The 288358-nt window shown below is 38.3% G+C and overlaps 2 protein-coding genes across 9 annotated transcripts; one reads left to right on the plus strand and one right to left on the minus strand.

Annotated features, from left to right (window-relative positions):
* Positions 1 to 30667: 30667 nt before the first annotated feature.
* Positions 30668 to 194313, minus strand: IL1RAP (interleukin 1 receptor accessory protein). 7 transcript variants are annotated; one of them, XM_027538394.1, is made up of 12 exons: positions 194030 to 194227; positions 135949 to 136013; positions 99408 to 99693; positions 93240 to 93426; positions 80605 to 80770; positions 80055 to 80126; positions 77946 to 78072; positions 75328 to 75476; positions 61716 to 61859; positions 60255 to 60398; positions 49482 to 49565; positions 30668 to 30780 (listed from the first exon to the last, which is right to left on the minus strand). In XM_027538394.1, the coding sequence occupies exons 2-12, from the start codon at positions 136010 to 136012 to the stop codon at positions 30683 to 30685; spliced, it is 1521 nt and encodes a 506-aa protein (XP_027394195.1). In that variant the 5' UTR covers position 136013; positions 194030 to 194227; the 3' UTR covers positions 30668 to 30682. The 7 variants fall into 7 exon arrangements, with proteins under 7 accessions (XP_027394195.1, XP_027394198.1, XP_027394196.1 ...); XM_027538397.1 differs by lacking the exon at positions 30668 to 30780 and adding an exon at positions 38621 to 39659 and having other exon boundaries at positions 194030 to 194225; XM_027538392.1 differs by lacking the exon at positions 30668 to 30780 and adding an exon at positions 49848 to 50426 and having other exon boundaries at positions 49474 to 49565; positions 194030 to 194230.
* A 71441-nt stretch (positions 194314 to 265754) lies between these two features.
* On the plus strand, positions 265755 to 286529 carry TMEM207 (transmembrane protein 207). Of its 2 annotated transcripts, XM_027538398.1 has the most exons (6): positions 265755 to 265902; positions 267712 to 267749; positions 268418 to 268540; positions 277757 to 277801; positions 278860 to 279002; positions 286255 to 286529. In XM_027538398.1, the coding sequence occupies exons 1-6, from the start codon at positions 265828 to 265830 to the stop codon at positions 286401 to 286403; spliced, it is 573 nt and encodes a 190-aa protein (XP_027394199.1). In that variant the 5' UTR covers positions 265755 to 265827; the 3' UTR covers positions 286404 to 286529. The 2 variants fall into 2 exon arrangements, with proteins under 2 accessions (XP_027394199.1, XP_027394200.1); XM_027538399.1 differs by lacking the exon at positions 268418 to 268540.
* Positions 286530 to 288358: the final 1829 nt, after the last annotated feature.

Below are 288358 nucleotides of genomic sequence, written 5' to 3' on the forward strand. Positions count from 1 at the left end.
TCTGAATATAAGTTAAATAAGCAGGGTGACAATATATAGCCTTGACATACTCCTTTTCCTATTTGGAACCAGTCTGTTCCATGTCCAGTTCTAACTGTTGCTTCCTGACTTGCATACAGATTTCTCAAGAGGCAGGTCAGGTGGTCTGGTATTCCCATATCTTTCAGAATTTTCCAGTTTGTGGTGATCCCTACAATCAAAGGCTTTGGCATAGTCAATAAAGCAGAAAAGTTGTAAGGACATTTAACAAAATTAGTGAACCTATATATATTAGTCAGCTCAGGCTGCCATAACAAAATACCAGAGACTGGGTGGCTTACATAACAGAAATTTATTTTCTCACAGTTTTGAGGTTAGAAATAGCAGATTAAGGTGCTGATGGTTTCAGTTTCCTGTGAGAGCTCTCTTCCTGGCTCAGAGATTCCATTTTCTCTCTATGCTCAAGTGGCCTTTCTTCTATGAGCATATGGAGAGAAAGACAGAAATACCTAGTGAAACTCTTCCTCTTCTTATAAGAACACTGGTTCTCTGAGATTAGGGCCTACCATATGACCTCATTTAGCCATAATTACCTGCCTAAAGGGCTTTTCTCCAAATACAGCCACATTGGAGATTAAGTCTTCAATATGTGAATTATGGGATACACAATTCAGTATATTGCAACATATTTTATCCTATGTAAATAAAATAAAAAACTAAAAGAGATATCAAAAATATTGGGGGGTATCTACAATAATACTTATTGTAGCATAAGTCACAGTGTTTAAACAAAGCATGACAAAACTGAAAAGCAAAGTGAATGTTCCTCAATAAGGCAAGAGGTAAATCAATCATGACTGCATCTGTATTGTGGAATATTACACAGCCATTAAAAATGGTGAATTAGAGCTACTTGATGTAAAGAATTAAGTAAAATATGCAAGAAAAAGAGATGTATATATAACATGACCATATTTTTATATAAAAAATAATGAAATAATCCTATATATGTTTCCAGTTTTTTTTTTTTTGAGACATAATTGACACATAACATTATATTACTTTCAGGTGTACAACATAATAATTCAACACATGTATACATTGCAAAATCATCACCACAATGCATCTAGTTAAACTTCCATTCATTAAAGAAAATATTCTTCAATTCAGTATATACAATACAATTAAATGTCATCTAGAAACGGTGGCATAATTCAGAGCCAGGTGGTCTAGCATTAAATGAGAGAACACATTACTTTTCTAAAAGGAGCAATTCATGAAGAAAAGATGACCAGGCCTTAAACCAAAGCCTCAGAAATAGATTCTACATGCAGGCTTATGTTATAACCCCAAATGAGCTATCAGAGAACTCCAGTATAACCCCAGGAAGGCCCTAAGAGCTAGATTAAACTGAAACATAATTGCAGTAGCATATCTTAGACTCACCTTTTCCAAAATTTGTTCTTATTCCCATCCCAACATAAATCACTTTCCAGGAAAGCTGCCCTTTGTTTCCCTCAAAACAGTGAGGCAAATATTCAAATGATCCTAGGAAACACAGAGACATGGGGAAATAAAAAAAATGAAATGGAAGGCTGCCAAATAAAAGTGCATTATAAAGCCACTTACCATTACAGTCAACTGAAGCTAAATCTCTCCCAGAAACTCTAAAACTCTAGTAGAACAGAATTTATAGGTCTATTTCTGAGGCAGAGGAAGCTGGAGTATTCATATGTCAGCTCCTCATATATCATGGGTTGGGGGCAATTGTCGTTTCCGGGGCAAAATTGTGATATGTCCAGTTTCTTTTTGAGTGTAGAACCAGTATGTTTCCATAGTCAAGGAAAAAAATCCTCAGGCAAGCAGTAATATGTGTTCCCAATGGGTTTTGAGGTAAGGAAATCTCTAAACTGTTGTCCATCACCATAGATATCTCTGATCTATTTCCAAGTTTTTTTGCTTCTACATCCTTAACATCTCTTGAGTCCAGTCACATCTCAACATACACAGTCCCACCAGGCTAACTCAGTCACCAGCTCATGTCTCAATGATTACACACATTTCTAACAGAACTTCTTCCCTTTGATATGGCTTTTCCAGATTGTTCTATACATGGAAGCTTGACTGATATTTATACAATATAAATATGATCATGCTATTTTTCCACTTAAACCATTGTGATGTTTACTCAATGCAATCTGAAAATAGTCTGAACATGTTAGCTTACTGTGGACTTCTCAGCATGGTCAAGAATCTGTATTTCAAGTACCTACCTCCCCTAAATACATACTTACAGACTCACACCACTTAGCATCAGTTCAGTTCAGCTCAATAATTCAGTCATGTCCGACACCTCGTGACCCCATGGACTGCAGCACACCAGGCCTCCTTGTCCATCACTAACTCCTGGACCCTACTCAAACTTATGTCCATCGAGTCAGTGAGGCCATCCAATCATCTCATCCTCTGCTGTCCTCTTCTCCTCATTGCCTTCAATTTTTCCCAGCATCAGGGTCTTTTTCAATGAATTAGTGCCTAAGTATTAGAGTTTCAGCTTCAGCATCATTCCTTCCAGTGAATATTCAGGACTGATTTCCTTTAGGATGGACTGGCTGTAGTCCATCTCCTTGAAGTCCAAGGGACTCAAAGGAGTCTTTATCAACACTACAGTTTAAAAGAATCAATCCTTCAATGCTCAGCTTTCTTTATAGTCCAACTCTCACATCCATACATGACTACTGGAAAAACCATAGCGCTGACTAGACAGACCTTTGTCAGCAAAGTAATGTCTCTGCTTTTTAATATTCTGTCTAGGCTGGTCATAGTTTTTCTTCCAAGGAGCAAGTGTCTTTTAATTTCATGGCTTCAATCACCATCTGTAGTGATTTTGGAACCCAAAAAAATAAAGTCTGCCACTGTTTCCATTGTTTCCCCATCTACTTGCTATGAAGTGATGGGACCAGATGCCATGATCTGTTTTCTGAATGTTGAGTTTTAAGCTAACTTTTTCACTCTCCTCTTTCACTTTCATCATGAGACTCTTCAGTTCTTCTTCACTTTCTGCATAAAGGTGGTGTCATCTGCATATCTGACGTTATTGATATTTCTCCCAGCAATCCTGATTCCAGCTTGTGCTTCATCCAGCCAGGCATTTCACATGATGTGCTCTGCATATGAGTTAAAGAAGGAGAGTGACGATACAGAGCCTTTGATGTACTCCTTTCCCAATTTGGAACCAGTCTGTTGTTCCAACATGCTGCTGCTAAGTCGCTTCAGTCATGTCCGACTCTGTGCAACCCCATAGATGGCAGCCCACCAGGCGCCCCCGTCCCTGGGATTCTCCAGGCAAGAATATTGAGTGGGTTGCCATTTCCTTCTCCAATGCTTGAAAGTGAAAAGTGAAAGCGAAGTTGTTCAGTCGTGTCCGACTCTTAGCGACCCCATGGACTGCAGCCCACCAGGCTCCTCCGTCCGTGGAATTTTCCAGGCAAGAGTCCTGGAGTGGGGTACCACTGCCTTCTCCTAACATGGCTCCCCCTAAATTTTCATCATGGCTAGCAAACCTTTTCTTGGCTGAGGAAGTGGATCTCTGTGAACTTTTTCATGTTTCTCATCCCTCAGGGAAAGTATATCAAGAAGGATAGGAGATATAGACACATTATTCCCCTAGACTACCTTTCCCTAAAGAGATATAAATAATCTCATCTTTCCAATCCCTTTGTATTGTCTCATTCAGTCAGTTCAGTCGTTCAGTTGGTCTGACTCATTAGTATCATTATTTCTTGTGAATGCTGGTGACCTAGTCCCAGCTTTCTCTGTTGTGTGCATCCCAGCCTAGATATGATATTGTAATCCATCCCTTCTTTTAGGTCTGATAGAAGAGTTTTCAGAACCTTCCCAGGCAAGCTTAAGGTGGGAAGCTGCATTTTGAAAGTCAGTCCCTGGTTTGGAAAAATATTTAAAACTAATTTACAGAAAAAAAATTCTAGTTGGAATTGAGAAAATTGTGGATTAGTCACAACTCAAAAAGAAAATATTGTGCTCTGATACTCTTTTCTGGCTGGACCTGCAATGCATAATGGGACCTTATATAAGGCTGAAGGTAGGATAATCCATGCAAGATGTTCTCTTTTATAAGGGACAAATTGTTGAAGCTTTTGGTTTGAGGAAACACCAAAAGGTGAAAATTGACCCACATAAGTCAGTGACAACATAAGATTATTATTTAAATGCTGAGACCCATGTCTTAATCCTTAACAATAAGAAAGGAATTAAGAGTGGAAGAATAAATTTTCTCCTTTATGAACTTTGAATAAATGCATATTGGGCACGATTTAGCCTCTGGTTATTTCTGAAAAATTTTCTCTTACCATGATCCTTTCTCCAAATTAACTTTTTCTTCTTTCTTTCTTTCTTTTTTTTAATGTTTAAGGCATACTAAGCTACTTATAACACTCTAGGCCTTTTCACTGGCTCCTTCCTCTGTTGCCTAGAAGAGTCCTCATTTATTATTCCATCAGAGTTACTTACTTGTTCTCAAAATTTTACTTTAGATATAACCATGTGGGGAGGCTTCCTGAACTTTCTGAGTTTATGTTTGCCTCTTTTATGATACCATTCATAACTTCTTTCTTTCATTTTGTAAAAATTACACTTATCATGCTGTCTTAGAATCACCTTCTTAGTTGCTTGTTTCAACACCAGATACTATCAATAAAATGATTGATAGCAAAGATTTCCTCTTATTTTTACTTAACTCTGAAGTCTTGCATAATGCCTGGTACAGAAGATGCTATACAAACCATTATGCTATGAATGATATTGATGCTATAATACGTGAGTGAAGTAGAGTAGATTTGGCTGCTCATCTTTTTTCACACCAGGTACTAGCCTTGGTTTTATAGCTTGTCCTAAAATTTAGTTTTAGTCACTGTAAATGTCCTGGTTTCTCAGGGTAAATCATCAGGCAGATTCATCTATAAAGTTACTTTCTTTCCTTCTGATGCAGGTAAGATATGAATTCCAAGATGATTTCAAGGAAGAAATGTGCAACGTCAGGAAGGTAGTGGCTAGTTTGAAATTTAATGGAAAATTCCTTGAATCCAAGGAACTGAAAGCTAGCAAACTCAACTATTCCCACTCTTTATCAGTTACAGTTAACTCAATGATCAAACCTCGTCCATTCTAATTTAGAAATGTCACTAGAAACTGAGCTCTCACCATCTTTACTGCTTCAGCCCTAGTTCAAGTTGTTTCCTTATAATCTTTTACCTATAATACATTGGTCACAGATCCCTCCTGCCATCTCATCTCCTACACCTTCTTACTTCCATCCCTCATTGTCCACATTGTACACACTGCAGCCTGATTTATCAATTATAAACAAATATTATCAAGGTATTCCCTTTAAAATTTTGTATGTCATCATCTTTACTTATAGAAAAAAAATTCATATAAGATATTTCAAACTTTGTCTCATGAAAATTCACTAGTTAGTGAATCACATTTATGGTTTTTAATTATTTCTGTAGTGATAACTGCTGTTAATGCATCAATTTTTGTTTTTTGTTTTACAGCAAGAATGACCTGAAAATTATTCTTGAAAAGTTTTGTTGTAATAGATTTTACTTTGACACTGAGCACCTACATTATCTGCTATTTTGCTAGGAGTATCCAATTGGAAAAGAACTACGTTCAATCTCAGAACTTAGTACATGCAAGGAGGTCCTTGTGTGTGTGTGTGTGTGTGTGCACACGGGTGCTCAGTCATGTCTGACTCTTTGCGACCCCATGGACTGTAGCCTGCCAGGCTCCTTTGTCCATGGAATTTCCCAGTTAAGAACACTGGAATGGTTTGCCATTTCCTCCTCCAGGGAATGTTCCCAACCCAGAGATGGAACCACGTCTCTTATGTCTCCTGCCTTGGCAGGCGAGTTGCCTGGAAAATCCCATGAACAAGGGAGCCTGGTGGGCTGCAGTCCATGGGGTCGCGAAGAGTCGGACATGACTGAGCGACTTCCCTTTCACTTTTCACTTTCACGCATTGGAGAAGGAAATGGCAGCCCACTCCAGTGTTCTTGCCTGGAGAATCCCAGGGATGGGGAAGCCTGGTGGGCTGCCGTCTATGGGGTCACACAGAGTCGGACACGACTGAAGTGACTTAACAGCAGCAGCAGCAGCGTCATGCATTGGCAGGCAAATTTTTTACTACTAAGCCACCTAGGAAGTCCTAAGGAAGTCCACTGAGCTGAACATAGTCATACAGTCGTGTCCAACTTCGTGATCTCATGGACTGTAAGCCGCCAGGTTTCTGTCCATGGAATTCGCCAGGCAAGAATACTGGAGTGGGTTGCCATTTCCTTCTCCAAGGAGGTCCACAGTTATGCGAATAAAAAAAAAGTTATGTAACAACTACTGGATGGTCATATGTTTCAGTATCCACCACCAGGTGGAGCTAGATAAAACTTTTTAAGAGATGATTTCCACTCAACCTTTATCAAAAAAGAAATAGATGATGCGTATGATGTGATTTTCTGTTCTGAATTCTTCATTTTGGCTGTTTTCTTTGATAATTTTAGTAAATTCATCTCAGTAGAGATGGCAGCCTGCCAGATTTGAGGGATTCCTCAATTTTCCCAAATCCTCTTGTAACCAAGAAGGACCCCATGGGGCCTTCCCCCATCCTCTGCTTTACCTCCTCTCTGAAGTACTTAGATAATGGTATTTGGTGCAAGTTTCCTAAATTGTTTTGCATATGTGAAAACCCCTCACCAAATGGAAGATACTAACTACTTTATGAGAACTTAACCCTAGGTCTCCTGGAGCCAAAGGATTGATAAAGTTAACCCTTGTGACATCACCCTTCTCCTTCATCATCAGCGCATCAGAGAATTGTGTGCGAGAATCATGCCTGATCTGATCCTGAGAGCACTTCTCTCACCTGGATTTTATTTATTTATTTATTTTAATTGGAGACTAATTACTTTATAATATTGTAGTGGTTTTGCCATACATTGACATGAATCAGCCATGGGTGTACATGTGTCTCCCATCTTGAACCCTCTTCCCACCTCCCTCCACATCCCATCCCTCTGGGTTGTCCCAGTGCACCAGCTTTGAGTGCCCTGTTTCATGCATCGAACTTGGAACTGGTCATCTATTTCACATATGGTAATATACATGTTTCAATGCTATTCTCTCAAATTATCCCACCCTTGCCTTTTCCCACAGAGTCCCAAGTCTATTCTTTATATCTGTGTCTCTTTGGCTGTCTCACATATAGGGTCATCATTCAGTTCAATTCAGTTCAGTTCAGTCGCTCAGTCGTGTCCGACTCTTTGCGACCTCATGAATCGCAGCACGCCAGGCCTCCCATCACCAACTCCCGGAGTTCACTCAAACTCACATCCATCGAGTCGGTGATGCCATCCAGCCATCTCATCCTCTGTCATCCCCTTCTCCTCCTACCCCCAATCCCTCCCAGCATCAGAGTCTTTTCCTCTTTGCATGAGGTGGCCGTCATTACCATCTTTCTAAATTCCATACATATGTATTCATATACTGTATTGGTGTTTTTCTTTCTGACTTACTTCACTCTGTACAATAGGCTCCAGTTTTATCCACCTCATTAGAACTGATTCAAATGCATTCTTTTTAATGGCTGAGTAATAATCCATTGTGTATATTCACCATGGCTTTCTTATCCATTCATCTGCTGATGGACATCTAGGTTGCTTCCATGTCCTGGCTATTATAAACAGTGCTGTGATGGACATTGGGGTACATGTGTCGCTTTCAGTTCTGGTTTCCTCGGTGTGTATGCCCAGCAGTGGGATTGCTGGGTCATATGGCAGTTCTATTTTCAGTTTTTTAAGGAATCTCCATACTGTTCTCCATAGTGGCTGTACTGGTTTGCATTCTCACCAACAGTGTCCCTCTCCAGCATTTATTGTTTATAGACTTTTTGATAGCAACCATTCTGACTGGCGTGAGTGGTTTTAATTTGCATTTCTCTGATAATAAGTGATGTTGAACATCTTTTCATGTGTTTGTTAGCCATCTGTATGTCTTCTTTGGAGAAATGTCTGTTTAGCTCTTTGGCCCATTTTTTGATTGGGTCATTTATTTTTCTGGTACTGAGCTTCATGAGCTGCCTGTATATTTTGGAGATCACCTGGCTTTTAAAACTACTTTGCCAAAACCCTTTGGGAATCTCCAGGAGCTTTTTAGAGCATGAGCCACCTCCTCTCTTTGCATGGCCTTGCAGTAAACTCTCTCTGCTTCAAACTCTGATGTTTCAGTTTGCTTGGCATCATTGTAGCACTCCTACAACTTGAGAATGCTATAATTTGACATACACATACATACTACATATGTCAAAAATTAAGTTAAGGCTTTCTTTCTTGTTAAGACAAAGCAAACAAAAAACATGACTAAGAGAGTTAACTTCTTTGGCAAAGATTTTAAAGTTTCCCTGCCTGAGAACTAGGACCAGTCCAGCCATTCAAGTGACCATTCTAGTTAATGACTGAGACTGGTTCCCCAGGGGAAAAACTGGAAGGGCTTTTTAGCCCAGCCTAGTATCCAGGACCAGAGGAAAAGTCTAGGCCCAAGTCCTGGGAATAATCTGAGGCTTATTTCGCCCTATAATTTCTACTTAAGAAAATTGAAGCAGGCCATATGCAGGGTTTCAGTAGAGAAAACTGGAGAATAGGGAGCATAGGTAGACCATTACACAAAAAGGATCTCAGGGGACTGCGAAATTTGGCATTCGATGTGATATACATATGATATACACCATAAGCCTGACCAGATAGACGTCAATCTTAGACTCACAAATACCAAAAATTGAAGTGATTTAGAAATTGTATTGCAGTGATTTCAAAACAGAATATGAGATTATGGCTTCAAAGAGCTTACTCAGATGAGAAATATAATATTGCCTGCCACATCAGTAAACAAAGGATGTCCGAGTCATCAGCAGTTGCAGCCACTTCCCAGGCGAGCCCCGAGGGAACTCAGGAAGATAAGAATACATGCCATCTAGCAGCCATCGGACTTGCAGACACTCCCAGTGGTGAACCCTGAGGAAACTCTGGATATGAAAATATAGGATCCTGGCCCTGGATAGCTAAAGTGCATATCAAAGGAATGACTTCAGTGAGCCTAGACTCTTGCATCTCCCCATACATAGAGCAGAGCTAAATTCCTTAACTCAAGATATGTAGTTTTCTTTAATTAATCATAATCTTTTGACATTCAGACTAGGCACCCTTTGTTGCAAAACTCCTATATAGCCTTGCTCCCCTCCTTACCTCCTTGGAGCAGTTCTTTCAGCATTACTTGAGATGCTGCCTCCTGGGCTCGAAGTCTTAACATTTTTTGCCAGATAAAACTCTCAACTTTTATGTTATGAATATTTTTTTAGTTGACACAGAAAAGATAGTGGAGAGAGGGTTGACTGACTGGTAAGTTTCTCTAACTCAACTAAGGTGAATTTCCTTTTGGTTTTTTAATTTATTGTATTTAAGTTATTATATTTTCATAAACAATTTCCTTGTACTTTGAATATAATATCCAAAAAAAATCAGTGCCAAGATCAATATCAAGCTTATTCCATATGTTTTATACCAGTAGTCTTACAGTTTCAGGTCTTACATTTAATAAGTATTTAATCCATTTTGTATAGTCCATTTTGCAATCAAGTTTGCATATAGTGTAAGAATGAAGGCTTCTGAGGTCTTCCTGATCTTTTTTATTCCACACAGAGTAGTCATGGCCAAAGGGACTCCTCTTGGTGCTAGGATGGTTTGTGAGTATTCTCACATTTGTTTGGCACCAGTATCTGATGTGTCAGAATCTATGAAGTGGTCCTGGAATTGAAGCCTGGAGTATAGGCATGAATGAAAAGACTGTGCCTCTAGGGCCTACTGCACTGGGGGCACTAGAGCCCACCCAAGGTGCCTCCATCTTAGCATTGGTAATGGTGTGAGAGGGGCAAACACTTATGGAGAGGTCACATGAAGTTGAGGTGTAGAATGTGAGTGTGAACAGATCCATAGCAGCTCTAGGGTCTGGGAGACAGACACTCCTTCTGCAGCCATGGCTCCAGTCACTGGGTGCAAGGCATGAAGAGTGGGCATGTGTGGAGCTACCACAGCTCCAGGCGCTGAGACAGGGGAACTTCTGCTATAGTGGTGGCCCCAGTGTCCGAGGTTGAAATCAGGGTCTGGCGCACAGGTGTGTGAGAGCAACTGTGGTTCTGGAGCCAGGATCTGGAATGTGAGTGTACATAGAGTCCAGGATGTGTTGGGTTTGGGGTTGAAGGCAACTCAACAGCATGGTGGGCTACAGTGGCTTCTTGGGGGTTGTAGCGTTATCCCTTTCTCAGGGTGTTTTAGGCAGTGATACTGTTGTTCTCTCACTAAGTATTATCTGACTCTTTGCAACCTCATGGACTGCAGCATGCCAGGCTCTTTGTCCTCCCAGAGTTTGTTCAAATTCACATCCATTGAGTCTGTGATGCTATCTAACCATCTCATCCTCTGCCACCCCGTTCTCCTTTTGCCTACAATCTTTCCCAACATCAGGGTCTTTTCCAATGAGTCCCCTCTTTGTATCCTGTGGCCAAAGCATTGAACCTTCAGCTTCAGGATCAGTCAGTCCTTCCAATGACTATCAGGGTTGATTCCCTTTAGGATTGACTGGTTTGGTCTCCTTGCTGTCCAAGAGACTCTCAAAAGTCTGCTCCAGCAACGTAGTTTGAAAACATCAATTCTTCAGCCTTCAGCCTTCTTTATGGTCCAACTCTCACATCCATACATGACTACTGGTAAAACCACAACTTTGACTATACAGATCTTTGTTAACCAAGTGATGTCTCTGCTTTTTAATATGCTGTCTCGGTTTGTCATAGGTCTCCTTCCACGGAGAAAGCATATTTTAATTTCATGACTGTAGTCACTGTCCACAGTAATTTTGGAGCCCAAGAAAATAAAATCCATCCCTGCTTCCATTTTGGTCCAGTGGTGAAAGCTGCCACTCTTCTCCATGGAGCAAGTCACTAAAGTCTGTGCCAGCAAACTCTACTGAGTCCTCCATGGAGAAGGCTGTAGGGAGTCCTTAGCTGTCAGAGCAGCTGTTGAGGTCCTCTATGGAAGAGACTGCTGGGGGCCACAGTGGCACCCGCTGCAGACCTGATATGGATAGCTTCCGCTCCACTGTGGCCCCTCTACAGCTGCTCTATAGCTGTCTCCACATGGCTTAACTATGCTGATCTCCCCACTGATCCCTTCTGTGTGGTTATTCTATTTTCTGCCCTACTGAGTTGTTGTATGTTCTTATTGAGACTCCTGTGTCTTCCCAAGACTATTTTCATGTGTTTAGCTATCTAATTGATTTTTGTCTGTGTGAAAGGATGAAAGTTGGTAATCACCCCCTCCACCATTTTGCTAAAATCACCACTCCTTACTCTATTTTTAGTTATCATGATTATTTGACTTGTTTTATCATCCTTACTAATTTATTTGTTCACTTTTATTTGTATATTTTCGGCTTATTCTTAACATGGCTCTTGGTTCATGGTAAACCTCATGAATATGTGTAGAATATGAAATATCCAGTGCCTGACATATAGTAGACACTCAACAAATGTTTGTATATAATTCGTTTGAATGAAACATTATAATGTATTGCAATGAATGTCCCTCTGCCTTCAGCTTTAAGAGTCATTTCTTTTAATCTCCTAACGCTGGCTTAGCTAATATACCTGCTCTAAATGTTCACTTGCATATAGAAATAGGGAGTCTATTCCTGGAGTAACTTCATAGGCTCATGAGGGCAATAGCTTTGCTTAGAGCATCTCACTGACATTTATTCACAGAAGGAAACCACCCTAGCATTAGAATGAGCTGAGCAAGCCGTAGGTGTTGCAAATTAGGACTCCAGTTGGAAAACCCACACAGCACACACCAACAAAAAACCCTGCAGCCAGTCTTAAGCTAAATGCACAGATGTGTGTGGGGAATTCCTTAAATAGCAAGGGTGGGTTGTAAGTTTAGACTGTGACATCTCATCTGCGTGCTATGGAGGTGTGGATATGGAAAGAAAACCAAAGCATAAGACAGGACATTTTAGGTTGGCATATGATGGTAGGAAGAACCGGATATCCAACATTTAGAGAACATTATACTTCCCTTGGCAAAACACTTAGATAAACAGAAAAATAGGTGAGTGAACATCACACACACATATACACACACACACTAGACTTATATCATGCTTCTTTCCCTATTGTAAAGCAAACAAACAAGCTGGATTTATTTGGATTTCCAGTGCAAAATAAAAGGTAAGAAACTACAGAAGTACATACAATTGGAAGTTAAAAGAATGTAGTCTTTTTTTGTTTGTTTGTTTGTTTCCTTTCAGAGGAGAATTTGATGCTTTGTGTTCTAAGAATCAAGATATATGTATATCTTGGAATCAAGGGAAGGAAATAAGATCCTCAACTCTCACCATTTCTTTCTGTGTCCCAGTTGCATAAATGGTTCTGCTTATCACCGTACTGTTGTTAGGCATCACCCAATTAGAGTTCCCAGTTGCCCCAAAAGAAAACACTTTTATCTAGAGTCACAGTAAGGTTTCTCATGAACTTGAACCTGAACCTACTACATGATTTCTTTCATCTGCTTATGTCAATAGATCAAAAGGCAAAGTAAATAATTGATGTAATAAGGGTGCAATCAGCTCAGATTTGAAGAAGGCAATGGCAACCCACTCCAGTACTCTTGCCTGGAAAATCCCATGGATGGAGGAGCCTGGTGGGCTGCACTCCACGGGGTCAAGAAGAGTCAGACACGACTGAGCGACTTCCCTTTCACTTTTCACTTTCATGCATTGGAGAAGGAAATGGCAACCCACTCCAGTGTTCTTGCCTGGAGAATCCCAGGGACGGGGGAGCCTGGTGGGCTGCCGTCTATGGGGTCGCACAGAGTCAGACATGACTGAAGCGACTTAGCAGCAGCAGCTCAGATTATCTGAAGTGATATTTTCTGCTAGCTAATGCTTTCAATCCTAAAGGAAATCAATCCTGAATATTCACTGGAAGGACTGATGCTGAAGCTGAAGCTCCAGTACTTTGGCCACTTGATGCAAAGAGCTGACTCTTTGGAAAGGACCCTGATGCTGGGGAAGATTGAAGGCAGAAGGAGAAGGGGATGACAGAGAAGAAGATGGCTGGATAGCATTACTTACTCAATGGACATGAGTTTGAGCAGGCTCGAGGAGATGGTGAAGGACAGTGAAGCCAGGTGTGCCACAGTCCATGGGATCACAAAGAGTCGGACGTGACTGAGCAACTGAACAACAACAATGTTAGCGGGGAGGAGTATGTTTGGAACTGCCTATTGCTTTCCTATCCAGTAATGGTAGTTATTGGACAACAGCAGCAACCACAGCCTGGGAAGACAACTAAGAAATTAGACCTTCAGGATTAGCAACTCGGAACAGCCAAAATACTGGCTGAAGATGAGGAAACACTATAATGAATAGATGGAGGGAAAGAAGATGATGACAAACATCAAACACAGCCTCACTACTGCAGCGAGGACTGGAGTATATTTCAATAACTAACTTGCCTTAAATCTTAATATCTAAGTGGCGCTATGCGGCCAACATCTAGAATGAGACTCGGTGACAGATTGGAAAAAAAGAAAAGGCAAGCTGTTCTTACAAAAGTGAAAACTCCAGATTGTGGTATGGAGACCTGAGAGATGTACAGGGTAGTTTCCATCAGATTTTATTTATTGTCCATTTCATATCCTATCAACCTCACCTCTCTCCTGCTATGGTCAGAACTGCATAGGTTTACAGCTTCACACAGGGGAAATTTAACAGTATCTTTTCTCATAACCACACTGTACTTTTCTTGCCTCCCATCTTGGAGTTTTTCTATCATGTTGGAAAAGAGAAGTTGTGGTACTCCCCTTAAGCCCACCAGAGGTGTGGGGAGTTTGACAATTTTGGAAAATACTTGTTCAATAGGAAAAGAGTTACTTAATGAGAAAAAAAGCTTTTATTTCTTTTTCTCCATGAATCAGCTATTCTGATATGTAAAACTACATATCAAAACTACTAATGGCTTCTCAGAGGATAGTCCCTAGGGGTTGACCAATCAGTCACATTTAGTGGTGAACCACTTAATAATATACCCTTGCACCACCTCTGGAGAAGGCAATGGCACCCCACTCCAGTACTCTTGCCTGGAGAATCCCATGGATGGAGGAGCCTGGTGGGCTGTAGTCCACGGGGTCGCTAAGAGTCAGACACGACTGAGCGACTTCACTTTCACTTTTCACTTTCCTGCACTGGAGAAGGAAATGGCAACCCACTCCAGCGTCCTTGCCTGGAGAATCCCAGGGACGGGGGAGCCTGGTGGGCTGCCGTCTATGGGGTCACACAGAGTCGGACACGACTGAAGCAACTTAGCAGCAGCAGCAGCAGCACCCCCCCTCCCTCTTTCCTTTCTACCCTCCCTCCTTCTTGTCCATTGTCCCTTATTCTTATTACATAGGGTCCTTCTGCCTGATAAAGGAATAGCTAAAATCCTTTTAATATGTCTCACTGTTCTGAGGAACCCAAGCAATGACACATGGGCAGTGTCGTTAGCCAACTTCCACAAAGGGTAGCTAAAAATGTTTCCATCTCACCTGGAGACAGAGAGCTTTGGAGTCCTACCAAAGTCAACCCTCATTTTAAACTTTTTTTTTTTTTTTTTTTACTTTTGGTAAACTGAAGTCCATTATGGCATTACCAATAAAATTTTTTTTTCTTGAACTAATTTTAGGAAAATCTACATTGAAGTTACATCTGATACAGTTCCCCCAAATAAGTTCCTAACCTGGCTCTGCCATTTATTTTAGTTTAAGGTTCCTCCCACCTTATATTAAAGTGAAAAAAATAGATAGATTTACAAATGAAGCTTCAGAAGAAGGAGAAAGGTGAGAAGGAGGTAATTGTTAACTGAATAGTCCAAAGGGTGTATAAAGCAGTGTAATCCCTTCCTGTCAGAGCTATCTGGCTCTGCAAGTAACTGAACTAAATTAGGGAAGTCTCAGACTAGACAATCATCATCACAACGATAAAGTTTCATTAGGTGAGTGTAGCTAACAAAAGAGGTCTTCTAAGAGGAAGGGCTCTATGAAATTTAAATCTCTGTATAGCTTAAATTTGTATACCTATTCTCAGCCTAGAGATTCTTAGCTTCCTCTGTGGGATCTACAGAGAGGCAATATGTGATTACAGGGGAGGTGTAAATTTTGAGAAGATTTGTGTCTTAATCTTCCTCCTTTACTTCCTGCTTGGTCTAAACCATATCCCTTCATTGCTCAGAGCCTCAGATTCTTCATGGGTAGAATGAGACTAATAGTAAAGACTACAGTACATACTCTCTACAGAGATGTTGTGAAAATCACTAAGAGAGTGTTTGTGAAAGCACTTTAATAACTCTCAAGAACAAGATAAATATTAGTTGCTATTAATATTCTCCCTTATCATCCTATTAAGGCATCTTCCCGGTTGAAGAGATGATTATTCCACATTATACTTGACTAAAGCAAATTACAAATATGTAATTGTCCCCTTGAACTATCAATGATAAGGGGAAGTGGAACGTTCATCTTCTTCAGGTTGTCACACTGAAAAATCTTTCTCTTATCCCCATGGAAAATTAAGATCACTAAACCTCATGGGACATTTAGCCCATTGAGAACAGATGCACATAGACAGTTATGAGCTATTTCCTCAAATACTAAATAATTTAATAATAATTTAAAGGTCCTTTAATTCAGACATGGAACACAGCTGATTTTGAGCTGAGAAAAATGTAAAATTAACTTATGAGTGAATAATTTTAGCTTCTCTGGGTTTAAGTCTTGATTAGCTTAAAAATCAAGACATCTTCATAAAGGGAGATATCTGTAGAAGCTGGGAGGAGAGAACATAGAATGAAGACTGATTGAAAAAAGTGGATGGAAACAGTGAACCTTTCAGTGGCATTTTCCCCAAACACCTAAGAAAGTAAATATCTTATTAAGTGCAAAGTACCTACCCTTCCAAAGGAATTTAAAACAAAATATAAATTTATCTAAAATGCATATTTAAATATCTTCACAAAAACTTAGCATACAACTTCTACATAAAAAGAGGTTACAAGTCACCATTCCATTCTAACAACAGATGAAAAGCTGAACAGATTGAAAAAAACAAAAAACTCTTTTTTGATCCATAATAAGAAAGAAGACACAGGACAAACCACTGCCCCCAAAGACTGGAGAGAGTTATGGGTATACACAGAGAGTCATAGCTTACAAAAAATCTCATCAATGGAAGCAACTCTAAGAGCCAACTTCAGAGTGGGAAAACATGACTGTAATTGACAAACTGCTGGAGCTCTGACAACTCTTGAGTTGTCTCAGTGCAGAGAACTCTGGAAGGCAAAAACTCCAGGAGGATATAGTCCCGGTGGTGGGGGTGTAGGGGACAATATAACATTTTGAGATTTATCTGCAGGATCTCAACAATGTTATCATAGAAAATATAAGAGAAAAATCCCCTGGGGCCCTTGCCAAGGTAGGGGAAAGTAACCATTTTGAAATATGACAGAGCAATCTGTTCTTATCAACAAAATCTGCTCTAAAAGTGAATTAGTAAACCAGAGTAATCTGCTAGGATAATTTTAGAGTCTAGCTGACCTGGGCAAGGAAAATACCTAACTAGAGCCCATTCGAGCCATCCTGTCCCACCTAAGGTAGAGAAGAAAACTGATAAACACGTGTGAAGTTCAAAGTCCAGAAGTATAGACTAACTAAAATCTGAAAGTTAAGATTATAGAACACTCCCACAGACCCCCACAACCCCAACACACCCCAATACCACATTAGTAATTACTAAAAAGCCTATTTATAGTAGTTCTGTTTACATGGTGCTCCATGTCAAACTACTAAGAAAAATGATAAGAAATACCCAAAAGCAAAAGACACAATTTGAAGATAAAAAGCCAGTATCAGAATCAGACATGGTAGAGATGTTGGAATTATCAGACTGGAACTTTAAAGTGAAAGTGAAACTTGCTCAGTTGTGTCCAACTATTTGGGATCCCATGGACTACACAGTCCATGGAATTCTCCAGGCCAGAATACTGGAGTGGGTAGCCTTTCCCTTCTCCAGGGGATCTTCCCAACCCAGGGATCGAACCCAGGTCTCCCGCATTGCAGGCAGATTCTTTAGCTGCTGGGCCACAAGGGAAGCCCAGGAATACTGGAGTGGGTGGCCTATCCCTTCTCCAGCAGATGTTCCCAAACAAGGAATTGAACCAGGGTCTCCTGCATTCCAGGTGGATTCTTTACCAACCGAGTTATGAGGGAAATTTAAAACAACTATAATTAAAATGCTAAAAGCTCTAAGAACAAATTACACAGCATGTAAGAACACATCTAAAATGTATGCAGAGATGGAAATTCAAAGAAATAACCAAGAAGAAATGCTATAGTCTGAAAAAATAAAAATAAACCCAAAACACTATAGCTAAAATGAAGATGTACCTATTAGTGGATTGGACATGGCTGAGGAAAGACTCTGAGTTAGAGAGATTGAAGAAACCAAAGCAGAGCATTCAACGAGTGTGGGACAAATCTGAAAGGCATAAGACATGCATAACAAGAATATAAAGAGTAGAAACAGGAGAAATATTTGAAAAAATGATGACTGAGAATTTCCACATCGATGTCAACTATGAAACCAAGAAGACTGCAGACTAGGCTTGGAAAATCACATATTAACATGTTATTTTCAAATTATTGAAAGTCAAAAATAAAAACTTGAAAAAAACTGGAGAGCCTATAGAGAAACAAAAATAAAAATTACTTCTGACTTCTCAGAAATCATGTTAACAAGAAGTAAAGTGAAATATTTAAAGTGTTGAGAGGACAAAACCAGCAGTCTAGAAAAAAAAACTAGCAATAAGGCAAGAAAAGGAAATAACAAGTATACACATTGAGAAGAGAGACATAAAACTTTGTTTACAGATGACATTACTTTCTATGTAGAAAATCTGAAGGGACTGACAAAAAACTCCTGAAATTAACATTTATAACAAGTTTGCAGAATATAAGGTTAATGCACAAAATTTCAAAATAGCTAAATAAAAGATACACTACAAACATGGATGGGAAGACAGGATTTTGTTTGGATGTCAATTTTCACTAAATTGGCTTATATATTCATATAGTCTCAGTTATCATAACAATAGACTATAAATTGATATTGACAAGGTGATTCTAAAATTTTTATGAAAATACAGAGGAGAACTTATACAACCTGATGTCAAGATTTACTACAAACCTATAGTAATCAAGGCAGTGTGGCATTAACATAAAAATAGACAAACTGGTAGATGGAACAAAAGACTAAGCAAAGAAATAGATTCATGGTTACATGATTGAAATTCAATTAAAGCATTAAAATAATTCAATGGAGAAGCAATAATCTTTACAATAAATGATGTTGGAACTAGATACTCAAAAAAAGAGAAATGAACCTCAACCTCTGCCTAGAATGATATACAAACATTGCTTCAAATGAATAATAAAACTAAACCTAACAACAAGCTAAAAATACACACTTCTATAAGACAGGATAATAATTTTCTGATCTGGGGCTAGGTAAATTTTCATAGGCAAGACACAGAAATGGATAGACATAAAAGAAAAAATATAAATTAGACAATTTAAATTAAACTTTCTGCTTATAAGATTACATTAAAATTAATGAGCAATACACACACTTGCAGAAAATCTAAATGCATGTATATGTATGGTGCTGCTGCTGCTAAGTCACTTCAGTCGTGTCCGACTCTGTGTGACCCCATAGACGGCGGCCCACCAGGCTCCTCTGTCCCTGGTATTTGCCGGGCAAGAATACCGGAGTGGGTCGCCATTTCCTTCTCCAATGCATGCATGCATGCTAAGTTGCTTTGGTCATGTCCAACCCTGTGCAACCCCATGGACAGCAGCCCACCAGGCTCCTCCGTCAACAGGATTCTCTAGGCGAGAATACTGGAGTGGGTTGTCATTTCCTTCTCCAGTATATGTATGCACATATATATAAATGTACACATGCATATATATGATGAGTTTGTATCTAATTTATATCTAGACTATATCAAGAACTCCTATAAATACTAAAAAGTTTTAGCAATACAATGGAATGAGGGAGGCAAAAATCTTGAAGATATATGCAAATGTCAATGCCAACAAGCATATGAAAAAAATTTTTGATATCATTACATGTTAAGAGAACACAAATTAAATTCATAGAGTAATATTACTGCTCATCTGCTAGAATGGCTAAAATTAGCAAGCCTGACAAGACAAAATATTGTATGTGAAACAGTAAGAACTCTCATACATACATTTCTTGTGGGAATATAAAATACCACAATCACTTTTGGAAAAGGTTTAGCAGTTTCTTATATAATTTCAAGCATATACCTATCCTGTAACCATGCATTTATTTATGCAATAAAAATGAGGGTATATTTTGTCCAAGAGGCTTGTACAAAATATTCACAGAAGGTTTATTCTTAAAAATTTCAAACTGGAAACAAGTTAAAAGTTCATGAAGTATACACTGATTTTTTTAAATTGTGGTTTATTATTAAAACAGAGTATTATTTAATAACTGAAAAGAACAAACCACAGATGTATGCCACAGTGTAGGTTAACCTCAAAGATATTATACTAATCGAACAAAGACAGACACAAAAATCTATCTGTATGATTATTTATATAAAGTTTTAGAGAAGGGAAAACTTATAATAATAAAAAAGATTGCCTCTGGCAGAGGAGGCAGGGAAGGAAATGAGAATTGATTGAAAGGGGGCACAAAGAAACTTTCTAGAATGATGGAAATATTTTATATCTTGACCAGAGTGGTGTTTATATATGTACATATGCGAGTGTGCTGCCTCTTCAGTCATGTCCAACTCTGCAACCCCATTGACCAGAGCCTTCCAGGCTCCTCTGTCCATGGGATTCTCCAGGCAAGAATACTGGAGTGGGTGGCCATGTCCTTCTGCAGGAATCTTCTCAAACCAGGGATTGAACCTACATCTCTTACATCTCCTGCATTGGTAAGCTGGTTTTTTACCACTAGTACCACCTGGGCTATATATGTATATATATATATGTGTGTGTGTGTGTGTGTGTATTCACATATGTAAGATGTTAGTACATACACATAATGTGTAAATTTTAAATTTATGGAAATTATGTCAAATAAATTTGTTTTTAACACATACAATATTTAAAAATTACTTTTTATGCATACAATGAATATTTCATATAGAATAACAGCAGTACAAATGACTGCTGACTTCTCACTAGAAGACTTTATGGTATTAAAGATGAAGAAAACAAAACCGGCTATCTTGAATTCCATATTCAGTAAAAATATCCCTCAAGATACATTTTCAGAGACAAAAATCAAAGAATTTGTTTCCAACTGACCTACACTATTAAAAACTTTCCAAAATGCTAACTGAAATTATTCAGGCTGAAAAGAAGTTACCAGATGGAACTCTGGATGAACAGGAAGAAATAAAGAACACAGAATAGATACATATCTGGGTAAATACAAAAATACTTTTTAAAAAGTGTCTTATTTTCACATGCAGTTTTAAATTTAAAATACTTTTTGTCTCTTGTTACCAGTGGGGGATTGATTCTAGGACTGACCTCAGTTTCCCAAATCCACAGATGAAGTCCCACAGACCTCCCTCCTTCCTGTATATGATGTTCCACATCTGTGGATTCAGCAAGCTGTATTTTTTTGTAGTATTTACCGAAGAAAATCTGCCTGTAAGCAGACCCGTGCAAGTCAACCTGTGTTGTTCAAAGGTCAGCTGTACTATTAACTGTGTAAAATAATTGTATATTATAATGTATACTGTGCTTGTGTGCTCAGTCTTGGCCAACTCTTTGCAACACTATGGACTATAGCCCACCAGGCTCCTCTGTCGATGGGATTTTCCAGGCAAGAATACTGGAGTGGGTTGCCATTTCCTTCTTCAGGTCGTCTTCCAGGCCCAGGGATTGAACCCATGTCTCATGCATTGGCAGGCAGATTCTTTACCCATGAGCCACCTGAGAAGCCTGATGCATACTGTATGTGGAAGCTAAGTGTAAGGCAATTTAGAGCACAAATGCTAGGAAAAGGCAAGATGTAATTATATTAAGGTTACATAAAGTAATATTATGTAATATTATTTGAAGATAAACTGCAAAGACTTAAAGAAATTTATTGTAATCTCTAGAGCAACAGCTTTAAAAGATACAAAATTATATAGCTAAAAAAACAATTCAGAGGATGAAAAAGAATGCTCATGTCCATCCCCACAAAAAGGTAGAAGAGAAAGACTAAAGGAACAAAGAATAAATAAGATAAATGGAAAGCTCAAATCATGTCTATAATTACATTAAATGAAAATGAACTAAACACTTCAATTAAAAGGCAAAGATTAAAAAAACTGAATTAAAAAAAACCCCAACCATATGCTGTTCACAAGAAACACACTTTAAATATAGAGCACAGATTGTTGACAATAATAAGATAAAAAAGATATATCATGCAACATTAAATGTGAGAAAGCTGGCATGGCTATATTAATGTCAAAGTAGACTTTAAAATATAAAGTATTATTGGAGATAGAGGGGTATTTTATAATGAAAAAAATCAGTCAGGAAGACAGTAATTCCAAATATGTATTCACCTATTAAGAAAGAAAGAGACAGAATCCTTGGATGTTAATGTGACTTGAGGCAATGTTGGAAATTTCTGTAGCTGTATATCAATAATGTAGGCCTTCAGTCTCAGATTGAAAAGCAAAGACTTAGGATAGCAAAGTGAAGAGATAGTAGAAATCTATGCATCTACCCACTTGCTTATTCTATTCAACCATTTGTCCTATCTCACTGGGTCTTACTCTAAACTTCCAATTTTAAGCAAATTACTATTTTTAGTCTGAAGCATCCTACTCAAAACAGTGAAAAATAAATATATAATTTATAAATTAAAAAATTAAACATAATCTTGCAAATAAATTAGAAAATTAGTTCTTATTAGCAGATTCTAAGGAATTTGGAAATGTCTGAGTCATCTGCTGCAGCAAACCTAATACTAAGGAAATATTAAACTTTTTCTAGGACCCCCATTGCAAGAATATCAAATTTATGGTCTTCAAAGATGATATTTTAGATTTTTTCTTTGGAATATTTTGATTGTAGATAAATCAGTCTCAGAGATATCTTGAGTAAAACAGAGATACTTTATAAAAACCGAGTTTATTCTTTTTTTCATTATGAAATATTTATTATGATTTTCTAAATAAAATCAGTGCATGGTATCACTTAAAAGTAATATCTTATTACATCTAAAATTAACAATGATTGCAACACTGAAGTAAATATTTATTAAAATAAACTACCATATTAATACATCTTGTATTCAAATTCCCAAATTGCCACATTATTGTTTCTTTACTTTTGCTGCCTTAGTTCAGGCTGCTACAACAAAGTACAATATACTGAATGACTTCTTAAAAAAACAGAAATTTCTTTTTAATGGTTCTGGAGGCTGGAAAGTCCAAGTTCAAGACACTTGCAGATTTGGTGTCTGGTGAGGGTCAGGACCCACTTCATGGTTCATAAATGGCTGGCTGTCTTCTTGCTGTATCATCACATGCTAGGAAGAGTGAGAGGGATGTCTGGAAAAACCTCAGTTTATTCTTTACATGACTACTCTGATACCCTCGCCTCTAAGTATACGTCTCTTATCACATCCAGTTGGGAAAAAGCCTTTCTTGATGCACCTTCTTCTCTTTTATTCTTCCTTGTATCTGTTACTCTGTGTTGTAATTTTTTTTTCTTTCTTCATTTATTAACTCAACCAATGATATGCTTCTTGAAGATAAGTTTCATGCTTTACACATCTTCATATTCATCATGTCTTGTTTAGTCTCTGCTTGAGTGAATGTTGAAATACATTGCTGTGCTTAGTCACTTGGTCATGTCCGATCCTTTGCAACCACATGGACTGTAACCCACTAGTCTCCTCTGGCCATGGAATTCTCCAGGCAAGAATACTGGAGTGAGTTGCCATGCCCTCTTCCAGGGGATCTTCCCAATCCAGGGATCGAACCCAGGTCTCCCGCATTGCAAGCTTGAATCAAATCAGATAAATCTAATCAAATTTGTGACAATATTGATCTTTTTTCAAAGCAACTATTAGGGTGTATGTATATAGTTAAGTTTTTCAAATTAAAAGCAATGGAGACTCTCTTTAGCTCCTTTAAGTACAGTGAGTTTATTTTATTTTTTTAATTTTTTTACTTTATTTTAGACTTATGTATTAGTATATGACAAAAGTTCTCAGATGAACCTGAAATAGTTGTTGCTCAGAAACTCTAGGTGTGGAGTTACCTACTGACATCTAGTAGGAGCAGGGGTTCATACTTTATGGATCTACTGTTAATATGTACATATACTATGGATCATATGTTATATGAATTTAAGTTGGAGATATTAAAAAAATTAAAGCACTAACATGATTAAAAATACTCAAGTATCCACCACTCAGACTTAACAACTAATAGCGTTGTCATATTTGTTTAGCCTCTTTTTTTTGCTAGCAAAACATTACAGACAAAACAGGACACATTTTCAAGCATTCTCAATTCCATTTTTCTTCCTCTTCTCCATTAGCTAACCGTTAATGTGGATTTAAAGTATACCATTCTATATGTTTTTACTTATTTACATATAAATGCATATATTCATAATCTATATACATATTTTCTGCATTTTACTTTTTGGAGAGATTATGTTATATTAATTACTAATGTATTTGAACTTGTTTTTTTACCACCATAGTTGTTCTATCTCTGTGTGTGTTAGCCACTCAGTCATGTCCTACTCTTTGTGACCCTATGGACTGTAGCCCACCAGGCTTCTCTGTCCATGGAGTTCTCCAGGAAAGAATACTGAAATAGGTTGCCATTTCCTTCTCCAGAGGATCTCCCTGATCCAGGAATCAAACCCAGGTCTCCTGCATCACAGACAGATTCTTTACGGTCTGAGCCAGGAGGGAAGACTTCCCTTGTGTAGGGGCTTCCCTGGTGACACAGACAGTAAGCAATCTGCTTGTAGTGTGGGAGTCTGGGTTCAAGCCCTGGGCGTGGAAGATCACCTGGAGAAGGGAGGAGCTGTCAACTCCAGTATTTTTGCCTGAAGAATTCCATGAGCAGAGGAGCCTGGCAGGCTACAGTCTGACTATGTGTTTTTTCTAGACCATGCTTTTTTCTCCCTCCCTCCTGCCTTCTATTGAACTGATAGAATTGTCTTTTTATGTGGACTATCAATATTTGTCAATATACTATTTTAAAGTTAAATACTTATATCATTTTAGTGACATATACTACATTTTAATATATCTAAAATATTGTTTAATGTGTCTTTTTTCTAAATAAGGAAAAGACGTGTCTACTTTAACAAACTTTATTATTCTTCACCAATCTTTTACATTGCTTAGTATTTTAATTCCACCTCATTTTTTACACGTGCAAAAATGGTTATTTAAAAATTTACATTTAATATGTGCTTCTATATTAATATATTATTTAATTCTTTGTTCATATTTGCCACTTGCATATTACTGCTTGCATATTACAGGTGGCTTCCCTGGTGGCTCAGATGGTAAAGCATCTGTCTAAATGCCGGAGACCCGGGTTCGATTCCTGGGTTGGGAAGATCCCCTGGAGAAGGAAATGGCAATCCACTACAGGACTATTGCCTGGAAAATCCCATGGACAGAGGAGCCTGGCAGGCTATAGTACATGGGGTTGCAAAGAGTCAGACACAACTGAGAGACTTCACTTTCACTATTATTGCTTATTTCTTGGTTTACTTTTTTCCTGATTAAGTATACTTCTATTTACAAATTCCATGGACAATGTTTTCACTTAGCTTTTTTTTGGTAGTGTCTTTATTTCATCCAGAAGTTTGAATTATGGTTTAGCTGGATGACAGTTCACTTTTCCCTTCAGTGCTTTGATAATATTATTCCAAAAGTCAGCTAGCCTCAATTTTTGGTGATAAGAAGTTCACTGGCAGTCATATTGTTCAATTCTAAGTCATATCCAGTTGCAACCCATGGGCTGCAGCATGCCAGTCTTCCCTGTCCACTACCTCTGGGAGTTTGCTCAGAGTCATGTCCATTGAGTTGGTGATGCTATCTATTATCTCATCTTCTATCGCTTTCTTCTTCTTTTGCCCTCAATCTTTCCCAACATCAGGATCTTTTCCAATGACAGGCTCTTTGCATTAAGTGGCTGAAGTATTGGAGTTTCAACTTCAGTATCAGTCCTTCCAATGAATATTCAGGATTGATTTCCTTTAGGATTGACTGGTCATAAGTACTCATTTTTATATCATTATCTTGTTCTTTTTTTCTTTTTATAGGTTTTCTAAGCACTTAAAACCCATAAATATGCTTACTTTAAAATTTCTTTCTACTTTTTTTTTCTTTTCTGTGATTCCAGATGTATATTTTTCCTATGTGTGAGTCTTGTCTGCTTTCTACTTTCATGTATGCAACAACATTTTCAGTGGTAAACTTCCTAGGGAGTCTTGTGCAAACTCCAAGCACTGGACGAATGTGGGACAGTTTTGTAGTCACCTCTCTGGTCAACTTTTTCATCAGTTCTACCTGGAGTTCTTCCAAATAGCTCAGGTGGTATATAATTGAGTTGCACACAAGTATAGGACTAAGATCTCAATCTCTTATGGGTCATAGGTCTTTTGCCTATGAACTCAAGAGCCATTGCTCAGGGAGAAGTGATTTCAGAGATTTTAAGATGCTATACTTATTTTGCTGCCAGTTTATACTAGGAGCTCAGATATAGTCTTCACTGCATGTGAGGATTGAAGTCTTGATCATTTTATTTTTTACTTGTTTTTATTGTAACATAATTGCTTTACCATATTGTGCTGGTTTCTGCCATACATCAACATGAATCAGTCACAGGCATACACATGTCCCCTCCCTCTTGAACCTCCCTCCCACCTCGCACCCCATCCCACCCCTCCAGGCTGTCACAGAGCACCAGGTTGAACTCCCTGTGTCATACCGCAAATTCCCACTGGCTATCTATTTTACATAGGGTAATGTATAGGTTTCCATGCTATTCTCTCAATTCATACCGATTTCTCCCTCCCACACTGTGTCCACAAGTCTATTCGCTATGTCTGTGTCTCCATTTTTGCCCTTCAAATAGGTTAATCAGAACCATCTTTCTAGATTACATACATATACATTAATATACAATATTTGTCTTTCTCTTTCTTACTCCACTCTGTACAATAGGCTCTAGGTTCATCCACCTCATTAGTACTGACTCAAATGTGTTCTTTTTTAAAGCTAACATTCCATTGTATATTTGTACCATAGTTTCCATATCCATTCATCTGTCGGTGGACATCTAGGTTGCTTCTATGTCTTAGCTATTGTAAAAAATGTTGCAATGAACATTGGAGTACATGTGTCTCTTTCAATTATAGTATTCTCTGGGTATATGCCCATTAGTGGGATTGCCAGATCATATGGTAGTTCTACTCCTAGTTTTTTAAGGAATCTCCATACTGTTCTCCATAGTGATTGCATCAATTTACATTCCCACCAACAGTGCAGAAGTGTTTCCTCTCCTCCACATCCTCTCCAGCATTTACTGTTTGTAGATTTTTTAATGACAGACATTCTGACTGGTGTGGGGTGATACCTCATTGTAGTTTTGATTTGCATTTCTCTAATAATGAGTGATGTTGAGCATATTTTCATTTTTGCCTGTTGCATTAAAAATTCAAGTCACTGAGGCACATACCTTATTCTCCCAGAGGCAACGTGGTTTAACTCTTGCTAATAGCTATGACTTTGGGATTATTATTAATGCTATTATTAGTTTTTATTTCTGGCATCTGGATATGTTCCTTTCTTGCTTTACGGCCTGCTTTTAATTATTTAAAATACATTAACCAGCATTACTATGTGTTCAAAGTAAGAGCAAGAGCTTCTGCTCTATTAAATCTGTCCTTTAACCCAGAAGTCTGGCTCTTCTATTCCCTTAGCCTGCTTCTTTTTGAGTTTCTAACTATAGCCATTGCCCCTGAAAGCGGATAGTTTATACTGGACCACAAATGATATGCTAGCAAACAGTTTATGGATTCACTGCTTTGGGGCCAGTCTGTGTTACTGAGCTGACTCAAAGAACAACTCAAATCAGCTTCTTTTAGTAGAGGTGCTAAGCTGGGACTTGGAAAAGTAATAGGCCTGGTAGGTACTATTATTAACATATTTTGTATAGTCTAGTGTAAAACTCTACTACAATCTACTACTGAAATCAGTAGTAGATTGGATATCACTTAAGAAATGAGTCTCACATAATAGATGGGCTTAGTCACTCAGTCATATCTGACTCTTTGTGACCCCATGGACTGCAGCCCACCAGGCTCCTTTGTCCATGGGGATTCTCCAGTCAAGAATACTGGAGTGGCTTGCCATGCCCTCTTCCAGGGGATCTTCCCTACTGAGAGATCAAACCCAGGTCTCCTGCATTGCAGGTGGATTCTTTACCATCTGAGCCACCAGGGAAGCCCCATATAATAGATATGCAATAGATATGATAGATATGAGTGAGTATGCAATAGATATAATAGAGTAAGTACATCAGTGAATGAATGGTCTATGTTTTCATATAAGCTCTGTGGTCTTTTGATTTGAGCAAGAACTTCTCTGTTCCTCAACTTTAAAATAGTGAAAATAAAATTGACTCTGCCTAATTCACAGGTTGTACAAGAGCAGAATCATAAGGAGGCAGAGTATGTGGAAATATTTTGAAACTGTGAAATGCTATATAAATGTGACTTATTGCTACTGCTATGGACAGGGAGGCCTGGCACACTGCGATTCATGGGGTCACAGGGAGTCGGTCATGACTGAGCGACTGAACTGAACTGGACTGATTGTCATAATATAAGAGAAAGTTGCATTTGGATTCATAAGGCCATTTATGTAGTCTTATTATAGTCTGTGATCTGTAATGACAAAATAATAAAGCTTATTAATCATCAAGCCATTCTTGATTGTATTTCATTAAAATAATATGTCATTGGTGTCAAAAATAAAGAAACAACCATAAGAATCACATTGATTGAAATGTGAGGAGACAGCCCGCTTTGTGAAGAAAACTTAGTCTTTGGAACCGGATTTCTTTGGTCTTCAAGTACTATTCTGCCACTTGATGGTTGTTGGATCTTGAGTAAGTTACTTTTTCTGAATCTTGGTTATATAACTTTTGGAATGGGGATAATTATACAAGTTTCTTATTGTTGTAGGAATGCCACAATGTAGGTCAGTGAGGGTAGGTAGACCCCACTGCCCTTCCTCTCCTCTCTCCAGCAAGTACCCTGCTGTTCGCCAATACAATCCTTAGGGCAAATTTTAAAGTTAGAGAGATTGAAAAGGTCTATATTGTTGGAAGAAGATACTTTTTTTTTTTTAAAGGAAAGCACTCTTCATAAGCATGACTAAAAGTACATAGCTATGACTTTTTTGGGTACAGTTTTATCAGTGCAAGCCATCATAAATGTGTTTCAAGAGAAGGTCACTATCTACTGGTAATTAAGATTTATAGCCAATCACTATGGTCTGTTTCATGCAATTAATGTAATTCTCTGAATAACGCTGGATGCACGTATGTAGCCTAGGATTTTCCAGATGGGGTAATGTGTAGTGTGTTATGGACATGACATTGACTATGATTCTGTTATGCTCCTGAGGAAAAACACTGTGTTTTTTAAAATTTTCTCTCCTTTAGTTCTTCAAAAGATAATATTTTTCACAAAAATAGTTAACATGATATATCTTTGATCTGTTCTTTAAAATTAGAAAGTAACTATGAAATGTATTTGGGGAAGTTCTCTCTGTGCCTTTTATGTGTAATATTTCTCTGCTTTGTTCTGGGTTGTTGCTGAATTAATAATAATTAATTATTATTAATTAGTAATAATTATCAATTAATATTTGATTAGTTACTTGTTTTATAGCTCTGAATAAAAAAATTGAAACTCCTGAATAAAATATGTTAAAAACTGTTCCTAGTGTAAACAGGTTGATAAAATGCAATAGGAAGCAGACTTCTTTGAAATACTTTGATTTTAAACTTTTCTTTGTTTCCCTCAAGGGCAGGTTTTGTCTCAGACTATGTGACTCATATTGAATATGGGCACTGTCATAATTGAATGAACCTTTAATTGTAGACTTTAGGTGGCTTTCACAAGGAAGAAGAATTTCTCCTTAATTAAATATCTTTGGCTAATTATCTCTGCATTAATGACCTGACTGCTATTATTCATCGAGTGGGAATCATAAATAAAGGGTTAGAGCTGCAGAGAAGTCCTAGACAAGGTCTTTTTTCCCCACTGTCTAAGACAATCGCTGTTTCTCTTCTGGGTCCTAGAAGGCCTTATAATTACTGGGAGCTTGAGCTTTGATTATTGGACACAAGACTTCTGACAAAACATCATGTTAAATCATGGCATTAGTCATGGTTTTTTAATTTACCTTAAGAAAAAAAAAAAAAGAAAATTTATTGGTTCCCATGATTGAAAAATCCAGGGATTAAAAAAATACTTTCAATTCAATTCAGTTCAGTCACTCAGTTGTGTCTGACTCTTTGCAACCCCATGAATTGCAGAACACCAGGCCTCCCTGTCCATCATCAACTCCCAGAGTTCACTCAAACTCACGTCCATCGTATCGGTGATGCCATCCAGCCATCTCATCCTCTGTAGCCCCCTTCTCCTCCTGCCCCCAATCCCTCCCAGCATCAGAGTCTTTTCCAATGAGTCAACTCTTCGCATGAGGTGGCCAAAGTACTGGAGTTTCAGCTTTAGCATCAGTCCTTCCAAAGAACACCCAGGACCAATCTCCTTTAGAATGGACTGGTTGGATCTCCTTGCAGTCCAAGGGACTCTCAAGAGTCTTCTCCAACACCACAGTTCAAAAAGCATCAATTCTTTGGTGCTCAGCTTTCTTCACAGTCCAACTCTCACATCCATACATGACCACTGGAAAAACCATAGCCTTGACTAGACAGACCTTTGTTGGCAAAGTAATGTCTCTGCTTTTGAATATGCTATCTAGGTTGGTCATAACTTTCCTTCCAAGGAGTAAGCATCTTTAGATATTCCTGAATCCAGGGACTCAAAATAGGACTTCAGGAGTCATTCCCTCTCTATCTCTTGGCTCCTCTGTTGGTTTTATCCAAGTAATTTCTTCTTGCAAAGCAAGGCAGGTTGGTCATAGCAGCTCCTTTTCTCTCAGGAACCCCACCAGAAGATTATATTTCTTTCTGAAAATTCTTCTGGTAAGCCCATTTTAATTTCTTTGGATTGATTTGGACCATGTGGCTTTTGTAAACTATGGAGGTCAAGGAAATATGACTCATTGAGTGGATTTAAGTCATATACCCTCTTCTGAATCTAATCCTAGCTATAAAACAAGGATTGAGAAAAGGAAAGAGTTGAATACCCTAAAAAAATCAGAATTTTATTGCTGTGAATTGGGAGAATGGATTTTGAGATGTAAAATTTTTTCTCGTCATTGTGCATTTGCCACGACGTGATATTTGTGTTGAGCCTGAAATAATGAAGGAAGAAAATTCTGTAAGGTGAACAAATAGTTTTTAGAAGATAGAGTACTGGGCATTGGAAGCAAAGGGATGAGAAAGACATAGGGATAATTAAAGAATGTGGTGGTTTGGAGAAATAAGAATAGGTTGCTGTTATGGCTAAATGTCATACTGATACTAACCACCTCCATGCAGTGTCACTTTTGAGAGGGACAGGGCATGTGAGACACTAGGCATCCTTAGGACAAAAAATTTAAAAACTATACTATACAAACTTAGGTTGATGTATACAATGGAATATTACTCAGCCATAAAAGAATAAAATAATGCCATTTACAGCAACATGAATGAACCCAGAGGTTGTCATACTGAGTGAAGTCAGACAGAGGACAAGTACCATGAAATTGCTTATATGTGGATTCTTAAAAAATAATACAAAAAATTTAATTATAAAACAGAATTAGATTCAGAGATGCAGAAAACAATCTATGGTTACCAAGGGTGGATAGTAAGAGGGATACATTGAGACACTAGGATTGACATATTTATACTACTATACATAAAAAAGATAACTAATAAAGACCTACTGTATAGCACAGGGAACTCTACTCAGTAATCTGTAATGACCTAAATGGGAAAATAATCTAAACAACAGTGGATATATGTATATGTGTAACTGGTGCACTTTGTTGTATACCTGAAACTAACACAACATTGCAAATCAACTATACTCCAATAAAAATTTCAAAAGAACAATGTTAAGTTGAAATCAAAAAGTTAATGTTCAGTAGTAACTGAGGGTGGCTTGATTATTACTTGACAATGGCTTATAAAGTGCCTATCATGTGGGACAGCTTGGAGATTATGGAGAAACTAGGCAAATGACAGTAATCATGCTTTCAAGTGAACTGTTACTAAGAAATGTTAGGAAATGTTACTGGGGCACTGTTGAATATGTAACAAATCATTACATACAAGACAGGAAGTAAAGGGCCTTGTTCTTGTCTCTCACAGGAACATTAACACAGGTCAAGGGAGAGCCCCACTGGGACAACCCTGAGGGATGGGATGGGAAGGGAGGTGGGAGGGGCGTTCAGGATGGGGGGGCACATGTACACCCATGGCTGATTCATGTGAATGTATGGCAAAAACCACTACAATATAGTAAAGTAACTAGCCTCCAATTAAAATAAATAAATAAATTTACCAAAAAAAAAAAAGAAGAAGAGAGAGAGAGAGCCCCAGAATTGTTCAGGTTCCTGACAAGAACTTTGAATCCTTCTCATCACCTTTTTGGCCTAAAAGTATTGGGACAAACCTCTTTATGTTCTTTTTCTGTTTGTATCAGTTATGTCCACAAAAGACTCTCTGGTTATCTCAAGATTGCTAAACTTCCCTCTTCATAGGTTTTTCTTATATTCTCCTCCCCACTCCCACCCCACAAGCAACCTGATCCCACCTCCATTCCATTTATCTGCTGGAATTCATCAGACCAAGTTAATCATAGGGCTCCAAGATGACTTTCATCTTCTGCATTATAATCCATACATGGTTCTGGTCTTCCCCATTTCTGACCTAATTCCTTTCCTTTCTTCAAACACTACATCACTTTCACCAAGGCCTCTGAAAGTCATGGTCAGTAATTGGTAGAATTTCTGGTAGCCTTTATCTCTTTTCGACCCCATGAATTGCAGCATGCCAAGCCTCCCTGTCCATCACCAACTCCCGGAGTTCACTCAAACTCACGTCCATTGAGTCGGTGATGCCGTCCGGCCATCTCATCCTCTGTCGTCACCTTTTCCTCCTGCCCCCAATCCCTCCCAGCATCAGAGTCTTTTCCAATGAGTCAACTCTTTGCATGAGGTGGCCAAAGTACTGGATCTTCAGCTTTAGCATCATTCCCTCCAATAGTACTGCCTTAATTGTTGTGATTCAAATAGTCACATAGAGTATATTTTCAATACTTTAGCCTCTCAATCCTTGATCTCCTCCCGACTAGTGATCCTATATTCAATCTACCTCACTCCTTCACTGACACTAAATTACCTTTAATGTCATGAGGCTGCATAATTTAAAATTCTCATACTTTCAGTTTTAAGACCCACTCTCTGTCATTGTCTATTTTTCTATGTCTCTTGACCTAGTACTCTTATTTTAACAATTGCTTGACCTTACCAAGATCTTCAATCTATTTATCTTACCACATTTTCCTATCCCTAAACTCTCTCATGTCCTCACTGTAATTCTTATATGGCTTAAATTCCCCAGTCAATTGACATAATTATGTCTTTGCTGGCTTTATCCACCCCCATTCTAGTCAAATCCATCTCTCCACCTACTTACCACCTACAAATTTATAGACAGATGTGGTAGAAATAAATACACATTCATGATGACTGATGCCATACCAATTTCATGACCATCATCCTCTAGTAGACTTTTATTGCTCCCCAGAAATAATAGTATATTGCCTAGGAGTATTCACTTTTTATTTTCCATGATAACTATTTCATTTCTGGCCCACTTGTCCTAAATTTTTCTTCTCTTATTCTTACTCTAGACTGATTATCTTTATAATTTTTTTCATTTAGAAAGCAATAGAAGAGAGCCAGAAAAGACAATTCTCAAATTCCCAGCACTATATCTACCTGCCCACCTAGTAGCAACCTCCTGTTCATCTGAATTTTATGCTATTTAAGGAAACCCTTCCATTTGTGCACTATTGCCAATTCACAGTTTATTCATCCAACAATTTTCTCCTCTCTATCCTTCATCTTTAACTATCCCCTTTCTGCTTATTTACCTGTCCTTGTACAACTAATTATGGATGAGGAAAAACACACAAGTAAGTATGCTGAATGGTCTCAGGTAAAAACCAGGACTACCATTATAAAGTGAGGCTTTATTATTTTAATCAGCACGGAGGACACAGCAACAAAGCACTCCTTGATGCCACTTTTACCTCAACAAATTCTACTTCTCTGTTCTTAAAGTAAAATCCATTAAGAGTTATTTTACTTTCTGTACCTAGTGCTGTTTCCTCTCTGTCTTGAACCCATTCAGAGCAGGGTTTTTCTCCCACCACTCCACAAAATGCTTATCAAGCTCATCAACATTCTCTAGTTGCTAAATTTGATGGTCAATTCTCATCCTCATCTCACTTGATCCAGCCTCAGCATTTGACTTACGAATCATTTCCTTCACTGTGAAGTACTTTCTTCATTCGACTTCCAGGGCTCTACATTTTATGTGTTTTTTTCTTTGCTTTTTCTTTACAAGCTTCCTGCTGGTTACTTCTCATCATGATGAACTTCCATCACTGGGATTCCTTAGAAATCTTTTGGCTGGACCTTTTCTTTTTCTGGTACATCCACCTCTTTCTAATATATTCAAGTTGAAATAATATTTGCATTTCAATATGAATATGCCAATATGCATAGCAGAAAAACAAAGGGGAACTAAAGAGCTTCTTGATGAATGTGAAAGAGGAGGGTGAAAAAACTGGCTTAAAAATCAACATTCAAACATGATTTTCTGAAAAAAAAAATCAACATTCAAAAAGCAAAGATCATGGCAAATAGATAGGGGAAAAAAATGGAAACAATGACAGATTTTATTTTCTTGGGTTCCAAAATCACTGCAGATGGTGACTGTAGCCATGAAATTAAAAGACGCTTGCTCCTTGGAAGGGAAGCTACGACAAACCTAGACAGCATATTAAAAAGTAGAGACATCACTTTGCTGACAAAGGTCCATGTAGTCAAAGCTACAGTTTTTCCATTAGTGACATACAGATATGAAAGCTGGACCATAAAGAAGGCTGAGCACTAAATAATTGATGCTTTTGAATTGTGGTGTTGGAGAAGACTTTTGAGAGTCCCTTGGACAGCAAGGAGATCAAACCAGTCAATCCTAAAGGAAATCAACATTGAATATTTATTGGAAGTACTGATGCTGAAGTTGAAGTTCCAATACTTTGCCAACTTGATTGGAGGAGACCATTCATTGGAAAAGACCCTGATGCTGGAAATGATTGAGGGCAGAAGGAGAAGGGGGCAGCAGAGAATATGATGGTTGGATGGCATCACCAACTCAATGGACATGAGTTTGAACATCCCTGGGAGATAGTGAGGGCAGGGAAGCCTGGTGTGTTGCAGTTCATGGGGTCGCAAAGAATTAGACACGACGTAGAGACTGAACAACAACAATGAATACATCCTGTTTAGTCCTTTGTCTTGAATGGCAAGTTCCCAGCACTAAGCTGACTCCTAAGCATCATCACATTGAAGTCTGAAGCATTTTGAATTTTTAACAAACAAACAAACTGACTTTCTAATCTTGCCCCTCTGTCAAAGCTGCCACTCTATTTTTCAGTTGCTTGGGCCAAAACTGTGAATTTAAATTTAGTTCCATTCATAGTTTAATATCCCTCTTCTAATAGGTCAGAAAATTCTGTCAACTTAACTTTCAAATTGCAAAGCTTGCAACCACTTCTCATTGCCTCCTTGCTAACATACTGACCCAATCCTCATTATCTCCCACTTAGTATATTGCCATTCTTGTTCCCCTATAATTTATCCTTCACAAAATGTCCTGAAAAGATGTAAAATATATCATGTCACCCTTCTATTCAGATCCCTCCAAATGATTCCAGATCTGAATATCTTTGTATGTTCCCTAGATCCTGTTTATGTTCAAAGTGGGCTGAACTTATTAGATTTCATCTACAAGATTCTTTGATCTCTAGATTCTGGTTGGATCCAGCAATGAGAGGAACTAACTAGAAATTTGTGGGAAGAGGAGAGTGAGGTCTAGGTAATCCTCCTGTTTCTGTATGGTCAACAAATGTTGGCTGTTTCCCTCTACTGAAAACCACAGTTGCAGTGTAGCAGCCCACTCCTCACAGACACTCCTGGTGTCTTATAATTACTCTTTCTCATTGCCATCTTAGCCTAGGGAAGTAATGCTGCTCATTGTTGCTAGTACTGTGGTAGTACTCTTATTAAGCTTATTTAACATGTTGCCTACATTTGTAAATTTAAAATTTATTAAAGTATATTTATTTTCCTCAATTTATATATGTCATCTGTTTCCTGTTGAAACAATAGAGAAAGCTTTTGCTGTTCTACTTGGAGTAAACTGATAGGAACTTACAATGATCTACAAAGACACACGTTATTGTCAAATTACTCTAGCGCCCCTGACTTCATTCCCTGTTCTCCCAGGTAGTCTTCATACTCCATGTGCAAACCACAGTACTTGTTCTTTTTTTTTTTTTGACATTTTATGCCAGGAAAAATGCCAACAGTCTCAGATATGCAGATGATACTACTCTAATGGCACAAAGTAAAGACAAACTAAAAAACCTCATGATGAGGGTGCAAGAGGAGAGTGAAAAAACTGGTTTAAAACTCAAAATTCAAAAAACTAAGGTAATGGCATTCAGTCCTATTACTTCATGGCAAATAGGAGGGGAAAGAGTGGAAACAGACAGATGTTTATTTTCTTGGGCTCCAAAATCACTGTAGATAGTGACTGGAAGTCATGAAATTAAAAGATACTTGCTCCTTGGAAGGACAGTTGTGACAAACTTAGACAGTGTATTAAAAAACAGGGACATCACTTTACTAACAAAGGCCTATATAGTCAAAGCTATGGTTTTTCCAGTAGTCATGTATAGATATGAGAGTTCAACCATAAAGAAAGCTGAGTGCTTTCAAATTTCAAATTGATTCTTGCAAATTGTGGTGCTGGAGAACACTTTTGAGAGTTCAAAGGATTGAAAGGCGATCAAACCATTCAATCCTAAAGGAAATCAAGCCTGAATACTCATTGGAAAGACTGATGCTGAAACTGAAGCTCCAATACTTTGGTCAGCTGATGTGAAGAGCTGACTTTTTAAAATTAATTAATTTATTTTAATTGGAGGCTGATTACTTTACAATATTGTAGTGGTTTTGCCATACATTGACATGAATCAGCCATGGGTGTACATGTGTCTCCCATCTTGAACCCTTTTCCCAACTCCCTCCACATCCCATCCCTCTGGGTTGTCCCAGTGCACCAGCTTTGAGTGCCCTGTTTCATGCATCGAACTTGGACTGGTCATCTATTTCACATATGGTAATATACATGTTTCAAAGCTATTCTCTCAAATCATCCCACCTTCAACTTTTCCCACAGAGTCCCAAAGTCTGTTCTTTACATCTGTGTCTCTTTTGCTATCTCACATACAGGGTCATCATTACCATCTTTCTAAATTCCATATATATGCATTAATATACTGTATTGGTGTTTTTCTTTCTGACTTACTTCACTCTGTATAATAGGCTCCAATTTCATCCACCTCATTAGAACTGATTCAATTGTGTTCTTAATAGCTGAGTAATATTCCATTGTGTGTAAGTACCACAGCTGTCTTTTTTAAAAATACCCTGATGCTGGGAAAGATTGAGTGCAGGAGGAAAAGAGGGTAACAGAGGATGAGATGGTTGGATGGCATCACTAATGCACATGAGTTTGAGCAAACTTCAGGTGACAGTGAAGAACAGGGAAGCCTGGCATGCTGAATTCCATGGGGTTGCAAAGAGTTGGACTTGTCTTAATGACTGAACAACAACAAAACATGGCCTTTATACTTGCTAGTAAATCCATTCACTCCTCCACCTCTCTTATGTCTCCACTCAAAAGCCACCTTCTCTGTGGGGCCTTTCTATGAACACTATTTAAAATGAAAAGTTCCCTCCCAATACTTCTTGTCCCATGTGTCTGATTTATCTAAATCCATAAAACTTACTCTGTATCTTAATTACTTATTAACACTTTACTTTTTTCCTGTTTCCTACCACTAGGATGTAAGCCTAAAAGAGAGAAAGAAATTTAATCTGTTTTGTTCACTGCTGTGTTTTGAGTTTTTACAAAAGTACTGGGCACAGAGTCAGTCCAGTTCAGTCGCTCAGTTGTGTCCAACTCTCTGTGACCCCATGAACCACAGCACACCAGGCCTCCCTGTCCATCACCAACTCCTGGAGTTCACCCAAATCCATGTCCATTGAGTCGGTGATGCCATCCAACCATTTCATCCTCTGTTGTCCCCTTCTCCTCTTGCCCTCAATCTTTCCCAGCATCAGGGTCTTCTCAAGTGAGTCAGCTCTTCGCATTAGGTGGCCAAAGTACTAGAGTTTCAGCTTCAACATCAGTCCTTCCAATGAACACCCAGGACTGATCTCCTTTAGGGTGGACTGGTTTGATCTCCTTGCAGTCCAAGGGACTCTCAAGAGTATTCTCCACCTAGTTCAAGTAGATCCTCAATATTATTGAATGAGTAAATTAATGGAAAAAAGTGGGAAAAATACAATGAGAGATTTGATAGGAAAGAAAATATTTTCTGCTAATGATATCAGAAAAGTGATATTTGAACTGTAACCTTGAGAGTAGACATGGGAGATGAGTAGAAGGGTCTTGGGGAATTAACAATCTGAACAAAGTCACACTGATGGAAAAGTATTCAAGAAACATTGTCTCTCAGTTGGACTGGAGTGTTGACTACATACGCAAAAGCAGAAAAATGTAAGTTGCTGAAGATAAGCTCAGAATAAAGAATGGAGTATCCCAAGTGCAGAGCAAAGCAAACCAAAACAAGTTTCATTTTGTGGAAAATGAGATGCAGATTCTTTGGGACTTGACACGTCATGGTCTAAGTTATATCCTAGAAAGACTGATTTGGTGGTGGTATCCACAAGAGTTTAAATAGGGGGAACTAGAATCACTGAAAGAAACTAGAAAAGCGATTATAAGAAGTGATGAGTCCTGAACCACAGTAGAGATGATAAACACAGAAAGGAGGGCTGTAAGATGTATTAAGAGTTTATTGACCCCTAGAGTAAACAAATACATTATACAGGGTGTTTGGAAGAACTGATCTCTTAATTACCAATTAACCCTGAATCAAATAGTACTTTATTAATTTTTTTACAGTATCACCTGAATTTTGAAACAATAAGCAGGTTTAATTTTTTTCTTCTTGAATTCATTAGCAAAAAATACTCTACAGTACATTGTAGGTAGTGATTATTTACCACAGCTTAGTGTCCTGTCGTTTTGGATTTATTTAACAGCAAGATCACAAATAGAACAGCTGCTGATGAGCACGATGCTGATTCCAGCATCAGCTGTGACTGCAGATAGTGTGAAACAGGGACAGGAGTCCTTAATGTAGGGGTGGCAACCAGGACAGGCATGGTGCAGCTGGGCCTCTTCTCACCCATACTAGGTCATGGGTCATCTGTCATCAAGCAATGCCAAGGGCAAAATTTAATGAAGTTGGATGTGGTGTTGGGACCCCCAGGATTCCAATATTGAAATTCATCTTACAAGTGATGAACAAAATCCTAAAATGCTATCTTTTATAGAACACTGCATCTGTAATGGAGTGGAGATGGAAGTAAGAAAGAGGCATGGCTTTATTACTTTGTACTCAGTGATACTGGTCATAATTAATTTATTTAACAAAACATGAATGGAAAATGTTATGTTCTCATTTTGTTGTTAAATTAATTTAGAGATTCAATAGATAGTTTCTGTCCACAGACACTTAGAGGATAGTAGGTGAAAGAGAAATACAATAAAGTATCATTCAGTAACAGAAGTCTTATGAACAATACGGTCACAGAGCAGGAATATCCAACTCTATCTGGGAATTTCATAGGTTTAAAAACATTTGAGCTGAAGTTGAAGCATTGTGTTGTGTGAACTCTCTTACATGGGGGAGGAAAAGAGCAGGCATTCCAACAGAAGTAACATTAGCAAAGGTATATAGAGCATGAAAATCCATGGCATGTTCAGAAAAGAGTACTTGGTCTGTATGTAGCTCAAATTCTTAGAATTCCTGGGGAAAAGAGAAAAATTTTGAAAGACTTTTGGGAAATAGATGAACAAGTGTTGATGAACAATTGACTCAGGTTGAGAGGGGAAGAGAGATCTCAGATCTGTTTTCATCTTGTGCAACTCAACTAGCATTTAATGTACTTATGATGAATCAGTTCCTTAGACATCTGACTTTGGATTACAGCTCAGAAGGAATCATGGATTATACCTTGAAACAAAGAGAAAAGTCTTGCTTCATTATTATACCAGCTTCTAGAATATCTGAGTTAGAACCACATCATGATGCTTGAATTGTATTGATGGGGAAACTATGACATAGTTGGTGCTTTGCTCAGGGTCTCATAGTAAAAGAATTATAGTGTGAATTAGAACTCAGATCTTCTAACTCCATAGATGTTACTGTTTATATACTGTGTAGTTTCAGAAGTAGTCTCCATTTATTTTTTGGCATGGTGAAATATATGAACATATATCACAATAATAAGGTCACTTGGAATTTCTTTGGGTAAAAGACAAGAGTATAAAGCTGTTAGGAAGCAAGACGGTAACTTTTTTTTTCAATCTAATTTACAAAGTGGTGACCTTGGAATTTGACATTAAAATCAGTTTAGAGAAATTGGAGGCATCAGAGTTGAACTATGAGGAGGCTCCATATAAACTTAATGTATCTTCTCAAAGCTACTGGTACCAGGCAGTGACAGAAAACAGATAAGGGAGAACAGAAAGAAGTAAGCTGTTTAGCTTTACAAGTGAGGAATGCATGTTACAGGAATTAGGTCTAAATAAAGCACAGTTCATGATTCCTTGAGAAGAAAACTTGTACCTTTTAAATATTCTTCCAATTATAACTAGACTTGGATGCTGGTGTATATGTATGTGAGAGAGAAGGGGGTTATTTAAGCATTACTATATAAACCAAGGGCTTCCCAGTGACTCCGTGGTAAAGAATCCACCTGCAATGCAGGAGATGTGGGTTTGATCCCTAGATAGGGAAGATCCTCAGGAGAAGGAAATGGCAACCCACTCTAGTATTCTTGCCTGGGAAATTCCATTGACAGAGGAGTCTGGTGGGCTACACTCTATGGGGTTGTAAAGAGTCGGGCACGACTGAGTGACTAAACAATGACAAAGTAAACCAAAGAAGCATAAAATGTCTAGTCCAACTCCATCCATTTATGGGGTTGGGGGGCTTAGAAGTATGAGATACAGGGGATCAATGACTTGATTATTAATATATAATCATTTCAGTTCAGAGCTAAGACTAGAACCTGGGTTACTTCAAAGAGAGCAATTACCTACTCATCCTTCCTTTTGCAGCAGCTGCTTTTTGAAATAAACTGTCACTTTCGATCTCTTTAGAAGCAAGCCCAGAATAAAAGTTCTATTTTTGGACTCAACTCCAGACCAAGAATATGGCTAACCAGCTCCACTTACCTCATCCATCTGCAGTTTTCAGAGTCTGCTTGCTTCTTTGTGGAGTAGAACAGAAAGAGGGGAGGGGAAGGAAAAGAGAGAAAGAAGAGAGAGATCGAGAGACAGAAACAGAAAGAAAGACAGAGATACCAGGACTACAGATGATATCATTCTTCTCTGGCTTACAGTCTTTCACTAAACGGAAGAAATGTCCTAGCCAGAACAAGTTAGTTAGCTCTCATTTGAGTTGTGGTGCCAGCGGGTTAGCTTATTGGCTTAGGGATGAAGTTAGGAAGGCTAATGACCAATCACTTTCCTTTTCTGAACTTCAATTTATTCAACTGAAAAAGTTTTTTTCTATGTTACAGGACTGGCTCTAAAATATGTTGACAGATTCTTTGATCCTGCCTTCAAGAGCTAAATTCCCCTCTTCTTGAGTTTGGGCTGGACGTTGGGACTCGTTTCTAACCAATAGACTATTGCAGAGATAATGATACATCACTTTGGAGACTGGGTCATAGATGATACTGAGACTCTCTCTGCCTCTCTCTCTGGAATCTCTTCCTCTGGTGTAAGCCAGCTGATGTGGCATATGGATACTAAGTCACCCTACGACCCTACAGGGAGGTCTATATGGCAAGGGACTGAGGCCTCCTACAAACACCCATGTGCCTGCACTTGGAAGTGGATCCTTTATCCTCAGTGAAGCCTACAGATGACCACAGCCCTGGACACACTCTGACAGTAACCTTAGGAGTAACTCTGATTAGGAACCACCCAGCTAAGCCTCTCCCAAATTCCTAACCCACAAAGAGATGTAATCAGTAGGTGTTGTTTCAAGCTTCTATGGGGAATTCATTATATGGCAATGCAAAACAAATAGAGCTATTTTTTTACTTCTTACTTTTTCAGAAATTGATTTTTTTTTTTGTAATCTTCAGTGTTTAGAGTCATATGAAATTGTATTGTCTATTCTCTAACTTTTAGGTATGAAAGATTATAATTACTCTATGTACTGTGGTAAGTACCCCAGAATTTAGTAGACTAAGGAGCTTCATTTGGACCTCTTCATTTGCTCAACTTTCTTCTATAATATCATTGTCATCTTCATCCCACTATCAAGCACATGTGCTGTGCTTAGTCACTTCAGCCATGTCTGACTCTATGCAACCCGATGGTCTGTAGCCCACCAAGGCTCCTCTGTTCATGGAATTTTCCAGGCAAGAGTACTGGAATTGGTTGCCATGCCCTCCTCCACAGAATCTTCCCAACTCAGGGACTGAACCCACATCTCTTACTTCTCCTGCATTGGTAGAGGGGTTCTTTACCACTAACACCATCTGGGAAGCCCAAGTAAATAGTTTCCACATTTTACAGCTTCACATTTATTATATAAGTTTACCTTTATGACAATCCAATGAGGTAAATATTATATTGCTCTTATTTTATATATGAGGAAATTAAAAACATGAGAGCAAAAGTGTTTGCTTGAAAATCACACAGTTTATAGGAGAGTTGTTACTCCAATTCAGGTCTTCTGACTCCTATCTAGTATTTTTTCCACTATATCAAGAGCCCATATGATGGAAGTAACCATTCAACTTTATTCCTTAATACCTGACATCCACTCCACATTTTAGCTTTCAAGTATGATATTTGGGGAATTTTATATATCATCTGTCCCTTTTTTATTACTGGGGTTTGTGAAAAAATGAATGGGTTCATTTATTCTTTTTTTTTCTCCTGACACTTCTTAAAAGTCATCAAATTGTTTTGCTTATAGCCAAGTTACTACACCTTCAACACTTTCCTGTTCTAGATGACAGATCACATGTTCTGGCCTTCTTTGTCTATGCACTTAAGTAATTACATTGGTGATTTTTATAATGTTATCATCTGCATTGGTTTTCCTCATATATTATATAATTTCATTTTAAGATATAAGAATAAAAGACTCAAGTCTTAATATGTGGGAATGAGTTTTAAGTTTTTCATTTTAAGGGAAAAAATTGTCTAGTGTATCAGGATTTTTTAACCTCTTTACGCCAAATTTGTAATATGTCACTATTGATTTTTCATTGAAATATTTGCAAATATTGTACGGACAACTTGAGGCAGTTATCCTTTACAAGATTTTATATATATATATATATATATATATATATATATATATGTGTGTGTGTGTGTGTGTGTATAAATCATTTTGGTAGATGTATCAGTCTGGAGTAAGCTCAGTTTTTAAAAAGATGTTCAATTCTGGTTAAGAACCATTGTCCAAGGTATGTTTCAAAATATGACACCAAATTACAAATTGTGCTTGGTGCCCAGTTGCTTCAGTTATATCCCACTCTTGTGATCCCATGGACTGTGACCCATTAGGCTCCTTTGTCCATGGGATTTCCCATGCAAGATTACTGGAGTGGGTTGCCATTTCCTTCTCCGGGGGGTCTTCCTGACATCGGGATTCAAACGTATGTCTCCTGCACTGCAGGCAGATTCTTTACTGACTGAACTCCCAGGGAAGCCCAAATTATAAATTATTCACAAGCATATGACACAGTTTTAGACAATAGAAAAGCAGTAAGTTGTTATGTATACCTTTGTGTCTTAAATGAAAAATACATCAAAGATTGTATCTTGAGGTTTTTTTTTTCAATATGGCAATAGAGTGTTAATGGTCTTATTACCTGAAGTAGGATAAAAATAGCTCATGATCTGAGTTCAGTTTATTTTGAATCTTTTTGCTTCCTTTCCATGCACCCATTTCAAAGAACATTCTTTCCATTTAAATATTTTTAAGTGTTTTTAAGTTGTCCCAAATAAAAAACTTGTAAATTATTCTCTGAAGATTTGGAATGTGTCAATAGTGTCCTCACCTCACTAGGGCATAAAACCTCTTCTTTGTTCAATATTATAACATAAAACCAAATTATATATATATATATATATACATATATATGTATATATATGTATATATATATATATACACACACACACCTATACATGTATAACAATCACTTCAGTGTACAGCAGAAATTAACAAAACATTGTAAGCCAAGTATGGTGGTAGTGGTTTAGTCACTGATTAATGTCCGAGTCTTGTGATTCCATGGACTGTAGCCCACCAGACTACTCTGTCCATGGGATTTCCCAGGCAAGAATACTGGAGTGGGTTGTGATTTCCTTCTCCAAGGGATCTTCCTGACCCAGGAATCGAACCCATGGCTCCTGATTGCAGATGCTTTACCAGGGAGCCACCCAGGAAGCCTAAAACCAACTACGTTTAAATGTAGGAAAAAAGTTTCTTAAGCATCAATCTTTACCACTCCCAAAATAGCACTTTTTTATGATAAAATGCTATTTCACGATATTAGAAGAGTCATATAAACATTCAGATTTTAGTACAGAGAATCCAAATCATAGAGCAGATGCCTAGATAATAGTAGACTTCATAAAGTACACATTAGCATTAGTCTCTTCCTTCATCTGAGCTTTAACATGTTCAGCTTGAATTCCCTATTTAGCTTTTCAGATAAATGAATAAGTGATGCTTTCTAATGACTGTGTTACATGCTCTGCTGTGTTCTAAATGTCTTTAATTCTTCTGAGGGTTCCTGAATATTCAAAAATGAAATGGCTCATTGGCAGATAGTTTGAGCATCACATTCTTAGAGAACTAACTGAATGGAAATTAACCAAATACAGAAACTTAAAATTTTTCAATTTTTAAGAATGCTTCCCCTTAATTAGAAGCTATATTTATTGTGCATTTCTTCAGTAATTTTTCTTTGGGGAACGTTTAAATGCAAGGTCTACACTTTTCTGTACACTGTTGTTTTTTTTTGTTTTTCTCCAACAGCAATCTGACTTGACAGGTTGGCAACCTGAGGTAGGGTGTTGGCAGCAAAGTCCTTTTATTCCTTCATTACCAAAGTATGTGACATATCTCAGTTTGTAGGTCTCTTGGCTCTTCAGGCAATCTCAGTATCCCATTCTTAGACACAGATAATGTTATGTGTTTTCCAAGCTCTATTTCATTCTTCTTTCCAGGAACACAGGAAGACTGCATTTTCCAGCCTTCTCTATGACTAGATCAGTATGTGTAGCTAGTTCTGGCCAATGAATTAAGAAAGTACCAAGTATGATAATTAGTCTGAAATATAGAATAACAGGCTGCCACACATTTCAGGTTGCAATGCTAAAGAAAGTAAGCCTTTATGCCTGGACAAGTAGCATATATAAGAAATGTCTTGTTATATGAAGCTACTAAAATGTTGAGGTTATTTGTTAGCACAGCATTGCTTATGTGATTCTGATAATTATATATTATAAGCTACAGCAATCCTATCAGATTCCAAATGTCAGTGTTTGATGTTTTGTACATTAGAAATATATTCCATTAGCTACTCATTTATTCAAATGTCTCCTCGTGCTGAGGCAACTCTAAGGGTTAAACTTGCCCTATATTTTCATCTATAGCCTGTAAACACCTATAGCTTATTAAAAGGATGATTCGTAGTCCTCCTTGGCTGGAGAAAATCAGAGCCTACAAGGGTAAAAGAGGTGTTAAAGAGAGATAAAAATTACTGTTTCTTAAGCTTTTTTGTAAATCAGAATCACCTGGGAAGTTTATTCTGAGTGCAAATCTGCTCCACTCAAGAGATCCTCATATTGCATAGGATCAAGAAATATGCATTTTAATATGAAACCAAAATTGACTCTCATGTGGATGTATCTAGGAATACACTTTAAGGAACTTTAGAGTAGACTCTAATAGAGGCTATCTCCTTTTATAGCCTGAGTAGTATAAAAATATGATGGGGTTTGAAAGAATTATCATAGGTAGTTGTTTGATGCATAGAATACTTTATTTGATTATCAAGGGCCTAGACAATGTCCAGTACTTAATAAACCAGTCTCTCTGGAGTAGGGGCTTCACCTGAGATCTTCACCTGTAAGATGCCCTTCTCCAAACAATTTTTAGACACAAAGGTTTGAAAGAAGTGCCATAGGGATTGTTTGTCCTTCTGCACACATCTTTATGATTAGTTCAATTTATTATTCATAACTTTTTCAAAAACATTAGTTTAGTAACATTAGTTTACTAACCACCTCAGATCTTCACACAGGAAGTAAATATATTATTACCAGAGATTTTACTAATTATAAGAAGAAGTACTTGTAACTCATGGTGTAAATGATAGTTCCTAAAATATTATATTCTATTTTCAAGATGAACAGTGAACATATTTTTATTTTCCATAAAGAAAAATACAAATTATCTATTTGGGGAGAAAATTATAATACGATCATAGATTCTAAAAAACAAAATTATTCTACTTTTTAATACTTAAATGTTATAATATTTTAAAGTGAAATTATAGAAACCATAATATGAGAAGGTCAGTTGTCACACCACATACTTGATATGACATTTAATTTGCTGTGTATGGGTTAATATTAACTGCCTTTTTGATTGGAATGTATAACAGTTCAAGTTAAATAGTTCTAATTAGGTGGCTTTGTAAGAGGAATACTTCCACTTGAGTCTTACAAGAGTAGTCCTACAATCGGCACTGGGTCAGTGGTCAGAAGCCCAGATTAGAAGCCCAACTCTTGCTAATTGATTGAGTGTCATTAGGAAAGTCACTTAATCTGGATAATATGTTCCTGTTCTGTACTGCTTTTGTGTTAAAAAATGATGTAATAAAATCAATTTGTAAGCCATAAATAATTATGCAAATGGAGTGGTTTCACTATGGATATAAAATTGGCCAACAATTATTGAGCACTTACAATGTGCCAGACACTGTGATATGAACCTACATGAGTTATACAATTTAATACTCACAAAGTCCAATAAGTTTAATAATATTATCTCCGTTTCAGCTCACAGGAGATGGAGACCCTTAGAGCCCATGGTAAAACAGGAGAGAAGCGGGTCTCATATTTATCTCTACTTAACTTGAAACTTACTCCTGAAAAGGAAATATTCCTGTGTAAGTGAAATCCATTTAACCTACAGCCATATCAATTGAGTCAGGAATCTGCATGACCCATGAGGAAATATTTTTCTCCTTATTCACCCCACTGAAATGTCTTGTACTGAACACTCCATTCAAGTGTACCGTGTTGGGTCAGGAAATAATCATATAACCTCCTTGCTTTTCTCCATACAGTACAAGTATGGTCTATGATCTGTCCGAACATCTTTTAGATTTTGGCTATATGCCAAAAATCATAACATTTTATTGGTTACATTGTGCTTATATTGTCAATGGATATTGATACTGACCAAAACTGAGCTTTTGAGATTATCCAGCTACACATTCATAGTAAGAGTTCATGTTTAATTTTTCATGCCTCTGCCACTAGTCTTTTCAATTATTTTCTTCACTTAGGAAATAATTTATAAATGACAAAAGTAATCTATCAGTTTTCCCAAACATATTTTATGGTTTGAAACACTGTGCTAATAAGGAATAAGACTGATTACAGATAACAGCATTCTCTCCCTACTTGGGATTTGGAGCAACTTACATTAGCCACTATTTAACAGATTTAGAGAGAAACTACCATCTGTCTTCCAAGTGAAGATTCCTGAACATACATCAAGAATGGATTAATCTCTTTAAGAAGGCCTGCAATGTAGAACATGAGTTGCACACTGTCATTTACTGCTGGGTGTTCAGGTGGGGTGGCCTGTCCTTTCCTAACTGTAAGTTTCTTGTTGAGTCCTATTTACTCTGGAGAGCCCTATTCCCTCATCTTATTTCTGCATGAAAAGGATCTAATCGCTTCTTGTTTCAACAGAGAGTTCTATATTTCTTTCCAAGGGGAGGAGTGGGATGAAAACTCTGGTTTCTTTCTCCGGCCCTCGTTCATTATTAAAAACCGAGAAAGGCTGACATGCACTGGGCCATAGCTCATGAGGAGTCATGTTTGTGTGCTGAAGTGAGTGCTAATGTCTGGTACCACCTTTGCCTCCTTTTACTTTGCTCCTGTTCATAAGCAGTAGATTGTGCTTCTAATTTTCTTACAGTAAAACCACCATGCAGGGACCCTTTACCAGACTAGATGGAAGACACGCTATTTCCAGCTTTTTCTCCTTAATGGAGTGTTGGGTCAGTTCAGCCCTATTCTGAGTGTCTGGATGTCTTCAGTTTGGGGAGGGAATAAATGTTTTCCATTATTTCCTTAGGGCCAGTCTGTGTTCTTCAGTCTCAATATCACCAGGGTTATTTGGATACCCATTCGACACATGCTTTTTGAGTGAATACTTTAGCTCTGAAATTACAAATTAGTGGCCCTTTGGGTGAATATGTGCTCATGTGTTTAGGTTGTTTCTTTTTTTTTAAAGTTGTTTCATAATTGACAGATTACTTAAAAATCTGGACTTTGAGATTCATTTGAAAAATGACAGTCTTTCAACACTGGGGCTTAATCATTGACAGGAATCAAATGAAACAGAGTGAAGGATAGTCCTTTTAAAAGAAATATATACTTCACCTCCAGGCTTAATTATCTCTATTTTCTCCCTGACTTGGAAATCAAATGCTATGTGCCTTTTATGATTGTATTAAAATATTTAAAGAGATATTTATCTCTATCTATGTCCATATACACATGAGTACTAGAGGAAAAACATTGTATTATTCTTATATGTGGCCCTCTTTTCTCCTTTTTCTTACATTTTGACCCTTGTAGGCACTTGAATGACTATCCTCAGAATCCCAAATGAGAAGAAGGGATTGATGGACCAAACTCTACCCTAACCCCTAACCATACTGAATTTTTCAGCTGTCATTTCTAAAATTATAAGGATATTTTTGTATAGCTCTTCATTTCCTTTGAGACATTTTCTCATTCTCTTTTGGCCCTTTCCTAGATCATTCCTAGAAAGAAACTAAAGACACATCTCAGCTTTCCTAGTACCCAAACCAAATCTCAAATTCCTTAGAGAGAATAGTCTTCAGATATGAATGTAAAAGCCATAAAAAAGTAGAAGGGAAAGAGAGAGGTAAAAATTTGTTAGTACAAATGAAATCACATAAAAATATAACTTTATTGATGCTAACAACTTTAGGCAGTTTAGAGAACACTAGTTTACAGTGAGACAGAACACTATGTATCCCTGTGTGGGAGTACTTGGTTCTTCCTGGGAAAATGTTCTGTAGGTTTCCCATTGAGCCTGTTCCTACAGCTTCCACCAAAATTGAAACTGACTTCTTTCCATGATGCTCCCTCGAGATGTACATACCCTGTTAAGTGTCATAGCCCAAGTACACCTGACTGACTTATAGTATGAGGTTGGTCAACAAACTCAAAGGAAACACTGAAATTCTTTGCTCTGTTTAAAACCATGGGGTAAGAGAGAGGATCAAACTTTAGGCAACTTGCACATACTGACCTTCTAGGGCCCAAGAAGAGTGTGCTCTTCTGAGACCATTAGAGGCAATAAATCTGGATTCAGGTCCTTCAGGTCTTTTGTTTCCTAGAAATAAATAGTTTTTAAAAATCAATAAAGGGGACACAACCTGATAGTCCATTAGATGATAAAAATGTCAATTATTCCCATAGGTTCATGACACATAATGGGCTGGTAGAAATAGCAGCCACCACCCACCACACAGTAATTATAGGATATAAAAGTCATTGTTATTGGATAAATCCGTGAAATGGTGAAGAGCAAGGGCTGAAATCTGGGGAGCAGGGGGTTCCAATCTGGTGCCATTTTGTATCCATTGAGTTTCTGACTCTTGGGGAACAGGCTTACAGAGGTGTGTCTCCCACTGGGGCTGGGTATGGATCTCTGCCCGGCTCTTGCTCCTAAGCTGACTCTCTCCTTCACAGTAGGTGACACAGCACCGGCAGGCTGCAGAGGGTTTCCCTCTGTGCTTGGACATCGTGTCTGGGCCCGGAGAAGCGCCTGCAGCTCTCCCTGAGCTCTGGAGTTCTGGGGGCTCTTTCAAACGACTTTTCCTCCTTTGAACGTGGTCCAGACTGATGTCAGACTGGGAAGAGCAGCTCTCATTCCAGCCAGAGCTGGCACTCAGACTTCTCAGTGGAAGAGCCAGTCTCAAGGCCTTCCAGAATTTAGAGCCAGAATGTTTGGACTTTTCTCCCTTCCAGCTCACAAAAGATACAGACTCCTTCAGCTGTAGGATGCTTGGGTGTGGCTGCTCAAGGGGACGATACTCAACCACAATGAGCTTGGTGGCAATGGAGTTCTGGCACATGACACCCAGTTTGAACTCTAGCATGCTGATGCTCTTTTCTGTCACATAATCTGGGCTCAGCACAACAATCATCCTCCGGCTCCTTTGAATGAAGTCAAAAACTGCTTCCACTGTATCTATAGGAAAATGAAAGATAGGACAATGCCTAGTGAAAACATACAAGTTTCAGTTCATTGTTGACAGTCTTAGGGAGGACAGGCAATGAACACTTGAGAATACAAGATCGAAGTGTTAAATAATCTACCCCAGTAAGGAATCTCATTTACACTATTCTTATTGTTACAGTGTCTGCTACCTTCAAGGATGAGGAGGTAACCACCTCTAAAAGCAGCTAATTTCAGCTCTACTTGTAAATAATTTCTCGTTTTGAAAAGTTGTTTCCTTGTACTTTAGTGGTCTTAGATCTAACATTTTAAAATACTTTAAGTATTTCATAATTATTGTGATCTCATTGTATTCTTTTCCTCATCTCTAGATTAAATAACTTCATGAATTTTATATCTTATTCTCCATATGAATTGGTAACAAGTCTCTTCCCTTTTTTTATTGATTTTTTTTCTTAATACAATTCAGTTTACGTATATATATATGTCACCTAAGGGTATTATCATGAACAGGACTGAACATAATGCTCCAGACACAGTCTTATCAGCAAAGATCTACAGGGCATTACTAGCTCCTAGGATCCACACAGTTATAGCTCTTGATACTTAAAATTTTTGGACATATCAGAGAGTTCATAGTATTGACTGTGATGTCAACCAAAATTCCCTTTCTTTTTCTCTGTATGTCAAGAATTGGTCTGAGTAACAATTAAAGAGGCAACAACAATGACAACAATAACTGGTAAAAATCAGCCAATTAGACTTCTCACCAAGCATTCAATTCCAATAGTTTTTGTGGTGAATTTGGGCAAAACCTAACAAAAGCTTCTTGAGATAAACTCCATGCTAAACTCATTGTGAGATTTAGGAGCTTAAACAGATTTTCTGAAGGAAATTCCAAACTTGTAAATTGCAGCTGTTGACAACTCTGAAAACACACGCTGTGAACAGACCACGAGATTGAGCACCTATGCTTTTCAGGCCAGGAGTGAAGCACTGAGGGAGAAACTTCTCAGTCTGTGAAGACAAGCTGAAAGTTTGCAGTGAATTGGATGATGAATTTGACAGAGAATGAAGGAGCTTTGCTCTCGACCATATTCTTTCTTTCCAACTGTTGAATTTAACATGAATTTGAAGGAAAACCAAAAGAGATGTGCTCAGTGTTTAAGAACTTGTGACTGGCTTTATCAAGAGCACAAAGTATTTTAGTGACTTTTTGCTTCAATCTTATCTTTTTGCTTCAATCACTTTTCTTCAAAGCCTGTTTGTGTGTGTGTGTATCTGTGTGTCTTGGTAACTCCTTTTTCTTTCCTATCTTATTCAGAATCTTATGTTTCTACCTTTCATAAAACCGAGGATGCAAGTTTAGGAAGTCTACTGTTTCTCCTGTATCATGATGAATATGATATAACCCTAAGATAACATGGATAATTTTTCAACAAAAGGAACTCGGGCACTCAAATTGCATGTGTGTAGGGAGGAGGTGTGTAACTGTGTGTATGGTTCATTTCTAAATAGTCACTTTAGGAAAATGTTTGTTCTGTCCAAAGGGGGTACCATTGTTGAAAATAAAACATTGTCTTAGACCCTCTAAAAAATTGTCTTTAAAACCTATGGGTTTTTTTTTTAATTTGTTTTTAATTTTGGTAATCCACTTGAAAGTCGAGGATTTGCCTTTTAGAGAGGGTAATGCAAAAAAAATAAAATAAATAAATATGAATGGTGGAATTCCAGACATTGAGGAATAGATTAGAAGATAGTTTTCAGATAAGAGTTGGTCTATACTTCGGCCTCTTCATATAATACTTTGAAGGAAACCGCCTCCTTTATGGCCTATATTAATATCTTCCGTGCTGTTAAATTTCATATTTGAGGATGTTAATTATAATTTTTTTAATGATGACTATTATTTGGAGGGGGCATCTTAAATTAGGTTGTTTATTCTGTTTGGCTCAAAAAAAAAAAGAAGAAGAAAACCTGAGGTGTGGCTATAGATTGATAAGGCCAGTTTTTTTGTGTGTGGTAATAAATTGGGTTTGGAGTGACAGTTTCTGATCTAGAACTCTCCACTACTCTAGAATAATCTTGCCTATAAAAGTTACAATATCCTTGGTATTAACTTGGGAGTAGAAAGAAAACTAAAACAAAACTAGGACTGTAATTTTGTTCTTTAGCTGGATTATTGATATATGAGAGTGTATTAAACCTCTCTCTCTCTTAAAACTTGAAGTACAGATTTTAAAAAATGGGGGCATCTAATTTGAAAGACTAATCTGAATTCAAATACTGGTTTCTCCATTTATCTTAATAAAATAATCATTTATTTTAGTATCTTTAAAGTTGGAATTCATCTATCTATAAAATGCATATAATGAGAACACATTTGTAGGGTTGCTGGACAATTTATCGATACCTATAGGTCAATGTCTACTGCATGTTATGCTTCTGAATTAATCACCTTGATTAAATTATTATTATTCAATGTTTACTGAGCACAATATTAAAATAAGGTATAGACTAATATTGATTCCAAATCAACCCCTAATGGGAACTTAAGAGGATTAACTTAAACTGTGGATTCAAAGTTTTAAAATTCTGTGTATTCAGTTTAAAATAAAAGTGGATAATATACTATTGGAATATTTAGTTAGCCCATTGCTAAGAATACTTCATATCCCTTGAGTAGAAACAGAGAAATAGATAAGTTGCTGAATGCGTCTCCTGTTGTATTTCATGGTTACTTGTGTCAAAGACCTAATAACCTCAGTTGTTGTTCACTCAGTTGTGTCCAGCTCTTTGCAACACAATGGAGTGTAGTCTGCCAGCCTCCTCTGTCCATGAAATTTTCCAGGCAAAAATAGGCTGGAGTAGGTTGTCATTTCCTTCTCTAGGCAATCTTCCTGACCCAGGGATTGAACCTGCATCTCTTGCATTGGCAGGAGGATTCCTTACCTCTGCATCACCTGGGTGCTTATATCTCCAAAGACAGTGATATACATTATGTTCCAACTCTGTTTTAAAGTTGTTTCTTAAATGAGTAAGGATTGCTTTTTTGGTAACTTCCATGCATTGATCCTAAGTCTACTCTTTGGAGACTAGTTTGAAACAGGGAAATTTTTTGGAGGAAAATTTTTACTAAGCAAACCAGTTAAGTTATAGAGGCCCAATAAATATTCTTGGAATAAATAAGATTTATTTAAAAAAGCAAGAAAGCTCCCTTTTACTACAGACTTAATATTAACTCAAAAGAAAATGTCTTTTCAAATATTTATCACTGATTTGTTTGAAATAGAAATGAATATCTGATTCAAATGATCACCTGTTAACTAAAGCCAAGGCATTGTTGGTTGATCTTTTTTAAGGCAACTGCTTTTGAGTTGAAAACCTATAAAAGGTAAGCTATTACTGTTAACTGTCCAAGTTTCAAGTTGAACAAAAAGAAATAGTGTGTCTCTATTTTAAAACTCTCTTCTTTCTCTCTGCCTTTCTTTATTCTCTCTTTGTCTCTATTCCTCATCTTTTCCTCCATCTCATCCTCTCCCTTTGCCTCTTTCTCTCCACATCCATTCACGTGTGCACATGCACACACAGACACACACAGATGTCTGGTATATTAGGTCAATCCATTGTGCTTAAGGAACTCTTTTACTCAGAGGTAAAGAAAATGTTGAGTTGAAGTTCCCAGTTTTTTTCAGATTTTTATCAGAAAGAGAAAACTAATGTCCCTTAAAACATTTCTTTTTCTAAGTGTGTCATTCTTTTTATTCTCATTTCTTATGCCCAAACATGAAAAATACATAAAACACATGCACAAAATAAAATTCAATGGTGAAAATAAATGGTTTATTTTTAAAATAAACAAATTTACAAATCAAATGGAAAATGGAAAATACAAACATTTATGGATAAAATAAAAAAGATAGTCTTAAAATATGAAAAACCTATGGAAAGAAAATAGATAATTAACAAGTGGAGTGAAACTTTTGTTCCCCAATACAATGGAGTACTTGTTTATTAGAATACTAGGGAATCATCCAAACTACATTGCAGAAAAAATTAAATTATTTTATAGGATTATGTAATTGGACACTCTATATATCATGTCTTTTTGTTTGTTTGTTTGTTTAATTGGGTGCAGAAGGTCTTTATACCATATATCTAAAACCTTTGAGATTTCTTTTTAAACATTGGATACTTTAGTTTTTAATATTAGAGAGTGATTTCTCCTTGCTCTCCAATGTATGTTTCTCCTTCTCTCTCAAATATTCTGTACTGGGCATCTTCTGGATCATAAAACAAACAAACAAAAAAGAACTCTTGAAACAAAATTGTCTTAGGATGAGATATCATTTTGATTTGAGTTGCTTTAGATTTTTAGCATTTGAAAACGTTCAGTAGCAAATACAGTAATGTAAATAGAACAAAAGTTATCTAGAAGTTTCTAGGGGTACCAAACATCATTTAGCATAAATATGAAATCCAAAAGTGCAAAAAGATGCTGCATTGGCAAGAGAATGGCCCCTTGATAATGGGGCTGTCCCTCATCTACCTAAAGCTCATTCTTGAATTGAAATTCAAATCTTATCTGGGGTCAGTTCTCCTCTGGTCTTGTGATGAAAGGGTTAATAGAAGGAGTAATTGTGCTTTGTAATGATGAAAAGCATTAACAAAGCTAAAAACATTAGATCCAAGATGACCCCCATACCATAGTTTTATAGTCAATGATTCATGAAGCTTTTGTTTTATTTAAAATAAAAACTCCTCCATAGAAAAATGATTTCTTAAATAGACTTTAGTAATCAGAAGGACACAAATATAGGAGATAAGTTTAGAATAGTTTATCAACATTCATACTACTAAGATAAGAATTTCCTTAAATTATGAATTATTATTTTTCATAGGACACCCAGGGTCATTTATAGGTATTTTTATTTTATTTTCCTTTCTTACTTAAAAGTCCAATAGAGATTTATCTCTCCAAGAGTTGAGCACTAAGATTAACATAATTTCTAAGTATGTGTGCTCAGAATATAGTAGATGGTCAATTAATGCTAGAGGGCAGGCTAGTGCTTAGCAGTGACCATGGAAGCTCTGTGCAAAACAGACCCCACTGCACCCAGATCAACTGTGGCAGTAGTAAGTTATTGTTACTAATTTAGGGAGGGCAGAAGTTAACAACAACTACTCTGGGAGCTGTAAATTCACAAATATTATTAATGTGCAGAAAACAGTGACATAAAAATATTACAGTAAAAAACATAATTTAAAAACTGGATAAGAGTTCCAGTACTTTGTAATATTGTGCCAATGGCTATTTAAAGTCATATGTGGATATATATACATATATGTGTGTGTAGTGTGTGTATATATATAAAATTCATGTATGTATGTGTGTGTATATGTAATTCATGTGTATATATGCAATATATATATATAATTTTGTGTGTATATACATATATATTTTTAAAAAATCTATATGTAACATAGATATTCACCACTCTGTAAACCCTGGACTTAGTTTTTACTTTTCCAAGTCTTAAGAACAGTAAAGTTTTACTTATACAAACTAAAACATGTTTAGTTGACAGTGACTTTTCAGTCTAACTTGTTTGAAGTGAGTGTTATTAACTTATCAGTGAATCAAATATGAAAACTACTCAGGGTCCAGTTAATACTTTTAGAGTATTAATGCTAAAAGCACTCTCAAGGTCCCTAAGTCTAACTTTAACACTTTACAACGGGGAGACAGAAACAAGTAAAGAGAAATTATTTTCCTAATATTCACATTAGCAAAGCTAAGATTAAAAGACAAATTGACAAACACCCTGTTCTGTGCTTTTCTTATAAGACAGAAAATGCCCTTGAAAGCTTTTTGCTCTTCTTTTACTCAATATTAGCACCAGTAAGAGAAGCTTCCTCTCCAATGAATCATGTGCTGAGCCACCTGCATGCTCTGAATGACTGACCCAAAATGCAGGAGGTAGGGAGATGGAGTGATGGATATGGGTCAACCTACAGATAATTGGCAGTTTACTGTAATAAAATATTATTTCATAGTTTTCAAGCTGACAAATATGATACCAACTACCTGAGATAGAGTGCATGGGGTGGTGGGGGGAGATGACAGGACACAATGTGGGAAAGCCCTTTAAGCCAATCATAAGGAACGTTTACAGTCACCCTGCTTTATAACATCATAAATGGTGTTGGTCTTGCTGTGAGAGTGTCTAGTATAGTAGGATGAGCAAAAGAGTTAATTTTCCTTAGCAAAGATAACTTTAGGCCCTGATTGTCTTTTAAGGGATGAATAAAAAGAAAAGAAAATTATACTTGAAACTCTTAAGTATTAACAAGGTCATTACCTTGTTAACAGATGACTTATCTATAAGGGTTCTTTAAATCAATAACAAAGGCTTCCTCATAATATTAAGATTATTCCAAAAAAAAAGAGAGAGAGTGAGAGTGAATGAATAGATATGAACAGGAACAGGAATGGAGGATGCAGAAGGGAATTTTGCATCACCAATTCTTGCAAAAAATGGAGTGACCTCAGGCACTGGCAACCAGTGGTGGCACGATCATTCTAAGCCTTGGTATTGCCTGAGGAAGCAGAACAGCTCTTCTACAGTAACCCTGAATTTATCTCTATGGGGAGGCTTCCACAGAATTTGTTTCTGTCCATGAACAACACACTGGGAATAAAGCAGGGGAATCCTTCTTTCTTGGAGTATTGCTGGATCTTTTCATCCATCATTCACTGGCTCTTTCATACATTTTTCAAGGATGAATAAGTGAGACCCTGCTCGCAACTTCTAGACCACCTGGGGCTTTTCTTCACTGGCATGGCCACCTGCAGCTGCTTCCAGAACCTGCCCTGTGGATACTTGGATTTCTCCCCTTTCCATTTAATGACCGTGAGCACCGTCTTAGCCCTCTTCAACTCTTTCACCTTCGTTTCCTTCACAGCTTTGTACTGCACTAAAATGACGTTGATGCTGCCTCGAGAGGCCATGTTTTCTAGGCCAGCCTTGAGCTCCAGGAGGGCTTGGGTTCCCTGGAGCACGTAGTTGGGGCTTAGGACAACCAGGAGGCGTCTGCTTTTCTGAATGAAGCTCAAGGTCTCATCTGTGACAACTGGGAAAGAAAACACCATGGGCATTAGCGATGGCCAAGAACTCCCTCAAAGTATGGGGCTTGAGGAGCAAGTGAAAAGAAATTAGCATAATAGTTTGAGAATTGGGGTGAAACTTTGATTAACAACATTTAATCCTTAGACCAATTGCTCTCTTCAGAAAATGTCCCTCTCTTCAGGGAGAATAGAAACTGAATGCACATATTCCAACCCTGAAGGAATTCCAAACAAGCATAAAGCCAAAATGTATTCCTATGACCTTGGTCTTCAGAAGCATCACTTGGGACATGAAGAATGTGTGGGTAGTACTGAAATCAATTTCTTCAAACTTTGTGGTATATTTTGGCCCAGCAAAATCAGGTCTTGAGCCCTTTCTCCCCAAAGATACCCAGGTATTAACTCTCTACTGCCTGTGAGTATTACAAAAATACATTATAGTGCTAAATCATAGAAATTCCCTTTTCACTAACACAGAACAGCAAGAGTAAAACACTCATTTTTTGGTAGTCCCTCTCTACTGTCAGGCACCTCCCAGACACACACTATTCTATATCACTGGAATAGGAACTTAAGAAAATCTAGCCAGTTGAATGGTATTTTGACTGGAATCACATTCTCAGCTCAGCTTTCTATTCTGCTCTGCTCTGGAGTCTAAATTAGTCCCTGAATCTTTCTCCTTAAACTCCTATCATTACTAAGAAGCCATGTGTTTCAGCAGCTGCTAGCTGATGCGTGTGCCTTCACTGGCAAGCAAATGGTTTCTTCAGGTCGAAAAAGAAGCAGCAGCAGGGGAAAATGGAAATGCTGTATAATTTTATTCTGTTGTCAAGGGTTCTGATTAGTTCCTGTCACTAAATTCTTGGGAATAATCCATCTCCTCGAGGTTGCTTATCAAGGACTGAATAATCCTTTCCCTGGGGTTCAGATGGAAGGCAACTCCAGGGAACGCACCAGTGTTGTGCAAAGCCATCTCAAGGTTTACCATACTCCCCACTCCCCCGAGCAGTCATTTTGCCCTTTAATCTTCACAGGTACAGAGGCAATGGGGAGAGAGTTGAAATTAAAATAGCATGTGCAGCCTAGAGGAAAATCCAGGAATAAGTAATTGTCCACTCCAAGCACTGTTGCTGATTGACTGTGTGTAAGCAGGGAAAGAGACCTAGAGGGAAAGAGGACTGAGTAAAAGCAGCAGGGAGAATGCAAAAGACCACAAAAATCAGTCATCAAAAGCAAAATGCAAGAGTAATTATAAAGAACTTGAATTCTTCAAAGAACTATCAATCCCTGCTGGAGTCTTACATTGTTGTTATACTGTGTATCTTCACATAACTGTTCAGACAGTAGTAAATATCAGTTGAATGACTTTTGGATGAATAATTAGATGAATAAATTATTTAAGATTTTAAGCTTCAAAATGAGTGGGATTTGTCCTTTATCTATATAGTCAAGTCAGCATTTTCTGGCAAAGTTATGCTGAAAGAGATATCTCCTACAGAAGGGAAGCATGATGGACTTTCGGATGATGATTTTGGACATAAAGTGATCCCACTAATTCAAAATAAGCATAAAAATTAATGTCTATTCTTTCTCTCAAATTATCAATATAACTAAGAAATATACCAAGTGATTAATGTAAACAGGATTTAGGGGAAGAAAATAAATTAGTTTGTTGTAAAGATTAGAGATATTAATGCATTTTAACAGTACAGAGTTTAACAGTGGGTTTATGAGTGCTATTATGCATTTACAAAAGAGACTTGAATGTAGCATCACTTTATGTGTTACTGTCTGGATCTGAAAATTAGAGGTACATTTTATTTTAAATCATTCAGCATTTCAATCTTTTTATACCTATTAGGATATACTGGCCTTTGTAAAATGTTAAACTCATTTCAAATGTGTAATTTGATATGAAGGAAGAAACAGACACAAGGAAAGAGGAGATTTGAGCAGCATTGGTTTGCGAGAAAACAAGAATGAAAAAAAGGAAGGAAAATATTCTAATTACTATCAGTAAGTAATATAAGGGAGGATTCCATGCACTTTCTTCTGCACCTCACTTTTTGCAAAATCGAGTAAATCTCATCTGTATACAAATGTTTTAAACTCACTTTTTATGAAAAAATTCTAGGCAAATTAGTTAAACCTTCTAAAAATCTAAATGCGAGTAAACAAAATGTTTAAAGCTATGGCTCTTAGCAGAGCTCCAATGCACTCTGCATCTGCACTTTTCTGACATTGTTTTTAAAGCTTACTGGGGAAATATTTTAAAACCATAAACTGCACTTGAATAATCTACATCTTACAATGTAGAATTATTCCTGTTGTTGTTGTTTAGTTGCTAAGTCGTGTCTGATTCTTTGTGACCCATGGACTGTACCCTGCCAAGATCCTTTGTCCATGGGACTTCTCAGGTAAGAATACTGGAGTGGATTGGCATTCCTTACCTATGGCATCTTTCCAAGCCAGGGATAGAACCCACATCTCCTGTGTTTCCTGCGTTGGCAGGCTGATTCTTTACCACTGAGACATCTGGGAAGACCATATTTATTCCTAGAGAGTCTCTATCTATTACAAAATGAACTGGACATTTAAATGTCCAAAGATGTCAACATAGAACTGTGCCATGACTCTTACGTGTGACCTGAAGCTTCAGGTCTACTCTGCCTTTCAGTGTAGCATCACCTGTACCCATCTGAAATACCTACTTCCCCCAGGCAGACTGTCTCGATCAAAGATGCACAGCTTGTATCCAAATTCATTCTCCAAGACTCCACGGAGGGTCAGTAATACAAATTCTTCTTCTTCAGCATTCCTTGCATAGGATACATAAATATCATATTCCTTTCCATCTAGCAAAAATTTCATAAAAGACACAAAACACAGATCCAATATAAATTAGGAAAGTTTCTCAATAGTACTGTATTTTTTCTTAAATCAAACTTTTGGATATTAGACATTTTCATTTTTTACACATGTGAATTAGCTGACAGATTTCAGTGTGATTCCCCACCTGTGACAGGTCTCCAGGCAAAATGACTATTTTAAGGTGTAATTGCAAATTTTATCTGATGTGTCTTCTACTCTCATTTCACTGAGTTCAGATTTTATAGTGGAGAATGAGTGAGGTTTGGCTCATTCAACTATGAACTTATGGAATCAGGAAGCAAATAGTTACTCAGTCATAGATGCTGGCAAAAATACCATGCAGAACATTTCTAATTCCTGCCCTCGTATGTCACTCACTAATATATAAGAATAATAAATTGAGCAAAACCTTGAGAAATGTCTAAATCATGTATACCTGAAAATACCTACAATTAAAATATGCTTAGATTTGATGAACCAATTTTTCTCCCAGTTGCCTAATTATAAAAATCATCTCTTGTTAAAAATAAAGGTGCCTGTCTCTTCTACAAGCCACTCAATGAGACTTTATGGGATGGGTATTAGAATTGGTAATTAAATGTTTCATTCTTGTCACCTGGCATTGAGGCACTAAAACAGTGTTTCTTAAACTATAATGTGTACACGAATCATTTTGGGATACGGTTGAAATGTAGATGCTGATTCATAATAGGGGCTAGCCTTTAGATGCTCCTTTTAGTAAGCTCCCATGTGATTCTTCTGGTACACAGATAACCTGTGAGTACAAAGTGTGGACATGCACTCTCTAGTACAATAACCACAATCCACAAGTGGCTATTAAGCACTTGAAATGTATTTGGTCTGAATGGAGCTATGCTGCAAGTGTAAAACACAATACATGCTGAACTTTGAAGATTTTTTAGTACCAAAAGTAAGACTAAAATATCTCATTAACATAATATTAAATTACAAGCTAAAATGATAGTCTTTTGAATATATTAGATAACATAATTATTAAAATTATTTTCACTTTTATTTTCTTTTTCCTTATGTGACCACTAGAACAATATTAAATTACATATGTGGTTCATATTGTATTTCTATTTGGATACTGCCAATCTAGACTAAATCATATATTGACCCAAGAAATCAGAATCATATGCATTAGAAAGATTTTCAATAGTAAGGGCTAAAACCAAAGTTAGTCTGATTATATCTTCCAATTAATCCAGGTTTTATCAAGCCAATATGTTTTCTCAAGATGGCAGTTGGGAGATATACATGAAATTTTCATTACTCACCTAAAATGGTTTCATCTGTTCCAAAATGAGCCCGGTAAAATAAGACCATCTCCAGCCAGTAAACATGGTAAATAACAATGAGAATCACCACCAGGAGGACTGTGGCTCCAAAGCCACATGCCAGTTCCACTGTGTACCTTGGAGCTATCATTGGAGAGACCAACAAAGAAACAAACTGATTTGTGCACGATAGTCATGGTGACCCATCGTTCTGCAAATAGCTGGTTAAACCAAGCAGCTGAGTCATGAACCTGACCTATATGTGTGAACAAGCAGAGATCACATGGTGGAGATTAAGCTCTATGTTCTAATACCAGATTGTGACCTATTTATCTTTTTGTTTCCAGAAACTGACATAGAAGGTGCTTTTAAACAATTATATGATTTGAATACACTTCGATGATAATACAAATTAAAATAGATCTTATTGGGAACAACTTAAAAGGTCATCCAATCTGACTCACAAACTGACAACTAAATCTTCTCAAAAATATTTTTGGAAAGCGTAACTCCATCCTATGTCCAGCTCTTACTAGACCAGCTGATGACACTTGTAGAACTTTAATTGTTGGAGCAGCTAACTGAGCAAAAATTTTAATGTGTTTATACCAGTCTTAGTTTCATCCTCTTGTCCAGTGCCATGCGGAAGAAATTTAATTCCTTTTTCTTTATATTTGGCAATAAGCCTCAACAATTTTATTATCATTGAACAGAAAATGAGGATATCCACCTAATGCTGAGTATGCTTGGCTCTGAAAGTATCTCTCAGGTGTACAGTTCTAGGATATACATTCTATAAGACTTCTTCCACTTTGCTTCTTTGCTTCTCCACTCTTTCTCATTCATTATTAAACTGTACATTGTTATAGTCATCTAGGAAGAGACTACGTCTTCTTTATCCATCCTATCTTGAGAACTCTGGGAACTGAATGAACATTTCTGGATATAACGTTACAGACTTCTTTTTTTTTTTTTTTTTACATTACAGACTTCTAAGTAGTGTTATTTAAAATAAGTCTAGTACTATGTGATGTTTAAAATAAGTTTGAAAGTGAAAGTCACTCAGTCGTGTCCGACTCTACTAGAGTGGGTACTCTTTTCCTTCTGCAGGGAATATTCCCAACTCAGGGATCAAACCCAGGTCTCCCACATTGCAGGCAGATTCTTTACCTGCTGAACCACAAGGAAAGCCCAATACTAGAGTGGGTAGCCTATCCTTTCTGCAGGAGATCTTCCTGACCCAGGAAATGAACCTGGGCCTCCTGCATCGCAGGTGGATTCTTTACCAACTGAGTTATCAGGGAAGCCCAAAAGTAAGTCTAGTACTATACTATGTATTTGTAACTTCAGGTGGCTGCTTTATTAGCTTTACTAGTGAAACTTAAGAGTTTGAGATTGAACAAAATATTTCTGGATCTGAAACAGAAGTGGCTTAAATTATGTATTAGTTGATTTGACAATTACTTATTGACATCTACCATTTGCTAGAAGCTGTTGAGGTTATAATAGTAGATAAAACAGGAAGGGTCTCTGCCCTCTTAGGGCTAAGGTTCTAATGCAGGGAAGTAAATAAGGAAATAAATAAGACAGTTACTATTAGAGAGTGATCCATGCTATGAAAGAAGTAAACCAGGGTAATATGAGGGAGGTAATTGAGGGGAGGCATTGGGGTAGGAGAGGTATATTAGGTAGATGTGAGAAAAAGCCTTTTTAAACACCTGAACATTGTGTGTATTAAGTGTTTGCTGGGACAAGGTACAGAAAAGTGTTCTTCAACCTGGAACTGTTATCAAGCCTTCCTGACTTCAAAGTTCAGAGATCTTTGCACAACACTACCATGAAGTTCAATTATTGATCATACCAGTGAAAAATCCCTTTTAAAACAGGTAGCTATTCTAAGTGGAAAATGCAGTGGCATCCCACGCCAGTACTCTTGCCTGGAAAATCCCATGGATAGAGGAGCCTGGTAGGCTGCAGTCCACGGGGTCGCTAAGAGTCGGACACGACTGAGCTACTTCACTTTCACTTTTCCCTTTCATGCACTGGAGAAGGAAATGGCAACCCACTCCAGTGTTCTTGCCTGGAGAATCCCAGGGACAGGGGAGCCTGGTGGGCTGCCGTCTATGGGGTCGCACAGCGTCAGACACGACTGAAGTGACTTAGCAGTAGTAGCAGCTATTCTAAAGGGAAAATGGTGAGTAGCCTAGAGCAAAATCTGAAATTCTCTAATTAAAAGGAAAAATCATTGAGTTTTGCATTCATTATCCTAAACTCAGGGTACTAATCCTGCTACAGATATAGCCTGGGAGTCAGCTGTACAGAATTACCATGTACTCTAATACTCATGATTTCCAGGTGGCACAGTGGTAAAGAATCTTCCTCTCAAATGCAGGAGACCCGGGTTCAATCGATCCCTGGGTCTGGAAGATTCCCAGAAGTAGAATATGGCAACCCACTCCAGTATTCTTGCCTGGATAATCCCATGGACAGAGGAGCCTGGCGGGCTACAGTCCATGGGGTTGCAAAGAGTCAGATACAACTAAGCGACTGAGCATGCATGCACACAGGCTTGTACTCAACCCATGAACAACAGTGCTTTAAAATAAGATAATAAATGCCATAAAGCTATGTCAGTGCATTTGAGAATTTATTAAGATCAGTTTGAGTAGCTGGCATGAAAATTGCTGTGTCCTTGGTATTTCTGAGTACATGTTATGTTAACGACACACTGGGCTAATTCCCACTGTCATCCTCATTATTTGCTCAGCTATTTTGGCTCTCTTTGGATGGACATTTCACAATAAGAAAAAATGAAAAAAGGTCAGCAGATCCACTTACCTGAAATGGATTTTTCTTAAAAAATATCAATAGTTACCTTGTTTAGTGATCAAGATATCAATTACACTCATGACTTTCCCTCTGCCACATTCATTTTACTACTGCTGTTTTATTTCTACTAGAGCTTTTTAATTTTGTGTCATACAATTACATGTGTCATATTTACAGACTGCATTTTGTTGGGCCACCTTGATGATTTCAAGAAGTTCCTTATGCTATTTAACTAATTGAACTCAAGATAAATAATCCACAAGCCTGATTTTCTAAATGGTTTGAGTCACATTTAGGAAATGCTCTAAAAAGCTTTCAAATATAGCTTTGCTGGTTTGTTTGAAAGGCTGATCCTTAGTCCACATTTTCTGTCTGCCCCACCTCAAGTCTCTGATGTTTATGGATAAAGATTTTACTCTGATGCAATCCCAGACCAAAGGGTTTCCAGTCAAAGGGGTGATATAACTGACCAAACTGGACTCCTAAACTACTTCTATCTTTGTTCTCACTGATAATCTAAACAGGATGGAGACAAATTTAGTGACTTGCTCTACTGTTTCTTTCTGAATCAGAATTCCCTCTATCCTTTTTCCAGAGCCCAAATTTCCAGCTAACTACCCTTGGTTAAGCCAGTACAATAGCTCCGGTCAAGCTATCAGTCTACAATCTTGTTTCTCCTTGAAAACTTAAATTTATCTCCTTTATATTCATTATCATAGTAGGGGCCTAGTTATCCATTGAATCTCCCAACCAAATACCAGCTGCTTGAATGTTCAAGTATTCCCTGCCACAGAATATTTGTCTATTCTTTGCTAAATTGTTGGGACTACTTGACAATTTTTGGTACTACAATAATAGTCACTTGCCTGAATAACAAAGAGAATGTGTGTATGTGCGTGCACGTGCTAAGTCCCTTTAATTGCGTCCGACTCTTTGCAACCCTATGGGCTGTAGCCCAGCAGGCTCCTCTGTCCATGGGATTCTCCAGGCAAGAATACTGGAGTGGATTGCCACGCCCTTCTCCAGGGGATCTTCCCGACCCAGGAATCGAACTGAAGTCTCTTATATCTCTTGCATTGGCAGTCAGGTTCTTTACCCCTAGTGTCAGCTGATAGTAAATCAAAGATTTATGACTGAATTAACCTTCAGACCTTATTTGTTTGGCTATTTTAGTTCAAACTTGTGCATTTTGAAAATCAGCTTCTGGTCTTAGAGAAGTGACAGGGGCAGCCTTCTCTCCATAACATGTAAAATATTATGATGATTTAGGGGTATGCAAAGATTTCTTTTCTTTTTTTTTGCAAAGATTTCTTAGAACAAAGAGAACAATAACCATTAAAGAAAACATCAATAAATTACACCTCATCACTAAAATGTACCACTGAAGAAAGGAACTGGCAAGATACAGAGTGGGAGAAAGTATTTGCAAAATATCTATCCAATAAGGAACTGGTACCTAGGGTAGAAAAGAGAATTGCTCAGATCTGATAATGAAAATACAAACAACCTACTTATAAAATGGACAAGGTATTTGAACACTTAAAACACAAAAGAAGACCAATGACTTACAAGCATATGAAAAGGTGCTCAGTATCTTAATCATCAGTGAAACAAAAACTACAAAATGAGGTACCACCACACACTCACTAAAATGGCTAAAACTAAGATTGTTGTTTGCTGTTGTTTTAGTCACTAAGTCATGTTTGACTCTGTGACTCCATGGACTGTAACCTGACAGGCCCCTCTGTCCATGGGATTTCCCAGGCAAGAATACTGCAGTGGGTTGTCATTCCTTCTCCTGGGGCCCCTTTTGACCCAGAATTGAACCCATGACTCCTTCATTGGCAAGTGGATTCTTTACTGCTGAGCGCCAGGGAAGCCCAAAACTAAAGAGTAACAGCACTGAATGACAAAGATGTGAATACACTGTTTCAGTGAGAGGGGAGAATGATACTACCACTTGGGAAGAAAGCTCTGAGAGTTTCTGATAAAACTAAGCTGGTAATTCTGCTCATAGGTACTCACATCAGAGAAGTAAAAATAAAAGTCTATAAAGAGGCTTGGATAAGAATGTTAACAGAAGTTCTTCAAAACTGTGAACAACCCAGATGACCTCCACCCAGATAAAGAATAACTGAGCTGCAATAAATTCTTTAAAAAACAAAACAAAAAAACCACCACCAACAAAAAACACTACTTGGCAAACAAAAGCAACCAACATACAACAGCATGACTATTAAGATTATTTTCTGAGTGAAAGAAGCTTTATAAAAAAGTGCATCCTGTATAGGTCTAGGTATATAAAGTTCTAAAAAAGGAAAAAAATAGTACATTCTGATAAGGAAAATCAGAACAGTTGCTTTGACAGTGGTGGAGAAGGTAGGAGTAGCAGGATTGATTGATAAGGGGAAGGAGTGGGAGGTTACTGTCTATGGTGATGATAATATTCTATATTTGATTTTAAGTTACACCATAAATATATACACATTTCTCAAATATTATCAGAGTTCACATAAATGTGATTTGTCATTTGTCGCTGTATACAAACTTTACCTAAAAAAAAACCTAAGAGAACTATAAATAAATATTAAAATTTGGATAATACAAGATGCTTAAATGTTTAGGTGATAACTTTTACTCATGTCTGTAACTACTTTAAAGGTATAAAAAATAAGATATATTAATGTATGCATAGAAGAATGGATTGATGGGTATATGTGATAAAGCAAAGATACCAAAATGATAGAATCTATACAGGTTATATAAATGTTCACTGTATAGTTCTTTCAACTTTTCTACGTATCTGAAAACTGTCAATAAAGTATCAAAATATAAAAATTAAGATGAAATAAACCTGCAGATTAAAACAAAGCTGAGAGAATTTGTCACCAGCAGATGTATGCCACTAGAAATATTAAGTGCTTTTCCAGCTAAAATGTTACCAAGAATGAATAGTGCCAGAAATGGAAAATATGCAAATAAAAAATTAATTTTTTCTCAGTTCTTAATGTATTTAAAGAATACTTTTTTAAAGCAAAAATAATAGCAATGTATTGTGGCATTTAAATGCAAATTGAAATGCATTGTAACAATAAAACAAAGACAGGAGAGAAAAAAATAGAACTTTACAATTTTAAGATTCTTATAAAATATGTAAAGTGATTAATTCAAGGTAGATTGTAATAAGTTCAAGATAAATATTGTAAATACTATAGAAAAAATTTTTTTAAATAACACGGAATTACTCAATATACCAGCAAATTTGGAAAACTCAGCAGTGGCCACAAGACTGGAAAAGGTCAGTTTTCATTCCAATCCCAAAGAATGCTCAAACTACCACACAGTTTCATTCATCTCACATGCTAGTAAAGTAATGCTCAAAATTCTCCAAGCCAGGCTTTAGCAATACATGAACCGTGAACTTCCAGATGTTCAAGCTGGTTTTAGAAAAGGCAGAGGAAGAGATTAAATTGCCAACATCTGCTGGATCATGGAAAAAGCAAGAGAGTTCCAGAAAAACATCTATTTCTGCTTTATTGACTATGCCAAAGCCTTTGACTGTGTGCATCACAATAAACTGTGGAATATTCTGAAAGAGATGGGAATACCAGACCACCTGATCTGCCTCTTGAGAAACCTATATGCAGGTCAGGAAGCAGCAGTTAGAACTGGACATGTAACAACTGCTGTATATTGTCACCCTGCTTATTTAACTTATATGCAGAGTACATCATGAGAAACTCTGGGCTGGAATAAGTACAAGCTGGAATCAAGATTGCAGGGAGAAATATCAATAACCTCAGATATGCAGACGACAGCACCCTTACGGCGGAACATGAAGAGGGACTAAAAAGCCTCTTGATGAAAGTGAAAGTGGAGAGTGAAAAAGTTGGCTTAAAGCTCAACATTCAGAAAACGATGATCATGGCATCCGGTCCCATCACTTCATGGCAAATAGATGGGGAAACAGCAGAAACAGTGTCAGCCTTTATTTTGGGGGGTTCCAAAATCACTGCAGATGGTGATTGCAGCCAGGAAATTAAAAGACACTTACACCTTGGAAGGAAATTTATGATCAACCTAGATAACATATCGAAAAGCAGAAATATTACTTTGCCAACAAAGGTCCATCTAGTCAAGGCTATGGTTTTTCCAGTGGTCATGTATGGATGTGAGAGTTGGACTGTGAAGAAAGCTGAGCACTGAAGAATTGATGCTTTTGAACTGTAGTGCTGGAGAAGACTCTTGAGAGTCCTTTGGACTGCAAGGAGATACAACCAGTCCATCCTAAAGGAGATCAGTTCTGGGTGTTCATTGGAAGGACTGATGCTAAAGCTGAAACTCCAATACTTTGGCCACCTCATGTGAAGAGTTGACTCATTGGAAAAGACACTGATGCTGGGAGGGATTGCAGGAGGAGGAGAAGGGGACGACAGAGGATGAGATGGCTGGATGGCATCACCGACTTGATGGACATGAGTTTGAGTGAACTCTGGGAGTTGGTGATGGACAGGGAGGCCTGGCATGCTGCGATTCATGGGATCGCAAAGAGTCAGACATGACTGAGCGACTGAACTGAACTAAAAGTCAGTAGGCCAAAGAGGCCAAATAGAATACCAAGAAATTATCAAATTAATCCACAAAAAGGCAGGAAAGGAGGAAAAAAGCAAAGAATAGGTGCAACTCCTGGATAATAAGTAGGAAGATGGTAGACTTGAAGCCAATAATGCTAATGATTACATTAAAGATAAATGGATTAAACATATAAATGAAAAGACAGAAATTATCATGTTGTATTAAAAATCAAAAGCCAATAATATGCTATCTATAAGAGATGTACATTAAATATGAAGATATTGATAGATAAAACAGAAGAATGAACAAATTAATTTAGGTGGCTAAATTAATATCAACAGAATTTTAATGAAAAAAAGACAGGTCGTAATTTAAAAGAGTCAATTCATCAAAAAGACATAATAATCCTAAATGTGTATGTATCTAAAAACACAATTCTAAAATATGTGAAGCGCATGGCAGAACTGAAGAGAGAAAAATACATAATTCTATGTAAAAATTTCAACACCGCTGTCTCAGAAGATGAAAGTTTAGCAGTTAAAAAAAAAATCAATAAATATATTGAAGACTTGAACATCACTGACATCAATTGACTTAGCTGACATTTATAGTACATAAAAACTGCAGAATATACACCCTTTTTAAGTGCGTGTGAAACATTTACCAAGATAAACAATCTGCTGTGACTTTTAAAGAAACACCAATAAACGTAAAAGAAATGAAATGAGGCAGAGTATATATTTTCTGGCGATAACAGAATTACATTAGAATTTATAATCAACTGTGCTGCACCATGTTAAGTACTTGTTACTTGCTCCCTCCAGTCTCACAGACATTCTGGGAGTCGAAATCGAAAGAAGGACAAATGGAAAGCTTGCACCAGTTCATGTATACAGTTTGCACCAGAACCACTACCTGAGCTGAAGCCTGTCTAGCACCAAATCCTCTGTTCCTTCTACTTCGCTCTACAGTCTTCCCAAGTAGTTCTAAGTCACAGGTACCCTTTCCCTGCCTTTTAATAGTCATTGCTGAATTGTTCGATTACCTAGACTTAAATGACAATGTGAAATATCAAAAATTATCACGATAAAGAGTGGAAACAGTCATTTCTAAAATTCAATTACATTTTAATATATAACATGACAAAAAATGTAATCTGGAAAATTCCCAAACATGTATAAGTTAAGTAACACATTTCTAAATAAATCATGGGTCAAAAAATAATTATAAGAATTAGAAAATAATTTGAATTGAATGGTAATGAAACTTCAACATTTCATCACTTGCATGTTTAAGCTAAAGTGGTCTAATGAAGGAAGTTTATAGCTCAATGCTTATACAGGAAAAAAAAGAATTATTTGAAAATCAGTGATGTAGCTTTCAACTTCAGATGATAGAAAAGAAGAACATATTAAATGTAAAACAAGCAAAAAGAAAAATACAGAGTAAAATGAATAAAATACAAAATAGAGAAAAATTAATGAAAACATTTTTGTTCATTGAAAAAAATCAGTAAAACTGAAAACCTCTTTCTTGATTGATAAACAGATTGGATGAAAATATAAATCGCTACTATCAGGAATGATGGAGGGAGAATCATGATAAATCCTGCATGCATTAAAAAAATTACAAAATGATGTAAAAACTTTTTATGCCAAAAATGTGACAATGTAGATAAAGCATGAAAAATTATTTGAGGAGACAAATTCCCCAAACTGATACATGAAGAAACAGAATATCCAAATAGCTACTAAAGAAACTGAATTCATAATTAAAAGCTTTCCCATAAAGAAAATGCCAGACCTAGACAGTTTCATGGGTAACCCTTTTAAATATTTGAGTAAGACATAATATCAATTTTATACATAAGCTTTCAGATAATAGCAAAGGAGGGGTCATCATCCAATTCATATTATAAGGCCAGCATGGCTTTGTTACTAGTCATATCACTGCAAGGAAAGAAAATCTCAGACCAATATCTCTCATGAACAAATATATGAGCAAATTCCGTAACATAGAAATCTTCTAAGATATTAGAAAATCAAATACAGCTATATAAAAAGGGTAATAAATCCTGATGATGTTGGGGTTTACCTCAGAAATGAAAGGTTGTATCAACATTTTGAAATCAGTCAATGTAAAGTATAATATTAATAGAATAAAAGAGTAAAGTATAGGATCATCTCAATGGATAAGAGTCTGAAAAATTTCAAGATACATTCATTAAAAAAATAAAACGAAACAAAACTCTCAGCAAACCAAAAATATAAGCTTAATACTTCATGTAGATGAAGGTTGTCTACAAAAACTTACAAGTAGCATCATACTTATTATGAAAACTGAATGTTTGCCATCTAAGATAGGAAGCAACGCAAACATGGCTGTTCTCCATTTTTGCTGATTGTGCTACTGGAGGTCCGAAAGAGTGAAACAGTCAGGAAAAAGAAACCAAAAGTAGGAAGTCTGGAAAAGCAGTAAGAGTCTGTTTATTCGTGGGCTTTCCAGGTGGCACTAGTGCAAAGAACCTTCCTGCCAATACAGGAGGCATAAGAGATGTGGGTTCCATCCCTGCGTCAGGAAGAGCCCCTGGAGGACAGCATGGCAGCCCACTCCAGTATTTCTGCCTGGAAAATCCCAGGGACAGAGAAGCCTGGAAGGCTGTAGTCCACGGAGTTGCAAAGAGTCAGACATGACTGAAGCAACTTAGCATGCACACCATGATCAAGTGTATAGAAAATGCTAAGACCACACACACACACCAAAAACAGAAACCCTATTTAATTAGTGAATTTGGAAAGGTCAAATGGCCATAAAAGTTAATTCCATGTTCTTTTTTTTTACAAATGTGCAATTTGAAAATGAAAACATTTAAATATTATATATGAAAGCATCAACAACATAACAGAGATAAATTTAGCAATATGTGTGAAAGACTTGAAACCAAAAAAGAAAGACAAGCATTGCTGAGGATATTCAATTAGTCCTAAATAAATTGAGACATCATGTTAATGAATTTAAAAACTCAATATTGCTAAAATTTCAATTCCCATTGAATCGATTTATAAATGAATTTGCAATTCCAATCAAATCACAGGAGCCTTTAATGTAGAAATAGACAAGCTGACAGTAAAATCTACATGAAAAATATATGGTCCCTGAATTCATCTTGGAAAAGAAAATGTGGAGGAAAGGACATAAAGTATATGAGCACATGATTTCATGACTTACTTTAAAGCTGTCCATCAAGACAAAGTAATATTGGACTAAAGACAGACAAACAGAGTAATAGAACATAGTAGGGAATTCAGAAATAGACTAACATTAAGAGAGTCCTTTTTTTGGCAAGTTGTAAAATCAATTCAATAAAAAAAGAAAAAGAGAGACCTTTCAATGTGGTTTCTGTATGGGAAAAAAAAAGACATGGGTCATAAGCCTATATAAAAGTCCTCATAAATGAAACGTTATTAATATAGGGTTTAAAAAAGTACCAACTATAATAGAAGAAACTATTAAATGGACTTCTTTGTCAAGAAATTCAGAGAAGGACCCCTACATATAGTATATGAACATGAACACGAACACAGATATCACCTATGAATCTCAGCATTAGCCAGCCCAGAATAGAATCCACATGAGCAAACACACAGCTCTTCTGGTACTACTAAGTGCACAAAGAACCAACCGTGTTATATGTAATATGAATATAATTTCAGCAGAGATCATCTGGTCTAGTGGACACACTGTTGCTGCTACTGCTGCCAAGTCACGTCAGTCGTGTCCGACTCTGTGCGACCCCATAGACGGCAGCCCACCAGGCTCCCCCGTCCCTGGGATTCTCCAGGCAAGAACACTGGAGTGGGCTGCCATTTCCTTCTCCAGTAGATGCACTAAGCATTCCATATTCCTAAAGCCATTCATATTAAACCATTGGGAACACAGCCTTCTGTGAAAGAAGAGTTACTCAAAGCAGCTCTGGTGGACAGACTTCCACATCACTCCTAGATTCAACATGATTTCAATTGATTGTTTTGATTCTATCCATCTGACACTGTTATTAATTTATTATTCCTCCATAATTGTTTCCTTAGAATATGAAACCCACAAAAATGTTCCATACCTAAAGAATCTGAAATCAAGTCAATTTGAATCAATTCTACCTACTACATTTCAACTCTACTACATTTCTTTTTTTTTTCATTTTATTTTTTATTTTTTTAATTTGATTTTATTTTTAAACTTTAAAATATTGTATTAGTTTTGCCAAATATTTCAATTCAATATTCATATCAAGTATTAACATATGAAAGAACCATGAGGCTCTGAACTAAATTAACTTGATCAATTTTGCATATCATAGACCTTAATTATACTTGAGTATAAAAGCCTTTGTCAAAAAATACCTACAAAAATCTTGGGCAAGTAATAATAAGATCTAACATAAGGAGAACAGCCCTGGGATTTCTTTGGAGGGAATGATGCTAAAGCTGAAACTCCAGTACTTTGGCCACCTCATGTGAAGAGTTGACTCATTGGAAAAGACTCTGATGCTGGGAGGGATTGGAGGCAGGAGGAGAAGGGGATGACAGAGGATGAGATGGCTGGATGGCATCACTGACTCAATGGACATGAGTCTGAGTGAACTCTGGGAGTTGGTGATGGACAGGGAGGCCTGGCGTGCTGCGATTCATGGGGTTGCAAAGAGTCAGACACGACCGAGCGAATGAACTGAACATTTATTGAGCATTTAATATTTATATATGTTTATATGCCAGTAACCGTGCTGAATACTTTAAAACAACTTTGTGAGGGAGTGCTATTATTAATATTTTGCCTACTTTAATTAGAAACTGAAGCTCAGAGAGGTTAAGTGATTTTTCCAAGGTCATAGAATTGGACAGTATTCCAACATAGGCCGTCTGTGTCTAGAGTACAAAAAATGAATTGCAGTATTATGAAGAGGCTTAGTAGTACTCTTAGGAACTTACTTTGGGAAACACTATCTTACAACATGCAGTTCAGTCTTCTCTTTTTACACTCCCTTCTGAGGACCAGAAGCAATGAACTATTCAGAATCAATCCACTAAGTCTCCTTAAGAGGCATATATTTCAGGCTTTTGCTCTTTACTTCCTAAGTTGTAATAAAATGCTAAAGTGAAGCCTGTTTGTTTTTTTTTTTAATCAGTTTTAAATGAGGTTTAAGTCCTATTGCAAAATGCAATAGTTTTAAACTTAACATTTTTAATTTTTTTGTGTATATATTAAAGGCTCTAACTTTGACATAGGTCCAAAATGATTCTGAATGGGTTGACTTCATGTGATGAATCATCCTTATTATTATCTAGATCACTGAAAAACATTCATGAAAGGATTCATTATCTAGGGTTCTTTGTTAGGTGAGAGACCCAAAGAAAATCTTAGACACAATATGTTTTAGGAGCAACAGCTCACACAAGAAAGCTTTATGATTTTTATTTATTGTAGGAAAAAATTGTAATATCAACATAGAAATCATTTCACATCAATTTAAGTAATAGTTTTATTCATTTTCATTTTAGCAATTGTGGCTAGTGGTATATTAAAAACCTGCTTGAGATATTGGCACAGAGTGTTGAAAATTATTTTTAAATTATATTTTTGAGAATATTTTATATCTTACTTTACTTACATGCAATTAGATGATTGCTATTTATAATGTTTCATTATTATAGATAATGCTTCTAAGAATATCGATAGGGACATAATTCTCTTTCTGTTAAGTTACTTGTTCAAGAAAAATTCCAAAAGTATTAGGTCATATGGTATGACCAGTATTTATGACTTCTGAACTCTGCCATCAATGATTTCTAAAATGGTCTTTACAATTCACCAATGATATGTGGTTCTACCAGTTTTGTTATATCTCTGAGAACAGGAAATATTCTTTAGTTTTCATTTTTCTTTACAGATATGGCACTGTGCCTCGTTATCATAATCATATGAAATTTTTAAGTCACATATGGGCATTAAATACTAAAACCATAAGACATCATATTTTTAGTATCATTATATAAATGGAAACTCGCAAGATTTTTCATTCAAGTTTAATTCATCACTATGTGTCAGAATGTGCTAAGTGATAGAGCTCTCGTTGTCAATTTCTCCTTTTTCTTTATTCACTGGAGGGTTACATTTAGACTTCACACATTCATCTGCTGAGTGCATCCATTACCTTTCTGTTTCACATTGGCTGCTCTGTCAACCTCCCCTTTGGCATTTCTGGCATGACAGACATAATTGCGCTTGAGATCCTCAGCAGTAACTTTCTTGATGCTCAAAAGCTGAGTTCTTGTCTCGTCTTCTGTTACTTTCAGAATTACACTAGGAGTAGGAAAAAGAAAATCAAAGCATTAGTGAGATTCAAGGGCCAAAGGCTGTATGTAAATCAGACAAGTAGATAATAACAGATCTCCCAGGTGAGGACAGACAGAATGTCAATAAGCTGTGTGCTCATGATCCTGAAGATACAAAAGGAGACTAGCCTCTGGATTCTAATATCATTCTTTACCATCTATACTACACACAATTCCAATATCTAGATTCAACACCCAGCATTAGCATCATACTACAGGTCACTCTGCAAAGTGAAGGGTCTCCTTTCCTCAAATATATTAGGCAGGATGCAGCATTGATTCAGTGAGAGGCTTCTGAGGCCTGACCCCTTTGAATTTTGATCGAGGTTTTGCACTTACTGGTTATGTACTTTGAGCATGGTAAGTAATCTTTCCAAGTCTTAGTTCCTCCTTTGAAAAGGAGGAAACTGGCAATACCTACATAGTGCATTGCAAGTATTAACTTACTCAAGAATTCTGAGGATTGAGTATGTTAATTCATAAGTATTAGAACAATGCATGCCTACATTCTAAGTCACTTCAGTCATGTCTGACTCTTTGCAACCCTATGGATTTTAGCCCGCCAGGCTCCTCTGTCTATGGGATTCTCCAGGCAAGAATACTGGAATGGGTTGCTATTCCCTTCTCCAGGGATCTTCCCGACCCAGGGATTGAACCCATGTCTCTTATGACTCCTGCACTGGCAGGTGGATTCTTTACCACTAGCGCCACCTGGGAATCATTAGAACAATGCTTAATAAATATTCATATAAGCTATTATTATCATCTCACAGTAATAGCTGATGCATTTCAGGGATTCCCAAAACTTGGATTTTGGACACAGATCGAACATTTTAGTTAAAATGCTGAAACCTCCTAGTTATATCCTAAAGAAAGAAGAAACTTCTCAGAGCAAGTAAACTTTGTGAAAATAAGTATATCCAATTCTCTGCAAGTCAGAGATCAAGTGCTTTGGGTCTAAGATCAAGACTGAAGATCTCTCTGAACTACTGTGCTCAAAAGGAAAAAAAATAAAAATTCTCTCTCTTACAGTTGACTGACATCCAAGTTCTTATGAGGTTTACTGTCAGTCATGAAATCTTGGTTAAGGGCTGTGATAGAGTTAACCTAAGTTGAACTGCACTGCTCAGCTATGAACAGTGACTTGTGTCTCAGTAACAGCAAGGAGGAACAGTATGACTGTCATTACTATTCATTCATTATTTTTATAAGGGTTGGAAGCACAATGTTCAGAATTCCTGAAATGGTCAATAACTCTCCTGTGCATTCAGTCACATCTTTCATCAATTCCTTCAGCAAAAACTGCTCCAATTTCAGGAAACTCCTTCTGTATCATTAAATATATTCTGTTTCTTGAAACTACACCTTTGTATATGATGTAAAAAAAAATGATTTTTTTTCTTTTTACCAGGAACATACTTTTATTTCTTTCTCCAGTTTATTTCTACTTATCCTTCAAATCTTTATTTAAGCCATGTATCATCTGAGACGTATTACCTAACTCCCTAAAGCTAACTGGAACTTCCAACTAAATCTTCCCAAATATCCAATACTTCCCTTTTACTGCATTTATCACATTGCACTGACATCTCTGTTGTATCATTGTTATACCTGTAAAATCTATGCAGTTAGGAACTAAGTATCTTGCATATTACCCTATGATACTTCATAATTTCTGTATAAAGTCTGAGTTTACTACTAGGGAATAAATATCTTTTAACTTCTTGAAGTTCAAGTAACCTAAGATCTATCAGCACATAGATGATAAGGTCTAAGTTTTCAGAACTACTTTGTCATGCAGTTAGCTGCTCATTTTTATTTATTGTTGCAGTCTTCCTTGCCAAATCAAGCCAATTCAAAAAATGTCATGTTTATTTATGTCGTGACCCAGCGTGTTATTTTAAAAGTGAGCTATATTACCACCTCATCCACTTAAAAAATAAAATTTAAAGAACATTAATGTTTTTAGTCAATATTAAAAATTATCACTTATAAATGTGATATATGTGCTATGAAAATTAAGAAAGGAGAGGAAGGAGATAGGAAATACGTGCTCACTGGGAGATAAGGAACTAACACAACTATCTGAGGCACAAAAACATAGGCCCAGACTCCAGACTTGAGAAGCAGAACAGGGCCATGCTGGCAGGCTTTCCTCTGTCTACAACTCTAAATCCCGACCTTTTCATTCAGATAGGAGATTCATTCCAACTGCTTTCAAGCGGGTATCATAAAGATAAAATCACCAGGTAGTATCTGGGGCTTGGATTGCAAGTCTGAGAATCCTGTTTTGGGATAGAGCAACTAAAGACTTGAAAATGAGGCTGATTTTTGTTACTGACAGGCAAAAATTAGAATTTTCATCAATTAGCATAAACCAGAAGGCATTAGGTTGAGGAACAAGGGTTAGTCACCCCCTTGTCAGTGTCCATGATACCTTTCATTAACAGATACGTCAATAGTGGTGTCCTCTGGCTTTTTTCCATCAATGGTCCACCAAATCTCATTGCGAGAGTCCTTCAGGTAACTAAAATAGACTTTGCAGGGAATGAGTAGCTCTTCTCCTGAAAAAAGCAAGTTAACTCATGAGTTTGTAACTATCACATGGTTATATTGGTTGTATTTTGTGAATAATCAGAAGTTATGAAAGTTCTATGTGCCTGTAAGCTTACTTCTGACTAATTTTCAAGTGGACTACCATAAGGTAATGTACCATACTTCAATACTTCATTGCAAAACAAACAAACCAGGAAAAGGACAGCAGCTTTTTATATAAAATTATTAGAATGCCCATCTTTTAATAGAGCCGATATATGTCCTAAAACGACAGTATTTGTTCAAAAAGGCTCTGATAACGTTTCTTTTCTTAGCCCTAAACCTCCATGGACTGCTCTTGTCCTTTGTTATTTCCCTCACCAACAATGAGAGATGGAGGAATGGTTATCCAGATATTTGGTCCTTTGCCCAGAGAAGATGAGGTGACGTCATTGCTGAGAGGACTGACCAGGCAGGCTGTATCTTGAAATATTCAAGTTATCACGGTTCAGTCAATGAGCTTAAAGACAACTTACAAATAGAAAGGCTATGCTATCCTTCTGAGATGGAACATGGTGAAGACAGGGGGAATCTCTAGGCAAAACATGGTAATAATAATTGTAACAATAGCAGCAGACTCACTGAGGACTTTGAATGATTCCCTGTGCTAAATGTTTTAGCTACTTATAAATAGATACATTTAATTTTAACAATACATTATGAATTATTTTTTAAATTAATGTTTTACAGATGCAAAAATTGAAGCTTAAATGCTATCCCAAGGTCAAATTGCAAATAAGTGGCAGACCAGGATTTCACCCAGACTGACCTTCTGTTTTTGTTTGCCCAGAACAGTTCTGTTTTATGCTTGCTTTCCTAGTTAGTTATTAATATTGACTGCTTTCATTCTCAAAAGGTGTCCAGGTTGAGATGATAAATTATATTGTCATCCCAATTTGAACTGAGGTTTGTCTCACTGAGTGGTCATACTCTAGCCTCTCTTCCAATGCAAGGTTTTTATGCCATTCTCTAGACAGTTGCCTATAACAATATGTACAAAGATAAAGTGACCACGGATTCAGGCATGCTTTTGTAACCATAATATGACAGACAGAAGAAAGGCATTTAGATGATTAATATGGGTTTACCCTGATGCCAGAAAGAATGTTCATATTAATATATAAAACCACTACTGAGTTTAGAAAATCTGGTCCATCCAGGATTGGCAGATTCCCTCAGTGTGGTCTTGTTTTTTTCACAAGGCAGATCACTATTTGAAACTGTACCTTAATTTGAGGGGGTTATTGTTCTCCATCTGAATTGAACACTGCTTCTATTATCTTTAGAACATTTTAGACAAATTTTCTTTTATATCTTTCACTGGGTTGGAATTGAATATATTGGGAAGGATACAATATAGAGGATATTAAAATTTTCTATGGTTTTCAAGTTAACTTGACAGGCTTCGTGTCAGAAGAACAACATATTATGCTTTAACTGGTCAGTTCCAAATAATTCTTGTGTAGAATGAAAAATATGAAAACTAAAAGGAGAAGAAGATAGCCGGTGTAAACATTTGACAGTGTTCAAATCAAGAATTACCAGTTTTATTAGTTATTACCTGTTGAATTCCCAGTTCTGCCTCCAGTCCCACTCCCCACTCCTTTGTAGTGGGGTAGAAGTTTAAGGAAGTCTTTTGCTCATGTTGAAGTCTCGGTAAACCAGAACCCTGCACAGGCTAAAGTTTGCATCAAACAGAAGTCACTTATCAGGAGAGGAAAATTGCTCACAGAGGGAAAAGAGAGCATCTGCCCTGAGAGAAGCAGAGAATCGCTGAGCTGCCCAAGAGCTCAAAGAAGGAGCTCATCCCCAGAGCTGATTTATTTTCTGATAACACTTCTGTTTCATGTGTTTCTCTACAACAGCTCTCTATGCTCTTGCATTAAGTGACATTTTTAGTCATTGTAATTAAGAGAATCTAACTGCTATTCAAAGGCACAGCTGTAATTACCCGGTTCTTTCTCGTAGACCACATGATCATCAGGTGAATAGATGTGGGGAGGCATTGCATCGTTTGGGGAGCCTGTGGTAGACAGGAAGGAACCAAGGGAGATGATGTCAAATCACGGACCTTTAATTTCACATAACCTATTTCAAAAATCTGCTCTTCTGTGAAGATTGCCCAACTTCCTGGCACAATTTGTCCATTCTTGAAAGGGCCCACAGTTCCATGTACAATCAATTACAACACTTCTTTCATTTAAAACAAGCAAACAAAGGGAAAAGAATACATTAAGTATCCTTCATGTTTCAGACAGAACTATTTTATCCACTGTTTTTGCTTTCCAAAGCCTATATGAGGTAGATTCCTTTCTCATACTACTTAGAAATTAATTGATTTCAAGTCTTCCTCAATTGTTTTTTTTCTACATATTTACAGTAAACATAAAAGCTAAGCCACTTTTCTTTCAGAATTTACATACTTCTTTATAACAAAATATTAAGAGCCTGAACAAAATTATTGCACTTTGCTGTGTGCACTTAATACAAATCATGCTTACCTACCACCTTTACAGTCTGAGTTCTGGTGAGAGTGAAGGTTCGTCCATTTTCTGGGTATGTGACCACACATGTGTAATCTCCATTATTTGAAACCATGGCTATGATAAAGCTCAAGTTCATGCCTTCAGGTAGTACATTATTAAAGTTATGTATTTTACGACAGCCCTAAGAAGAAGTAAAGGAAAATATGTTTACATGCATAGAGAATACACAAACACATACATGCACATCTAACTTTGCACAGAACACAGACATATCTATGCTGGCTACACTTTTTACAAAACTATTTTGGTCTTATATTTGATGATGTTTCTGCTAAGAAAGAGTGCAGTAATTTTTATTATCCTTTCTATAAAAGGGAAATTAATATTCTTAAACTAAAATATGAATTCAAAAGCACAAGGTTCCTGTCTCAAGACCTAGTATTCAAATTCTGGGAATTTCAAGTTAATAGTAAAGCAAGGTCAAAGTTTCAAAAAAAAAAAAAAAAGGTTAAGGAAGCTTAAGCAAATGCATACACTGCTACTTAAAAAACAACTATTTTTCAATATTTCTTCACTGATTATGTTAACTCAGAGTACAGTCATGCTGACAAGCTAGGCTCTGCTTTAGATGTCTGGTTTTGGCATTCTTGATCATTCTGTTGAATCACCAGATCAGTTATTTCCAAACTTCTTTATTTTTCTTCTGTTTATCCTATTTTTAATTTGAATAGTATAGACTCCAGAATTTAAAAGTAAAGTATATTTTATGAGTCTTGGCAAAAGTTAAGAGTTTATTTGTACTCTAATTCATATTTTCACATAACTCAGTTGCTATTTAAAATTTTGATGTTGAAATATCTCATTCAACATAACTAGAATCTTGTTTCGAATCGCTCAGCCCCACTAATTGGCTGTATTATTTTACTGTTTTCCTTTAAAGAAAAGAACCAATACATCATATGTGACAAAAATATGCATTGAACATTTACTTTTGGAAAAATTTGTATTCTTCTTTTTTTTTTTTGTATTTTTCTTTTAAAAATCAATACTTTATTTATGACAAAAAGAACTGGGCATCCTTAAGGTACTCCAGATCTTTAAAAGTCTAAGGAGTCTATTACCAGCTTGTACTTTCAATTTCCTATGTTCATACATTTAACTTTAATTCTTCTATCCTCGAGGTTTTCTTACTTCAATTCCTGGAGCATATGTTTTGAAATATGACAGTTCCACTAAGTGGCACATTTTGTAATTCTCTGTCACAAGAAATAACATCTTTTAAGAACAGTACTAAACTTCTGATTTCATGGTGATGATCATCAAGAGGAAGATGACATATACTCAGTTATTTTTCCTGGATACGAATATAATTTATCCTGTTTTGATAAGTAGTGCCTCTAGACAATTGTCACCTCAACACAGTATTTCAACACTCTAAAGTTATCCACACTATAAGGCAACAAAACCTTGTATTCTTATAAGAAGTTTATGTCATATTTGGTTTAAATTGAGTTTATACTATCTATAGAACTATTTAATTTTTCTAGCAACTTTTGGTTAAACAGTTCAGTTATTTTCCTCTTTCATGTGTTAGCTTCGCTGTTCTTAAGTCCATGTGATGTAGACAAATCAGATTAAATATGCCTTAGTTTTTTGGGTGGAAAACAATGAGACAGATAAAGAGATATTCTAGATAACACAGTGCAGAGCTAAAACCCAATTTTTTTAGACAGCTGAGTAAAGGTCTTTCACTAGCTTCTTGATGAAGAATGAACATTAATCTTCATCCATTAGTTGAGGCTGAAAAAAATTATACTGAGACGTGTGCATTGAAAGGACTGATTTTGAAGCTGAGACTCCAATACTTTGGCCACCTGATGCAAAGAACTGACTCATTTGAAAAGACCCTGATGCTGGGAAAGATTGAAGGCAGGAGGAGAAGGGGACGACAGGATGAGATAGTTGGATGGCATCACCGACTCAATGGACATGAATCTGAGTAAACTCCGGGAGTTGGCGATGGACAGGGAGGCCTGGGATCCTGCAGTCCATGGGGTCATAAAGAGTCAAACATGACTGAGTGACTGAACGGAACTGAACTGTGCTTAGGTGTACTGCATCATTGTATCCTTATTCCAAACTTAGCAAGTCTAGAATGTTCTTATGCCCATTTTATAGATGAAAATACAAAGGCCTATAAAGGTTAAGTGATTGCCATTATCATAGAGCCAGGCAGTGTCAGAGCTGGAATTTAAACCTAGATCTACATGTTTTGAGGGACTTGCTCTTAATCCCACCGGACACTATCTCCCCACCCACTGTGGTTCTGACCCACCTGGGACCAGTCCCAGTATTAATAGTGTGATGTGGTTGTTATATGAGCTTAATTCTTAGCATTAGTGGTAATCTGGAAAAAACATAGTTTTTGGTATAAGAAGTTAGCTACTAATACTAAACTTGTCAACAGCACTCCTTAAAAAAATGAAATGTCAAAAAATATTTTTTACCCACTGTAGTGTGTATATATATATATATATGCATATATATATATATATATATGTCAATAGCAGAAACTGTAACACAATATTGTAAAGCAATTATACTCTAATAAAAGAAGATCCAAGGCAGTCAAAAGGTTAACAGTAAAAACACACACAAAATTTTTTTTAACTCACCAAATATCATTTATGTAAAAACTATTTAAAACATATTGCTTTAGGAGATATACTATGTGCTACAATTATAAAGAAATGCTTCAGACTCAAAGTCTTCTCATTCATTCATTCACCCTTGAATATTCATCAATAAACTGCATGCCAGGCACTTTTCCAGGTTCTGAGAGTACAGCACTGAATAGAACAAGAGTCAGGCCTCATGGACTTCTCATTAACAGAGAAATGGGATCTGACACATCTAAATTGCAAGGAAAATGTTACAAAACAAGCGTGTGTTGATCTCTTGCTAAAGTCCTCTTTCTCTTCACCTTATTCCAAACTCTTGAGAATGGACTTGAAATATGGGCTGAATACACCTGACTATCATTGATTCTATGTGTCAGTGTTGTAAGTCAAGTTCTCTGAGATTTTCTCTTCTTTCCATAAGGTAATATAAAAATGTAGGCCAAGGATAGGTTTTCTTGGAGCCTATTTGATTGGAAAAATATTTCAAATTGAGGAACATTCCATACACAGGAATGGAAAACTTTGGAGTCTAATCTACCATTCAGAAAAATCTGATCATTCAAAATTAAATTAACAACAAAAACAATAAAAAGCTATTAAACCTATAAAATGTTAGAAGAGGAAATGAATAAAATATTATACATTATAGGTTTTTATGTATGTAGTGGGGGTAGCTTCAGGGCATTGTTGAACTAAAAACACCCATTAACTTTAGCCTGTAGTATCTGATGAGCTCTGCTTTTTATAAGCATCTGCTTCTCGAGGCCCTTCATGGACCTAAGACATAAAGGGAATTTTTGAACATAATGAATTATTCCTAAAAATAAATCCTTCATATTTTTGGTGATTTCAAAATCATTCACTTGGAATCCAGAAAAAAAAAAGAAGAACAGAGATCTTGATACCCAAAAAATAATAAAAATACATTTCTAAATATAAGAAATAGGTTAACAACATGTGGATTCCACTATGAAGTAGACATCTGACTAGAAGACAAGTCATTCACTGAATTGAGCCATCAGTTCCTCATTCTGAATTTGAAAGAGAGAAGTTAAATAGGAGAGCAACTCTTCAACCACATAATGGTAGCCTTGGCAACCTACCACAGTATATAGGTAAAGATAAGCACAAGAACTGACTTTGAGATCCTCGAGAGGAAATAAATCATGTGGTGAGGTATGGGGTGTGGGTGGGCAGATGGCATGACTAAATAAGAACAAATATTTCCATTCAATAAGGCCTACAGTTTTTAAAGAACTCTATTAAGGAACAATGATGGAAAAGACACAGTTCTTAACCTACAGATGGAGATACGCAGTCTAGTGGAAGACTGCAACAAATACTATGAAAGGCATACTGGGACGGGGAAGTGGAGGAAGAAGACCAAACAGAAAACATTTAGAAAATCTGCATGGAAAAATAAGATCTGAACTGGATCTTAAAGGACAGGTAGATTATTAAGTCATGCAGGAAGAGGGGAGACATGGAGAGGTACCCTCCAAGGACAGAAAAAAGTACAAACAACATCCCTTCATTACTCTTATAGCATTTTGCTCTCCATGTTAGCACTTAACTAACTTCAACATAATCATCTCTCTTCATTTATCTTATCTCTTTCTCAGAAAATTTACTTCCACGGAATAAAGGGGGAGCAGGCAGATTAGTACTTCATCTGCACAGCCAGCAACTGCTCAATGCTGGACACATGGTAAATGCTCAATATTGGTGTTGCATGATCAAAATTATAAACTGAACCAGAGAAGCAAAGACACAATACATGGAGCTGCAAGCTCATGTGGAATGCAAATGATGATAAGATGGTGAGTATACAGACTTATAAAGATATGGGATGGGTGAGTTAGGATGAGTGGGGAAAGCAGAAGTAAGGATAAAAAGAGTTAAGCTGAGATACGAGGATAGAAGAGTCAAAAATATCTACTGACATTTTTGCCCCCCAAATTAAGTTGTTAAAAAATACACCACACTTGTTCAAAAAGACTCACAAAAGTTTTATACACCAGTCACTTTCAGTGAGCAGAACTATGTCACGCAATATTCGTGCAATAAAAATTGACAAAATCCCCTCTAGATGTCAGGCCTTGAGTTAGAAGCTAGGCATTCAGTAGCCAGTAAAAACAGAAATGGCCCTTATTTCCATCATATCTTCTAGTCCAAACTAATTCATTCAATTTTTAATCAATTCCTAAATCCAAAATACATTGACTCAGTTTTGTGATATGTGCTTGATAATCAAGGGAAAGCAAAAGAGAGAAGACACTACTTCATACAGAAGAGAGGAATGCAATCATTACAGTAACAAAGTTGAGATATAAGTTAAGTGCCATCAAAACATAGAGTGGGTAATTCATCCAGCCTAATTCACCCTGAAGGAATCACAGATATTTGAATTGAGTTTAAGTTTAAAAGATGAACCTTTAGGTCCTCAGAAGCTCTAAAACTATATGTAAAATGCTGTGTGTATTTATGCATATATGGAATTGTGTGTATGTGTGTGCTCAGTCATATAGTTATGCCCAACTCTTTGAGATCCCATGGACTGTAGCCTGCTAGGTTCCTCTGCTTGGAATTAAACAGGTATAATTTGGAAAGAGAATATGATACATACTTTCTTTATATAATAGACTAAGTGCTGTACTATGCTAAGTTGTGTCAGACTCTGCGACTGCATAGACTGTAGCCTACCAGGCTCCTCTGTCTATGGGATTTTCCAGGCAAGAATACTGGAGTGGGTTGCCATTTCCTCTTCTAGAGGATCTTCCTGATACAGGGATCAAACCCATGTCTCCTGCATTTCCTGAATTGGCAGGTGGATTCTTTACCGCTGAACCACCTGGGAAACCATACTTCCTTTATACCAGAAGTTAAATATCACTGTATAGGGACTGTAGGGAAAGGAGAGATAAAGAATCAACCAAAATAAGTTGTCAGATCAAATTGAAATGAGCACTTTAAAAATAACATCTATTACATAGACCTTGTACTAACTTCCTGATAATATGTGCTAGGCCAACAAGAAGGCCAACCCTGGCAGTGTTTCAGAAATGTGCTTTACTGCTGGCACTTTCCAAAGATTTTCCTATTCCCTGACAGGTTTCTAAACAATATCCAACCAATTGTGATGAATTTCATACTGAAAATTAAAGGTGGATATAAAATGCCAATTTTAATGATTATACTAAGGACACAGACAACAAGCTTTTTTGAAAATTGATATCCAGAATGGTATCTATACTGTTAAATATCAATTGAGAGCATTTCAGCAGCTGCTATAAATGTAATACCCAAAGCATTCAATAAAGTAGTCTCTCCAATCCTCAGGAAGAAAGGGAACACTGACTTTGTTTGCATAAAGTGTCTTTGGGGAAAAAAAATTCAAATACCCAGTTATAACAATGAGGAAGAGTAACCATCCATTAATATGAACGTCAAAATGACTTGTCTTATTTTAAGGCTCATGTGTCCAAAACATTTAACAATAATAGTGAAAACAACAAGACTATACTTACCTGTGTCATGACCACTATATATCTGGTAGGCTCTGTGAATGAATAGGCAGCCTCCAATTTATACACATGTTGTGTTTCAGAAGTTCTTTCAGAAGCTGGCTATTTGAAATTCAATAAATGACACAAACTGCAGTTTGCTTTTCCAGGTTAGTTACAAATATGGGCTTACTGAACATCGATTTCACTCACAAGACTGTTGAATTAGAGAACTGTGAATTCTGGGCCTGGATGAAAAAAACTATGCCATGTAGAAGACAAGGAGAGAAGGGAAGGCATGTGGAGGAAGAAAGCAAATCCTGCCCCATTTCCCTAAGACTCCAAGACAGAGATGTTGGATTTTCTATTCCCTCCAATCTCAATTTTTCTGAGCTCTTTCTGATTTCCCAGGGTCTTCTTTTAATAGGTTTCCTTGTCTCACAGTCCAGTCTACAACCCAATCTGTGTTCAAAGATAGTCCTCCCCTTCAAAGTGCCCTTTGTCCCAGAAATAAAGCCTGGACCAACCTTCTCTGTGGCCTTTCTGGAGAGCACAGGGTTTGGAACCACACAGAACAGGCCTGCAATTCCAGATTCTCATCCTATCAGCTGGATTGCTTTGAGTAGATTATATAAGAGAATGTGAAAAGTCTGGTCTCTTGATACAGATAGCATAGTGTTGAATCTTGGACAAATCACTCAACCACTCCACACTTCAGTTTCCTTGACTATCAAATGGAAAAAATAGAGTCTACTTTGAGTTGAAATAACTGAGTGAAATTATTAAAGCATTTAGGATTCCTGTGCTCAATAAATGTTAGTGATTATTGTTTGTATCTCCAAACATCCATTTCCTAATCTACCTAAGGATAATATCTACCTTGATGGATTGTGATGAGTATTATGTATGATGATATTTAAAGTACATAGCACAATGTATTGCCCTAGTGGAATGAAAGAAATATTCAGTTCAGTTCAGCTCAGTTCAGTCTCTCAGTTGTGTCTGACTCTTTGCGACCCCATGTACTACAGCATGCCAAGCTTCCCTAAACAACACCAACTCCCAGACCGTGCTCAAACTCATGTCCATGGAGTTAGTGATGACATCCAACCATCTCATTCTCTGTCATCCCCTTCTTCTCCTGCCTTCAATCTTGCCCAGCATTAAGGAATGCTCCAATGAGTCAATTCTTCACATCAGGTGGCCAAAGTATTGGAGTTTCAACTTCAGCATTAGTCCTTCCAATGAATATTCAGGACTGATTTCCTTTAGGATTGACTGGCTTGATCTCCTTGCAGTCCAAGGGACTCTCAAGAGTCTTCTCCAACACTACAGTTCAAAAGCATCAATTCTTGGGTGCTCAGCTTTCTTTATGGTCCAATTCTCACATTCATACATGACTACTGGAAAAAACATAGCTTTGACTAGATGGACCTTTGTTGGCAAAGTAATGTCTCTGCTTTTTAATATGCTGTGTAGATTTGTCATAGCTTTTCTTCCAAGGAGCAAGCATCTTTTAATTTCATGGCTGCAGTTACAATCTGCAGTGATTTTGAAACCCAAGAATATAAAGTCTCTCACTGTTTCCATTGTTTCCCCATTTATTTGCCATGAAATGATGGGACCAGATGCCATGATCTTAGTTTTTTGAATGCTGAGTAAAATGAAAGAAACATCAGTTTCCTTTTTTCTTTCATTAGCTTTCATTCTTCTGCTAACAGGGAAGCAAATTTGCTGGAATTGATTAATGTGTCTTTTAACTACTATAGAGTTATTTGTATTACTAAAAGAGACAATTTCTACGATGTCAAAGTAAGGAATTCAGTTGGCAACAACAAAGAGGACTATTGTAGGAAGGCCGAGAAACCTTGGTGGATTCAGGGAGTGATTATTGAAAGTAGAAAGCAAAATAAACAAAAAAAAGTAGCAGCATTGCTACACAGAGATTGGAGAATGCAGTTACCAAGAGATTTGATTTTATTCCCAAAATGGAAGCACTCTTAGGAGTACAGCTGTCAATCAATTACCAAAATGTAAAGAAATAAAAGGCAGTGTAACACACATCAATAGCAGCTTTTTTTCATAATCAGAGAATAGAAAAGATGGCTGGTTACTGGTTATCTTCTTTAGTCACCTGCACATTGTTGGGTATCTGCCATGGTCATGATTTTATAACCATGATTTTATTTCCTGGTCTCCTTTCCAGGCTTTCAGGTTTTATTCACCCCATGAACATTCCCTCCAGATTTGTATCTTAGCCCTTTTATCACTTTATTTTGTCTACTTAAGGGCTTCAACTATCACATAAATGCATCCAGTTGGTTCTCTACCTTCAGCTTTGAGTTCTTTTTTAATAAGCTTCAGACCCATACATATGTAGCCACTATTAGCCACTGCCATCTAGATGTCACACAGATAAGTCCAACTCATGCGACAGGATCTAAATTCATTACTTGTCCCCCAAATCTGTTCCTCCTCTACTATTTCATATCTTGATTAATAGCACTGACATTCGTCTAATCAGGAAAGCCAGAGATCTGGGAATTATCGGAGATACAGAGATGGATATGGCACAATTTTGTCCTCAAGAAACAGTCAAACTCATAGAATGCCTATATATAAACCTCTCTTTTTAAAACCAATAATAAATTCTCTTATAGAACTCATAATCCTACTTTTTGATAAGAACAGGAAGTCTTATTTATAAACTTTGTTGAATTAAACTGAAGTCCTTTGAAGCTATGCTGAGGAGGGCATATATCACATTCTTTACCATGTCCTCCCCAGACTGCCGACATATTGCATTGAATACAGCTGATGGTCAACAAGTAGCTGCTGAATATATGCATGAATAAGTGACTATAAAACAATAAAGGAAGCTAAAAGTAACACTGAAGTAGTCACAAATAAATAGCTATATAAGGGTATGTGAGGGAAAATCATTTCAACTGGAAGGAATAAGGGACATTTTGTGAAGGTGTAGAATTTCATCTGTTCTAAAGGAGAAAAAGATGATGTTCCAGGCAGATGGATGTTCCAGGTGAGGAAAAAGAGGAGAAAATAATAGAATATGTATAAAAGTAAAACTTTTATTCAGACAATAAAGTATTCAAACAATACAAAGAGTGAATAGGGTCTCATTAGAAATGAGAGACCTTTCTACAGATAAATAGATGAATATATTATTTTAAACTGGAAGATATACTTAATAGTGTAAAATTGTTAATGTAATCCTTTTAATCCTTTTTACCATGGAAAAGTACAATCATAGAGACAATATATAATGATCCCTTTACCTGCATCTAGTGTCAAAAGTACCAGTTTAAGCTATGTCTTATTTCATCTATATTTACTCACTGCATCCCAATATTATTTCAAAACAGATCACAGACATTACACAATTTAATTCATAATATTTCTGTGTGTACCTCTAAATGACAAGATCCCTTCTGCAAACATAACTACACTACCATTATCGTAATTTAAAAAGTAATTCATTGATGTCATCAACATACTGTCTGTGCTTATATTTCTTTCCCTGACTTTCTCCTAACTTGTTTTACAACTTTTTTTGAATAAATCATGATCCACTTAAGGAGCATACATTGCAATTGGTCGTTATGTATCTTAAATCAGTCTTCTCCACCTCCCCTTCCTTTCCTGTCTCCTTTTCTTGTATTGATTACAGAATGAAGCATATATGAAAAACACTCAAAACATATGTATGAGTTAATGAATTAGTATAAAGCAAATACTTTTATAACTCAGGTCCAGGAATAGAACATTGACAGTCAGTTTTGAAAGTGCTCACATACTCTATGTCAACCGGACCTTCTTTACTACCTCCGAAAGTAGCAACTATCTGTTTTTGGATAGTGAAATCACTCCTTGTTTTCATTTACAATTTTATTATTCATGTGTGTATCCTTAGATACTATAGTCTCAATCACTAAAGCATTTTAAATGTATTTTGTTTCTTTTAATCTATTCATTCTCACTCTATGCTTCTTTTTTATGGCAATTTATCTGTTGATGAACATAAAACATTTGGCCTATAGAGCTTCTCACTATTTAGATTTTGTTGACTGCAAACTCATGGTGCAAATCAATACATTCCTCTGTTCTCTATATTTCCTGAGAAATGACAGCAGGAGCCAAAGATTTTATCAGACTCAAATTTAACCCATTTGGCACATATACAGGTAATACTATATTCTTTCATTAAAAGGAATGTGGCTGTTTCCCTTCTTATGATAGTAGCACTCATTGATGTATAATGCTTAGATTTAGTAATTCATTGGGGTTTGCAAAGTGATTATATACTTTTATAAAAATATACTTCCCTGCATTATTTCATTACTCAGTGTACATTTCTTATAGAAAAAGCAGAATAAAATCTTGATTGTTTTTCCTGTTTATTTACCAGTTTTCAAGATAATGCTGTTATTTCCTATTAACATCCAAATGTAGCCACATTTTGAAATATCACTATAAATTTATGGATTTTAAACTTAATTCATAAGATGTAACCTATTAATAGCCTTACTAAAGTTCAAATTATTCCATCCTTGGCCAATGAAAAACTCTTAAATTTGGCTCCCTAAGTCATTTCATTCATGACTTAAACAGAAACAGACACTAAATTTTCAACTAAGATTATAGAATTGCCTGTTTCTTCTTTTATTTTTTTCACCTTTTCCTCATATATATTTTTAAATTATTTTTATGCCTTCTTGATGAGTTCACTCTTTTATTATTCTAAAAAGTCTTCTTTATATCTCATAATATCACTCATCTTACAGTTTACATGATAGTGGTATATCCATTTTAACCTTTCTGTTTTTATTAATAATTTTTTGATCAAAAATTTTCTATCTTCCACTTTTTTTAATCTTCAGGTATTATTTATTGTGTTCATTTTCTGTTATGTTCCTTTTAGTTTAGCATTATTTTTGAAATTATCTTTTTCTAGGCTTTTATTTAGTTATATAATTTCTGGAATTTTTATTCTTATTTGCTATTCTTTCTCATCTTTCATCACTTCTTAATGTCTTTTTGCCAATTTTTAAAACAAGTTACAAATATGTCCTTCTTGCATGCATTCATTTTCTATAGAAATGTTATTCTGCTTCTTATTTTTCTTTTTTCTTATAGCTTTGAATGGGATTTTACCTTGATTCTTCTTTTTGTAAAGACTTTTTTTATGTGGACAACGCTTAAAGTCTTTATTGAATTTGTTACAATATTGTTTCTGTTTTATGTTTTGATTTTTTGGACATGAGCCATGTGGGATCTTAGCTCTCCAACCAGGGATGGAACCTTTGCCTCTTGCTCTGGAAGGCAGTCTTAACCACTGAACTGCCAGAGCAGTTTCTTGATTATTTTTTTTGCTCATTATTATGTAAAACTAGTTTTTCCAGAGCTTTAGGATTTAGTTGAACTTTTCAACTTCACAGAGATCCTTCTTCAAAACTATGCTCTTGAGATTCCCTGATTCTGTTCTGCTCTTCCATTCTCAGCCAGTTCTCTTTCCATGCTCTACATTGCCCTGACCCTGTTTATTTTTATCTTTATTGTGGTCAGCAGTTTTTCCTCAGTGTGAGTGGTTGTTTTACAGAGTTCTGAAGCACAAAAACTATTTCAATTCCTTCAGAATGTCTAGCTATAGGCTTTTCAGACCTACCCTCTATAGAGGGCAAAGCCCCTCCCAATGTCAACTGCTATTCTCAAATTCATCCACTGGCTTTTTTGGGATTCTTATGTTCTAGAGCCGACCAGATACCATATTATTTCCATTTCCATTTGCTTCCTTCTCTATAGACACTGAATCTATATGGGTCATATTAGTGATTATATCACTTGCTTTACTGAAAGTGATTCTTATGGATAACTTGTCATTGAGTTTTGTTTTAAATGTTGTTCAGGAGTTTGGGGATTTGGCTCAGGCAGACATTTGAAGAGATAAGAAAACTATGCTGCTGCCACAAATCCATCACTCAATACTTTCATTTTTTATTAAATAATTTCCTAAGGTTTCAGATGTCAAATAGATCACAGATCAAATGTGCCCACAAAGGAGGTTAACCATGAAAACACATACAAGTATTAAATACAGTACTGATTAACTAAAGAGTAGAAATTCACCAGAGGAATTTCTGGTGAAGTGTCTGACTTCACTCAGCAGTGAGTAGAAGTTGGCAATATTTCTCAAATTGTATTTCATAAGAAGTTAATAGAAATAAGATAGTTCTGGTAGCCCAGAGATTATAATTTAAGACATGATGAGTTGAGGTAAAGTCTCCACCACTTCCTTTAAAATGGTACAAAGTGAGGAAGCAGTAAAAGATTTGTGTAAAGTTATTAAAGAAGAAATTATGATGAGAAAAATCTCAGTTTCTATATTAATTCAATTTAACAAATAGTCATTATTGTTTTAGAGAGGGTAAATGATCTATAGTTTGCTTACCATATACCAAGTGATGTTTGGTTTGATATTAGAAGGAAAAAATCCATCTATGTTTGGACAAGAGATCTTCTGAACACCATATTCTAAATACAGTTTATGCACTGGAAGTTTCATGGGAGAATTGAAGCAGTTATCTTTTTGAACCACTTCCAGAGGAAATGCAACTTTGCTGCAATAGGTGGTATTCCTGAAAAGAAAAATGTTCAGTGAATGGGCAGTTTCATTTGTTTTCATGCTGCAAACACACTAAAATGAGCGAAGTGTTTGTACTGAGACTTTGTTCTGAGACTTTATATATTAAGTTCATGTAACAATTAAATGTGTTATGGAAGTATTTCCTAGAACAACTGACATAACAAAATAAAGACAGATACAATTAACTACTATTGATAAACTACTTACATTTTTAGATATACTCCTAAATACACATATGTGTGTGTGTATATGTATTTATGGGCTTCCCTTTGTGGCTCAGCTGGGAAGGAATCCACCTGTAACACTGGAGACCTGGGTTCCATCCCTGAATTGGGGAGATCCCCTGGAGAAGGGAAAGGCTACCCACTCCAGTGTTCTAGGCTAGAGAATTCCATGAACTGTGTAGTCCAAGGGGTCACAAAGAGTCGGACATGACTGAGCACCTTTGACTTTCATATGATTTATATATACATACATATATATACACATATATATCTGTTGTTCAGTTGCTCAGTTGTGTCTGACTCTTTGTGACCCCCATGGGCTGCAGTACTCCAGGCTTGCCTGTTTTTCACCATCTCCCAGAGCTTGTTCAAACTCATGTCCATTGAGTTGGCGATGCCATCCAACCATCTTGTCCTCTGTCATCCCCTTCTTCTCCTGCCTCCTGCCTTCAGTCTTTCATGCTCACTTGTGTCCAACTCTGTGACCCCATGGATCACAGCTCACCAGGCTTCTTGGTCCACAGGATTTTTCTAGGCAAGAATACAGGAGTGGGTTGCTCCCCCTCCTCCAGGGGATTTTTCCTGACCCAAGGATCAAACCTGTATCTCCTGTGTTTCCTGCATTAGCAGGTGGATTCTTTACCACTGAGTCACCTGGGATATAAAATGTTTAATTTTACCCTTAAAACACTCTTAATAACACTAGTCCTGGAAAGACAAAGGTAAGAACAGCATATTAACTCATGGTTGATAATGGTATAAACAAGTTCTGGAAAAGAAGTGTTTCCAAAAGTATTTTTAAAAGCCTTAACCTTTGCCGTTGTCACCCTATTTCTGAAGATGTTTTCACATGACAGAAGTAGGAAAAGTGAGAATAGAGAGAGCACATGATCAAAAATGTCCATCTTTTGCTGTATCAGCAAGGAAGATATTGGAATCATTAGAAACACATATGAAAAGGAAGCCTGTAAAAAAACCATGGTACAACCATCCAAAGTTGTTGAACACACACACACACACACACACACACACACACACACAAATCAAGCAAGAAGGGAAAAACTAACAAATGCATAAAATGTGTTAAGATGGCCGGGGAACTGTATTTATGTCTTAATGTTTATATAAGTCATTTCATCTGCCTGGAGGGTTCTTCGTCTCTCATCACCCTATCTTTCACTTGGAGGTTTATGTCACCCTGTATTTAAATTAAGACTTTCATCCTCTCAGCATGTCGGACAATTCCTTGGTTGAGTTTATCACATGGCATAGCCATATGTGTTTTCTTTTATTTCTTGCATCTAGCACAATACCTAATTTTTTAGTTGGCACTAAATAAATATTTGCTAGCTACATGGGATAGATGTAAAATTGTGTTACATATAGGAAAACAATGAAAAGAACATAGATAATAACAATAAGTGGTTTTTTTTAGGGTTATATGTAAATAGGTCATTAATTGTTCACCCTCTTTTGTGATTTCTCTCAATATTTAAAACATCTTATATACTCAGTAACTCATGAACTAAGACTAAATCCAAAGAAGGTGTGGGAGAATTTATTACCCTCCCTAAGATGGAAGGAAAGAGCATTTAAAGATGACTTAAGAAGAGATGGCAAGAATACACAGAAGACCTGTACAAAAAAGATCTTCACGACCCAGATAATCATGATGGTATGATCAATGACCTAGAGCCAGAAATCCTGGAATGTGAAGTCAAGTGGGCCTTAGAAAGCATCACTACGAACAAAGCTAGTGGAGGTGATGGAATTCCAGTTGAGCTGTTCCAAATCCTGAATGATGATGCTGTGAAAGTGCTGCACTCAATATGCCAGCAAATTTGGAAAACTCAGCAGTGGGCACAGGACTGGAAAAGGTCAGTTTTCATTCCAATCCCAAAGAAAGGCAATGCTAAAGAATGCTCAAACTACTGCACAGTTGCACTCATCTCACACGCTAGTAAAGTAATGCTCCAAATTCTCCAAGCCAGGCTTCAGCAGTATGTGAACCGTGAACTTCCTGACGTTCAAGCTGGTTTTAGAAAAGGCAGAGGAACCAGAGATCAAATTGCCAACATCCGCTGGATCATCAAAAAAGCAAGAGAGTTCCAGAAAAACATCTATTTTTGCTTTATTGACTATGCCAAAGCCTTTGACTGTATGGATCACAATAAACTGTGGAAAATTCTGAAAGAGATGGGAATACCAGACCACCTGATCTGCCTCTTGAGAAATTTGTATGCAGGTCAGGAAGCAACAGTTAGAACTGGACATGGAATAACAGACTGGTTCCAAATAGGAAAAGGAGTTTGTCAAGGCTGTATATTGTCACCCTGTTTATTTAACTTATATGCAGAGTACATCATGAGAAACGCTGGACTGGAAGAAACACAAGCTGGAATCAAGATTGCTGGGAGAAGTATCAATAACCTCAGATATGCAGATGACACCACCCTTATGGCAGAAAGTGAAGAGGAACTAAAAAGCCTCTTGATGAAAGTGAAGGTGGAGAGTGAAAAAGTTGGCTTAAAGCTCAACATTCAGAAAACGAAGATCATGGCATCCGGTCCCACCACTTCATGGGAAATAGATGGGGAAACAGTGGAAACAGTGTCAGACTTTATTTTTCTGGGCTCCAAAATCACTACAGATGGTGACTGCAGCCATGAAATTAAAAGATGCTTACTCCTTGGAAGGAAAGTTATGACCAACCTAGATAGCATATTCAGGAGCAGAGACATTACTTTGCCAACAAAGGTCCGGCTAGTCAAGGCTATGGTTTTTCCTGTGGTCATGTATGGATGTGAGACTTGGACTGTGAAGGAGGCTGAGCACCAAAGAATTGATGCTTTGGAACTGTGGTGTTGGAGAAGACTCCTGAGAGTCCCTTGGACTGCAAGGAGATCCAACCAGTCCATTCTGAAGGAGATCAGCCCTGGGATTTCTATGGAAGGAATGATGCTAAAGCTCATTCAGCAGTATGTGAACTGCTGAAGGAATGATGCTCAAACTCCAGTACTTTGGCCACTTCATGCAAAGAGTTGACTTATTGGAAAAGACTCTGATGCTGGGAGGGATTGGGGGCAGGAGGAGAAGGGGACGACAGAGGATGAGATGGCATCACTGACTTGATGGATGTGAGTCTGAGTGAACTACAGGAGTTGGTGATGGACAGGGAGGCCTGGCGTGCTGTGATTCACGGGGTCGCAAAGAGTTGGACACGACTGAGTGACTGATCTGATCTGATCTGATCTATGACAATGGTAATAAGGTGGAAAGAATGAGTGGCAAGCATGATCTTTGCCTATAAATAACAAAAGGTCTTCCAAGAAGATAAAGTGTTCCATAGGTGGACATTACAGAAGGTAAACTTCAGCTTAATAAGGTACATTTTCTGACTATAAAAATAAAGAGATGAACAATGGTTAGACTAAGTTTTCCAGCTTCATAAGTCAAATATGAATGTTATCTTAATAGAGGTATTGAAGCAAGAATACAAACAGTAAAATCCTAGAGGATGAACCTGAGCTTTATGGTGTTAATGACATCAATCCTATGATTTCACATGGTTCAGCTTAAGGTCATTCTCAGTTTAAGAAGTGCCACAGGATTATAGGAGGCTTCTGATGCCTCCACCAGAGAAGTTCAATTCAAATTTTCTCTAAAGATGTAGAAGACAGGCAGAAGGTGAATTGAAGAGATGGCAGTCTGGAAACTGATAACAGTAAAGATATACTCAGACCTTGAGGATCATAAGCCCTGCTCCTATAATGAAAAGAAGGCTGAAAATGTTTGAGAGAGAGCTCTAGAGAAGTAGTAGGTTGGTAAGGAAAAAGAAATAGAGGTACTGAAACACTAGAATGCATAGCAGAGACAAAGGTCAACCAGAAAGCTACTGACAACCTGTTCCCAGGTATTTGCTGAGGTCCATGTATGGAATGTTACTAGATTATTAATTGTCAAAGATAATAAGGGGCTCAAAGAACATCTAGGCCAACTTTCTCATTTTGTGGGTATAGATACCAAAGCTGTGTTAGAACATAAACACTGGACACATGAGCTCCTTGGAAGTGTAAACCCAGTCTAGAGTTCAATCTAATAAAATGAAATAGAAGGGGTGAAAGCCTCAATGGACTTAAGAGGTAACAAGAGACTTTCAAGGTCACATTGATTAATATGTGGGCTTTTTTTGTGATAAAGAAGTGCTTTTTCACTAAATCACAGCATTGGCTAAATTTATCAAAATATAATTATAGTTCTCCACCAGAGAACAGTTAATGTCCATGAGAGACAACATTCAAAAGATGTGGGATTACCTATTCTTCTGTTATTGTTATGTCATCCAGCTCTACTATTATCGGCTAGGTTGTGTCCTCCACTCCAAATTCATATGTTGAAGTTGAGTACTTCAGAATGAGACTGTATTTGGAGATAGGTCTTGAAATTAAGTCAAAGCAAGTTGATATGGGTGGACCCTAATCCAATAAAACTGATGCTCTTTCAAGAAGAGAGGACTGGGACACAGAAGACATGGGGGGAAAAGATGCTAAGACCTGAGGATAAGATGTTCCTGTACAAGCCAAACAGCGATGAATGAAACAACCATGCTGGCACGTTGATCTGGGAATTCCAGCTTCTAGAACAATAAGAAATCATATTTCCATTGTTTAAGCCACCAATCTGCAGTATTTTGTAATGGAAGCCTAGAAAAACAAATATATTTATTAAATGGTAGGAAACAATGTTTTAAAATACTCCCATAACCTAGATGGGAGTTTAAAAAACAAAGTAAAGCCTGAAAGCTAAAAGGGGACCTCAGGGAGTCAAAGAACTAAGCCTTAAAATGGTAAGTCTTCAGAGGAACCTCAGTTTTTTCAAGATTTTTTTTCAGAGCAAAAACAATATTAATCTGTTGTAAAAGAAAAATTGGTATACTATGAAGTAAAATGCTGAATCTACATGAACCTTCAGAAGAAAAAAACGTGGGTTTGTAATAAAATTTGCAGTAATGGTAGAATGCTTTGGATTATATTCTTAGATTCCCAGAGATCTGGTGTTCATTTGCTTTATATGGAAATTTTAGTGAAAAGTTTGAAAAGCATTGTTTTAAGTGCATTTGATGCTTCTCAAATATTCTTTCATCTATATGGCATGCTGAGGCTTTTGCTCAGTTGTGTCTGATTCTTTGTGACCCCATGGACTATATAGTCCATGGAATTCGTCAGGTCAGAATACTGGAGTGGGTAGCTGTTCCCTTCTCTAGGGGATCTTCCCAACCCAGGGATCGAACCCAGGTCTCCCTCATTGCAGGTGGATTCTTTCCCAGCTGAGCCACCAAAGAAGCCCTTATTCTGTTCTAGGCACTTAAAAAACTGCCAAGAATAACAGACATGAACAGGTTCTACTGCCAGCCCTGATCACTGTCTAAGGAAACAGATACAGCTCCAAGTGACTCAAAAGTGGAGGTAGATTCCAGTGTCAAGGAAAAGGAACATATGAATAAACCTCCATCTCTAGACAACTCTGATGTATGTCTGGTTTGAAAAGGAACCACCAATGGAGAATGTTCTCAGAAGCTCAACCTTTCTCTCTGTACATCTCTTTCAGCTAATCTCAGCTAAGCCAATGAGGTGAAGAGTAACTCTTTCTGGATAAATGCTTCCTTCTTCTCCTCCCCAGCTTCACATCATTTGGATAAGGGTTCAGGAACAGAAGCAAAAAGGGAAAGACACCACAAGCGTCAGCCTACCTTAACATGCAGGTATAGTTTCCCGTGTCATTGAGAAGCGTGGGCCGGAACCAGAGCACGTCTTTCTCCTTACTAATGCGGTTCTCAGGGAGGCGGAAGTTAATTGGCTCCTCCAGGTCCCGGTCCTGCCTGGTCCAATACCAGATGAGAGTAAGGCCTGCTGAATGGGCTGTGCTGTAGTTATATTTCAAGAAGTGTTCAAAGAGTGGGCACTTGATACGAGCTGGTTCATCTTCATACACTTGGATCTGCCTCATGGTATCTAGTCCCCAGTCATCGCAGCGTTCTGGAATAATCAAAAAGAAAGAAAAGGCAGCTGAATCATCTCACCTCCAAAGAACATACCTTCTCCTTAAGATACCCCCAACCTTTTTCAGGACTCTCTTCTCTTGTCATATTAATTAGCCTCTTTCTAACAAATGCTTATAATAGACAGCTGTGCTGTAAAGAAATGACTTCCTCTCATTCTTTCATCATCTTTTGACTATCTCTTGGATAACAGTGTGATCTGATAGTTTGATCCTGTTGAATCCAACAAGGTATGAGGGAGAATCTCACCTGGACAAGAAATCATGTATTCTTTCACTCCTCTGGGGACAAAGGCAATTCTAAGGATAAGATCTTAACTGAAAAGAGAAGCCCCCTAGTTCTCCCCTGGTCTCCGAATTTGGGGGCTAAATCGTCACTGTCTAATAGCAGTAAAATGCCTGCCACATATTTAAGTAAAACGCCTGCCACATCATTTTAGATGTCTCGATTGCCACATTAAAGAAATAAAAAGAAGCAGGCACAATTAATTTTTATATTTTATTAAACTTGATACATCTAAAACATCACAAATATTAATATTTTATACTTATATTCTTTTTTATAATCAATCTTAAAAATTCAATATACTTTACACTTGTTGCACATATCTGACCGACTACAATACACAGGAAAGCTTTCTAGTAAGAGAGAGATACATAGGGTAGAGCTTAGGCACCCTGCTGGTAGCTAGACCCTACAGAAGCAGAACTGTCAGACCTTTTCACAGCTGATCAAAGATGTAAGAGCAGGGCCAGCTTGCATCAACTGAGTTGAACTTATCTTACTAGAACTGCCCAGACAACTTACAGACTCATGAGCAATAATACATGAGTAATAAATTAAAAGAGGTTTGTGATCATTTGTTAGGCAACATCTTGGGGGTAACAGATAGCTAATAAAACAACTAACAGTGACTAATGTTGATAACAGCAAAGAATTTGAAGATTTATGACTTGCAAAATGTTTTGTAAGTAAGTAATAAATCTCTAAATAAATAATAGATCTCTGGGAAATTTAACAAACTGATGTTTCTAAGACTCAACAAATTAGTACTGTTTACAACTGTAATGCTTCATTTAGAAACACCTTTTAAAATCCAATATACAAAAAAAAAGAACTGGAAAGACCAACATTTTGTTCACATTAAGACAAATTGATATTAAAATATTTTAATTAAACATATATCATAACGTTCTTTAAATATATTTTCACCCACACTGCAAAGTTGTAGAATTAGGTCATTTAGTTTACAGGACATTTTAACCACTGTTTTTTTTTTTTTTTTCAGATAAGTAAGTCAGGTTGAATACATGCATCTAATTTCATCCCTTAATGAAACTTCACTAAAACTAATTTTTTGAGACATTATCCCAAGTAATAGCAATAATAAGAGAAAAGACAATAAGAATACCATAACGGACAAAATGGTGACCAGTTTGGCCCATTTAAATGAAAAGTCCTAAATGAGGAGAGGAAAGCTGGAGAACAAACCAATCTGCAAAGTAGAATGCAAAAAACATCAGGAGAAAGTGTCACTATCAAGATAAGTAATCGCTACTACCTTAACACCCAATATTTCTGGGCTCTCTTCCTAGGCATATTGTAAGATTGTACTTTTATGTCCTTCTGAAATAAGAGGATGCCATGTGACTCACTTTGGCCAAAATGATGTACCAAGTGTCACATGTAGTGAGTGTTTTAAGAGCCAGAGTATGTTTCACTATGCTTCCTTTTCTTCTGCCTTAGCAAATATGAAAACATAGACATTGAGACTCCTTTAGCTTATTTCCCTTGATATAGATGGCGTATGGAAAAGCTTTACTATTTTAAGTCATAGAGAATTAGGATTGCTTATTACCAATATGAATCATCTATATTATCCTGGCAAATGCAACCACATACCTTAAAAATAAGCACATATATACAATAGTAAAATAAGGAGAAGTAGATGAAGAGTATGTCTAAAAGTGACATTTTTTGTTCCAAGCTCACCCTCCTGGCACTCAGTAACCTTTCTCACTGAGCTTCAAGGATTGGAACAGCCAGGAGAGTGTAAACAGACTTTACACTCCAGGCAGGAGAATGAATGAATCTTCTCTAGAAACCTGACTACTTTCAGAGGAAAGATCTAACAATCTTACTAAGAGAGAATTTTTTTAAACGACTTATACAGCCATATCATTTAACATAAAAAGCTCAAGATTAACAAACCCCACATACACACTTAGAATTTCTAATCAGCTTCCTAATCACTTCTTCTTAAATACGAACAGCCCTAGGAGACATCTGAAGAAAATCTCTACTATTAACAGTAACACCCAAAGAAACATTGTAAAAAAAATTTGATAAAACCAAAATTATTCAAGAAATCTTTGAAAACAAAACTATCATTAACATCCTCAGAGAGATAAGGAAACTTCTACATTCATCAAGCGAGAACAGGATGATACAACAAAGGAATATTCAGAGAAAAACAAAAATCTCATTAAAATTAAAAAGTGATTAAAGAGAGGTACATTTTAATAAATGGTTTGTTTGGAAGTTGAAATTGAGAATTTTCTAAAGAGTAGAATACAAAGAAAAATAAAAAATAGACAAGAAAGTTAGAAGACTAGTCCAGGAGTCTTAAGATCTCCTTAATAGAATCCCCAAAAGAAAAAAAAAAAAAGGAGAAAACTCTCAATTAAATAATTCAAAGCAAAAACAAATCTCAGAACTAAAATACATAACCTTCTAAATTAAAAAGAGCTGTCAATTGCTCCAGTACTGTGGATGGAAACAGACTTGCACCACAAAAATATTTTTTAAAACCGAAAAAAGAAAAGATTATATAAACTACTGGCAAGTAAGAAAGAGGAAAAAAAATAGTCACATACTAGGAAGACTAGGAATCAGAATGGCTTTGCAACTTTTAAAAACAAGACTAGAAACTAGAAGATAATGACTCAATGCATCTTATGGAAATGTTTTATCAATCTTGAATCTTAAACCCAACTAACATTTTCAGACACATAAAGACTCAGTAATTTTTCTTCCTATACTATTTTTCAAGAAGCTTCTGGGGAATTTGTGTCCAGAAAAAAAAAAGAGAGGAAAAACAACAGAGGCAAAAATGAGATCAAGGATTAGAAGGATCCAACTAAAGGGAGAGGGGAAGGGATTCCCAGGATAACAATGCAGAACATCCTAGGAAAGCAGCTATACATTAGGGTTTGATGGTAAATCGGTATAGATAGAAGGAAAATGGAGATCACCAACAAAGGAAAAAAACTGTAACTCATGGATTATCTGATTAGATTACCACAGTGAACAATTATGCTGAAGGGCAATTGAAAAGTATAAAAATATTTACCAAAAGATACTAATTAGGGATTTCTCTGGTGGTCCAGTGGTTAAGACTCCCTATTTTCATTGCAGGGGTTGCAAATTCAATCCCTGGTCAGAGAACTAAGATCCCACATGATGAACTAAGATCCCACATAATTTAAATTGATCCCATATCCTTTTTTAAATTGTTATTTTGGCTAGGGACTTTTGCTTTGTTTTGTTTTAATGTGGACCATTTTAAAAGTCTTTATTGAACTCGTTACAATATTGTTCTATGTTTTGAATTTTTTGGCTGTGAGGCATGTGGGATCTTAGCCCCTACAACCAGGGACCCAACAGTGCATTGGAAAGCAAAGTCTTAACCACTGGACTGCCACAGAAATCCCAGCCCTAAGAAGTCTTTATGACCCTGAACAATAATTAATAACAGCAAGACAGATGATAAGTGACAGGTGGATTTTTTTTTTTTGGTAAAGATAAGAGAATGCTAATTGTGAAAATGAAATGGAAAAAGAGAATCAAAACCAGAAGCATGTACTCAGGCAGACAAATTTAGAACAAAGTTTGAAATGAAATTTTGGTGTTCACCGGGGCAGACTGTGGCAGAGACTGGGTAAATGTTCATTAGTTCTGTTTTCTCTTCTTGGCCCGTATGAAACCTGCACATCCTTGGCAATTGGGTTGGGACCATGTGACTTGGTTCTGGCCAGTGAGGGACCGGAAATACTATACAACTTGAAATTCTCAGCATAATCTTTGGTGCTTTCTCTTTCCCTTCCATGGAGTCCTTGAATTTGCGAAAAGTGCAGCATGACAACATGGAAGGAGCCTGGATTCCTGCCATCAGTCAAAGCAGGGCTTCTCAGGAAAGCTTTGAAAGTTTCTCACTTTCAAAGAGTTAAGCCAAATCTCTATCAATTAAGGCACTGAGATGTAAGACACTAATTTGTTATAGCAAGTAGTATTGACTAATAAAGGAAGCCAGAATTTTTCTCTCATAATATAATAATAAATCAAGAGCAAACAGACTTATTTTTAAAACAACATATGTTAAAGGCCCTTACATAGTAAAATTTAAACACAGGTTAACAAAAATGTCTGTTTTATTCACTGAATATCTTTTCAACCAAATTAAATGTAATACAGTGTCAAGGGGAAAAGACATCTTATATCTGCAATGTATCTCCCTTACGGAATATTTCATGGGTCAAATGAGTATATCTATAGAGTGAATCAGACTCCTTTACAATAGGGACCAAAAAACACACATATTAGTATTTGTAAGCATTAGTAAAAATGATATTAGTATTGAGTTTTTTTGGGGGGGCATTTACCCATTTGAAATTAGTTCTGAGAGTTCTTTAACTTTCCCTAGCCAGCCACCTGAGGGAACTTTGTCAGAGATTTTTAAATTATTCAATGAACAAATAAAAATAAAATCTATGACAATGGATAGGAGTGTCATGCAATACCAAATTAATTATACGATTCACTGCAGGCACCAGGCAAAGAAGATACTGGGGAAATGGCTGTTATGCAAATAGATGTACCTCTAATAACAGCAAAGGGAATTTAACGAATTACTGGCACAGAGAATTACTTTTTTGTTTAAAATGTCCCTTCTCACCCAGAGAACTCCATAGTGGAAGTCCTCTCTAAGCTGGCCCCTCTAAGCTGGGAGGACTATAAAGTCATCATTTCCCTCAGTCAAAGGATTTCTTACGGCTGGGGCTTGGTGGCACAGAGGACTAATGGGAAGGTGCAAAGCCAAGCCACTGGAAAATCAACCCACGCTCCTGACAGCAATTAGCATTTATATAGCAGGGTATACATTTTAACTAATTAATCTCACAACACCCTCTTGGGCTTTCATGCCCATTCCCACATTACATGCCAGGAAATGAAGACAGAAAGATTAATTGACTTACTTTTGCCTGAGTGGTAGCACAAATAAAAGCTGCCTGAACATAGCTCTGGGAGGCTTGTTCCAAAGCTATGTTCACACATACAAAGCAAGATATTTCCCACAGGAAAGCTACTCATATATTTGTATTTATTAACTATTTACTGGAAGCCTGCTGTGTTGGGTGCTACAGTAAAGAGAATGTAAATTTAAGAAATCAAGAAGCTCAAGTATAGGAGGAAAAAAAGGAGGGGGAGGAGTTTTAAATATTGGAAGAACTAAGGTGGAATTAATGTCTATATGTAATTATTTGCCCTGTGCCACTTACTTACAACCTTGGACAAAATGCTTCCCCCTCAGATTCATGTGTCATATGCCTATTGTATAGTGCTGTATGGAAAGCTGAGGTCTAGAGACATGTAAAGAGCTCAGTATATATTAGCTGGATCTGCATGATAAACCTTAGTGGGTCTTTGTCCAGCAAGAGATTAATAATGTTGGAAAGAGAAAGACATAGACACAAAATTAATTAAAAGAAAATACTTGGTAGAATGAATGAACCAACTGTTAAAACAGGCTTCTAAGCAGGACAGTAGTCATTATATTAGTATGGTATAGTAGTGTAGTGTAGTATAGTATCATATAGTGTAGTATGGTATAGTGTAGTATTGTACAGTAAAGTATAGTATAGTATAGTATATACATGGTGCAGGTAGAAATAACAATCCTGAGATTGAGTTTAGATGAGAACCAGGCCCTTTTAACATCCTATCTTGGAATGCGGCATAGATGAAGTCACCTTAAAAACTCCTATCAGCCCCTTCTAGTAGTCCTATGTCTGAGGGCAGAGACTCAGTCTAATGCAAGGCTGGTTTTACAACCATCTTGGTAATTTTGAATAGTTTTGTTTTTCTAGTAGTATACTTGGCTCCTCATGAAAATTACCCTGGTACTGTGACCCAGACCCACTCCAGTGTTCTTGCCTGGAGAATCCCAGGGACGGGGGAGCCTGGTGGGCCGCCGTCTATGGGGTCGCACAGAGTCGAACACGACTGAAACGACTTAGCAGCAGCAGCAGCAGCAACTGTGACCCAGAGAGAATCTAAAGTGTGAGCAAGCTGGTTAGGCTGGGAAGCAACACTAAATGAGTGACATGAAGACAAGAAGTAAATCAACAGACTAAGTGTGGGCAAGTCTCTGAGGTAAGATAGAGAAGTGTCAGACACAAAACCCTTAGCAGGAGCCCTGAGGGAGAAGACATGCACAGAGCATTAACACTGGGGTTAACAAACATGATTCAGAAGCAGACTTTAATACCCACTGACTGTATTAATTCAAGTAAAAATAACTACTGAGCAACCCATCCTGCGTGTGTGTGTCGCTTCAGTCATGCCTGACTCTTTGCGACCGTATGTACTGTATCCCATCAGGCTCCTCTGTCCATGGGATTCTCCAGGCAAGAATGCTGGAGTAGACTGCTATGCCCTCCTTCAGGGAATCTTCCTGAGCCAGAGATGGAACCTGAGTCTCTTATGTCTCCTGCGTTGGCAGGCAGCTTCTTTACCACTAGCACCACCTAAGCCAAGTACTGAAGCAGGTGTTTAGAATTCATTGGTGAATTAAATAAAGGTCTCACAGAGTATACCTTCTTACATAAGGAGACTGACAATAAAAATGCTAAGTAAGAAAAGCATAGAGTACATCGGAAGGTAATAAGCCAATGAAACAAAGAAAAACACTGAATCTCATAAGAGGGATCAAGAATGAGGGAATGGGGGAGAGAAGAGAGTCGTAAGTAGGAAATTTTTAAAAAGATAGGCAGGGTAAGTCATTCAACTATAATAAACCTCAGTTTCCACATCCAAAACATGAAGATTATAATAGTACAGAGTACTTAAGAAAAACAGAGTGAGGCGGGGATAAAAAGTACTATAGAAACTATAAAGCTCTATGCATGTACCCCTTGCAATTCATATGTAGACTGCCATTCTCTGCGTGACCTGTGGAAAATGATTCTTCTCTCCAGGTCTGTGGTAGAAACTGTTAAACATGTCTCATTTACCATGTTCCTGCATCCTTCTTTTTTTAGCATTTGGGAATTTCCACTTGGGTATACAGCCATTCAGAATAAAGGCTACATTTTCCAGCTTCAGTCTCACCTGGACACAGTCAGGGGACTAAGTTCTGGCCAATGGAATATGTGTGAAATCATCATGTGGGAGATTTCAGAAAGTTGCCTTGAGAAACATTGACATACTGGATGTTTCCTGGGCTTTGCTACTACCCTACTTCTTCCATCTTGCTGCTGGAAACTTGAAAAGTGACAGCTGAAACTACCTTATTGACCATAAGAATAAAGGCCACACCCTGAAGATGGAGGAAGGTGAAAGTGAGAGGAGATGGGGCCGTGAATGAAGTATGGAGCAGCTTAATCAAACCTGAATATTCTACCTCTAGATTTTACATAAGAAATATCCTTTCTGCTAGAAGTGTGGTCCATGACCACTATCTCATTAGCACCCCTTGAGAATCTGTCAGAATTACAGACTTCCAGGCCCCACATATACTCACTATATCAGAATCTACAGTTTAACAAGATCCCTAGGTGATTTCTATGGAAGTATTAATTTATTTTGAATCTTCTTATTCACAGCTGATCATTATCCTAATTGATAACAATGTCCTATTTCATCTCTTATAATAAGTAGGTTGTTGAACTATTTCTGAGGTTGTATCCACCCTGTCAGTCTATGACTCCGGTTAACATTTACATTTAAAAATATATTGTCTTTTGTTCCTCTGTGGAAAAAATATTTAAACCATCCAGATATTTTTTTAGCAGTGTCTTATTATAAACCACCAGTTTTCAGAAAATAAAATCTATAAACTACATTTCCTAGAGCATGATTTAAGTGAAAAAAAAAAGATGATTAAAACTTAGATAATTTTTATTCAGAGCAGAGCTACTCAAAGGTCTAGAAAATGTTGCTGAAATTTAATAGTTGTCAACTAAGCCATCACAAGGAGAGAGACAAGTTCCTGATGGGGGAGGAAAGCTGGAGAGGCTCTGAGCACCCATCAGACATCTCAGGATGCTTGTACTGTTCAATAATACTCAGCTAATAACTGGCAGATGGCTTTCCTGGACCAGATAATTAGACATACCTTACTCCCACTAAAGAAGGGAGTTTTCTTGATTGAAAAAAAAAAAAAAGAACTAGCTCCAAGAGGATAAGATTTGCCAGATAAGAAAAGAACGCCAAATTCAGAAAGTGTGTTGGGGGAGGGTAAAGATCTACAAGTTACAGCTTCAGTTTTGCAGTTTAGAGTTTGCTGCTAGAAAAAGTATTATTCCAGATAGTATATAACGCTTCCTTGACACACTGAGCACTTATCATTACACTGACCTAAAGGCTGCTATTTTATATCAATTAGAAGTGGTAGTCCTTACAATTAAAACAACAACAAAAAAGTAGAGAAAGTCATTACCAGGCAAACAAGAAAATAAAGATAAGAGGTGAAAAAGGACAATGAAATCTCACAATTGGTTGAAAACAACAAAACCAGTGATGTTTAGATCTAAAACATACACCAAAGCAGGCGATACTCACAGTTACAAAATCAAACCATCTGAAGGATCACAGAGTTACGATCTTTCTTTGTCTAGCACCGGCACTCTAGGGTCTCTGAACAGTTTGGTTTTTATTCAATACCTGCCATGTGGCTGTTTTTCTCCCAGTCTGTGAACATGAGTGTCACTTTCTACAGAGCTCTCCTTGTGACAGAGGACTTGAGAAAAAACCCTGGTGCTCTAGAAATGTTTACAGTTCTCAGGTCTAGAAGAGCTGCTGAAGGTCTCCAGGCTCACTCTTGGTCTCCATCAAGTCATCCCCCAACTGGTGTCTGGAGCACCAACAAAGAGACCCTTCATCATCATGAATTAATGTCCAAGAAAGGCCCATAGCTGCCCTTCCTGCTGCTGTGTATAATAAGGAGAAATATGGAATAGCATTATCTAACAGCTGCCTAGAAAAGGCTCTGCTTCTCTCATCAAAGTGGCAGCAGGGGTGAGCAGGCTAAAGAATGGATTGTGGGTGTGTTGCCTCTTTACCATGGTTCCATTATTTTCTTTAAAAAAAAATCACTGTAATGAGCATCCTCATGTGGCTGAAGGGAGTGATTTTCTTTGCAGGGCTGTTGTGACAATAAATAAACTGGCTTATGTCAAGTGTGACACAGTGCACTAGGGAAACTCTAAGCAGTCATTAGCTGGTTTTTATGTTTTTTCCCCAAGCAATTTTTTCTAATCCATGATTAAGATGTAAATATCCAATTACTATTCACATAAAATCAGCAGCCTTCGCTCTCTTTATTTTCATTATTACTCAATATTTGCTTGGCTCCTAGAGTTGTAGGGGATATAAAAAAAATGTAGCACAAAGCAAGGTCTTTGCTTTCAAATCTTCATTCAAGAAGTAGGCCCTCAGTATTGGAAGTAAAGGCATTTTGGACATCATCACAGAATCCCAAAACACATGGGTCTTAGATATGGTTGTAGCCTTCTATTCCAGTAGATATCTGGTAATACCCTCATTTCACAGATGAGGTGAATGAAGCTAAGAGAAGATAAAAGACATACCTGAGAGATGGACTAATTATATATGATAGAGGTGGGGAGGGACCAAAGAGATCTCATATCCTGACATGGGCTTTCCCTGTAGAGCCTCTGCATGTCCTTTCTCAGTCATTTCTGACTCTGTGACACCATGGACTGTAGCCTGCCAGACTCCTCCATCCATGGCATTCTCCAGGCAAGAATACTGGAGTGGGTTGCCATTTCATTCTCCTGGGGATCTTTCTTACCCAGGCATCGAACTCAATCTCCTGCATTGGTAGGTGAATTATTTGCCACTGAGCCACCTGTGGAGTCTCTGGAGCCTGTCAATTCCAGTTTGAATCCTTATTCTGCTACATGCTAGCCATGGGGGCAAGTGCAAGTAAATATTCCTATGTGTCAAAGAAGGCTGGTTTTAAGACTAAACAGACAATCCTTTTTAATGCGTTCAACAGAGAGCTCTTCAGTAGTCCTCACTATTCTTAATATTATATTCCTCTCTTTCTTGATTCCAAACAGAGTATGGATAATTTCAAACTAAATATAGCCCGACAAATATTGTTAACATTTAACCTATGGGGACTCCCCTCTAACATGGTATTTGAGACTGTTAGACTACAAGGGAGTTTTTGAAACATCTAGAACAACCCTCCCATTTTATATATGAAGTAGCTAAGCCCAGAGAGCTAACTTGATGAATGACTCAGAGCTCACGGGCAAACATAGAAACTTTTTTTCAAGGCAAGTGTCATGTTCTTTCTACTCCATCATTCTGGTGAAATACAGATCTGTGCAAACATTCCCAGTTGGTATTAGCAATGTAAATAGTACAATAGCATATTCTCCTAGAAAACAGGTTGAAATGGGCAAGAAAGCCAATGCAGGAAGACTGAAACAGAAAAGAGTAATAGTGGAGCACAGGAGGGAACTCTACATGTGTTCTGCATAATAGAGCCACCCAATTCTCCCTCTCATTTTACAGGTGACATATGGGTCTTATCATTGAGGTTGATATTAAAACAAGTGACAGCCCATAGGTGTGGCACTTGGAAAGAAAGATTTCGTGCCCCAGCTTCCTCATGTGTAATAACACATGAAGCAAAATATGAAGCTAATGAAAGTTCCTACCTCGTGGACCAAATACAAGTTCCTGCCTCATGGAACTACTGATGGGGGTAAAAAAGATCACACAAGAAAATACCACATGCTTGGATGCCTAGTAACTTAACAAATTTTAGCTAAAATTATTATGTTGATTTTCACAGATGAGGGAAATAAAAACTGGAAAGATAGCAGGGAAAAGTACTACGTGAATTTGTTTCAAGCTTTTGTTGCATTTTACCAGAGTCCGGACAGAAAATTCAAAATTAAGAGCTGACTCTTAAAATGTAGAAAGCAGGCTAAGCATAAACCTACTTCCTAATTAGCAATGATAGCCAAGCGATCACTTTTCCCTGTGATGGAAATGCAAAGCCCTCCATATACTCAAGTGGTCTCTATACCCTCCCTCCTTAAGTCTTACATTCCAGTTGGAGGTTCAGGGAGGCGTGCTCAGTGCAAAGTACATCAGAGGCCTTCAGTTTTTAATTAAAAGCTATATGATTCCCATGCCTCAAGATGGGCAATCATATTTTATAAACAATGACAAAGCTGAAGAAAAAAAAAAAGAGCATCTTGTGAGCTTTGCCAGCAATCTCCCCATAAATTCTCAGGAAATTGCCTGGAGTAAAAGGGTGTTTGAGATCTTCATTACCTGCCAGAGGAGGAGACATGGGTTACAATCCTCCCAGTGCATTTAAGAGAGGCATCACCTATAAAATGCAAGTGCAGTCTCATTCAATTTTAATAATGTGTCAAGCTTGTAGATTTTTCTTGAAAGCTGGTAGTGACAGGCAGAAAACAAAACATTCTGAGAGAAAATCAGGTGAAGCAAGCAACAAAGCTGAGCATTAAGGGTCTGGGAAATGTCTAGGTGTGAATGATGACGGAGGGTACAGGAAGAATTCATAAGGTGCAGGTTTCCGAGTGGCTGGGCTTCCAGTAGTTCCTCATCTAGAGAACAGTGTCAGCTTCCAAAAGGAGGAGCAGGGTCTTGGAAAGATAAATGCCAAGACTAAATCACGGTCCAAGTTTCTGAATGCTTAAGACACTTCTAACTCAGTGTGCTTCTAAGAAAACGACTATGCACTGGAGCTGGAAGATTACAAATCATCCCGTTCCAGGACATGTTATACTGACTAGACTCTGGGACCAGAGGGCTGAAGGGATGCCTGAAAAAAGGACTGAGTTAGGAGCAGAGGCTGGATGGAATCTTCCAGATTCCTAGTTATCTGCCCCATGTCATGCATGACTTCTGCCTATAAAACCAATTACAAAAGATAATTTATACCACACTTCCATCAATTTTTGTTTTTCTTTACTCCTGGTATATCAAAGTTTGAACTTTTATGCTTAAATTTATGCTCAGCTTCTTGACTCACTATAGGGTTTAGAACATTTGTCTCATATATTCATTGCCAAAGAGAAAGCAGAAAACACAAACCAACTTTTCTGAAATCCAGAGCTCTTGAAACATAGGAAGCAAAACAGAAGAATAAACTTTTAATATAGGAAGCAAAAGCAAACACTCTGAAGAAACCAAATGCAGAAGTTTTTAGCTAATAACCCTATTAGCAGGCCTCTTTCACACAGTACACACATTTTCCATTGACACTCATGAAGGGCTATATGCCAATGTTCTGCCACTGAATAAAAGCAAATAATTATGATAAAGAAGAAAAATGAAAACAAGAGAAATAGGTGCTAGATCAAGAAAAGGGTCTGCAGTCATACCAAGAAGGCTTTTGGGAGCACACAACTTTGACTGTCATTGTATATATCTCTGTTTCGTGTATCTGTGTGTTCACTCAAGGTATATATCCCAAGGCAAAACTATTAAGACCAGGACACTCTTCTCTGGGTAATTTCCACCTCTCAGTGCTGTGGGTCCCGGCCTTGTGGAGAAAGTGACAACAGAGGTGGTGGATTAGAAACTCTGTAATGAGCTATATGGCAAAAGAATTTTAAAAAGAGTTCAGTTCAGTTCAGTTCAGTTGCTCAGTCATGTCTGACTCTGCAACCCCATGGACTGCAGCACCCCAGGCTTCCCTGTCCATCACCAGCTACTGGAGATTACTCAAACTCATGTCCATCAAGTCAGTGATGTCATCCAACTATCTCATCCTCTGTTGTCCCCTTCTCCTCCTGCCTTCAATCTTTCCCAGCATCTGGGTCTTTTCAAATGAGTCAGTTCTTCACATCAGGTGGCCAAAGTATTGGAGTTTTGGCTTCACCATCAATCCTTCCAATGAATAATCAGGACTGATTTCTTTAAGATTGACTGGTTTGATCTCCTTGCAGTCCAAGGGACTCTCAAGAGACTTCTCCAACACCACAGTTCAAAAGCATCAATTATCTGGTGTTCAGCTTTCTTTATAGTCCAACTCTCACATCCATACATGACCACTGGAAAAACCATAGCTTTGACTAGATGGACCTTTGTTGGCAAAGTAATGAATGTCTCTGCTTTTCAATATGGTGTCTAGGTTTGTCATAGCTTTTCTTTCAAGGAGCAAGAGTCTTTTAATTTCAATGCTGCAGTCACCATCTGCAGTGATTTTGGAGCCCCCCAAAATAAAGTCTCTTACTGTTTCCATTGTTTCCCCATCTATTTGTCATGAAGTGATGGGAGCAGATGCCACGATCTTAGTTTTCCAAATGTTGAGTTTTAAGTCAACTTTTTCACCCTCCTCTTTCACTTTCATCAAGAGGCTCTTTAGTTCTTCTTCACTTTCTGCCATAAGGGTGATGTCATCTGCATTTCTGAGGTTATTGATAATTCTCCTGGCAATCTTGATTCCAGCTTGTGCTTCATCCAGCCCACCATTTTGCATGATGTACTCTGAATATAAGTTAAATAAGCAGGGTGACAATATACAGCCTTGACATACTCCTTTCCTGATTTGGAACCAGTCTGTTGTTCTATATCCAGTTCTAACTGTTGCTTCTTAACCTGCATACAGATTTCTCAGGAGGCAGGTAAGGTCCCATCTCTTGAAGAATTTTCCACAGTGTGTTGAGATCCACAAAGTCAAAGGCTTTGGCATAGTCAATAAAGCAGAAGCAGATGTTTTTCTGGAACTCTCTTGCCTTTTCGATGATCCAATAGATGTTGGCAATTTGATCTCTGATTCCCCTGCCTTTTCTAAATCCAGCTTGAACATGTGGAAGTTTACAGTCCATGTATTGTTGAAGCCTGGCTTGGAGGATTTTGAGCATTTTTTTGATAGCATCTGAGATGAGTGCAATTGTGTGGTAGTTTGAACATTCTTTGGCATTGCCTTTCTTTGGGATCTCCTGACTCCATGTTGCCCAACTCCATGTCTCCCGTGTCTCCTGCATTATAGGCAGATTTTTAACTGCTGAGCCACCAGGGAAGTCCCATAGTAAACTGCTGAGCCTTTTCTTTGACTATACAAATTCATTTTCAGACATATCTTTAAACTTCCTTGCCATTAAATATAGTTCCTGAGGTACATCTAATAGTATTCTTTATAGGGAATAACAATATAGGGTCAACAGATCTGATTTCTTGCACCAACTCTACCAGTGACAATACCATTACTATAATAATTACCACTATGGCCACCTAGTATTGAATATTTTCTATATGCCAAGTATTAAGTGCTTTACATTTATTATCTCTTTTAATTCTCACAACAACTCTTTCAGATGATTTTATTATTGTCCCCATTTAACAAGTGAGGAATGAGAGCCTTAGTAAGTCAAAGAGTACTTGCAGGATTACACGGTGTGAAATTAATTAAAAAAGGAGGCCCTCAGACTGAGGTGATTGTAATGTCTTGGAAGCCTACCTAAGCAATACAAAACCTAAGCCTGGGATACTTCAAGGTAAAGAAAGTCAAAATCTAAGGACAATCAGTCACAAAGAGCCAACTGAGCTTTTTCATCTAATGCAACCATGTTAGCTATGGCCAAGCAAATAAATTCCTTGTCTTGCTGCCACCTCTTCTCTATAGAAGTCTTGCCCCTAGTTGCCCTCTGTGAAGTGCTCCTAACTACATCCAGTTTGGCACTGCCCAGTTTGAAGTGATTTTTATTCAAATAAACTCTTAAAAACTTTAATATGCCTGAATTTATCTTTTAACAATAGCAGGTAAGTGAGAGAAGAATTCTACCCCAGATCTGCCTCATTCCAGAGTCTAAAATTTAATCATGACTGTGGCCAAATAACTTCTCTTCTCTTGAATTTTGTTTTCTCATGGATACTACAAAGATGTAAAACCAGATGATCTCTAACTCTTTCCATCTCTGTAACGTGATGGGTTTATCGAGTGTTTTCTAGCTTGAATCTTAAAAATGTAAAATCAAGCCTGTTTTTCAGGGATATGGGTGGGAGTGGATGGGCACTTGTTAATAGAAAGCTGACCAAACTGAGTAAGTCTCTTTACTGAGGAGAATAAAATCAGTGATTAGCAGTTTCCAGTGTCAGCAGGCACATGTCATAGCCAAGAGCAATGGGCGGATCACACCTGTCTGAATCAGAGTGTTATCATGTAGTCTCGTTTCCAGTGGACACTTCGAAGCTATCTTCATGCTCAACTTTCTCTCAAACACCCACTGTTAAAAAGCTGAGGAATCAGAAAAGTCAGCTCGTCCTCGAAGGCTGCTCCCTCGGGCATTGACTGCCTCTGTCTTATTAAGTATAGTCAGGCATGACTCAGCTCCTCCGTCAACTGTCTGGGAAGGAGAACATTTCATGCTGGTAGAAAATCACCTTAAGCAGAACAATGAAAGGCATTTAAGGTACACAGTTAAAACTGGGTTGCTTATTACTCAAAATCAAATCGTCCTTTTCTTATTCTAGACAGTAAAGCATAATCACAGCCAGTAGGGATACAGACTGCATTTGCTTAGAACACATCGGATCATGCTGTCAGCTCCAGTTACCACTACCAGCCACTCAGACACCTCTTCTGTCTGGGTCGCAAAGCAAAGGGAACTGTGGGTTATGCCATGTCTTTCAATCAATAAACCCTCAGTGAGAACCTACTACATGCAATAGTTTCTAATTGACTCTTCTGGAGGCATAAAGACAAAGGGAAGATACAGTTTCTGCCCTCAAAGGTCTCACTATCTCAAGAAGGTAGACAGGCAAATAATTAATTTCAATGCAAAGCAAAATAAAGTAAATGCTAAAAAGAAAAAAGATGCACCATGTCATTAGAGGGCAGAAGGAGCTCTTAATTCCGACTGTAGGGGAGGGTGGAGAGTTCAATGAAGCCTTCACAGAAGAGACAGCATCTGATTTAAGCCTGAAAAATGAATAAAATGTGCACTGACAGACACAAAGGGAGGAGTCCAGGCTGGTGGAACATTGTAAGTAAAGGCATGACTAGTCTATAAATCAGCTGGGACTGGATTATAGGGTGTGGGATGATTTAGTTAAGCATAAGGGTGGGAGATTAGGTTTATACAGGGTAAGAAACTGACTTAGGAGTGACACATATTAATGATGACTATGGTAGAGATGAAGACTGGATTGGGAAATACGTTTGCTCCCTGGGGTTGTTCATGGCTCACACACATGTGTGTCTCCAGACATGTCAAGAATGGAATGCCTTTTGTTTTGTTTAGTCACTAAGTCATGTGCAACTCTTTGCAACCCCATGGCCTATAGCCTGCCAGGCTCCTTTGTCCATGGAGCTTCCCACATGAATACTGGAGTGGGTTGCCATTCCCTTCTCCAGGGCATCTTCCCGATCTAGGGATCAAACCTGCATCTCCTGCATTGCAGGTGGATTCTTTACCACTGAGCCACCAGGGAAGTTATCCATTTGTTATTTCTGTGTTTACTTACACAACCACAAATGATGACAAAAGAAGCAATTACAGTAACCTGGGCTCAGGGATGGTGGACAATGAAGCTCTAGTCTCTTCTGAGGTGATCCTCTCACTCCACAATTGTTAGATTAGAGAACTATGATTTATCAAGATGAGAAAGACAAACTAGGATTTGTCAAGATGAGAAAGACATTGCCCAGTGCCTGTTCCTTTTCCACCCCAACCCCCAATATTATCTTCACTGATCATACATGAAGCAGCCACTTTACTATAATTTCTGGAACTTAATTATCCAAGACCTACATTGCTTCTCTCTTATGGAGTCTATGCTCAAAATATTTTAATAAACAGAAACTTCAATGAATAGCACTGCTCTGTAGTATAGCACACTATCTGTACATCCCCTATGGGACTCAGAATATCAGCCTATGGCTTACAGACCACTGAATATAGGGACTCTCTTTTCAACTACCAAAGTTTCCTTTTCACAGGACAACTGACCTTTTCAGCTTTACACCCCACATTGTGCCTGAACAAGCCAAGAAGCTCTGTAAACATGCAGAGTGAAAAGGAGAACAATGGTAGATTCAGTGACAGGCCGATAGGGCTTGAAGATAACTGGAAAAATTCAGGGTTAGCAAGATACAAGTTACAGATGAGAAAAAAATTTAAAAACATCCCACATCTGATAAAGAATGTAAACAGATATGTAAAGAGCTCTCAAAATTCAATGAGATAACAATTTAAAAAGGGATAAAACATTTCAACAGACATTTTATCAAAGAAACTATATAAAGAGAAAATAAACATATGAAAAAACGTCCCAAATCATTAGTCATTAGATAAATGCCAATTAAAAATCACAAAGGATACTACCACACACCCATTAGAATGGCTAATTTTTTTTAAAGGGGAAAATACTAATTGTTAATAAGGAATGGCATGGAGAAGTGTTATCAAGGATAACAAGTTTTAACAAGGATAAGCCGAACTCCCATTCATTGCTGATGCAAAAGCAAAATGAAGTACAACCACTTTAGAAAACAGCTTGACATTTTTCTATTAAGTTAAATATATACTTACAATATGATCTAGCAATATTAGTTCTAGGTATTTAACAAAGATAAATGAAAACTCATGTTCAAACAAAAGCCTATATACAGATGTTTATAGCAGACTTAATCATCATTGTCAAAATCTTGAAGCAGCCAAATGAACTTCAACTTGTTGATGAATAAACAAACTGTGGTATTATCTTTACAATGTAATACATCTCAGCAATAAGGAATGAATTTCTGATATGCTTGACAATGTGAACGTATCTCAAATGCATTATGCTAAGTGAAGGAAGCCCAGTTTCATATGATTCCACCTGTATAAAATTCTGGAAAAGGCAGAATTATAGAAACAGAAAAGAGATTGATGATTGTCTAGGGGCTTGGGGTGGGGGAAGGCATGAGAGAAATTTTGGAGGGTAATGGGACTTTTCTGTGTCTTAATTGTTGTGGTGGTTGTTACATGGCTGTATGTAGTTGCCAAAATTCATTTATTTCACACACCCAAAACTTAATTTTATTATGTAAATGAAATTAAAAATAAATTTTAAAAGGTCAAGAGTACCTATAAGAGAATAGAATATATTAATAAAAAGAGTGGATATATTTCATATGTACAACTGAATCACTCTGCTGTACACCTGAAACTAACACAACATATAAATCAACTATATTTCAATAATTTATTTTTTTTTAAAAATGGTTGGGTTGTTTAAAGTAAAAATTGATCCAAATAATTCCAGCCTCTTGATTAGAGATTTGGCTCTATCTGTAATGTCTGGCAGGGGGCAAGAGTTCAGTGACGGACCCACCCGGTAGGGCCTTTTCTTACCCATCTCCAAGTAGTCGAATCACAGGAATCCTAAAGACCTAACCTGGACACAACTCCTCTAGACACAACTAGCTACTCTCATTTTGAAGTCAATTCTCTCACTTCAAAACCACCATAGCAGTTTCTCTGGACCTCACTTATGACATCAACCAATGTAAAATCGTTATTTAAGATTATGATAGAGCCCCTACTAGACTGTGAACCCAATTGTGAGGGTTTAGATCCTTATCACACAGCACAGTGTCAGCACACTGCGAAAACAGAGATCAAGAACTGCATAGAGATAAAAAGCTATGCTTCCTCTGAACTTCTTAATATGCATGGCATGCTCTCCCACCCAAAATAATTCATAGCTGAGGTAAAGAATGAACTGTTAGGCATTTCCTACATCTGTTTATTTATTCACTGAGTATTTGCTGAGCACCTAATAAGTGCAAAGTCTTCTGCTAGGCACTAAAGATACAATGGTAAATAAAACTGTGCCTGTCCCCATGGAGATTTCCTCTGAGAAAGGTGACAGGTATTAAATAACTAAATCACCATATATTTAAACAAGTAATTATACAATTAATAATTTAGTTGCATCTGAAAAAAAAATAATTTAGTTGCTGTACGAATGGGTACCATAAAAAAAATGCAGGGTAATATGAAAAAGTATATGACAGGGATCTTAACTGAGCCTGAATGTTTGGAGGGAAGGGAAGGCTGTGTGCTGAAGACCTACCTGCCTTTTGAGCTGATGGGTGTAAAATGAAGGGGTGAGGGGTGAAGTTTAGAGGAACGTGTGTCAAGCCTTAAGAAGAAAGGAAACATATCTGAAAGAATCTCAGGAAGCTTCATTGCCAGGATCAAGAAAGTCAAATACAACAAGATATAGGTAACAGGTATACATGAGAACACGCAGGGGCAATATGTAAGGAACAGAAAGTTTATATAAATAATAATAGGGAATACTTCCAGGATTTTCATCAGAGGAGAGGAGACACAGAGGAGATTCTCACTAGAGGAGATACAGGATTTAATTTGCCATTTTAAATAGATAGTGCTGGTTGTCATGTGAAGAATGGACTTCAGGGAGTCAGAGTGGAGGAACAACAGTCAGTGACAAAGCTACTGTAGAAAAGGCCAAGAATGAAATGGTATGTCTTAGACTGGAATGAGAGTTAAGATGAAGAGTAGTGGACAGAGCTGCATAAATGAACTGAGATAAACTGAAGAGAAGTGCGGAATAAGAAAGGCAACTCAGTTCAGAGGCTCTTGGACCTCAACCTTACAGTTCCAATTATGGGATCCCAGAGAGCTGGAATCAGAAGCAACCCAACAGTTTTACAGATGATGAAACACAGATTTAGAAAAGTTAAGGAATTTGCCCTAGGTCACCCAGGAAAGTAGCAACAGAGCTGAACCATAGTATCAAATCTTTTACATTTTTTGCCCTTTTTGTCATTTATACATTTTAGAGTTTTTAAATTCAATCACTTTCTTTATTCTTGATTTTTAAAGCAAACATAGTTACATACCATACATGGGTCATGGTGCATAACAGAAACCCCAAGACACTTAGACATAAAACACAGGAGACTGTAAGATAGAATTGAGATAAAAACAGAACCTATTTGTTCACCAGTTCAGTTCAGTTCAGTTCAATCGCTCAGTCATGTCTGACTCTTTGTAACCCCATGAACCACAGCACGCCAGGCCCCCCTGTCCATCACCAACTCCCGGAGTCCACCCAAACTCATGTTCACTGAGTCGGTGATGCCATCCAACCTCATCCTCTGTTGTCCCCTTCTCCTCTGGCCCTCAATCTTTCCCAGCATCAGGATCTGTTCAAATGAGTCAGCTTTGCACATTAGGTGGCCAAAGTATTGGAGTTTCAGCTTCAACATCAATCCTTCCAATGAATACCCAGGACTGATTTCCTTTAGGATGGACTGGCTGGATCTCTTGCAGTCCAAGGGACTCTCAAGAGTCTTCAGCACCACAGTTCAAAAGCATCAATTCTGCGCTCAGCTTTCTTTATAGTCCAACTCTCACATCCATACATGACCACTGGAAAATTTGTTCACCACTGTATCCTAAAGCTTAGCAAATGCCAGGTTCATTAAATTGTCTTAATAAAACCCTTCTTAATGAATGGATACACTTGCTTTTGCCACTATATTGAAAAATACAATTGAAAAATAATACAAATTGCAAATAGTTTACAGTCATCAAAGCCAAAGTACATAGCAGAGAATCATAGGACCATAGGCTTGTTTTCAAGCAACTGGTTTTGAAGAGTAGACAACTACAGGCATTTTAATTTTTAGAAAATTTATAAATAAACAAATATCTGGAGCAAATGAAATTCTTTCTTGACAAGAGTTTACTTGCATTTGAAAATGTGGATTCTTATGGGTCAACACCCACCTTCAAGTGCAAAAATCTCAGTCCTACTCTCATAATATATGAAAGAAAATCAGTAGTGTTTACCCATATGCCAAGTGCATGGTGTCAGTTTTCAAGTTTATTCAAGTGAGTATCTGCTTACATACTTGCTTTTGCTAATTACAGGAAAACTTTGAAATGTATTATCTCACTGAATCTCCAGAGCAACTCCGCAAGGTAGGTAGGGCCAATATGATCATCTTCATTTTATAAAGACAGAGAGTCACATGGAGACAAGATGTGACTTGAGTCCAGGATACTCTTTCTCTGCATTACATACTGTGAGTTATTCAGGACTTTTTCCGAACCCCCATAGCAATAAGATTTAAGTTTACTACACTAATAAAAAAGAAAATGCTCAAATGTTCCTCTCCTAGATCACAGATTAGGGGGGTGTGTCCTGGGAAGACCTCTGAATTGACTGTGATCTCTTCTTTTTTGATGCAATGTATTTTAAGGAACCATTCTAGAAAGTGCTATGGTATCTATCATATACAACCTGAAATTTATCTGCTACTGTATACTTCAAAAGGCATTTACAATAGAACAGTGATTTTCAAAAGTAGTTTGGAAGTCTTTCAAATCTTTACACATAGAGTTCCAATAAGTGAAAGGGAAAGTCACTCAGTTGTGCCCCTCTTTGTGACCTCATGAACTGTAGTTCTCCAGGCTTCTTTGTCCATGGGATCTCCCAGGCAAGAATACTGGGGTGGGTTGCCATTCCAGGGATCTTTCCAACCTAGGAATTAAACCCAGGTCTCCTGCATTGCAGAGTTCCCATATGACACAGCAATTCCACTTCTATGTATATACCCAAGAGAAATGGAAAAAACATGTACATACAAAACTTGCACATAAATGTTCACGTAGCATTATTCATAATAGAAAAGAATGAAAACAATCAAATACCCATCAATGATGGATGGATAAACAAGGGGACTATTCACCAATAGAAGTTAGCAAAATACTCATAAGATGCTGTAATATGGATGTACCTTGAAAACATTAAGTGAAAACATTATTCCAAGCCAGTCACAAAAAAAACGTCATATGATTCCATTTATAGGAAATGTCCAGAAGAGATAAGTCTATGGCAAAAGGAAGTAGACTAATGGTGGTTTAGGAATGATGAAAAAGGGAAGAAGGGATGTGAACTGGCAGCTAATGAATAGAATTTCTATTTCAAGGGATGAATATGTTCTTAGATTTGGTGATGGCTGCTAACATAACGAGTTGCTACTGCTTTCAATACATGGAGTCTTCAGAAAGAAAATATGAAATAAACAATGTCCTCAGTAGTGAAAGGGTTAGAATTCCCTGGATATACCAGGAAAAAGGATAATAGGTTGGGAGTAAAACACAAGGGTTTGTGTTCTGGTTCCCTGGTTCATCTGTTTACTGTTTTATGACTATGGTTAAGTCGCCTAGTTTCTCTAAGTTTCTGTTTCCTTATCTGCAAAATAAGGATAATAATATAAATTATTGTTTTTCTGATGATCAAATAATACAAATATTTTAAAATTTCTTCCTTCATCTGTCAGCATTCCTTCATTTCTCTAACAATAAACATATACACTATTGGGCTTATAGAATGTGCCAGATACAGTTCATGTTACTAATATCATTATATCAACTAATCATTATAGTGGGTGAATAACATCATATAGTGTAAACAGATGTTGACTTCATTCTTTATTTCCAAAAATTTTTACTCCTTATTTATAACTATAAATATAAGATGATAATATACTGTTTATAATTCAAAATTATTTTTAAAGGGTAGAAACAAACTCAAACATATTTTTGCTTTCATAAAATAATCACTATTAAGATCTGGGTGCATTCTACCAAAGTTTTCTGGATCTGTGCACACATGTGCTTGCACACACATGCCCACAGTGGTGTATGGTAAACCAGCGATGGGGTTAGGACGGGGGCTGATTTGTAGCAATTATTATTTTCCCCTTGGGTAAATACTCTCACCATAGCCAGTTTCAAACTACCAATGGTTTAACAGCTGGCTCACGTAATTCCTGAAAATTGAATAAATAGCTCTCAAAAGCCCTGCAATCTAAATGTCAGCAAACAACTGCCACTGTTTTAAAGGTTTCAGACTTTGAAAACTTTATGCTGTATGGTACCTGTTTTTAAACAGAAATATCTATCATAAACTCATTTCCTTATCACTTCTCTGGTGGCTCAGTTGGTAAAGAATCCACCTGCAATGCAGGAGACCAAGGTTTGATCCCTGGGTGGGAAAGATCCCCTGGAGAAGGAAACGGCAATCCACTCCAGTATTCTTGCCTGGAAAATCCCATGGACAGAGGAATCTGGCAGGCTACAGTCAACAAACGTAAAATTACTTTTAAAGACTCAACAGTATTCTCATTTTTTTTTAATCCTCTATCAATGGATGATTATATTGCTTTTTGCAGCATTACCTATTTGAATAGAAGTGTGAAAAATAAAATTGTGGATACGTCTTTATGCATTTCTCTGATTATTTCCTCAGGATATATGTGTGCAAAGTTCATTAAAAGGTCAAAGGGAGGCACGTTTGTGTCTTTGAAACAAACAGTCAAGGTGTCTTCCACAGAACCTATTCCAGGTACACTCCTACACACGGTACCAGAACACCACACCTGGGCATTAGATCACCATGTCCTGTCCAGCACTAGACAGGACTGTTCCCCTTAATTCTTGCTAATCTAATGGGTGGAAAGTGACATCTCATTGTTGGCTTAATTTGTATCTATCTTACTCATGAATTTGAGCTTCTTTTTAGGATGAACTTGTTTCTATCTTTTTGAACTGCCTGAACTTCTGGTTGAAAATCTTTTCTCATTTTTCGAAGAATATATTTTATATTGAATGGATTTCTTTTGTGTGCAAGAGTTCCTTGTGTTGTGATGGTGCTAACCACTCCCATATACCTATATTTTCCCAAGTTTTCATTTGTCCTTTAATTTATAATATTGTGATGCTCCACCAATGTTGTCAATCTTTATGTAATCAAACATATCAAATTTTCTTTAATGGCCCCATCCTTGATGATTGATATATCTAGAACGGCTTTTATTTCAACCTTGTGAAAATATTTGCATATATTTTCTTCTAGTACTTTTAGGGCTTAATTTATTTTTTAACATTTAAATATTTATTTCAACTGAGATTTGTTTGGAAGTAAGGAATGAGGTAAAAAAATTAACTTTATTTTTATAGAAATTATCCAAAATTCCTAGCATTTAAATACATCTTTTCACTGACTCTGGATGCTACCTTGGGCATCCGCCAGCTGCAGGGCTGGCTTCCTTTCTTTTCTGGATTTCTGTTTTCACTTCAATTTTGTCCTTGGAGAATTTCTTACCAACTCAGCAATTCATTTTAAAAGACATTTATTTTTAAATGCAGAATTTCTAGCTGCTTTACAGGAAAAGGGTTGTTTAGCGGACGTGGTCCACCATACTGAGAGAAACTGAAATCTTCTCCAATCTATTTCTGATGTGCTGGTTAGCATGAACATTCAATAAATAGAAAATGTCAGGGACCTGCACAAGTCCTTCCAATAACCTTTTGCGACAGTGAAGATGATTGCAACAACATCCCTACTAGTCCCTGGACCCTGACTATCTCTTCCTCCTCATCTCAGGCCTCTTCCTCCAGAGTTCTTTTCTTTTTTATTTATTTTTTGTGAATTTAAAAATATTTTTATTGAGATATAACATTATGTTAGTTTCAGGCATACAGCATAATGATTTGATATTTGCATATATGGTGAAATGTTCACCACAGTAAGTCTAGTTAACATTAGTCACCATGCTGCTGCTGCTGCTAAGTCGCTTCAGTCGTGTCTGACTCTGTGCGACCCCATAGACGGCAGCCCACCAGGCTCCCCATCCCTGGGATTCTCCAGGCAAGAACACTGGAGTGGATTGCCATTTCCTTCTCCAATGGATGAAAGTGAAAAGTGTAAGTGAAGTTGCTCAGTCATATCCGACTCCTAGCGACCCCATGGACTGCAGCCTACCAGGCCCCTCCATCCATGGGATTTTCCAGGCAACAGTACTGAAGTGGGTTGCCATTGCCTTCTCCGTACATAGCTACTTTTTTTTCCCCCTTGAGATGAAGACTTTTAAGATTTACTCACTTAGCAAATTTCAATGGATAAATAGATAAAGAAGATGTACTATTACTATAGTATTATTCAGTTAAAAAAAGGAAGTCTTGCCATTTGTGACAACACGGATGGACCTTGAGACATTATGTTAAGTGATATACATCAAACACCGTATAATCTCATATCTGGAATCTAAAAAAATAAAATAAATAGTTTGTGGTGGTATATATCTAAAAAATGTCTGAGCCACATGAAAACATCATTTACCAAGTCCCTAAACACTTAAGAGGAGGGAAAGAGCCTGCTGTACTTGGGCCAGAAGGAAAAGACAACAAGTTCCAATTAATATTTCTGAGTTAGCCACATGGGAAGCCAAATGAATAATGCCAGTGTAACCTTGAATACCTTGATATTGAATTGTGTGCCTTGGAAACGAACAGAGATCATTCTGTTGCAGCAATATGTGAACCATGAACTTCTAGATGTTCAAGGTGGTTTTAGAAAAGGCAAAGGAACCACAGATCAAATTGCCAACATCTGCTGGATCATCAAAAAAGCAAGAGAGTTCCAGAAAAACATCTATTTCTGCTTTATTGACTATGCCAAAGCCTTTGACTCTGTGGGTCACAATAAACTGTGGAAAATTCTGAAAGAGATGGGAATACCAGACCACCTGACCTGCTTCCTGAAAAACCTGTATTCAGGTCAGGAAGCAACAGTTAGAACTGGACATGGAACAACAGATTGGTTCCAAATAGGAAAAGGATTACGTCAAGGCTGCATATTGTCACCCTGCTTATTTAACTTATATGCAGAGTACATCACGAGAAATGCTGGGCTGGAAGAAGCACAAGCTGGAATCAAGATTTCCGGGAGAAATATCAATAACCTTAGATATGCAGATGACATCACCCTTATGGCAGAAAGTGACGAAGAACTAAAGAGCCTCTTGATGAAAGTGAAAGAGGAGGGTGAAAAAGTTGGCTTAAAGCTCAACATTCAGAAAACTAAGATCATGGAATCTAGTCCCATCACTTCATAGGAAATAGATGGGGAAACAGTGGAAACAGTGAGAGACTTTATTTTTGGGGTTATTTTTGGGGGGCTCCAAAATCACTGCAGATGGTGATTGTAGCCATGAAATTAAAAGATGCTTACTCCTTGGAAGTAAAGTTATGACCAACCTAGGCAGCATATTAAAAAGCAGAGACATTACTTTGCCAACAAAGATCCGTCTACTCAAGGCTATGGTTTTTCCAGTAGTCATGTGAGATGTGAGTCTTGGATGTGAGAGTTGGACTATAAAGAAAGCTGAGTGCTGAAGAATTGATGCTTTTGAACTGTGGTATTGGAGAAGACTCTTGAGAGTCCCTTGGGCTGCAAGGAGATCCAACCAGTCCATCCTAAAAGAGATCAGTCCTGGGTGTTCATTGGTAGGACTGATGTTGAAGCTGAAATTTCAATACTTTGGCCATCTGATGCACAGAGCTGACTCATTTGAAAAGACTCTGATGCTGGGAAAGATTGAGGGCAGGAGGAGAAGGGGATGACAGAGGATGAGATGGTTGGATTGCATCACTGACTCAATGGACATGAGTTTGGGTAAACTCCAGGAGTTGGTGATAGACAGGGAGGCCTGGCATGCTGCGATTCATGGGGTTGCAAAGAGTCAGACACGACTGAGCAACTGACCTGAACTGAACTGAACCTTGAATACTACAATTAACAGTTTCCCATTTCCCTTAAACCCACTACATCTGCACTGAACCACTGTTCCTGCACGCATCTGCAATCTTGTTTAGAGCTGCTTTCCTTTAGGAAGTTTTTTATGACCTTGGAAAAATATGTTATCTGAATATATGCAATTGTAGTGTACTATATATGCTTCAGGAAGCAACAAATCAATTTTGACACAGTATTTGTACCATGAAAAAATCACATCCTATGTTCTCTGTTTTTTTAATTGGCTGAATGTTTCCTTTCAAATGTGTATGCTCTGTATCAATTATTGACAGAGTTTTGGTTGGCATATTTAGAAAATAAAGAGTTTTAATCATAAAGAATTCAGTGGTAGCATGGTACTGAGCAAACAGCATGCATTTTAAAGTCAATTGTGTAGACAAGTTTTACCATTGAGTAATAGTTGTTTAGTTGCTAAGTTGTGTCCAACTCTGTGACCCCATGGACTATAGTCTGCCAGGCTCCTCTGTCCCTGGAATTTCCCAGCAAGAATACTGGAGTGGATTGCCATTTCCTTTTCCAGGGGATCTCCCCAGCCCAGGGATTGAACTCAAGTCTTCTGCATTGGCAGGTGGATTCTTCACCACTGAGCCACCTGGGAAAAAGCCAGCTAATAATAGGGCTTTTAAGTTAATTGAACTTTTTAAATTCACTTTTCTGAATCTGGAGTTCCTCTCTGGTAAAGACAGATGAAAACATTTATCTCTATCTTATGAGATTATTTAGAAATTTATGTACTATTTTGTGTTAATACACACACACACACAACTCCCTAATTCAATTAATGTTATTCCCCTCACCTTCCTTCTTTTCTGTTAAACACACACACTCCACTATAGTTATTACCAATTTACAGAGAATTAGAATAAAAGATATTTAAAACCATGCTTAGTTTAACAAGATCTTCCTTTGGTGATTAAAAAATTCAATATTACATAATGCTTCATGGCTATTTTTGCAGTCATAAATTATCATTGCATTGTAGATGAGAGGAAGAACATTTTTAATAATAGGATATTTAGAGTAATACAGGTGAAATAGCTAAGAGCTTGGTTTAATATGTAACCAGAAACAAAGACCCTGCTTCACTTTCTTCCTGAAATTCCCCTTAGCATCTCACTAAGAATAGTGTATGCCATGGGAGGGACTCCTCCAACACTTCCATTTACTAACTGCTTTATTCACAATTTCCGTTATTTCAACCATCCTCCAAACAAAGCAATACCTTTCTCTTAGACCTAAATACAAGCTGGGTTTCTACTGATCCGCAAGCAATACACTGCTAATAGAAAAGACATTTTACAGCTCAGTGTCAATTGCAAACAGATTGTTTCTGCCCTAGACCTTATGTATGCAGAGTGCATAGGGAACACTCTTGCCTGCCATCTCCTCTTCCTTCATTACCATGCCGGCAATGCACAGTTCTGTGCCTCCACCATCTCTCCCGTCTTCTGCCTTCACAATACAAGTATCTTAAAGACGCTGATGGCACTCTTGGCTAGAAGAACACTAGATACTAGGAAACTCCTATAATATTTCAGGCTTCTATTTAATCTCATCATTTTAATATACTAAGACAAAAGAGAATGTAGAGATAAACAACAGAAGCTGAGCTATTCTGAAATGACACCATCCAATGTAAAGTTCAGTTAGAAAGGGAGAGTATTTAAGTGTGGTATCTTTTAAAAAAGTGTGTTTCTTTTTTTTTTAATGACCTGAAAAAGTATATAACTGGGATTGCATCAAACGCAGCAACATTCCTCTACGGAAAGACTCTGTAGCTCTTTGTCTTTGTATCTCTCTCTATGTGTCTCTGTCTCTATCACTATCTCTTCTTTCTTCATCTCTCCTTTTTCTTTCCTCTTCTCTCCTCACCCTCACTCCTCTTTGTTTTCCTTTACCTTGAATGGACAATAAAAAAACCTCTGAAAAGACATTTAGAAGCAAGCCATGGATGTCAAAAAGTCCTGTGTAAGAGAAATTCAGTTTTCCCAGGAGACTAGACAGAGCAAAAAGTCCAAAGCAAATTAGAAAATATGAGGATAAGATTAAGGCTTTCTAAGTGAGAAGCAAAAATTAGTTCATTAAGAGTTTTGGGGCCATCTGAAGTCCCAAAGATCTAGAGAAGGACAGAATTAACTCTGGTGCATCAATTTAATTTATTAAGTATAAAATGTTTGAACAGCAAACTAGTCCACAAAGAATGATTAGAGGTGTCTTCCCAAAGTGAAAAAGGGTAAACAAAGCTAGAGTAAATAATGGTCAACAATGGTTGAGAACTGCTTGAGAACAATAATTTGTATATCTGTGCTTGCCTGAACACTAATAGAGATCTATATTTCAACTAAGAATCAAATAAAACCCACAATATTATATTAATAAAGAGCTATATTTATATAGAAAAAGCTACCAGTGACTGATGAACGACCTCTCTTTATATTTCTTTTCTTTTGAGTATCTACATAAGTTTCTTGAAGGAAGCATAGTTGGCAAATACTCTTCAGTTCATCCCTCTCCCTGGCACGGAAAGCCCAGACTTTAAAGGGACCACAATGTTCTGTTATATAAGTTACGGGAAAAATGCAAACATCAGTACAGTGGCGTATATATCAAAATGCACAGTGATGACCTATATGGGAAAAGAATCTAAGAAAGAGTGGATATATGTATATGTATAACTGACTCACTTTGCTGTACACAATACTGTAAATCAACCATACTCCAATATTTTTTTTTAAATACATACTCCTGCCTAGCTTAAGGAGTACTTCAAAAAATATGAAAGTATCTTAGAAGTTAACAAAAAAAAAAAAAAACAACAATGATGGCAAAGAGCCTTACACTATTATTACAGACCTTACAAACACTGTAGGAAAGGGTATTTATTTCCTAATAATGTAAAATTATGCCAGGAGTTTTGATTCTGATGGCAGAAGGAGAAAAGAAATTCACAAAAATAACAGAACTCAGCCAAGTTTAGATTATCAAGTGTGTGACTGTTTTGTCTCTTTTCTCTCATTTTCTCAACCATCCTGTATTTTCATTGTGCCTACTGCCTCTAAAACAGAGAAAGACAAAAGAAGGCAATTCTGTATATTGCTTTTATAGGTTTGTATGGCAGGTACTTGAAATTATGACCAAGGTTCTCATATTATTTATAAAATTTACCCATTTTCTCCCTGTCCCTCAAAAATAAATGAGCAATTGCAACACCCAGTGGATTTTAGAATAAAGCAATCTTTGGGTTTTGTTTTTTTTTAATTCAGGATAGAGGTATATTTTATTTTCTAAAGAAATTCATCCATTAAATACAAAAGCTGTTTTAAAAATGGTGAAATAAAATGGGTGAGGACTGGCCCAGGAGTGAGTCAGCGGTAATCAGATGGTGATTTGGTTCTCTAAAGCTCATATAAATATGGCAGAAACAAATGTTAAGGGGTGAAGGGTGGAATGGGCCTGCAGAAACAAAGGTGATTCAAAGGGCAGAAGAAAGTCTTATAAGCCAGACATTGTCACTGAGAACCATATATACTCACGTATTCCCTGAAAAAATAGTGTCCTCTCTTAATTCATACATGTGAAGGAAAAATCAGGTCATTTTTCTAAACATAGAAATATCACTGTATTACAAGAAGCCTTTCTAGAGAATTTATAACTGCGAAGTCAGCATCACACCAATAAATTGTGTGTGTGTGTGTGATATTAGATACCCTAATATCTTCTCAATACCCACCCTTGGGAAGTACAAGTAACTAAACATAAACATCAGTCTTTCAAAGCATTAAAAAAAAAAAAAAAAAACAAGAGTGAAGATACCTGCTCCCAAGAAGAAACATTTAAAGGACATCAGGGTGAATGTTATAATTCCAATGACCTTTAGGTCTAAGAATAAAATGAAACTGTATTCTTCTCACATTCTCTAAATGTTTGGACTAAATTGCATAGAAACAAAATGTGTTCAGGATGGCCAGCCATGAGCAACAGAGATAGGGCTGAATGTCACAAGTACACCCAAGTAAGGAGTTTTTCAAAAAGCTATTCAAATAATATGAGACCATGGAGCTGGCAACAAATTGAATCTGTGCCCCAAACTGAAGGAACCATTGCTTGGCACTAAAATACAATAGATCCTTGTAGAAGAAAAACAATAACAAAGAACTGCCCAAGTGTATCTAAAATACATTAAACAAAAATGTTTCCTTCACCTGCAGGGATTCCTGTCCTCCACAATCTGTTCCCAGCCTACCTTTCCAGCTTGGCTTCTAAACATCTTCACACTATCCCTTCAGCCAAACTGAACTATTCTGTTCCCAAATAAGAGATGTATTTTCTCCTAGAAAAGAACAGTTGTTCTTTGATTGAGAAATCTTCTATACTGCCCTACAGGATTAATAACTTTCTCTGCTCTCTCATGCAATTTTGTTTGGTATTTTTTTTCTCTTCTTTCTCTCAGACTTGACTGCAAGATTCTTACAATAAGAACTTTTCTTTATTTACCCTGGATTCTAACAATATGAAATGGTCAAACACAGGATATTTAGAATAAAGTGAAATCACTGTAAGATAAATATTTGTCATTAAAAATAATTAAAGAATAGGAATGGTGTATCTTGGATATGTCCATGGTTTATTGTAAGACCCACAATGTTCTTTAATAAATAAGCAATAATGAAGAGTTGGTTGAGATTTTGCTACTGTCAGTTGGTTTAGTTGGCTGGATGGTTAGGTTTGCTATTGCTAATCGGTTGGTTGCTTTAGTTGATATGTAAGGACACAGAGAAACAGCATGATTAAATGACTTTAATGTCATTTAACAACTCATTAAGCGAAACAGTCAGAACTTGAATCAATATCTGGATTCCGGCTAAGCCACAATGCTTTTACTTATTTATTTTACATAGTGTAATTCATCCCCCAAAAGTCACACTATTGTTTCCACTCTCTGCAGATTTCTTAAAAATAATGATAAAAAAATCAAGGAATCTTACCTCTGTTAGCATAAGAAAGCCCTAAGGTTAGGCAATGTGGTATAAAAGAAAGAGCTTGGCTTTTGGAGGAAAGATGGCCTTTGAAACCCTATCAGAAGTACTGCTAACTGAGGCCAACCCCACACTCCCCTCTCACCTTTTCCTCCCTGCTCGCCCCCCACCCTGGCTCTATATTTCCTAATCTATAAGAGGGTTGTAAGAATCTCTACACCCCACCCCCATCACAGTGTTTTCTGTGAAGCTAATGATAATGTGTGAAAAATCTAGCCCTGCGCCTGGCACACAGTCAACAGTTTGTTGACTCTGAAATAAAAAGCTGTATTCAAAGATGTTTGTGTGTGTGTGTGCGTGTGTGTGCATTTGGGGAAGAAAATTCATTGCTATCATTTTTCATATGGTCTGTAGCAAATAATTTTGAGATGGCAGTATTTTTCAAATTCATCAGATTATACATGGTACCATTCTAACTATCTTCCCAACTTGGAATCATAATTTACGAATATTTATTTCTACTCCAAAGGTGGCTTAAACAGTTCAACTTTCTAACATGCTGCCAAAGAAACACACCAAAAGAGAAGTGTGTGACAAATGAGGCTGCTTTTAGAATTCTTGCAAAGGAGAAGTTCTTTGCATATAGTATTGGAAATATTTAATTGTATGATAAACAAAAACGGGAATATTGAGTCTTGAGCTTACATTACAGTGGTTTTCTTGCTTGTGGGTGTAAAACATCTCAAATGAGGGGAAAGACGGAGTAAAAATAATTCTCATGTATTAATAAAAAACATAGCAATCTATTATAGGGTTAACAATTAGCAAAACTCATGACCCCTGCGATCTTAATATATTTTTCTAAATTATTTATATGCTAGTAGAGTCCAAGGAAATGTATTTAGTAAAAATAATATCTATCTTAGGAACTGAGGAAACAGCTGTAGTCACAGTTTTGTTAAGTACTAACTGTATGACTTTGGATAGCTCTCTCAGTCACTCTGATTCTAATTTTCTGACCCCTAAAAGGGAGTTAAAATACCTTGACTGCTGTGTTTTGGGTGTGAGAACTAAATGACAAAGAATATGTAAAATTCAAATCAAATTTTATTTCAGCAAAGGGAGCTTTATTATCACCTCTATAACTGTTACATTATAATTATATTATCACTACTAAAATCATTCAAGCTTTAATTCCTTAAAAGAGAGCAAATACTGATTCTTGACTATTTGCTTTTATTACTATCAGAAATGAAATGTTGACCCCACACTCCCCAGTGAAGATGGAAATCACAGTACTGCTATAGAAAGACTGTTTTCTAGTCAGAATTGTGTGCCTTAAAGTCCAGTTGATGGTATCTGAAATGCACCACATAGAAATAAAACTGTTGTGTGGTTGTGATTTCTTTTTAAAATTTGGGACTTTTCTTTAGAGAAGAGCCCACACGAAGGAGTCCAGAGGAACAAGATAAAACAAATATCACAAGCATGTACAGAGCTTTAGGGTTTTCAAGATATCTTTCTTTGTTCACATCGATCCTGTGGTTCCGTTAACATGGGTACCTGAAGCACAGGAAGGGCCTTATGAAAGGCTAACCAGTCTACTGTCGTCTACTCTGTTGTGAAAGGCATGATGCACGAGAGGTTGGTTCATCGGATCCCTTTTCCCTCTCATAGCTCAGAGCCGGTTCCCCTTTTATTTTTGTCAATAACACTTACTTTTTGTTCCTCTCCTTCCAACTAGGAAGTGCATCACTGACACAGACACAATATACCTTTTCATAAGGAAGGCAAATGAATATGGGCCAGATGGGCCGAGGGCATTACAACATGTTTCCTGCTCCCATGGTGACTCAATGGGGCTGGTATGAGAACGTATTTTATTCAAGAAGTCAGCTTCCCTGGCAGAATTATGAGTCAGTTCCTGGGTAAAAAGCTCACTCTCCAACAACATCTGAGGGGGTGGTGGGGGGTGCTCCTTGGATGGATTACAGTAAAGGTCATTCAGAAAAGCAACTCTGCCAGGACCAGTGGGGAGGCACCAGCACTAATGAGCCACTGACTCCTGAGAATTCATTGATCTCTAACAAGGTTAACAAGGTCATTTTTCCATTTCCCTTCAAGGTGAGGACATAAAACCACATTGATGAATTGCTAGTATGAATACAAACAAGTTCTATTATAAACTTTATAATTGACCAATTATATAGTTGACCAACTTGGGCAAAAAAAAAAAAAAAGTAAAGGGACAGTTTTTCATTCATTTTATATATATATATATATATATATATATATATATATACACACACACATATACATATATATACATACACCTACCTATACCTATCATATATCTACCTGTGTATATGTAAACATTGAGTTCCTACTATGTGTCTATGTGTCCATCTTTACTCCAAGTGCACAGACAAAATGGACAAGTCCCTGTCCTTGGGGAGCTTAAAAGCAGAGAAATAGGCAGGAACAGAGGAAGAGAGAGAGAGAAAGAAAGAAAGGAGAGGAAAACAGGGATTGGAAAGGAAAAAGAACATGAAAAAGGAAGAGGAGGAGAAAAAAAGGATGAGAAGGATTGATATAGTGACAAAAAATAATGAGTGTTATGAAGAAAACTAAAGAAGGATAGAGGACTGGAGTGATTGGCAGGGCTATTTTAGTTAAGATGGTTAAGGAAGGCCTCTTAAGAAGATACCATTCAAGGACACAACTAAATCAAATAAGAAACTCCAATCAGGGGTTATACTCAGCACGTTTAAAATCAGGACATCAGGGAACTGGCCAGTCAAATGGGACACTCAATTAAGCAGGGTAGATGCTGGTTTAAACAGGCAGTAGAGCTCTATACTAGTGCATCCCAGGTGAATATCAGTCCTGCTTATAATATATCCTCTCCTCTGTAAAGCCTCTAAGGGCCAACAAGGTTAGAAGTTATCGCTCCTTCTCTTGGCTTTGAGCTGTACTCTGTCCAAGTTATACCCCTCCTTTAGTGCTATTTTTGGTTTCCAATAAAATGCCTTAAGTGGTATAGCAAAGCCAAACACACACAGGAAAAATAATCAAGATGGTAGAAAGGCTCAAATCCATGCCACATGAAGAACAGTTGAAGGTATATACGGGAGAACATGGCCATGGTTTGGTGACCCCTGTTGAACATCTCTGCTGGCCTCTCACATAGAAGAATTCCAAAGCAATGATATTCAAAGTATGATCCATGATCATCAGGGAAATTATACATGGGAATGTTTTTCTTTAAATGAAGATAACTCAGTTCCTTGAATTAAAATTAGAGACTCATGAGATGAGGTATTTTCCATTTAAATCAAGCAGTTGAACCAAAGAAATGTATGGATGTGACAAAAGACAAATTTCAGTTATATGTACTAAAAATTTTCTAATAATGTGATCAGTCCAAAGATATAATAGGCCAAAATGAGATGATCACCAGTTAGAGGTACCATCAGATAGTTCTGAGCAGTACTTCTACAGATGAGATGAGACCCACAAAGACAGACTTTAAAGTCCGCTGTAACTCTGATGTCATACGATCCATTTCCATGATAGCTGAGTTTGGTTATTTAAACTCAATAAATATTTTGGCTGCATCTTCTTATGCTTATGAAGCAACATCCAAAGAAAGAATGAGCCTAATGATAGGTTCTTTCTTTCCTATGTGTGTGCTCTCTGTGTGCTTAGTTGGACATTGCTCAGCCATGTCCAACTCTCTGTGACCCTTTGGACTGTAGGTCTCCAGGCTCCTCTGTCCATGGGACTTTTCAGGCAAGAATACTGAGATGGACTGTCATTTCCTTCTCCGGGGGGTCTTCCCAACTGAAGGACTGAACCTGTGTCTCTTGTGTCTCCTCCATTGCAGGAGTCATCAGAGCAAAACTCTATCTTTATTTATTTGTTTTTATAAGGTATCAATGGGCTGTTACCACCAAGGCTTTCTCCGCCACTGGCTCAAGTTTGGAAAACAGAAGTCATCCACTATCACTGTCATTTCTTTTCCCATAGGACCTGAGGTAAGGGGAAGAAATACGATACTAGTTGCCTTACATGTGAAGGCGAAGACGAATTTCTATAATTAAACACACCAAACCAGTCCTCCCAGTGGACTTTGTCCCATAAAGACTAAAGATTTCAGTAGTTCTTGCCACCATCAAAACTATATGATTCTGTCAAATATAAGATTTTATATTACCACAGAAGTCAATGGAAATAATCAACATTATGGTCTCTTAATCCATTTTCAGACATATGACATTACTCTATGTGTTATCTGCATCTTAACAGATTGTTAAGAGACATTCACTTACCTGAGGCATGGCTTTGCAGGATCCCATAGAAGTACAGACTCATTACACACCACAGAAGTCCCATCCTGTCAATACAAATACAAAGGCAAGGAGAGTACTTATTACCCTCAAGTGCTTAAACAATACTAATGCATATGTAGGCTGACTATCGACTAGGAACTGTTTTAAGACTTCTACAATATTAACACAAAAATATATTTATAATAACACACTTTTAATATTTATAAAAATATGACACAATCATAAAATTATAACAATTTTACAATGTTAATATTGTCAGAATCAACCAGGAAGATAGGCTTTTTTTATATCTCCATATTACAGGTAAGAAAACTGAGACAAGTGTAAATAAGATAAAAGATCCTTTGGCTAGAAAAGAGTAACTGGTGCATCTAGCATGTGCATGCTCAGTCACGTCCAACTCTTTGCAACCACATGGACTGTAGTCCGCCAGGCTCCTCTGTCCATGGAATTTTCCAGGCAAGAATACTGGAGTGGGTTGCCATTCCCTTCTCCAGGGAATCTTCCTGAAGACCCAGGGATCAAACACTTGTCTCTTGAGTCTCCTGCATTAGCAGGCAGATTCTTTACCACTTGTGGCACCTGGGAAGCCCCAGAAAGTGACAGGATAATGATTAAATTACAACAGCCTGGCTCTAGAATGGTCTCTTAATCACTGAACTCTGCCTACTTAAAAATACTTTTTTTTAGTTTTTTTTTTCATCAGAGTTGAATTTCTGGCAGATAAGTTTGTTCTTCTTACTCTTCATCATATTGTCTTGGTTTATTTCCACTAGGAAATGTTTTATTATCTAGACACTTTTTCTTCTTAGTGAGGAACAGAAAATCTAGAAATCCTAGATTCAGACTTGGTTTGCAGTCCATGATACTCTGAATTTATAGTAAAGGGAAATGTATAACTCTCATGTCTTACTGTGCCTGCTCTACTCTTCCTACTCAAGAGACAAATGATGAAGCTGGATTCTAGTTTCTGTGATGTTTAGCCCTTCTGTTGGTAACCAGCTGAAACAGTTCACTAGCAAGAACAATGTCCTTTTATTTGGTTGTGTGATCTTTAATGCAGAAGGGCTAGAGGTATAACAACTCTGTTAACTATTTCTTTCACCACTATTCTACACATATCTGGCCCCTGATAAAACCTCTGTGGGGTTATAAGTACTGAAACCTGAATATTATTGAGAAATTACATATCAAGGACCTCCACTCTGTTTTGAACATAACAGATATATGGGGGTAATCACAGAGGTCTTGGTAACTTGTTCAGATCATATTTCTAGTAGGTTGCAGAGATGAGATTTATATCCACACCTGACAAACTATGTCTATTATCCCAAATATTAGCCTATGTCACAAGTTTCACAGTAGTACAGTAGTCTAAAAATCATAGAAGTATTTAATAAATAGGGTGACCTACTAACAGCATTTGAAATGGAACATTTATAAGAGTGCTACACTGAAACAAAAGGTATAGACCAGTATTGTTCAAGCCATCCAGAATGTGTGGTCATTTTAAAGGAGGATGCAAGTTTCATACACTTGTCACCTCTGTTGGCCACACATCACCAAAAATCTCTATTGTGCTTCTTTCTTAGCATGATTGTACATAAGAGTCCCTTGGAAAGCAAGGAGATCAAACCAGTCAATCTTAAAGGAAATCAACCCTGAATACTCTTTGGAAGGACTGATGCTGAAGCTGAAGCTTCAATACTTTGGCCACCTGACACGAAGAGCCAACTCACTGGAAAAGATCCTGATGCTGGGAAAGATCGATGGCAGGAGGAAAAGGGTACAACAGAGGATGAGATGGTTGGATGGCATCACTGATTCATTGGACATGAACTTGGGCAAACTACAGGAGATGGTGAGGGACAGGGAAGCTTGGCATGCTGGACTTGCATGAGGTCCATGGGGTTGCAAAGAGTCAGACATGATTTGGGAACTGAACAGCAACACACATCACAGGAGAGTTTATCATATCTTAAACAACATTTTATCTCAGAAATTAAATGTCTCTTTCTTAACACCACCATTCCCTTCTAATTCTTATACCATTCCCTTAGGGAGTTTTCCTATCGGCATTCTTTAATTCAATAAAACACGTATTGAACACTTTCTGTTTACAAGTCACTAGCCTATAATTGCAGAGACCTCTCAAGCAAGATGTAGGGCCTTCTCTAAAGGCACTTATCCCCCATAGAGGAAATACACCACATGCAAACCACTTCAGCACCATCAACTTTGAACAATAGACATGCAGAGGCACTACAGGATGTTCAAAGATTTATCAGACGGAAGTTTGAGTACTAAGCAGAGTCTAACAGAAACTTAAGTGTGTACAAGAAGTAGCTGCAATACAAAGTAAAGTGATAAAAATAGAGAGGAGCTGATAAGTGTTATTGAAGATCAGCAAAAGAAAGGGATTACTCCAGCTAAGGCCGTCAAAGAAGACTAAATAGAAGAAGTAGCTTTAAACTGAAAGAAGTGGTTTGGAAATTTAGAATTGAGGCAGAAGGAAAGTGTCGGGGAAAGAAACTCAGTGGAGAATAATGCTCAGAGGAAAGCATGGAACATAAATAGGAAATCATCTATAAATAATTCAGTTTGACTCAAGCACAGGGTATTAGGAAAAGAACTATAAAAGATGGTGGAAAGCAAGGGGCTTTAGGATCAGAATATTGCAAGGTCTTGAACAGTAGGCTAAGAACTTGGGATTACTTTAAACAGCAAAGAGAGAATCACAGAAATTTTCTTCAGGCACATATTGGATGGATTGCCACTAAATTCTGTCTTGAAATCAGTTCGATTCCTCAGTCGATCATCACAATAATTGTTATGCTCCTAGTTTTGTGTCATCCATAAACTTGATGAACATTCCACCTATGTCCTCATCCAAGACATTAACAAAAGTAATTAATAATTCTGTATAGTCCTTATCAACAGAGAGCAAGTAGACATTTAATTATGGCACCCCACTCCAGTACTCTTGCCTGGAAAACCCCATGGACAGAGGAACCTGGAGGGCTGCAGTCCATGGGGTCGCTAAGAGTCGGACACGACTGAGCGACTTCACTTTCACTTTTCACTTTCATGCATTGGAGAAGGAAATGGCAACCCACTCCAGTGTTCTTGCCTGGAGAATCCCAGGGACAGGGGAGCCTTAGTGGGCTGCAGTCTATGGGGTTGCACAGAGTCAGACACGACTGAGGCGACTTAGCAGCAGCAGCAGCATAAAGCAAAGTAATCTCAGTTCCAATACTCAGCTATGCTAAAGGATTCTAACCTGCCAAACTGTTTTTGGCTATTAAAAAAAAAAAGCCTCACACCTCTCTACTTTCACAATTCGCCTGTTTATAAGCTGCTGAGTTCCTATGGCAACACTTTGAAGACATTCTAATTAGTGTGTGATTGAGAGCCTAAATTGATAATCCCAGGAGTAACTGGATTATGCTGGAGGCAACAAGGAGTCAGGTTACCAAGGTAAACTTAAAATAATGTGTGCAAATACAAATCCAGGGTCAGTCCTGCCTTGTAATGAATCAGAATAAATCAGACTGAAAAGAAAATATGATTGTGCAGGCTGGTTTTAAAAGACTAAAGGTACCAATGATCTGAAATGTTTCTGAGAAGATTGATTCATTTAACATAGATTTGCATTCAGCCTCAGAAGTTTACTATTGTTACAAGTAATACAATTTTTTTTTTTTTCCTTTTTTTTTTGGCTGCACTGCAGCATGCAGAACTTTTCAGACCAGGGATTGAACCTGCCGCACCCCCTGCAGTGGAAGCTTGGAATCTTAACCACTGGACCACCAGGGAAGTCCAGTAATATGCTTTTGATCCTTATTTCTTGTGGAGAGTGGGTCTGGGTATTTTTAGACTGGAGAAACAATCAGAAAAGAAAAGGAATCTATCTAATAATGCAGGATTTCTCATGGTCTGAAGTACAACCTAGCTTTATATTATTGTGCTGGGGTTTAATAGCTTCTGCCTTTGCTTCAGATGACTAGAACCTACATACAATAAATTCCTAGTCATCCTTCCCTGCATTTTGTTTACTATATGATCATTCCACACTTCCCCTCTTAGATATTAGTACTTATCTCATATTCAATGCCATTGTTTCCTAGTATAATGTCTATATCACCTAGCAAGAAGTTTCAAATATGTACTTAGTTCTATGTAATCAACATGATAATAAAGATTGCTATTACATATTCACTTTAACATCTATCCATGTAAATTAATCTTTCCAGTGTCTGCCTTCTCTAGGGACATTAAGCTTCAAAATTTCCTTACCTCTGAGTTTGCCCTGATCACTGGATTTTCTCACTGACCAGGAGATACGCTGAAACTAGGCTATCTACCCCTAGATAATAATTCAGATTATCTCTGAATCATCATTTGCTCAGGCTTCCTTCTATACAACAGTATTTCATAAGACCACAGGCTAGATTCATACATCAGTTTCCTTAATTCCATATGCAGCTCCATAATCAGATCATAGCCACTCTCCGAATCTCAGCAACCTGGTTGGGGCATGGTCCTTCAACTTGGTTCTTATTAGCACTCTGTTCTAGGAGCCTGCATTTTTTTCCCCTGTAATATCTTACTCTAAGCTGGATAAACCTCATCTAACCATGAAGCTTTATCTGCTTCATTTGTGGTTGACAGATACCCTATGCTTTGACCTGTCCACTGAATACTTGGACATTAACACCAAGTCACAGAACTTAGATGGTCATCCACATGCAGGATCAGCCCTGCAGCCCAATTACTTCCTTGAGCCCGAATTCCATCTAGATCTTTCTTTTCCTTTTTCTAATATACTGATAACGTTTGAGTAGGTTTTGCTTCAAAACCTTTCAGCAAAGTAACATAATAGGCTCTGAATCTGGGTATAATGAAGTAAGCATATTCCACTTTGTCTTTCTTAATGAATGTAGCTATAAACCTGGGGAGAGTACATGGAGCAACTTTTTGAAGACTCTAAATTGGAAGCAATGGCACATTCTTTTCAAGTATGCATAAGCATTCACCATAATATCATGCACCATAAATCAAACTTAAACAAATTTAAAGGAATTCAAAATATATTCTCTAACCGTAGAATTAAACTACAAATATAAATAAATAAATTAATTAAAAATCTCCAAAGATTTAGGAATTAAAATATATACTTCTAAATAATACATGGAACAAAGAGAAAGTCTTGAGGGAAATTAGAAAATATTTTGAACTGAACAAAAGTGAAAATCCAGCATACCAAAATGCATGGGATGCAGTTAAATCAGTGCTTAGAGAATAATTTTCTGTATTAAAAGTTCACAAAAAAAAAGAATAAAGATCCCAAAAAATAATCTAATATTTACCTTAAGAACCTACAAAAAGAAGAGAAAACTAAACCAAGCAAGCAAAATGAGGGAAATAATAAAGAATGGAGATAAAGATTTATGTTGTTGTTCAGGCGCTAAGCTGTGTCAGACTCTGAGACCCCATGGACTGTAGTATGCCAGGCTTCCCTGTCCTTCACTATCTTTTGGAATTTGCTCAACTCATGTCCATTGAGTTGGTGATGCTATCCAACCATCTCTTCCTTTGTTGCCTCTTTTTTCTCTTGCTCAAAGATTTTTAGACCAGAAATAATAATATGCATAGAAAAAATAACAAAGCCAAAAGCTGGTTCCTTGAAAAGAAAAATAAAATTGCTTAACCTTTAGCCAGGAGAATCAACAATGAAAGTAAAACATGTATCACTATTAGGAATAAAAGAGAGTATTTCACTACTGATTACACAGCATTAAAATTATAATAAGGCAATACTAAAAGCTCTAGGCACGCAAATGCCACAATTTAGATAAAATGGACCAACATCTCAAAAGCCACAAGTTACCAAAGTTCATCCAAAATTAAAAGTACAATTTGAATGGTCCTATAATTATAAACTGTGGAAAATTCTGAAAGAGATGGGAATACCAGACCACCTGATCTGACTCTTGAGAAATTTGTATGCAGGTCAGGAAACAACAGTTAGAACTGGACATGGAACAACAGACTGGTTCCAAATAGGAAAAGGAGTACGTCAAGGCTGTATATTGTCACCCTGCTTATTTAACTTATATGCAGAGTACATCATAAGAAATGCCAGGCTGGAGGAAGCACAAGCTGGAATCAAGATTGCCTGGAGAAATATCAATAACCTCAGATATGCAGATGACACCACCCTTATGGCAGAAAGTGAAGAGGAACTAAAAAGCCTCTTGATGAAAGTGAAAGAGGAGAGTGAAAAAGTGGGCTTAAAGCTCAACATTCAGAAAACGAAGATCATGGCATCCGGTCTCATCACTTCATGGGAAACAGATGGAGAAACAGTGGAAACAGTGTCAGACTTTATTTTTCTGGACTCCAAAATCACTACAGATGGTGACTGCAGCTATGAAGTTAAAAGACGCTTACTCCTTGGAAGGAAAGTTATGATCAACCTAGATAGCATATTCAAAAGCAGAGACATTACTTTGCTAACAAAGGTTCGTCTAGTCAAGGCTATGGTTTTTCCAGTGGTCATGTATGGATGTGAGAGTTGGACTGTGAAGAAAGCTGAGCGCCGAAGAATTGATGCTTTTGAACTGTGGTGTTGGAGAAGACTCTTGAAAGTCCCTTGGACTGCAAGGAGATCCAACCAGTCCATTCTGAAGGAGATCGGCCCTGGGATTTCTTTGGAAGGAATGATGCTATAGCTGAAACTCCAGTACTTTGGCCAACTCATGCTAAGAGTTGACTCATTGAAAAGACTCTGATGCTGGGAGGGATTGGGGCAGGAGGAGAAGGGGACGACAGAGGATGAGATGGCTGGATGGCATCACTGACTTGATGGATGTGAGTCTGAGTGAACTCCAGGAGTTGGTGATAGACAGGGAGGCCTGGCGTGTTGCGATTCATGGTGTCGCAAAGAGTCAGACATGACTGAGTGACTGATCTGATCTGATCTGATCTGATAATTATTAAAAATAGCTTGCATGTATAGGTAGAAATCTTCCAAAAAATAAATATTTAAGCATTGGTGGTTTCACTGGTGAATTCTACCAAACATTTAAAGAATTAATAACATCAATTCTACACAATTTCCTCCAGAAAATTAAAGAGGACAAAACTGTTCCAATTCATTTAATGGCATCAATATTACTCTCATTACAAAACCTACCATAGACAGCACAAGAAAACAAATTTACAGATATTCTACAATCAAGCAGAGTTTATCCCAGGAATTCAAGATTGGTTTCAGTATTTTCACAGATTTAAAGAAGAAAAACCACATCATCATATCAATTGATGCAGGAACAGTACTTGACCAAATTCAATACCGATTCATGATACAAATTCTCAGGAACCTAAGTATAGGAGGGAACTTACTCAAATAGCAAAAGAGCATCTAATAAAAAACCTAAAGCCATTACACCTAATGTTAAAAGACTGAATGCTTTAAGGAGCAAGGAAAGGATATTCCTTGTACTATTCAACATCATTCTAGAAGTCTTACCCATGCAATATGGCTATACACAGATGACATGATTTTCAACATAAAAAGTCCTAAGGAATCTATTTATAAATAGAACTAAATATGGTTAGCAAGATTACAGAATGTGTAGTCAATGCACAAAAATTAAACATATTACTATAAACTAGCAATAAACAATTATAAAGATTTTTTTAATACTGGTTACAATAACTCAAAGAAAAACTAAAATGTTCAGCTAAAAAGCTTGATCAAACATATGTAAAATCTGTATGCTGAAATTTACAAAACATTGATAAGAAACCAAAGAAACTAAATACTTGGTTGTCAAGATGGACTTCATGCCCTAATCTCTGGAACCCATAATGTTATTTAACTTGGCAAAAGTAACTTTACAAATGTAATTAAGATTATAGAGCTTAAAATACAGAGATTATATTGGATTATTCACACGGGCTTGATCTAACCATTCAGTTCAGTTCAGTCACTCAGTCATGTCCTACTCTTTGTGACCCCATACACTGCAGCACACCAGGCCTCCCTGTCCCTCAGCAACGCCCAGAGTTTACCCAAACTAATGTACATTGAGTCGGTGATGCCATCCAACCATCTCATCCTCTCTCATCCCCTCTTCTCATGCCTTAAATCTTTCCAAGCATCAAGATCTTTTCAAATTAGTCAGTTCTTCGCAACAGGTGGCCAAAGTATTGGAGTTTCAGCTTCAACATCACTACTTCCAATGAACACTCAAGACTAATCTCCTATAGGATGGACTGGTTGGATCTCCTTGCAGTCCAAGGGACTCTCAAGAGTCTTCTCCAACACCACAGTTCAAAAGCATCAATTCTTCGGTGCTCAGATTTCTTTATAATCCAACTCTCACATCCATACATAACTACTGGAAAAACCATAGACTGGAAAAACTACACTAGACGGACCTTTGTTGGCAAAGTAATGTCTCTGCTTTTTTTTTTTTTTTTTTTAATTTAAATTGTCTCTGCTTTTTAATATGTTGTCTAGGTTGGTCATAACTTTCCTTCCAAGGAGTGTCTTTTAATTTCATGGCTGCAGTCACCATCTGCAGTGATTTAGGAGCCCCCTCAAAAAAAAAAAAAAAAAATCAGCCACTCTTTCCACTGTTTCCCTATCTATTTGCCATGAAGTGATGGGACCAGATGTCATGATCTTAGTTGTCTGAATGTTGATCTTTAAGCCAAATTTTTCACTCTCCTCTTTCACTTTCATCACTTTCATTAGTTCTTCTTCACTTTCTGCCATAGGGTGGTATCATCTGCATATCTGAGGTTATTGATATTTCTCCAGGCAATCTTGATTCCAGCTTGTGCTTCCTCCAGCCCAGCGTTTCTCATGATGTACTCTGCATAGAAGTTAAATAAGCAGGGTGACAATATACAGCCTTGACATACTCCTTTTCCTATTTGGAACCAGTCTGTTGTACCATGTCCAGTTCTAACTGTTGCTTCCTGACCTGCATATAGGTTTCTCAAGAGGCAGGTCAGGTGGTCTGGTATTCCCATCTCTTTCAGAATTTTCTATAGTTTATTGTGTTCCACACAGTCAAAGGCTTTGACATTGTCAGTAAAGCAGAAATAGATGTTTTTTCTGGAACTCTCTTGCTTTTTTAATGATCCAGCGGATGTTGGCAATTTGATCTCTGGTTCCTCTGCCTTTTCTAAAACCAGCTTGAATATCTGAAAGTTGACATTTCACATATTGCTGAAGCCTGACTTGGAGAATTTTGAGCATTACTTTACTAGCGTGTAAGATGAGTGCAATTCTGTGGTAGTTTGAGCATTCTTTGGCATTGCCTTTCTTTTGGATTGGAATGAAAACTGACCCTTTCTAGTCCTATGGCCACTGCTGAGTTTTCCAAATTTGCTGGCATATTGAGTGCGGCACTTTCACAGCATCATCTTTTAGGATTTGAAATAGCTCAACTGGAATTCCATTACCTCCACTAGCTTTGTTTGTATTGATGCTTCCTAAGGCCCACTTGACTTCATCTTCCAGGATGTCTGGCTCTAGGTGAGGGATCACACCATCGTGATTATCTGGGTCATGAAGATCTTTTTTTTACAGTTCTTCTGTGTATTCTTGCCACCTCCTCTTAGTATTTTCTGCTTCTGTTAGATCCATACCATTTATGTTCTTTAATGAGCCCATCTTTGCATGAAATGTTCCCTTGGTATCTCTAATTTTCTTGAAGAGATCTCTAGTCTTTCCCATTCTATTGTTTCCCTCTATTTCTTTGCACTGATCACTGAGGAAGGCTTTCTTATCTCTGCTTGCTGTTCTTTGGAACTCTGCATTATGAGCCCTGAAAAGCCAGACAACTTTTTCTGGCTAAAGTCAGAGAAATGTAGCAAAGGATGAGCCAAAGAAATGGGAAGTAAGAGAAGAATGCTATAGGCCTCTGATGTTGAAAAATAAATATAGAAACATGCCATGGAATGCCAGTTGCATCAAAGAACTGGAGAAATCTTCAGCCTACAGTTCAGTTGCTCAGTCACGTCTTACTCTTTGTGACCCCATGGACTGCAGCACGTCAAGCTTCCCTGTCCATCACCAACTCCCAGAGCTTACTCAAACTCATGTCCATTGAGTCAATGATGCCATACATCCACCTCATCCTCTGTCATCCCTTTCTCCTCCTACCTTCAATCTTTCCCAGCCTTGTGATGTTTTCCAATGAGTCAGCTCTTCACATCAGGTGGCCAAAGTATTGGAGCTTCAGCTTCAGCATCAGTCTTTCCAATGAATATTCAGTACTGATTTCCTTTAGGACTTACTGGTTTGATCTCTTGCAAATGAAGGGACTCTCAAAAGTCTTCTCCAACACCATAGTTCAAAAGCATCAGATCTTCAGTGCTCAGCTTTCTTTATAGTCCAGCTCTCAAATCAATACATGACTACTGGAAAAACCATAGCCTTGACTAGACAGACCTTAGTCAACAAAGTAATGTCTGTGCTTTTTATATGGTGTCTAGATTTGTCATAGCTTTTCTTCCAAGGAGCAAGTGCCGTTTAATTTCATGGCTGCAGTCATCATCTGCAGTGATTTTAGAGCCCAAGAAAATAAAGTCTCTCACTGTTTCCATTGTTTCCCCATCTATTTGCCATGAAGTGATGGGACTGGATGCCATAATCTTAGTTTTTTGAATGTTGAGTTTTAAGTCAGCATTTTCACTCTCTTCTTTCACTTTCATCAAGAGACTATTTAAAGTTCCTCTTCACTTTCACCTGACAACCAGTAAGGAAACAAGAACTTCAGCCTGTAGCTACAGTGCGTGAAATTTGGGCAACAACTTTGAAGAGTCATCTTTCCAAGCACCTCTAGAAAGGAACACCACCTTGCTGACAACCTTGATCCCTTTGATTTTAGCCATGTGAGGCCCTAAGCAGAGAACCAACTAAACCATACTAACCTGCACTTTTGACTCACAGAATCTCTGGTGTTAATAAATGATTTTTAATTAATTAATTAATTTTGGATGTTGCTTTAAGCCACTACATTTCTGGTATTTACTACATTGGTAACAGAAAATAATACAAGAGATATACCATGCTCATGGATCATAAGACTCCACATAAAAAAGATGCCAATTCTCCCCCAAATTATTTGACAAACAATGAAATTCCAATCAAAAATTCTAGAAAGATCTCTTTACAGATATACACAAGTTGATTCTAAGATTTATATGGAAAGAGAAATACCTTAAATATAGGAAACCATTTTGACAAAGAAGAATAAAGTTATAGGAATCACACTACAACCAACCTAATTTTAAAATGTCAAAAGTCTTAAAGAGGCACGTTATCAAAATTCAACATTGTTAGCTATAAGTAAGTGAAAATTAAAACCACAAAATGAGATACCACTAAACACCTTTCAGAAAAACTAAAGTAAGAAATACTGACAGTAGGAACTTCCCTAGCAGTCTAGTGGTTAAGACTTTGCCTTCCAGCATAGAGTGTGCAGGTCTGATCCCTAGTGAGGGAGCTAAGATCCCACATGCCTCTTGGCCAAAAAAACCAATGCATAAAACAGAAGCAGTGTTGTAACAAATGAAATAAAGATTTTTAAAAAATGGTCCACATCAGAAAATAAAAATAACTAATCTTAAAAAGAAAAAAGAAATACTGACAATACTAAATGCTGAAGAGAATACAGAACAACTGGAACTCTCTTACTGCTGAGACTACAAAATGGTACAGCCTCTTAAGAAAACAACTTGTCAGTTTCTTATTCAGTTGTGCGTGCTTAGTCACTCAGTCATGTCCAACTCTTTGTGACCCCATAGATGGTAGCCCCTCCGGGGTTCTCTGTCCATGGGGATTCTCGAGGCAAGAATACTGGAGTGGGTTGCCGTGCCCTCCTCCATGGGATTTTCCCAACCCAGGGATCTAACCCAGGTCTCCGGCATTGCAGGTAGATTGCTATCTAAACCATCAGGGAAGCCAGGTAAACACACATATACCATAGAACCTAGCAATCCTACTCCTAGCTATTTACACAAGAGAAATGGAAACCTATGTTCAGACAAAAACCTATACATGAATGATTATAGTGACTACATTATTAATTGCCATAAACTAGAAACAACTCAAATGTCCCACAGTTGGGAAACAGATAAACAATCCTTGTGTGTGTGTGTCTGCTCAGTTACTCAGTTGTGTCCAACTCTTTGTGACCCCATGGACTGTAGCCCACCAGGCTCCTGTGTCCATGTGACCTTCCAGGCACGAGTACTGGAGTGGGTTGCCATTTCCTCCTCCAGGAGATCTTCCCAAACCAGAAATCTTCTGTATTTCATGTAGGAGCAGGCAGATTCTTTATCACTGAGCCACATGAGAAATCCAAACAAACCCTGGTACAACCCCAAAATGGACTCCTCGTCATCAGTGTGTAACAATGAGCTGTTGATAACAACAGCTGAGTGTCAAAGGCATTATGCTGGGTGGAAAAAAAAAAAAAAAAAGGCCAGTTTCAATAGGTTATCCACCATCCAGATTTAAATGACATTTCGAAAAGACAAAACTAAAGTGACATAGAACAGATCAGGGGCTAGAGGCAGTAGCCCCTGCTACAGACAGCACAAGGGTGTTGTTTGGGACACAGAACAGTTCTATGTCCTGACTGGGGCAACGATTAAATGAGTCTATCCATGAGTTAAAATTCATAGAGTTGTACTTTCAGAAAAGCCAATTTTATTGCATATTAATTTGACAAGATATGTGTAAGTCACGTGATTTTTATTTTTAAAAAGCTTCACAAATGATTCATGAACCCCTTTAGACAATTTAAATAAATGAAAGCTGTTTTAACCCGAATTTGGTTTCTATTTTCAAATTTCACTTTGAAAATAACACAATCCTATCGTTAAGTATGAAATGTTCCCAAAAAAGCCTAGCAGTAGAGGCACATGGAGAGATCAATGAAACTGTTCCAACTTTTAGCACATCAAGCCAGTGTTGGTAACCTCGATACAACAGCAGAGTCAAAGTTCAGAAAACATGAGCACACTCTTCTTAGATACTGCCTTTTTCTTTCTAACTAAATAGCTTCAAAGTGTTTGGAACTCTGAGAGGACATATATAACATAATATACCACCTGCCACCTTTAGAAGCTTGGAATAGAATGTGAGCAGGTTGATTTCCTTTTGTTCTTTAATATTTTGAATAGCAACACGCTCCATGGGATGAGGGAAGAAATATCATCATTAAGTCTCACCCTTCACAAAAAAGAACTAGAACTAGGTTTTCAGTCAGAAGAAGGTGAAAGTGCACGGAACTTGGTGTAGTAGGTTTCACTGTATGATCGTGGATGGCCCGGGACAAGAGAATTATTCACAGCAAACACTTAAAGTTATAACCTGGTCACTGTCTTAATGATTAATTTAACATCTGTGGACACTTCTTAGCACAGGAAGAGTATTCCAGTGTACCTTCTCCCCAGCAGGTGAACAATTTGATAGCTATTCCGTACTTATGGATACTGAGGCTTGAGTTTTACATGAGGTGAAAGAACTATTAATAATACCTACCTCATCAGTTTGTTGGGAGTAGTGTACTTGATAACTCCTGTAGAGTACTTAGCACTATCCAGGAACATAAATAACTCTCAGCAAATTTCAGTTATAATTAACTCTTATTAAATGAGGCAATATATGAAAAACACTTCAGAAATTGTGGCGCAGGAGACAGACGAGCTATCTTTAGTAGCATTTACAAAGAACAGACCGAATTACTTGGTTCAGGTTGATCACTGACCATTAAGCAAAACGTGCCATGTCCTACTTTTTTAACATACCAGGCACAAGTTTAGTTTCCAAAATATTTCAGGAAAAACAGTCATGACTGTAAGTCGGGCCTCTGTAACTTACAGATAAGCCACGATTGTAATGATTCACTCTATAAAAAACTTGAACTTGGAAAAAACAATAGTTCAGATGGTTACCTTCTCTAGACCTCTAATCTCTCATTTTCAAAATGAAGTGAAAACCTCTGCCTTGGTATCTCATAGGGTAGGGCAGCTGTAGAAGATCAAATGATGTGACAAGTGGAAAACTTTAATTGCAAAGTATTATACTATTATAAGGGGCTTCTGGGGTGGCTCTGACAATAAAGAGTCCACCTGCAATGCAGGATAACCAGGTTTGATCCCTGGGTCAGGAAGATCCCCTGGAGAAGGGAATGGCTACCCACTCTGATATTCTTGCCTGGAGGATTCCATAGACAGAGGAGCCTGGCAGGCTATGGTCCCTGGGATTGCAAAGAGTCGGACATGACTGAGTTATTTTCACTTTACTTTACTTCATACTATTATAAAAGTGTACTAATATTGGTTTTTATTATGATAAGATGGGATTTTTGTTTTGTTTAGATTTTAAAGAATTTGAAGGAGTGGAGATCCTAACGTCTAAAAGTATATTAAATGGCTTAATCCAAATCAGAATATGGATAGCCTTTGGCTATATTAACAGGGAGGAGAAAGAGTGAGGCTTCCAAGGTCGGGTAATGTTTTATTCCTTAGTCAGGTGATGGCTACATGATGCTGTTGTTGTTTAGTCACTAAGTCATGTCCAACTCTTTTGTGACCCCATGGATTGTAGCCTGCCCGTCTCCTTCATCCAAGGAATTTCCCAGGCAAGGATACTGGAGTGGGTTGCCATTTCCTTCTCCGGGGGATCTTCCTGACCCAAGGATTTAACTCATGTCTCTTGCATTGGCAGGCGGATTCTTTACCACTGAGCCACGAGGGAAGCCCAGCTACATGATGATGCATTTGTAAAAATTCAGCAATTTGCACATTTAATATTTATGTACCTTAGTGTTAGAGCTTCCCTGAGAGCTCACTTGGTAAAGAATCCACCAATTCTTGTGAACCCAATGCAGGTGACCCCAGTTTGATTCCTGGGTTGGGAAGATCCACTGGACAAGGGATAGGCTACCCACTCCAGTATTCTTGAGCTTCCCTTGTCACTCAGCTGGTAAAGAATCCTCCTGCAATGTGGGAGACCTGGGTTCAATCCCTAGGTTGGGAAGATTCTCTGGAGAAGGGGATTTGTAAAAAATCAGCAATTTGTACATTTATTTATAAAAATTCAGCAATTTGTACATTTAATATTTCTGTACTTTAGTGTTAATATATTATGCATATGGAAAAAAAATCTTTGCTTGATTGAAGTTAAAGGTGCAATTTATAACAACAGGGAGAGATTAGAGAAAGGCATAGGATAACGATACAACTTTTAAATCAACAAAGCAGCTTAAAATCCAACACAGAATAAGACAGAGAGGCATCTCAGGGAACCTCAAAGCCATGGAGAGGAGGGAAATATTTATGATGAACCTAACATTTGTGCTAATTCACTTGGCAAATATGTATCAAGCTCTGGACACAGTCTGAAGGAGAAGAAAGAATGGAAATGTCCCCTGTGCTCATGCGGAGCCTGCAGTTCTAAGGCATATAAACTGCTAGAGTCTAAAGAACAGGGCTGCAGTAGAAGCATTTCATAGCATGTGAAAGTCTAGAGGAGGGAGCAGCTCACTAGGGAAAGGTGATGCTTTTGAAGTTCAAGCACAGAATTAGGTGAAATTTAAACCACCACCGACAAAAAACAGTCACATCACCTTATAGGCTAAGATCTAGTCACCTCCAGGTTAGGAAATTCATTAATTTTCTCAGCATAGAAAAATGTCTTAACCATCTGAGGTTTTTCTCCCCTTAAATTTCATTGCCACTAATAACCTCTCTAATTCAAAGGGGTGGTCTGAAGATCACGATCCTGTCTGGGAGGCTGTCTAGAGATAGACCTCATCTACACACCATTAGAGAGGCCACAATGAAAAAAATTGCAGCCAAGTTTTCATAGATTTCTCCATAAAGATTGCAAGCTCCAGCTTCTGATATACAGAATTGAATTTTGTTCAAACCCAGAAGTTTTCACTGAACTCCCATTTCATACACTTTAATAGGAACTGTGCAGTAAACAGAAATAAACACACAGCTCTTATAATCATGGATCTCATAGTTTGAAAGCAAAGTCAAACTTCTAAACACAAAAGAAACAGAAAGAAAAGTAAAGAAAAGAACAAGTAAGTGATCAAATACAATACAAGCACACCAAAATGCATGATGAAAACTATCATATCCTATGCCAAACATTCTGCCAAAGGATCATGTCACCATATGATTTTAAAAAGTAATATGTCATATACCCCTTTCTTAGAGATTCACAATATACATAAACATTTTAAAGGCTCAGGTCATTTACCAAGCAAATATTGTGGTTGAGTTGTTTTAACCAGCATTAACCACAGTTATCTCACCATGAACTCCTTTTACTTCAGTTCAGTTCAGTCACTCAGTCATGTCCAACTCTTTGCGACCTAATGAATCGCAGCACGCCAGGCCTCCCTGTCCATCACCAACTCCCAGAGTTCACTCAAACTCATGTCCATCGAGTCGGTGATGCCATCCAGCCATCTCATCCTCTGTTGTCCCCCTCTTCTCCTTCCCCCAATCCCTCCCAGCATCAGACTCTTTTCCAATGAGTCAACTCTTCGCATGAGGTGGCCAAAGTATTGGAGTTTCAGCTTTAGCATCAGTCCTTCCAAAGAACACCCAGGACTGATCTCCTTCAGAATGGACTGGTTGGATCTCCTTGCAGTCCAAGGGACTCTCAAGAGTCTTCTCCAACACCATAGTTCAAAAGCATCAATTCTTCGGCGCTCAGCTTTCTTCACAGTCCAACTCTCACATTCATACGTGACCACTGGAAAAACCATAGCCTTGACTAGACGGACATTTGTTGACAAAGTAATGTCTCTGCTTTTGAATATGCTATCTAGGTTGGTCATAATTTTCCTTCCAAGGAGTAAGCATCTTTTAATTTCATGGCTGCAATCACCATCTGCAGTGATTTTGGAGCCCCCAAAAATAAAGACTGACACTGTTTCCACATTTCCCCATCTATTTCCCATGAAGTGATGGGACCACATGCCATGATCTTCGTTTTCTGAATGTTGAGCTTTAAGCCAGATTTTGCACTCTCCTCTAGAGGCTTTTTAGTTCCTCTTCACTTTCTGCCATAAGGGTGGTGTCATCTGCATATCTGAGGTTATTGATATTTCTCCTGTCAATCTTGATTCCAGCTTGTGCTTCTTCCAGCCCAGCATATCTCACGATGTACTCTGCATATAAGTTAAATAGGCAGGGTGACAATATACAGCCTTGATGTACTCCTTTTCCTATTTGGAACCAGTCCTGTTGTTCCATGTCCAGTTCTAACTGTTGCTTCTTGACCTGCATATAGGAACTCCTTTATGATGCATTAAAACTCTTAGGGCTCCACTGAAAATACTGAAATACATAGTGAAAGTTCTAATTAGAAGAAGGAGAGCCCCAGTCTTAACTCCCATATTAATCTTCGGTCCACAAGATGCAATTGAGTTTCAAAATCACCTAACTCCACTTGAAACTAAACCAGGGAAAGAAATGAATCCTAGCTTTTCTAAAGCTCTATCTCACCTCTTGTAGCCCTCCGGGTTCTCTCTTTTCTTGCCACTGGTTGGAATTAAACTATGTAGGCTTCAGCAATACGTGAACCGTGAACTTCCAGATGTTTAAGCTGGTTTTAGAAAAGGCAGAGGAACCAGAGATCAAATTGCCAACATCCGCTGGATCATCGAAAAAGCAAGAGAGTTCCAGAAAAACATCTATTTCTGCATTATTAACTATGCCAAATCCTTTGACTGTATGGATCACAATAAACTGTGGAAAATTCTGAAAGAGATGGGAATACCAGACCACCTAATCTGCCTCTTGAGAAACCTATATGCAAGTCAGGAAGCAACACTTAGAACTGGACATGGAAAAACAGACTGGTTCCAAATAGGAAAAGGAGTACATCAAGGCTGTATATTGTCACCCTGCTTATTTAACTTCTATGCAGAGTACATCATGAGAAATGCCAGGCTGGATGAAGCACAAGCTGGAATCAGGATTGCTGGGAGAAATATCAATAACCACAGATATGCAGATGACACCACCCTTATGGCAGAAAGTGAAGAGGAACTAAAAAGCCTCTTGATGAAAGTGAAAGAGGGGAGTGTAAAGGTTGGCTTAAAGCTCAACATTCAGAAAACAAAGATCATGGCGTCTGGTCCCATCACTTCATGGGAAATAGATGGGGAAACTGGAAACAGTGTCAGTCTTTATTTTGGGGGGCTCCAAAATCACTGCAGATGGTGATTTCTGCCATGAAATTAAAAGATGCTTACTCCTTGGAAGAAAAGTTACGACCAACCTAGATAGCATATTGAAAAGCAGAAACATTATATTGCCTACGAAGGTCCGTCTAGTCAAGGCTATGGTTTTTCCTGTGGTCATGTATGGATGTGAGAGTTGGACTGTGAAGAAAGCTAAGCACCAAAGAATTGATGCTTTTGAACTGTGGTGTTGGAAAAGACTCTTGAGAGTCCCTTGGACTGCAAGGAGATCCAACCAGTCCATTCTGAAGGAGATCAGCCCTGGGATTTCTTTGGAAGGAATGATGCTAAAGCTGAAACTCCAGTACTTTGGCCATCTCATGTGAAGAGTTGACTCATTGGGAAAGACTCTGATGATGGGAGGGATTGAAGGCAGGAGGAGAAGGGGACGACAGAGGATGAGAAGGCTGGATGGCATCACCAACTCGATGGACATGAGTTTGAGTGAACTCCGGGAGTTGGTGATGGACAGAGAGGCCTGGCGTGCTGCAATTCATGGGGTTGCAAAGAGTCAGACACGACTGTGTGACTGATCTGAACTGAATTGAACTGATGCTTTCTCTGAAACTCAGTTCAGATATCTATATTTCCCTTAGAGCTCAGAGAAATTTTTGTCCTAATCTGTTTTATTTAGATTTTTCTCTTTTTACCTCTCTTTTGGGGCTAGGACTCCAAGTTTGTGCCCACTGTATAAGAGTTCAATGCTGTTACATAATGAACATATATAACCATAAGGCAACTGCTAGGTGGTAGAAAGAGCATCTCCCAGGATACAGTCAACCTCTGTTCTAGTTTGCTGTTGGTCACCTTTTAATTGTGCTCCCTTGGATACTTTACTTAATCCCTGTGGACCCAGATATTCTTATTAATAAAATAGCATAACAAATACTTACTTCATCAGATCAGATCAGATCAGACCAGTCACTCAGTTGTGTCCGACTCTATGCGACCCCATGAATCGAAGCATACCAGGCCTCCCTGTCCATCACCAACTCCTGGAGTTCACTCAGACTCATGTCCATTGCGTCAGTGATGCCATCCAGCCATCTCATCCTCTGTCGTTCCCTTCTCCTCTTGCCCCCAATCCCTCCCAGCATCAGAGTCTTTTCCAATGAGTCAACTCTTCGCATGAGGTGGTCAAAGTACTGGAGTTTCAGCTTTAGCATCATTCCTTCCAAAGAAATCCCAGGGCCGATCTCCTTCAGAATGGACTGGTTGGATCTCCTTGCAGTCCAAGGGACTCTCAAGAGTCTTCTCCAACACCACAGTTCAAAAGCATCAATTCTTCGGCACTCAGTCTTCTTCACAGTCCAACTCTCACATCCATACGTGACCACAGCAAAAACCATAGCCTTGACTAGATGAACCTTTGTTGGCAAAGTAATGCCTCTGCTTTTGAATATGCTATCTAGGTTGGTCATAACTTTCCTTCCAAGGAGTAAGTGTCTTTTAATTTCATGGCTGCAGTCACCATCTGCAGTGATTTTGGAGCGCAAAACGATAAAGTCTGACACTGTTTCCACTGTTTCCCCATCTATTTCCCATGAAGTGAAGCCAGGCTTCAGCAATATGTGAACTGTGAACTTCCTGATGTTCAAGCTGGTTTTAGAAAAGGCAGAGGAACCAGAGATCAAATTGCCAACATCCGCTGGATCATGGAAAAAGCAAGAGAGTTCCAGAAAAACATCTATTTCTGCTTTATTGACTATGCCAAAGCCTTTGACTGTGTGGATCACAATAAACTTTGGGAAAATTCTGAAAGAGATGGGAATACCAGACCACCTGACCTGCCTCTTGAGAAACCTATATGCAGGTCAGGAAGCAACAGTTAGAATTGGACATGGAACAACAGACTGGTTCCAAATAGGAAAAGGAGTACGTCAAGACTCTATATTGTCACCCTGTTTATTTAACTTCTATGCAGAGTACTTACTTCATAGGCTCTTATAAGGATCAAACTAGATAATATTTATGAAAAGTCTGATAAATGGTGAGTGAAGTGAAAGTCACTCAGTTGTGTCTGCCTCTTTGCAACCCCATGGAGTATTTGGTCTCTGGAATTCTGCAGACCAGAATACTGGAGTGGGTAGCCTTTCCCTTCTCCAGAGGATCTTCCCAACCCACGGATTGAACCCAGGTTTCCTGCATTGCAGGCGGACTCTTTACAAGCTGAGAAATAAGTGAAGTTCAAGAATACTGGAGTGGGTAACTTATTTTCTCCAGGGGATCTTCCGGACCCACGAATTGAACCAGGTTCTCCTGCATTGCAGACAGATTCTTCACCGACTGAGCTATCAGGGAAGCCATAAATTGTGAATTATGATGCAAATAAGAAGTGCTGATGTTTTTATTTGTCACACATATTCACATGAATGTTGGATTCTTCAGTAAGGCTTAAGGTCATGCAGAGAATGACATCTCCTCCAGGAGTGGGTATACATAGATGTCACTACGAGTTCTTTGACTCCTTATCAAGAAACACGTTTCAGTAATTACACTTGAATGCATCTAAGCGATCCCCCATCAAGTTAGTTGTCCTTTCACAAGAGCTTGTCCCTGTGTCATTCCCCTGCTCCCATTAGAGAAAAAAAAAAAAAAAAGACTGGCTTCCTAGAGATCACGCGTCAGATCACTTGTGTTCAAGGACCTGGATGTTTCAGTAGCTTCAGCTACTAAAACAGACCCTGCAGCACTTGGGGCTCCTCATTCTCATTTACACAGAGATACAGGTGGGAGAAGTCCCAGGTCCCGCTTTGGCATGAATGAGTTGTGTGACTTTGTCTATGCACTAAGCTGTCCTGGTGCCTCAGTTTCCACAGCTGGCTTTGTTAAGAAGAGTTAAAATCAAAAGCTAAAGCAGAACATTCACAGAAGACTCCCCACATACCAGACTGACACTGTGCCAATTGTGAGAAAGCACAGGGGCTTCAGGACGCCTCTGGCTTCAAGCATTCTGTCTACTGGGGCACACAGCCCCCCAGGCATCCATCCACCCCTTCCCCATCCTCAACCTTGTCCCTGAAACACAAAGATAACGTTCCAAGTCTTCCTGGGAACCCACGTAAGCCAAAACTAGAGAACACTGAAGAAAATCTTCTCACTCTGTATCTAAAGTGTTAAAGAAAATCCCCTTATGAACTAACACTGAGGAGGTCTGTGTGAGTCTGTGTCCCTGTTGAGAAAATTCTATGGCTTCTTTCACTGATTTTTGGACACCAGGATCATCCTGACAGATGGTAATGTGTACCCACCAGTCCCATAGTCTGGGATGTGACCTCAGTCAACCAGATCACTCTGGATGGAGGGAAAAGGTGGGGGAGTTGTGGCAATAATTCTTTATATGTGCATTTGACATTTGGTGACTTTATTGCAAATAGAGTAAGACCACGCAATCCCCCTCTCATCAGAATGAGAGTAAGGTGGAATTTTATAGGGCTATTATGCACTGATCTATAAACCACTAAAGACTCAAGTGACCCTAATTTCAACAAGTATGCCTTATCTTCACTATACAGCTACTTAGGAAAAAAAAAAAAATTGTTCTCACAGAAAGGTGCTCGGGCAGTACTTAATACAAGATTTTAAAAAGCTTTGACAAGAAAATAGAGCAGGGAGCCAGAACATATACTAAAAAAACATTGACAAAGTACAAGAGGGGCATTTCATGGCTGCACTATAAGCCTTTTAGGGGTGTTTTTTCCAAGGCAAAGCTAATAAACAGTACCTGAATATTCACTATGTGGACCTTCTGTATTAAATGCTAAAGGATGAAACAGATTTTACTAATGATATATCTCAGACATCATGAAAATCACCTAGCAGTGATCTCCAGCATACACTTTGCTAATTTAGCCTTGTAGCTAAAAGCTTACACTTTTAGTCAAAAGTTCCAATCCTTGGCTCTGCCACTTAGTAGTCGTGGAATATTGGTCAAGTTACTTACTTAATCTGTCTGTGCCTTAGTTTTCTCAGCTGTAAAATGGGGACAATAACAGCAGCTCAGTCGATAAATAATCTGCCCACAGTGCAGGAGACCTGGGTTCGATCCCTGGGTCAAGATGATACCTGGAGAAGGAAATGCCTGGAAAATCCTATGGACAGAGGAGCCTGGTGGGCTACAGTCCATGGGGTCACAAGAGTCAGATAAGATTTAGCTACTAAATCACTGTTATTTCTTTAACTGTACAAAAGTTTAGCTGTGTATATCCATGCCAGTATTAATCATTTAAGTCCAAAGAACATGCTCTAAGGAAGGAATTACTTGATTCCTTGTGTTTTAATGTTGGTAGTAAGTTGGGTGGGGGTGGTTGAACTGGATGGCCTTATAGCTGGATTCTGAACACAGGTAACACTCTGAAATGCAACCATGCATAGAAAGATGGGCATTTAGGGCAAAATTAAAACAAAACTTACTTTTTACCACCGAGCATAGAACAGGAAGGAAAACTTGTTGAAAGATTCCAATTAGATGAGTATTATCTTGCAATTATTAAGTCCCTAAAACCATGTACTAGAGAACAGTGATTCAGAATAAGAATTCTATGCTGCACATCATTTCAAGGCCATATACTCCTTGGAGCCACTAATTGTATCAATGCGTGGTTACCACATTCTGCCCTAGGTAGCAGTACTGGTGATAATAGGAGTTAATAGGACATTACCCAAGCACTGGGGCCATAAAACGCATGTTCAGTTATGCCGACACTGCCAGTTCAAGAATGGAAGCCTTTCTCATCAGCACAAAAAATATTTTTAAAACACTTTGCCATTCAAAAGGTTGTTTGTTTGTTTGTTTTTCCCCACACATATATTCATTTAAACCTCTGAAGGCTGTGTAGAGTATGGTATTTAATGTCAATCCCATTTTACAGAAGTAGTGATTTTTCCAAAGTTCCACAGATAATAAATGTGAAAGTGTTAGTCACTCAGGCATGTCCAACTTTGTGCAACCCCATGGACTATAGCTCGCCAGGCTCCCTTGTCCATGGAATTCTCCAGGAAAGAGTACTGGAGTGGGTAGCCATTCCCTTCTCCAGGGCATCTTCCCCATCCAGGGACTGAACCAAGGTCTTCCACATTGCAGCCATATACCTTACCATCTGAACCACCAAGGAAGCTAATAAATATGATCCCAGTATTTAAACTGAGATACCATGATACCAAATCTCATGATCTTTCCACTACATGCTCCCTCTCTGCTCTAGTCATTATTTTAAAAACATGTGTTAGAGACACGGGGCCACAGAAGCACCATTTTCTACTATAGTTTGAATGTCTACCTTCTGCTTAGCAGAAAGTCTCAGCATTCTTCATGTCCTAAAGAAAATCCCATGTTGCTTCATGCCATTGATCTGTAACTGTCTCCAACAAAAGGATCTGAATGCCTGCTGTGGCCCTGGGAATTTTAAATAAGAAGTCAATGAGAGATGCTGGTTCTGTAACTGTCTAGGGGCGGATAAAACCTTGGTGGAATAATAATCATATCAATATGCTGGCTACATGAATGATCTTGCAGTGAATTACAACAGGGCACTTCAACTCCAAAGCCTAGGGGGGCACATCTGCATAATTAATCTCACTCTGCAATAACCCGGCAGGGTCAGCAACATTGGCATTCTGCAGCCGAAATTAATGTTTCATTATTTTAGTCCCTTTGGTGTTTCTTTGGATTCAGGAAAATAATATCAGATGCAGCATCTCTGTTGACACAAGGTTTTTAAAGATCACCAAATCATAAAAAAAAAAAAAAAACCCTCACATAAATCCTGGTAGGTAGACAAGATAAATTTGACACATGGTCCTAATACACCTACTAAATTCAAGGTTCTTGATACATATTTATATTTTCTTCTCAGATTAACTTGGAGCCTCTAAAGACCACATATTGATCCATATTGTCCAGCTTGGGCTTTTACAAAGTGATTTCAAGAAATTACATTTTTGGTATTGTGCCCACATTTTAGAGAAACATGAGGTTGTTAACATTAGGTGAAATATTAAGTATAAAAGTTATCTTTTTTCTACATGACTTCTCTGGGCCTTTAGAATGCACACTGTGAAACCAAATTACTTAGGAATCATTAACAGTGCTCCTCAAACTCGATTGACTTTAGGATCCTTGTTTAAAATATCTCTATGAGCAGGAGGATTCTGGGCACAGTTTATAAATGCTAACTGAAGTTCTTTCAGAAAAACAGGGGTTTCATCTGTATAAGGCATCCCAGCAATATAACAAGCTTTGAGAAATTCCTGCTAATTCTCCCAGGAGGTATGTTAGAGAAAACTCTTAGTAAGGTAAGGGTCATGAATTCTTAACTGGAAAAAAAAAGTGGGAAATTCAAATCAATTTTCTAATTTGGGAAGCCATCCTTGTGGCAAGCAAGAATGCAAAAACAGAAGCATAGTGACTAGCTAAAGTGAGACATAGGACATGCTAGTGGATTTAAGGACAATAATGCTATGCTCGGCCGGTATTGCTAATTGGAGTTGATTATGATTTCATTTCTTCCGAATTTTTGATGCTGTTGCCAAGTCAGAACATAAGATACCACAGAGAAAGTGTCAGAAAACAGAGGGGGGCTCTTATTTCTCCAATTATAAAAGGAGTGAGCATACATGAAGAGACCGGAAATATAACCTTTTCAACTCTGCAACCTTAAAATATGCTAGAAACATTAAAAGTGCTATTATTTTTAATTGGGCTGCCCTACTCTGAACAAGAGAAAGACAAGAAAATGTGTAATCATTAGGCTGACCTAAAAAACAGTGGCTTTTTGCATGTAAATATTCTTTCTATCCACCAATGCTTAAAAAAAAAAAAAAAAAGTCTAAAGAAGAGATGTTTACCACATCACAAACAAGAAGGATATAAAAGCCTTAGGTAAGTTCTGGGTGCTATGAGAACACCTATAAAGGCTGACTAATGACAAGGACCAAATCAGTTTTCCTACATAACACATCTTAATTCTATTTCCCTGATGTCCTTCATATGACATTCTGGCTCCTCTAGGTTCTGGCAGCAAAATGCTTTTCCACATTACTCTTCATACAACCCAGACTCCGGCCACAGGTACACACACGGACGGGGATATAAATCAACCCTGCTCCTCCCTTCCCTTTTAATCATCCATTCTGCCTGGAATGCCCTGCCTTCCCTCCTTCACATGTACAAACACTGCTCATCCTTCAAGATCTATTTCAAAAAACCTTTCCTTCATGAAAACCCCCTGCTTCCTTTAGCCAGACGTAATTTATTTCTTCTCCTTACAACTTTCCCATCTGGTTGCAGTAATGCAATCCTTTGCCTTGTACTATAGTTAAGTGCATATGTCTTCTCTCTTGAGAACAGGGTCTACCTCTGATGAATGTCTGTCTCACAGGGCCTCACAGGAAACCCAGCACATGAAAGGGCTCCGTCCTGAGGACTGAATGATTGCTATCATCCGAACACAGTGATTTTACAAGCTGTTTCTCAGTCCAGGAAAATACTAAAACTGTTTTATTTGTCTTCCACACCTCTGGCCTCTCAGCAGTCATTTCTTTCTCCAGGTCCTCTTTACAGGGGTGTTTCCTTACTAAAGTCCAGAGATAGTTTACATGAATACCCTGAGATTATCTTCTGTCTCATCAGTGTAAGACCTGGTTATGCCTTATAAGACGCACACTTGCATTTATTCTGTGCATAATTTACACTGAGAAAGACCCAGAGTGAGCTCCTGCCCACGTGTCCATATAGGGAACTCCTGGGACTAACCCTGGAATACTGCTTAATTTGGATTTACACTGCCTGGTTCAACGATACTACAGCTCATTATTTTTTGCCCAGGGTGAAACCCCTTGAGTGTGCTGGTGCTGGGCAAGAAGAAAATTCCCTTCTTCCTAACTGTATGTGTTCCAGAGGATGAGTGTGTTTCTACCTGCCATTTCTAACACCTCAAAAGCTTTGAGGCCATATCTAGACTTAGAAAGGATAAGCCGGTGGAAGGATGTAACAAGCTTTCCTTGACCCTTTTGTATCACTCCCCAAATCTTGCACTCTGGAATTCTTAAAGCCTGAAGCATGATTTCTGTCAGGAGAGGGGGATGTGACTCTTCCCAGCTAGGGTTCTTGAACTTCCCCCAATCAACAGAAATTGACTAGAGGCCAGACAGCAAATTCAGACATGGCTTCACTAGGGCCCCAGCTGCAGCATGAGAAAGTGAGAACAAACAGCAGGCTCCCTTGCTTGCTTGCTCCACAAGAAGGGTAAGCTTGTTCCTTATATGGGGTGAGGGTAAAGATGTGTCCAGGGGTCAGACCGAGGGAGTGCTGAGGTGTTTTGCGCACCCCTGGGGCAGTATTGTATGGGACATGTGCACTACTCTGCTATTGCTCCAGGCACCTCAGAAGCTGCTGTTGGGGTTTTTGGTCTCTTTGTAGCTTTCAGGTCCAAATTTGCCCCAACTGTGCATGAAAACAGTTAGTCTCATTCAGTTTCTTGGTATTTTGTTGCTTGAGTAGATGTGTGCCCAAGTGCAAGCATTGCAGTACTGCAGCCAAAGGTCCGAGGTCCCAGGCTTGTCTCATGATCAGGAACCAGAGGAAAGGAGAGTCGAGCAGCAATAAGCCAAGACTTCCCCGGTGGCTCATACGGTAAAGCGTCTGTCTACACTGCGGGAGATGCGGGTTCAATCCCTGGATGGGGAAGATCCTCTGGAGAAGGAAATGCAACCCACTCCAGTACTCTTGTCTGGAAAACCCCACGGACTGAGGAGCCTGGTAGGCTACAGTCCATGGGGTTGCAAAGAGTCAGACATGACTGACTGACTTCACTTCATTTCACTTCAAAGCCAAGCCAAGAGTACATGTGAAGAGAAGGTAAACCTATAAAATTTAACTTTTTAATTTTTTTTAATTGCTAGATATTTGCTTTACAATATTGTGTTGGTCTCTGCCACACATCAACACGGTGGGGTGGGAGATGGGAAGGAGTTTCAAGAGGGAGGAAATTTAACTTTGAGAACATTGTAACCTTTCATTCATTCAACAAATATCTTCCAAATCCTCATATATGCTAGGTACCTTACTCCATTGAAACAATCCATGCTTTGACAGTATAGACAACATTTCTTTCCATTCTTATTTTATTTGATATTTGCAACCCTTATTCAAAAAGGAATATAATTTTTCTGTTTTACAGATGAAGAAATTAGGTGCAAAAAAGTGAAGTGTATTACTCAAGATCTCACAGCAACCAAATAGCAGAGTTTGGTTTTAAATAGGGACCTCAGATTGCAGCAGAGTATCTCTCCTGGTTCTAACATCATCCCCCCACCCAATGCGCATGGCAGGCTACAAATAAAAGAGACAAAGGAAGTAGTCAATATTTAGTTTGCTATATTTCACAAAATAATCCAAAATATCAACTTAGAAATGATAAAGATTCACTGGAGCAAAGGTTGTGAAAAATGCCAATCTACATTAGCAAAATCCTTGAGTTATAAGCAAAAAATATTTTCATTGGGAAAGTGATTTTTATTACTTTGAAAGTAATGGAGTGGCACAAATGAGATGTTTCTGGGAACTGCACAGACTTAGATTATTTGTAATTAGTGTAGCATCATTTGTATAGATGAGGGCCCCACATTCAAAGGTTTTAAAGTTGTTTTTCCTAGTCAGTTTCCCAAGGAAATACCTTTGTGTTTCAAATCCAGGCCAAACAGAACTCCACTTATCGCCCAGGGGCAGGATATTGAAATTTCACGGGCAGTTTTTAATAGGTAGGTAAAAATGCTAATAATGGTGGTTGCCGGGGGCCAGAAGAGGAGGGAATAGGGAGTCAATGTTTAAAGGGTTCGATTTATGTTGAGGAAGATGAAATAGTTCTGGAGATGGATAGTGGTGATGGCTACACAACAGTGTAAATCGACTTAACATTTTGCTTTCAAAATGTACTCTTTCAAAATGATTAAAATGGTAAATTTTAAATTTTATGTGTATTTTACCATAATAGAAAAAGATTTAAAAGTCAAAAATGCTAATGAATTTTCAAATCAGATTCCCTTGTGAAAGATATAATTTGTTACACAAGGTTAAAGACAAACTTCAGCTCTCTAGTTGATCACAAACTCAGAAAAAAAATGACTTTAATTCTAAACTGAATTAACTAAACATACTAACACATGTCCAAATTAAAGATAAGAGGCTTTATTCTCCTTGTTGAGAATAAGGAAGGAGATTTATTTCCTTTATTAATTTTAATTTTATATTGGGGTATATTTGATTAACAATGTTGTGTTAGTTTCAGATGTACAGCAAAGCGATTCAGTTAATACATATAGCTATTCTTTTCCAAATTCTTTCCCCATTTAGGTTACTACAGAGTATTGAGCAGCCCTGTGCTATACAGTTGATCCTTGTTGATTATCTATTTTAAATATAGCAGTGTATATATGCCAATCTCAAACTCCCAATTTATCCCTTCCTCTCCACCTTTCCCCTTTGGTAACAATAAGACTGTTTTCTAAGTCTGTGACTCTGTTTCTATTTTATTTATTTATTTTTATTTTTTTTTTAAACTTTACATAATTGTATTAGTTTTGCCAAATATCAAAATGAATCCGCCACAGGTATACATGTGTTCCCCATCCTGAACCCTCCTCCCTCCTCCCTCCCCATACCATCCCTCTGGGTCGTCCCAGTGCACTAGCCCCAAGCATCCAGTAACGTGCATCGAACCTGGACTGGCAACTCGTTTCATACATGATATTTTACATGTTTCAATGCCATTCTCCCAAAGCTTCCCACCCTCTCCCTCTCCCACAGAGTCCATAAGACTGTTCTATACATCAGTGTCTCTTTTGCTGTCTTGTACACAGGGTTATTGTTACCATCTTTCTAAATTCCATATATATGCATTAGTATACTGTATTGGTGTTTTTCTTTCTGACTTACTTCACTCTGTATAATAGGCTCCAGTTTCATCCACCTCATTAGAACTGATTCAAATGTATTCTTTTTAATGGCTGAGTAATACTCCATTGTGTATATGTACCACTGCTTTCTTATCCATTCATCTGCTGATGGACATCTAGGTTGCTTCCATGTCCTGGCTATTATAAACAGTGCTGTGATGAACATTGGGGTACACGTGTCTCTTTCCCTTCTGGTTTCCTCAGTGTGTATGCCCAGCAGTGGGATTGCTGGATCATAAGGCAGTTCTATTTCCAGTTTTTTAAGGAATCTCCACACTGTTCTCCATAGTGGCTGTACTAGTTTGCATTCCCACCAACAGTGTAAGAGGTTTCCCTTTTCTCCACACCCTCTCCAGCATTTATTATTTGTAGACTTTTGGATCGCAGCCATTCTGACTGGCGTGAAATGGTACCTCACAGTGGTTTTGATTTGCATTTCTCTGATAATGAGTGATGTTGAGCATCTTTTCATGTGTTTGTTAGCCATCTGTTTCTATTTTATAAATGAGTTCATTTGTATCATTATTTTTTAGATTCTATGTATAAGTGATATATGATATTTGTCTTTGTCTGGCTTACTTAACTTGGTATGATAATCTCCAGACCCATCCATGTTGTTGCAAATGGCATTATTTCATTCCTTTTAATGCATGAGCAATATTCCATTGTGTATATGTAGCATTTCTCTTTTTATCCATTCCTCTGCTGATTGACATTCAGGTTGTTTCCATGCCTTAGCTATGGTAAACAGTGCTGCAATGAACATTAAGATGTATGTGTACTTTGAACCATGATTTTCTCAGAATATATGCTCAGGAATGGGACTGCTGAATCATATGGTAGCTCTATTTTTTAGTCTTTTAAGGAACCTCCATACTGTTCTCCATAGTGGCTGTACCAGTTTACATTCCAAAAGAGTGTAGAAGCGTTCCCTTTTCTCCACACCCTCTCTAGCATTTACTGTTTGTAGACTTTGATGATGGCCATTCTGACTGGTATGAGGTGATACCTCATTGTAGGTTTCATTTGTCGTTCTCTAATAATTAGTGATGTTGAGAATCTTTTCATGTGTTCTTGGTCATCTTTATGTTTTCTTTGGAGAAATGTCTATTTAGGTCTTCTGCCCATTTTTTTATTGGATTATTATTATTATTATTTTATTGTACTACATAAGCTGTTTGTGGAGCTTCCCTGATGGCTCAGACTGTAAAGAATCTGCCTGCAATGCAGGAGACATGGGTTCCATCCCCAAGTCTGATCCCTGAGTCTGATCCCTGGGTCAGGAAGATCCCCTGGCAAAGGGAATGGCCGCTCACTCCAATATTCTTGCTTGGAGAATTCCATGGACAGAGGAGCCTGATGGGTTAAAGTCCATGAGGTGGCAAAGAGTCAGACACAACTGAGCGACTAACACTATGGAAAGCTGTTTGTAGATTTGGAGATTTATCCCTTGACAGCTGCACTAGGGTTGCAAAACCACTCCTTGTCAGACCCAGCAATCCCACTTCTGGGTATTGATCCAAACAAATTGAAATCAGCTCACTCTTATACTCACTGCAACAGGATTCACAATAGCCACAATGTGGAAAAAAACTAAATGTCCATCTACAGATGAATGGATAAAGAAAACTGTTGTATAAATACAAACAATGGAATCCTATTCAGCCTTAAAAAAGAAGACAATTCTGCAACAGACGATAACTTGGATGAACTTTGAGGACATTATACTAAATGAAATAACCCAGTCATAGAAAGACAAATACTGTATGAGTCCACTTATGTGAGTTATCTAAAATAGTTAAATTCATAACCAAAGAGTGGAATGGTAGTAGCCATGGCCTTGGGGGATGGGGAAATGAGAGTCCATAATCAATGGGCATACCCTTTCAGTTAAGAGAGAGATGTATCAGTCAGTTCTAGAGACCAGCTGTATATTATTGACCTATAGTCAACAGTAATGTGTTGCAGACTTTAATTTTTGTCAAGGGTGTAGATCTTATGTTAAGTCTTCTTACCACAATAAATAATAATTTAAAAATTAAAGATATGAGAATGTTTTCCTTTGAATAAAGCCAATTAACTAACAGTCAGTCCCATTACCAAGTAATGTCAGGATGAACTATGTGTAACAAATGATACTATGAAGTCCTCTTACTTGAGAACAAGGTATTGTTTATCCTGAAAACATACACACAATAGGCCACTTGATTATATAAGTGTTTGAGATTTTTCTGTTTTTGTAGTCTCTTAGTGGACAGCATGAGATTCATCTATTTTTAATGCTTATTCAGTTATAAGAGTGTTTTCTTTCCTTCTTACCTTTGTGGAGAGGATTTCTTAGTTGAGAGGCTTTGTTTTTAATTATATCCTCCCAACATCTCCAAAACCAATAGCATAATTTTCACTAAGATAAGGAAGAAACCCTAAAACACAGACATAAAAGATAGAGAATAATTTTTATTATTACAAACTGGCAGGAAAACCTGAAGAAAGGGCCAGTTGGACTTCTGGAAGAAAAGGCAAGCAGATTTTAAAATAACAAAAGAATATTCATATCTATGGGCTTCCCTGGTGGCTCAGGGAAGCCTGCAATGCCAGAGATTTGGGTTTGATCCCTGGGTCAGGATGATCCCCTGGAGAAGGGAATGACAACCCACTCCAGTATTCTTGCCTGAGAAGATCACAGATTAACACACACACACATTCATATCTGTGAAAACAAATAAAAGATTAATTGTACATCCAAGACAGGTAGGAATGTCCTTGTAGACCAGCTCATGAAAAGGGTTCTGGAATGATTTCCAAAATAAGAATTCTGTGACTTTTGAGGCTTTCAACTTCATACCAGATATACAGACACTGGTCCACCAAAGACAAAAAAACTGTTAAGACAGAAGGTAAGAAAGGGAAAAAGAGACCTTAGGAAGGAGGGAAGAAGTAAGGCAGAGTTGGAAGGAGACAGTGAGATGGAAAGAAAAGAGAGAAAGAGGGAGAATGAGAAAATGAATGTGAATAAGAATAATCAGAATTCAGAGAAGTTAGTCCCTCGTTGGTCTAAAAAACTTTATGCCATTTCCACATATCCATCACCTTCTGGATTTCTCTAAATAAAAGTTCTATGACAATTTTGTTAAACATTTGCTAATATCTATCTTATTGTACATTGTATCATGGTTATTCTTAAACACTTCTCACTTCTATTTATCATGAGCACTTTAAAGACTTGAAGGAAAAGTAAATTTTGTTTTCTCTTTTATAATTCATTTTTCATTCATTACAATGCCATATAGAGAGTACAGACCTAGGAAACATCCCCAAAATAAATTAATGACTATAAGTCAAAAGAAGTGTTCAAACAACTTCATCGTAATAATATAAAAAAAAAATGAATTTAACAGGGATGACATACTCAAGATTATTTTTTAATAACAGGAGAAAAAAATGCAAATTTTCACTGGGTTTGTTCTCACATGAGTCAATAAAATGTACTATTTAGTAATTTATTTTATTTTTACTTTATCTTATTTAATTCATAGTAATATTATTTATATTTATATTATTTGGACTTATTTTATTATACTATTTTATTTAATCTTGTTATTACATAATTAATATTTTTATTTGGTTTACTTTTTACATTTTTATAATTTTATTAGTGACATTTTTGTGAAGGACCAGAGACTTCATCAGAGTTATACAATTCAGAAGTTTTCAGTATGGGAATAATGAGTGGAATGAATGAATCCATCATGGCTAGAAGAGAAGACAGAAGTGACAGACAAGAAGAAAAATAATAACTCTAGGCAAAGTGCGAAGGATGGCGACGGTGGGAGAAAAATCTGGAGAATCTATAACAGGAGGTGGAAAAAGCCCTTTTGAAATTATGAAGCTTCTCCTTTTCTAAATTTTCATAAAGCAAGTATAATCAATTGACACATTATTTTCCTGAGACCAGATACACCAAAATCTGATTCTGAACCTTACTCTAGCTTGTGATCAGGCTTCCAATTCTTGACACAAATACACAATTGTGTCAGTTGTACAGATACAACTCTATTAATAAAATACAGATACAAAGTGTTACTCTGTGCCTTAATAGCAATTCCTTGAACAGTAAATTCCCATGAGCTTCTGAAAGCTCCAATACCCCATGTCACCGTGGCAGTTCTGAAAGAAGTGAAAGGAGGAAACAGGTTTGATAATGGGGTAAGCCCCTTTGGACCAAGGGTTGTAAAACCCAACCATAGCAATGACAAGAATGAGACAGTTTGAAAGATATCTCACTGACAAGAATCATGAAAATACCCTGCATTCACATAAATATTTCCCCCACATATCCTCCTCATTGAAATCACAGGCTTTCATTCAACAATCCACACTGCAGGGGCACTCCTGCATGCAAAGCCATCCCTCGTGCCCTGCAGATGAAAGAGGAGGAAGACACAGTCCCTGATTCCAAAACTCAGTCTATCAGAATCCACGACTTGAAAGCAATCCAGTGAAAAGCAAAGCTAGATATACGTTCGGAGACACTATTTCTCAAATAGTAATGTGTATAAAGATGATCTGCAGATCTTGGTAAAATAGAGACTCTGAATCAGCAAGTTTAGGGTAGGTAGAACCCCAAATTCTATCTTTCTAGTTCACCCCCAGAGGTTGCTGATGCTGCTGCTCCCTGGACCACATATAAATTGAGAAGCAACAGCCTAAGGCATAAAATGTAATTGTAAATAAAGAACTAAGTAAACCTGAAGTTAGATGTGATTCCTTCTAGCTCATAGGTTTAGAGAAGTTTCATATAGAAGACCCTGCACTGAAACAGGTGGAGAGGCAGAGGAAACAGATGTGTCTTTGTAAGTGGTGGGGACCAGAGAGATCACACAGTGGAGAGTGGGGGAGTGGAGCAGAAGGGACAGAAGGAAAGAGGAGAAGGAATTGTAAAAGGAGAAAATAAGTTGGTCAAAGTGCATGAGTTATTTAGAAGAATATAAGATATCTATAAGACTAGAGGGTAATCTGAAGGGGAGCAGAAAGTGCATGAGTTATTTAGAAGAATACAAGATATCTATAAGACTAGAGGGTAATCTGAAGGGGAGCAGAAAGTGCATGAGTTATTTAGAAGAATACAAGATATCTATAAGACTAGAGGGTAATCTGAAGGGGAGCAGAAAGTGCATGAGTTATTTAGAAGAATACAAGATATCTATAAGATTAGAGGGTAATCTGAAGGGGAGAAGACAAGGAATTATGAGAAGTGGGCCATTTATGACAAGGCAGGGAAAAATGATGGAGTTCTTAAAGGGAGTTGACTCCCTTTTGGTTGTTTTTTCTTGTTTAGTCACTAGGTCGTATCTGACTCTTTTGACACCCCGTGGATGGTAGCCTGCCAGGCTCCTCTGTCCATAGCATTTTCTAGGCAAGAATACTAGAGCAGGTTGCCATTTCCTTCTCCAGGGGATCCTCCTGACCCAGGGATTGAAACCCAGGTCTCCTGCATTGTAGGCAGATTCTTTACCACTGAGTCACCAGGGAAGCCCATTTTTTGGGTAGGGTGCATACATTTAATCACCAATAAGGCAAAGTCTACCTGTTAAAATAAAGCATGCAGAATGAACATTCTAGAAGTTAGGTCTGGTCCAATGTTATTCATATTCCATATTTTTATATTTATAACTAAGTACCTAAATCATTATTGTTTTTTAATGTAACTGCCTTCTGCAAATCATAGCCCATCAGCAGCTGAATACCCTTTTGTCAAATGAGTTTGTGTAGAACCAAAACTAAATGTGATCTGCCCCAAGCTTCTTACGGGACAGGCATTCAGAACTAGAAAATGAAGCAGTGGTTCAGTGGAATCACAAATAATTTGTACTTATGTTTTAAAAACTGACAATTTCCAGAAATATTTCTTAATATAATGTGCTGGAAAAAGAAACTAAATGGGGCTAGAAGAATGTGTAGGGTTTGCACAGATGCTACATGGAAAGACATAGCACAGAGTCAATGCATGGTCACTCAGGTCAAGGGAATCCACAGGATGCCTAGGATATTCAAGCAAGTTGCCTAACCCTAATGGGCAAATTCCTTGCCTCCTCTGCCAACATTATTACTAATAAAAAAAGAAGATAAAGGTACCTAAGGTAAGGGTGTCTAATAAATCCTCTATCAGTATTTGTTTCTGTGTCTGTCCAAATCAGTAAAATCTGTGAATATGGCATTATGGCTCTGTAGCCTGAACATCCTGGAACACATAAATATCACCCATACATATATAAATGGATGTGTGCTTTTGCTCAGTCACTCAATTGTGTCCGACTCTCTGAAACCACATGGGCTGTAACCCACCAGGCTCCTCTGTCCATGGGATTTCCCAGGTAAGAATACTGGAGTGGGTTGCCATTTCCTTCTCCAGGGGAGCTTCCCAACCCAGGGATTTCTTTATAGTCCAACTCTCACATCCATACATGACTACTGGAAAAACCATAGCCTTGAGTAGATGGACCTTTATTGGCAAAATAATGTCTCTGCTTTTTAATATTCTGTCTAGTTGGTCAAAACTTTCATTATAACCTTTTAAAAAATTATATTGGATAGGAAGAAAAACATTATGTCCCCTTCTCTTTTCTTTTCAGCCTTAATTAAACCCACTGCCAGCATATTCATTTGTAACTCCTAGATTCAGATTTTTCCATTTTTTTATACATAACTTTTTTCTTTTTTTACAGAAATAAAATCTTGTGGGGCCACAAATTGCTTTTTTATTTAACAATATATCATTCCCATTTTCCACACCAGTTTATAGAATTATACTTTATTCCTTTTAATAGCTAGATACAATACTATTAACCAGTTATATACCATGGGTTATTTAACCATTTTCCTATTGATGACATTTTGATTATTTTAAAACAATTTGCTCTTCTCATACCATACTTGGGCTTATGGTGATTTTAGTATTAATTTAAAAAAAAGTCCATAAGGTCCCTAGCATCTACTCAGAAAACCACAGTAAAAATCTGAAGTGATTCCAGTGGCTAAGCAACATAATCTCTAAAAGGGGAGGAAAGGAAAACACACAGGATCAAAGGCATATAGTTATGCCTCAACAGTTGGTAACTCAGTTACTACACAGTGTCAGCCACCAGGTAAACATTTCAGAGCCAGTAATGGTATGCTAGACAGCAACCAGAAACAGTTCTGCATCAACAACAAAAAAAATCAGTCAACTTTACTTATAGTACATTCCTCTTATCTTCACTCTAACAACTTGGTTATCTGAGACTTTAGGCCAAAGCACAGAAGAGTAGCAAATTGGATGGAAGGCAAATCTTTTTCTAAGTAGGCATGTTAATGGCAGTGGGAAACTTGAGGTATTAAAAACAAAGGAGGAATTCCCTGGCCGTCCAGTGGTTAGGACTCCGACCTTTCACTGCTGAGGGAGTGCATGTTCAGTCCCTGGCTAGAGAACTGAAATCCTGCAAGCCAGAAGGTGCAGCCAAAATAAATACAGTTTTCCTTCAAAATGTTACCATTAAATTATCAAAGGATTGCAAAAAAATGCAAACAAGAGAACAAAAAGCAAAAAGAAATATAAAAAACAGTGTTATGGAAGTCTGAGGCCACATAGTGTTAGAGCCTTAAATATTTCAGTAGGTGCTGGGGACATCATTATGCATGGTAAAAAATAACTGATGCTCAAATGATGGCTTTGACTTATTAATTAGAAGTGTAATTTCTCAGGATACTCACTATAAGACAGCTAGCTGTGTCGTATGGAATACACTTTAGAAAAACATACTATTAATATTAAAAGTTATAAGATCATTGATCCTAGAAGACCTGTGGAAGACCTTGGGACAACCACCCAATGTGATAGGCAGAAAAACAAAAATACAAAGCTAACATGACTGACCCAAGGTCAGCTTGTTGTTAAATAATCAGATCTATAATCCAGAATATGTGTGTGTTCAGTTGCTAAGTTGTGTCCAACTCTTTGCCACACCATGGACTGCAGCAAGGCAGACTTCCCTGTCCTTCACTATCTCCCAGAGTTTGCTCAAACCCACTCCAGTATTCTTGTCTGGAGAATCCCCATGGACAGAGGAGCCTGGTAGGCTACTGTCCAGGGGGTCACAAAGAGTTGGATACGACTGAGTGACTAAGCACACTCTCACACATGTCCGCTGAGTCAGTGATGCTATCTAACCATCTCATCCTCTGCCACTTCCTTCTCCATTTGCCTTCAATCTTTCCCAGCATCAGAGTCTTTTCCAAAGAGTCGCTCTTTGCATCAGGTGACCAAAGTAATCCAGGATAGATTGAATCTTATCCCATGTTTGTGGCTATCTCATGATTAAAAAATTGGTAATTAGGACTTGAAAACTTAACTTTTCATAATGTTCCACATCCTAGAAAAAATTGAGTTTTTTAAGAGAGCTGAGGTTCTACCTTAAGAAACACTATAATCAGAATTGTCAATGTGAATGGCCCTCATAAGGAACCGAAGATGAGTTATAAGGTGTAGTTTTCCAAGGAAAAGAGACCTTCTAAACCTAAGAGAAAGAAAGGTGTTATATGTCGGCCAGAAAAGAGTTGCATAAAAGGGAACTTATGTACAAGATGTTTATCATGGGAGAAATAAGTCACACACATAAATCAAATCTCCTTGTCAACATGTTCTTCCAGTCACCAAACTATTGTTTGGAAGAAATCAACTTTGAGAATCTGGCCTGATTCTTTTTCTAAAGACTCATCATTGCTAAATAAACTGAATAGGCAATGCATTTGAAAGGGAATTGCCCAAGAAGGCAGTAGTTCAGGTCTCCCTGTAACTCTGGATAAGGGCCTTGGGGTTAATTACGTGTAAAACGAATGACTTAAATGATGATTTCTAAGTTTTCCTGTAGCTATGATTCATATTTCTAGTCAGGTCTTAGCAAAGGGGAAATCCGAATATCCTGTATTATCCAATACCTGTACAGATGAAGTTTCATGTATTTGCAGTAAATGCTTGTTGCAACAAAGAGTTCCTCTATTTCAAATAGAGGACAGATTTTCCTAAGCCTTACCTTATTCTTAATTGTTTTTTTTTTTAATTAACCCCCTCCTTATCTATCTTCTTATCAAGGTGACCTCTAGAAAGTTAGAAAGGGCCTTGGAAGTCAAATAATTTTATTTGGGATACTATTCAGGACACAGAAGCCCAAAAAGGAGAGCTGACCTTCCTGAGGTCAATAGTTCACTTGTGAAATGTGAAAAGATGGCTTTTGATTCACAGTTCAAGCTTTTCTCTGTTGCAGCCATGCTGCCTTCCAACTCTGAAAAATTACTAAGAAACATAACCATCCCATAAAATAATATCCCATTTATATCCCAGCAGAGTGTCATTTCTAGTCAAGCAATGGTCAAAGGACGACAGCTACTTGGGCCCAGGAGCCATGAGCCTGCTGCCAGGGGAGCTGAAGTTGTGTTCTTGTCCCACAACTTGATAAAGATGTATGGTGTATGCATGAGTCTTGGCCAAGCTACCCCCAGGCAGTGTTGGACCAGATCCCAAGATACTCTTGCAGCTATGACGTTTTCAATATGTTTATTTCCTAAGGACAGTGGGGTTGGCCTGACCAGACAGCTGTGAGTTCCTGAAGCCTACCTTTAAAGGATATGACTTCATAGTTTGAGATACCCAATTATAATAGATTTCAGCAAAGCATACTTGAAAACAGTGTTATTCTCTAAGCTGTGTCCGACTCTTTGTGACCCAATGGACTATAGCTCGCCAGGCTCCTCTGTCCATGGAATTCTCCAGGCAAGAATACTGGAGTGGGTAGCCATGCCCTTCTCCAGGGGATCCTCCTGACCTAGGGATTGAACCTGGGTTTCCTGCATTGCAGCTGTATTCTTTACCATCTAAGCCACCAGGGAAGCTCAAAGCATACTTAGCTATATAGCATTTCTTTGAGGAAAAAAAAAAGCTGAACTGGGTTGGACATTGGTAAACCCTTTTTAAGTCCTGAGCGGAAAAGATCATCTCATTTAATTGAAAAGCACTGTCCATTCTTACACGCAGTACCCGTCTGAATGACCCACTGGCAGTTTTGGTAAGTCTCTTCCTATTCATTCAAATTCAATCTGTTAATCAACTCCTGGACACTTTCTATCATTCTAACACTCCTTTTTTCAAGAACAGAGGTACTATCCCAATTCTGTTATTAAATCAATTATCAATTCTGAACAGCACAACTTTCAGATTAGTAGTAAGCCAATTAAAAAAATGTAAATAAAAGAAAATGGGGGTGGGGGCAGGAGCCTTGCACTCCTGTCATCCTGGGCTGCAAGCGGCTCTCCTTTGAAATGGCAAGAAGAAAATGCTCTCAAAGACATTTTCTCACATGCTGCCAACTGCAGAGGGATTCTTTTGCAGGGGAAGCTTGTCTGATCTGATTCAGACTTGTTTCAAGGTGTGTCTCAGTTCTTCCAAGAGGTCTGCCCTAAGCAAGACCGCATTCATTAGCAATTGAAAAACAACAATCCAGAGCTGGCAGCCAGGGGGAGATTTTTCTATACGGAAGTGTACCTCCCACGTGTTCTGGTCACAGACACGACCGGGCTGGTAAGAGGGCCCCACGGATCCGTGCCAGGCACAGACACAAGCTTCCATTCTGACACGAAGTGCTGCCAAGCGGGAGGAAACCACATCCTTCCTCATCCTGAGTCCCCTTCTTAAATCGAGTAGTTGTTCAGACGGGGGAAGCACAGTGGGGAGGGAGGAGGCGATATCACTAGATGGTGTTCATTTTAACAAGGACAAACCTTTATTCCCAAGATAAAGTTTCTAAGTGAATTCAAGACAGAATCTCAAAGCCGGAAAGGCCCTCAAAAGTCATTTCAATTCAAACTTTTTTCCGATATTTAATTCTCCCAGTAATATCCTTGCCAAGTGGATATGGGGGTAGGGGGTGGTGGTTAAATATCTCTAGGGATGGTGAAATCATGACCAGTTCATGTGACCTGAATGGTACGCGCATCTCGTTATGTCAGGCAAGACTCTGATCCCCTGGAATTTCTGCCTACCTGTCCTGGTTGAGGTCTCTGGAGCCATAAGAGGAACGTGACTCTCTTCGATAGAAACCTTTGGACATTTAACCCAGTAGTTCCAGTATCTGAAAGCATCATTTTCAAGTCTCCACAGAGCTCCCAAAGTTGGGAGACTTGGGCTTTTGGAAAGTTCTTATTCCTCTACTCATCTTTCCAAACCTCAAAGTGAGAAAAGCATACTGAGGAAATGAAAATGCCATTAGAACAGGAAGAAGTGGCATCAACTCATTAAGGCACCTTCTGTGCTACCTGGACTTGAAAAGAGATTGAAAAGGGAGAATGCAAAGCAATAAGAAGCCAGAAATAACCAGTGAACTAGCTCACCCAAGCCGGATATCTAGGAAATTGTCAGACTGATCAGTGCAGCAATTAACATCATTTACAAGATGCTCATGTGTGCGTAAGCAATGTGATGAGGTCCCAGAATAGAGGGGACACTGCATCACAGTGGGACAAAGCATCTGGCTTCAGCATGGGCTTTGGAATCCCAGAGACCAGGCCTCCAATCCCCAGTGGCTGTATAAGATTCTTAGCCAGGCTGAGTCTCCTTATTTGTGGGCGGGGTCAGTGAGACATCTCATGGCATTACAGGTATGAGGATCATGTGAGATAATTTCATAAGGCACCCAACACATAGTAAGCATTCCAATTCCTTAGCTATAATTATTTTTTCTCATTACTAGGAGTCTAGCTTTCAATTCTCCTAAATGTTCCCCTACATACTGTAGCAAATTCAGGAAGCAGAAAACCCACCTGTTGGGTAGAAAGAAATGAGGGCAATGCTCACGTGGGAGAACCAAAGCAGGAGAAGCCGTATATTAGAGCAGAAAGTACACTGGACTAGAACTTGGAAGGCCAGGTATAGACAGGTTTGACCAACTCTAAACCAGGGATATCCTTTTCCAGCCTATTTGCAAAGCCAGAGGTTTAGTCTCTCTGACTCTACAATTCAGTTTTCTCAGAGAATTCCTGCAAGTATTCCTTGAAGCTTGATTTCTATACACTTCCTCCTGCTCCCTTGTGCTATGCATTAATAACAGCAACAACCTTAGATGACCTGAAGTATAGGACCTGAAGTTGTCATCCTAACTTGCTATGCCATAGGGACCCCTCGAGGAGAACAAACCACTGCAGAGGTGCACTGAATGGAGCCTATAGCTTTTGTACGCACTTCTTGTTCACTGTTGAAATCTCAGTCATACAGTACTGAGTTAAGTGTGTGTTTTAAATGTCAAGATAAGTGACTGAGTTCTGCTGTGTTTTGACAAGTAAAAAGCCAGAAGACATGATTCTTAAACATGCAGGAATATGTGCTTGGAACCACTGTTAGGGAAGATTTATGGAATGGCCTAATTCAGATTGTATACATCTCCTCAGGATGCTAAGGTACCTGCTCAGGTAAAGGAGGCTTTCCTCTTTGCCCTATGTTTGGTGTTCTGTGCTTTGAGGGGAAGACAGTAAAAATCCTGCAGGAGGGTGAGGTATCAGACAGCTGGAACTGTAACACCTGGGTTACAAGGAGCCTGCTCTCCAGACAGAAACAGCCCTTGAAGGCAGTGAAGTGCAAAAACTATGGACAGATTTAGAATAGAGACACAGTCAAACCAGAGATGTGTCCCAAGAAGATTAGCAGGCAGTGGTGCACAGAGTGAAATGAAAGGATGAGCGGCAGAAAGGTGTCCATTGAATCTGTGGAACTGCAGTGAGTGTGCTTGAATCATCAAGGGCTAAGAGGTCACTCGATGGTCATCACCACCTCTGAGCTTCAGTTTTCTCACTTATACTAATTCAGACCAAATTGACCTTGCAGAGTTGTTGTCAAATCAAATGAGATAATGGACATGTAAGTGATTTGCAAATTGTTAGGCACTGGACCGACATATGGGAACACTCCTATTACCACTCAGTAAAACCGAAAAGCATTATTTTACTAAGTGGAAATAAATAAATTATAGCATCTTCCTCTCAAAATGATACTGATGCCGTTGCATAAGCCAATTTCATTTCCAACTACATACACACGTTCTCTTGCTCTTCACACACCACAGCAGAAGCATTAGGGAGTTTTAAAGGACAGTTATCTTGTATGCCACAAGGACATTATAGTTGACAATATTAGCCATATATCAAACCAGCTTGGCTTGCAATGTACACAAAGACTTTTTATTCTCAGGATGGTCCTGAACAACTCTTAGGATGACTCTGAGTCACCTCCTTCGGTGAGAACAGAAGAGAGCTCTGGAAATGTAAATTTTCTTGCCTGGATTATTATAATAGAATGATCATTCATTGCCCACCTATTCCCTTTCTAAGGCCCAATGCTTTGACACTAATTGCCAGACCAATCTAAAACACAGGTCTGATTTTTTCCCTCTCTTGCTCAAGAATATTCAGTGTTTCTCCCTGCCTCATAGGATTAACCACAAATTCCTCAACTGAGTATGTAAAGTCCTCAAAACATAGTCTCTACTCACCGTTTTTAGTCCGATCTCCAGTGACCCCAGTACGCATGTACCCATCTCCTGGTCAAACGGGGCTCTGACCAGTAAGGCACTCGATTCTCTCCTTTGCTTTATGTTTTCATCATGTTTCCTTTATCTGTAGTATCATTTGTGGTTTTTAATTTCATCAGATTAGTTCAACTGGAATTAAGTTTTCCAGAATCATCTTCTCTGCATGGTTGTGAGTTAGGGCTGGCCAAAAGGAAATGTGTGCGGGATTTGCAGGGGAGAAGTAAAGCAGCAGAAGTTGCTTTGGGAGGCTCTGTCTAGGTACCTGGGTACTACTGCATCCAATGCATGATACTGCTGATCTGGTGGCTCACCTCCTAGGTGGGCGCTGCAGATAGGTCCATGGCTCCCTCAGCTCCTGCCAGATCCCTCCTTCAATGTCTTCCTGCCCAAGGCCAGGTATTTATGAAGCACATGAATAAGAATATCAGGTCCGTTTGCAGGGCACTCACACAATATAGTTAGATATGCAGCAAGACAGTTAAGGGGTGCTGTGCAGTTTGTCCCGCAGGCTCCAGGTGGCTTTTTTCCATTTCACAGCATTTCTTCCTGACTGCCTGCCTATCAAAGGCAAAGGCAACAGATTTCTTTACTGGCTCCTTCTCAGCATCCCTAGTGACCCCCCAACCATCTTCTTTGTGGCCTTTCTTTGCCCTGCTTCTCCCACCATTGTGAGGCTAATCCTTATGACAAATTCCACATTCCATACCATTCATCCATATCATTTCTGCTTCCCTGGTCGGTCCCCAATGCATACGTCATTTGTCATTCATTCCTCCTCACCAATCTCTCTGTGTCCAAAACCTGCCTGTCCATCACTTCAAGATTCACTTCAAATACCACTTCTCATAAACCACTTCCTGAGTGACACAGCCGCTTCTTCCTTCAAAACATCAAAATATTTTGCCACATATCTTTTAAAAGTTACATTATAGACTTTTAGGCTAAACTATTATACAAGTTATATTATCAATACAACCTCTGGTGCATCTTTCTTTCATAATGATCTATAAATTCTTATTCTTCTGGAGTTGTGCTTATGTAGTCGCAATTGAATCTCCAAATCTCATCAGGGTTTTAACTACAGAAGGATCTGAAAAACTGCTTGGTATTCAAAAGAGTAAATGAATTATCCATACCACCAATCCCTTTTTAATAACATGGGCAAGCAAGAACTAACGCTACTGTGTATGGCATTTTCTCACTTATATGGAGATTATTTCTAAGCCACCTTACCTTTCAATTCTTTTCCCTTAAATAAGAGCCTCTCCAGTCTGAATCCAACACTATTTATTCTTATCTTATACATGGTTCTAGTAAAACTCATTAGTTGGCTCCCTAACCTATAGAAAAACAGAAAAAGCTAACTGTACAGAGCATGCAAGATAACTGGTAGAGTAAAATATGCTAAAAGCAAGAAATAATAGCAGACAATGAAAGAGAAAATGTATGAAAATCAGATTACACAAATTGAAAGGATACCAGTTTGAGGCCATTTAGTATATACAAGTAAATGATCTCACCTCAATAAATTCTAAAGGAATTACAGTCCATCCAATAAACTGTCCTGAATTACCAATATTAAGTAATGTTACATATTTTAGAATAATCTTCTTTTGAAAGAACTTTTAAAACAAAAACAAAGAATGTAAAAGCTATTGGGATTTCATCATTTAAAAATCCCATAGCAGCACCCATTCTCAGAAAAAAAAGGAATTTTTGTTTTTATTTTGTCATGCATTTATTCAACAAATGTGTAATGAGTGTCAACTATGATTCAGGTACTCTTCTCTAGTGTTTGTGTACTTTTGCTCCAGGGAAATCATCAGATTTGGGAGAAGTGGGACCATAAAAAAAAATCACACCTTTTAAAATATCTCATAAAGAAAGCAGAAAAGAAAGTCATTATAAATCAGCACCACATTGGTTTCCTACCAAGAAGCAAGTAAAGGCAGCCAACAAAATCGGACGGAGTTCATTGTTGCCGGCTTCTTCCAGGGCGAAATAAACTGTCAGCTGGAATGAAGCTTCTCGCCTCCCCACACAACCGTTGCCTCATTTCTCTGCCAAACACCTCTTCACTGCAGGGAAGGTCCCAGGAGATGCTAAAGGTGTTACAACCCTGCTCAGTTTGCTTGGAAGAAAAATGTGGCAAAAAAACATTTGTAAGAAATATTTGTTTTTTATCATCACAGCTCCCAAAACACATAAGGAGGCAACTGTGGCCCTTTAAAATTTTTTCCCGTAGTTCACAACTAAAATTTAAAACTCACATGCGTTTGAGAAAGGATTGAATGAGATCATGGAAATAAAGCACTCAGCACAGCTCCTGGCACACAAGAAGCATTGGATCAATATTAGTGATAATGATTAGCAAGAGGTCCTAAAAGCCTGGCAAGTTGTATAAATTAGCCTCATTAAGTGTTATCTGGGGCAAAAATTTGAGTCTTTGGCTGTTTTTCCTTAGTCACCCAAAACGCTCTGGGGCCATCACTGGAAGATAAAATAATTTTACATCAAGCCAGGTTTGGCTGGAGATGGGCAGGATTAGAAATGCTGCCTGCGGGGATGTTTTGAGGATAGACTCAAGGCATATCTACAGCACCTTTACCCCATCTTGTTCCCCATGACTGGCCCTTCTACCTACTGACGTGTCCTGCTGAGGGCAAGGTACCAGAATGGGTCCTGGAACAAAATTATACACTGATTATATGATTGGATTTGGGGCTTTGATTTTTAAAGGACGTTAATAAAACTAGTGTAACTGAAAAACTAAATGGTGTGTGTAAGCATGTTTGGAGAGGTTGTTTTAGTTCAGAAAATAATAAAAGTAGCTTAAGTGAACTAAGTACTAATTATGTTGCAGGTACTCTGCTAAGCACTTTATAAACGTATTTAATCCTAAAAAAAGTTCTACATCCTTATGCCAATAGCACAAATGAGGAAACAGGGTTAGAGATGTGAACAAATTTTACCATATCTCAGGGAGATTAAGTACATTTCCCTGCCCAGGTTGTTGTAGTCTAAAACCCACATGTTTATCACTGTATGCTAATAAAATAATACAATTTAAAAGGTCACACATTTGTTCACTGATTCAATACATTTATTGAACTATTCCTTCATAGGAAGCACCGTGAAATGGAACATGCAGAGATAAATAAAATATTGAGGGTCACTTCTTACAATCGAGGGAAAGCAATATGGAACAATGGTTAAGCTTGCCCAAGCTCAAACTTGACTCTACAGTTGACTAACTCTGTGACCTTGGCCTCAGTTTTCTCTTCTGTAAAATGGTGATTATAACAGCACCTACCTCTTAAACTTGTTCTGAGGCTTTGATAAGTTAATGCTTGTAAAGTTTACATTATCAGGAGGCATGTATGAGCCCACTTATGCATGTGTCAGTAAAGACTTCAGGGAGAAGTTCTACTTTCAGAGAGAAGAGTTAGGTGCCATTTAGACTTTTAGACCAGCAAGAAGAAATTGATCTCGGGTATTATTAAATTTGCCTTTCACATGCTCACCCTTTAGGAGAGCAGATTTCAGAAAATGGTACCTAAAATCTCATAAAGAAAGAGCTCTAGGTCCAATGTCTTGGGGGATGGATTACATAAAACACCTACACAAGAACTGTAAAATTTCCAGCTGAATTGAATTGAGCAACAGTGCATACATATCCATTGATTACTTAGTGTATTTGGAAAAAATACTGATACCGTTTGAGAAAAAGAAAAGGAAAGTGGTTTTGCCTATTTAACCTGCTTCTTTTGTTGTTTTGCTGGACAATACGATGGGAAAGAAAGGCTATGAATGACTCATCAATGAAACTAAATTGTGTCCTCGTTTGTTCTAGGAACCTACATGAGATCAGAACAATTTGTTTCTTCACCTTAGAAATAAATTCTTCCATTTTCCTTCATTCTCTGTTTGAGGTTTTAAATATGTCAAACCCAGTCATCATTCTACCTTAGCTCTTTCAGTAACTTCCTGCTGCACTTGGCATACAATCCAAACCCCTTACCTCTGCTTTGAAGGCCACTTTGATCTAGTCCCTGCTTCTCTTAGGACCTCATTCCCAGCCCTTCTTTCCCTCTCACCAGGCCCCTGCCACTTCAACCATGTCCAGAATGATCCTGGCTCCTTCTCAGTCTTTTTTCTAGCTCAAACATCACTTTCTCAGAGATGTTACCCCGACTACTCTACTTAAAACCGCCCCTCCCCAACAGCCTCCAACTAGTTGTTGTTGTCATTATTTTCATCTCAGCCTCTATTTCCCCTTATTTCTTATCCTGAAATTATTAGTATTTTGTCTGTTTACTTATTTGTTATCTGTTTATGTGTATACATATATGCTAAGTCACTTCAGTCATGTCCAACTCTGTGCGACCCCATAGACGGCAGCCCACCAGGCTCCTCTGTCCCTGGGATTCTCCAGGCAAGCACACTGGAGTGGGTTGCCATTTCCTTCTCCAATAAGAAGGAATATACATATATATACATGTATACATATATACATATATATACATGTATACATATATATATACACATGTATACATACACATATATATTTTTCCTTTGGTATCTTTCTCAAACTATTCATAGTAATGTTAACATCAAGGAATCACCTCAATCACATCTGCTTTCCAAGGCAATTTTGGACAATTTCTAAGTATATGTATATACACACTTATATATACACACATATTTTGCACACATATAAATTTATATTTCAATATTCTAAATATATAGTCGATATCCTAATATACATGTACACATACATAGGCATATATGTATGTGTATAAGTGTATGTGGAGAAGGCAATGGCACCCCACTCCAGTACTCTTGCCTGGAAAATCCCATGGGCAGAGGAGCCTGGTGGGCTGCAATCTGTGGGGTTGCGAAGAGTCGGACATGACTGAGTGACTTCACTTTCACTTTTCACTTTCATGCATTGGAGAAGGAAATGGCAACCCACTCCGGTGTTCTTGCCTGAAGAATCCCAGGGACGGGGAGCCTGGTGGGCTGCCGTCTATGGGGTCACACAGAGTCGGACACGACTGAAGTGACTTAGCAGCATAAGTGTATGTATATATAATGAATTGGTTATTTCATTATTTTATATTTGTTTTGTTGTTGTTGTTCAGTCACTCAGTCATGGCCGACTCTTTATGACCACATGGACTATAATCTGCCAGGCTTCTCTGTCCAAGGGGCTTTTCAGGCAAGAATACTGGAGTGGGTTGCCATTTCCTTCTCCAAGTGTCCTTCTCGATCCAGGGATTGAACCTGAGTTTGTAATTCATTTACTTATCCATTTCCATCTATTTCTTTTTACTCTATGTGGATAAATAATACTAACATCTTTACATTTATTCATTCATCATTTACTCATGATGCTATTTGCCTCATTTAGGCAGATGCTCTTTGCTGGGTACCCAGGATACAGCAGTGAGAAAAATAAAGGTCCCTGCCCTTGTGGATTTTACTCTAGTGGAAGTACACTAATCACTAAACAATAGATAATATACTAAATAGCATGTGGAAGCCAACAAGGTGATAACTATTATGGACTAAAGAAAAAGTTGAGCAGGGTAAGTAAGATCAGGAATGCCAGGAGTATGGACAGGAAGCAGGATGAGGGGCAATTTTATAATGATATAAAAGCAGTCAATGAACTTCCCTGACGGTCTAGTGGCTAGGACTTCCAATACATGGGGCCTGGGTTCAATCCTTGATCAGGGAACTAGATCCCACATGACACACTATGAGTTCGAGTGCCGCAACTAAGGCCCAGAGCAGCCAAATAAAGAAATAAGATAAATAGTTTACAAACAAAAAATAAAACAGTCAAAATATCCTTCACTGACCAGACACTGAGCAAAGGCTTCAAGGAGATGAAGAAGCTAGCCATGTAGTTATCTGGGACCCTGAGTCAAAGAGGAAACAGAATGGAAATCATAGGAGGTCTTGCAAGGTATCTTAAAGACTGGCTTATAAGCTGAGAAAAATAAAGGGTGGTTATTTATGCTGGTCCGTCTTATGGGTACTTTTTAGATATTAACTTACTTAGTTTTCACAACAACCCAATGAGTAATCTACTTTGTTTATCTCATTTTATATGGAGAAGTTATATATCTTGTCCTGTATTACACAGATGGAGCCAGAATTTGAACCTATGTAAAATGACTGTGGACTCTTAGAATACACTGCTTCTCAGTATAGAAAATTTTAATCTAGCAATTCCCAGACTTCAGTACAGAGGCCCTAGGTACCTGCTACTTTAACAAACTATCCAGATGATTCAGATGTAGATGGTCCACGCTCCACAATTTATCACTGGTTTAATTCCTCCATCTGAAAACTTTATAAATGTTTTAAAGTTAATTATCATATTTATTTCCTGGCGTTTACCAAGCATTTATCTCCAGTGATGGCCAAACTGGGAAAGATTTTCTTAGACCGGCTGAAGTACCTACTTGGTATATTCCCACTTTTTATCTGGCTTTATCTGTTGTGGTTGTTGTTGTTGTTCAGTTGCTCAGTTGTGTCCGACTCTTTGTGACCCCATGGCTTGCAGCACGCCAGGCTTTCCTGTCCTTCACTGTCTCCCAGAGTTTGCTCAAACTCAAGTCCGTTGAGTGAGTAATGCCATCCAACCATCTCATCCTCTGTTGTCCCCTTCTCCTCCTACCTTCAATCTTCCCCAGCATCAGGGTCTTTTCCAATAAGTGAGCTCTTCCCATCATGTGGCCAAAGTATTGGAGCTTCAGCTTCAGCATGGTTTTATCTGAGTTTCATCAAAGGGGAAAGGCTGGGACTTCCCTGGTGATCCATTGGTTAAGACTTCACTTTCCAAACCAGAGTGTGCAGCTTTGATCCCTGGTAGGGGAGCTAAAGCGGAGAAGGCAATGGCACCCCACTCCAGTACTCTTGCCTGGAAAATCCCATGGGTGGAGGAGCCTGGTAGGCTGCAGTCCATGGGGTTGCTAAGAGTCAGACATGACTGAGCGACTTTACTTTTCACTTTCATGCATTGGAGAAGGAAATGGCAACCCACTCCAGTGTTCTTGCCTGGAGAATCCCAGGGACGGGGGAGCCTGGTGGGCTGCCGTCTATGGGGTCTCACAGAGTCGGACACAATTGAAGTGACTTAGCAGTAGCAGTAGCAAGGGAGCTAAAAATCTCACGTCTCCCAGCCAAACACAAAATCAAAACACAAAACAGAAACAATATTGTAGCAAACTTAATACAGACTTTTAAAAAAGATGAGGGAAAGGTTTTGGAGTAAATGTAGTGCTGAGTTAAGAGGGAGGAATAGATAAAGAAGGCCTTTTAGGAGACACATATTAAGAGCCATGGACTTAATATATTTAATCTTACATTAACTTCTATAATTAAATATATAGATATAAGTGTAGATATAAATATAGATGTCTGTCTAACTAGGAGATGGCTAGAACAGACTTTTTTTACCATTTCACAGATGACAAAACTAAGTCTGGGCAGGCTAAACAATCAGTATTTAGAATTCAAATCCAACTCTGACTTCAAAGCCAGCCAGCTTTTCATTACTCACTTTATCCATTCAGGGCCCAACCCTGTCATTGTCTTACACTGGAACTGGAAAATGGAAGTATAATCTTCCAGAAAAGTGATCTTCAGTATGTATTACACTCAGAAGTGTCCATCATTTCTATAAGCTGAATGAAATCCTATATCTATTTCAGTGACAGCCAAGCTTCTTCAATGGGCACTAAATTAGCTCAAAAGAAGAAAGCAGAAAATATGCACTCATAATACAACAATCCAAATTCAAGCTACATATTTTATTCCTTTATTTCTTTGTAGAAGATTATGGTGGTTAATAGGGACCTCCCTGCGGTTCAGATGGTAAAGAATCTGCCTGCAATGCAGGAGAACAGGGTTTGATCCCTAGGTTGGGAAGATCCTCTACAGAAGGGAATGGCTACCCACTCCAGTATTTTTGTCTGGAGAATCCCATGGACAGAGGAGTCTGGCAGGCTAGTTCATGGGGTCACAAAGAGTCAGACACAACTGAGCAACTAACACATACTACTATGGTGATTAATGGTGCTATAGAGCTTCCTTTAGGAAGAGCTTCCTTCCTTTATATATATATTTATTTTTATATATATATATATATATATATATATATAAAAATCTCTTTTCATTTACCAAACAATAAATGTCAATATGCCTAATCCAAGTGTCTGTTTACTCCTCCCACCCCAAAACCTGGATCCAGAAGGGGAAAACAGTTGCAGGTTGTGAGAATGTGGCAACATCACATCCGTAAGGACACAGAAGGTGTCTTTATGGATCTGCCTCCTAGTCCTGAGCTCACTTGTGATTCTCACTGAGGTCAAGAAGGCTGCCAGGTACCTGGATTTTAGGACATTCCTCGTGCCATGACATATGTGTGGATGCCTGCATGCAACTAAGAGTACGGTTCTACTCTTAGCTTCCCATGGGGCCTCTAAGTCATCACTCTACAGGCACAGACTCATAGAACACCATGCCTTGGAGAGCACCTCATCCAAATTCCTCATTCTAGAGGTGAGAAAAAGGACTCTCAGAGAAGGAAAAGCCACTGACCAGTACCAGGGTTGGTGGACTGAATGATCAAGGGGGAAAAAACACAACCTTGGAGTTAGAAAGCTAGAGTCCAAGTCCCAGCTCCACTCTTCACTGGCTGTGTGACCTCCACAAATATTCAGCCTCTCAAACTCAGGATGTTAAATGATGCTGAAAACATTTACTTTGGTTACCTCAGATTATTGTAAGAAAAATAAATTTTGTCTGCATTGTATATAATAACAAGCATTTTGAGGGCTTAAAATTCTACAAAAACCAAAAAATGTTAATTTCAACCTAGGCCTTCTAGTTTCTAATACAGTATAAATGTGGGCATGCACGTGAATATCACTGCAGTTGTTAATTCTAATAAAGGTTAAAATTCCTACACACCATGATCTTAACAAATGTTTTGGCATCTGACTGACATTGACCAAAAGCTAAATGAAATGTGTTTATTATCCCTTTCACAGATGATGAGAATAAAGTAGAGACAGACCATATAAGTTGTTCAAGGTCAAACCCAGGGAAGATGGTCTGATGGTAAAGCCCATAATCTTACACAACCATAATTTTAGGTCACCATAGCATCTAACCAAAACTGGCTTAAAGAAGGAACTGTGATATCTATGAAGAGAACATTTTCAGCTATCAGAGTTTATAAAATGACTGGTTCTCTTCTCTGTTGCTTTTAGCATTGATTGGGAAAAGAAGCCTGTGTAATCATAAGGGCTTACAGGCTGGACAGGAAAAAACCACAGGCATCTCCTACATATAAACTAGTCATAAAAGGTCATCCAATTATATCAAGTAAGAGCTGGACTTTTTCACTGCTCTTAGAAATCAAGACCAAAGTTCACTGCAGCTGCCCACTTCCCTGGAAACTTCCTACTTTCTTGCAGGTAATTCATTTATGTCACTTGACACGGGCCTTGCTGTCAATACATGTAAGCATGAACTTCAGAGTCATCATTCACTGTGTTTGCACAAAATGCCCTGTATTGTTGGGATTAAAATGTCTTTTTCCATGATTGAGCCAGTGACATTCAAGCTTATTAAAATTTGTGACTCCTCATCCTTTGTGTTATTTTTTTACCACAAAATTTAAAAAAATAATAATAATGTTACTTTATTAGTTTGTAGAGACAGCCTTTGCAATAATGAATGATATGATAAAGTATGGGCTTCCCTGGTGTGGCTCAGCAGTAAAGAATCTGCCTGCAATGCAAGAGACGGGGGAGACGCAGGTTCAATCCCTGGGTTGGGCAGAACCCCTGGAGGAGGAAATGGCAACCCATTCCAGTATTCTTGCCTGGGAAATCCCATGGACAGAGGACCCTGGCGGGCTACAGTCCATAGGGTCTCAAAGAATTGGACATGACTAACTGAATACATGTGATAAAGTATGAGAAAGCTAGAAAGCCAATGCTACAGTACATGACATAGTATGAACCCATCATTGCTTAAACTCTGCACATTTTGAGTACAGGACCTGCACTAGGTATGGGGCAGGATAAACCACACCCTCAGTTGTTTAGGTATTCATCAGGGACTTGTACAAGAATACTAAGGGACAAATTACTGACCAACAGTAATAAAAAGAAAATTTTTTTTAAACTTATAATTATCATAGAGACAGAAAGAATATGTTACAAGCATTTTAAAGGGTCTCCAAAACTTGGAAAAATCAAGAAAAATTTGAGTAGCAGATTTGGAAAGAAAAGTAGGGGAAAGGAGATAGTAGTTTAAGGTGGTGTGGTGTGAGCATACAGGAGGAGACATTGATAAATCTAGCTATGTGAGTCCTCAGGTCTTATGGTATAGTGTCCAATAAACACTGGAGAGTTGACCAGAGAGCTGTGTGCTCAGGCACACAGGTTCTAATCCTCACTAACTGGATAACTGTGGGCAATTCTCTAAGTTTCTCAGAGCCTCAGTTCTTTCATCTGTAAAAGCCAGACAATAATATAGATCTGAGAGTTATTTTATGCTTAAATGAAATGACAGAAGTACATGCACTGATGAATGCTGATTTCCTTTGCCCTCCTCTGTTTAACCAGAAAATAGGTTTCTTGGCATAAAACAATCAGGTTATTTCTCTTCATTTCCCTTTCAGTCTCTAGCCTTGACTTTTACAAAGAGACGTGGTGATAGAATTTCAGAGTTGAAAGGAATCTTAGAGAAAAATAACAATGCATTGCAGCAGAAGAGCCTTAAAGATTCACTAGACCAGCTCTCTCACACTTTAGGCCCAAAGGTAATGCGGCTTCCCCCAGCACAGGCAAGATAATACCAGGATCAGAAGATGAAATGGGGAGGGGTGGGTCGTGGGTCTCAATTCAGGTCCTCAGTTCTAGTCCAGAGCAGAATTTCAGGTCTTTCCTAGCTCTAAAGTGAAAGGCAAAGATGTGTCTCAGCAGTGGTGTCTGCTTTGTGCTACATGACAATGTCCTGCTATGTAACCTCTCTGAGTCTCAGTTGCCTCAAAAGTACACAGGATGACTATAAGGATTGAATGATATGATGCTGGTAAAACACTTAGTACAAGCCATATGGGGATCACTAAAAGCAGATCACTGAATGATTTAATCAAAAATCATTAAATTTTGATTTTCACAACTGAACAAATTAATAAATTAAAAGAACTGATGGCAGAAGAAAGACTTAATGTATAGTAAATACCTCTCATGAATGAGGTGCTGAGACAGACTCAAGCTTCTAGGTAGATGTCAGTGTTCCTGTTTTCTAGCTGAGGAGACTGAGGCACTCTCAGCATAATAACTTGCCTCAGGAACCTTCCAGACGCTAAGACTCCACATTGCCACAGCTGCTAGAGCTAGTCAGAACATGGTCAGACCAGAAGGAGGTCCCCTAACAACCTTGTTAATGTAAGCCATGCATGCTCACTTTCAATACAAAAAAGGAAATGAGCAGCTAACCTGATTGAATCCCTGCAAATCCCAGATACTAAATGTTCTGTAACCTTCCTGTTCTTTGGGGTTTCTATTTCTCCCACAGAACAATTTCCAAAATGGGTAGAGAGCACAGTAGGTGGCTCTCTTTAATATTTCACAGGCAAGGCAATAGTGACTCACCAGATCCTACATCTGTGTCACCAGCAAAAGCCTGACAAAGTTGAGCAACAAATGAAACTGTGTGTATGTCAAAGATAACCTTTAGCTTTTTCTTCTGCTCTTCCTCTGATTTTCTCCAGCTCCTTTCTGCTTTTCTAACCGTGCCAGGTAAGATGACGCTGACTGCCTACCTTTTGGCAAAAGCAAACATATGCTTGCAGATGCCAAAAGCAAGAAGCACAGTGTTTCTCCCCTAAATGTATTTGCCAGCCAGTCTGCTTGCTGCAAAGCAAAGAAACCTGAAGGCCTGTGGGGAGTCTCAACAGATAAATGGCCCCACTGTCTGGGGCAGAAACAGATCTGTTCATTTTCCTACATGAGCCTGCAGCCATCAGTTTCCACCGGGAAGACTGAAACCCCAGACCACTGATCAGCATCACCAGCCAGCAGTGGTCTTTCCTATAAATGCTGCCTCTGCACACTGTTCACTATATCCCACCCTTTCCATCCTTGGAATTGGATAAAAGAAGAGAAAAACGCAGTGGTCACTCATGGCATTTGTTCCTCAATCTTTTTAAGACCCTGAGTGTTAGCATGAGGACGGCAGAAAGAAGAAACCACCCAGAACAGGAAGAAAGCCATGACATAACTCTGCACTTTATGTCTTCATGGTACCCTTCTGCCTAGGAACTAAAGGTGTACTACATCAAACTCAAGTGAGCAGACAGGCTGCCCTAGAGATTCATCACTCTGAAACTTCTTCTCCTGACAGCTGTCCCACCAAACTCTACAGAGCATAGTTCTCTCAGCAAAGAACTATTCTCTTCAGGACAAAATGAATACCCTGAAGTCACCAAATAAGTAAGGTCACCCTAACAACTGAAGTAAATTGCTAACAATGTCATTGGAGAGATGACAGGAAGTGATGGGAAAAGCCCTCCACTAGAAGTCAAAAGATGTGAAGTGTATTTCTAAGACTGAAATTTACTAACCACCTGACCCTTGACAACTTCTCCTTTCTCTGACTCTCATTCAATTTTCTTCTCAATAAATTGACATCAGCTAAGAAGAGATATCATTTAATGAGCACCTACTCACTAGACTCATTTTACATTATTTGACTTATTGTACTTTTTATATGAATCCTTGGGGTAAGCATTTTTTTCACTTTAAACAGTGAGATGAATTGCTTAGTATTACCCAGCTATGTAGGAATTAGAGATGGAATTTGAATTTGATCAGAAAACTGGTTTTTTTCATACTTTATCATATCATCATTTTATACTTCCACTATTACTATGCCTATTATGTCCTTCTCTCAAGGCTATAGTAAGTAGCAATGAAGATAATACATATGGAATACACTGAAAATTGTAAAGGCATATATATATATATATATATATATAACAGTCTAGATAAGGAGAAAAGGTATAACTGAATAACCTTTCTTTGAAAAACCAGAACTAAAAGGAGTCACCTTTCAATCTCCCATCCCCTTGTTCTGACCTTATTTTGAACATTTTCCTTTTCCCTACAAGTCCCCAGTCTCTCAGGCACGCGTTCAGATGTATCCTGGGCAGCTCATCACAATGCATGCACACGGAACAGGCTGACAGAAGCAAGCATTCCCATCCTCTGCAAATTCCTGGTGTGGGAGCTACCTAAGGGGTACCGCCAAACTCTGTCCTTTCCTCCTGGTGTATCACACCCCCACCCTGCATACTTCAGTATGCAATGGACCGTGAAGCAGGCAACCAACTATAAATACTGGATGCTCAGTTCAGGGATTTATAGCACAGCCAGGAGATAATAGTATATAACTGTATGAAGTCAATCAGAATAAAATCAATTGTTACATTCCAGGTGGGGGTATATAAGGGACACTACTTCATTTTAAAATACCAGTAATGCCAACAATAAAGGATGACTAGAGAGGGCGGGCACATGTGGACGTTTGTATTTATATTAGATGTTTGTGTCCAGAGGGACTGAATTTAGGAGCACCACTGTATAATCCAAAAGAAATGCATGTAAATCTTCTTGTTTTCCTATACCAGCTGAAACGTATAAAGTTGCTTGTTTGACCTGAGACAGCAGGAATAAAAGGCTTAGAATAGTCTGCAACATAGATGAAACTTGTAACTTCTCCTCTTGTCTTTCTACCTCTCATCAAATTCAAGACCTTCTTTGCCAATAAAGGCAGCCTCAGATCAAAGTTTCACAGAACTGAGGTTTGACCTAAAAACTAGCAGGGAATCGGCATCACTGAGAAACATTCTATATTCCAAGTCAAGCATCTACGATCAAAGTCACATGCAGAGGGCATTCAGAAAACACTATAAAAGAGCTGTTTAAACTCCAAAGAAGGAAACACCACAACATTCAGATTAAAAAAAAAAAAATCACTCTATCTGAAAAATCAGCTTCCTAAAACATCCACTGTCTCAAAGGTTAACATGTAACAATATTTACAATTGCTGCCATCAATGTCAAATTGACCAGGTGCCAAGTCAGGCGCTACGATAACCATGCTGTCTGAATTACCCCGTTTCATCCTCCCAAGTGACCTAAGGACTCTTTGGGACCATTAAAATCTCCATGTTACGGCTGGACCAAAAACACAGGCACACACAAAACAAAAAACAAAACAAAACTGAGTATCAAAAAGACTGGATAACTTGCCCAAATTCACACAGTTAAAACGTGGCAGAGCTGGAGAGAAAGCCAGGTAAATCCTCCTCCTCAGCTGGTAGCAAACCTGAGATCCCTAGAGCAGAGCAGTGTTTCAGGATTTCACAACCAGGGGGTGGAGGCAAGACAAGCTGGGGACTGACTCTTAAAGGAAACGGCAGAAGTTTGCTTTTATGTTTGTGATTTTTCTGTGCAACTCAGCTGCCTCCCTCCTTCCCAGGACTTAGCAGTGAGAGTGGCTATGGTTCTGTGAGGTCAGCTAATCCTATAGGAGAAGCATCGTATTTCCCACAGGACCACTGGCCCCGCTTCCCCTGTGGCTGAAGAGAGCAGGGTACCAAACGGGGTGACTGGTGCTGGGATGTCCCTCACCTCTCCACTGACCCCACCAGGAGTCTGACAGACCCCCCTCGGCGGGGCATGTTTCTGAGAAAACAGGTCGGGAAAGAGAGAAGCCTTTACCCAGGCTGTCACAGGTCCAAGCTGGAAGCGACGTGATACCCAGTGGCAACGCTGGGATACACTGCCCCCATCTATCCTCATGGTTCACAGCAGCACTCCGGAGAAATCAAGGCGGGGATATACCAAGGTAGATCCCTCAGAGCTGGGAGAAGGGTGCAGCGACGCGCAGCCCTCCCGTAACTGTGTTACTTAAATGTTTACAAAGCAAGGATGGGACTCGGGACAGTGGGTTCGAGTCCTGACCACGGCACTAACTAGCTGTGCGACCTATTCCAGCCGCTGCCTCGCTCTATGCTTCAGTTTGCCCTTTTGTAAAACAGGGTTGAAAGAGAAGATCTGTCAGAATCCACCCTCATCACCGCACCAGACTCACCTTTCTTGGGAGGAAGAGCGGACGTGGTGAAGGCAAAGAGCGGACGTGGTGAAGGCGGCGGGAATGAGTGCAGAATCGCCCAGCACCGAATCTTTCGGAGCGCTTGGCCAAAGCCCAGCCCCGGGGACCCCAATCCGGCCAGTCTTCCCGCAATGAGCCTCTTACTTTCCGCAGCACTTTCTTTTTTCCCCCTTTGGGGCTCCTCCCCTGCCGCTGCGCGATTGGCCGCCGCCGCGCGGCTCAGGCTCCACCCGCCGCCTCGGCTCGCCAGCCACCCGCGCTCTGGGCTTCCAAGAGCCGAGGCCGCGGGGCGGCACCGAGGGCAGCCCCGCCCGCGGCGAGGAGGAGCGGCGCCCGGCCCGCGGCCCGCCAACCCGAGGCTGCGCTAGGCCCTTCGGCGCCCCGCCACCTCCTGGGCAGACTGGAGCGCTCAGAGGAGAGCGTGGGTCCCGCAGCTTGGCAAGACGCCAGGCACTTCGGGTAGATGTGCCTCTGCTCCACACAGAGACGTACACTTGGGCTCATTGCAAGATCCTGGTCTCATGGTCGAGAACGCTATCACACTGCCTCTTCCCGGCTCTGTGTATTTAACTCTCTGCTGCACCAAAGCCATGAATCTGTGCAGAATTTGCGCCCCCATCGTGTGCCAAATCCAGAGCGCTACAGGAAGAAACATACTCGACCTTGGTGGTCCGGAGCCCCCGCTCCACTGCAAGTAACAGTCATGGGAACAAACTATTGCTCATGACAGCAAAATGAAATCTGTATCTTCCACTGGCGTGTACTGGTGTGCCTAGCAAGGTGCCTGGCGCAAAGCTGGCGCTCAGTACCTGTATACTGAATTAGTGAATGAATTAAATAATCGATATAGAACCAAGCGATCTCAAAAGAATCACTCCTTTTCATTCACTCCCTTTTCTCCAGATTTCTGAAAGAGCCCTCAGCCAACTTCTCCCACTCGAGATGGTAGTCTGTGTAGTCATCCGGAGCTTTACAGTGACTGTCGACTTCTTTGTTCAAGAGCCTTCTGTTCTCTATTGCTGCTGCTGCTAAGTCGCTTTAGTCGTGTCCGACTCTGTGCGACCCCATAGACGGCAGCCCACCAGGCTCCACCGCCCCTGGGATTCTCCAGGCAAGAACACTGGAGTGGGTTGCCATTTTCTTCTCCAATGCATGAAAGTGAAAAGTGAAAGTGAAGTCGCTCAGTCGTGTCCGACTCTTAGCGACCCCATGGACTGCAGCCCACCAGGCTCCTCCATCCATGGAATTTTCCAGACAAGAGTACTGGAGTGGGTTGCCACTGCCTTCCCTTCCTGGCTGGCAAGGCCCTTCAACACCTTTCCTAATTTCTGAGACTTCCCTAACAAAAGCCAAGTTGACCTGTCTCTTCACACATGTTTTACTGTACCACATTTATGACTTACCTTCTAGTCTTAGGACTTCCCTGGTGGCTCAGACGGTAAAGCGTCTGCCTATAATTCGGGTAGACCCAGGTTCAATCCCTGGGTTGGGAAGATCTTCTGGAGAAGGAAATGGCAACCCACTCCAGTATTCTCACCTGGAAAATCCCATGGATGGAGGAGCCTGGTAGGCTATAGTCCATGGGGTCGCAAAGAGTCGGACACAACTGAGTGACTTCACTTTCAGTTTTCTTTCCGTTCTTAGAGTTACCTGATTGAATCTTGTTTATTTATTTATCCATGAAATTGAGATCCAAAGAAAGAAAAAAGAAAAGGAGAAAAAAGACATGAAGGAAAAAGGAAAAATTCATTACTCATGAATTAGTAAGTGGAACTAGGAGGTGCCAGTCTCTAGGTACCAGCTGGAGATGAACAGCAATGCAAAACTCAAACACTGCTGCCTCAAATGGTTGAACTCCCGAAAGTAAAATAACAATATTACTAAAGCTGTAGTCATGTTCATGTTGTTTCACTTATTTCTATCGTTTATGGAAACCAATCTTGAGAAAACATTTGTCTCTGGATACCTGGCACACAGTACCTGTTCACAACATTGTACCAAAAAGGAAACAATCTAAAATTTTAAAAGTTTATTTTATGAAGTAGAAGCAAAACTGTTCTTTGATTTATTATCGACTCATGAAATATATAGGAGAAGGCAATGGCAAGCCACTCCAGTGTTCTTGCCTGGAGAATCCCAGGGATGGCAGAGCCTGGTGGGCTGCTGTCTATGGGGTCGCACAGAGTCAGACACAACTGAAGCGACTTAGCAGCAGCAGCAGCAGCAGCAGCATGAAATATATTTCAGGTCATCAAATATTTTTCTGATATAATACACTCATTGAACACGTTTATAATATATGCTTACAATGTAGCAGGCACTTGGTATATATCAGAATTTAATTTTCACAATCATCTAAGTTACTGTTATTATTTCCAATATGAAGACTTGATGGAGAAGTCATATCTTGCCCAAGGCCACAAGTCTATAAGATGAGACTGCAAAATGAGAACTGAGGCAGTCTTCTTGCTCTTAAGCACCCCACTAGATAGTCTCATGTGCTTTCTAGAAGTCCTGACTCTGCCAGGCACATGTCGGTGATTCAGAATTTAACCAGATGTATTCTTGGACTTTGAGGAGATATTCCTAGTTTGATGAGGATGGTATCATATAGACAAGTCATCACAATGTTAATATTGTAATTTTAAGACAAACAAGTGACTGAGAATGAAAGTGGTTAAATAACCAGTGCTGTATACTCACACAATAAAGTATTTGCTGTCATAATTAAATGAAACTATGTATACAAAGGAAAAGACATAATTAAAAAGGTTGTGTAAAAGGTATGAATACACGGACAGTGATTGAAAGGACTGTGGAAAACGTTCATGTGTCATAATTATGGAAGTATTTTTCTTTTTTAATTTGCTTAATGGCAAAATATTACTGTACAATTAGAAAATGTTTGAAAACCTCACATACTAGGCATTCAGTGAACAACTGTGGATGAATGGATGAGGTTGCAAACTCACTGATGTCAGTGCCTAACAGTGTTGGGTACATTAGAAATGCTCAGCAAAATATTTTGAAATTGACTGATTATTGGAAAAGCATCATTACTTGCTTCTTCCCTCTGCTGCTAGCCTCTACTTCTTTTTTCAAGTTATTTTAAATTATTTTGCAAAGAGTTGTAAGGGGACCTCAGAATTTGCTTTTCTCTTGAACCCAGTCCAATCTGACTTTGTCCCTAACACTTCATAGGCAATGTATCTAATGACTTTCACTTTGCCAACTTCAAGGGTCAATTCATGGCCTTCTTACTTTAACTGTTTAGAAGCATCAGATACAGTTGTTTCTCCTTGAAACTCTTTTTTACTTAACTCCTTGTTTTCCATCCAGTCTTTGGCATGCATATAGTCCCTCCCTAGAACATCTCATGTCAGGCATTTATGTGATAAAATCTTTGACATTTAAATATACCATAGGAATCACAGACTCTGTTTCCCCTATTGCCTCCTTCTTATCTCTTCTTAGATGTGTCATACACATTTGAAACTTCACATGTTCAAAACAAGCTCTTTATGTATGCCTCCTCCTCCAGTTTTTCTATAATTGTAAGAAAAGTGAAAAAATTGAAAGTGTTAGTTGTTCAGTTGTGTCCAACTATTTGCAACCCCACAGACTACAGTCCACCACGCCCTTCTGTTCATGGAATTCTCTAGGCAAGAATACAGGAGTGGGTAGCCATTTCCTTCTGCAGGGGATCTTCCTAACCCAGGGATTAAACTTGGATCTCCTTCATCGCAGGCAGATTCTTTACCATCTGAGCCACCAAGGAAGCCCAGCTTTGTAAAAAGCACTACTTTTGCCCAGTTGCTTAAGCCAAAAAGTTGGATTCATCCTTGATCCCTCTCTTTCTTTTAGAGCTCATATAGAATCTATCAACAAATCTGTTTTCTCTGCCCTCAAAATACATCTTAAATCTGACCACATTTCTCTCCTCACCTCAACCACCAGAGTCCAAGTCATTCTTTTCCCCCATCAATGGCCCCCCTGCTTAAACTCTTGCCCTCCAAAGTCTTTCCTCATACCTCAGAGTGATCTTTATAAATGGAAATCAGAATAAATACAGGCTAGTGGTTGAGGTCAGAGCCAGATTGCTGGGTTCAAATTCAAATTCCATAACTTATTCACATAAAACATTCATGTTAGTTAACATTTTTTGCTTCAGTTTCATTATCTGTAAAATAATAAAGATGATAATAATATCTACAATATAGGGTTGCAAAGTTAAATGAGTTAATAAGAATAAAATGCTTCCCTGGTGGCTCAGATGGTAAGCAATCTGCCTGCAATGTGGGAGACCTGGGTTCAGTCCCTGGGTAGGGAAGATCCCCTGGAGGAGGGCATGGCAACCCATTCCAGTATTCTTGCCTGGAGAGTCCCTATGGACAGCGGAGCCTGGTGGACTACTGTCCGTGGGGTCACAAAGAGTCAGACACAACTGAGTGAATCAGCACAGCACATGAGTAAAACACCGGGAACAGAGATTGGCACATGTGAAGTGCAAATGAAGTGCTATGCAAATATTAGTTGTTATTTTTACTGGTAATACTAAATCATACTCTGCTCTCAAATAGTTAATGACTTGTCATCATGATCAGAAAATTTTCCAGACAAGGCCATACATGACTTGACACTGAGTTACTTCCTCAAATCTCTCACCGTGTGCTCCTTACTGTTGCCCAAGCACACTAACATGGTCTCATCATGGGGCCTTTGCACTTGCTGTTCCCTGTTCCTGGGATACTCTTCCCCATGGCTTGCTCCCTAGCTTCATTTTTATCCCTGCTTAACTGTTACCTTGTCATCAAAGCCTTTGCTGACAATTATATCAAATATATTTTAAATTCTCTATCTTATTATGTCACTCTTTAATTTATTTGTTTGCTGACTATTTATTTCAGTAGAGTGTAAACTCCAAGAGGATAAAATGATGTTTCCCTAGTAAATAAGTAATATTTGCATATAGTACTCATTTAATAAACAATTGCTGAACTACAAATCTAGTTCAAAACTCTTACTGCTACGCTGAGACCCAAAGATATGAAGTCACAAGTTTCTTGCCCCCAATTTTAATTCTTTTTTTTTTTTTTGCCAGGCCAGAATAATTGGAAGAGAGGAAGAAAAATACCTTTTCTTGGCTGGGAGCAGGGTAAAGAAAGTACTGTACAGAGATATTTTACTTTAAGTTTTGGAAGGAAGGTGAAGAGCCCTAAAGAACTGAGCCAAAAAGAAAAATGTGAAAAGGGAAAAAGTAATTATGTCACCTTCCATATCCTTTTAAATTCTCAATTTTTTAATACTTCTCTGCCCAATTTGCTTTCATCCAAACCCAATTCCTATAGGTGTTCTCTAGCTGTCCACAGCCCTCTTATAGGACTCAATTATGCCTTTCCTCACTCCCCAAGTTCCCTGTGTTTACAAGTAATCTCTGTCTCTTCTTCCTTATTGCCTCTGTTCCCTCAGTTTGGTTCACTGGGTATAGGAAAAAAAGTAGATGAAACTAAGTCATCAAGGTGGAGATTCCTAACTGCTCAGCCATGTCTTATATCAGAGGTCCATGCTCATGTGCCCAAACACACATATCAAGCTACTGAAGCTCAAGTATTTTGGAAGAGGAATTTGGGCTATGCAGTGGGAAGCTTTCTTCATTCATATCTTCAACCTAGCAGGCTATGTGAGCTACAGCCATGAAAGAAAGGTGAAAGGTAAACTCTGGATCCCCTCCAGAACTCTCTTTGCACAGAGATGAACCCCATAAATGGGGGTTCTTCCATATGGAGATGTCAAAGATAAACACAGTTCACATTAATTAAGTCAATGGAAATAGATTAGATTCAAGAACTCCTGACAGGAAGGGAAAGGCCTGAGCTCCATTCCGATTTGTGCAGAGGAGATCTGGGTATTGTAAAGAGAGAAAGAAGTTTGAGAAAGGGTAGGGGCTCAATAGAGTCAGAGAAGTGAAAAATTACAGGAGGGTGATCAATGTAAATCCAATTAGGCCAGCTGTCACTGTTGACTGGAAGTTATTGAAGTTAGGCTTTGGTCTTCTCACAGAGACCTGCAGTCAGAGGCCCTATTCTTCCTGATGCCAACATTTCAATGAAGTAGCTCTCAAGTCCTCAAGAAAGACACTTTTGAATTGTAACAGATACATAGTCAATCACTGTAAATGCTCTAAGAAAGAGAAGTCAGAGATCCATCATCAAATGTTGGATGGAACAAATAGTATATTTTCCTGGCAGCTTTGAGTTTTCTCAGGCAGGTATTTTAATGGAAGGCTGCGGTTATTACAGGAGCTCACACAGCTAGAAGCCATGCTTGAGACTGGTCAAGTCAGTGCAGAGGTTTGGATGGAGTTGTTATCTGCTAAGAGTTCTGCAGCTCTTAGAGGTCTGTTGTTCCCCTCACAGGATAGCCCTAGTGAGAGAATCAGCACCCCAACCACCCCATTGCTTCTCCTAAGACTGGCTCCTCCTCCCTTAGAATGCTGTCTTCATGGTGGTGCTCCCCTAGTACCTCCAAGGGAACTGATCTAGGTGAGTGACAGAGTGACAGGCAAAGACATGTTTTCCAAGAGACAGCCTGAGTCTTCTTGGCCTATGGCCTAAAGCTCCTGGAGACTGTTAGAAAAGACCTAATTTTCTCTCCTTGCTTTTCTCCTTCCAAACAGAAGCTTTAAAGCAAAGGTCAGGATTTTAATAAAGTCTTGGAGGATGGTTATTATGCAATGTTGACACTTCACTACAGCAGGAAATTTAAAGACAAGAGCTTTGCATGCAAACAGGGGAAACTTACCTTTATGGTTCTAACTTAGCCTTGTAAGTAGTTAACAGCACATTTGCCAGCTTCCAGCCTCCAAAAATCTAATCAAACTGGAAGACACGCTCTTCACATAGATACCATCACCTGTATTATCCCATAAGTCAAAACTCTGCAATATTGTTTAGGGCAGACTCAATCTAAACTGGTGAATAACAGCCAGTTGGTGCCAGTTAAAATCATGCTAACATTGCTTGTTCTTACAGCAATATGAAAGGGCTATGCTATTCACCTCTTGTGTGTATGTGTGTATGTGTGTATGTGTGTGTGTGTGTGTGTGTGTGTGTGTGTGTATGTGTGTGCAGCAATAGAAAGCCTGAATGATCCCCTAGCAAGCAGGTACTTGTTATATTATCCATCTCCAGAGAGAGATTTTTAACTAGTTATCTGGCATTTGGGAACTGTGTATGGGTTTCTTTCTCTGCCACCAGCATTGGGGCATTTATCTTTTATTCATTCATTTATTCAAACATGTGTTGAACATTTGCTCTATGAGCACTGTGAACAGTGCTGAAATAGGGTTACTGTTGATTTTTCATTACAGAAAAAGACACAATGTCTACATAGGTTATACAAAACAAGGTTGAAATAATATCTCCTTTCCAATGAACAACTGTTCTGTGGCATGTCCTTTGAACTGCATCATTTTCAAACTTTACAACAACCTTCAGAGGTAGGCATAGTTTTGCCCACTTTTACTGGTGAGATAATAAAGCCAGAGAAGCTTACTTACCTAAGAACACACAGTCAGTTAAGGCTGAACCCAGTAGCAAACCACAGGTTTAACAGATTCTGACAGTCACACTTTCCCATACTACACTGAGATCTCCCAAAAAGTTCAAATAAAAGTATTATTGGAGTATTGAGAAAGGAACATTGCTTCTGTTTGGAGCAGATCAAGGAATGAAACAGTGTGACAGGGATTGGAAGGACAGGTGAAATTAAGATGTATGGTAATAAGGAAGGAAGAAATAAGATACTACAGGGCAAAGGAAATGCATTCATTCATTCATCCATCCATCTAACTATTGTTTATATATAAATAAAATAACTACAACATAATGGGGTGCGTGCCTTTGGCAAGAGAGTACAGTCTTCCATGCGAGCCCATAGGAAGGTGTTTGCACGTGGCCCCCAAGAGGTGGAAAAAGGGAATAAAAATGGGTAAACTGTTACTGAAATTACTCATTAGAGAGCAAGAACTATGACTTACTGGCTTTTATATCCCAGAATGGTTCTTGACATAAAAAGTGTTTGAACAAATGAATGAGTTACTGACATCTGCTGAGGGCCAGGTATTCTCTAAGCCTGGTGCTTCTTACAAATATTATTTTATATTATTATCATCACAGCATCTCCACAAGGTAGGCATGTATTTTTCTTATTTAAGAGATATGGCAAAATCTGAGTCTCAGAGAGGTAAAGACTTGCCAAAGATCACAGAGCTAGGAATATATAAAGCTGTGTTTTACTTTGAGTCTAGAACTTGTAGTTTTTCTCATTCTCTGCTCTGCTCTAACTGCCTGGCTAGGGCAGTGCTATTTTATTAGTATTGTTATTATTATTTACAATAAACACTTTATGGAAGCATAACACAAATACATAAGTTTTCACTAATCATATGTGTATAGCATGATCAATTTTTACAAAGTAAACACAACCAAGAAAATCACATTACCACAGGCAATAGAGTTTGACTTAATATGGTGTCAATATCTTGATTTCTGTTGGGGTAAAATATTTCCTTTGTAGTTTTATTCAGGCACACACTTTTCATGGGAGCTCAAGCGCTACAGAGTCATAACCTGCCTGGAGAATGAGTTAATCAGTAAATGATAGCTTCTCTTCGGAGAGCATGTTGGTTCCCTCAAGTCAGAGGTTATCTCCATTAAGCAACAGCACTAGAGGCACTGTCGGACCTGGGACAAGTCTGACTGGCTCTGCATCCCAAGCAGCAGAAAGAAGCGGTAGTGAGACTTCTGCATCAAATTTTGAAAATGAGCAGTGATTAACATGCTGGTCTGTTGTATTGCTATAATCGTAACCTGTAAAATCTAGTCAGAGAGTTAGCCTGGATACAGAAAACCCTGAAAAAGATAAGGAACAGTGAATTTGTCAGAGAGTAAAGAGGCAGAATCATGCATCTGACTGATGCTGGGTGGCCTGAGCTCCAGCCTAGATGTGGCTTCTCATTTTCTGCGTTATATGGACACAGTCCCTTCTTTTTTCTGACTGTCTCACTCCTTTCCCTTAAGATGACCACGGGCTTGGCAATATTGTACTAGAACAGTCATCATTAGCCCTTATCACTAAGCAGGTGAATCATCTGGGGCTTTTTTACTTTGTTTTATAATTTTCTGAATGTTTTTGCAAATAATTAGAGATGCTCAGTTCTTACGCTAACCTATGGGTTGTGGTCATTGTGTGAGATGAATCGTCTTACTCTGGAAGGGACTCTAAAAATTAAAATTTGATATAGAGAACAACTAGGTATAATGATTCCTCAGTGATTATCTTGAAGAGCTACATTTCCAAGATTATCAGTTCAGTTCAGTCGCTCAGTCGTGTCTGACCCTTTGTGACCCCATGAACCACAGCATGCTAGCCTTCCCTGTCCATCACCAACTCCTGAAGTCCACCCAAACCCATGTCCATTGTGCTGGTGATGCCATCCAACCATCTTATCCTCTGTCCTCTCCTCCTGCCCTCAATCTTTCCCAGCATCAGGGTCTTTTCAAATGACTCAGCTCTCCACATCAGGTGGCCAAAGTATTGGAGTTTCAGCTTCAAAATCAGTCCCTCCAATGAACACCTAGGACTGATCTCCCTTAGGATGCACTGGTTGGATCTCCTTGCAGTCCAAGAGACTATCAAGACTCCTCTCCAACACCACAGTTCAAAAGCATCAATTCTTCGGCTCTCAGCCTTCTTTATCATTCAACTCTCACATCCAGACATGACTACTGGAAAAACCATAGTGTTGACTAGATGGACCTTTGTTGGCAAAGTAATGTCTCAGCTTTTTAATATGCTGTCTAGGTTGGTCATAACTTTCCTTCCAAGGAGTAAGCGTCTTTTAATTTCATGACTGCAATCACCATCTGCAGTGATTTTGGAGCCCAGAAAAATACATTAGTTCAAATATTAATTTGAAAAAAATTCATAAATGTTCACTTAACCTGACTCCAAAAGAACAGCATTAAAAAACCTTAGATTTAAATCATATTTATGTGAGTGAATGACACAACATTTTTTATCACAAGAAGTAATTAAATTTAAAATACGTTTGGTAAAATTTGCACATTTCTAGTCATTAACCATAACATGAAGTCCACAGGAAAAAAGAACAAATTAAGAGATTATTTGGTTTTGTATGCTTATTAACCTGGAATAAACTATAATACTGTTTTCTCATTTGAGACCTGCTTTGTTATTCAGAAAGGTTTTCATATGAAAAGAAAGGTTTAAACAGTTTAGAGATTTTAAACAATTAGTAAATGTAAAACCCAATATTGTGTTCCACAGTAAGTATACAATATTTAGATAATATTTAAATTCTTCCTGAATGATGGCTGTGTGTGTGTGTGTGTATGTTTGTGCCCACTCAGTCATGTCTGACTCTCTGAAATCCCATGGATGAAGCCCGCCAGGTTCTTTTGCCCATGGAAATTTCCAGGCAAGAATACTGGAGTGAGTTGCCATTTCCAGTTCCCATTTCGTACTCCAGAGGATCTTTCTGACCTGGGGATCAAACTTGAGTCTCCTACATCTCTTGCATTGGCAGGTGGATTCTTCACCACTGCACTACTTGGGAAGCCAAAAGATGGACAGGATTTGTCAAGACAAGAGGAAGGTTGGGGTCATTTAGGCAAGAGAAACAGCAAGGGCAGAGGCCTAGAGACATGAACATGCACAGAAAGGAGAAAAGAAATGGCCCATTTTCCTTATCTATAATCTCTATCCCTAGAAGTAAGAGCTACGGTAGGAAAGGCTACTTAGAGACTAGTCATGGCAGGCCTGGCCATGTTCAGGCATTGTTTTCTGCAAGCTTGGGAAAGTTGATGAGTTAGGGAGTAAGTTGCCTAAGGTCAAACATGTAATAAGAGCAGAGGAGTTAAACTGGAATTCAAATGGTCAGATCCGGTCTCAAGATCTTTTTGACTGACTCCATCTATTGAAATGGATTGCTAGGGTCGTGGGAGAATACCCATGCCAAAAACATCACACTTAAAGACCTCCAGATTTTTCTGTAACAGCCTAAATGTTTGGAAGTGTATGTCTTCAGAAGTGAAAGACTAAAATAATATGTTTAATGACTGCTTCCCTGGTGGCTTCAAGGCCTTCTCCAGGATGGAGGGTACCATTACTCATCCATGCAGAGCAGCAGCATGCAGTGTTTAGCACCAGGAAGCCCAGAAGGACATTGCATTAGAAAGTGCAGAGGGAATTTAAAATTGAGTGAATACAATTACCCAACTTGGAATTTGGCCAAGGTCTCAAAATTTAATATTGCTACTCATCCTAGACCCTTGAAAGACCCTCTGTGGTAAGAGCCTTAATTTTATTGTTCCTGTAAAATTCATTGGACACTATTTCTCAGCCTTCTCCGCTCACCCAGATGAGGAATCTTCATTTTCTTTTCTTGGCCACAGTGCTTCCGATATGGCTTTGATTGCTGCTATTGACACCAAGACACTTTCATTGCCCCTGAAGGCCATTTTATTTATTGGTGCTATGTTTCCAAAAGATGCATTTCCTTCCACAAATATGTTCAGCTGGCCACATAATAGCATAGCCTGACATTTTGGTCACCACTCAGGAGAGCAGCAGATTGTGTAAATTCCATAGCTCTAGCCTGTCAATTGCGTGATACCTTGAAAAAAAATTGTACAGGTTGACCTTGCTTTAAAGAAAGAATCATAGAAAATATACAGTCAAAAATTCAAAGGAAGTAGAATCTAGTATCACATTTCAAAGCTCAGAAAGATTTAGTTAACTATTATGCATACATATAACTTTTTAATAATGAAAACTAAAGCATGACTGAAATAAAAAATGTACATAGAAACAATATTGCAGAATATTTGAAAAGTCATGAGATAAACATCCAAATCGGAGAAGGCAATGGCACCCCACTCCAGTACTCTTGCCTGGAAAATCCCATGGATGGAGGAGCCTGGTAGCTTCCATTGGGTAGCTAAGAGTCGGACACGACTGAGCGACTTCACTTTCACTTTTCATTTTCATGCATTGGAGAAGGAAATGGCAATGTTCTTGCCTAGAGAATCTCAGGGACAGGAGAGCCTGGTGGCTGCCGTCTACGGGGTCGCACAGAGTCGGACACGACTGAAGTGACTTAGCAGCAGGCATCCAAATTCCAATAGTTAAATCAGCAAATATGTGATCGAACTATTAATTAACAAGGGAATGTAAAATATGGAACAGTATTCAACTTTACTAATAATCAAAGAAATGCAAATGTAGACAATGAGGAACATTTTTACACTTACTATTGAAAAAAAGAAGCTAATTTTGCTAAGAAATGTTGGCATTACTTGTGGGGTGCTGAATTTCCATGATTCTAAGCTTAATAAGCACAACTCTTTGAAGAAGTAATTTGCAATTAAAGTCAAGATCCTAAAAATGTTATATTCTTCCAGACAAAATTTTAATCCTGAAAATTTACCTAAAAAGTATTTTAATCAAAGAGAAAAATATATCCACTATAGGTAATCTGAAGTCAACATTCAGAAATAAAGAATTCATATGACTCAGGAACAAAAATAAATAGTCCAACTAAGAAATAGGCAAAAACCTTGAATAGACATTTGTGCAAAGATATATAGGCCAAGAAGCACATGGCAAGATGCTAAGAATCACTAATTACCAGAGAAATGTCAATCAAAACCACTACAAGATACCACCTTGTTTCCATTAAGATGGCTACTATAAGAACAAAGAAAAGCCCCCCAAACCTCAGAAATGAAGTGTGGGTGAGGATATGTAGAATCTGGGAAACGTGAGTAGAATGTAAATGGTGCAGCCTCTTTGGAAAATGGTATGATAACTGCTCAAAAAATTAAAAATATAATTCCATATAATCCAGCAATTCTCCTTTTTATTTTATACACAAAATAACTAAAAGCAGGATCTTGAACACATATTTGTACACCCATGTTCATAGCAGCACTATTTACAACAGTCAAAATGTAGAAGTGACCCATGCTCACTGACTGACAGATGGATAAACAAACATGGTATACTCATACAATGAAATATTTTTCAGCCTTAAACATTAAGAACATTCTGGTACATGATACAATGTGAATGAACATTCAAGATATTATGCTAAGTGAAATAAGCTAGTCACAAGAAACCAAATGCTGTAATTCCATTTACATGTGGTACCTGCTGCTGCTGCTAAGTCGCTTCAGCCGTGTCCGACTCTGTGTGACCCCAGAGACGGCAGCCCACCAGGCTCCTCTGTCCTTGGGATTCTCCAGGCAAGAACACTGGAGTGGGTTGCCATTTCCTTCTCCAATGCATGAAAGTGAAAAGTGAAAAGTGAAAGTGAAGTCGCTCAGTCGTGTCCGACTCTTAGCAACCCCGTGGACTGCAGCCTACCAGGCTACTCTGCCCATGGGATTTTCCAGGCAAGAGTACTGGAGTGGGGTGCCATTGCCTTCTCCGACATGTGGTACCTAGGGTAGTCAAATTCGTAGAGGCAAAAAGGAGAATGGTGGTTAGCAGAGGATGGAGGTATGGGAGAAAGAGTAGTTGTTTAATGGGTACAGAATTTCTATTCTGCAAGAGATAAGAGTTCTGGAGATTGGATGCACAAGAATACAGATATACTTAACACTTCCAAACTGTGAAGTTAAAAATGTTTAAGATGATAAATTTTATGCTGCATGTATTCTTACCACAATTTTAAAAAATGATAGCTTTGCTTTGTTAAAAAATATAGGAAAATGACTTAGTCAGTTTTAAACTGTCATGTGATAGAGAATTATGTATTCATTAGACATTAAATTACATACAGTATAAAAATTCTTATGATATTTAAATTTTAAAACACAGAATTCAAAATTCATATTTATAGGCTTGTAGCCTAACTAATGACAGAACATGCATACAGTCTAATATAAAAATTAAAAGAATTAGAAATTTTAAGATGATAGAATTGTATTTAAGCTTCATGATGGTCTATTTAAATTATTTTACAATGTTATTTGTGAAAGAAATAAAATTGGTACTACTCCTCTAAAAAGGGAGTGTAATATATTTTCCTTTATGAGAAACAATTAAAAATAAATGTTATTTTTTTTCCTTTTTTAATTTTATTTTATTTTTTAACTTTACAATAGAGAAACCTCTTTGGAAGGAAAAATCAAAACACAGTTTTCAGTTTGGGATAAAAACAAAAAACAGAAAACAAAAAAATCCCTGAAATTTAAATCATGAACTACAGAAAATTTCAAAGATACAAGTAAATTGAGAATATTATTTAACATTTTAGGTTTTAGATACCTAACTTGTGATTAATTTTGGATATTAACTTAAAAGGTTTTTTTTTTCCTTTAGATATATAGTTTTATGAGTTTAATAATTTTTCTTTGTATTTGTTCATGCCTAATGCTGAGGGCAAGAGGAGAAGAGGGTGGCAGAGGATGAGATGGTTGGATGGCATCACTGACTCAATGGACATGAGTTTGAGCAGGCTCCTGGACAGGGATAGACAGGAAAACCTGGCGTGCTGCAGTCCATGAGGTCACAAAGAGTTGGACGTGACTTAGGGACTGACTAACAACAATGAGGCAAAAAAGTATGACTTGGTATATATTCTTTGTAATAAATAATATTTAGAGATAACAATACTAGCTTTAAGTGTTTATTCATTCAGTAAGTGCACACTTGTTCTTTTCTTCACCAAATGATTTGTGATAACTGATATTTAAGTCAGATACTTAAAAAACATGTCAGATGTTTCTGAGATGTTATTTAACATGCCATAATTTTCCTGCCTTAAAAATGAGGTCAGAAGCCTCATCTCTTTGTAATAATCAAATATTTTATGAAGATAAATGACATCATATAAAATCATTAACCTTTAAATAAAGAGTTCATTGTGGAGCAGACTCCTGGAGAGAAAAAGAAAGTGTGAGAGCTAGAGAAATGTAAGTTTTCCAAAAGTGTGATGACATAGAAGTGGAACCATATACTTGGCCAAGATTTCCTATTATTTGCCCTGGCCCCAGTTTGGGTGGAATTTCCAACTTTCTGACTGATTGATAGCAGATTCTTATCTGACGTAAAGTCATAAAGCCTCAGTGTTTACACATAAAAAAAATGCAGATTAGAAATCCCTGTACCTCAAAAGGTAAATAAGTACGAGGGTTAAATGTGGCAATGCTTTTAAAGTGTCTTCCACAGTGGCTGGTGCATTATGGTGCACAGAAAATGGGAGTTCTTGCCCCACTGCTTGACTTAAAATGAATTAATAACTTGTCTCCTGTTTCTTAGAAACCATATGTATCCTAAGGGAACCACAGCTGACACTAATTCTTATTCTCCCCAAAGTCTAATACAATTCCTTACATGTTATAGGTACTTGATATATATTTATTGATTAACACAAACATTCAATAAACACTTTTTGCTCAATCAACACTGCAGCAAGAGATATGTTTTTAAAATGCTTTCCTGATATATTGTGAGAATTCAGAACTACCAAATGGAGAGTAGCTGGAGAATTACCTCCTAGTTAATTTAAGAAGAGGGAGAGGCCCTTCCCTGGAATTGTAATAATTATAATTCTTTATGTTTGTGTACTTTAAATACCTTACAAGGAATGATCATCTGTCACCTGATCCACAAAACGATTATGTATGAAAGTTAAGAAGCAGGAATTGGTATTCCCATTTTAACAAGAGGCTCAGATTGGTTGATGTGATTGTAAATATGTAGTAAATATCAGCAGAAGGCAATGGCACCCCACTCCAGTACTCTTGCCTGGAAAATCCCATGGATGGAGGAGCCTAGTGGGCTGCAGTCCATGGGGTCACTAAGAGTCGGACACGACTGAGCGACTTCACTTTCACTTTTCACTTTCATGCATTGGAGAAGGAAATGGCAACCCACTCCAGTGTTCTTGCCTGGAGAATCCCATGGACAGAGGAGCCTGGTGGGCTGCCATCTATGGGGTCACACAGAGTTGGACACGACTGAAGCAACTTAGCAGCAGCAGCAGCAGCAGTAAATATCAGCAAAGGGACCTGAATTTAGGTCTGCCACCATGTCGTCTTTATGATGCTTCCTTGGGACAGTCTTACTCAATCACAAGCCGCCAAACAGCCTTAAAGTCCTGGCTTTATTATTTGTCTATGCCCATGGAACCCAGGGCTAGTCGGTCTCTTCATCCCTAGGATTCAGTGTTAACTCTGAGGCTCTAGTACTGACAATCTAGTGTTGCATTGTGGTTTGACTTTCCCATGGGAAAGACACAAGAAGACAATTTTATTAAAATTATGGTAATCATCATTATTGTTTCATATGGTCTACTCAGTAAATGCTTTTCATATTCCATTCACATTCAATAATCATCACGCTTTGGAGTTCTTTACCTTGGAAAATGAAAAACTCAAAGCTGAGATTTTTTGAAGAGAACTTCAGTGTAAAATTAGCAGGTAAAATTGCATAGTCTGCAAACTAATTAAATGAAGTTGGCATCTCAAGAGGGAGACTGCCAGCATCTTTCCCAGGCATTTGACGGCAGCTGCCTGACATGACCACAGAAGCCAGGTGATTTGGTTTCATCCAGTCAGCCCTCCTGATTTAACAAGACAATGTCTTATCACATAAGAAGCCCTAATGTATTAGCCAATATTGAATCATTCCATTTCTCATTCCATTGGCATGTGTTATTCTAAGGTATAGGGAGCAAAAATGATTCTCTGGAACTGATTGATGACACAATTCAGGGGTATAGAAACCACACCCTTTAATCTACATCACCTTAATATTATCCTTGAATTTCTTCTCATGCTTGCTGCCTGCAGCCTATCAGTCATTGTTTACCATGCACCTACTATGTACAAAGCACCTTGAAAGGCATTATGGAGAAGGATTTTCTGAATCAGACCCATTTTCTGCCTTCCACAAAACTTTGGAATCTCAGAGAATGTGGGTGCGCGCATGCTTAGCTACTAAGCCGTACCTGATTCTTTGAGACCCCATGGACTATAGCCCGTCAGGCTCCTTGTCCATGGCATTATCCTGGCCAGAATATGGAATGGGTGGGTTACCATGTCCTCCTCCAGGGAATCTTCCTGACCCAGGGATTGAACTTGAGTCTCCTGTAGCTCCTGCGTTGGCAGGTGGGTTCTTTACCCCTGAGCCACCTGGGAAGCCCCTCAGAGGAAGTAAGAGTACACAAATAGATATCACAGAAGAAAGATGAGATGAGAACTATACACAATTAGAGAGTACAAAGGAGTTCAGAGAAGCTTTTTAAAAAAATCCCTTTAATAGGTTCCATCTGGAAAATAGTCTCCTTCATATGTATTCCTTGGTTTTAAACAATTCTGTTAAAACCTAACATCTCACACTCTCACTTTATATCCTATGCTGGGTCTTCTTAATCACCATAAAAATTAAAAATCTCTTCTTACCTCTCCTATTCCCAATCCTGGCTTTAGTTTGGGTTCTGCTCATTAACTGGTTTTAAATATTATGTTTTATTTTCTGCTGATGGAAGTCTTGACATTCATATAGCTAAACTTTCAAAGGAGACAGAAGAGGATTTCCCCAATTGTCTATACTCAAGCTCATGACTTCTGACTTAGGACCATCTCTTGCAAAGGGCAATGGAGGAGAGACAACATCTGACAGGCAAAACGTGCAGCCCATTACTGAGAGTTTTAAAGGTCAGACTGCAAGTGACCTGCTCTTATATGTGGATTTCACAATGACTAAAGAACAAATGTTCTGAAGAGATTAGCTGGATAAAATGACTATTATAAACTCACCATTTATATATGCCAGGACAAATGGAGCAGCATAAGAGCATTTTTTTCTGAATTTCTTTGAGGTATGACAGAGAAAATTAATTTGAGACTAGAGAATAGAAAAGGAGAGTTATAAATTTGGAGTTTGACAAATATGGCATGCTTATACAATGTGCCAAGTCTGAAATAAAAAATGAACTTATTAGAAAATCCCAAGTCCTTGTAGTTTCTTTTCTTAAAACATTTTTGCCAGTCAGAACTTTTTTCTACTTTTTTTCTTTGATGTTGTAATTCCTGTTTTTATTGTGTTTCCAAATGTTGAGCCATGATTACACCATCACCACTATCATCACCATGAAAAAAATACATATAAAGTGGATGTGAATTTTATCTGGGTTATGTACAAACTAGCAAATAAACACCTTAAACTGTACTTTAAGCCCCAGGAAGGTAAAATAAAGAACCAACTGAAACTAAACTGTAGCATTTTTGCATCTACTTACATATATATGATATGTATATAGGGCAAGTATAAACTTATGGTGCTGATTTTTCATATGCATATATGCCCAAAGACACACACACACACATCCCACACACACCAGGCAGTACCCTTGCTATATATGTATGTGTACACACAAACACACATATGCAGCACTTAATTTAGTACTTTGTCCATCTGTTTGAGGAATTTCAATATAGTCTTTTCAATTGCAGTAAAGTATGAGGATGTGTTTCTATTTAGGATCAGGTGAATCCATCTTTTTATTTGTCCTGAACATGGTATATAGTGCCCAGAACACAGAACACACTTAGTAAATATTGTTTGAACTAAATTAGACTGAATGGTGAACACTACAAATAATCAATTAAATCAGTACAACTTTAATATGATATATAACATAGGCATAATGAGATTGTTCCTATTCTGATTATAATTCTATAATCAGAATAGTTCAAGTCTTGGAGGTCTGAAGTATGATGTAGAAAAAGGGCATATCCAGACACAGGAGTTACAGAACCCAGGTGTGAATTTCAGCTCTGTTATTAATAGCTGTGTGACTGGAGGTAATTTATTTAATATCTCATAACAGTACTGACCTTGGTGTTTGAAGCATCAAACCAAATAATCTGTATAGGCAATTTTTACATGGTAAGTACTCAATATATATGGCTTTCTTTCTCCTTTTTTATTTTGACCAAATTTTAGCTGTTTAATATTTAGAAATAATAACTTTGTCTTTTGTGGGGTTTTTTCCTACTTTTGAGATTATTAAATGAGCAAAAATATTAGACCTTTAAATTAGTTCAGTTACATTATCTGTTGCTTTATTGAGCAGATGTGTATCTTCTAGTGTAGTAAATAACTGAAGGATACACTTGTATGCAGATAACAATATTGGTGGAGACCTCTTGTTAGAGCAATCATAAGGCTACCATGGTGGTTTGGAGACTGAGATCCATATATCAAGCCTATGTGACCATGGAAAAATCATTTCTCCATTCTCTGGGTGGTAGTTTCTTTAGTTTTAAAATGAGGAAGGTATACTATATTTGAGGGTTATCCTAAGAGTTCTGTGATTCTTCATGCATAAAAAGATTCTTGATTACTGGAATTTATGGGAAATGACAGAGATAGAAGGGGGAAAAGACAGTTACTTAGCCTTTCGAAGAGTCGATACATTCTTCTGAATTTTCCTCTGTCCTATAAGTGTTCAAAACTGAAGTATACCTTTTTGTAAACAATTGTCCCACTGCTAAAATGCTTTGATCATGCTTGCTTTGTAATTTGAATTGTTATTCAACAATGATGGTTAACTTATTCTCATATTCTCTCTCTGTGCAACACATCCACTCTAACCTCTTTCCTGTGTGTCAGCTTGGTACTGTGTGCACTGCACAGAATAAGACACGGTTCCTGTCACCAAGCTGCTCACAGCCCAGGGAATGACTGCAAGTGAGACAAGACAATTGAGGAAGATGAAGTCTGTTCTCTAATTAGGGCATGAGAAGGCGGCAGCATTGAGGGGCGGGTATTTAATTCTGACTGAAGGAAGCAACGCTTAGTAATTTAAAGTAATAAATTGCATGTTTCCAGACGTTTTTCTCAGGATGACTGTTTTCTTAAAAAATTTTCCTTAAAAATTTTGAGAAGAGAGCAAATCTAGGCCTTGCAATTCTGCTAAAGAAGGTTTTATGCCAAAGTGTTTAGATCCCACTGGACTTGATGATATAAGAGTCTGATGTGGTGAAGGAATTCTGACCATAACTGCCCTATCCCTTAATCCTGCTTTCAGTTCATTCATTCATTTTCTCAACAAATATGGAGCAACTCCTCTGTACTAGTTACTGTTCTGGGTGCTGGGGATATAGAAACAACTGAATTGACAAAGATTCACCTTCATTCCTTGAAAACAATGGCTGATTCTAAAACAGAAACAGGGACTATACGGATAATCCTGGACCATCACGTAATGCCGAAATTAAGAAAGTGCTAAAAACAATTGATGGGAATATGTCAAATGGATGTAGGAGCAACAGAAAGCACTTCTAATGAGCAAACACGGGGCAGCTTGAGGAATAAACTGAGACAGTACTGGACTGTAATGCAAAACATAAAATAAAATCAATATACATTTATAATGATAAACCTAAATGATTGAATAAATTAATAAATGAGGGAGAAGAAACAAATCTCTCATGCAGAGAAATTCCAAATAATTTGCATAGATATTCTGCCCTCAAGGAGTGGGACTGTGTGGACTCTCTGTGTACTGTGTACAATGATTCACTGAGGACTGCATAATGACTTCCTTCCAAAGATTACAATATGGAAATTGTGGGGGGAAGGTAAGAGTATAGTAGAGAAATCTTGATCAGCCAGGTGATCAAGGTCAACTTCATCAGTCATAAGTCACGTTGATAGTGTGCACTCTTGATATGATGTGATGAAAATGGCAATTTACCTCTGTGATATTCTTCTCCAAAAGCCATAACCTCAGTGTAATCATGAGAAAAAATAAGAAATTTTCCAATATAGGGACATCCTGCAGTATATCAAACCATTACTCTTCAAAACTATCAAAAATATCAAAAACAAGGCAAGCCTCAATAACAACAGCCTAAGGAAACAATGCAAAATGGCTGTCTGGGGAGGCCTTACGAATAGCTGTGAAAAGAAGAGAAGTGAAAAGCAAAGGAGAAAAGGAAAGATATAAGCATCTGAATGCAGAGTTCCAAAGAATAGCAAGGAGAGATAAGAAAGCCTTCTTCAGTGATCAATGCAAAGAAATAAAGGAAAACAACAGAATGGGAAAGAGTAGAGATCTCTTCAAGAAAATTAGAGATACCAAGGGAACATTTCATGCAAAAATGGGCTCCATAAAGGACAGAAATGGTATGGACTTAACAGAAGCAGAAGATATTAAGAAAAGATGGCAAGAATACACAGAAGAACTGTACAAAAAAGATCTTCACGACCCAGATAATCACGATGGTGTGATCACTGACCTAGAGCCAGACATCCTGGAATGTGAAGTCAAGTGGGCCTTAGAAAGTATCACTATGCATGATACTGGATGCTTGGGGTTGGTGCACTGGGACCACCCAGAGGGATGGTATGGGGAGGGAGGAGGGAGGAGGGTTCAGGATGGGGAACACATATATACCTGTGGCAGATTCACTTTGATATATGGCAAAACCAATACAATATTGTAAAGTTAAATAAAATAAAAAAAAAAGCATCACTATGAACAAAGCTAGTGGAGGTGATGGAATTCCAGTTGAGCTATTTCAAATCTTGAAAGATGATGCTGTGAAAGTGCTGCACTCAATATTCCAGAAAACTTGGAAAACTCAGCAGTGGCCACAGGACTGGAAAAGGTCAGTTTTCATTCCAATCCCAAAGAAAGGCAATGCCAAAGAATGCTCCAACTACCACACAATTGCACTCATCTCACACGCTACTAAAGTAATGCTCAAAATTCTCCAGGCCAGGCTTCAGCAATATGTGAACCATGAACTTCCTGATGTTCAAGCTGGTTTTAGAAAAGGTAGAGGAACCAGAGATCAAATTGCCAACATCCGCTTGATCATGGAAAAAGCAAGAGAGTTCCAGAAAAACATCTATTTCTGCTTTATTGACTATGCCAAAGTCTTTGACTGTGTGGATCACAAGAAACTGTGGAAAATTCTGAAAGAGATGGGAATACCAGACCACCTGATCTGCCTCTTGAGAAATTTGTATGCAGGTCAGGAAGCAACAGTTAGAACTGGACATGGAACAACAGACTGGTTCCAAATAGGAAAAGGAGTACGTCAAGGCTGCATATTGTCACCCTGCTTATTTAACTTATACGCAGAGTACATCATGAGAAAGGCTGGACTGGAAGAAACACAAGCTGGAATCAAGATTGCCGGGAGAAATATCAATAACCTCAGATATGCAGATGACACCACCCTTATGGCAGAAAGTGAAGAGGAACTAAAAAACCTCTTGATGAAAGTGAAGGTGGAGAGTGAAAAAGTTGGCTTAAAGCTCAACATTCAGAAAACGAAGATCATGACATCCGGTCCCACCACTTCATGGGAAATAGATGGGGAAACAGTGGAAACAGTGGCAGACTTTATTTTTTGGGGCTTCAAAATCACTGCAGATGGTGACTGCAGCCATGAAATTAAAAGACACTTACTCCTTGGAAGGAAAGTTATAACAAACCTAGATAGCATATTGAAAAGCAGAGACATTACTTTGCCAACAAAGGTCCGTCTAGTCAAGGCTATGGTTTTTCCTGTGGTCATGTATGGATGTGAGAGTTGGACTGTGAAGAAGGCTTAGCACCAAAGAATTGATGCTTTTGAACTGTGGTGTTGGAGAAGACTCTTGAGAGTCCCTTGGACTGCAAGGAGATCCAACCATTCCATTCTGAAGGAGATCAGCCCTGGGATTTCTTTGGAAGGAATGATGCTGAAGCTGAAACTCCAGTACTTTGGCCACCTCATGCGAAGAGTTGACTCATTGGGAAAGACTCTGATGCTGGGAGGGATTGGGGGCAGGAGGAGAAGGGGACGACAGAGGATGAGATGGCTGGATGGCATCACTGACTCGATGGACGTGAGTCTGAGTGAACTCCGGGAGTTGGTGATGGACAGGGAGGCCTGGCGTGCTGCGATTCATGGGGTTGCAAAGAGTCGGACATGACTGAGCGACTATACTGAACTGAACTGAAGGAAACAATATAATATAGCATATAAGATAGAATTCTGGACTAGATAAAGGACATTAAAGAAAAACTAAGGAAAGTGGAATGAAACTATGGACTTCAGTTAATAATTTTCCAATATCCATTCATTAATGTGACAAATGTACTATACTAAAGTAAGATGTTGATAATAAGAGAAATTGATGATGACAGTCATTAAAGTCGTGTCCGACTCTTCTGTGATCCCAGACTGTAGCCCTTAAGCTTCCTCTGTCCATGGGATTTTTGAGGCAAGAATACTGGAGTGGGTTGCCATTTCCTTCTCCAATAAGATAAACTGGATACTAGATATACAGGAACTTTCTGTACTATCTTCTATCTTCTCAGTTTTTTTTTTTTTTCTGAAAATATAAAGCAGTTTTAAACATTAAAATCAGTTTTAAAATTTCACCACTTAATGGGATGTTATCATTTATGCAAATAAAAATAATTGTAACATGCATAGTATGAGAGATGAAATAAATGCCATGGAAAAGATTAGAGCAAGAAAAGAGTAGTGAATGCTAGATATAATGTCATTTTATCTGTAGTGGTTAGAGAAAGTCTACTTGAAAAGGTGGCATTTGAACAAAGACTTAAAAGGTAAGATAGTAAATCACATAGCTGACAGGGGAAAGATTCCAAGAAGATGAAATAGCCAGTGTAAAGGCCCTGAGGTGGGAGAAATCTTGCCATGTTTGAGGAGTAGCAATGATACCAGTATAGCTGTAGTGGAGTGTAAGGTAAAAAAGAGATATAATGTTTGGCCAAATCATGTAGGAACTTTTAACTGTTGTAAGGTATTTTTCTCTTTTTCAAAGTGAGATATGAAGTGGTGGATTTTGAGCAGAGAATTAACATGACCTGATCAAATTTTTAATAGGATATCTGAGAGCTAGGGGACCATAGGCTGCAGGAGGAAAGGCAGAAAATCAGGTGAGGTTATTGCAGTAATTCAAGTGAGAGATGATGGTACCTTTGGCTAGAGATTTAGAGATAAAATTGGTGAAGATGGCTGATTCTGGATACATTTTCAGTGTAGAGCCAACAGATTGCTGAGTGTTTGAAGAGTGTGAGGGATAAATTTCAAAGGACAGTAGAAAGGATGGAGTGGCCATCAACTAAATTTGGGAAGATTGTAAAAGTAGCAAGTTTATGGCAGAAGTCCAGAAGTTCATCACCAAGTTTCATTTCTTCTACTTTCCAAATATATTTCAGATTTGCCTTTTTGCTATCTCCACTGCCTCTCATCAATTATCTATCGTTCTTTTTCCTGGACCTTTGCCATAGCCTCCTAAATGGACTCTCTGTTCATTCCTGCCGCTTACTACCAGTTGCTCTCCAGAAAATGAACACAATCTTGTAAAAATGTAAATGCATCAAATCATTCACTGCATAAAGTCCTCCCAATGGTTTACACTCACTTGTTGAAGCTAAAATGCATCCCTGTCTATAACATCAGCCTCATCTCCTTACTTACTAACCTCCAGTTGCAGTGGTCTTTTCTCAGTTCCTCATGGCTAGTTCATTCCTTCCCTACCCCACTGTACACTTCTTATCCCACCTCCCATTCTGACACTGCCTCTCCCAGGACATATGCACAAGCTATTCCTTCTTTCTGGAAAACCTTTCACATGATAGATGCCTTCCTAGTCTTTGCATCACAGCCTCAGAAATCTCTCTTCTTTGTTCTCTGTTTAAACAAACTCCCCTTTTCCTTGTTATCCTGTCTTGTCAGTATGTTTATTTCTTATCATAACTTGTCATTTGGTATTTTTGTTTGCCTGCCTCTTTTTCTATTTAATCTATAGAGTCTAAATGGGGGCCAAATCTGTTTAATTTCATCATTTCCCTCTCCCCCATGCATACTACAGAATCATCAACTGTATTAGCAGCTCAATAAATACTTGAAGTATTGAGATATTTTGAGTTTTTCCAATTATTTTAGGAACACGTTACCGGTGCAGGTCCTCGGCCTCCGTTTTACACTTTCATCCTTGAGGCCAAACTATGGAGTGTGCGGTTTCATAGAAAAACACCAGTGAATGCTTAACCTACAAAAGCTGCTTAGTAGCTAGCCTCAGTGATAGAATCTCATCGAGTGGGCTTCTATTCTGTTCAAGTGGAGTAAAAATAGGCACTGCTTAGCAACCAGTGTTTTGTATCGAGCTCTCTCCTTCAAGGAAGGCAGAGCGATGCTAGGGCTAAAATACTGAGGAGATTCAGGAACTGGTAAGTACAAGAAATAGCTAGGAAGAAGTGCTTTTGAGAAAAAGCTTCAGACAATTGTTCCTGAAAGAGCATGCTCTTGAACGTGACTTGCTAATGATGAAAGGACCACCCCTCCACCTTTTTTAATAGGAAAACTTCGCATCTCCTAAATTAGGGAATATGCTCTGGTCAGATTACAGAGGTTCCTCACAGACACCAACACAGACATACTGACAAAAAACTTCCCTCCCTGTCCTGTTTAACTGCATTCATTGTTCTTATTACCACACTCACCAGAAATAACACTAAAACCAAATTAAAAGCTGGGTTTTGTTTTTTAGTTTGAAGCTTTGGTTTGGGTTTTGATTTTTAATTTCAAGATGCAGGTGGTATGTAAAAGCCTCAGCTTTATTTCTGCCACTCCATCTTTGTACAAACTTAGGCATGTCCCTTTTGCTTCCTGAGACTCATTTTCCCAACTGTCAAAGGAGATGATTCACTGACCTCTGAAGCCTCTTTTTTACTTAAAAATAAGAGATGAAATTATCTTATTTTTGTTAACAATCTAGTTTCCAGATGCAACTATTAGCATGTGATTTATGAACAATGAAATGATTTCAAGAGACAGACTAAATAAAATACACTTAGATTTTCAGTATGAAGAATTCTTATTTTATTATATCTCATTTAATTCTCTCAAAAATCTTCTGGGGAAGTTTGTATGAATATCTTATGGACAAGAAAATTAAAACTCAGGAATGCAAAATGTATAGCCTAAAACCACATAGAGGCAACTAGGTAATTTAGTAAGTAACATTCTTATTTTAATCCTGATTGTCTAATTCTTAAATATAGGAATTTTCCAACATATTAGAGCTGAGTTAGGGTAAAATTACATTAGTACATTAACAACTATTGTCAGATTTCCCTGGTGGTCCAGTGGTTAAGAATTTACCTGCCAGTGAAGGGGACACGGGTTCAATCCCTGTTCTGAGGAGATCCCACGTGTCCCAGAGCAACAAAGTCTGTGTGCTACAACTACTGAGCATGTTCTCTAGAGTCCTCAAGCAACAGCTACTGATCTGTCTGCTGCAACTACCGAAGACCTCATGCTCTAGAGCTGAGGCTCCGCAACAAGAGAAACTGAGGCTCAAGTGGCTCAGTAGAAGAGAATCTTTTGGTCGATGCAGGAGATGCAAGAGCCTCGGGTTTGGTCCTGGGTTGGAAAGATTCCCTGAAGTAGGAAATGGCTACCCATTCCAGTATTCTTGCCTGGAAAATTCCATGGACAGAGGGGCCTTGAGGGCTATAGTCCATAGGGTTGCAAAGAGTCAGATAAGACTGAGTGACTGAGCACAGACACACATACAGACACACATACACACACACACAAGAGAAGCCACCACAATGAGAAGCCTGTGCCCCACACTACAGTAGCCCCTTGCTTGCTACAACTAGAGATAGCTTGCACCCAGAAAGAAAGGCCCAGCAGAGCCCCAAATAAATGAATAAATAATAAATAGTTTTCTTTAGAAAATATTTTCTTTCAGATTCAAATGCTTCCTTCAATGCACACTTGGTAATCAACAATGGAATTCCTACAATCATTTCTCCTTCGAATTAAGCGCCACGCTTTCTCATTAGAGGTTACTGGAGGGACACTGCAGAAGGAAGAACCTTCCTCTAAGGACTAGGGGTCAACAATGCAGGTGTGAGGACATTTGGTGGAACCTGCTCCAACCATGGGCTCAGAACAGTCTCTCTAGGATCATTCCATCTCTGTGTGGTGATAATCTTCCCAGAGCCGCACAGACTCTCTGGGTGGTCCCCAAGCCCCTGTGGCCCAGAGGGTCACACACCTGCCGTGGTTTCATCTGCAAGCCTCTCCCATCCCCCAGCATGGTCTGTCTCCCCTTGAAGCCCTTCTGCCCTGTCAAGGCCAGCTGCCCCACTGCACTACTGCACTAGGTTGCTGAGCCCCTGCACCTCCTTTGCAATCAAAGGGTTGCCTATTGTTTGCCCGGAGGCTCCAGACCTGTCCTGCCACCTCTGCTATCCTGTGGCCGAACCACACCTTCTGCAGTGAAGTCTGAACCACTTTCAACTTTGTACTTTCTTAGACACTCCATCAGCCCTAGGGTTGTTTCCTTATATCTTACAGTTATTCTTTTACCAAGGCTGAAAATTCTTTATACTTAACTTCTCTAGGTTAATCTGAGTGGTTTCTATTTAACTCTTAACTGGGTCTGGACTGTTACACCAATTGAATTCAATTTGTGACACATTTTGACAGAATATTATATTTATTAGAGGGAGGGTGAAGCTCTTAATCTTAAAAAAGAATAATAGTTTCAATAAACATTGATTTCAGGTTTATCCTAATCGACTTAGTGAAGCAAAAAGAGAGAACTGGTAGAGACAGATCTACAGACAAATCTTAAGGGAAGACTGAGGGGAAATTTGGGTCCTTCAGATCAGATCAGATCAGTCGCTCAGTCACGTCTGACTCCTTGCAACCCCATGAATCGCAGCACGCCAGGCCTCCCTGTCCATCACCAACTCCCGGAGTTCACTCAGACTCACGTCCATCGAGTCAGTGATGCCATCCAGCCATCTCATCCTCTGTTGTCCCCTTCTCCTCTTGCCCCCAATCCCTCCCAGCATCAGAGTCTTTTCCAATGAGTCAACTCTTCGCATGAAGTGGCCAAAGTACTGGAGTTTCAGCTTTAGCATCATTCCTTCCAAAGAAATCCCAGGGCTGATCTCCTTCAGAATGGACCGGTTGGATCTCCTTGCAGTCCAAGGGACTCTCAAGAGTCTTCTCCAACACCACAATTCAAAAGCATCAATTCTTCGGGGCTCAGCCTTCTTCACAGTCCAACTCTCACATCCATACATGACCACAGGAAAGACCATAGCCTTGACTAGACGAACCTTTGTTGGCAAAGTAATGTCTCTGCTTTTGAATATGCTGTCTAGGTTGGTCATAACTTTCCTTCCAAGGAGTAAGCGTCTTTTAATTTCATGGCTGCGGTCACCTGCAGTGATTTTGGAGCCCAAAAAGATCAAGTCTGACACTGTTTCCCCATCTATTTGCATGAAGTAATGGGACCAGATGCCATGATCTTCGTTTTCTGAATGTTGAGCTTTAAGCCCACTTTTTCACTCTCCACTTTCACTTTCATCAAGAGGCTTTTTAGTTCCTCTTCACTTTCTGCCATAAAGGTGGTGTCATCTGCATATCTGAGGTTATTGATATTTCTCCCGGCAATCTTGATTCCAGCTTGTGTTTCTTTGGGTCCTTAAAAAATGCATATTCAATTTTGATTCTAAATATCTGTCCCTTCTTCCCCTACTTTTGATATTGTGAAGCCATTTTGAAATTAAAAGAGAAAGGTAGGAAATAACAGTAACAATCAGGAGTAAAAGGAACCTCTCACAATAGCTAGGAAGTTTTTGTCTGGACAGTTCCTTCCTTTAGGAGTTTGTAGGGTATCCATCTCAACTTAAGAGGGAACATTCTAATGAAATGACACAGGAATCCATCTTGTGTCTAATTTGGTTCAGAGTTTCTGCTACTGGATAAAAACAGAGTAGAGAGATTCATTAAACTTTCAAATAACAGATGCTAGGAGGAATAACAAATATATATGTATAGGCTAAATAACCTCAAAGATCTATATAGAGCTGAGGCTAAACACTCTATAATTCAACAAAGCTGAGTCTTCAGTAGATTTATATTTTAAGACAGTTCCTAAAATTTTACAGCTCTCCCCAAAGGAAAGAAAGTTTTCTGTTTTCGCAATGAGAAATTATGGGCTTTGCCTGTCTCTGCTGATTTCTCTTGGTGAACGTGAAACCCTTGATTAATTTTCAGAAAGATTCATAAATACAATGAATTCATTCTTTTGATCTTGTTTTTTTCTTAACAGTGCCTCACTAAGGATCAGACACGAGCTATGCCTACACAAAATCATAAATCTGGACAATTCAGGTTTGAAAAGAAAAGCAAGTCAAATGACTAAGAAATAAATCAAGGAAATGTCAGCTGCAAAACAACTCCTTACATGACTTAGTTTTTCAGTTCCATGTCCATATGAGCATCTTATGTATTATATAACCACTGGTAATTTGAGGTGGATTTATGGAAGCTATAAGCAGACATATTATCCCATGACCAAAATTGAGCTGCCCTATGTATTTGCCTTAGATAAAGTCACCCTAAAGGATTTATAATAATCAAAAATAGTATAATAATAAAATATCTTATAATTATTGAGAGCACCCTATTTTCCCAGGTACCAGGATAAGCACTTTACTTGTCTTACAGATTAAGTAGCCTGATAAATTAATATAGCTGGAAAAATAGAGATGTCAGTTTTGAATCCTGCTGTGCTAATTCTAAAGCCACTTTTATGTACTTCCAGAGTTTAAAGGAGCACGTTCAGTGCAAGCTCTATTTCATAAGAGAAAGAGGTCTGAGAAACAGCATATATGTACTATGGACTCCTAGAATCAGAATTCAGACCTATACCTCCTTCTCTGTTATATTTTCCACCATACAAAGTTTGTAAAGGATATTAGATTCTCTCTGGTGATACAGAATGTGTTTCTGAGTCTCTCTGTAAAGAGAGTAGAGTACAGTGAAGGCAAGGTTGGGGGAGTGCGGGGCAATAATTGAATGCATGTAAATTAGAATGTATGGAGTGGCAGTGTTCAGATATGGATATGCAGTTCAATAAACATTTTTAATGCTTACTATGGGGCAGTTAGTGTGCCATATTCTATGAGAGACTAATAAATCAATCAGATAAAAATCTTCCATTCAAAAGAATAATAGTGTAGTAGAGGAAAACTATATATCTATAAACTAATTTAATGAGAAACAGCCCTGTTTAAGTCCATAAGAGTTTTTTTTTTTTTTCCTAGAAGAGTATCAGCTTGGGTAATTTACTAGTGCCTTCACAGTATTGTAAGTTCCACTGAATAGTGTTTAAAAACTCAGTCACTGGATTATACTGCTCTCTGAGTTTGAATCTTAGATATCAAACTAGTGGGAGGAAATCAGGAAGAAAAGAGGAAGGAGGGAAGAGGAGGGGATGGTAGAGATAAAGGATCCAAAACACTATAGGGTATGGAAGAGTTACCAATCAATTTCATTGCATAAGGTAGTCCTTGCTGTCTTCTGAAAGACATCTGAGCTAAGTTTAGAAGACTTCATGGTGTTTTAATATGCATAACAAAGTAATCTTCAAATTCTGTGTTATTTTCAGAGTTGTAAGAAAATTATAAAAATGAAAAGCCAATTTAAAAATTCTTTGTTTTCATCATTCTAATTAGATGGGAAAGAATTTGGATCCTAATATCTAAGACAAAGGTTACCAACTCTCAGCCTGTGGGCTGAATTTGGCCACAAATATCTTTTGACTGGTTCATGAAGGATTTTTAGGGATGCAAAATTGTTTGCCAACTTTTAAAAATCAAGAAAATTTGCATAGAAATGGAATTTTCTGTATATTTAACCCTGGCAGAAACAACCATGCATGGCTAAGTTCCAAAAAACTATTTTCTAAGTTTTCTGGACTCTATAAGCCCTCCAGATTCATACATAATTTTGAGGGAAAGAGGAGACCCTTCTGCCCTCCTAAAAATAATGACTGCAGTAAATTTCCTGCCAATATTTCTGAGTAGAAGGAAATCCAGATATATTTTATTTAGGATAATAAGTAAATGTGAGGTATTTGGCACATGAACAAAAATTTATCTTTTCACCAGTAGAGATTAAAGTAGGAAGGGAACATCTAGGTTGAGAGAAAGGCAATTCAAGTGTGTTCAGGGAAGATAGTAGGTGAAGGAATAGTTTTGTGGGGTGGGATGAGACGATGGTAAAGGAGGAAAAAAGAGATGTGGAAGGTGGGTATTTTGTGTCACATCATAGAAATTTTTGAATTAATATCATTCGCAGGTGGCTGAGACTGGTGCACTAAGCGCAGCCGAGAGGAGCTACCCCACGTCCGAGGTCAGGGGCCGAAGGCGGGAGGAACCCAGGCCTGAAGGGCAGCGGCCAAGAGGAGTTACCCAACGTCCGAGATGAGGGGCAGCGGCCGAGAGTGCCAGACTGCGACAGCGCAGGAAAGGCTGAGAGGAGCTACCCCACGTCCGAGGTCGGGGGTGGGTGGGTGGCAGCCGAGAGGAGCTACCACCACACCCCCAAGCCCAAGGCCAGGGGCGGCGGCCGGGGGGAGGACCAACCCCACGTCCAAGGAGCTGTGGCTGCACGGGCACAGGAGGGCCTAGAGGAATTATCCCATGTTGAAGGTCAGGAAGGGCGACGTTGAGGAGATACCCCTCTTCCAAGGTAAGGAGCAGTGGCTGCGCTTTGCTGGAGCAGCGTGAAGAGATACCCCATGCCCAAGGTAAGAGAAACCCAAGTAAGACAGTAGGTGTTGCAAGAGGGCATCAGAGGGCAAACACACTGAAACCATACTCACAGGAAACTAGTCAATCTAATCACACTAGGACCACAGCCTTGTCTAACTCAGTGAAACTAAGCATGCCCATGGGGCAACCCAAGATGGGCGGGTTATGCTGGAGAGATCTGACAGAATGTGGTCCACTGGAGAAGGGAATGGCAAACCACTTCAGTATTCTTGCCTTGAGAACCCCATGAACAGTATGAAAAGGCAAAATGATAGGACACTGAAAGAGGAACTCCCAGGTCGGTAGGTGCCCAATATGCTACTGGAGATCAGTGGAGAAATAACTCCAGAAAGAATGAAGGGATGGAGCCAAAGCAAAAAGAATACCCAGCTGTGGATGTGACTGGTGATAGAAGCAAGGTCCAATGCTGTAAAGAGCAATATTGCATAGGAACCTGGAATGTCAGGTCCATGAATCAAGGCAAATTGGAAGTGGTCAAACAAGAGATGGCAAGAGTGAATGTCGACATTCTAGGAATCAGCGAACTGAAATGGACTGGAATGGGTGAATTTAACCCAGATGACCATTATATCTACTACTGCGGGCAGGAATCCCTCAGAAGAAATGGAGTAGCCATCATGGTCAACAAAAGAGTCCGAAATGCAGTACTTGGATGCAATCTCAAAAATGACAGAATGATCTCTGTTCATTTCCAAGACAAAACATTCAATATCACAGTAATCCAAGTCTATGCCCCAACCAGTAATGCTGAAGAAGCTGAAGTTGAACGGTTCTATAAAGACCTACAAGAACTTTTAGAACTAACACCCCAAAAAGAAGTCCTTTTCATTATAGGGTACTGGAATGCAAAAGTAGGAAGTCAAGAAACACCTGGCGTAACAGGCAAATTTGGCCTTGGAATACGGAATGAAGCAGGGCAAAGGCTAATAGAGTTTTGCCAAGAAAATGCACTGGTCATAACAAACACCCTCTTTCAACAACACAAGAGAAGACTCTGTACATGGTCAACACCAAAATCAGACTGATTATATTCTTTGCAGCCAAAGATGGAGAAGCTCTATACAGTCAGCAAAAATAAGACCAGGAGCTGACTGTGGCTCAGATCATGAACTCCTTATTGCCAAATTCAGAATTAAATTGAAGAAAGTAGGGAAAACCACTAGACCATTCAGGTATGACCTAAATCAAATCCCTTATGATTATACAGTGGAAGTGAGAAATAGATTTAAGGGCCTAGATCTGATAGATAGAGTGCCTGGTGAACTATGGAATGAGGTTCGTGACATTGTACAGGAGACAGGGATCAAGACCATCTCCATGGAAAAGAAATGCAAAAAAGCAAAATGGCTGTCTGGGGAGGCCTTACAAATAGCTATGAAAAGAAGAGAAGTGAAAAGCAAAGGAGAAAAGGAAAGATATAAGCATCTGAATGCAGAGTTCCAAAGAATAGCAAGCAGAGATAAGAAAGCCTTCTTTAGCGATCAGTGCAAAGAAATAGAGGAAAACAACAGAAGGGGAAAGACTAGAGATCTCGTCAAGAAAATTAGAGATACCAAGGGAACGTTTCATGCAAAGATGGGCTCAATAAAGGACAGAAATGGTATGGACCTAACAGAAGCAGAAGATATTAAGAAGAGATGGCAAGAATACACAGAAGAACTGTACAGAAAAAATCTTCACGACCGAGATAATCATGATGGTGTGATCACTCACCTAGAGCCAGACATCCTGGAATGTGAAGTCAAGTGGGCCTTGGAAAGCATCACTATGAACAAAGCTAGTGGAGGTGATGGAATTCCAGTTGAGCTGTTTCAAATCCTGAAAGATGATGCTGTGAAAGTGCTGCACTCAATATGCCAGCAAATTTGGAAAACTCAGCAGTGGCCACAGGACTGGAAAAGGTCAGTTTTCATTCCAATCCCAAAGAAAGGCAATGCCAAAGAATGCCCAAACTACCGCACAATTGCACTCATCTCACACGCTAGTAAAGTAATGCCAAAATTCTCCAAGCCAGGCTTCAGCAATATGTGAACCGTGAACTTCCTGATGTTCAAGCTGGTTTTAGAAAAGGTAGAGGAACCAGAGATCCAATTGCCAACATCCACTGGATCATCAAAAAAGCAAGAGAGTTCCAGAAAAACATCTATTTCTGCTTTATTGACTATGCCAAAGCCTTCGACTGTGTGGATCACAAGAAACTGTGGAAAATTCTGAAAGAGATGGGAATACCAGACCACCTGATCTGCCTCTTGAGAAATTTGTATGCAGGTCAGGAAGCAACAGTTAGAACTGGACATGGAACAACAGACTGGTTCCAAATAGGAAAAGGAGTACGTCAAGGCTGCATATTGTCATCCTGCTTATTTAACTTATATGCAGAGTACATCATGAGAAACGCTGGACTGGAAGAAACACAAGCTGGAATCAAGATTGCCGGGAGAAATATCAATAACCTCAGATATGCAGATGACACCACCCTTATGGCAGAAAGTGAAGAGGAACTAAAAAGCCTCTTGATGAAAGTGAAAGAGGAGAGTGAAAAAGTTGGCTTAAGCTCAACATTCAGAAAACAAAGATCATGGCATCCGATCCCATCACTTCATGGGAAATAGATGGGGAAACAGTGGAAACAGTGTCAGACTTTATTTTTCTGGACTCCAAAATCTCTGCAGATGGTGACTGCAGCCATGAAATTAAAGACGCTTACTCCTTGGAAGGAAAGTTATGACCAACCTAGATAGCATATTCAAAAGCAGAGACATTACTTTGCCAACAAAGGTTCGTCTAGTCAAGGCTATGGTTTTTCCAGTGGTCATGTATGGATGTGAGAGTTGGACTGTGAAGAAGGCAGAGCCCCGAAGAATTGATGCTTTTCAACTGTGGTGTTGGAGAAGACTCCTGAGAGTCCCTTGGACTGCAAGGAGATGCAACCAGTCCATTCTGAAGGAGATCAGCCCTGGGATTTCTTTGGAAGGAATGATGCTAAAGCTGAAACTCCAGTACTTTGGCCACCTCATGCGAAGAGTTGACTCATTGTGAAAGACTCTGATGCTGGGAGGGATTGGGAGCAGGAGGAGAAGGGGACAACAGAGGATGAGATGGCTGGATGGCATCACTGACTCGATGGACGTGAGTCTGAGTGAACTCCGGGAGTTGGTGATGGACAGGGAGGCCTGGCATTCTGCGATTCATTGGGTCACAAAAAGTAGGACATGACTGAGCAACTGAACTGAACTGAAGGTTCTTTTCCTCTCCTTATTCTTTTTTAGAAAAGGATTCAACATGTATTAAACACATATAACAATCTAAACAAAAATGAAAATTAAAGAAAAATACAAGCCCATTCAATGAGAATGACTTTTCCCCCTATTTTCCCCTTAAGTTTTTATCCATCAATTATTATAGTCCTGAAATAGTTTTTAGAACATATCTATAAGAGGGATGCAGCATGGAGAAGTCATTTGTTCCCATAATTACCACTCGGTCAAATAGCAATTTAGTGCTTAACTTTACCAAGTGCTTTTGTACATACTATTATTCAAATCATAATACTCTCTGAGATAGGTGAAATTATATTTTCTACCAAATGGAACTAAATCCCATGTTTTGTGTCCCCAGGCCCAATCTACTTGCAATATCCCCCAGTCATCACTTCAGTGCATTTGCTCTTGGTATTCTGGATCCTTTGAGTACAAAAGGGTTTACTTTATTGTATAGGGCTAGTGAGGACAGGCTGACCTAGAACCGGTATGTTAACCAAGATGAATCAGGTGTTAAGGAGGGTAGTGGGGCTAAGGCATGACCAACTTCCAAGTGTAAACCTTGTATTTTAAGAAGGGACTATAGAACATTCATGAGATACTTGAGTGCCAGCAGGCAGGCAGAGAGGCACCTCTGTGGTGGGTTTCAGGTTACAGAGCAGGACTATAATCTATATAGGGAGACTCTGCCAAGAATAAGGAAGAGTCTACACCCACAGCTTCCTGGCCACGTTAGGAAGACAGAAGTCAGAAATTATAATGAGGATTCCAAGAGAAAGCCACAGTCAGAGCACTATAAATGGCAATGCTTCTCAAACTTTCAGGTGCCCTTGAATCACCAAGCGGTCTTTTTAAAAATTCATTTTCTGAGTGGGCCTTGGGTTGGACTTGAGTTTCTGCATCTCCAAAAAGTCTTCAGGTGTTGTGGTTGCTGATGGTCCTCTCCTGAGTAGCAAAGTGCTGTGCTGCATTCAGTCACTTCAGTCTTGTCCAACTCTTTGCGACTCCATGGACTATAGCCCACCAGGGTCCTCCGTCCATGGGATTTTTCAGGCAAAAATACTGGAGTGGCTTGTGATGCCCTCTTCCAGGGATTATTACCGACCAGGAATTGAACCTGTGTCTCCTGTGTCTCCTCCATTGCAGGTGTATACTTTACCACTGAGTCCCTGGGGAAATCCTTGAGTAGCAATGCTCTATAGCAAAGGGTCACAACAGATTAGCTGCCAGAGGCCCTAGAGCTGCCTTAGGTGAGGATTCATCCTGAAGACACCAAGTCTGAACTAGCATATGAGCATCGCTCTACCTTTAGAATGTAGAGTGAGAGGGTGAAAGATCTAAGCTTGACCTACCTCTCCAGACACTGGTAGATGACAGTTGGCATGGAGAAGACTCTCAATTCAACTAGTAAGAATTCCTCCAAGACCCACAAGCCATACAGGGCCATTCTGAAGCAGTCAATTGATATATCGGTGCTTTAAAAATGAACTTTCAAGGCTTTGCAGAAGAATCAGAGTCAGTTCTTTTAGACCCTAGCCTAAGTAAGTGGGAAATAATAAGTACTAGATTTTTAGTGTTTTAAAACTGGCAGTAAATTTGGGAGCATGGATCAGCTTCTGTAGTTTGCCCAAAGGAGCTGAAAATAGGACTCATTGGCAGAGAATGTCATCTGCTGTGTTTGAGATTAAAACAAAAGCCAGATGGGCCCCAAAGACAGCAGAAGAGGTGGGGCAGATGGAAAATGCCCACCATGGGCTATATAAAACACAGGATGAGAAACTTGCTTGTATTTTACCCTTTTGAACCAAACAGATGTTAGGGAAGTACTTACCTTGAAATGAGGAGGGCAGTTGTCTAATGTCAAAGATAAAGCTGGACACTAGTTAAAGTGGTTGGGACAGATTTTAATCAGTAATATACTGTCACAATAGGGAAAAGAGTGCAGCATGAGCCAAATTCAATTTAGACTTATACTGAAGTGACTGGGCATTTAAAGGGAGAATGGACAAATGAGGAAGGAAGTGAACAAGGGCTCAGTAGAGTCAGGGAAGTGAGAAATTACAGAAAGTAGCAAGGGAGGGTTTCTTGTGAAACCCATCTGTGTTTGCTAAGTGACTCTTATCAAAGTTAGGCTCCAGGTCTCTCGCTGAGACTGGAAGACAGGCACCCTATCTTTAAGTGTTGGCTGGAAGGAATGAAATATTCTCTTGGCAGCCTTGAGTTTCTCAGACAGGTGTTTTCAGAGTCATCCTAGGGAAGCACTTAAGCTGTTAGAAATGATGTTAGTGTTTTGTTCGAGTGTTTATATGCTAACAGTAAGGCCTGGTCAAGCAGAAGCCCAAAGAAGAAAATATTTGTCACTAAGTAATGTGACATTGAAGGTGCTCAGAAGTTTCTAGATTGCTCCATCTTTAGGAAATTCTGGAATTTCTGAAAAGTGTGCCCATGAATTCAGCCTTTTGATATGATGCCATCAAAACACAAAGGCTATCATTTGAAAAATTATCAGCTATATTAATAATAACAAAGCAAATCCATAAATGATTAATTCAAGACAGGCTTAAAGAGTTTATCTAGACAGTCCCATCCTTACCATTCCCATTTCTGGTGCATTTCATAAATGTGGATAGAATAATTCAACAAAAGTGTCTTTCCCAAGACCCTGTTAGGGAAATAATCAGATATATATTTCAGGAAAGCAACAAAAGAAGTTGCTGAAGCAATGTGGGGAATTTAAATTCACAAATACTGGGCTATTCCTCTTCTAAATGGAGTTTGCAATGCTTCCCCGACTCTCCCCACACCCACATCCATACCCGACTTTCCGCAGCATCCACAGCCTCAGGTGTAGTGGGAGGCGGTAAGTCCCGATGCCATCTGTGCTGCTAGGATGCCCTGGTATTTCCACCCTCCACCCCCTCTGTCTCATCTCCACCCCTGTCTTTTTTTCTTTAGAAAAATCTGCACTAGAAGCAAAGAACTGTTTGATCTCATTCCTCTCCCCCTTACCACTCCCCACCAACACACATAAACACACATTTCTCCCTTGAGTCAGTTTGTCAAACCTTTTGTTATTTACCCGTTAGCGTCACAAATAAGTCTGGTCTTGCCAATATGAGCCACATTTCAGTATTATTTATATAGCAGCAATTGCTTCCTGCATCTGTGATTATAACCTAGGGGAAAGAACTAGAGCACTGGCTGGTCTTTCAAGTGTTTCCTTTTTGCTTAAGTCATTAATGTTCCAACATTCAGTGCAGGTTTTCTGCCATGCCTTTTAGCCACTAAACTAATGTTACATTAAAGTGATAAATGATGCTATAAAAAATGAGGAACCCCAGCTGAGGGATTAATGTGAGGTGCCCTTTGAAAAGGATTTAGATTGTGTATTTTGAATGTATTTGTTATGAGATTCTTTGAACATTTTAGTAATACACTAGCTTTAAATCCTTGCATTCTGATGTTGTCTGTTTAAACAATGTCAGATCAACTCTCGCTTCATAGACACCAAAGATAAATCTTCTCATTAAGTGAAGCCCTTTTGATCCTATCCAGATAGAAGCCCATGGTAGAAAAATGATTAAGGAGCTCCTCTGAACTCATTACCATTCATTCACTCAACTGCTTTTCTCTTCCTGATCTTTTCCTTTCTCTTTCCCTCAACAAGAGTCATCCTGTTTTTTCCCACCAAATGGGTGAAGCCTTGCTCTAACAGCCTCCCACGCAAAGGTGGTTTGCCAGAGGACAAAAATCTTCATCACAGAACCCTACTATTGAATTTCCCTCTTGAAACAGGGCTGTTTTATAAGATCATTAATTTGTTCCAGACCACTTTGTTGTTTAGTCACTAAGTTGCATCTGACTTTCGCAACCCCAGGGACTGTAGCCCTCCAGGCTCCTCTGTCCATGGGATTTCCCAGGCAAGAAGACTGGAGTGGGTAGCCATTTCCTTCTCCAGGGTATCTTCCTGACCCACGGATAGAACCCACATCTCCTGCATTGGCAGGCAGGTTCTTTACTACTGAGCCACGAAGGAAAGCCCTTCAGACTACTTAGGGGTTAGTTAAAGAAAAGCTCAAACATTTTCCCCATTTTATCATATATAGATTTATTGTATTTTACGTTTTACATTTGCGAGAAACTTTTAAACTCTTTTTTGATCCTTCCCTCAAGTACCAGCTCTTAAAGTCATTGCATCATAAGATATATGTGCTAATATTTGCTATGAAGATAATTATGTTTCCATTAAGTAGAATACTGACATTAAATTATTTCTTAATGTCACCTTGAATGAGTAGATCTTTTTTCTCTCATGCCTTTTTAATCTTATGTCACTATTCTCTTGTTTTACTAACATTCAAAAGCACTTGTGATAAAGAATGACGTAGGTATAAGAGGTGTCATAGCAACCAGCACAAGCTGTAATTATTCTGCAGTGCTATCAATTTGGTTTTGTAAGGAGTTATGTTCTTTAAAAGTATACTTCCTTTTTAAGTTAAGGCAATTAGAAGCCTGTGCAGATTGGCTATTTCAAGGAACCTTCAAAAGCACATCTGAGCCTAGTTACTCAGTTTCTTATTTACAACACAGAAGATGTAGACTGATGGAAATAAAAGTAGTGAATTCAGGAAATCATATTGCTAATTTAAGCCAAAAATACTGTGGGGGATCCTTATGTGTCTCCTATTTTATCATTAAATTCCTAATTGTAGAACACAAAGTCTTTCCAAACTCATCAAGTCTTTTCCTTTTCCTCTAGTTTCTTTTCTTTCCTTTTGGATTAGAAATGATTTGCAACCTGATAGTTAAGATATCTTTGGGCACATTCAGAGACAGAGTAAACTGCTTGAGTTCTTAAAAATTAAATCCCCAAAGTAATGCAAAATGATAATTCAAAAATCACTTTCTGTCAGTTCAGTTCAGTACAGTTCAGTTACTCAGTCGTGTCCGACTCTTTGCAATCCCATGAACCACAGTGAGCCAGAGGTCCCTGTCAATCAACAACTCCCAGAGTTCACCCAAACTCATGTCTGTTGAGTGGGCAATGCCATCCATCCATCTCATCCTCTGTCGCCCCCTTTACCTCCTGTGCTCAATCTTTCCCAGCATCAGGGTCTTTTCCAAGGAGTCAGCTCTTTGCATTGGGTGGCTAAAGTACTGGAGTCTCAGTTTCAACATCAGCCCTTCCAATGAGCACCCAGGACTGATCTCCTTTAGGATGGACTGGTTGGATCATGTTGCAGTCCAAGGGACTCTCAAGAGTCCTCTCCAACACCACAGTTCAAAAGTATCAATTCCTCTGCTCTCAGCTTTCTTTATAGTCCAACATTCACATCCATACATGACCACTGGAAAAACCATAGCTTTGACTAGACAGACCTATGTTGACAAAGTAATGTCTCTGCTTTTTAATATGCTGTCTAGATTGGTCATAACTTTCCTTCCAAGGAGTAAGCATCTTTTAGTTTTATGGCTGCAATCACCAACTGCAGTGATTTTGGAGCCCAAAAAAATAAAGTCTGACACTGTTTCCACTGTTTCCCCATCTATTTGCCATGAAGTGATGGGACCAGATGCCATGATCTTCGTTTTCTGAATGTTGAGCTTAAGCCAAATTTTTCACTCTCCTCTTTCACTTTCATCAAGAGGCTTTTTAGTTCTTCTTCACTTTCTGCCGTAAGGGTGGTGTCATCTGCATATCTGAGGTTATTGATATTTCTCCCGGCAATCTTGATTCCAGCTTGTGCTTCTTCCAGCCCAGCATTTCTCATGATGTACTCTCCATATAAGTTAAATAAGCAGAGTGACAATATACAGCCTTGATGTACTCCTTTTCCTATTTGGAGCCAGTCTGTTATTCCATGTCCAGTTCTAACTGTTGCTTTCTGACCTGCATATAGGTTTCTCAAGAGGCAGGTCAGGTGGTCTGGTATTCCCTTCTATTTCAGAATTTTCCACAGTTTATTGTGATCCACACAGTCAAAGGCTTTGGCATAGTCAATAAAGGAGAAATAAATGTTTTTCTTGAACTCTTTGCTTTTATGATGATCCAACACATGTTGGCAATTTGATCTCTGGTTCCTCTGCCTTTTTTAAAACAAGCTTGAATATCAGGAAGTTCATGGTTCACATATTGCTGAAGCCTGGCTTGGAGAATTTTGAGCATTACTTTACTAGTGTGTGAGATGAGTGCAATTGTGCAGTAATTTGAGCATTCTTTAGCATTGCCTTTCTTTGGGATTGGAATGAAAACTGACCTTTTCCAGTCCTGTGGCCACTGCTGAGTTTTCCAAATTTGCTGGCATATTGAGTGCAGCACTTTCACAGCATTATCTTTTAGGATTTGAAAGAGCTCAACTGGAATTCCATCACCTCCACTAGCTTTGTTCGTAGTGATGCTTTCTAAGGCCCACTTGACTTCACATTCCAGGATGTCTGGCTGTAGGTGAGTGATCACACCATTGTGATATCAGGGTCACAAAGATCTTTTTTGTACAGTTCTTCTGTGTATTCTTGCCATCTGTTCTTAATATATTCTACTTCTACTAGGTCCGTACCATTTCTGTTCTTTATTGAACCCATCTTTGCATGAAATATTCCCTTGGAATCTCTGATTTTCTTGAAGAGATCTCTAGTCTTTCCCATTCTGTTGTCTTCCTCTATTTCTTTGCACTGATTGCTGAGGAAGACTTTCTTATCTCTCCTTGCTATTCTTTGGCACTCTACATTCAAATGGGTATATCTTTCCTTTTCTCCTTTGCTTTTTGCTTCTCTTCTTTTCATAACTATTTGTAAGGCCTCCTCAGATAGCCATTTTGCCTTTTTGCTTTTTTTTTTCTTGGGGATGGTCTTGATCCCTGTCTTCTGTACAATGTCATGAACCTCTGTCCATAGTTCATCAGGCACTCTATCTATCAGATCTAATCCCTTAAATCTATTTCTCACTTCCACTGTATTATCATAAGGGATTTTGATTTAGGTCATACCTGAATGGTCTAGTGATTTTCCCTACTTTCTTGAATTTCAGTCTTCTCCCAGTCTTGTTTTTGCTGACTGTATAGAGCTTCTCCATATTTGGCTGCAAAGAATATAATCAATCTGATTTCGATGTTGGCCGTCTGGTGATGTCCATGTGTAAAGTCTTCTCTTGTGTTGTTGGAAGAGGGTGTTTGTTATTACCAGTGCGTTCTCTTGGCAAAACTCTATTAGCCTTTGCCCTGCTGCATTCTGTACTCCAAGGCCAAATTTACCTGTTACTCCAGGTGTTTCTTGACTTCTACTTTTGCATTCCAGTCCGTATAATGAAAAGACATCTTTTTCGGTCAATGACTCATCATAAAATCAGTTTCTTGTATTAATGACCTGAATTTTAAAATCCATTTAATAAGTAATCCCAAGGTGGATGAAGCACAAGCTGGAATGATATTTCATCCTGGAATGAAGATTGCCAGGAGAAATATCAATAACCTCAGATATGCAAATGACACTACCCTTTTGGGAGAAAGTGAAGAAGAACTAAAAGGCCTTTTGATGAAATTAAAGAGGAGAACAAAAAAGCTGGCTTAAAACTCAACATTCAGAAAACTAAGATCATGGCATCCAGTCCCATCACTTCGTGGCAAATAGATGGGGAAACTATGGAAACAGTGACAGACTTTAATAATCACTGCAGATGGTGACTGCACCCATGAAATTAAAAGACGCTTACTCCTTGGAAGGAAAGTTATGACCAACCTAGATAGCATATTCAAAAGCAGAGACATTACTTTGCCAACAAAGGTCCATCTAGTCAAGGCTATGGTTTTTCCTGTGGTCATGTATGGATGCGAGAGTTGGACTGTGAAGAAGGCTGAGCACCAAAGAATTGATGCTTTTGAACTGTGGTGTTGGAGAAGACTCTTGAGAGTCCCTTGGACTGCAAGGAGATCCAACCAGTCCATTCTGAAGGAGATCAGCCCTGGGATTTCTTTGGAAGGAATGATGCTAAAGCTGAAACTCCAGTGCTTTGGTCACCTCATGCGAAGAGTTGACTCATTGGGAAAGACTCTGATGCTGGGAGGGATTGGGGGCAAGAGGAGAAGGGGATGACAGAGGATGAGATGGCTGGATGGCTCGATGGACTTGAATCTGAGTGAACTCCGGGAGTTGGTGATGGACAGGGAGGCCTGGCGTGCTGCGATTCATGGGGTCGCAAAGAGTCGGACACGACTGAGCGACTGATCTGATCTGATCTGATCCTAAATATACATAGCCAATATACTTGTCTTTCCTAAAAAGCACATTAGAATTTCACATCTCTTTGCATTTGTGTGTATATTTCTTTTGATCTGAAATGACCATCTTTCTCCATCTGTGTCCACTGAAGTCATATAATTCTTTCAAGATCTGTTCTCAAATTAACTTCTTGAAGATTTCCCAAACTCTAAATAGAAATAAATTCTCCTTGACCTATTCTGCCAACACCTTCCTTTAAAATGTATAGGCAAAAATTTTTTTGCCTATAAATTTTGTATTTTTTCCTGTAACTAATCTTATTTGGATAACTGTAAACTACTGGAGGAAAAGAACCCTGTTGAATTGATTGATGGCTTCTCTGCAGAGTTAAGAACAGTACCTGTAAACATTAAGTATCAAATGCATCAGTGTCTTTGTATTTTATTTAATAATGTGGCTACTGGAAAATTATAAAGCTCACCTCATTATATTAGGCTTTGGTTTTGACTTAGGACAGTATTGCATTCCCTTTCTTCCCAATCCAGAGATCGAATCTGTGTCGCCTGTGTCTCCTGCATTTCAGGCTCATTCTTTACCACTGAGCCACTGGGGAAGCCCTCTATCAGTTTACAAAATGTTAAAATATTTAAATATTGTTATGAGAAAAGAAAGTGTAACAAAAGCATTAACTATAATCAATATGTGCTCCTTTTAAGAAAGTGGAGATTCCAAAAGGTATTATGTATCTTTTATAGTTTTTCAGATGATTAAAGTAACAGCATTATAAACATCATGTCTTTTTATTTTATCTACTCTGGACCTTAATTCTTACTTTGAAAAAAATAAAGTGGTTGGTTTGAGTGGTCTGGATGGTCTGTAAAATACATTCTAGTTCTGACATCTGGTAATCTAAGGAGCTTCATGTGTCATGACAAATACCACTCATATTCCCTGTCATTCCTTTTTCTTTTTATTTCCTCATCCATTAAATTGTGGGGATTTTTACACTATTTATACTTCTTCATCACAAAAGATATAATTTATGCCTCCAAATTCACTGTATTTGCATTATCAGACTCTACTTGCCCTCCACCTTCCTTGAGTTTTAACAGGACTTTCACATAGACCCTCTTCTCTCTCATTTCAAGCTACATTGAAAGGAATGTTTCACATTTCGGATCTTTTTTAGTTTAGTTTCCTTCAAACTAGCTTAATGAAGATGATTAGAATATTTTGTGTGGGTACAAAGTCTAATTGTCACGACAAAATGCACAGGGGCTTCCAGGAATTTTGTTGGAACACATGCATTGGGAATTCTCTCTCCTCCTGCCCCTCGTCAGGAAGCCCCAGCTGGTGAGTCATGGCTGTGTTGGCAGAACCCTTGAAAGATCTTGGAAAATAAAATTCTTCAGAAGGGCAGATTATTCTTCTTGGTGGAAAATGCCAGGTTGTAAAAACAGAGGCTGAATGACTGAATTTAAGCTGCAATTATCTCAGAATGATAATTAACTATCTTCAAGTTTTAAAAGATTTAAATGCCTTCTACTTTGCTGTATCTGTTTTAGTATGAGTATGTTTGAATTTTTTGAGTCCAGAGAATGATTTAAAACTGTTTTTCCTTTTTCTTTCTAGAATTTTTGTCCTCCTTTCCCACTTGGCCTCATAATCAATGATGGGAATTGCTTTTGTGTATTTTGTTGTTGTTGTTCAGTTGCTCAGTCATGTCCAGCCCTGCGACTCCATGGGCTGCAGCACACCAGGCTTTCCCGTCCTTTATTGTCTCCCAGAGTTTCCTCAAACTCATGTCCACTGAGTCAATGATGCAATCCAACCATCTCATCCTCTACAGCCCCCTTCTCCTCCTGCCCTCAAACTTTCCCAGTATCAGGGTTTTTTCCAATGAGTTGGCTCTTTGAATCAGGTGGCCAAAGTATTGGAGCTTCAACTTCAGCATCAGTCCTTCCAATGAATATTCAGGACAGATTTCATTTAGATTTGACTGGTTTGATCTCTTTGCAGTCCAAGGGACTCTCAAGAATCTTTTCCAGCACCACAGTTCAAAAGCATCAATTCTTCCGCGCTCAGCTGTCTTTATGGTCCAACTCTCACACCCATATGTGACTACTGAAAAAAAACATAGCTTTGACTAGACGGACCTTTGTTGGCAAAGTGATGTCTCTGGTTTTTAGTAGGCTGTCTAGGTTTATTATAGCTTTTCTTCCAAGAAGCAAGCATCTTTTAATTTCATTCATGGCTGTAGTCATCATCTGTAGTGATTTTGGAGACCAAAAAAATAAAGTTTGTCACTGTTTCCATTGTTTTCCCATCTTTTGCCATGAAGTAATGGGACCAGATGCAATGATTTTTGGTTTTTGAATGTTGAGTTTTAAGCCAGCTTTTTCCTCTTTTCTTTCACTTTTATGAAGAGGCTCTTTAGTTCTCCTTCACTTTATGCCTTAAGGGTGGTATCATCTGCATATCTGAGATTATTGATATTTCTCCCGGCAATCTTGATTCCAGCTTGTGCTTCATCCAGTCTGGCATTTCACATGATGTACTTTGCATATAACTTAAATAAGCAGGGTGACAATATACAGCCTTGGCCTACTCCTTTCTCAGTGTGGAACCAGTCCATTGCTCCATGTCCAGTTCTAACTGTTGCTTCTTGACTTGCATTCAGGTTTCTCAGGAGGCAGGTATGGTGGTCTGGTATTTCCATTTCTTTAAGAATTGTCCACAGGTTTTTGTGATCCACACAGTAAAAGGCTCCAAGGTAAAAGGCTCTAGGGTAGCCAAGAAGCAGAAGTAGATGTTTTTCTGGAATTCTGTTGCTTTATTCTATGATCCAACATATGCTGGCAATTTGATCTCTGGTTTCTCTGCCTTTTCTAAATCCAGGTTTTATATCTGGAGTTTCTTGGTTCATGAACTGTTGAAGCCTAACTTACTAGTTTTTTTAATTTTTCTTCCCAATTTAAATGACCATGAGTGAGTATATCATTAGACTTTAATACCAACATAATTCTTTAACATACTATATCAGGTAGGATATCCAAAAACTCCGAAATAAGAGGTTTGAAATTAGTTGTCCAAGGCCACACAATTAGTAAATACAAAATCAGGATTCAAACCCAAACAGTGTGGCTCCAGCATCCATGCTCTTAATTATTGCATTATATTGTCTCTCTTTGAGAGACATGGATGATTGCTGAAGGATAAATTCCTAGAATTATAACTGAGAGTAAAATGGTATATGAAGTTTTATATTTCTGTGCTGTGCTGTGCTTAGTCGTTCAGTCATGTCTGACTCTTTACAACCCCATGGGGGTATAGCCTGCCAGGCTCCTCTTGTCCATGAGGATTCTTCAGGCAAGACTACTGGAGTGGGTTGTCATGCCCTCTTCCTTCCTGACCCAGGAATCAAACCCAGGTCTCCCCCATTGTGGGCAGATTCTTTTCCATCTGAGCCACCAGGGAAGCCAAAGAGTACTGGAGTGGGTAGCCTAACACTTCTCCAGGGGAACTGCTGACCCAGGAACAGAACCAGGGTCTCCTGCATTGCAGGCAGATTCTCAACCACTGAGCTACAAGAGAAGCCCTTTATGTTGGTGAAAGTGAAAGTGAAGTCACTCAATCTTGTCCGACTCTTTGTGACCCCATGGTCTGTAGTTCACCAGGCTCCTCCGTCCATGGGATTTTCCAAGCAAGAATACTGGAGTGGGTTGCCATTTCCTTCTCCAGGGGATCTTCCCGACCCAGGGATTGAACCCGGATCTCCCACATTGTAGGCAGACGCTTTACAGTCTGAGCCACCAGGGAAGGTTTTATGTTGGTAGATATTGCCAAATACTTATCCATAAAGTTATATTAATATCTTCTAACCAAGATTACATCAGATTATCTATTTCCCCATATTCTTGCCCATGTGGTGTATTATCGATTTTTAAAGGAAATAATTGCCATTCTGATGGGTGAAAAAATATATTTCAACATATTTGCATTACTCTCATTCTGATGGTAGTTAAGCATGTTTTCAAGTGGTCAAGAGCTTTATTTTGTGATAGTTAATTTTAGGTGTCAACTTGACTAGGCTAAGGGGTGCCCAGGTAGTTGATAGAACATTAGATACTGTTTAGTAATCATTAGGTTCAGGTGGCCTGCTCTATTAGTTCCCAGACAATAATGAAAACCTTCCCTGACCTATTCCATGTGCCCATGAAAATAGTTACCCATTCATGAATTTTGACTTAGGAATGCACATTCCACTTCTAAGCCCCTACCCCAGACCCTAGGTTAACTTTAAAATTGCCCAAATGACCCCTTTTGGTGAACAGTGTGGTTGCAACCACAAATGCTTACAGATCATTTTCTGCCCAATCCTGCCCTTATTAATCTCCCCAATAATAAACTGATCCATTGATTTTATGGAGCTGTCTGTCTCATTTTTTGGTCTCAAGATGTCTCCTCTGTTTGGTGGGTAATTTTCATTCCCTCCATCCTCCAACAAAAACCAAACTCCAATCAGAAGCTTCAGAGAGATTAGAGAAAATATTTCATGAATAAAACAAAAATAGAATGCAAAGGAAAAAGCAAAAGTGAGTACAAGGAGAAGATCTTGGAATTTAGAATAATTACTCAGATAAACAATTCAAGAGAAATGCGGAAAGATACATTCAAGGGAAGCTCTCACTTTTATACAAAACTAGTAAAATTCTCTATTTTGGTAGAAAACAATTTTGTTAGTGTTACACCTTTATATCTTTCTTGTTTTTCCTACTTCTAGTTTCCCTGGCTAAAATAGTCAACACAACTGTCTAGCACTGTGATAGACCCAATAGGCTGCGGTTTATTTTGATTTACCATATGAAATCCTTAGTTCTTCTAGGTTGAATAAAAATCCTCAAAACACTTTGTAGTGTGTTGGTAGAGGGTATCAGTTATTTGTTTGTTACTCACTGTGATAGTTAATGTTATATGTCATCCTAATGGAGCCACATGGTATCCAGACATTTGATTAAACATTATTCTGGGTGTCTCTCTGAGGAAGCTTCTGGATGAAATTAACTTTTAAATCCAGAGACTGAGTAAAGCAAATTGCCCTCGTTAATGAGAGTGGCCCTCATCCAATCAATTGAAGACCTAAACAGAACAATATTTTTAATAAGAATGAATTCCTGTACCTGCTGCTAAGCTGGGACATCAATTTTTTGGTTATTTTTCTGCCTTCAGACTCAAAATGACAAATCTGCTCTTTCCAATATCTATAAAATTGGGAGGTTCAATAGACAAACTCTATAATCATTCCCTGATTTACAATGTTATAACTTTTAAAAACAATTAATTAATTTTTTTCTTATTAAACTTGTTATCAAAGTGATAGAATAAACCCATTTACTCATCTCCCATCACAAGATGTCTCCTTTATTTTTTTTTCAAATTCTTTTCTTTCTTCAAACCGTTACTCACTGTCCTTGTTTAACTAAAGCTTCTCCTCTAAGAAGAATTAACTTCAGCTTATTTTTGCTCACCACTGCAAGTTTTCCCTCATATATTTGTTGAAGTACATAGTGTATTGTAAATTATCGATTTGTATATCTCTTTCACTATTAAGTTCAGAATTCCTACATGATAAAGACTACCTACTTAGACTCTTTCACACAAACTTTGAAGAGAGCATCCAAGACATAATAAACACTAAAGATTGCCACTGAATAAAAAATTCAGTTGATCGAGTGTCCGCTTACAATGTTCACTTCCCATGTAGCAGACATGAAAACTACATGTTATATGGAGTCCAAGTAGGTAACACACCCCACCCACCATGCTTATCATGTAACTGAAAGCAGAGAAGATAAAAAGTCAAATGGATATACTGCAAATTAAAACTGAGTTTCTTATTGTCAACCTCAGTAATGCTGATAGTTTGGGCCAAATAATTGCCTATTGGGGGGAACTGTTCTGTGTACTGCTGGATATTTCACATCATTATTGGCCTCTACCCACCATAAGACTCTCTGAGTTATGACAATCAAAAATGTCTCTGGACACTGTCAAATGTTGGACACGACTGAATGACTGAACAAGTACACAGTTATATTTACTGCCCAACATCAGTGTAAAGATTAAATGAGAAAACACATCTAATAAGCTTATGTGTGTGTGTTAGTCACTCAGGTGTGTCTGACTCTCTGTGACCCCATGGACTGTAACCCACCAGGCTCCTCTGTCCATGGAATTCTCTAGGCTAGAATACTGAAGCGTGTAGCCATTTCCTTCCTTAGGGGATCTTCCCAACCCAGGGATCAAACCCAGCTCTCCTGCATTGCAGGCAGACTCTTATAGCCTGAGCCACCAGAGAAGCCCAATACGCTTATAATACTATCTATTATTACTGTATGCATTCAACCTTTATTTAATATACAATTTTAGGCTTCCCATATCATGCTTTCTTCTTTGCTCTTTTCCCTGTCCTTCCATTGGATTTCTCTTCCATCACTAAGTTCTGTCCAGCTCTTTGTGACCCCATGGACTGCAGCACGCCAGGTTTCCCTGTCCTTCACCATCTCCCAGAGCTTGGTCAAACTCATGTCCATTGAGTTGGTGAAGCCATCCAACCATCTCATCCTCTGTCACCCGCCTTGTCCTTTTGCCCTCAATCTTTCCCAACATCAGGATCTTTTCCAATGAGTTCCAATCAGGTGGCCAAAGTACTGGAGCTTCTTAGTGTAATATTTATTTCCTTTTTTGGTCATTACTAGTTTCCAGATTTTACATTTTCATTTGTATTCTTTCTGTGGTTACTCTTAACTTCTATATATGACTTAAAGTTTAATTAATAGCTTTACTTTCTATACGAACAACACAAAGATTATAAAACTATATTAACTCACATACTTCTCAGTATTTTGCTCACTGTTGATTCTTGTATCCACATTTTTCCAGGATTTAAAATCCTTTTTCCTGAAGGATGAGTCTGTCAGGGGCTCTCAGTCTTTTAGTTCAGTTCAGTCACTCAGTCGTGTCCAACTCTTTGCAACCCCATGGACCACAGCATGCCAGGCTTCCCTGTCCATCACCAACTCCTGGAGTCTTTATTTATTTGAAATTCATTTCATATGATTCTTATTTTTGATAAATTAACTAGATAGAGAATTGGAGATTGACCATCATTTTTGTTCTACATTGTGAAGATATTATTTCATAATTTTGACTCCTGTAGTTTTTGCTGAGCTATCTATAGTCATTCTAATTATAACTCTTTTGTGTATAATCTATCTTTTCTATTTAGTTGGGTTTTACATATTCTCTTTGATTTCATATTTTTAAATTTCATTAAAATATGTCTAACTGTAGAATTATTTATTCTTTATAGAATTTATGCTTCTTGAAAATGAAGAATTTTAATTCTGAAAATTCTCAACCATGTTGTCTTCAAATATAGAGGTACCCCTTTTATGGATTTTCTTATTCTGGAACTCCTATCAAACATAATTGGACATTCTTATTCTTTCTCCTTATTGCTGAACCTATCTTCCATATTTTTATCTCATTATCTTTGTGTTGCATTACAGATGATATTCTCCAGTTTATCTTCCAACTCTCTAATTAGCTTTTCAGTTCTTATAACTACTTATAAACTACTTTTATGGGATTCCCAGGAGGCTCAGTGATAAAGAACCTGGCTGCCAATGAAGGAGTAATAGGAGACAATCATTCCATCCCTGGGTCAGGAAGACCCCCTGGAGGGAAAAATGACAACTCATGCCAGTATTCTTGTCAGGAAAATACCATTGACAGAGAAGCCTGGAGACTACAGTCCGTGGGATTACAAAGAATCAGACACAGCTGGTCATGAACAAAAATATTTTTATTGTGATATCATTTAAAGAGGTCTTCTGTGAGATTTTCTTTTGACCTAGATTGTGGAATGTAACTTTAGACTGGTTTCCTTTCTCCTTTGTTAGGAACAGTTAGGAACAACAGACTGGTTCCAAATAGGAAAAGGAGTATGTCAAATATGTACATTGTCATCCTGCTTATTTAACTTATATGCAGAGTACATCATGAGAAACACTGGGCTGGATGAAGCACAAGCTGCAATCAAGATTGCTGGGAGAAATATCAATAACCTCAGATATGCAGATGACACCACCCTTATGGCAGAAAATGAAGAGGAACTAAAAAGTCTCTTGATGAAAGTGAAAGAGGAGAGTGAAAAATTTGGCTTAAAGCTCAACATTCAGAAAACTAAGATCATGGCATCTGGCCCCATCCCTTCATGGCAAATAGATGGGGAAACAGTGGCAGACTTTTTTGGGGCTCCAAAATCATTGCAGATGGTGATTGCAGCCATGAAATTAAAAGACGCTTACTCCTTGGAAGGAAAGTTATGACCAACCTAGACAGCATATTAAAAAGCAGAGACATTACTTTGCCAACAAAGGTCTGTCTGGTCAAGGCTATGGTTTTTCCAGTGGTCATGTATGGATGTGAGAGTTGGACTGTGAAGAAAGCTGAGCACTGAATAATTGATGCTTTTGAACTGTGGTGTTGGAGAAGACTCCTGAGAGTCCCTTGGACTGCAAGGAGATCCAACCAGTCCATCCTAAAGGAAATCAGTTCTGAATGTTCATTGGAAGGACTGATGTTGAAGCTGAAACTCCAATACTTTGGCCACCTGATGCAAAGAACTGACTCATTTGAAAAGACCCTGATGCTGGGAAAGGTTGAAGGCAGGATAAGAAGGGGACGACAGAGGATGAAATGATTGGATGGCATCACTGACTCAATGGACATGAGTTTGAGTAAAGTCCAGAAGTTGGTGATGTACAAGGATGCCTGGCGTGTTGTAGTTCATGGGGTCGCAAAGAGTCAGACATAACTGAGCGACTGGGCTGAACTGAGGAACACACTGGTGTGAGACCAATGTTTATCTTAATTATTGACATATAGGTTCCTACCTCTTGAAGTTTTTAGATTCCAAAATTCAAAAACTTGGGTCCAAGTTTACAAATTACCCCGTTTTTCAACCCAGAATCTAGGCAGAGATAAGATTCATTGTTGTCTATCTGCTTCCAATGTCAGCAAATATATTTTATTTCGGTAAAACCCTTTTATGGAGGTTTCAATTCTCTGAAAGCCCCAGGTACAGGCATCAGTCCCTTTGCAGCTTCTTACTGAAGTGAGGTTATTAAAATACAAGCATTAGGCATACTAAGTCTGAAACTCAATGCTTCTATCTGTCATGCCCAATGGTTTCCAGAGATCTAGCCAATTAACTTTTCAGTCTTAATTTCTATCACCTGGGGATTCATTACAGTGTGCACATGGGATCTTCACTGATTCGTGTATAATCTGTTAGCTGCAGCATGCAGGATAGTTGCGGCATGTGGGATCTGGTTCCCTGACCAGAGACTGAACCCTGGCCTCCTGCACTGGGAATGAAAGTCTTAGTCACTGGCCCACCAGGGGAATGGCCAATTTTACACCATTTCAGCCTACCAATTTATCAGAATCTGATGGGCTAGCACTTTGCTCATTATCAACACTTTATATTGGAAGCTTACCATCCACAGGACATCTTAGGAGAGCAAGACAACACTTTACAAAGAGCTTTTAATTCAAGCCTCTGTTACAGTAATGGCAATGCTACTGCTGCTGCTAAGTCACTTCAGTCGTGTCCGACTCTGTGCAACCCCATAGACGGCAGCCCACCAGGCTCCCCCGTACCTGGGACTCTCCAGGCAAGAACACTGGAGTGGGTTGCCATTTCCTTCTCCAGTGCATGAAAGTGAAAAGTGAAAGGGAAGTCACTCAGTTGTGTCCAACTCTTAGCAACCCCATGGACTGCAGCCTACCAGGCTCCTCCATCCATGGGATTTTCCAGGCAAGAGTACTGGAGTGGGGTGCCGTTGCCTTCTCCGACAGTAATGGCAGTAGGATTTCTCCATTTGCAAGTGGTAGAAAGCCAGAGGACAGTTAATCAAAAAATTGCTTAGTAAAACTTAGAACCACCCAGAAAAATTCTTCTGGTATCACTTCAAGTGTCTTATATATCACACAATTTCAAAGAGCACAAATGATTATCCAAGTCATAATAATATAAACATGCACTGTGGTTCCAGGGATCTTACTAAGAAAAATGAGTAAAAAATAAAGATGGTGGAATTACATTACATGTGAGAATTTTGGATAAGTTCTTTGAAAATCTGAAATAATAAATTATTCACAGTCACTGAAATTCAGAGGCTCTCAACAATACTTTTTGGAAATTATCATGCTCCATTCATATGTGCCACCCAAATGTGAAGATTCAAACACAGTATGCATGAATTAGATGATAGAATAACTTAAGGCAGAATGTATTTCAATATTTATTGCTTAGTGATTTTGCCAAGGAAATTGACTTGATAATGTTTTATGAAAAGTGTTAGCTATTATGATGTAATTTCAAAGTCCAGTTTTAAATGCTATCAGTATTTCAAAAAAAATATTATAACTTTTATATTTTAAAAGTCACTGTTTCCATTCTGACTTCTTTTTTTTGCCAGGATGAAGTAAAATTTATGGCTTGAAATCCCAAGTAAATTATTTTTGTCATAGCTTTTTACCTATATGCCAGTTATAAGTAATATCTGGACACAAATTCTAATGAACAAATGGGTATGTAGTGAGGAGGTAGAAATAAAAGTAACTGCATGAAGGGGCAAATTTAATTTAAAAATTACTCCTCATTCATTTATTGAACAGGAAAAAGCTTATTAAAGTGAAAATTATAGTCACAGTATTTTATTCTGTAGCTATTCTTCTAAGTGATGAGGACCGTAAAGAGATTCCAGACAGCCTCTCTTACTGTGGCACATCATATTCTTAATTGCTTTCTCTAGAAAATGAAACTGATCTCTAAGTTAATAAACAGATAGGATAATTTCTAATTTGGATCCCCAATTCCAAGCCTGCCTGAAAACTAGGCAAAGAAAAATATGCTTAGAATCAGCAGATGATTATTTCAGGCTCAACTAACAAGGGTGACAGCAATGTAGATTAAGTCACAGATGAAAACCCAATCTCTACACACTTTTTAGGTTTCTCTTTCACTTTGACAGGGTGGGTGCCTTAATGCTAAAATGCTTTATACTAACCAAAAATAATAAACAAAATTATCTGTAAAATAACTGTGTCAAAATTTTAATATAATGACTCCTATTTTCCATAGAAATATGGAGTTTTTAAAGAAATTCTATACCAAGGTCTGGTAATATATTGCTAAGTAAATTGAAACTCTAAGAAGCAAAGCACCTTTTTCAAGCAGGAACAACCAATTAATTTCAAATAGAAAAAAAAAACAAAAAAACAGATAGTCCTTTCTCTATAGCATGAGCTTCCTTATACACTGAAGGTGTAGGATAAATAACTGAACCTGGCTTCTTTTGTAACAACCTTTTTTTCTCCCCTATGTTTTAAGTATAATTCTTTTGGAATTTAGGACAAAAAAAGGAAGAGAACACTTAACAACAACAACAAAAAAAGAAAAAACAGTGTGAGTTCTAGTTTTTGTTTGGTTGTGTGAGTCCCTAGTAACCTAACCCTCCTGCTGACAACAGCTACAAATTTTACAAGATACAAAAAAGACAACTACATTTTGTTTACTAAGGGAGTAAATAAATGTGAATAGCTATGAAGAGGAGTCACAATATGGAAGAGGAATAAAATGAGAGTGAATTTTCAGGATTCTTTTTCATTCGGCAGTATTGAAAGTCAACCTCAGCGGCAGAGTGATGCACTGATGCAGTGATGCAGTCATGTTCCAACAACTCAACTTTTTTCTGGCCATGGGGAGCAATAACAGGAGCAGAAATGGGCTGGGTGTTGGGACGGGATAGAAGAAAACTAAGGAAAGAAGCTTTAATTCTGGGAATGAATTTTACACGAGTCTCAGCCTAACTGCATGGACAGGACTAAGTGAAACAATGAAGTTTTAAAAAACTAAACTGAGACTTGAGCCACCATCCTCAGAAGGTGAGCTAGAACTTGCAATCAAAATGTAACTGAATTGATTGACCACAGAAAGAAGAGTAAAAATGTTTTCCAGAGAATTATAGCAGAATAATACACAAACAAAAACAATACTCACAATTTGCTTGACATGATCCAAAATTAACTGGTATAAAAGGAATTAGGAAAGATAATTCATTCTAAGAATAAAGACAATCAAAAGATGCCAAACCAAGATGATGCAGATGTTTATATGATCAGTTAGGACTTTAAAGCAGCTATTACACTGTGCTTCCCCAGCTTTGCAGGATGTTCCCCAAGAGGCCCAGCCCATTTTTGACTCACTCATCAGAACTTTGAGAAGACTGTCATGGCTGTAGTCTGGGGATGGCTAACAGCAGAAAAGGAGAGTAAGAACTCATAGTAAATGGCCTGAAGATCTGAACAATTGACTACAGGTTCTATCGACTGCCTCAGGGGCTCCACCAAGAGCCTAGACCACAGATATTGAGGAACACCCCATCTACAAACCCATGTAGCTAGCTGCCAACGCTATGCTTTTGGCTTCTCCCTTTTGGCTGGTACCCCACATACCCCCATAGACAGAACACATGAGCCCTCACAAATGGCACACAGATATTTTATATGCTTTGTAATAAACCTTTGCCTTATTTTTGTGAAAATATATTTTTTCTTCTATTCTAGGTATTTTGTAATTCGGGCTCTTTTATTTAGGTCCACAATTGCACTCATCTCACATACTAGCAAAGTAATGCTCAAAATTCTCCAAGCCAGGCTTCATCAATACGTGAACAGTGAACTTCCAGATGTTCAAGCTGGTTTTAGAAAAGGCAGAGGAACCAGAGATCAAATTGCCAATATCCGCTGGATCTTCGAAAAAGCAAGAGAGTTCCAGATAAAGATCTATTTCTGCTTTATTGACTATGCCAAAGTCTTTGACTGTGTGGATCACAAGAAACTGTGGAAAATTCTGAAAGAGATGGGAATACCAGACCACCTGACCTGCCTCTTGAGAAACCTGTATGCAGGTCAGGAAATAACAGTTAGAACTAGACATGGAACAACAGACTTGTTCCAAATAGGAAAAGGAGTACGTCAAGGCTGTATATTGTCACCCCGCTTATTTAACTTATATGCAGAATACATCATGAGAAACACTGAGCTGGAAGAAACACAAGCTGGAATCAAGATTGCCGGGAGAAATATCAACAACTTCAGATATGCAGATGACACCACCCTTATGGCAGAAAATGAAGAGGAACTAAAGCGCCTCTTGATGAAAGTGAAAGTGGAGAGTAAAAAAGTTGGCTTAAAATTCAACATTCAGAAAACTAAGATCATGGCATCTGGTCCCATCACTTCACAGGAAATAGATGGGGAAACAGTGAAAACAGTGTCAGACTTTATGTTTTATGGCTCCAAAATCACTGCAGATGGTGATTGCAGCCATGAAATTAAAAGACGCTTACTCCTTGGAAGGAAAGTTATGACCAACCTAGACAGCATATTAAAATGCAGAGACATTACTTTGCCAACAAAGATCTGTCTAGTCAAGACTATGGTTTTGCCAGTGGTCATGTATGGATGTGAGAGTTGGACTGTGAAGAAAGCTGAGCATTGAAGAATTGATGCTTTTAAACTGTGGTGTTGGAGAAGACTCTTAAGAGTCCCTTGGGCTGCAAGGAAATCCAACCAGTACGTCCTAAAGGAGATCAGTCCTGAGTGTTCACTTGAAGGACTGATGCTGAAGCTGAAACTCCAATACTTTGGCCACCTCATGCGAAGAGTCGACTCATTGGAAAAGACCCTGGCTGTGAGGGACTGGGGGCAGGAGGAGAAGGGGACAACAGAGGATGAGATAGCTGGATGGCATCACCGACTCTATGGACATGAGTTTGGGTAATCTCCGAGAGTTGGTGATGGACACGGAGGCCTGGGGTGCTGCGAATCACAGGGTCACAAAGAGTCGGACACGACTGAGCAACTAAACTGAACTGATAATTTACTGAATAATTTCTGTGTATGTGGTAAGGTAAAAGTCATTGTTTATTCTTTTCTATGTGCTTCCCAGGTGGCACTAGTGGTAAAGAATTGGCCTGCAATGCGGGACATGCAGGAGACTTGGGTTTAATCCCTGGGTCAGGAATATTCCCTGGAGGGTGGCATGGCAACACACTCCAGTATTCTAGCCTGGAGAATCCCATGGACAGAGGAACCTGGCTGGCTCTAGTCCATAGGGTTGAAAAGAGTTGGACATGACCAGTGACTGAGCACACACACACGTGCAAGCATTCTTTTCCATAAAGATATTTGGTTTTTCAGCACAATTTGTTGAAAAATTTTTCCTTTCCCCATTGAGTTGTGTTAGTACTTCTGTTGAGAATCAGTATTAAAGTTTGTCAAAAGCATTTTCTGCGTCTAACTACTGAAATTATTATATGGCCTTTATCCTTTATTCTGTTATATAGTAAATTATGCTTGCTTTTTTAAAAACCACATTAGTGAGCAACATTGACATGTGAAAAGCTGTACATATTTAATTCAATGAGTTTGAGGGTAAGTATATACTGCTGAAACCACTACCACCACCAAGGCCATAGATATATCCATTGCCACTTAAGGTTTCCTTCCACCTCCATTATTATTATTATTATTACCTATGTGTGGTAAGACCACTTAACATAAGACTTACTCTCTTAGCATATTTTAAATATGTATACAGTATTGCTAACTATAAACACTTTATTTGCCCCCCTTTTCTGCTCTTACCCATCCCCAAACTATAGCCATGCCAGTCTTCTCAACGTTCTGATGGGTGAGTCAGAAGTGGGCCTCTTGGGCAGCATCTTGGAAAGCATAGTATCAATATAATAAGTCTAAAAAAATTTTTTAAATAAAAAAGTGAAATGAGATGAATTTTTCATTAAAGAGCAAATTCTTTCCAAACTATTTAGTTTTCAGACAACTGTGTATGAATACGAGATCTGGCAATACTATGTTTATTGTTGTTTACTAAGTTGTGTCCGTCTCTTTGTCATCCCATGGACTGTAGCCTGCCAGGCTCCTCTGTCTATGGGATTTCCCAGCCAAGTAGGTTGCCATTTCTTTCGCCAAGGTTTTATTTATTTGGCTGCACTGGGTCTTAGCTGTGGCACGTGGGAACTTTAGCTGCAGCATGTGAACTCTTAGTGCAGCATTTGGGATCTAGTTGCTTAATCAGAGATCAAACCCTGGCCTCCTGCATTGGGAGCTTGGAGTCCTAGCCATTGGATCACCAAGCAAGTCCCTGCAATACAATAGTCTTAGTGAATCTGGACATGCAAAAATTTTCTCATAATCTTTTAGGTAAAGTAGGAAAATGTAAAACATATTCCCTGGTGGCTCAGATGGTAAAGAATCTGCCTGCAATGCAGGAGACTTGGGTTTGATCCCTGGGTTGGGAAGATCCCCTGGAGAAGGGAATGGCAACCCACTCCAGTATTCTTGCCTGGAGAATCCCAAGGACAGAGGAGCCTGGCAGGCTATAGTCCATGGAGTTGAAAAGAATAGGACGTGACTGAGCAAATAACACTGTTTTCAAATATGTGCTTATTTTCAACTTTAAAGAATGGTGCCAAATGGTCTTTTAAGGTAGTTGCACAGATTTTCTCTTAAGCTAACATTATCTGAGGACTCATTGCTCCAGTCTCTCTAGTGCAGTTGGGCATGGCAATCTTTTTAGTTTTACTCAGCTTGGTGTTTAGTGGTATCCTATTGTGTTTTTATTTTAGAAACTTAGATTTATAGAAAAGTTTCAAAGACAAGATGGAGAGTTATATATGCTCTTCATTGGTATTATATTTTCATAATCATTTCATGGCAAATAGATGGGGAAATAATGGAAACAGTGACAGACTTTCTTTTCTTGGGCTCCAAAATCACTGCAGATGGTAAATGAAGCATGAAATGAAAAGACACTTGTTCCTTGGAAGAAAAGCAGTGACCAACCTAGACAGCACATAGAGGGCTTCCCTGATAGCTCAGTTGGTAAAGAATCTTCCTGCAATGTGGTAATTTGATTCCTGGTTCAGGAAGTTCTGCTAGAGAAGGGATAGACTACCCACCCCAGTATTCTTGGGCTTCCTTTGTGGCTGAGCTGGTAAATAATCTGCCTGAAAAGCAGGATACCTGGATTCCATGCCTGAGTTGGGAAGATCCCCTGGAGAAGGAAAGGCTACCCACTTCAGTATTCTGGCCAGGAGAATTCCATGGACTGTATAGTCCATGGGGTCACAAAGAGTCAGACGTGACTGAGCAACTTACACTTTCTTTTCAGACAATGTATTAAAAAGCAGAGACATTACTTTACCTGCAAAGATCTGTCTAGTCAAAGCTGTGGGTTTTCCAGTAGTCATGTATGGTTTGGAGAGTTGGATAATAAAGAAGGCTGAGTATTAAAGAATTGATGCTTTTGAACTATGGTGTTGGAGAAGACTCTTGAGAGTCCCTTGGACTGCAAAGAGATCAAATCAGTTAATCCTAAAGGAAATCAGTCCTAAATATTCATTGGAAGGTCTGATGCTGAAGCGGAAACTGCAATACTTTGGCCACCTGATGTGAAGAACTGACTCATTCATTGGCAAAGACCTTGATGCTGGGAAAGACTGAAGGCAGGAGAGGAAGGAGGAGATGATGGAGGATGAAATGGTTGGATAGCATCACCGACTTGATGGACATGAGTTTGAGCAAGCTCTGGGAGTTGGTGATGTACAAGGAGGCCTGGCATGTTGCAGTCCATGGAGTTGCAAAGATTTGGACCTGACAGAGCAACTGAACTGAACTGAACTGAATCATAACATGGGCTACTATGTTGGTTCAGACAGTAAAGAATCTACTGCAATGCAGGAGATACAGGAGATATGGGTTTGATCCTTGAGTTGGGAAGATCCCCTGGAGAAGAGAATGGCTACTCACTCCAGGATTCTTGCCTGGAGAATTCCATGGACAAAGGAGCCTGGCAGGCTATAGTTTATGAAGATACAAATTGAGAAATTAATATTGCTACATTACTATGAGCTAAACTCTAGTAAAAATTTTACTAATGCAGTTCATTTGCTCTAGGATCCAATCTATGATAGAATATTACATTCGATTATCATAGTCCCTTTGTCTCCTTTGGTCTGTGACATATAGTTTCTTGATTTTCCTTGTTTTTCATGTAAATAGCTGATATGTAATATATCACTTGCCTAATTTTATAAAATAATGATAAATTGGAAAGTGAAAGTTAATAAGAGAAAAAAGTGCACTCCATCCAGCGAACATTTTGTCCCAGGCAAAATGGAAATCTATTCAGATTGGTCAGATTTCAAGGCAATAATGATCCTGTGCGAAGGAGATAACTGGATAGGTTAAGAATAAAAATAGCCATTTACTTCTGTCATTAAAATTTTTTCTAAGTATTTAGATAGGTGAGTTGGCATGTGATGAGTTACTGTCAGAGGCCAGAGGTCCATGAGTAGAAGACACCATATATCTATCACCATCATCTAGAAGAATTTAATAAATAGCAGCCTGGCAGGTTGAATAAAATGTAATTGCCAAAATTTAGCCACTTTTTTTTTTGTTTGCACCTTGAGGCATGTAGCACTTCCCTGACCAGAGATCAAACCCCTGCCTCCTACATTGTAAGCATGGAGTCTTAACCACTGGATGATCAGGGAAGTCCTAGCCACTTTTAACAAATAAAAATAATTTTATGTAGTTTGATTTAATATTTACTGAATGAAAAAACAAATAAATAAATAATGAATAATTGAATACTGGACTAGGAAGTTCTTTTGATTTTCAGTGAATAAAAATAGACTTGCTATTAAAAAGAGAGTTCTTAAAGCACTAACGGAAATAAAAACACAAATTAATTATAAATTATACCAGAAGGTCATATTTTTTTCTACCTTCAGGAAGAAATTTTTGAAGGGGTCAAAAAGCAATATCTCAGATAAATATTATATATATATATGAATATATATATGAATATATATATATTATATATATATATGAATAAATTTACTCAGAGATATTGAGTTGAAAAACCACAGTAAGTTTTATAAGGTGAAAGGCAAAATTATATAATTTACTGTTAGTATTAATAACACAAATCGTGAAATTAAAAGACAATTACTCCTTGGAGAAAAGCTATGACAAACCTAGACAGTGTATTAAAAAACACAGATATTACCTTGCCAACAAAGTTCCATGTAGTCAAAACTACTGTTTTTCCAGTAGTCGTGTATGGATGTGAAAGCTGGAAAATAAAAAAGGCTGAGTGCCAAAGAATTGATGCCTTTGAAAGGTAGTGCTGGGCAAGACTCTTGAGAGTCCCTTGGACAGCAAAGAGATCAAACCAGTCATCCTGAAAGAAATCAACCCTGAATACTCATTGGAAGGGCTGATACTAAAGCTGAAGCTTCAATACTCTGGCCACCTGATGTGAAGAGCTGACTCATTGGAAAAGACCCTGATGCTGGGAAAGAGTGAATAGGAAAAGGGGACAATTAAGGACAAGATGGTTGGATGGCATTACCAACTCAATGGCCATGAGTTTGAGCAAACTCCAGGAGATGGTGACGGACTAGGAAGCCTGTGTGCTGCAGTCCATGGGGCTGCAAAGAGTCAGACATGACAACAACAATTAACAGCACAAATGAAAAAATGCTACCTAGTAAATATACCTTTGAGATAGGAAATGCAGTAGCAAAATACTTATATCATTTATTTAAAAGGAAAAAATCTTTTTTACCAATTCTTCTTATATGATTCAATTTGCATTGTCTTTTGTCATCCATTTATAAGAATGGATGAGAGTTGAGCTACTCCAAAGGAGAGAAATTGCTTGCTGTTGATTTTTTTTAATGATTTCAAGTTACTATATGTATAATTTCCTAATGCTGTCACCTGGGAGTCATAAATGTCACCATGAGTGCAATTTTTTGTTCTTATTTTGATTTCTATTGACTAAGCCTTTCCTTTTTCAGCCACTTAGTGTCACCCTATCAGAACACAAATTATAGTCTAAATTACAAAGACAAAGTGTTCCTTTCCTCAGCTACAGTGGAATGCAGACTCCACGGAGCACAAATTTTTCCTGAGGGCAAGCAGTAGCCAATCTTTTATTTTCTTTCACATTCTTCATTTAAGAGAATTTCTGACAAATTTATGCGATAGGAAAATAAATATTTTTTTAGACACTTTGGTATATTTACAATCAATTATTTTCATCATCCTATTAGAAAGGTGGTTAATTATTACAGTGTCTAATATCTGAATAAAAACCAAGTAAACACATGCTTACTTATTAATAACATGCTGAAGTACATGTAGTCATTTTTAAGGATTCAGATGTTAATGACTGCAAATATTTCACTGAACATTTCCTCCAGCCAGTCTCATCTCCAGATTAGATACTGATCAAATCTGCTAATCATTTGTATTTCCTAAAGGGAAAGGCTTATCCAGACTCTTTATTCTGATATTTAAAGTCTCCATGATCTAGTCCTATATTTCTCATCCTAGCTCTTTTGGAGCCCCTGGTTGCCATTCCCCACCTCTATCTTACACAATCTTGACTCCCTCTATACCTTTGCCAACTCTGATATTTCCTCCTGAGATGCCACTGCAGTCCAGTTTATCTCTATACATCTTCTACAATGCATCTTAGATCTATCTTTTATATCATCTCCCATGAAACCAGCTATGGAACAGAAATGATATTTTAAATACAAAACATCTAAAGTCAGAATTTTTTTTTTTTTATCATTCTCTGGTTAATATTCCACTAGTGTGGAGAAATGTTTCCTATAATCAGTGTCCCTATAGCGTATTTTCTCTCATGTCTCATTGTCTATAACTGGGTCACATATCATGCTTACACTAATTATTAACAAGATGAATGAATGGACAACACAAATATTTGAGCCATCCATGGGGTTCAGAGAAGACTAAATGGCTCAATAAAGCCAGTATTATATAGAAGGCAGAGCAGATTTTGGATAGACAGTCATCACTGTTTTCAGCTCTTTCCAATGAAAAAATATTTGCTAGCTCTGTAAATTCCAATTGATTTTTCTTTACACAGTTATCAAAGAAACTTACTCCAGTCAGTCTTTGATAGGCATGAAGAACAGCCTCAAAATTTCACCTGTTTATCCAAGTGTCTGGCACACATTGAATACAAGGGTCTGTGGGAGCAAATCTCATTGAGTGACCATCGCTGATATTCTTCAGTCACAGAGTGGTGACTGTACTCCTGTCTAGAAGGCAACAAATGGAGGTTAATGGAAGAAGAACATGTGTGTATTCATAGGATGGTCACAATCATCTATTTCAGTTCTACCTCTGTTACTTCCTAGCTGTGTGAACTTTGGCAAGTAACCTAAGTTCCATAGCTTTACTTTTTCCATATGTACATAGGATGACTTTACATGAAAATAAAGCATTGCAACAGGCTCAAGTAAATCAATGCAAATTACTTAGCCTGCAAAAGGAGACTTAGTAATTAGTAGCTACAATTGGTGCAGTCTCTTGGGATCAGAAAGTCATGGCTATTTTGTCAGTACAAAACCTCTTGGAGTATGGATTCTTTCTACAAACAAAACTGAGCCAATTTTCATATGGATAGTTGGGCCAAGCAAGACAGACTTGCCGTTTACTGTCAAGATAGCTTAGTTAGCAAAATTGGTAAACTGTGAATTCTCCCATTACCTTTTCTGGATTTAAAACAACAAAACAGTTCAAAATTCTTTTTTGATCATTCTTTTGAAAGAAACATTAACTCTATTTTTATATGTAAGGGAGAAAATCAATCACTCTAAAATGAAAGTAGGGAAGGAAGGAATGTGAGATATAAAAGAAAGCTAAGAATATTTATCCCTCGCATTCACAGAGATTTGAGTAATGTTTTATAAAATCAAAATTGGAAGCTAGAGTCCTAAACTTTTAACACTTGATAAGAAAAAATTCCACTGAAATTTGTGAAAGGAATTAAGGTCAACTTTAGTATCTCTCACATTATATTTAACAGAGCAATGAACTCAGCTATTTAAGTAACTGCAACGTTAATCCAGTGGTTTTTAAAACACAACCAAATTTGCAGTTTTAAGGAATTCAATAATGTTGCCAGTTAATAAAACAACTCTTACTCACATCTAACCTAAGCATGGTTTGTCAATTATTACCATAAACAGTGGCATTTACAGCAAATGTTTAACTCTAAGTTATGTCAAGGCACTCTTCAGAGTGATATAATTTGTGTTAAATCTGCAAAGGACTACATTTAATGGTCCATTTCGGACATGGCCTCTTAGTTGCTGGTACAATCTAGTAATGAGTGTAGAACAAACCAATGTCAAGTTTTTCCATTCAAAAAGTTGCAGAGACTCTCTCTAAGCTGATCTGAGATTCATCTGACTACTGTGCCTCTTAATTCTTACTCTCTTCCTCCATCTGCATTTTTTTTTTCCTGGTTGACACCCTCTTATATTCATGTAACAGTAGCACGGTCAGTAAAATCCCATCAAAACTGACATTAAATTTGTGCTTATTTTATCCCTCTCATACAATCTGGAAACCATCTTCACTATAAAAGAATGCCTGGACTCCTGCTCCCGGAAGCAGCTTGTTCTCTATAGAACTGGGCAACCTGTTTGAGATGTTTGTTAGCCAGACTCTAAGCCAGCTCATTCATTCATACCTTAATTAATCAATTAGTTCATATAGTCAACACATTTTTAGTGAGTGCTTGATATGTGAAAAGCACTGTTTTAAGTACTGGAGATACACAGTGAACAAAATAGACAAAACTTCTTTTCCTCAAAATGTTTTTATTCTAGAAAAGGGAGAAAATGATAAATAAATGTCAAATGTAGTATGACAAATAGGCATTTCACAGATTTTTTTTTTTTTATAACATGAATTACACAAAAAGGATAGGGAGTGTTGGAAAGAGGTTTTTATAATACCAAGTATAAAGGTTAAAGAAAGCCTCACTGAAAATGTGGCAGTTGAACAAAGAGCTGAAGAAGGTAAAGAAGTCATAGGTAAAGAAGTCATATTAATAAATGGGAAGTGCCTTTGCAGGCTGAAGGAAGAGTAAATGTGGAGACCCTAAAGTAGGGGAATGCCTAGGAAGTTCAAGGACAAGCAAGTCCATCTGTGTGCTTGGAACAGAGTGGGTCAAAGAGACAGTACATATGAGGCCAGAAAGGGAAGAGAGAACAGACTTTGAGAGGCTCTGTAACCCATTGCAAGGATTTCCCTTCACTTTGAGGGAAATTCAAACCAATTGAGAGTTTAATGCAGAAGAATGACAGGATCTAACTCATAGTTAAGAACATTACTGTGGTCCCTGAATTGAGAGATGATTGTGGGTAGGCAAGTGCAAAAACAGGAGGGCCTACAAAGAAGCTATTGAAATAATTCAGGCAACAGATGATGATGACTGGTAAGTAATTCAGGTAAAAAGTTGCTGACAGAGGTTATGAAAAGTACTGGGCTCTGCATTTATCTTAAAAGTAGAGACTACAGTATTTGCTGATTGACTGGACATTTGATGTGAAAGACAGAACTCAAAAATATTTACAAGTCTCTTTGAACCGAACAATCTAAAGAAAAGAATTGTAATGCACTGATACATGGAAGATCTGTTGGAATAAGGGAAGATGGGAAATGAGAAACTAGATTTATAGCAATTTTATTTGCAGAAATCTAGTAAATGTCAAATGACGACACGAAGTTGGCCATTGGTTATGAGTCCAGGGAAGAGATCTGGTTTGGACACCTGAGTTTTGGAGATAACAGTTTAGACTGATAGTCAATGAGATTGAATGAGATTTACAAAAGTGTGAATATTTATAGAAAAGTAAAAGGTCTGAGGTTCAGCCTTAGGATACCCCTAGCACTCCAAGTCTCGGGAAATGTGGGGAAATCAGCAAATAAAATGGAGAAAAGTGGTCCCTGGAATGAGCGGCCAACCAGGAAATGTATTGTTTTGGAAGCAAAGTGAAGAAAACATTTAAAGGAGGAGGAAGTGATAATCTAAGTTAAATGCCTCCAATTAAGACAAATAAAATGCAGGCTGAAAATTGACCATTGATTTAGCAATGTGATCAATGTTTCTTCTCACTGGGGAGAAGAAGGAAATGATGAAAGTGGACAACCAGACATGCTTCCTTATTTAAAGTCCTCTTTGTATAACTCAAACTCCCACAGCCTCTATGAAGTGAACCAATTTTGGAATTCTTTATTTTATTATGCTCCAGTAATTAGTTCCTTATGACTGTGCCTTATCTTATTCCATGTTGATGTTTTCAAGTTGATCTTTTTTAAAAAACACATGAAGGAGATAAGTCAATATTTCTATCATTGTTTTGCAGAAAGCACAGTTTTAAGAGAAGATAAACAGTTCATTGTCACGCTTCTGGTTAGTGGCAAAGTGGTGACTCAGCCCAGGTCTTCTGATCCTCTTCCTTTAATTTCCATAATGAGAGAAGCGAAGACTTCTTATTCTTTGGAACTTCCTTTATGCACTGCCCACTTCTATTCATACATTCTATTTATTCTTACTTAATCCCTTGAATTTTGGTCCTTAGAGTTTTTTTGAATAGTTGCATATCATGACCTTTAAGGACAAACAGTGATATGACTTCAGAGCTTCAGGGAATTTGAACTTCTGCCAGGCTCTGAACCCAAAGAATAGTTTCATATGCCCTTATGTCCATCCTTTCATGAAGGATTTACTTCCTCCTAGCATAGGCGAAAGGTTGGGTAAATGACCAGCATTGTATTATTGAACATATATCTGCCCACTCTCTTGTTACAAAGAGTTATAGGCCCAACATCTAAGTACTCAGTAAATCTTGTGAGTGTAATCTCATATATCATCACAGTACACATCCTCTTTGTTCTTCTTCTTGATTCCTAAGAGTTTTACTTCCTTCCACTCTTACATACAAACATAAGGAGTCAGAATTTTAGCCTCATAAAAATATATTGTTAGGAATAGCAGTCATGCATCTTTAGCATGAATTCCTAGAGATGGTCACTCCTTACCACAAGTTCATGCACATAAGCATGCAGTTGAGCAAAATAAATATATTAGTCACAACTTTTAAATGATAAAACATAAATAACAAAAATCATGCAGGCAACAGATTATATTGGTATCAGTTTCCTGGTTGTGATATCGTGCAAGTTAGGCAAGATGTTACCACTGGAAAAATTGGGTAAAAGATACGTGAGACCTCTGTATATTTCTTAAAACTCCATGTGAATCTATAATTATCTCAAAATAAAAGCTTAAAAATGATGCATGTAAAAGAACATTCAAGGGCAAATGTCCTTTCCCAAGACCAGCAAACTGTCATGAAGTTGGAAAGGGAATGCACTAGAAAAGATACTGTCTTAGGCAAAATCTATCACGCTGGTTGTTGAGAGTATAGTGAGAAAGTCACAGAAGTAAACAGATAAATGATGATCTGTGAGGAAAAAGATAGTGATGAATATTAATTTTATTTTAGCATCAAATATAGTCATTGTGCTTGCAGTATTAACTTTTTTGCGAAGATGGACTTCGCTTTCAATCAGTTGTCTCCCATTCAGCCACCTGCTATGGGATCCTGTTTGTATGTGCGTTTAAAAACAAGAATTATTTAATCTATGTATCTGATGGGTCATAGTTTCAGTTGTAAGGCTGAACTAAACATGCTGCCCCTGTTACTATCCCATCTCTTTTCTAGTTATCTGGCCTTCTCTTTCTTTCCCAGGAATTCTTAAGATCATTGACTATGCTGACGGAAGTCAGGTTTCTGACCGCCTAATAAATAAGCTCACCAGTGAAAAGCCTATTTTTCATTCTGTTTAATTACAGGCTTAAGAGACACTCAAAATGGAGGGTGTCTTTGGACAAATAATACTGTAGGCTGGGTTTACTTATCTCTTATTGGCATTGGCACCAAGCCCTTTCTCTGCTTTGAAATTCATGGCTGTGTCTGTGGCTGCATACTAAACAGAGGCCCTCACACAGGCTGCTCAGCCATGCAGATGCAGCTCAACTAATCCATGTACCTAAATAGCCAATTCAGAACAGTAGTTTGCGTAACTAACACACTCAAATTTATTTCTAGTGCACTAAATGTATGTGATCATAAATGAATCCATATATTATCATGTGAATTGGTTGTTGTGAACTATCCCAGGGCTTGAATCACAACAACTTGTTCTGAATACTAGATGATTGGCTTTAAAATTGGCCCTTTGAAATGTATGTGTGTATAAAATGTTTAGATGAAAGAATTAAAAATAAAATCAAACATACAAGAAATTACCAGTAAAAAGTAAATTTCCCTCCTACTCTTGTTTCCTCTGACTCTCATTTCCCTTCTACAGATATGTTGCCATTAATGTGTGCTTTGCTAAGTTGCTTCAGTCATGTTCGACTCTTTGCGACCCTATGGACTGTAGCCAGCCAGGCTCCTCTGTACGTGGGATTCTCCCGGCAAGGATATTGGAGTGGGTTGCCATTTCCTTCTCCAGGGGATCTTCCCAACTCAGGGATTGAACTCACAGCTCTTATGTCTCTTGCATTGGCCGGTGGGTTCTTTACCACTAGCGCCACCTAGGAAGCCCCATTACCATTAATAGTTTTAAGCAAAGACATTCTATCCATGCATCAGCATATATACCCAGATTTTATATATAGAGAAAACATTATAAGTTATACTTCCTTATTTGTTGCATAAAAGATAGCAGATGTACACATTATTCTAAGCTGGTTCTTTTTATTTAATAAAACCTGTTAGAAGCCTTCCTATATCAGAATGTATGGTTTGTTCCACCTTTTTAAACAGCTGAATAGTATTCTGATGTAGATGTAATCATTTTCTTCTAAAAAGTCACATTTTGACGGACATTCAATTTCCAATATTTTGCTATTTCCAACAATACTTCAGCGAACATCATTGCATGTAATGATGTGTGCCATGTGTAAGTAGTATCTATAGGGTACTTTGCTGAAAGGGAAATTCCTGGTCAAAGGATATATTTAGTTTTTAGGTTAATAGATACTATTTAATTATTTTCCACAGAAGCTGTGCAGTTTTCCTAACAACATAAGAGAGGATTTGACTTCCCTTATCTTCCTCTCTGAATGGGCATCTGGTGCCATCATTACATGGCAAGTAGATGGAGAAACAATGGAAACAGTGACAGACTTTATTTTCTTGGGCTCCAAAATCACTGCAGATGGTGACTGCAGCCATGAAATTAAAAGATGCTTGCTTCTTGGAAGAAAAGCTATGACAAACCTAGACAGCATATTAAAAAGCAGAGACATTACATTGCTGACAAAGGTCCATCTAGTCAAAGCTATGGTTTTTCCAGTAGTTATGTATGGATGTAAGAGTTGGACTATAAAGAAGGCTGAGCATCTAAAAATTGATGCTCTTGAACTATGGTGTTGGAGAAGACTCTTGAGAGTCCCTTGGACTGCAAGGAGATCAAACCAGTCCATCCTAAAGGAAATCAACCCTGAATATTCATTGGAAGAATTGATGCTGAAGCTTCAACTGCAATACTTTGGTCACCTGATGCAAAGAGCTGACTCATTAGAAAAGATACGTATGCTCAAAAAGATTGAAAGCAATAGGAGAAGGGGACAAGTGTGGACGAGATGGTTGGATGGCATCACCAACTCAATGACATGAGTTTGAGCAAGCTCCGGGAGATGGTGAAGGACAGGGAAGCCAGGCATGCTGCAATCTGTGGGGTCGCAAAGAGTCAGACGTGACTGAGAGACTGAACCACAACATCTACCTCTTCTCACTTTATTATTAATTTTTTGAACTTAGGGATCTGACTATAATGGTAAGTTATATTTATCTAATTATGAATGTGGTTAGCATCTTAAAAGTCATTTGTAACATTTTTTCCACCTAAGCACTCAGTATTTCATCATTTGCTAAATAGTATCTGTTCCTCACTGGTTTGAAATGACAGCTGAGATAAATCTTTGTGTTTATTATAATTTATTTCTGAAATCTGTATTCTGTTTCGTACTCTGTGCTTGCACGCTCAGCAGTCCAGATGCAGTTCAACTAATCCATGTACCTTAATGGCCAATTCAGAGTAGTAGTTTAGATAACTAAAGCAGCCGAATTGTTTCTAGTGCTCTTTATATGCTAAGTCACTTCAGTCGTGTCCGACTCTGTGCGACCCCATAGATGGCAGCCCACCAGGCTCCCCTGTCCCTGGGATTCTCTGGGCAAGGACACTGGAGTGGGTTGCCATTTCCTTCTCCAATGCATGAAAGTGAAAAGTGAAAGTGAAGTCGCTCAGTGGTGTCTGACTCTTAGCGACCCCATGGACTGCAGCCTACCAGGCTCCTCCGTCCATGGGATTTTCCAGGCAAGAGTACTGGAGTGGGGTGCCATTGCCTTCTCTTTATGTATGTGACCATAAATGAATCCATATATTATAATTAGAACTAGATTTCATGAGCTATGCTGGGGCTTGCACTGCAACATCTTGTTCTGAATTCTTGTATCTGATTCTTTGTGACCTCATGGACTGTAGTCTGCCAGGCTTCTCTCTCCATGGAATTTTCCAGGCAAGAATATTGGGATGGGTTGCCATTTCCTGCTCTAGATGATCTTCCTGACCCAAGGATTAAAGCCATGTCTCCTGCTTTGGCAGGTGGATTCTTTACCAATGAGCTATTTGGGAAGCCCAAAAGAATGGAGTTATGTACTTTGCACTGGCAGAAATCAAACCCTGGTCTCCTGCATGACAGGTGAGAATTTTACCACTAAACAATCAATGCTTTGCTATTCTGTTATATCTATCTTATTGTTTACATGTGTCAGTACCAATTTTTGTACATATTTATACTTTTATAATGCCTTAACATATAGTAGTTTAGTGCCACTTTATTGTTCTTTTTTAGAACTTCCCTAGATATTTTTGTAAACTTTTTGGTTCGTGGTTGGGTTGGAGTTGTTTCATTTAAATAAATACTGAAATATGCTGTTTAAAAATAAGGTGCAACTATTATGCACAAGGAAAGCTTTATGCCCAAGGTTGGGTTAGACCTGGGCCTGAAAATAATGTATAGGAAAAGAGCAAAGAAGGCCAACAAAGGGTGGAAAACAAAATAAATTTTCCAAATAAGAGTTCTGAAAAACAAGCAAACAAAAAACCCAGAAGTACCCTGGAATAAAACATGTGCTTGAATGTTTTAAGTTATTTTTGCAGCCAGCTAGTTTTACAGGTCAGCATGGCTAACCCTGGCTTTTAAGGGCTTGACAAACATTATCAAGATTCTGACCTTAAACTGAAATTCCTTGAACTCTCAGTACCTGTGAACTTGCACCTCAAATTCCTGCCCCTGGCATGTACTTAACCAGTCACAAAGAGCCAGCATTAATGACTACTCTGGCAGGAAGCATAACTTGTAGAAAAGTTAACAACTTCTGAGTAAGACAGAGATAAACGCAGATGACAAACTGCTATCTTGAGCTGCTTGTCCTTTAAGTATGTTGAGATCCAGACTTTTAAGTGACGCTTCAGTGATCTCAAAAGCAGGAATCTTGTGTCTGCCACTATTCCAGGTAACCAACTGTCTTTTGGGGAAATAATTTTCAAAGCTACTACTCTAAGGATCTGATTTGTAATAGATTTGTGATTTGGGTAACTCCTCTGATGTTTAGAAATTTCCTTTAAGAAAGCCTTATCAGAATTATATGACTAATTATATTTACTGGTTAAAGATAAAGAAACCTGGCGTTATTCCTATGTCTTCTTTATTTAATTTGATTGCTACTGAGATAATATGATGCAATTTAATCTTTGTTTAGCTTTGCTATGCCATAACATTTTAAAAAATCAGCAATGCTATTGACATAAAATGCTATGGTAGGATTAATTTAAGACATGTTTACTGTTGCCTGAAGCCATACTCGAAGCTCAATGACTTTTCAGTGCTGAAAAAGGCAGATGGAACCATCTTTGAGTTTATTTTGATTCCTTTGCTCTAGTGTTACTTGAATGCAATGTATCTGAAAGATTTAGGTCTGAAATATGTTAAGACTCCCTATTTCGTGATGAGTCCAAAGCCTAACATTGGAAGTGAGGGGGCAATAATGTCACAGTGTGTACGTCTTGCTGAGATACAGCACACAAGACTAGGAATTGACTTAAGAATGAAAGGCTGTCTTCATTTATCTGTTAAGCTAGATCCTAAAGCACCTCATCTACTCGTAAACTTTCTTTATGGACAAAATAGGAATGTTTACTTTCCTCTCAGTTAGTATGCAAGTCTATTTGCAGCATTCTAGCAAAAGAGAGTACAAGTCATTTTCTGGGCTTATAAATTGTTCATTACCATGCTCTCTTATGGCCAATTCATGGCTCCATCTGCAACGCCACAAATCTCTTTGCCCAGATAAGCTTGGTGGAGTAAATATGAGGTGCTAAAGAAGATGAGCTCAGGATTAAGGGGAAAAAAAATTATATCTCACATGAAATTCCCATCTAGGATTTTAAAATTTCTAACTCCTTACTTGTATTGATATTTGTGTATTATGGTTCAGGAAAATAGAAGCTTCACTGACCTCATTAAGGGGCTGCCTATGAATGACTTTAAATGATTTTTCTCGTTATACTTGAAAAGGGTCTCAGTTCAGTAGAATAACAAATACACAAACAAATCCTTCAGATAGTAGTACTTTCGTTCCTCTGTGATGTGTGTTGTAACCTAGAAGACTCAACACAGAGGACTAAGACACTTGTGTTAGAATACTTATGGTTTGAGTCTTTCAAAGCAAAGCAATCAAGGTTATTAGCTTTTCCTTCTTCTTTGATAAACAGAGAAATGTAAATCTCAACAAGAATGTCAATGGAGCTTAGGTGGACCTTAGCCTTAGAGCAGTTAAAAATCACTCCTTCCTGCATATTTTTAACATCCACTATCGCTAATGGGATGGACGTCACTCCAGTTTTCATGTGGGGAACTTGATTCCTTCATGTGAAAATAATATTTACAAGTAATGACGCTCCTTCCTTTAGCTAAAATTTGAAAACAAAGCAGAAGTACAAGGTGCACAAAAGCTCCTTAGAGAAACCAAAATCTGCCTATAGACAAAACAGTGTTTTCATACCCACCTCTGATGGTGTGTAGGATAAGAATCTGGCTCACAATATATATCTCCTGTCATTGCTGAGCTGAAGTATCTACCCAGAGATTTTTTTCAATTAAAATTCTGTGCACCAATAGATTCTGCTACGGAGATTTTAATTAAAAAAAAAAAAAAAAAAAAAAACGAAATGATATAAACCCCCATTGTCTCTAGGCACTGTTTGTATTAAAGGATTAGACTGATGAAATGTTTGGATTTTATTGTTCTAAACATGTGTTTCAGTTGGTGCTATCGGACACACCATGTGAAGAAAATGAAATGTAAGTAAATAACAAAAAGCTCCACGGTTTTATTCAGCATTTTCAAAATCTGAAGACTGAAAATGTCTCAAGTCATTTGAGAAGCACAAAATGAGTTTCAAATGATCATTACAATTACTAGAGGAAAAAAAATACGTTACTTTTAAATGCAAATGGCTCGGTTTTTCTAAAAGCAGAAAAGATGCACTTTCATTGTGGTCAGCTTTGTTAAATAAAAATAAGGGGCCTCGTTGGTTTCAAGGTATTTTTGCTCATTGTGTTCTCCATCCTGGAGGTTTTAGATGTCCTTTAAGTTCATGTCTTCCTCTATGACTGCATCCACATGCGTTAAGACACAGAGATGACGGGAGACAGTTTTCTGGCTAATTTGGTTTCAACTATAAGCAAACAATGATCTAACCTAAATTATATTTCAAAGTGTTTTGATATAAGTTATGTAAATAATTGACTCAATTTTCTAATTTTTTTGTGCTATAGGCTTAATGCTTCTCAGAATTCTATTCTGGAAACGGGGAGAAGGTGTCATTAATAAAGCTGCTGCTGATTAATGATAACTATAACATACTGAGACTGGTGCAAGTGTCAGAAATCACTTCTGCCAAGTGCTGTCTTCTGGGAGCAGTCCTCACTGCCAACTAGCTGTTTTAATTATCATTGTTACCCTCCAGGCTGGGGTCTTCGGGCCCTGTCTCCAGATTAAGAGGCCATGCTGGGTGGGATGTTTTCCTTGGCCCTGGAATCCTTCACCTGTTCTTGGTGGATCATCCCATTATTGATAATCTGCTGGTTAAGTATGTGCCTATCTTACAGTTACTGCATGTTTCTCCACTGCTGTTTCTTTGCACTGATATTGAACTTGCTTTTCCCTCTGTCTTCTGGGGTTGGTGACATAATGGACTTTTGACTATTGGTTTGTTTAATTTTGGACCTGGTGACTGTTTCATCTTGCCCTTTCATCTTCTGCTTTTGACCCAGAGTACTAGAATAATGAAACTGTTTGTTTGTTTGTTTTTTGATGATGTTGCACAGCTTGCAGGATCTTAGTTCCCTAACCAGGGATTGAACATAGGCCCCCAGAAGTGGACATATGGAGTCCTAACCACTGAGAAGCAAGGGAATTCTCATTAGAATAAAGAAATTCTTAATTGGAAAAATCATAAGTGTTGAATCTAACTCCGTCATCAACATGACAGGAGAATATGGTATTGGAGAACTTAATATGCTAACTTTAGAATCACTTAGGCTACTAGCCTTTTTTTCAGGTGAAGAATTGAGACCCAAAGAGAGATAGTAACAAATTAACTACTGGACTTAAACTGGTACTTAAGTACAAAACTTTTGGCTACATCATTTTGTATTTGCATGTCTGTTATTAATATATTTGTCATTATTTAGTGGCTTCCCTAGTGGCGCAGTGGTAAAGAATCTGCCTGCCAATGCAGGAGATGTACATTCAATCTCTGGGTAGGGAAGATTCTTGGGAGGAGGGCATGGCAACCCCCTCCAGTATTCTTGTCTGGAAGATTCTATGAACAGAGGAGCTTGGTGGACTACAGTCCATGGGGTCGCAAAGAGTCGGACACTACTGAGCATACACCCATTGTTTAATACCACTACTTTTGAATAAAAACAAACAAACAAAAATACCCGCTTCAGATATAATGAAAATTAGCAGAAAATAAAGACAGAGAAGGTAAGAAAGTGGTTGATTTTGTAGGGAGCTGGTAGAAGGTAAGTAAACACATTGAATGTATTGAAAATAGACACAGTATCTCAAATCTTTTGTCACCACAAGAAGGTGTTTGTGGAAATCTAGTATTAGTTCTATTTAAATTGTTTTTCAAACACAAGACAAATTTTTTTCTGATCAAACCTACTCAATTTATTTTTATAATAGCGTTTTAGTAGAAACAGCACATTGCTAAGCTTTTGTATATAATTTAGATATTGTAAGTAATTTAATATATGGAATAAAACATGACAGAGGCCCTTTGCATAATTATACCTTTAATCTTTCCTTTTCCCAGAAATAACCAACATATTGATGTGCATGTGCATGCAAAAATGGATATTTTATGAAACATAACTAAAACCATAAGCATTCTGTAAATTAATTGCATGAATACATTGCTGAGGATAGTCTGCCATATTACTGAGCTTGGGGAAGTTAAGTATTTTGCTCAAGAGTAAGCAAGTAAAAGGCAGAGCTTTGATCTGGGCTCACAAATGACTCCTGAGCCTGGGATTTTCACCATAAACTGCACTATGTATCCAGTATGTAGATAAAATTACACACCTGGTGACATACCTGAGGGATGCACAATCCATCCATCCTTTTGGTGACTATACAATTTACCAACTCGAAATTAATTAGGTCAGGTCACTAGTCTCTGAGTGATATGATTAGGCACCCATCACTCCCCCAAATTATTGTAGCTAAATTTGATTCTAGCTTTTTGTTAAGGATGATCTTTACAAAAAGGACCCAAGAAATTTGTTATTGCATTTACATTCTAACTAAGAGTACTATGAAAAACATTGCTCTTGTTCTTCAGTTCAGTTCAGTTCACTTGCTCAGTTGTGTCTGACTCTTTGTGACCCCATGAATTGCAGCACTCCAGGCCTCCCTGTCCATCACCATCTCCCGGAATTCACGCAAACTCACGTCCCTCGAGTTGGTGATGCCATCCAGCCATTTCATCCTCTGTCCTCTCCTTCTCCTCCTGCCCCCAATCCCTCCCAGCATCAGTCTTTTCCAATGAGTCAACTCTTCACATGAGGTGGCCAAAGTACTGGAGTTTAAGCTTTAGAATCATTCCTTCCAAAGAACACCCAGGGCTGATCTTCAGAATGGACTGGTTGGATCTCCTTGCAGTCCAAGGGACTCTCAAGAGTCTTCTCCAACACCACAGTTCAAAAACAACAGTTCTTCAGTGCTCAGCTTTCTTCACAGTCCAACTCTCACATCCATACATGACCACAGGAAAAACCATAGCCTTGACTAGACGGACCTTTGTTGGCAAAGTAATGTCTCTGCTTTTGAATATGCTCTCTAGGTTGGTCATAACTTTTCTTCCAAGGAGTAAGTGTCTTTTAATTTCATGGCTGCAGTCACCATCTGCAGTGATTTTGGAGCCCAGAAAAATAAAGTCTGACACTGTTTCCACTGTTTCCCCATCTATTTGCCATGAAGTGATGGGACCAGATGCCATGATCGTTTTCTGTATGTTGAACTTTAAGCCAACTTTTTCACTCTCCTCTTTCACTTTCATCAAGAGGCTTTTTAGTTCCTGTTCACTTTCTGCTATAAGGGTGGTGTCATCTGCATATCTGAGGTTATTGATATTTTTCCCAGCAATCTTGATTCCAGCTTGTGCTTCTTACAGCCCAGCAAAGAAATAGAGGAAAACAACAGAATGGGAAAGACTAGAGATCTCTTCAAGAAAATTAGAGATACCAAGGGAACATTTCATGCAAAGATGGGATCCATAAAGGACAGAAATTGTATGGACCTAACAGAAGCAGAAGATATTAAGAAGAGGTGGCAGGGATACACAGAAGAACTGTACAAAAATGATCTTCATGACCAAGATAATCACGATGGTGTGATCACTCACCTAGAGCCAGACATCCTGGAAGGTGAAGTCAAGTGGGCCTTAGAAAGCATCACTATGAACAAAGCTAGTGGAGCTGATGGAATTCCTGTTGAGCTCTTTCAAATCATGAAAGATGATGCTGTGAAAGTGCTGCACTCAATATGCCAGCAAATTTGGAAAACTCAGCAGTGGCCACAGGACTGGAAAAGATCCATTTTCATTCCAATCCCAAAGAAAGGCAATGCCAAAGAATGCTCAAACTACCACACAATTGCACTCATCTCACACACTAGCAAAGTAATGCTCAAAATTCTCCAAGCCAGGCTTCAGCAATATGTGAACCGTGAACTTCCAGATGTTCAAACTGGTTTTAGAAAAGGCAGAGGAACCAGAGATCAAATTGCCAACATCCACTGGATCATGGAAAAAGCAAGAGAGTTCCAGAAAAACATCTATTTCTACTTTATTGACTATGCCAAAGCCTTTGACTGTGTGGATCACAATAAACTGTGGAAAATTCTGAAAGAGATGGGGATACCAGACCACAGGACCTGCCTCTTGAGAAACCTATATGCAGGTCAGGAAGCAACAGTTAGAACTGGACATGGAACAGCAGACTGGTTCCAAATAGGAAAAGGAGTACGTCAAGGCTCTTGTTGTTAAACACAGTCTATTTATGAAGCCCCATAGTTTGAATTTGTCTCTCATTTCTCTGGGGCTTCCCTGGTGGCTCAGATGGTAAAGAATCTGCCTGAAATGCACGAGACCCAGGTTTGATCCCTGGATTGGGAAGATCCCCTGGAGAAGGGAATGACTATATCAGAAATAGTTGTGTGTGTAGTGAATAATGTTGCCTGTTTTTATTAATTTTAGAGAATGCTACATTACCAATTCTCTATTTTATCCTGTTAACTGCTAGAAAGTTTAAACCAGATCTGAAGCTGAGTTCTAATTTTATATATGGGATTTACTACATTCAGTTTACAAAGTGATCTCACTCATGGCTTATTCTTTTTGTCTGATACTATCTGAGGTCTCACTTTTTTTTTCTATTTTTAATATTTTCTTGAAACATTTTGTAACATGGGATATTGAATGCACTCAGGCAGTATACCACACAGCAATATGAGGCTAGAACTGACTTTTAGTATTCCCAGTTGCAGTGCTGCATGGTAGTAAGAGAGACATGGGCTCCAGAGCAAGACCATTTGGGCTTAATGCCTGCCTCTGGCCCTTCTAACTGGGTTATCATGGACAAGTTACTTTACCTCTTTGTGATTGAATTGTCTCAATTGTAAAGTGAAAATTACAATACTGTGATACTACTTTGTATAATTTTAAGTTTGAAAGTGAGTTAATTCACATGAAATTATATAACTGTTGGTTTAGAAAAATGCCTAGCATAGGAAATTATGGATAATTCTAGCAGAGGAGCCAATGAAACAACTCTGAGCTTTTCGTCTATTTATCAAATTAATGAATTTGTAATTAATCTTAGGTCCACAGATTCTCAGCACTGATAAGAAAATTAAGATTGGCTATATCCCCAAATAAGAAGTATTTTAAAAGAGAAGTAGGTGCCAAAGGAGATAATTTTTGTCCTTACAGCTCAGGAATCCTCTCCACACATCACAGTAGGACACTAGAGGTTCTGAAAGGGACAGAAAGTATCTCCTCTGACCCCTACTTCTTTTTTAAACTTTTTATTTTGTATTGGGGGTATAGCTGACTTACAGTATTGTGATAGTTTCAGGTGAACAGCAAAGGGACTCAGCTGTACATATACATGTATCCATTCTCCCCCAAGCTTCCTTTCCATCCAGGCTGACACATAGCATTGAGCAGAGTTCCATGTGCTATACAGTAGGTCCTTGTTGGTAATGCATTTTAAATACAACAGAGTTTACATGTCTGTCCCAAACTCTAAAACTATCCCTTTCTCTCATCTTTCCCTCTGGCAACCATAAGTTCATTCTGTAAATCTTTATGTCTCTCTTGTAAGTAAGTTCATTAATACCATTTCTTTTCAGATTCTGTGTTTAAAGGATGTCATTCAATATTTCTCCTTCTCTGTCTGACTTACTTCACTCAGTATGACAGTCTCTAAGTCCATCCATGTTGTGCAAATGGCATTGTTTCATTCTTTTTTATGGCTGAATAATATTCCATTATATATATAAATTGCGTCTTCTAAAACCATTTGTCTCTTGATGGATACTTAGGTTGATTCCATGTCTTGGCTATTGTAAACAGTTCTTCAATGAGCATTGGGGTACATATATCCTTTTGGATCATGTTTTTCTCTGGATATATGCCAAGGAGTGGGATTGCAGTGTCATACAGTAGCTCTATTTTTAGCTTTTTAAGGAACCTCCCTACTGTTCTCCATAATGGCTGTACCAATTTACATTTCCACAAACAGTGTAGAAGGGTTGACTTCTCTCTACGCCCTCTCTAGCATTTATTGTTTGTGGACTTTTTGATGATGACCATCCTGGCTGGTATGAGATGATATTGTAGTTTTGATTTGCATTTCTCTAATAACATGAATGTTGAACATCTTTCCATGTGCCTCTTGGCCATCTGTATGTCTTGTTTGGAGAAATGTCTGTTTAGGTCTTCTGCCCATTTGTTTATTGGGATGTTTTGATGTCGTTAAGCATCATGAACTGTTTGTACATTTCGGATATTAATCCATTTTCTGTCACATCATTCTAAAATATTTTCTCCCAATATGCGGGCTGTCTTTTTTTGCTTTGTTTATTGTTTCCTTTGCTGTGCAAGCCTTTTGAGTTTAAGTAGTTCTCATTTGTTTATTTTTGTTTTTATTTCTATTATTCTGGAGGTGGATCAAAAAAGATATTGCTGTGATTTATGTCAGAGAAGATTCTGCCGATGTTTCTCCCTAGGAGTTTTATAGAGTCCAGTCTCACATTTGGGTGTTTTATCTCTTTGAGTTTACTTTTGTATATGGTGACACCTACTTCTAGAAGGTTCTGGTTATTGAAAGTGTCTTCCTTAAACATTATAATCTGCTCTAACTTCTCATGCATTTTTTTTTTCTTTTTGACATTCTCATCTGAATTTGACTAAGCATAAATAAATCTCCTTGCAAGGAGATACAACCAGTCCATCCTAAAGGAGATCAGTCCTGGGTGTTCATTTGAAGGACTGATGCCAAAGCTGAAACTCCAATACTTTGGCCACCGCATGCGAAGAGTTGACTCATTTGAAAAGACCCTGACGGTGGGAAAGATTGAGGGCAGGAGGAGAAGGGGATGACAGAGGATAAGATGGTTGGATGGCATCACTGACTTAATGGACATGGGTTTGGGTGGACTCTGGGAATTGGTGATGGACAGGGATGCCAGGAATGCTGCGGTTCATGGGGTCACAAAGAGTTGGACACGACTGAGCGACTGAACTGAACTGAAATAAATCTCTGAGTAACAACTTTGTTTAAGAAAATGTAACTTTTCCTACACTGAAAATTTTGCACCTAAATTTGAGTATTTAAAATATTGCTACTGTTCAGATGCTATTTTATTTTTTAAGAACTCACAAATTTCTATTTAAAAATTAAACTTGAGAAAGACATGGAAATGATGGTAGGGAGGGAGTGAAAAGACCTATATTCTAATTTAAGTTCTTTGGTCAGCTGGTGACCTTCCCACTTTTTTTCCCACAGTGAAAAATCACAATGCACAGTGAAAAAATCCTAAGGTTGAAATAAATGATCCTAAAGGAGCTTGCAATTATGAAATTATATGATCACTTTGCATTTCTCCAGCTAACTGCTTTCTGACCATTTTATTGCTATTAGTAACTTCAAAAATGTATGCACAGGGTCAGAAAGAGGAAGTAAAGTAAATAAGTTTGGATAATTGATAGCACTTGAAAAAATATTAATTGGCTCAAATATTAGAACTAAGACATTAAATGAGGTAGTTAATATTTAGAATTGGCATTTCAATAAGCATATGATCTATTTTTAAATGTAAGAAGAGAAGCAGAGATTTATACATAGAGGAAGATGAAATAATCCATTCTCTCTGGTTATAAGCTTACATTTCAAGATTGAAAACCAAGAATCTTGTGCTCTATTATTGGATCAGGATACCAAGAAAATTTTCCTACATCCATTTTGAAAGTGGGATACTACATTCAATTATATATATATATATTTAATATACTATTTATAAAATTTATGGCTACAAAAATGATGCATGTACAATACAAAAATTCAAAGAATATAGAATGTTAAAAAAATTAAGTGCCTCACAATACCATCTTCAAAAGAAGCAGGCATTGTTAGTAACTTGGTGTATACATGACCCCATGGACTGTAGCTTGCCAGGCTCCTCTGTTCATGGAATTATCCACACAAGAAATCTGGAGTGGGTAGCCATTCCCTTTTCCAGGGTATCTTTCCTACCCAGGAATTCAACCTGGAGTCTCCTGAATTGCAGGTGGATTCTTTATCATATAAGCCATCAGGGAAGCCCCATATCTATACATACTAACTGTATAATACCTATTTAGTGAAATCAGTGTATTTGTGCAAAAGAAAATATACAAAGTAGAACAGAGACCTTTGCATTATTTTATTTCACAAAGCTTTCATTGTAAATATAACCTATATTCTCTTTAATGAATGGATAATATTTCTTTACAAGGATGTGCCATTAATTATTTGTAAAATCCTTGATTGATCTCTTATCTTAGGATGCTTTTTAAACTCACACTTCAGTTCCCATTTTTTTCCTCTGTCATTTGAACTTACGTACTTGACTAAACCCTCTAGGTGCCCCCCCCAAAAAATTCTTGTTGTTTAAGTTTGACTTTTGTCTTAAACATTTGCAATAAAAATTTTAAATTGACACTTCACATGTGTTAAAAGTCATTTCTGAATACTATAATGGTAAACATGACACACTGCCTCCTTAGAGATGCTGAGAGCAATAAATCAGCTGACATTTATGAATGCTTTCAAGTTGAGAAGTATTGAGTGTTATTTTAACAAAGATGATTAAGTATAGGTCATCTCAGAAGTTACCAGGCTGTGATGAACAGTTTTCCACTGTTTAATCTCAGAATACTTTAACAGCATCGTCTACACAAGCGCGTGAAAAAGGTCCATCAGTAAACGTACATTCAGTACATGTGTCTGACATAGAAAGGGGCTCTAAAATGAATAGCACTTAAATGTCTATCCCTGGGGAGTTAAACCTCCTGAAAATTGCACTATGGACTTTGGCTTTGTATCACCTTTTAAATGTTAATTCAAGAATGATTGAGTTGTGCCTAGATACACAAATAGTTTGACCATCCTGAAAATCAACTTCTAACTCCTTGGTAAATGGTATGTGTGACCACAGACACTCATTTTCCTTTTATTATAATTTCTTTATCCTACCAACTTATGGGGCTTCCCTCATAGCTCAGTTGGTAAAGAATCCGCTTGCAATGCAGGAGTCACCGGTTCTCTTCGTAGGTCCAGAAGATCTACTGGAGAAGAGATAGGCTACCCACTCCAGTATTCTTGGGCTTTCCTTGTGGCTCAGCTGGTAAAGAATTCGACAGCAATGTGGGACACCTGGGTTCAATCCCTGGGTTGGGAAGATCCCCTGAAGAAGGAAAAGGGGATCTCCAGTGTTCCAGCCTGGAGAATTCCATGGACTGTATAGTCCATGGGGTTGCAAAGAGTGGTATATGAATGAGCGACTTTCACTTTCAACCAGGTTGTAGGCCTTCTATTCCTTACCAAGATATTAAAGGTTAATAGAGATCATGAACCTTCCCTGGAGAATTTGCATTCTGAAGAATTCTAAGTCTCTGAATAAACAGAATACTGGAGCAGTTATCTACCTAATACTTAATACCTATGACATGCTGACTCATTGGAAAAGACCCTGATGCTGGGAAAGATTGAGGGCAGGAGGAGAAGGGGACAACAGAGGATGAGATGGTTGGATGGCATCAGCGACTCGATGGACATGAGTTTCGGTAAACTCACGGAGTTGGTGATGGACAGGGAGGCCTGGCGTGCTGCAATTCATGGGGTTGCAAAGAGTCAGACATGACTGAGCAACTGAACTGAACTGAACTGATGATATGTTAGTTCTGGAAAGTAGTTACTACCACCTCAATGCACAACAGTATTCAAAATTCTAGAATCAACCCTATTACAGTGCAATTATCTGTCTATGTGTCTGACAGATTCACAATTAGCTGTATTCTCAGTGCCTTAAATGAAGTGGACATACAGTAAATATTTGTTTAATTATGCTGTGGGGTACCGTGAGCAGGTAATTGTGGGAGAAACAGGTGTGGTCAGAAAAAATACTGTAGTCCAGAATAAGCTTTGTCAATCTAGAGATCCAGCACTGACTGCTCTTCCTTTATCACCAGGTGCATAAACTATAAAGATCATTACACAAATGGCTGGTATATCTGGTAAGGACATCTTCAATTTGTGCTATAAAATCTTTGGTGGTATATACATACTCCTTTTCCTAAGTAATTGAGATAGCATATGAAATCACACAGCTTAAGAAAACTTTAGGGATCATGTGGATTAACATACATAGAAACATCAGCTTCAGGTCATTTTTCAGTGTTTACTTAAACACTTCCTGTGACAGGGAACTGACTATTTTTAAGAATGATAGTTTACTCCCAAGTTGGATATTTTTAAAGGTGAAATCTTTCTCCTGAAATCTTTCAAATCGACTCATCCACCGATTTTAGTTCTTGCCTTAAACTTTCAGGATAAGACCAAAAAAAAGTTGTTATACATTTCTAAATCTTGGCTTCTGTATTTTTCAAACTAAACATTGCAGTTAGTGGTTAGTTCCTCAAAGACAGAAACCCTATCTTGTCAACCTTTGAATCCCCACCTCCAACATCTAAAATCTATTTGGTCATTTGCATTCTAGAAGATGGTGCAGTGGTAAAGAATCTGCCTGCCAATGCAGGAGACACAAGAGACGTGGGTTTCATCCCTGGGTTGAGAAGATCTCCTGGAGTAGGAAATGACAACTCACTCTCGTATTCTTACCTGGGAAATTCAATGAACAGAGGAGCCTGTTGGGTTATAGACCATGGGGTCACAAAGAGTCAGACCTGACTGAGCAAGTGCACACACACACACACACACACACACACATACATACCTACACACACACTAGTTGAATGAATGACTGGATAACTGAATGGAAGCAATAATGGATGAATGTAAGGAATTAAAATGCTGCTTCTTTGAACAAATCTCCAACTTCTAATGAGGAAACAAGTAAGATTGCCTGGCAAGACTGCCTCACTCTGAGCTCAGAGAAGATTCTAGAGTAAGTGAAAATGTATGAGAGATGATGGGGGTTTGTTTAAGGAATTTGGTCTCACAGATTCCTTACAGCTGGGCTTGCTGAGTTTTTGCACCTTTCCAGGAAGTAGCAGGAGCTCTTAACTTTGAGGCATGTTCCATCTCACTCTTCCCCTGCTTTCTCTGGTGTCAGGTTCTTGCTGCTGATTTTCCTGGTGGCTCTTCTCTGTGGAACAGTGATCTTCTGCTTCCAGTGCTGCCTGAGGAGACTCAAAAATGGTCCCCGAAGACGCACCATGGCTGTTTTTGCTGTTGGAGATTTGGACTCCGTTTGCGGTAAGATGTTTACACACTTCTAGATGTCCTCTTTGGAAATCTTATAGTTTTGTGTGAGTTGAAAAGTTTATCTATGAAAAACAAATTTGTAAACATAGAACAAATATAGTTTACTGAGGACTCAAAGGCATGCACTGGGGAGAGAGTTTAAATGAGAAAACTTCAGAAGACTCCAAAAAAAAAAAAAAGAAAAATTGTTTCCTGGGGAAGTGACTCAGAGTTGAGTATGGGAACAGAACCTAAACCTAAACATTAAGTCAACAAGCAGAAGAGAAAAGGTACACAGGACTGGCCACTCCAAGTGAAAGCAGAGTTTAAGGGATAGAAGAGTATCTCTGGGCTTTTGATGTCCATCTGTCACCTTGTGTTCATTTACGAAGCTTGCCATGCCTCACTTACCAGCAATAATATCGAATAATGCTTTTCAAATTGTCTGCTTCCAGTGCAGAGCCTGAAATACTTTGGATTGTGTGAGTGAGTGTCAGTACTCATGCCCTTTCTCTCCAGACACAGTTGGCAGTCTCCTGATCCTTCCTGCTCCCCACATCCACTCCCAAACCCTGTCCTTTCTATTATTTTTTAGTGTGCATTAAGAGGTAAGAAATGGAGAAAACTGTGGTCTTGAGTTATTTGTAATTTCCAGCCTCAGCTTTAAATGACAGTTTTAATGAAAAATGACAGTTTTGTGATTTCTCAGAGGTGACAATTGACAGTTTATATCTTCGCATTAAGCATTGTCCTCATTCAGAGATTGTCTGTTATGAGATTTTCTTTCTAAAGCACTGCATTGTATATTACAGTTGCCTCAAGAGTGCTTGGTAGAAACTAACAGCTGCCCTTCAACACTTGGGTCAGCATAAGATTTTCAACAGAGAGAGTGGGAGATGTCCTGGAAAAACTCACAGCTAAATAGAAAGTGGGGTAAAAATAAACTAAAGTGTTTTAATCTCAAAACTCAGTATTAAGATTTAGTGATTGGATTCACTGTTGACTTCTTTTTAAAGTTATTATTTAATAGGGAAACACATTGTTAACTTGAAAAATGATTATTTGGGAAAGGATAATTAAGGTCTCCAATGAAAATAGCTTTTTCTTCTAAAATCAGCAGCACTTTCCACTGAGTGTATAGAGAAATAGGGTCACTGACCTTCAAGCAAAATATGTTAGTCAAAGGGATCAACATGGTCACATTGGTCTATTTTTCTTTATCTAACAAGAGGTATTCAATAAATAAACACAACTATGTTTCTTCCACCTTAACTTGAGCTACTACAGAGGAGAACCTGCACTGGTCTTCTTAGCCATTCTCTCACTCTGAAGCGTTAAAACAAAACAAAACAAAATCTGTTTTAATTTTTGGTAAATAAGCTACCCAGTTATACTGTTACAACTTTTCAGGCAGTTTATGTGCCACAGTTAAATCCCAATTTATCTAATATTTTTATATTTCCTGGATGATGGTTTACATACATGCTTTTGAATTTTCTGAACTTCCCTGACAGGTATGAATGTGAGAAAAAGGAGTCAAGACTGCAATAACGCTTCACAATTTAATTTACACCGACAAAGTACTAGGCACTAGGTCAGGGGTTTCACAGATACTATCTCTAATTCTTAAAATACCAACTCAGAAAAGTGGCTATTACTTCCTTTAGAGGATGTTATCTACTTTTCTCACTCTGCTGCATAAATATACCCCATAAATCTCTGTTGCAGGTCAACTAATATACTCCAGATTTTCCAGGATTGAGGATAATGAGCAATAAAAAGTTACGTAGGGCACACATGGCAAAGGATCAGACACGACTGAGAATCAGTACACTCACACACACACACACACACACACACACAGACGGCTTGTCACCTCATTCCTGGACACTAACCACAGCCTTATATCTTGAACCACCAGATATTTCCAATGGGTGATTCCTCAGTGGTGGGTTTCGCTGTCCAGAACTCTCATTTCCTTCTTCATTCTCTTCCTCATTCTATCTTTTCCTTCTTAATCCCTGGGGTGTAGCTTTGACTCTTGTTTTTTGCAAGAACATTTAAACTCTTTTTCACCTTCAATGGCATTACAAAGTTCACTTCTGTTGACTTCCATTATAGAGAACACGTTCAGTTGCCTCTTTTGGTTTATTTCTATCCTCACCTATGGTGATTTTCCCATCCACTGCTGTCTCCCATCCTGTCCTATGGATGTTCAAGGTGGCTATATAGGTAGAGAATCTCCATTCACATCGTCTTTGATGGGGATGTGGCTCCCAGACTTATGCTTCTTGCCATTTTTATTTTGCCTCTCCAAAACAAAACACAAACAGTTCAAGAAGTGGTATTCTCTGCAATCTCTAGTCATTGGTCGATTGGTTTAATCTCTAAGTCATGTCTGACTCTTGCATCTCCATGGACTGTAGCCCGCCAGTCTCCTCTGTCCATGGGATTTTCCAGACAAGAACACTGGAGCAGGTTGCCATTTCCTTCTCCAGGGGACCTTCCAACCTAGGGATCAAACCCGCATCTTCTGCATTGCAGGCGGCTTCTTTACCCCTGAGCCACCACGGAAGCCCCAAGTCACCTCTTCTTAACTAGTAATTTCTGGAATTAAACTCCAGCGAGCTAATGTTGTAAGGCAATCTGACACCCAGACCCACACCAAATTTCCTTTCTCCACTGAATTCTTATTATACTCTCACTTCTCCAGACAAATATCCTCCCTATCTAATATTTCCTTAAAAGGGGGTACTCTCCAAAAGAGAAGTGAGGGAAATACTAAAGGATTTTTTTTTATTGCTGAGAGGGAAGTAGGGGCCAAACCACAGCCTGCTTCCACAGTCCCACAAAACTTTGTGCTCCCAGGTTGGAGCTAAGTCCACTACTGCTGGGTTTTCCCATCTACACTGCAGGTTATGAGTTTGTACTTCTGAGTCTTCCCTGTAGCCACTTTTCAGAAGCAGGAGAGGAAAATGAGAACTAGTTTGCAAACTACTGGTGACATATTAGAATATGAAATAAGGTTCCTGGACTCCCTGCTATCCCTTGATCAAAAGGGGACAGATAGGACTTCCCTCCTGAATATAGAATGTAGGAAATAAGTCATTTAAAGCATTTCAATGATGAGACGAGATTTTATATATATGCCCTGGGTTCCTCTAAGACTTTCATTTTATTTCTTCAAAATTTATTTCATGTTATTACCATATTCTTCTGAATGTATTAGTTGAAATAGCTATGCTCTTCTGACCTGAGGGTCAGAGGTTTGATGTTCAAGATTCCATGAAATCTGCCCTCAAATGAGAAGAGCAAAGAAGAGAATTTTAACAGACTCTCAGAGGCTGGAGTGGAGTGAACTTTACTGATGTTGAAATATATAAAATAGGAAATTTCTCGCTGGCAATTTCTGACAATATTACATGACTCTGGTTGTCAATTATCTTGATTAGAAATATTAAAAGGAGGAAGGAAAATACTTGGCTCAGGAATCCTTGTAAAATATGTTTAAGGAAGGCCTTACCAATTCGGCCCATCACAGTGATGAGACTTCTGTCTGGAAAAGTCCTTAGGAATCTCAGCCAAACACCAAGGCCTTAAGAGAATCTTCTAAACCAATAATCATGCCTTTTCACAATTCTATGTTGACTCAGGGCTCAGATTTGTTTTCCTTCCCCTCTGAAAAGGTCTAATGTTTCCATGTCGTAACATGTTATGATGAAGCTCTTTGTGCACCAATAAAAGAATTAATTCCTCTGATACTCCAGTAGAGGGTAAGGAGGAAGAGAAGGTATTGCTAGAGAAAGAGGAGGAGGAGGACCCGAATAGAGTCAAGGAAGTGGAGGGGGAAAGGAAGAAAAAAGAGCTAGAGGAGAAGCAGAGTCACCTCTCCTGACACTCATCCTGACTTGGCTCCTCCTCGGGCTGATCTCCTGATTAACGCTGCATTTCCACTATCCAGTCTCCCTGGTTCCATTTCTTCTGCAATTTCAGAAATAATCTTACCTTTTTCTTATTTCAAGGCAAATAGAAATACTAGTCTTCCAGCAATGATTAAATGTGAATGCTCCAATTTGGGAAGGGGAGAAGGGACTGGGCAGTCAGGCAAGAAGCTGATCCTTACATGCTCTATTCTCCTCTCTCCTCCCCTCCCCCAGAATCCTATCTTATTTAGGAATGCTTTTTGAAATGTCATTTTCCTATGCCTTGTGTTCTACATGTAAATATTCTGGGACTCATTGTGGGAAAGGAATGAGAGTCTTTCACAAGCTTTCATGGATGGGCGTGATGATAGTAATGATTCATACTGAGCACTTACCATGTGTCACGTTCTGGGCTACTCCTTGACATCTCTCATCTCCTTTATTCTTCCTTACAGCTCCATTAACAGTTCACTGTCATTCTGAGCACTGAAAATGAGGGAACAAAGGCATTTAGAGATTAGGGACAGAGTGGATGGTAGAATGGTGATTCAAATTCAGGCAATCTTAGTCACCCCCAAGTGAGAGAACAGAATGATATAAAAAGGATACAGAACAGAAAGAATAAGAAAGGCATTTTCAAATGAACCAAGTCCATTAGAGTGACTCTTAATGACTCGGGGAATCTGGACTCCAGGTATAAAAAATTAGCAGTGAGTGTATTGGTTTTACAAAATCAAACAACAAACTGTTATCTTCACCAACAGCTGTCAAAATCATAGAATTTTTGTAAGCATTTTTAACTGAGCTCTCTCAGGTTCCTAATTTGTCAAAAGGTAAAAATAATGCCTGTTTCCCTCCCAATCACATGATATTGTATGTAAACATGCTTTGAAAAAAAAAATTGAGAAGTGACATGTGTTCAATTTTACCAAAGCTCTCTGAGCTTAATCCTGTTTATCATATGAATACCCTATGGTTTTCATAAGTTTAAGAGCAATGGGCAAATCTGTAGTAAGGAAATAAATATAAAGCTGTTCTAACATAAAGAGCAAGTGTCGATATCTTGCTGCCTGGAGCATGACACTAATAATGACCCTGGTGGATATAAATTCAAGCTAATATTTATTTTGAATAATCCTGGTCAACCACTGCAGATACAAAGATAGCCAAGTTACCTCTGACTCTGTATTGGATTTGCTGGAAGCAGTTCATCTGGAAAATGGGCAGTGCTTACTAATTGTATCCACAAAGGAGGGAAATACTGAGGCAAGTCCACTTTGCCAGTGTTAACTCTTTTTACTAAGACATTTGGACTAGCCTACATCATTCTAAACTTCCTAAATATTCAAGGCTCTAACTACAAGAAAGTTTTGTTTTTAATAAGGAAGTTTTCATTCAGTAATCTCTGTGCCATTAACCTTAATAAGAATAATGATTAAATCATTATTTAAACATTAAAATAAGAAAGTTTGGGAAATATTACTGTCAATAAAGGAAAATGCATGCATACTCCTAGCATAGTACAGTTCTTAATGTATAATAATGCTAATGATGATACTTTGATCACTTGATGAGAAGAGCCAACTCATTGGAAAAGACTCTGATGCTGGACAAGATTGAGGGCAGGAAGAGAAGGGGGCCACAGAGGATTAGATAGTTGGATGGCATCACTGACTCAATGAGTTTGAGCCAATTCCTGGAGCTCGTGATGGACAGGGAGGCCTGGTGTGCTACAGTCCTTGGGGTCCACAAAGAGTTGGACACGACTAAGTGACTAAACAAGAACAACAACAAAATGCTAATATCACTACTGATAATAGTGACAGTCAACTTTAAGGCATGTGAGGCTTTGTTTTAAGCACGTTACATTCATTTAGCCTTGCTTTTACAGATATTGCAGAAGAGTAAGCTGAGGTGTAAAAACATGTAATAAGTTAGCATTAGGTTATTCAATTAAATGAATTAACTCCTTAAGGAAAGTGTTGAACCAGGAGGTGAGATTTATATTCTACATATGGCTCCACTCTTTACATATTACATTAATATTTAAATTATTATACTTTGTCCTGTGAACCAGTGAGATACAAAATAAAGCAATATAAATATATGGAAATTCATGATTCTAAATAAATAAAATGCACTCCAAAGCAATAATTTTGAATAATTTACATATGGATTCCACTGATACAGCTATTGCCTTTTATGTAACTACTTGGAGTCATTTTAATAATTGTGGCTTGTTCTTTGAAATCTCCTTGATGGTATAGAATCTTAATCCTTTAAGGAAGGGGTCATCAAACTTTTTGTATTAAAGTCACACAAGAAATATGTTTGGCTTTGCAAGCATATGATCTCTATGGGGACTACTAATTTCTGCAATTATAGTAGAAAAAGCAGCCAAAGACAATATGAAAATGGATGGACATGATAGTGTTACAATTCATTTTAATACACAAAAACAGTCAAGGGGTAGTTTAAGTGTGTAATTTTTTCTTTAAAGGTGAATTTATGGCTGTCATGAATTTATGTTATGTTATTGATATGGGAAGAAGCAGTCAAATTATTCCCAGAAAGGTAAAGACCTTGTGAAAAAAAGGAAAACAATATAGATAAATGAATATAAAGTATTCCTATTGATTTCCTGTGTGACTCTAAAGCAGTCTTTCAGGCCAATACTAATAAAAGATTTCCCAAAAACCATTGGAATAAGTGCATAATCTCTCAAGGTGATCAGTTTAAGGAAGAAAATGCATGTCTTTTATATTGGATAGTTTGTCGTGTGCATAATCTAAGTCAAGACCTTTAATTTCAAAATTTAAAATTTAAGAATGCTTTTTGCTTATTGTAAGTATATATTTTAGCTACAAACTTCTCACAACTTAATGCATCATCGACAAATGTTGAAATTAATTAATTGCATTAGTTGCAGTTTACGGAACATACACATGAAAGAATGACATTCAGATGTAATACTTTAATGTTTCTAGTGAGATTGCATATCTCATGATGGGAGCATTAGCTAAAATGCCATTAGTGTTTACAGGAATCTTGTCTTCTGATCTACCAACAAGGATATTTCTTCTAGTTTCAGCTGTTAAATTGTAAACGCTTCTTGATGGCTTAGTCAATGATGGCCTAATCGGTGCATGAGAGCAAATTTTCTTGCTATAATGACTAAAATATCACAGCAGAGAGTGAGATGATTGTAAATTTTTTCTCAAGGGTACAAATAATTTTCTGTTGCTCCAGTGATCCAAGAAATGCCAGATTTTATTAGGAAGCTCATGTGCTTCTGTTTTATGCTGACTAGAAAGATTATGCCTCTACCTTTCTCTTCCCAGGGACAGAAGCAGCTGTGACTCCAACTGTTGGAATGCACCTTCACACTCAAAACCCTGAACTGTTTCGTGCTCCCTGTTTTGGAGTTTTAGGCCCCCCGCCTCCATATGAAGAAACTAAAATCAAGCCGAGTTCAGATCTAGATCGCTAAGTGAAATGATTAGAAATATTTAAAATTCCAAAACATACAATTTAGGAACAATTCTTTCACTTGGTGAGAATTCCTGGAGATTAGTTAATGTAGTCTTAAAAGTACAAATAAATGAATATGAGAAAAAAATTTTGGGCATGGAGATGTTTCTGTAGTCAACTAGTGGACTCTTGTTATATCACTGTTGCTTTATAATTTTATCTTCCTAATCAAGTTTCTTGATGCAATCCAATAGGCAGTAATTAACATAAGGAGTGGCTTCCATTAACTTTAGAGTTCCACTCTAGAATATGTCACAGATTTCTCTGCCTCAATCTCTGTTTTAACCTGACCTCTTCCCTGATATGGGTCAATAAAATTATTGTCACTTAACAGTGACCCACAATAAACTGTGGAAAATTCTGAAAGAGATGGGAATACCAGACTACCTGATCTGCCTCTTGAGAAATCTGTGTGCAGGTCAGGAAGCAACAGCGAGAACTGGACATGGAACAACAGACTGGTTCCAAATAGGAAAAGGCTATACATTGTCACCCTGCTTATTTAACTTATATGCAGAGTACATCATGAGAAACGCTGGGCTGGAGGAAGCACAAGCTGGAATCAAGATTGCCAGGAGAAATGTCAATAAACTCAGATATGCAGATAGACACCACCCTTATGGCAGAAAGTGAAGAAGAACTAAAGAGCCTCTTGAAAATGAAAGGAGAGTGAAAAAGTTGGCTTAAAGGTCAACATTCAGAAAACGAAGATCATGGCATCTGGTCCCATCACTTCATGGCAAATAGGTGGGGAAACAGTAGAAACAGTGGCAGAATTTATTTTGGGGGGCTCCAAAATCACTGCAGATGGTGACTGCACCCATGATATTAAAAGACGCTTACTCCTTGGAGGGAAATCTATGACCAACCTAGATAGCATATTCAAAAGCAGATACATTACTTTGCCAACAAAGATCCATCTAGTCAAGGATATGGTTTTTCCAGTAGTCATGTATGGATATGAGTGTTGGACTATAAAGAAAGCTGAGCACCAAAGAATTGATGCTTTTGAACTGTGGTGTTGGAGAAGACTCTTGAGAGTCCCTTGGACTGCAAGGAGATCCAACTAGTCCATCCTAAAGGAGATCAGTCCTGAGTGTTCATTGGAAGGTCTGATGTCGAAGTTGAAACTCCAGTACCTTGGCCATCTGATGTGAAGAGCTGACTCATTTGAAAAGACCTTGATACTGGGAAAGATTAAAGGTGGGAGAAGAAGGGGACGACAGAGGATGAGCGAGTTGGATGGCCTCACCGAGTAAATGGACATGAGTTTGGATAAACTCCAGGAGTTGGTAATGGACAGGGAGGCCTGGTGTGCTGCAGTCCATGGCGTCACAAAGAGTCAGACATGACTGAGTGACTGAACTGAACTGAGCAGTGACCCAAACAGAGAGTCATACTTGTCCAGATCCAGAGTCAGAAAGATAATGTTTGAATTAGGGACGGGGAGAGAGCAAGAAGAAGGGCCATTTGGAGTTGAAGGGTGAAATATGAGTGAAGAGTATGATTAAAGTCCAAGGAGCTGTATGTCACAGTCTGAGGAAAGAAGCTGAAGGACATTTCTTAACTGTGCATCCATGCGTGCTAAGTAGCTTCAGTTTTGTCTGACTCTGAGATCCCGTGGACTGTAGCAGGTCAGGCTTCTTTGTCCGTGGGAATCTCTAGGCAAGAATACTGAAGTGGGTATCCATTCCCTTCTCCAGGTTATCTTCCCGACCCAAGGATCAAACCCATGGGGCACATGTAATCCCATGATGTGGAGAAGCAGAGGCTCCAGTTTTATTCAGCTCAGTTCAGTTCAGTTCAGTCGCTCAGTCATGTCTGACTCTTTGAGATGCCATGAACCACAGCATGCCAGGCCTCCCTGCCCATTACCAACTCCCAAAGTTTACCCAAACTCATGTCCATTGAATC

This window comes from Bos indicus x Bos taurus, chromosome 1, assembly GCF_003369695.1.
Source record: "Bos indicus x Bos taurus breed Angus x Brahman F1 hybrid chromosome 1, Bos_hybrid_MaternalHap_v2.0, whole genome shotgun sequence".
Lineage (NCBI taxonomy): Eukaryota > Metazoa > Chordata > Mammalia > Artiodactyla > Bovidae > Bos > Bos indicus x Bos taurus.

Excerpts from the sequence above, each read along its gene's own strand:
- IL1RAP (XM_027538389.1), bottom strand. The coding sequence starts at position 136,012 with ATGGGACTTCTGTGGTGTGTAATGAGTCTGTACTTCTATGGGATCCTG. Across the intron at positions 78,073-80,054 it reads GGTCTACGAGAAAGAACCGG|GAGAAGAGCTACTCATTCCC; the intron begins GTAATTACAGCT and ends TGCTTTTTTCAG. Across the intron at positions 60,399-61,715 it reads AACAGATGAAACCATTTTAG|ATGGAAAGGAATATGATATT; the intron begins GTGAGTAATGAA and ends AATTTTTGCTAG.
- TMEM207 (XM_027538398.1), top strand. The coding sequence starts at position 265,828 with ATGTTGAGATCCAGACTTTTAAGTGACGCTTCAGTGATCTCAAAAGCA. Across the intron at positions 268,541-277,756 it reads ATTGATAATCTGCTGGTTAA|GTGCATAAACTATAAAGATC; the intron begins GTATGTGCCTAT and ends CTTTATCACCAG. Across the intron at positions 279,003-286,254 it reads AGATTTGGACTCCGTTTGCG|GGACAGAAGCAGCTGTGACT; the intron begins GTAAGATGTTTA and ends TTCTCTTCCCAG.